Source organism: Haematobia irritans, chromosome 3, assembly GCF_050003625.1.
Source record: "Haematobia irritans isolate KBUSLIRL chromosome 3, ASM5000362v1, whole genome shotgun sequence".
Lineage (NCBI taxonomy): Eukaryota > Metazoa > Arthropoda > Insecta > Diptera > Muscidae > Haematobia > Haematobia irritans.
The window spans coordinates 68,947,272-69,217,640 of record NC_134399.1 but is presented as its reverse complement, the minus strand read 5'-3'; the positions used below and the strand labels follow the sequence as shown (position 1 = coordinate 69,217,640).

The 270,369-nt window shown below is 33.6% G+C and overlaps 16 protein-coding genes and 3 long non-coding RNA genes across 24 annotated transcripts; 8 read left to right on the top strand and 11 right to left on the bottom strand.

Moving 5' to 3' along the window:
• Positions 1–27,682: 27,682 nt before the first annotated feature.
• Positions 27,683–61,633, top strand: LOC142229947 (sodium-dependent nutrient amino acid transporter 1-like). Of its 3 annotated transcripts, none has more exons than XM_075300544.1 (12): positions 27,683–27,827; positions 28,322–28,394; positions 44,625–44,823; positions 44,889–44,978; positions 47,870–48,098; positions 54,153–54,423; positions 54,613–54,716; positions 57,763–58,129; positions 58,198–58,297; positions 60,942–61,118; positions 61,183–61,277; positions 61,344–61,633. In XM_075300544.1, the coding sequence occupies exons 2-12, from the start codon at positions 28,335–28,337 to the stop codon at positions 61,518–61,520; spliced, it is 1,869 nt and encodes a 622-aa protein (XP_075156659.1). In that variant the 5' UTR covers positions 27,683–27,827; positions 28,322–28,334; the 3' UTR covers positions 61,521–61,633. The 3 variants fall into 3 exon arrangements, with proteins under 3 accessions (XP_075156659.1, XP_075156660.1, XP_075156658.1); XM_075300543.1 differs by having other exon boundaries at positions 27,695–27,762; positions 27,832–28,394; XM_075300545.1 differs by lacking the exon at positions 28,322–28,394 and having other exon boundaries at positions 27,684–27,827.
• A 9,101-nt stretch (positions 61,634–70,734) lies between these two features.
• LOC142229653 (sodium-dependent nutrient amino acid transporter 1-like) lies at positions 70,735–105,758 on the top strand. Of its 2 annotated transcripts, none has more exons than XM_075300237.1 (11): positions 70,735–71,387; positions 97,605–97,694; positions 97,749–97,980; positions 101,782–102,052; positions 102,117–102,220; positions 102,594–102,783; positions 102,848–103,024; positions 104,708–104,807; positions 104,974–105,150; positions 105,214–105,308; positions 105,383–105,758. In XM_075300237.1, the coding sequence occupies exons 1-11, from the start codon at positions 71,147–71,149 to the stop codon at positions 105,560–105,562; spliced, it is 1,857 nt and encodes a 618-aa protein (XP_075156352.1). In that variant the 5' UTR covers positions 70,735–71,146; the 3' UTR covers positions 105,563–105,758. The 2 variants fall into 2 exon arrangements, with proteins under 2 accessions (XP_075156352.1, XP_075156353.1); XM_075300238.1 differs by lacking the exon at positions 70,735–71,387 and adding an exon at positions 96,338–96,358.
• Positions 105,759–106,663: 905 nt separating this feature from the next.
• tefu (Serine/threonine-protein kinase tefu) lies at positions 106,664–128,206 on the bottom strand. Its single transcript, XM_075298821.1, has 30 exons — positions 127,792–128,206; positions 127,564–127,731; positions 127,283–127,506; positions 125,574–125,672; positions 125,261–125,506; positions 125,059–125,207; positions 124,032–125,001; positions 121,993–122,170; positions 120,835–121,013; positions 120,634–120,760; positions 119,795–120,313; positions 119,608–119,728; positions 119,408–119,552; positions 119,059–119,340; positions 115,245–115,910; positions 114,477–114,671; positions 114,258–114,414; positions 113,602–114,034; positions 113,375–113,543; positions 112,814–113,311; positions 112,579–112,752; positions 112,390–112,521; positions 111,712–112,074; positions 111,019–111,646; positions 110,466–110,618; positions 110,038–110,399; positions 109,610–109,755; positions 107,379–107,485; positions 107,065–107,316; positions 106,664–106,963 (listed from the first exon to the last, which is right to left on the bottom strand). The coding sequence occupies exons 1-30, from the start codon at positions 128,102–128,104 to the stop codon at positions 106,782–106,784; spliced, it is 8,337 nt and encodes a 2,778-aa protein (XP_075154936.1). The 5' UTR covers positions 128,105–128,206; the 3' UTR covers positions 106,664–106,781.
• Positions 128,207–134,324: 6,118 nt separating this feature from the next.
• LOC142232259 (uncharacterized) lies at positions 134,325–134,707 on the bottom strand. The gene is made up of 2 exons (XR_012721069.1): positions 134,590–134,707; positions 134,325–134,532 (listed from the first exon to the last, which is right to left on the bottom strand). It is a non-coding gene; the product is annotated as an uncharacterized LOC142232259 (long non-coding RNA).
• A 1,384-nt stretch (positions 134,708–136,091) lies between these two features.
• SmF (small ribonucleoprotein particle protein SmF) lies at positions 136,092–136,856 on the top strand. The gene is made up of 2 exons (XM_075300773.1): positions 136,092–136,392; positions 136,449–136,856. Exons 1-2 carry the CDS (start codon positions 136,218–136,220, stop codon positions 136,538–136,540), a joined length of 267 nt encoding a protein of 88 aa, XP_075156888.1. The 5' UTR covers positions 136,092–136,217; the 3' UTR covers positions 136,541–136,856.
• Positions 136,857–147,433: 10,577 nt separating this feature from the next.
• Positions 147,434–180,276, top strand: LOC142229083 (cytoplasmic dynein 1 intermediate chain-like). The gene is made up of 7 exons (XM_075299613.1): positions 147,434–147,595; positions 147,660–147,800; positions 147,866–147,996; positions 166,729–166,887; positions 166,966–167,261; positions 175,747–176,200; positions 179,711–180,276. The coding sequence occupies exons 1-7, from the start codon at positions 147,453–147,455 to the stop codon at positions 180,220–180,222; spliced, it is 1,836 nt and encodes a 611-aa protein (XP_075155728.1). The 5' UTR covers positions 147,434–147,452; the 3' UTR covers positions 180,223–180,276.
• A 2,697-nt stretch (positions 180,277–182,973) lies between these two features.
• Positions 182,974–183,332, top strand: LOC142228597 (uncharacterized). The gene is made up of 2 exons (XR_012720218.1): positions 182,974–183,080; positions 183,143–183,332. It is a non-coding gene; the product is annotated as an uncharacterized LOC142228597 (long non-coding RNA).
• Positions 183,333–184,987: 1,655 nt separating this feature from the next.
• Positions 184,988–186,957, bottom strand: LOC142230103 (uncharacterized). The gene is made up of 2 exons (XM_075300739.1): positions 186,731–186,957; positions 184,988–186,674 (listed from the first exon to the last, which is right to left on the bottom strand). The coding sequence occupies exons 1-2, from the start codon at positions 186,854–186,856 to the stop codon at positions 185,040–185,042; spliced, it is 1,761 nt and encodes a 586-aa protein (XP_075156854.1). The 5' UTR covers positions 186,857–186,957; the 3' UTR covers positions 184,988–185,039.
• A 3,194-nt stretch (positions 186,958–190,151) lies between these two features.
• Positions 190,152–196,409, bottom strand: LOC142230972 (uncharacterized). Its single transcript, XM_075301590.1, has 4 exons — positions 196,163–196,409; positions 194,531–196,093; positions 191,916–192,053; positions 190,152–191,786 (listed from the first exon to the last, which is right to left on the bottom strand). Exons 1-4 carry the CDS (start codon positions 196,289–196,291, stop codon positions 190,206–190,208), a joined length of 3,411 nt encoding a protein of 1,136 aa, XP_075157705.1. The 5' UTR covers positions 196,292–196,409; the 3' UTR covers positions 190,152–190,205.
• A 632-nt stretch (positions 196,410–197,041) lies between these two features.
• LOC142231546 (zinc finger Y-chromosomal protein 2-like) lies at positions 197,042–199,390 on the bottom strand. Its single transcript, XM_075302178.1, has 3 exons — positions 199,138–199,390; positions 198,846–199,075; positions 197,042–198,788 (listed from the first exon to the last, which is right to left on the bottom strand). The coding sequence occupies exons 1-3, from the start codon at positions 199,258–199,260 to the stop codon at positions 197,660–197,662; spliced, it is 1,482 nt and encodes a 493-aa protein (XP_075158293.1). The 5' UTR covers positions 199,261–199,390; the 3' UTR covers positions 197,042–197,659.
• A 2,492-nt stretch (positions 199,391–201,882) lies between these two features.
• On the bottom strand, positions 201,883–202,948 carry LOC142229440 (large ribosomal subunit protein eL30-like). The gene is made up of 4 exons (XM_075300001.1): positions 202,865–202,948; positions 202,710–202,778; positions 202,501–202,646; positions 201,883–202,114 (listed from the first exon to the last, which is right to left on the bottom strand). The coding sequence occupies exons 2-4, from the start codon at positions 202,728–202,730 to the stop codon at positions 201,946–201,948; spliced, it is 336 nt and encodes a 111-aa protein (XP_075156116.1). The 5' UTR covers positions 202,731–202,778; positions 202,865–202,948; the 3' UTR covers positions 201,883–201,945.
• A 746-nt stretch (positions 202,949–203,694) lies between these two features.
• Positions 203,695–204,192, bottom strand: LOC142228276 (uncharacterized). Its single transcript, XR_012720118.1, has 2 exons — positions 203,951–204,192; positions 203,695–203,883 (listed from the first exon to the last, which is right to left on the bottom strand). It is a non-coding gene; the product is annotated as an uncharacterized LOC142228276 (long non-coding RNA).
• A 1,990-nt stretch (positions 204,193–206,182) lies between these two features.
• On the bottom strand, positions 206,183–206,944 carry LOC142230971 (rhythmically expressed gene 2 protein-like). Its single transcript, XM_075301589.1, has one exon. It carries the CDS (start codon positions 206,942–206,944, stop codon positions 206,183–206,185), a length of 762 nt encoding a protein of 253 aa, XP_075157704.1.
• Positions 206,945–207,095: 151 nt separating this feature from the next.
• On the top strand, positions 207,096–207,846 carry LOC142228778 (INO80 complex subunit C-like). Its single transcript, XM_075299288.1, has 2 exons — positions 207,096–207,411; positions 207,465–207,846. Exons 1-2 carry the CDS (start codon positions 207,165–207,167, stop codon positions 207,662–207,664), a joined length of 447 nt encoding a protein of 148 aa, XP_075155403.1. The 5' UTR covers positions 207,096–207,164; the 3' UTR covers positions 207,665–207,846.
• On the bottom strand, positions 207,830–209,782 carry LOC142228776 (protein YIPF5 homolog). The gene is made up of 5 exons (XM_075299287.1): positions 209,600–209,782; positions 209,285–209,528; positions 209,101–209,211; positions 208,856–209,040; positions 207,830–208,072 (listed from the first exon to the last, which is right to left on the bottom strand). The coding sequence occupies exons 1-5, from the start codon at positions 209,683–209,685 to the stop codon at positions 207,910–207,912; spliced, it is 789 nt and encodes a 262-aa protein (XP_075155402.1). The 5' UTR covers positions 209,686–209,782; the 3' UTR covers positions 207,830–207,909.
• A 17,078-nt stretch (positions 209,783–226,860) lies between these two features.
• LOC142230558 (uncharacterized) lies at positions 226,861–229,371 on the bottom strand. The gene has a single exon (XM_075301199.1). The coding sequence runs from the start codon at positions 229,320–229,322 to the stop codon at positions 227,040–227,042; it is 2,283 nt and encodes a 760-aa protein (XP_075157314.1). The 5' UTR covers positions 229,323–229,371; the 3' UTR covers positions 226,861–227,039.
• Positions 229,372–252,281: 22,910 nt separating this feature from the next.
• Positions 252,282–257,789, top strand: LOC142230970 (uncharacterized). Its single transcript, XM_075301588.1, has one exon. The coding sequence runs from the start codon at positions 252,282–252,284 to the stop codon at positions 257,787–257,789; it is 5,508 nt and encodes a 1,835-aa protein (XP_075157703.1).
• Positions 257,790–259,077: 1,288 nt separating this feature from the next.
• On the top strand, positions 259,078–260,012 carry LOC142229547 (FUN14 domain-containing protein 1-like). The gene has a single exon (XM_075300113.1). It carries the CDS (start codon positions 259,213–259,215, stop codon positions 259,741–259,743), a length of 531 nt encoding a protein of 176 aa, XP_075156228.1. The 5' UTR covers positions 259,078–259,212; the 3' UTR covers positions 259,744–260,012.
• A 1,513-nt stretch (positions 260,013–261,525) lies between these two features.
• On the bottom strand, positions 261,526–262,275 carry LOC142229928 (NADH dehydrogenase [ubiquinone] 1 beta subcomplex subunit 1-like). Of its 3 annotated transcripts, none has more exons than XM_075300524.1 (2): positions 262,147–262,275; positions 261,526–261,952 (listed from the first exon to the last, which is right to left on the bottom strand). In XM_075300524.1, the coding sequence occupies exon 2, from the start codon at positions 261,771–261,773 to the stop codon at positions 261,609–261,611; it is 165 nt and encodes a 54-aa protein (XP_075156639.1). In that variant the 5' UTR covers positions 261,774–261,952; positions 262,147–262,275; the 3' UTR covers positions 261,526–261,608. The 3 variants fall into 3 exon arrangements, with proteins under 3 accessions (XP_075156639.1, XP_075156641.1, XP_075156640.1); XM_075300526.1 differs by having other exon boundaries at positions 262,136–262,223; XM_075300525.1 differs by having other exon boundaries at positions 262,084–262,194.
• Positions 262,276–270,369: the final 8,094 nt, after the last annotated feature.

Sequence of the window (270,369 nt, the reverse complement as noted above, 5' to 3'; positions counted from 1 at the left end):
TAATATGCTCTAGGAATAGAGGACCACACATAGACGTTGCTGTAGGTATAGCTAGATCACTAGCTTATGGTACTCTATCCCATGCCATCACCCTATACACACAAAAAAAATTTTCTGGTTCAATCACGAAATTAATTGATCCAATTAATTTTTTAATTGAAATGTCTTCAATCACAGAAATGATAGTATCAATTAAAAAATTAATTGAAGGTCAATTAAAAAATTAATTGATACTATTAATTTTTGTGATTGATTTTTGTTTCAATTAAAAAATTTGTTGAATCAATTAAATTTTTAATTGAATATTTTTTAAAACTCAATTAAAATTTTAATTGGAAAAATTTTCGTGAAATTTTTTTCTGTGTATGGCTGGACCACAAAACAAAATGTGTCTAAAATTAATTTTTGCTTAAATGATATTTTTAGAACTGCTACAGGTTTACTCCGCTCAACACCGATTGATTGTCTGAGAATTGAAGGCAGGTTTACAGACTTCCAAATTTTAGTTGAAAAGGCTTGTGTAAACTTATCATCAAAATCCATCACCTTGCCTTCAGATGACCTATATACTATCTTCTGGGATGAAATAAGTGCCGGAAATCCACTCTATTTTTCCGCTATTCAACACATTTTGACACTTTTGAAAGCTTTTAACATTCAGATTCCCGAGAAACGAAATTTTTGCTACTCAGCTAAGTACAAAATAAAAATAGATATTAGCTTAAGCGAGCATAAAAAAGATTCTACTTCAGCTCAATGCTTCAGCATCTTGTTTGCGGAGAAAATATTTGTGTACAGCCCGGACCTAATACTCTTCACTGATGGCTCCTTTAATGGTATTCGTACGTCTTTTTCTGTGGTTAAACAAACCTCACCCCGTGGCCACGAGGCTATATATGAAGGTATCTTCTGGTATCTTCACAGCTGAACTTGCTGCCATTTTCTTTGCAGTCTCTTTCTCAAAAAAAGGTTCCAAAACTTTGATTTGTACCGACAGTCTTAGCGCAGCAAGGGCCTTAATGAATAATAAAAAAGGATTTTTTAATCATTACCTCTTCTTAGAGAAACCTGCGGATATCACAATCCTTTGGGTCCCTTCACATTCAAACATTCTTGGAAACGAAAGAGCTGATGAGTTGGCAAAGAGAGCTTTGAATTTACCATGTATTACTGGGTCGCCAAATATTGCGAGTGCATATAGAGCACTTCAAAATGAAAAAATGTTAATGACGTGGAGCCGTACAAACTACTTCCTTCGTGAAATCAATCCCGATATTGTCAGGCCGAATTACCACCCACAATTGAGTAGAAGTGAGTGTATCTTTCTAGCAAGGCTAAGAGTACACCCTGAGAAGGAATATGATCACCTCAAACATGTTTTAAGAGCAAAATGTTATTTTTGGGTCGTGACCATGTAACATGGTTTTCGCAACCATGTTATTTTCTCGGAAATCATGTATCTGATTTCGGCAAGCAGGTTATATTTGACGAGAAAATAACATTTTAATGACAAACATGTTACATGGTCACCATACAAAAATAACATTTTGCTCTTGAAACATGTTTGAGGTGATCATATTCCTTCTCTGCGTGTAAATAAAGCCGTTTTCAATACGAGACACTACTATAACAACACATCGCCTACTTTCAACAAAACACATATTTGCTGAATGCCCTCAATCGAGAATAAACGAACCTCTAAATGCAATTTTAAATTGTAATGATAACTGCTTCCTACCCAAACTTAGAAATTCTTTAAGACGTCACATTGCGAATGATATATAAGCCCGAGTTCGTTACATTGCTGCTTTAGTTAATTCTTTTTAACTCTCTTGCTTCCAGCAGGTGCATATGGTCTTTGTTACCCGGCACCTCTTTTTAATATTATGTAAATTTATTTTATATAATATGTTGTAAATAAATAAATAAATAAATGATTAAAAGTTTGAATCTTATGGACACACATTTCTTTTTTTTTTGTCCTCATCTTCCCACTCAGAGGATGAGATGAATATAAAATGTAAATATAAAAGTAAGGAAAGTCTAAAGTCGGGCGGGGCCGACTATATTATACCCTGCACCACTTTGTAGATCTAAATTTTCGATACCATATCACATCCGTCAAATGTGTTGGGGGCTATATATAAAGGTTCGTCCCAAATACATACATTTAAATATAACTCGATTTTGACAGAATTTGATAGACTTTTACAAAATCTATAGACTCAAAATTTAAGTTGGCTAATGCACTAGGGTGGAACACAATGTTAGTAAAAAAATATGGGAAACATTTAAATCTGAAGCAATTTTAAGGAAACTTCGCAAAGGTTTATTTATGATTTATCGCTCGATATGTATGTATTAGAAGTTTAGGAAAATTAGAGTCATTTTACAACTTTTCGACTAAGCAGTGGCGATTTTACAAGGAAAATGTTGATATTTTTACCATTTTTTTCGAAATCAGAAAAACATATATATGGGAGCTATATCTAAATCTAAACCGATTTCAACCAAATTTGGCACGCATAGCAACAATGCTAATTCTACTCCCTGTGCAAAATTTCAACTAAATCGGAGTTAAAAATTGGCCTCTGTGGTCATATGAGTGTAAATCGGGCGAAAGCTATATATGGGAGCTATATCTAGATCTGAACCGATTTCAACCAAATTTGGCACGCATAGCTACAATGCTAATTCTACTCGCTGTGCAAAATTTCGATTGAATCGGAGTAAAAGATTGACCACTGTGGTCATATGAGTGTAAATCGGGTGAACGATATATATGGGAGCTATATATAAATCTGAACCGATTTCAATAAAATTTGGCACGCATAGCTACAATGCTAATTCTACTCCCTGTGCAATATTTCAACTAAATCGGAGCAAAAAATTGGCCTCTGTGGTCAGATGAGTGTAAATCGGCCGAAAGCTGTATATTGGAGCTATATCTAAATCTGAACCGATTTCAACCAAATTTGGCACGCATAGCTACAATGCTAATTCTACTCCCTGTGCAAAATTTCAACTAAATCGGAACAAAAAATTGGCCTCTGTGGTCATATGAGTGTAAATCGGGCGAAAGCTATATATGGGAGCTATATCTAAATCTGAACCGAATTTAACCAAATTAGGCATGCATAGCAACAATGCTAATTCTACTCCCTGTGCAAAATTTCAACTAAATTGGGGTAAAACTCTGGCTTCTGGGACCGTATTAGTCCATATCGGGCGAAAGATATATATGGGAGCTATATCTAAATCTGAACCGATTTCAATAAAATTTGGCACACTTGACTATAGTACTAATTGTTCTTCTTGTGCAAAATTTTAAGCAAATTAGGGTAAAACTCTGGCTTCTGGGTCCATATAAGTCCATATCGGGCGAAATATATATATGGGAGCTATATCTAAATCTGAACCGATTTCTTCCAAAATCAATAGGGATCTATTCTGAGCCAAAACACATACTTGTGCCAAATTTGAAGTCGATTGGACTAAAACTGCGACCTAGACTTTGATTACAAAAATGTGTTCACGGACAGACGGACATGGCTATATCGACTCAGGAGCCCGCCCTGAGCATTTTTGCCAAAGACACCATGTGTCTATATCGTCTCCTTCTGGGTGTTGCAAACATATACACTAACTTATAATACCCTGTTCCACAGTATGGAGCAGGGTATAATAAATATGGGAAACATTTAAATCTGAAGCAATTTTAAGGAAACTTCACAAAAGTTTATTTGTGATTTATCGCTCGATATATATGTATTAGAAGTTTAGGAAAATTAGAGTCATTTTTACAAATTTTCGATTAAGCAGAGGCGATTTTACAAGGCAAATGTTGATATTTTGACCATTTTTTTAGAAATCAGAAAAACATATATATGGGAGCTATATCTAAATCCAAACCAAATTTTGCACGCATAGCTACAATGCTAATTCTACTCCCCGTGCAAAATTTCAACTAAATCGGAGCAAAATTTGGCCTCTGTGGGCAAATGAGTATAAATCGGGCGAAAGCTATATATGGGAGCTATATCTAAATCTGAACCGATTTGGCTGATATTTTGCAAGTTTTTCGAGATAAAATATTCGGATGTACGGAAATTGAGGAAGATCAGTTGATATACACGCCAATTATGACCAGATCGGTGAAAAATATATATGGCAGGTATATCTAAATCTGAACCGATTTATTCCAAAATCAATAGGGATCGTCTTTGAGCCGAAACATTACCCTATACCAAATTTGAGGACAATCGGACTAAAACTGCGAGCTGTACTTTGCACACAAAAATACATCAACAGACAGACAGACGGACAGACAGACAGACGGACATCGCTAAATCGACTCAGAATTTAATTCTAAGCCGATCCGTATACTAAAAGGTTGGTCTATGATTACTCCTTCTTGGCGTTACATACAAATGCACAAACTTATTATACCCTGTACCACAGTAGTGGTGAAGGGTATAATGAATACGGCGACAAATAAACGATTGTAGTAACCCATTGTCTGTTTTAGCATTTTTTCTGCTCTTTTTGAATAGTAGACATACTGCTGAAAAGTCGGATATTTGTTGAAATTTTCTGCTGATTCGATAAATTAACTCCGGTTTATCTGATAATAAATTACTGCTGAAATATGCCCAACGTAGTCGAATAAATATCAACTAGTAGTTTTTGATTATACATAACATTTTAATTGACTTCGATGGAATTCAATTTATTTCAAATATTTATTAAACGTATAGTTATGTTATATATTTTTTATTTTTATTTATTTATTTGCGGGTTGCTATTTCTGCAGCGATATTTGTCAAATACGTTTGCTTATTCAGCGTTTCTGTCCATCTGAGCTCGATATTAAATTGGCTGACAACTCTTAATGTTGATCCAGGTATACTTAGGCTGTTAGACGAACTTCTAATAAAGAGACATTTCAGCCACGCTAGGACAAGCAAACATACAAAGGTATGTGAACAGAGGCACTCTCCAAGGAGGAGTTCTATCTCCTCTTCTTTGGAATGTTGCTATAAACAACCTTCTGGTTTCCCTAGAAAAAGAAAGGATAAAAGTGGTGGCATACGCAGATGATGTGGCGCTAGCAGTCAGGGGATAATTCCCATCCACAATCAGAGATATACAGATAGCTCTCCGGATGACTGAGAAATGGGCGAAAGATAATGGTCTTGGGGTAAATCCAGCAAAGACAGAACTAGTCATGTACTGCAAAGATCGCAAAACTCCCACGGTTAGGCCCAATTCCTTAGGGGGTATTGAAATTCCCTTTGGTGAGTGTGCAAAATACCTTGGCGTTATTTTGGACAGGAAGCTGAATTTTAGGCTTAATATTGAAGAAAGGGCGAGAAAAGACTCCCTTAATGTCATGCTGCATCTATTGCCTTTAGACATTTTGGCCAAACAGTTCGGAGTATATTCTAAAGATCTGGAAATTCGAATAGCGAAAAAATTACCTAATCCCTGTAGTGTTTTTCAGGCTGAAATATTGGCAATAAGAGGTGGTGAATTGGCTGAGAAGTAATGTTCCAACAAATATTGGCATTAATATATACTCAGACAGTCAACCTGCAATAAAATCCTTGGACTCTGTGTTCCTTAACTCGAAACGGCCATAGACTGCCGCAAATCTCTCAACGAGATGGCTGAGCAGTACAATATTCATCTAATATGGGTGCCTGGCCATAGGAACATACCGGGGAACTGCGAAGCAGATGTGTTAGCAAGGCTAGGAACTACCTTACATATTCCAGGGGAATTAGAATCTGTTGGTATGCCTCTGGCCACCTGCAAGCTCTTACTGCGTGAGAAGGCTGTTATGATGGCCAATATGGGAGAATTGCAAGGGTTGCAACGACACCAATCAAATATGGCCCCATTTAAACTTAAACCGCACATTGGATATGCTAGTGTTCTCAAGGCGTCAGATAGCACTCCTGATATCTGCTATAACGGGTCGCTGCCTGATAGGCGAATTTGCAAAACTATAGGTGCGGAGTATAATGACTAAGCTGTCATGATGTGGAGGAAAAGGAATCAATTAAACACCGCTTGTGTGAGTGTCCTGCTTTTTGTGTAAGGCGTAAGCGAATTTTAGGAGCATATAGCTTTATATTACTGGCGGACCTGGAAAACGTTAACTTAAGCAGTTTGTTAATGTTTTTGGAGCAATCTGGTTGGTTCAACAAAAGTAAATAATAGAGAAGGTTCAGTGGTTAAGACTAGAAGTGCCCATATGTAATAGGTACTTTTAGTTAAATGTGGTATAACAATGGGCTGAATAGTCTAAGTGAGCCTGAAATTTAATCGGGCTGCAACTTTAACCTAACCTATTCAGCAGTAAGAAATGTTTGCTGTCTCAACTATCGGATGTTTGCTGAAACAACTACAAGCTACTGCTTTCCCTTTTTCAGCAAGCAAAAACGGCTGTTTTAGCAATCTTTTTGTTTTTTAGTTTTTTTTTTTTTTAAATTTCTTAATCCAAATGAACTTCCAAGGCACAACTTCTAAAGCAATCAAACGGATCCAAAAGTGGAGTACTTCCGTCCTACTCAGAAAAAAATTTCACGAAAAATTTTCCAATTGAGTTTGAAAAATGTTCAATTAAAAATTTAATTGAATCAACAAATTTTTTAATTGAAACAAAAATCAATCACAACAATTAAAAGTATCAATTATTTTTTTTTATTTGGATCAATTAATTTTTTAATTGACCTTCAATAAATTTTTTAATTGACCTTCAATTAATTTTTTAATTGATAATTTATGATTGAAGACATTTCAATTAAAAAATTAATTGGATCAATTAATCGTGATTGAATCAGATTTTTTTTTGTGTATGACAAGCCCATGTAAAATTCATTGGAGATGATCCAAGTTTGCACAACTTCCGGATCGCAAAATGGGGATCCAAACTGCTTTTTTGGAAGCTCTTTTTTGCTGGGTTGTTATACTTTTATTTCCTTATTATCTAATTTTTACAAATTGAAAAACTTCACTTCCACCGGGGGCTGAATCTGGCTCTGTTGGCACTATAACAGAACGCCTTAGCATACTCAGCTATCAACGCCCCAGCAAAAAGTAGTGAAAATGTTCTTTTTGGATCCGAAAGTGGTGCAAAATTGGCGCAGAAGCGATGAATTTTACATGGACTTGTCATAGGACGGATGTCCATCATTTTAATAGCCGTTGCACTGAATTTGCATCGCTTCTGATTCGAATTCAGTGTTTTGGATGTGAATTAAAATTTTGTTTAATAGTTAGTAACATATTTGAGACAAAAAATTAAAATTACTCATTAAACAAGTATATACGGCCGTAAGTTCGGCCAGGCCGAAGCTTATGTACCCTCCATCATGGATTGCGTAGAAACTTCTTCTAAACACTGCCACCCACAATCGAATTACTTAAGTTGCGGTAACGCTTGCCGATGGCAAGGTATCTTAAAACCTCCTAACACCATCTTCTAAATTGTATGTAAGTCCATACGTGGTATATATTAAATCAAAAAAGATCGATCCAATACGTATATAATTCAGTTTGACAAGTAGACATAAAATTTTGACAAAATTTTCTACAGAAATAAAATTTTAACAAAATTTTCTATAGAAATAAAATTTTCACAAACTTTTCTATAGAAATAAAATCTTGGTAGATTATTTTTGGCTCGATTTTCTATAGAAAGAAAATTTTGACAAAAATGTCTACAGAAATAAAATTTTAACAACATTTTCTATATAAATAAACTTTTGAACAAAATTTTCTATAGAAATAAAATTTTGACAATGATGAAAATTTTATTATGAACCGAATAAAATTTTAACAAAATTTTCTCTAGAAATAAAATTTTGACAAAATTTTCTATAGAAATAAAATTTTGGTAGATTATTTTTGGCTCTAGTGGCAACCATGATTATGAACCGATATGGACCAATTTTTGTGTGATTGGACCAATTTTGGTATGGTTGTTAGCGACCATATACTAACACCACGTTCCTAATTCGAACCGGATCGGATGAATTTTGCTCCTCCAAGAGGCTCCGGAGGTCAAATCTGGAGAACGTTTTATATGGGGGCTATATAATTATGGACCGATATGGACCAATTTTTGAACGGTTGCTAGAGACCATATACCAATACCATGTACAAAATTTGAGACGGATCGGATGAAATTTGCTTCTCTTAGAGGCTCCGCAACCCAAATCTGGGGATCGGTTTATATGTGCGCTATATATAATTATGGACCGATGTGGACCAATTTTTGCACGGTTGCTAGAGACCATATACCAATACCACGTACCAAATTTCAGCCGGATCGGATGCAATTTGCTTCTCTTTGAGGCTTCGCAAGCCAAATCTGGAGATCGGTTTATATGGGGGCTATATATAATTATGGACCGATGTGGACCAATTTTTGCATGATTGTTAGAGACCATATACCAACACCATGTACCAAATTTCAGCCGGATCGGATGAAATATGCTTCTCTTAGAGGCTCCACAAGCCAAATCTGGGGATCGGTTTATATGGGGGCAATATATAATTATGGACCGATATGGACCAATTTTTGCATGGTTGTTAGAGACCATATACCAACACCATGTACCAAATTTCAGCCGGATCGGATGAAATATGCTTCTCTTAGAGGCCCCACAAACCAAATCTGGGGATCGGTTTATATGGGGGCTATATATAATTATGAACCGATGTGGACCAATTTTTGCATGGTTGTTAGAGACCATATACCAACATCATGTACCAAATTTCAGCCGGATCGGATGAAATTTGCTTCTCTTTTAGGCTCCGCAAGCCAAATCTGGGGATCGGTTTATATGGGGGCTATATATAATTATGGACCGATGTCGACCAATTTTTGCATGATTGTTAGAGACCATATACTAACACCATGTACCAAATTTCAGCCTGATCGGATTAAATATGCTTCTCTTAGAGGCTCCACAAGCCAAATCTGGGGATCGGTTTATATGGGGGCTATATATAATTATGGACCGATATGGACCAATTTTTGCATGGTTGTTAGAGACCATATACCAACACCATGTACCAAATTTCAGCCGGATCGGATGAAATATGCTTCTGTTAGAGGCTCCACAAGCCAAATCTGAGGGTCCCTTTATATGGGGGCTATACGTAAAAGTGGACCGATATGGCCCATTTTCAATACCATCCGACCTACATCGATAACAACTACTTGTGCCAAGTTTCAAGTCGATAGCTTGTTTCGTTCGGAAGTTAGCGTGATTTCAACAGACGGACGGACGGACGGACATGCTTAGATCGACTCAGAATTTCACCACGACCCAGAATATATATACTTTATGGGGTCTTAGAGCAATATTTCGATGTGTTACAAACGGAATGACAAAGTTAATATACCCCCATCCTATGATGGAGGGTATAAAAAAGATAATCTTTGGGAGGACATTTTTGAAAGTGCTTTTAAAATTGTGCCTTTGGAACAATTTCCATTTTTTTTTTGCTGGAACAATGCATCATATGAACCTAATATGACACCACGGCAGGACATTCTAACTACTTCCTGAGATATTCTTTATTATTATGAATGAAAAAATAAAGAACGCTGGTTCAAATCTCACAAGCGGCAATTTTTTATTAAATACTTTTCTAAAAAAATATTTTTTTATGTTATACATCGTTTTTATTTTTTTAGGCATATATTTTTGTATAAATATATTTTTTCCATTAAAAATCAACAAAAAATTAAAAATTATCTTACCTTGCAAACCCTTCTCAAAAGAACTTCTATGGAAGTGAAAATTTCAAACGGCACAGGTCAAATCGCACCGGGGATGATTTTTTAATTATTTTTTTTTTGCTTTTTTCTTATCGATTTTCTATTCTGTTTTGCGAAATTTAATTATACAAAACTTAAAGTTTCACGTAAAACGGCCTAATTCCGTACTTTATAATACTTGTCCAAAAGGACTGCATCGGAAGTGGAAAAAATTGATGGGGGATTCCAGGAGAAATGCTTGTGGAAAACTCCCAATTTTTTATTGGGTATCAGTATGTAGGTTATTTTTTTTTATTTATTATTTATTACAATTCTAAAAACTATAATAAACATTAAAGCACTAGCTACAAAGGTAAATATACGTCTTCTAATATTATTTTTCTAATGTCGCATGACATCTTTGTAGTTTCTACACTCAAAAAAAAGTTTACTTGGATCCAAAGATTTTAACCTTCCTTTAAGGATTTTGGTATTGATTCCGAGCCAAAGATGCGGGTTCTTTAAAATAAGGAAATTTGTTTGCGACCTATCTGGCTTTAAATCTAGGATCTATAAAATTAAAATTAGGATACGGTATATTAATAAAGCTATTCACGTACAAACAAATGCCAGTTTAAAAATCCATATTATGACGAATACTTCGAAGTAAAAAATATTTGCTTAATTCCAAAAAAACTTTAAACCAAAGATTCTAAATCCTCAAAATAAGTCTTAGCCTATATTTGAAGCGTTTTTATCTTAAATCTAAAGATTCAATATTTCAGTTAATTTAAGGACGATTTCTTTAAATAAAAAATGTCTTTCTTTACTTTAAGAAAATTTGCCTTAATTTAAAAACATGCAACTTTAACGAAGGGACGCAAATTTTCAAAATGTGTGTACTATATTTAATGAAAAAAATTTTTGAAGCAAAGATTATAAACCTTCTTTTAATTAAAATTTATTTATTTTAAAGAAATTTGTTCTTAATAGTGTGTAAATTGCTCATCCTAAAATTGAGGTTGCTACTTTAACGAAGGGACGCAAATTTTCAAAATGTGTGTACTATATTTAATGAAAAAAATTTTTGAATCAAAGATTATAAACCTTCTTTTAATTAAAATTTCATTATTTTAAAGAATTTTGTTCTTAATAGTGTGTAAATTGCACATCCTAAAATTGAGGTTGGGCAATCTTTAATATCACGTAAATATTTTTTTCAGTGTATGTAAATTTTAGGCATATCCTGAATGTCAAACAATCAGGTGACTATTTTATGTACACTCAAGAAAAAAGTCTGCTAAAAACAGCAGTCGATGTCTGCTGTTATATTTTTGTACTTCAGGTCCCAACGAACAGCAAATTATAAAATTTTTACGTTTAAAATTTTCCCCAAAGCATAATTAAGAACCAAAAGTAGTTTTTGGTATATTTTTGCACTGTAATATATTTACAAAGTCCTAAATACGATCAGCAAACATTTTGTTTGCTGTTATGCCTCAATTTGATAAATATTCAGATTTTTGGGCAAATACTATAGATATTCATAAAATATTGTTTTAATTATGTTAGGATAGCTCCTAAGTTGACATTAATATTTGTTTCAGCCAATCTAAAACATGTTTTAGTGTAATCGAGCTTAAAAAATAGCAGACAATGTTTGCTATTTCAGCAAACAGTGACTGATGTTCCTTTTTCAGAAGACTTTCTGCTGTTTTAGCAGACTTTTCTGCTGTCCCTACTAACAAATTTCTTTGGGTGTAGTTATTTCTGAAAATTTAAAGTAATCTGAAAATTTAAAGTAACTATACAGTAGTTCATTCTCACTATTTTTGGGAATCGTACGAAAATTTTCATTTGATTTAGTACATATTGAACTTATGTGTACGGTCATAGAACTTTATACCCACGTTTAGTTCATAAAATGTTTGAGACATACTTAAAAAATGAAAATTTCATTGGGCTGTGGAAAATTTCGCAACAAATAATAACTTTTACATACAAACAAATTTTTTTGCAATAAAAATAAGTTAAATTTAGCGTTAGTTTAACTACGGTGTATGCAATTTTATTCCTTACAAAGAAGAAGGAAGAGTTTTCTTTTGTAAGGAATAAAATTGCATACACACAAAAAAATCCGTAGTTAAACTAACGCTAAATTAAACTTATTTTTATTGCAGGATAATTTGCAGTTTTAGAAGAAAATGTAATGGAATCCTTCGAAGTTGTAAACGATGAAAATGTTATAATCGAAGCTATCCATCGCTTCGATTATAACATTTTCATCGTTTACAACTTTATTAGCTACTGAGAATGTGCCACCACTGGACTTTGAGGAAACTAAGTCTATAGAAAGTGTAAGACCTATTTAGGTTAGGTTATATATATTTTACCCTATTTGGTTAATAGTTTAATACCCAGCAAAAAAAGCGTCGCCAAAAAAGTAATGTAAATGTTCTTTTTGGATCCGGAAGTGGTGCAAAATTGACGCAGAAGCGATGAATTTAACATGGGCTTGGCATAGGACAGAAGTCCTCCATTTCACCAGCCGCTGCACTGCATTGCATCTTTAGGTGTGATCCGAATTCAATGTTTTGGATGTAAATTAAAAAATTCTGTAATATTTTTTCAATTAAATAATTTTTATATTTTTTTATAATTTTTAATGGATTCTAACGCTTTTTGGAAACGTTTGACCTCAAATATTTTTAAAAATTCACAATTTTTTCAGATTGGATTTAGCATTTTTTCGACAAAATTTAAACGATTAGTACCATTTTATGAATTCTTACTCTGTTTTTAACCTATTTAAAACAAAAAAGTTAAAATTACCCATTAAAAATATGGAAAAACCAAGTTATGAAAAATTTAATTAAAAGAACTTCCTGGGTAGTTAAAATAAAGAACATCATTGGAAGTACATCTTCTGGAAGTGCTTTTAAAGTTGTGCCTTTGGAAGAACTTCCAAATTTTTTTGCTGGGTAGTTAATAGTAATTGGAAGTAATTTGGAAAAATATCCGATCAATACTAAATATTAATAAAGCAAAGATTTTCCACATCGGTCAATAATTATATATAGCCCCCATATAAACCGATCCCCAGATTTGGCTTGCGGAGCCTCTAAGAGAAGCAAATTTCATCCGATCCGGCTGAAATTTGGTACATGGTATATGGTCTCTAATAACCATGCAAAAATTATATATAGCCCCCATATGAACCGATCTCCAGATTTGACCTCCGGAGCCCCTTGGAAGAGCAAAATTCATCCGATCCGGTTGAAATTTGGTACGTGATGTTAGTACATGATATTTAACAACCATGCCATGATTTTTTTTTTTTTTTTTTTTTTTTTTTTTTTTTTTTTTTTTTATTTCAACCGTCGAACGGAACGGACGTGTTTTTTAATAGCGGATAAAATCATCGTAATAAGTACCTACTACGAATTTCAAGTGTGGTGGGATATTAGGCCACCATGCAGAGAAATTCAAAGACATCCACTGGGTTGCTAACTTCAGGGCCCAGTGGACGGGTATCGACTGAAGTTATAAATTTGGGCAATGACCAAGAGTTAGGCCCAATTAGTCGACCTGTAGACGGGTCGACAGGTGGCGACAATTTGACAAGTCGGACCTTTTCCAAGGTAACGGCATCAAAAGGAGGTAATCCCTCACGAAAGAGATTCAAAGAACGCAGAAATGCTTTGTTTATCCTAAAGAAATTAGGATCAGTCGACCCAAGCACGTTGTCGGCTAAACAAAGCGATTCCTTAAAATGGGCTCAAGGAATTCTTGAGGCTGGAAAAAGGGAACGATCACCGGATGAGCTGCCATCCTCCAAAAGGGATCAACGATCGTTTGCCTCAGTTGCTAAAGACAGCCTTGTGATGGCTATCATAAATAAAGGAGCATTGGACGGTATGGTTCCAAAGCAAAAATGGGGGGAAATTGAGAATGCTTTGTCTGGCGTCTACTCACAGGTGCTGGAAAAGTTTCCCGGCCCAGATCCTCGACACCAAGAGGCTGGTTGGTATCAAGGACGATTTAAGCTAGTCGCATTTGAGGACCAGAGGTCTATAGAATGTTTTAAAGCTGCTCTGATATTAATTGGTGAAGTTTGGGAAGGAGCTGCTCTAGAGTTAGTCGAGAAGAAAGACATACCGGCTAGACCAAGAGCACATGCGTGGATACCTGCAAACCCTCCTGACCCTGAATCTATTTTAAATAGACTGAAACAATGCAATCCAGATCTTCCAACAGCTGATTGGAAGGTTGGCCGTTTGGATGAAGTGGATGGGCCAAGACGGCATGCAGTGTTTATATTGAACACTCAGTCTTTGCCACATCTAGCAAAGTCCCAGGGCCGTGTATGTTATGGCTTTCATTATATCCAAATGAAGGTGTATAAAAACGATCAGCTAAAGGATTCAGAAATGGACAAGCCTCTGTCTGAATCAGAAGTAAGCGGATCCTCTTGCGAAGTCGAGGGGGATACCAAGACATTTGAAGACATGGATAGATACCGTATGCGTGAGGAGGCTTCTACTGCCTCAGAACTCACCAAAGTTGAACCTATGGTTATTGCGAGAGTCACCGATATCTCTGAAGAGGACATTCTTGATGACTCGATTGAAGCGGCCGATGTGACGGTTGTTGAAAATCTCGATGGTCCTACGGATCCTCCAGATAAATCTTCATCATTGTAAGGCTGCATGTGCTGCCTTAAAAGTTCTCCTGATGAAAGGGGACATAGATATAGTTCTTATTCAAGAACCATATGTTTATAAAAACAAAATATGTGAATTAAGTACTCCGGGGTTCAAACTATTGCAGTATACTGGTAATGATGTAAATCGAGCCTGTATAATTGCTAAAAACGAGCTCAATTTGTTTCTGCTTCCTTCAATGTGCAATACAGACACTGTCGTTGCAAGTTTAGAAATAGCCAAATGCAAATATTGGGTATCTTCGGTCTACATGGGACATGACAGGGAGATGCCTCCATATGCCGTTAAGACCTTAGTGGAGGAGTCACTGAAAACAAAGACGAAACTCATTATGGGATGCGATGCGAATGCACATCATAGTATATGGGGAAGTAGTGATACTAATGCAAGGGGAGAGTCGCTAATAGAGTTTATTTTGCGTACTAATCTGGTAGTTTGCAACAAGGGAGATGTCCCAACCTTTGTCACTAAAAACAGGCAAGAGGTTTTGGACATCACCTTGGCCTCGCAAGAACTGAATGAAATGATATCTGAGTGGCAGGTTTTAAGTGAACACAGCTTCTCAGATCATCGCTACATCAGTTTCAAATTTGATGTTCATATCACCAAGATCATATTTCCGCCAAATGTTAGGAAAGCTGACTGGAATAGGTATAGGGAATCGTTCAATATGATGATACCGGAAATAACAGAGACAAATATGAGAAATGTGCAAGATATCGAACACGCAGTGGAGTGGATTACTAAGGCCTTCAACATCTCACTGAAAGCTGCATGCCCTAGAGGAAAGCCAAGGGGGAAACATCGACCACCATGGTGGTCTACGGAATTAAGTAATATGAGGAAATCCTGCAGGAAGCTCTTTAACAAGGCAAAGTCCACCAGAGCCCCTGAGGACTGGGACGCTTACAAGAAGAATCTGAGAGGATACAAGCGAGAACTGAGAAATGCTCAGCATAACTCTTGGAATGCTTACTGCAGCAGTATTGAGAATACGTCCGAGGCTTCCAGACTACGGAAGGTTCTAGCATCCACCAACTCCGCTCCAGGTTTCATTAAAACATCGGAGGGCAATTGGACAACGTCCAGTGAGGAGACGCTGGAGGTACTATTGGACACACATTTTCCTGGAAATCAGACGGTTGAACCATGTACTGGCGGTGCCACAGTTGCTCAGCGGTCGTTTCCTGTCGAGGAAATTGTATCGGAAACTAGAATAAGATGGGCGCTAAATAGCTTTGGACCATTCAAATCCCCTGGACCTGATGGAATTACTCCGGCGGAGTTACAAGCTGTAACTGACAAAATTATCCCCTGGTTGTCGGTGATATATAAAGGATGTATCAACTTATCATATATCCCAGGAAAGTGGAGGGAAACAAAAGTCGTTTTCATACCTAAAGCGGGAAAAGCCTCTCACTCGAGGGCGAAGGATTTCCGACCAATCAGCTTATCCTCATTCCTACTTAAGACTCTGGAGAGGATGATAGATATTTATCTTAGAACTAGCATCGACTCAAGTTTGTTTTCGAAACGACAGCATGCATACTCGAAGGGCAGGTCTACTGAGACCGCACTACATGAACTAGTCAGCTTTATTGAAAGCTCACTATCTGTCAAAGAATACACAATCGTGGCGTTTCTAGACATCGAAGGGGCGTTCAATAATGTCCATCCGAGCTCGATATTAAATGGACTGACAACTCTGAATGTTGATCCATGTATACTCAGGCTGTTAGACGAACTGCTAATGAAGAGACGTATTTCAGCCACACTAGGACAAGCAAACATACAAAAGTATGTGAACAGAGGCACTCCTCAAGGAGGAGTTCTATCACCTCTTCTTTGGAATGTTGCTATAAACGACCTTCTGGTTTCCCTAGAAAAAGAAAGGATACAAGTGGTGGCATACGCAGATGATGTGGCTCTGGCAGTCAGGGGAAAATTCCCATCAACAATTAGAGATATTATACAGAGAGCCCTCCGGATGACTGAGAAATGGGCGAAAGATAATGGTCTTGGGGTAAATCCTGCAAAGACAGAAATAGTCATGTACTGCAAAGATCGCAAAACTCCCACGGTTAGGCCCATTTCCTTAGGGGGTATTGAAATTCCCTTTAGGGAGTGTGCAAAATACCTTGGCGTTATTTTGGACAGGAAGCTGAACTTTAAGCTTAATATTGAAGAAAGGGCGAGGAAAGCAACGGTAGCTTTATACTCGTGCAAAAAGGCAATAGGGAAAAAGTGGAGACTAAAACCAAAAATTGTACATTGGCTATACACGGCAGTGGTTAGACCTATAATGCTATATGGTGTTGTAGTCTGGTGGCCGGCACTTCACCAGCCGACAAGTTTAGACAAAGTTCAGCGTATGGCGTGCTTGTGTATCTCAGGTGCATTCAGCAAGACAGGAACAAACTCCCTTAATGTCATACTGAATCTATTGCCTTTAGACATTTTGGCCAAACAGTCAGCTGCAACAACGGCTGTGCGGTTGCGCGAGCTATCGCTGTGGTCGGAAAAAAGTTACGGTCACAGTTCGGTCCTCAAAATAATGCCAGATGTGCCTAACGTAGTGGATTACACTTTGGCGAGCCCACTTTTCGACAAAAAGTTTGAGACTCTAATTCCCAACAGTGAGGCGTGGTGTACACGGACCCCGGGGAATAAAAGATATATAGATTTCTACACTGATGGCTCCAAATTGGATGGCCAAGTGGGTTTCGGAGTATATTCTAAAGATCTGGAACTTCGAATAGCGAAAAGATTACCTGATCACTGTAGTGTTTTTCAGGCTGAAATATTAGCAATAAGAGAGGTGGCGAATTGGCTGAGAAGTAATGTTCCAAAAAATGTGGGCATTAATATATACTCAGACAGTCAACCTGCAATAAAATCCTTGGACTCTGTGTTCCTCAACTCGAAAACGGCCATCGATTGCCGCAAATCTCTCAATGAGATGGCTGAGCAGTACAATATTCACCTAATATGGGTGCCTGGCCATAGGAACATACTGGGGAACTGCGAAGCGGATGAGTTGGCAAGGCTAGGGACTACCTTACATATTCCAGGGGAACTAGAATTTGTTGGTATGCCCCTAGCTACCTGCAAGCTCATGCTGCGTGAGAAGGCTGTTATGATGGCAAATGTTCGATGGGCGAATTGCAAGGGTTGTAACGACACCAAGCAAATATGGCCCCATTTCAACTTAAACCGCACACTAGATATGCTAATGTTCTCGAGACGTCAGATATCACTCCTGATATCTGCTATAACGGGTCGCTGCCTGATAGGAGATTTTGCAAAAACTATTGGCGCGAAGTATAATGACTATTGTATGAGCTGTCATGATGCGGAGGAAAAAGAATCAATTAAACACCTCTTGTGTGAGTGTCCTGCATTTTGTGTAAAGCGCAAGCAACTTTTAGGAGCATATAGCTTCAGATTACTGGCGGATCTGGAAAACGTTAACTTAAGCAGTCTGCTAATATTTTTGGAACAATCTGGTTGGTTCAACAAAGAAAAATAATCAAGAAGGTTCAGCGGTTAAAACTAGAAGTGCCCATATGTAATAGGTACTTTTAGTTAATGTGGTATCACAATGGACTGAATAGTCTAAGTGAGCCTGAATCTTAATCGGGCTGCCACTTTAACCTAACCTAACCTATATATAGCCCCCATATAAACCGATCCCGAGATTTGGTTTTGGAGCCACTTGGAGGAGCAAATTTCATCCGAGTTGAAATTTGGTACATTGTGATAGTATATGGCCGTTAACAACCATGCCTAACTAGGTCCATATCGGTCTATAGTTATATATAGCCCTCAGATAAATAGATCCCCAATCACACAAAAATTGGTCTATATCAAGTTCATAATTGTGTATAGCCCACATATAAGCGACCCCCATATTTCAATTCTCGCTCTCTACGTACCGTGCAAAAGTCCATATCGATTCGTAATTATTTTTAGACTTATCTATACATACCTTTTTTGTCTAATATATTCCACGTATGGACTAACTCACAATTTAGAAAACGATGTTAAGAAGTTTTAAGATACCACAACCCAATTAATTCGATTGTGGATGAAGGGTACATAAGATTCGGCCTGGCCGAACTTACGGCCGTATATACTTGTTTTTAACTGAACTACTTGAAATTCATTTAGAGGTAACGGAGACTTAAATATCAGTTTCTTTTTAACGGAGCTACATGAAAATGGTCGTAAGTATAATTGTTTTTGAAAAAGTAATCGCGAAAAGAATGTGATTTTCAACTCGAAATACAAACGGCCTTAATGTGGGAATGTTGAATCCGCGACCTAAGCGTAACGACATATGGACAATAGGATATCCATATCTAGACTTATACACATCTTCATGAAGCTTCGTTAGCTAACGAACTTTTAAGCCGTACTATGGACACATCTGTCATCTTGCCTATATATTCCACATGCCAGTTAGAAATTTAACTGCTGAAAATTGTTCAGTTAAAGTTAACCGGAGAGAAGATATTTGCAATTTACTTTCTGTTAACTGGCAGTTAAAGCAAAACGGAGCTACAAGAAAATGGCCGTTAAAGAAACAAAATCGCTTTTCTTATAAAATATTTTCTTTTATTGTCGAATTTATAATAAGTGATTCAACGATTGTCTCTAAACTTTTCTATTTATTTTTAATTTTTTTAGCGTCAAATGAAAGCGTTGCTTGTATGAAATGTTGTTCCGCTGAAAATAAAACTCTTTTTCAGTGTGTACTAAGTTCGAGATTAGCCGCTAAATTCAAAAAAGGATCTGTAAAAGCAGAAAAAAAATTTATATATTCTTGGCAAATTATATTATTCATATTCTTTAATATAAATTATTAAGGAAAAGTAACCTTAAAACTATTACAATTTTTTGCCCGATAAGGCGAATTTTATACCTTCCTTAAGGGCTTAAACATATTCCTTGAAATACAGTTCCGCCGTTTTTGTTTTTTTTTTTTTGAACAGATTTGTCATTACTTATGCTGTTGGTAAAAGTTGAAATGAACGGAAGGTTGTTCTGGAAGTTGCTATTGTCACACAAATGGCTATTCAGTATGTCCAGATGAAGACACCCTTCCAATGTTATGTTTTGATCATCTTGATTTGCATACACGCAAAAAATTTGCCACCGAATCGAAATTTTAAACCAACGAAGTGGTACCCGTTTCAAAGAACGATTTTAACAATAAATGAAATTTGGGCTTATTGCAGGCTATAACGTTACATATCCCAAACCAAACCCACATTTAAGAGTAACATATTATTAAATTTTAGATTATATCCATAAATAATAGATGCAATTCAAATTTCTAACTCCATAAATATTTCATAGATTTTTTTTTGGAATTGGTAGAAATAACTTGCACCAAAGTAAAAACTGAACTTATTGCAGGTTAAATTACCTAAGAGCGAAATCGTGGTAATTTTATCTACCATTTAAGAAAAAAATAATAATCTTTATAAAATTGACCTGAGTGAATGCAAACATTTTCAAACACTTTCAGAGTACCCAAATTTAAGTAAAAGTTTCAATTAATTTTAAGCTGTCGTAAATTTAGGAAACAAATTTTGGAAATTTGCGTACCTCCGTCCTTAAAGTAAAGAAACACATTTTTGATTTAAGAAATCGTATTTAAATTAACGGAAATATTGAACCTTTAGTTTTAAGATAAAAACTCTTCAAATATACTTTGAAGTATCCATTATAATTTGGACTTTTAAAGTGGCATTTGATTGTACGTGAGTGCTTTATTAATATACCACGAAAAGAGAATGAACATTTGAGATCTGTATCTTAATTTTATTGATCCTAGATTTAAAGCCTGATAGTTCGCTTAAAAGTCTTTATTTTCAAGAAACTGCATCTTTGGATCAGTATAAATCTATACCAAAATCCTTAAACAAAGGTCCAAGTAAATTTTTTTTTTAAATGTGACTTCGTTTCTTTCGTTTTTTTTACTATTGTTGACCTATTTTATGATTATTCTGATTTTCAATTTTTTTCGCCTTGAGGTCCTAGTTAATTTAATGTAATGTTCTTTATAATACCCACCTAAAAAAAGTGAACCCACCGTGGTAGAAAATGTAGGTTTATTTTAGAAAATTTTAACTAAAATAGTTTTCTAATTGCAACATGTTGTCGAATTGAAGAAAATTTTTTGAAAATAATTATTTTTTTTCTGTTGTTTAAGAAAATTTCATATGTTGAAAGAAAAAATTGGATTTAAAAATTGTTAAAATGTCTTTAGCGCTGTACGAAGTTCGAGACAGGTACAATTTTAGTAAAATTTACTAATTTGAGAGACTTAAACTCAATTTAAGCAACTCAATTTAACTCAATTTAAGCCAACTTCTGCCACTTTAGGAAAATACGAACTATTTTATTTTCTAATAAAATTGTGCACTACATTTGTATACAACTTTTTTTCTTATTTTTAGTTCACGTCATTAAAGTAAGCAAAAAATTATTAAAATAAGGAACATTTACTCATATTGCGCAAAATTTAACTAAAATCAACTAATGTTCATGATCTAAAATAAAGTTCAGTTGGCATTAGAGTCCCTTTTTTTCTGGGTGCCACATGAAAAAAATTGTAAAAATATTATTGTTTTGTGCCCACAGTGGCCTACCAAAAGCAAATTTTCATGAATAATATTATGTGAATTTGTTGTGAAACCGTAAATTTGTTTTATCGTTTCAGATATCAACCACTCCTTGTTGTGATTTTTATTACGCCTCCAATAACCGATTTTTCCTTTGATAAGAAATTGGAATCTAAGAACCAAACACAAAATAATCAAATATTCTAACATACGTAAGGATTGATTTTAAATTATGACGGTTGTACTTTTACTAGGAAATTCTTTTTTTTTTTTTTTGATATTTTAGTTCCAATGGGCTACATCGAAAATCACAGATTTTCAATAAAGCAAAAAGGTCTCCGAAAAGCTTCTAAAAGACTTGCTTATTTATGAGTGTATGTAACTACATAATAACCTTCCTCAAATTATTCTATGGCATTTATATTAAAAGCAAATTGGAGCACACCCTTTAGAGTTTAGTACACGGATGAAAAAGATTGTTTTTCATATGTTTGGCTATAAACATTATATGTTTGGAACACAAATTTTTAAACACAATATTTTTGAGTGCAAGCATATAATGTTCATAAACTAGCATAACATGTTTGGGACATATATGTTAATATGTTAGAACATATTATGTTTGGGACATAAAATGTTTGTAAATATAATATGATTGGATGCAAACATATATTAATTTAGAAATAGCCTATAAACATATATGTGTTTAGTAGCTTGGAGCGCTATTTAACAGGGAGCGATATTGAATTAAGTTGGTGGTTGTTGCTTGTTATTACAAAATTAACATTTTATTTTTCCTTGGGCAATTGATCAGCTACTTCTTTAATCCTTACAAACTGTGTGGTCCGCTGTTCGAATCCCCGTCCGGCAAAAGGTAAAATTAAAATAAAAAAATCATAAAATTGAATAATTTCTTCTACAATGTTTGTATTACAGAAAAAGTTGTTAAGAACTAAAAAATCTCGTGGAAGTGAGAAAGATGTCGGGGAATATACAATTGGGCAGAAACAAATTTTGAGCATTCAGGTCGAAAACCTATGTTGTTAGCACCTATATTACCTGTTTATTTTCATAATTCATTATGATTGTAAATATATAAATAAATAAATAAAATTTTGAGCACAATATTGTTTGGGAGAATTTTTTTTTAAGCATATAATATTTTTGGGTGCAAAATGCTTCCAAACATATTATATGGTCACATAATAACATATTGTTTTTTGGAAGACAACATTATTGAATTTGGATGCAAAAATACAAAATGTTTGGAACTTAGACTACCCAAACATATATTGTTTAGACCAATATGCTCTCAAACATATTATATATTGGTAGAGATCAAACATATAAATGTTTGGGCAATAGCCAAAAATGTATATGCTTGAAGCAAAATATGTTTGGGAGTACATGTTACAGAAGCGATTTTTTGTGAGCGTGTAGAGATGGCAAATATAAAAATAGAAGAAATCCCCACCCCGTCCATCTCCTTTGGAATTTTCCCAGTAAAATTGATATAAAACGGTACAGTTATTTCGATTTGAAAATGAGGAGTGTCTTACCCATAGTAAGACACTATCTCATAAGCAGATATGGTTCGAATGAATTTGTTCGAATTTCGACTGTTAAGAAGTTTAAATGTCGTAAACTTCATATATTTGTATAAAACGTACATAATAGCCAAGGCATATTTAGGAAGACATTTTCAGTTGGTTGCAGAGTTTTCATTGCTGATGGAATGTTAATAGTCAGAGTTTGTGTATTCAAATATATTTTATGTATTAATGGCACTGGTGAGCTAGGGGTTATGGATCTGCCATCTTCCCTACTAAATGCTCTACAGCATTTCTTCAAACTATGATAATATATCCTTGTATTAAATATTCTGTGTTCTTCTCATCTGCCCGAATTCATTTTGTTTCCTTTTTGAAGTACACTGGCCTCTGGGACATTTAATTTCAATGAAATCGTTTTATCCTTATAGTTAAGAGGTCCAACTAAAAATGGGTAACTTTGCATGAAACAACATTTTATTTGACTAAGGTCAACATGGATTTAATAATTCTGAAAAATTTTCCAAAATTAATGAAATTGTCTTTAATTTGTTGACTTTTTGTATCTTTACTACAAAGCAAAAAAGCGTTTAAAAGTATGAGATGTTTTCCAATATTTCATTTTAAAGACGTTTTTTACTGGAATTCTGAATTTGAAAATTTGAGTTATCGTTAACACGTTTTAAAGAACTTCGATAGCACATTAAAACAAAAAAACACCTAATATCAAGTGCGCAAACCTCAAATTTAAAAGAGTAGTACGCCTTAAATTTTTGGAAAAGGGCATGTTTTTTTTAATGTGTATGCTAAATACATCATACACAGGAAAAAAAATCCGTAGTTAAACTAACGCTAAATTTAACTTATTTTTATGTAAACAAATTATTTGTTAGTAGTTAAATTTTATTACTTTTTGCGAAATTTTTCACAGCCCAATGAAATGTTCGTTTTTTAAGTATGTCTCAAATATTTTATGAACTAAACGTGAGTGTAAAGTTCGATGACCGTACACATTAGTTCAATATGAATTAACATAAAGCAAATGAAAATTTTCGTACGATTCCCAAAAATAGTAAGAATGAACTACTGTATGGTTAAAATGATCGTGATTTGGCGCCAATGATTTTCTTCTTAACTTTTAGTTAATATTATCTTCTATAAGAGGGTGTAATTTCGTGAACTGTAGTTAAAAAGTACAACAGGGCATTAAATTTTCCTGGTTTTAACAACGCTTTGAGGAAATCTCAAAATGTGTAGCAAAATTTAGTTCAATTTTCTTACGAGTTAGTTTATTCTTCCTATAAAACAGTTTACTTTTTTTTCGGTGTAGTTTTCGAAAGACTATCTCTGCTGGGAGCCACTGCGGTGCAATGGTTAGCATGTCCGCCTTGCATACATAGGGTCGTTGGTTCAACCACAGTTTCGACCGAACACCAAAAAGATTTTCAGCGGTCCCCTCTCAGCGATGCTGGTCACATTTTTGGGTGTTTCTCTAAGTGGCTTCACCGCAATGTGGAACGCCGTTCGACTTCGCCTATAAAAAGTAGTTAAAGATAGAATCGGGTAGCACTCTGTGATAAGAGAGAAGTTCACCACTGTGGTATCACAATGGATTGAATAGTCTAAGTGAGCCTGAAATATCGGTCTACAACTATACCTAATGTAACCTATTTCTGTTCATAAGTTAATCGTTCTAGTTATATAGATTTTAAGAAATAGCATTAAAATGGACTAAGAGGAGTTGAGTTCTTTTCTAGGCCAACCCTCACCTCTAAATAATAGTTGTCGATGGCAAAGTTTCTTAAATCTTCTTAACAATGTCTTCTAAATTTGTAGTTACACTGAAAAAAATATTGTCGTGCGGCCAAAGATTTCATGTCCTTAAAATACGAATGCAAATTTTGCTTAGCATAAAAGACGCATTTCTCTAATATAATTTTTTTCTTTGTCCAAAAGTCGATAAACTTTTCAATGAAGTCGTATTGTTCTTATAATTAAGTGATTTGACTTAAAAATGGGTATCATAACATGAAAGACAAATTTTTTGGGGTAAGGCTGGTTAACTTGACTTTATAAATTCAGAAAAATTCTTTAAAATTAATGAAATTGTCTTTAAGTTTTTAGTTTTTTTTGCATCTTGCAAAAAATCACTCAAAAATAGGACATATTTTCAACACTTTATTTTAAAGACTTTTCACTTGAAACATAGCCTAATTTCTACTGGAAGTCGAGTCTGAATTTGGAAAATAAAGTTGTCGTTAACTCGTTTTTAAAGGACTTTGATAGCATATGAAGAAACAAAGCTGAAATAACGACAAATTAAAGTTTGCTTCCTAGAAGCAAGAACATAAAACCTAAATTTAAAAGAGAATTGTGTCTTAAAAGTATCCTTACATGTATTCTCCGCTTCTTTGGCTCGGAATCAATACCAAAATTTTTAAAGTAAAGACAAAATCTTTGGAACCGGGTATGTTTTTTTCAGTGTATTCCATAAATTTTTAGTTGGAACCTATAAATATATATACATATACTTCTGGTCCGATATGGGAAACTTTTTGAATGGTTATTAAATGGGATAAACTGACATCACATATCAAATTTCAATCAGATCGGAAGAAATTTGCTTTTTCAGGAGGCTCCAGGAACGATATGGACCAATTTTTGTATAGTTGTTAGGAATCACTTACCAAAATTCAACCAGATAGGATGAAATTTACTCCTCCAAGAGACTCAGGAAGTCAAATCTGAGGATCAGTTTATATGGAAGCTGTACCTAAAAGTTGTCTTATATGGTCCATGCCAAGTTTCAAGTCTATAAATTGTTTCGTTCCGAAGTTAGTTCAGTGTTCTTCTAAATAAAATATTGTGCTTAATATGATAGATTATGCAACTCAAATTCAAGGACACAAACTTTACACAAAATTCCCCATAATCTTTTTTTTTCAAAATTTATTTATTCATATTGGGATACTCATCTTTGAAACACATTTTCTATAATATAAAGATAACCATTTTTGGTTTAAAGAAATAATCTTCAAATTATTTGAATATTTCGAGTTCAAATACACTGAAAAAAATATTTACGTGATATTAAAGATTACGCAACCTCAATTTTAGGATGCGCTATTTACAAACTATTAAGGACAATTTTTTTTAAATACGGATATTTTAATTAGAAGAAAGATTGTAATCTTTGCTTCAGAATTTTTTTTCATTAAATTTAGGACACACATTTTGGAAATTTGCATGACTTTAAACTAAGGCAAATTTTCCTTAAAGTAAAGAAACACATTTTTGATTTAAAGAAATCCTCTTTAAATTAACTGAAACATTGAATCTTTAGATTTAAGACAAAAACGCTACAAATATAGGCTAAGACATATTTTAAGGATTTAGCATCTTTGGTTTAAAGCTTTTTGGAATTTAGAAAATATTTTTACTTCGAAGTATCCGTCATAATTTGGATTTTTAAACTGGCATTTGTTTGTAGGTGAATAGCAGCTTTATTAATATAGCGGAAAAATAGAATGAAAAATCGATAAATAAGATCTGTATCCTAATTGTAATATTATAAATCCTAGATTTAAAGCCAGATAGGTCGCAAAAAATTTTCTTATTCTAAAGAACCAACATCCTTGGCTCGGAATCAATACCAAAATCCCTAAAGGAAGGTCAAAATCATTGGATCCAAGTAAACTTTTTTTTGAGTGTACCATATAGGTTAATGTTTATTTTGCGAGTGTAGCATACTACATATTTTGCGAATGTAGGATTGCTTCCTTAAAATGTCCTTACATTGTTTTTTATCCCATCAATACCAAAATCCTTAAGTGAAGGTCAAAATCGTTTGACCCAAGTTTACTTTCCTAGGGAAAATTAAATAACCTCTCAAAAGCTTTGTTATATTAATATCATCTAAAAAGGTTTAATAAAAACGACATACTAGCATAAATCTACTTGACTAGAAATTAAATAATATAAAAACGAATTTGTTAGTTAGTAATATAGTTAACGTAATATGCACACTGTTAGAAAAATATGTTTTTCATATGTTCCGATATAAACAAAATGTGTTTCGGGCACAATTTTTAAACACAATATATTTAAGTGCAAACATGTAATGTTCCTAAACTAACACAAAATGTTTGGGACACATATGTTAATATGTTCGAATATATTATGTTTGGGGCATGAATGTTTCATAAAAATAATATGCGTGAATGTAAACATATATAAATTTACAAATTTCGAGTAAACATATATATGTTGTGATACTTTATTCAGAGAGCGACAGAGAGAGAGAGAGTTAGTATAGAGAAAGAAATAGAGATGGAAACCGGGAGGGTTGAATAAAAAGATATCAACATAACACAGCGAGAAAATGAAATGAGAGCAATTTCTGTGAAATCGCTTGTATGTTGTTTCGGAAAACTGTTTTATAATATGGCCAAAAATTTGGTATGCTTAAGTCTAAATATTATTTAAATTGAATAGTAGATTGAGTATTCGGAATAAAGAGAATAGACATTCGGAACCAAGAAAATAGACATTTGAAAAAAAAAACAGCGTATTTGTATTACAGAAAAAGATGCGAAGAACTCAAAAATTTCGTGGAAGTTAAAAATATGTGAGGGAATGAACACAATCTTCTTTGGGGAATTCTTCCAAGCATATACTATTTTTGGACTCAAAATGCTTCCTAACATATAATATGCTCACATAAAACAAACATATTAATATTTCGGCGGTATCCAATAATATATGTGCTTCCTGCAAAATATGTTTGGAACATATGTTAGAGAAGCGATTTTTTTTGAGGGTGCAATAACTTAAACAAACTGTTTAAATAAAAATGGACTGTCGTCACAAGTGATCAGTTTCTAATGCACTGTACAAAACCTAATATCGCTTAATATTTTTTGTTACGAATAACACTTCATCATTTGCCGTCTTGAATAGCCATATAAAAGCTCTATACAATACCAATTTTATTTATTTCATCGCCTGTGGCTGATATCAGAACGCAGCGAGTATCTTAACACTGACAGTGACCTACGAACAAAAACTCTTTTTTTGCGGTACCATTTCGTTATTGTGCAGCTCGAGCGGATCATAAAGTTGATCATTATACCTTTTACACTTTGTAGGTTTTTGCCGATTATTGCTGTTGTACTCGTTGTTCGCAACAACGAACCTAAGCTTATTTTTTTGGTGATATTTTTACCACAATACAAAACAACATTTCACTTCACTTTATTTAATTATTAAAGTTGGGTCGAAGCGATCGGTAGTGCCATTAAAACTCTCAAACAATTCGCATTAGCCTTCTCGAAATGCTTGCGTGTCCTATAGAAAATTCGAAATCGTTTCGTGTTTGAACATTTAAATGTTATAAATATTTTATAGTACCTTTATAATAATTTATGAAAGAACATGTGTAAATTTGTCTAAATTGAATTATTATAAAATTAACATGGAATAATTAAAAAAAAATAAAGTGTATTAATAAAGTGTATATGAGTTTATAAGAATCGAATATTCCTAAATGTTTACAATTAGTGTCGATTAACGGGGTGTAAATAACGTGAAATTGCAAACACCCAAAGAGTACAATTAACATTTTTAATTATTTTTTAGTGGTAACATAAAAATGGAGGTTAAAGCCAATGAAGAAAACAATGGGCGCGTTACTACCATGGTATCAATTGAAGTAAATATTTTTATAAATAAATAGATAAATTAATAAAACTATTATTATTATTTTATAATTATTTTTGGGTGATACATACAACATATACTAATGAATAAATTAACTTTAAATTATATCAAAAATGTATAAAAAATATTCTAATCTGTCCCTAAAAATTGCAGTACTCCCAGAGATGCTCTATCCGATTTATATATCGCTACGAATAGAATCAATAAAAGTTATAAAGACAATTGAAATTTATCATTTTCGCTTAAATTAAATAAAAACATATATTAAAAAAAATAATATAAAATATAACGAATATAACAAAACAAAAACTACATATATTAGTTTACAAACAACCTGCCGACGATGGGTCTTGAATTTATATTTTAATATTTTCATAGTAATAAAGAACATTTTGAGAAGTGGTTAGAATGTTGTATCTTGCCAGATTATTTTCATATAGCTAACACATGAGGTTCTCGTTCGATGGCGTGTGTGTCTCAATGTATCAAAGTGTGCTGTTGTGGTGCGAGCGAACTCAGGTTCAAATCAAGATGTTTTCATCTTGTAAAAATTTGTCAGAACAAAAATAAAAGAAAGTTAACGAAAATAAAAAAATATAAATTTATAGAAATAGCAAAGCAAAATCCATTGAAGACTTATCGAAATGTGTATTACTCACGGTTCAATACCCAAATCACACGCAGAGAAGAAACATGATTGTCACAATCATATTCGAAGAGCAAAATAATATGATAGCAGCTATTTTTGCGGCGACCATGTAACATTTTAACCTGCAACCATGTTGGCTCAGTGAACATGGTTCTAAGAAAAATACAATTGTCCTCATCTAAAATGTTATTATATTGATAAAAAGAATTTTGTTTCCATTAAAAGACAATGGTCACGATTTAAAATGTTTTGGTATTCATTCAAAATGTTTTTCTTCCAGTTAAAAGAACATGGTCACAACCTAAAATGTTTTGATCTTTATGAAAAAACTTTTTTCGTCGTCGAAAAAAGGACGCCACTTGAGAAAAGAAAACACAAAATTAACTTTATTTATTTGTTTTTATTTATTTATAAACTAATTTATTGTTTATTTGTATTTATAATGCCGTTCAAGCAAACATCATATATTTTTACACACTCTATTTTATTTCAATTTCAACAATAAGTAATTATTCCATATTTACATCGTGCCCATCAAATGTACAAACGCAGGCATCATGTAACTGCAAATAAAAATAAATGATCCATATAGCCAAATGCAGAACAAAAAACAGGTACATTTTTCAATTACACTTTCCTTTTTTGTGTTCACATAAAACCACGTGCCACTTCTGAGTAAATAAATTAACACAATAGTTCCGTATTCTCCGTCCATTCAAAGCAACAATCAAAACACGACTGACGCGCAAAATGAAAATCGTGTGTACCTGCTCAATGTTTTTATAAAATTCTTGTCGCTGCAAAAAATTAAAAAAATTAAATGGTCACGAAAACAATGTACATGGTCTTTATGGCCATGTAATGGTTGTAGACATGTCTATACGTAAACTATAAAAATACTTTTTTCTCTGCAAAAAAGTAAAAAAAATTGAATGGTCAGGTACATGATTTTCCCGACCATATAATGGTCTCAAATTCTATCATTTAAATAATAGAACATGTTTGCGACATTTGAGAACCATTTAAATGCTTATTGCCAACATATATTTTTCTCCGCTCGAAAATTATTTTTACAAAGACAAAATTCATGGTTTTCGCGACCATTACATACTCTAATTAAGCATTAAATGGATGCGGCAACCATGTCCAAACATGTTTTTTCTGTGCGTGCACATTTTTGGAAACTCTCTTTCACTGGATTACGACTTTTTTGTGACATCCCACTATAAAACATGAAGTTGTTCAAATAAAAATGTTATATACTCAATAAAATTTATAACATACCGGCGCTTTTTGAAAGTCGCACAGAAAGTCAGTTGTTAAACTGATGGCAACATTAAATTATGTTTATTGCAAAAATTGTCTGTTTGATCCAATTAACTCACGTGACTCACGCGTGTCATGAGAATTTCGTGTCACGCGCACACCTCTAATTTGAACATATTTAATGAACAGTGTTGAGAAATAATCAAGCGAAGTTTTGTGACAATGCGATATGGAGCGTTTGAAGGACGAAATCGACGTAACCCATCCGCGATTTTTTTGTGTTTCAAAGTATTTTCAGTAAAGGTTCTTGCCTTTACAACGGAATAACGGAACGCTAATGTTAGATCGGCTTAGACCCCAAGAAAAATTTTAGCACCAAAATTTATGTTTTATGTTAAGTTCCTAAATTTATGTTTAGTTTAATAACTAAAGCTCCTTTATTATTCTGTTTAGTCTGATTTTTAGTCAATTTAATTAAATATATAGTAATTGATATTAAAACTATTCTTTCATAAATGCATATATTAGTAATGCTGCAACAAAGCGTCGCCAAAAACCTAGTGAAAAATTTATTTTTGGGTCTCGGAGTGGTGCAAAATTGGCGAAGATGCGATGACTGTAATATGAACTGTCATAGGACGGATGTCCATCATTTCAACAGCCGTTGCACTGAATTTGCATCACTTCTTAAGATGTGATCCGAAGTCAGTGTTTTGAATGTGAATTAAAAAATTTTGTGATATTTTCCCGAATAAATAATTTTTATAATTTTTAATGCATTCCAATGCTTGTGTGAAACGTTTGCCCTGGAATATTTTCAAAAATTATCGATTTTTCTAACATTCTTCCGGCAAAATTTGAATATTAGTTAAATAAAAAAGATCGAATAAAAACCAAACTAACTCAAGTTAATTTGTACCATTTTATTAATTCTTTTTAACCTATTTGAAAAAAAAAAACAAATTACCCATTAAAATATGAAAAAAACAAGTTATAAAAAATTGAAATAAAAAACTTCCTGTGTAGTTAAAATAATCAACTTCTTTGTGAGGACATTTTAAATTTGTGCCTTCAGAACAGAGCTTCCCCAATGGGGGGGGCGCGCCCCCTAGGGGGCACCACGAGGTTCCAGGGGGGGGGGGGGCGCAGCGTCATTTTTTGTTGAGCAGGTTTTGTATAATTAAATTTGTTAAAGCAACACTAATTGTTAAGTTCAACAAAACATCAATAATATACTACAAAAGAGCATACCATTCGTACATTTCGAAATGTTCATTTATAAGCACAGTGAGAAAAGAATAGAAGTTACATGCAATTCTATAATTTGTTGTAGGTTTTCCATTATTAGTTGTTCACTTTATTTGCAACGGCTAAATTTCTTGCTAAAATATCAGAACCAGTACCCACTTTTGTATTCACACATTTTAAAAATTATATATTTTCAAAATATTCTCAAAAATTATCGATTTTTCTAACATTCTTCCGGCAAAATTTTAATATTAGTTAAATAAAAAAGATCGAATAAAAACCAAACTAACTCAAGTTAATTTGTACCATTTTATTAATTCTTTTTAACCTATTTGAAAAAAAAAAAAACAAAATTACCCATTAAAATATGAAAAAAAAGTTATAAAAAATTGAAATAAAAAAACTTCCTGTGTAGTTAAAATAATCAACTTCTTTGTGAGGACATTTTAAATTTGTGCCTTCAGAACAGAGCTTCCCAAATGGGGGGCGCGCCCCCCTAGGGGGCACCACGAGGTTCAAGGGGGGGGGGCGCAGCGTCATTTTTTGTTGAGCAGGTTTTGTATAATTAAATTTGTTAAAACAACACTAATTGTTAAGTTCAAGAAAACATCAATAATATACTAAAAAAGAGCATATCATTCGTACATTTCGAAATGTTCATTTATAAGCACAGTGAGAAAAGAATAGAAGTTACATGCAATTCTATAATTTGTTGTAGGTTTTCCATTATTAGTTGTTCACTTTATGTATTTGCAACGGCTAAATTTCTTGCTAAAATATCAGAACCAGTACCCACTTTTGTATTCACACATTTTAAAAATTTTGAAGCCATTTTCGTCACTTTTAGACATAAAGTCAAAATATCTGTTGAAACTGATTTGTAATTTGTAAGTAATAGTACCAAATATTAAAAATCTAGCTAATGGAAGAACAATTGCCAAATTTACCACTAATTGATAAACTCTTTTATATTAATATGCACTAACATTTTTATTTTTAATTATTAATTATTTAATTAATTATTGTTAATCATATTTTCAGCTTTTGTTAATATTTATTTCTGTTTGTTTCGGTAATCAAAATTTGTTTTAGGTTCGGGGCGCAACGAAATTGATACATTTTTTGGGGGGCGCGAAGCAAATTGGGTTGGGAAGCTCTGCTTTAGAACATCTCCCAATATTTTTGCTGGGAAAAAGTGTGGAACTACTATTAGTTGCTTTATTAAACATTAATTGTCTAGTTATGTTGATGTCTGATTTTTATTCATTTTTTTTTATAAAATAAGAGGGCTATAGGCCCCCATCCTAGGTAAATTGTCTAGCTACCCTAATGGCTTTGACACACTGGTGTTGCCAAGAACAGACTGCTTAAGTTAACATTTTCTAGGGCAGCCAGTAATCTAAGGCTGTATACTCCTAAAATTCGCTTACGCCTTACACAACATGCAGGACACTCATACAAAAGGTGTTTACACAATTTTTGTTTGGGTACAAAAATTATCTGTTTGGAACTCAAATTTTTTAACACAATATTTTTAAGTTCAAACATACAATGTTCATAAACTAGCATAACATGTTTGGGACATATATGTTAATATGTTAGAACATAAAATGTTTGTAAATTTGCTTGGATTCAAACATATATTAATTTAGAAATAGCCTATAAACATATATGTGTTTAGAAAGAGAGACCTAGAGAGTAAGCTGCAAGTAAAAGAATAGAAGTAACCAATTGGCGCCTTAAAAATATGGAAAATTTCTTTAAAATGTTATTCTTCCAGTGTATGCCTAAGGTGAAACATAATATGTTTAAACAATACAAACAATATTTTGTTTGGACAAATCCTGAAAATATATATGCTTGAAGCAGGTATATGTTACAGAAGCGGTTTTGTTGAGGGTGTAATTGATTCCTTTACCTCCACATCATGACACCTTATGCAGTAGTCATTACACTTCGCGCCAACAGTTTTTGCAAACTCTCTTATCAGGCAGCGGCCCGTTATCAGGATATCAGAAGTGATATCTGACGTCTTGAAAACACTAACATGTTTAGTGTGCGGTTTAACTTTAGATGGGGCCATATTTGCTTAATGTCGTTGCAAACCTTGCAATTCTCCCATCGGACATTCGCCATCATAACAGGCTTCTCACGCAATATGAGCATGCGGGTAGCCATAGGCATGCCAATATATTCTAGTTCCCCTGGAATATGTAAGGTAGATCCTTGCTAACATAATATTCCTTGCCCATAATGGGTGAATATTGTACTGACACCCCATTGAGAGATTTTCGGCAGTTGGTTTTCGCGGTTCGGATTAAGGAACACAGAGTCCAGGGATTTGAGTGTAAGTTGACTGTCTGAGTATATATTAATGCCAAATTTGTTGGAACATTAGTTCTCAGCCAATTTGCCACCTCTTTTATTGCTAGTGTTTCAGCCTGAAAAACACTATTTTAAGATCCAGATCTTTATACTCCCACATGTCCATTCAATTTGGAGCCATCGGTGTAGAAATTTATATAACGTTTATTACCAGGGGTCTGCGTGCTCCACGCCGCATTGTTGGGAATTAGAGTTTCAACCTGTTTGTAGAAAAGCGATTTCGAAGGTAGTAATCCAATACCTTTGACATATCTGGCATTATTTTGAGGACCAAACTGTGACCGTACAGCCGCTCTTGCTGCTGACTGTTTGGCTAATACGTCTAAAGGTAATAGATGCAACATGACATTAAGAGAATCTGTTCCTGTCTTACTGAATGCGCCTGAGATACATAAGCACGCCATTCGCTGCATTTTATCTAAACTTGTCGGCTGCTACCGGTCACCAGACTACAACACCATTATAGGTTCAACCTCTGCAGTGTAAAGCCTATCCAAAATAACCCCAAGGTATTTTGCACCCTCACCAACGTATCCTTATACCTATTCCAATTAGCTTTCCTCACATTTGGCGGAAATATGGTTTTTGAAGTACGAACTGCCAATTTGAAACTGATGTATTGAAGTGAGGATAAACACTTCGGGGAGAAAACGACATTTTTGCCTCACAAAATTTGTTTTCTCGCCAAACATAAAATGATTGTCCGGGAAAATAACAGGGTTGCGACATACATGTTACATGTTCACCGTCCAAAAATAACATTTTGCTCTATGAGGTGATCATATTCCTTCTCCGTAGGTAAAGGCAAGTGAATTGGATATAAGGGCTATGACACATAGGGAAGTTGACTGAATGACTTAATGAACATTTAATTTTTAACTTCTGTCGAATTAAAAGGATTTAAAATATAGTCTATTTAGGCCAAAAGTCGAAAAGTCATTTAGAAAATCATTAAATTTGATTTGACATTTTCCTGAATTTCCTTGTATCATTAGTAAAATTATCTCAATTTCGTTTCATTATTTCTATCATAACAAAACTTTAAACTATTTTTAAGGAATATTTTATGACTACTCCAATACAAATTGATTTATTGGATGTCTGGATATTAAAAAAAGTGCGTTTAAAATGTGGACTTAACGTATTTAATTGCATTATTATTAATTTTGATTTGTATTAATATCGTTGTTGTTTAAGGTTAAACGATATTAATGAACCCGTGTATCATTATTTGATAAACCGTTATCATGCCCAATTTTTTACGATACCATTCTGTTGTTTATGAAGAGTCAATGCAGATAAAATGTCGAAGGTTGGCGATGATCCCAAAAAATGTTTTAAGTTTAAAAATACCGCCAAAGTGCAAAGTTGTAAACATTATTTTGGGTGTGCTATGTTGTTTTTGGGTTTGTAAATGTTGTAATTTTGAATGTTCGGTTTCATCATTAATGTTTCCACTGAGAATTTGCATTACTCTGCTATTCTTCGAAATAAAATATTTAGGTATAAAAAAATACTTTTGAAATGCAATGAAAAGAGATCATGAAAATTTGATTTTGAATTTGCAACATAAATTTTAGGACACACACTTTACACAACATTAAGTACATACTTCTTTAAAATAAAGAGATTTTCATTTAAAATGTTTTATTTAAATTTAGGACACGAATTAGACAAATTTTCATTAAAGATATGAAAATTATTTTTGAATTTAAAAAAATATTTTTACAATAACAGAAATATTGAATCTTTGGATTATAAAAAAAAAAACATCTAATATAGGCTAAGACTTACATTAGGATTTTGTTTCAACATCGCAAATTGTGATTTGGTTACCACACTAATGTAGTTAAGGAAATAACCAGTTTGTTTGACAACAAAGTATTTTATGAATCTTTTGATGTTTGAATGAAATAAAAAAATAATTTTATTGTCTACTACCGTAATTCAATTTACTCACAAAATAATCGAATAAGCTTTTAGTATATCCTATTGTTGAACACGCAAATAGATCGAATTGTGAACCCCCCACACAATTGACAGTTGACAGAAATACCATTTGGAGTTGGCATGCCTGATGGATGAAGTGTCTATCCGCCTAAAAATAATCATCTCATCGTGATTTGTTAACAGATCAAAGTGTTTACGATAACAATGACTTAACACGTGGTGCTAAAGATATTGCACATTATACAATTGCTCGGATTTTAAGGTTGTTTCATCATTAGAAAATATTACCAAATTTCGCAAATTGTTTTGAAAAATGAATTTTTATACAATGGAAAAAGTCCGTAGTTAAACTAATGCTTATGTTATTTTTAGATTAGATTTTATAGATTTCAATACATGGTACATATTGTTATTATAATACAAAGGTATTTTGAAAACTCTAAAGATTATGACAACATTCTTGTCGTGTGTCAAATTGACAATAGTTTACAAATTCTTACTTCAAATGAGTTATACAGTTTTAGTTAAATTCGCAAAGTATGAGGATTCTATGTTTTAAGCAGTTATAGTTTACAAGCTATTACTTCTTACTTGAGATGACTCGTAGTGTTCTAGTTAAATTCATTAAGAATCAGGTTTCTATATCTTAATCAGTTAGATATATATTGAAAGAGGTTATCGTAATTCTTTCCATTTAAGATTTTTAAAAATCTATCCATTGTAAGGACCCTTCTGCAAAACTTATTAATTCTTTCATGCGTGAAAATTAGACATACCGCAATAAAATGGTAGGTATTCTCTGGCTCATCCAAATTGCACAACGTACAGTGTCCAGTTCCTTGACCTCTGAAAGCTCTAGCATTAATATTAAGCAATCCTCTCGCTCGAAATATTAAGCCAATCTTTGCCTGTGAATTCCCGTTTGCAAAATATGGGTGAAATCGAAGCTGACGTTTGAGTAACAGTAATGAAATTGTGAAAGTCTTGCCATGGACACATTTTCGCAACGTTCGAAAGAACAAAGTCTAAAGATAAAAGCATCGAGACTTTTTTAAAAACACTCCTACGCAAAAATAAATCCAAAGAAATTCCTAATTTTGAGCATAATGCGCAGTAATTCGTATACCAATAGATGTTATTATCCATAACATATTCCGTCAAAATATGGGGGAGACGTGAAGAGGACATTCTTGTATTATATAGATAGCTCTGCCATGTCGTATTTATAGCGAGTTTAGCCGTTGATAATTTGCTTTCGAGATGTTTTCTAAAGGACAAGTTATACGTGATAATTGTACCGAGGTACTTATATTCATACACTATCTCGATACCGCAGGAATCGTAGAACCATCTGAGTCGTCTATCTACCCTAGTATTTGTTCTGAAAACAACTATCTTTGATTTCGAAAAATTCACCTTAAGACTCCAAAGAGAGCAGTAAGAATGAAGTGCATCTATCATATTCTGTAAACGGATGGGAAAATGAGCTAATAGGACAATATCGTCCGCGTACATCAAAAATATCTACACCATTAACTGATAGGCCGATAGGAAGTGAGTCATGGAGATCATTGAGGTATAAGGAAAAGAGAACCGGACTTAGCAAACATCCCTGGCTAACACCTTGATCAACAGCAAAAGCGGTGGAGAGAGAATTGTTTAACAATACCTGAGCTTAGTATGGAGATAAGTTTTAGTATGGAAATAATTTTAGATGACAATCCCATTGTGGATAATTTGTAGAAAAGTGAATTTCTTGGTACCATGTCAAAAGCCGCAGAAAAGTCAATGAAATGCGTATGTAGTAAATAGTTTGTACAGGGTATCTAACATAGAAAGACCCCTATAATTGGCGGTATATTAACGTCACCCTTCTTGTGAAGAGGAATAATAACTGGCTTTCGAAAAGATGAAGGGAAGTCTTCTATTATATATATCCACTAGGGTAGCTGATGGTATGATTCTGATTCATTACACAACAACTGTAATGATAATGCTTATGTTATTATTGCTTAATTATTTGTTTGTAAAATTATTAATTATTTGTTAGTTATATGTTATTATTTTTTCGAAATAAGTCAAGTCAAGCCAAGTATGGGTCAAACACTTTATGAACTAATTGTGGGTACAAAGTTCAATGATCGTATACATAAATTCAATATGAACAAAAGAAGATAATTGTCGTGCAATTCCCAAAAATAGTATGAGTGAACTACTGTATTGTTAAAATGGTCGTGATTTTTTCTTTATTTTTACTTCATATCTATGAGAGGGTGTATTTTCGTAAATTGTATAAATTGCAGAAAATATACCATGTCATTAATTTTTCTTTGTTTTAATAACGCATTGTGGAAATCTCAAAAAGCGGAATACAATTTAGTTCAACTTTCGCACGAGGTAGTTCATTTTTCCCAGTAAAGTACCACAGGGCATTAAATTTTCCTGGGGGAAATCTCAAAATGTGAAGTAAAATTTAGTTCAATTTTCGTACGAGTTACTTTATTCTTCTTATATAACAGTTTACTTTTTTTTCGGTGTAAGACATATGTGAATTTTTTTTTGGTTTTTAGATCATTTTAAACCTACAGTAAATAGATTCCATTTTGATACTAATTAAATATCTCCGAATGTAAGAAAAATTTCCTTATTTTAATTATTTTGTTTTACACAAATCTAATTATATGAAATTCGTAGAAAATAGTTCATAACTTTGTAAAACGAGTAAATGTATTGTCTGTCTAGAACTTCAACATTTTAACTCCATTTTTTTAATAGGATTTCTCAAACCTGTATAGTAGGCTAATGTTTGCACCTGAACATATTCACTGGACACATCACCTGGAAGAAAATTGTGTGTCTTCTTTCACTTCTTATTTGTTTGAAACTGCGTCATTCTGTACTCTCTCTCTCCCCTGATTAATATCTCTCAACATATATACGACATTGCAGTGAAACCACTTAGAGAAGCTTTGAAATACTCAGAAATGTCACCAGCATTACTGAGGTGGTATAATCCAGTTTTTCAGCGGTGGATTATCCCACTTCAGTAATGCTGGTGACATTTCTGAGTGTTTCAAAGCTTCTCTAAGTGGTTTCACTGCAATGTGGAACGCCGTTCGGACTTGGCTATAAAAAGGAGGTCCCTTGTCCAATTGAAATATACTAAATAAATATACTAAATTGAAATATACTAAATTTTGGCTACTTCCGGCATAATCGAGAGATAGTTTATTGCTTAGAAAAATGTTGGTTTAGTAACCAACATGACTTGCAACTTGACTTTATACTTTTTGTCAAATTTAAGAAAAATTATTAAGTTGAACTTTTTACTTGACTTTTTTCGAGAGTACAAAGCAATAAGTCTTTCCATCAATAAAATCATAATGTTCTCAAATAGTCTTTAATCATACGGCCACCTTTTTGAAGGAACTCTTTGGGTATTACGAAAACTTATAAAGCTATTGACACATTAATTATGACTAAATGTAATTCCCCATTTGCTTTGAATTCGAAAGTAAAGAAAGCCGCTTTTTACAACGTTGTTTTAATAATGTTTACATTTATTTTGGGAACAACATTCGATGCGATCACGATTCACCATTGCATTGTATTATATATTTAAATGTTAATAAAATAAACGAAATATTTTACAGGCATTTGTGGTATGAGAATGTTCTTGAAAATGTTTACCAATTGTTCAAGAGTAGGTATGTCGTTTCAGAAATTCATTTTTTTGTTGAAGGCCGGTATGCATCCCTAACCAAATTTCATCTAGCTAAGAAAAATAAAGGCCTTTTTATCGTGTTTTACATTTTGGTCCCATAAGAAATACATGGCAAAACTGTGTTAATCAAAAATGTCTGCTCCGATACGAAATACATACATACTTTTCGACCGAATATGTCTTTGATATTTACATTACGAAATGTTTCATACACAGAAAAAAGTAATCTATTTTATGGGAAAAAGAAAAATGAAAATGTCGTGAAAAATTCTAATAAATTCAAAACTTTGAGAATAATTAAATAACCGAAAATTGTCTGACATTTTTGGATTTTTAACTACCATTCACGAAATGCATACTTCTCAAAAAGCAAAACTGAACTAAAAATAAAGAAACAATTTTAAGCGCCAGATCATTACTATTTTAACCACGATGTAGTTAATTCTTACTATTTTTGAGAAGTGTACAAAAAACTTCTTCTGCTTTAAGGTGAGTACTAAGTTCGAGTTTAGCCGCTAAAACCAAAAATAAGTCAGAAAAAGGAGAAAATTATACGTCTTTAGTGAAAATTTTGATGGGGAATAACCCAAAGCAACTTTGTTTTAGGTGTTTATTCTTTAAAATGGATTAATTAAGAAAAGTAATCGTGAAAATATGGCGATTTTAGAGGCTAAACTTCATACCCACCTTTAAGGTTGGTATAAAGTTCGCTTTTTGCGTTGAAATTTCCGCGGTTACTTTATTACAATAGTGCGATTAAAAACATATAATTCAACTCAATTGATACGCATTGTCTTTTTCATCGCGATTTGACATTTACAAGAAATATATTTTGATTGTTTTGGAAAAAGTAATCACGAAAATAAAGTGATTTTCAACTCGAAACCCGAATATATTACCGGCATTTAGTTAGCATTGAACTTATTTGTATGACATTGAAATTTTATTGGCATTTAATTCATAAAATTTTTGAGACATTCTTGGAATAAACTGACTTTTTGTGTGCAGTGGGGTTTAAATATCATATTCATTGCTGGTACCAAATACTGGTACTTTCAAATAATAAGCGGAAAATTTTTGACAATAGCATATAAATTTTCAACATAGTGGTGTTTTTATACCCTCCACCATAGGATGGGGGGTATATTAACTTTGTCATTCCGTTTGTAACACATCGAAATATTGCTCTAAGACCCCAAGTATATATATTCTGGGTCGTGGTGAAATTCTGGGTCGATCTGAGCATGTCCGTCCGTCTGTTGAAATCACGCTAACTTCCGAACGAAACAAGCTATCGACTTGAAACTTGGCACAAGTAGTTATTATTGATGTAGGTCGGATGGTATTGAAAATGGGCCGTATCGGCCCCCATATAAACGGACCCCCAAATTTGGCTTGCAGCCCTCTAAGAGGAGCAAATTTCATCCGATCCGGCGGAAATTTGGTACAAGGTGTTAGCATATGATCTCTAACAACCATGCAAAAATTGGTCCACATCGGTCCATAATTATATATAGCCCCCATATAAACCGATCCCACGATTTGGCTTTCGGAGCCTCTAAGAGAAGCAAATTTCATCCGATCCGGCTGAAATTTGGTACATGGTATTAGTATATGGTCTTTATCAACCATGCAAAAATTGCTCCACATCGGTCCATAATTATATATAGCCCCCATATAAACCGATCCCCAGATTGGCTTGCGAAGCCTCTAAGAGAAGAAAATTTCATCCGATCCGGCTGAAATTTGGAACATTGTGTTAGTATACGGTCTCTAACAACTATGTAAAAATTGGTCTACATCGGTCAATAATTATATATAGCCCCCATATAAACCGATCACCCGATTTGGCTTGCCGAGCCTATAAGAGAAGCAAATTTCATCCGATCCGGCTGACATTTGGTACATGGTATTGGTATATGGTATCTAACAACCATGCAAAAATTGGTCCACATCGGTCAATAATTATATATAGCCCCCATATAAACCGACACGCCGATTTGGCTTGCGGAGCCTCTAAGAGAAGAAAATTTCATCCGATCCGGCTGAAATTTGGTACATTGTGTTAGTATATGGTCTCTACCAACTATGCAAAAATTGGTCCACATCGGTCAATAATTATATATAGCCCCCATATAAACCGATCCCCCGATTTGGCTTGCGAAGCCTCTAAGAGAAGAAAATTTCATCCGATTCGGTTGAAATTTGGTACATGATGTTAGTACATGATATTTAACCATGCCAAAAGTGATCCATATCAGTTCATAATCATATATAGCCCCCATATAAACCGATCCCGTGCAAACGTCCATATTGATTCGTAATTATTTGTAGACTTACATACCTTTTTTGTCTAATATATAACAAGTATGGACTAACTCACAATTTAGAAAACGATGTTAAGAAGTTTTAAGATACCACAACCCAATTAATTCGATTGTGGATGACAGTCTTTCGTAGAAGTTTCTACGCAATCCATGGTGGAGGGTACATAAGATTCGGCCTGGCCGAACTTACGGCCGTATATACTTGTTTTTAGATATTTTGTTTGTTTAACTTTTTCCATTAACCTGTAAAAGGTATGAAGCTTTTCACGATGTTAGAGAGAACAACTTACGGAAATTGTTGATGTGTAAACCTTTTCTTATGTTATTCTTTCTAAAATCGTGAAGAGCATCATTGCTTTTTCAACTTAATGAAGAAATGAAAAAATATATCACATATTCTGGCTTTAATGAACTTGGTACAGAAGTTAAATCTAAAATTTCCAGAAGTTAATGTAAAATTTCCTCCTAAATGAGATTCTGGATCTATAAAATTCAGCTTTGCATAGATTCTATAAGAAATCTTAACTCTGCAAGGACATCGGGTATATCTATGTGGAACATTTTAACCCTATCGAGCTATATCATGCTATGAATCTATATGGGTTGTATTAAACCCTATGTGGTTATAGAATAAAAATAAGATCTCTATGAAAACGTGGCTATAATCAGATCCTTAATCACCATCCTACCCTACAATCAAAATTTGGCGCTTCTATGCACTCAAAAATAAAATTGGCATATCGACTTAACATATGTAGATCTATATAAAAATCTGGACCGAGAATAACCCTATTTTGCGTTCCCCACATAACTCTGCAAAATTTCTGACAATTCAAAGACTGGACATACACTGTTAGAAAAATATGTTTTTCATATGTTTCGATATAAATAAAATGTGTTTCGGGCACAATTTTTAAACACCATATATTTAAGTGCAAACATGTAATGTTATCAAACTAACACTAAATGTTTGGAACACATATGTTAATATGTTAGAATATATTATGTTTGGGGAATGCATGTTTCATAAAAATTATATGTGTGAATGTAAACATATATACATTTACAAATTTCGAGTAAACATATATATGTTGTGATATTTTATTCACAGAGCGACAGAGAGAGAGAGAGAGAGAGAGTATAGAGAAAGAAATAGAGATAAAAACCGGGAGGGTCGACGAAAGATATCAAATTAACACAGCGAGAGAATCAAAAGAGAGCAATTTCTGTGAAATCGCTTATATGTTGTTTCGGAAACTGCTTTATGATAAGGCCAAAAATTGTATATGCTTAAGTCTAAATATTATTTAATTTAAGCCTAATTATTATTTAATTTGTGTATATTATAAAATTATTTATGTATGTTTCTACTCGACCCCACGTTCTTCCTTTGTTAGAGTTTTTGAATTCCTTCCAAAATTTCAAACTTTTATACCAAAACCAGTTTTTTATTACAAAATTGTTATTTTTGCAATAAAAAAATAATATCTTAGCCAAAAGCTCAGTCCATTTCGTTTATATCAAGCACTGTTTCTGACTGTAAATCTTTAATAACCTACATTTCGAAGTTTCATTATAAAAATTTAATATAGTATAAATATAAATGTGTAAATTAAAAAAAAAAAATGGTGTTTGGTCGGAGCAGGGATTGAACCCACGACCCTTTGCATGTACGGCAGACATGCTAACCACTGCTCCACGTTGCCAACACATGTATGTTTCTGTTAAATAATGTTATGTTTGCATGGGCTCGTGGGCGCTGCAAACTATGCTATATAAATGTAACTTATAACGATAATTGTCTACTGGTGACTATAACAGCTACGTAGCTCAGTGGTAGTGTGTTGGCTTACAAACTGTATGGTCCTCGGTTCGATTCTCCGTCCAGGCGAAAGGTATAATTTAAAAAAATTATAAAATTGAATAATTTCTTCAACATTATTTGTATTACAGAAAAAGGTGCCAAGAACTAAAAAATTTCGTGGAAGTGAAAATTATGTTAGGGAATGAGCACAATCTTCTTTGGGGAAAATTCTTCCAAGCATATAATATTTTTGGGCTCAAAATGCTTCCAAACATATTATATGTTCACATAAAACAAACATATTAATGTTTCGGCAGTATCCAATAATATATGTGCTTCCTGCAAAATATGTTTGGAACATATGTTAGAGAGGCGATTTTTTTTGAGGGTGTATGTAAGACTGGAAAAAATGCTAAACTAAACATATGCCCCCTAAACCCTCAAGAAAACATAAAACAAATCTCCATTATTGGAAGTTGCATTTTCTATATCGCCGTAGAATTTCACCATGGCCAATACACTTTGTATGGTTTTCTGATATGAATATGGGAAATGCTTACTACACAACTTTGTTTTGGTTATTCGACCGAAGAACCCAATGTAATCTAATTTGTGCAAATATTTGCTTTTGTTACGAAATTAGGAAATGTTTTTTTTTTTAAATATTTAGTTCCGCCGCAGTCGCGCAAATTTTTAAGACACCGACTCAAGCAAAATCTTCCGATTCCGACTACGTACTATGAGCAACTAAATCGAAAAGGTAGTGACCCATGATGCATTCCACATTTAGGTCACAAAGACTTGTTTTTAAGTTAGTTTAAGCGGAAAATATCCGAAAACTTGTTTATGTATTTATATTTTTATTATAGCTTTCCAATAACAATGAAAAAAAGACTGAAGAAACGGACGAAAGTAACAGACCTAATTGGGGCAATGGTTTAGAATTTCTAATGTCCTGTATATCGATGTCCGTTGGTCTTGGCAATATTTGGCGATTTCCCTTCACAGCTTATGAAAATGGAGGAGGAGCTTTTTTGATACCATATTTGGTTGTCCTATTTCTAATAGGTAAAATTATAACAAACTTTATGTTATTGAAGTAATTGAAATTAAAACAAAAAACTCTTTTCTAGGTAAGCCCATGTACTATTTAGAAATGATCATAGGACAATTTACAAGTAAAGGTTCTGTGAAAGTATGGTCCATATGTCCTTCCTTTGTAGGTAAGTGTGATACTTTTTATTTTATTTTTGTAGTCAAATGTTTGTCACAATCATGTTATTTTCTTCAAAATTATGTATCTGACTTCGTCAACCGAGAAAACAATTTTTGTGACAAAAATGTTACATGTTCTCCGTCCAAACATAACATTTTGTTCTTGAAACATATTTGGTGTTAATATTCCTTCTCTGCGTGTATTAGATAAAAAAAGGCAGATTAGTTACCTATATAACCTCAGTTCTTGATCGGTGATCAGAGCAGTCTATGAATAATTATGAACGCACGATAATTAGAAAGCCAAATTCCAACCGGATCGGATGAAATTTGTTCTCCATAAGGCCCCAGAAATCAAATCTAGGGATCGTTTAGGGATGTTGCCCATATCGGTCCAGAATTATATGTAAAGGGTGATACGGTCAAAATTTGGTCAAGGGAAAACGCGTGTAAATCTGTGAAATCGTTTATTTAAAAAATCAAATTAAATTTATTTTTCAAGTTCAATTAGTATAAAATTCAGGAAAAATATTCAGTTGGGCTTTCGCTTTTCCAAATCCGAATTGCCGGGCCTCACGCTTGACACCTGCCATCAGATTTTGTACAGCCACCTTGTCCACCTTCTTCGCCGCAGAAAGCCAGTTTGCCTTGAACTGCTGCTCGTCCTTAGCAGTTTTTTGGTCTTCTTTAGGTTCCGCTTGACAATAGCCCAGTATTTCTTAATTGGGCGGAGCTCTGGCGTGTTGGGAGGGTTCTTGTCCTTGGGAACCACCTGCACGTTGTTGGCGGCGTACCACTCCATGGCCTTTTTACCGTAATGACAAGATGCCAAATCCGGCCAAAACAGTACGGAACAACCGTGTTTCTTCAGGAAAGGCAGCAGACGTTTATTCAAACACTCTTTCACGTACATTTCTTGGTTGACAGTCCCGGAAGCTATGAAAATGCTGCTTTTCAAGCCACAGGTACAGATGGCTTGCCAAACCAGATATTTCTTTGCGAACTTTGACAGTTTTATGTGCTTGAAAATATGTGCTACCTTTCCCCTTCCTTTTGCCGTATAAAACTCCTGTCCCGTAAGCTGCTTGTAGTCGGCTTTGACGTAGGTTTCGTCGTCCATTACCACGCAGTCAAACTTCGTCAGCACCGTCGTGTACAGCCTCCGGGATCGCGCTTTGGCCGTCGTATTTTGTTAATCATCGCGATTTGGAGTCACTACCTTCTTGTAAGTCGATAGTCCGGCTCGATGCACGGTTGTAGACGATACACCCAGCTTATTTGCATATACGCTGCTCTTCTTGCTTGGACGGCATTTTGACAACTGAAGAGTGAATTCCAAAATCAAAATAGTAGCAACATTCTACACACACACACCTTCAAAATGAGGGGTGTTCAGGTTTTTTAAATGCAAAATTGAAAGAAATACGTCAAGTTTATATTGACCAAATTTTGACCGTATCACCCTTTATATATATAGACTCCTCTATATAAACTGATCAAGAACTGAAGTATTTCACATACATATCTTATGGACTCATTTACATTTTAGAAGGCCATGTTAGGAAGTTTTAAGATATCTTGCCATCTTGTTACCAAAAGCCATGTAATTCGATTGTGGGATAGTCTTTAATACACGCAAAAAAGGGCACCTTGCTGGGTCAATTTTACTCTATTTTATTTCGCAGATATGTTAAAATTTCTCCATTATCAGAAAGTTACCTTAACTTTAATCACCATAGAATGGTGATGGGAGTACACCGAAAAAAGTCCGTTGTTAAACTAAAAAATTATTTGTTTGTTGTTAAATTTTAATATTTTTTTTTTGAAATTTTCCACAGCCCAAAGTAATTTTCCTTTTTTAAGTACGAGTATGTCGCAAACATTTCATGAACAGTGACCGTAGACATAAGTTCAATAGGGACTAAAGCAGAAGAAAATTTTCGTAAGATTCCCAAAAATAGTAATTTAAAATGGACATAATTTGTGCCAATGAATTTTTCTTTATGAGAGGATGTAATTTCCTGGTTTTAACAACGCTTTGTAAAAATCTCAAAATGTGAAGTACAATTTAGTTCAATTTTCGCATTCTGTGCATAATAAGTTTAGCATTCTATTTGCAAAAACTATTGGCGCGGAGTATAATGACTGTAATTTCCTGGTTTTAACAACGCTTTGTAAAAATCTCAAAATGTGAAGTACAATTTAGTTCAATTTTCGCATTCTGTGCATAATAAGTTTAGCATTCTATTTGCAAAAACTATTGGCGCGGAGTATAATGAGCTGTCATAATGCGGAGGAAAAGGAATCAATTAAACACCTCTTGTGCGAATGTCCTGCATTTTGTGTAAGGCGTAAGCGAATTTTAGGAGAATACAGCTTTAGATTGTTGTCGGACCTGGAAAATCTTAACTTAATCAGTCTGATAATGTTTTTGGAACAATTTGGTTGTTTTAACAGTAGAAAATAATCGAATAGGTTCGTATAGCAACCCTGTATGACGAAGATTTTTGAAGGGGGCTTATTATCATTTTTATGTTAGTCTAATATCAATGCAATGGGTCCAAACTAATTCTTTTACATATTATTAAAATTTTAATACGAGCTTATTGGACGTGAAGATTAAGGAATTTAATTTAACAACTAATATCTTCGATTCATGGTAGTGGTTATGTAAAATTCGGCCCGGACGAAGTTAAGACCTCATATACTTGTTTATGTGTACGTTAATTAAATGAACTAAATAGGAAAATAGTTATACACAAATAAAGCGTAAAGATTTAATAAATTCGTATTTCCCACAAAATAGTTCGAAATATCTTAAAATTTGTAGATTTGGAATACCTTCATAGTCAAAAAGTAATTTATTATAATATTATACATTTTTAATTTTAATTTTTAGGTGTTGGGTATGGTCAAGGATTTGGTACAATATGTATTATAACCTACTATTCATCTCTGATCGCACTCACATTATACTACATGATTGTTTCCTGTCAATCTGTCCTTCCATGGACGTATTGTCGGGATGAATGGGAAAATTGTGTGGACTCACTGCCAAAAGAGGAAGGTATGCAGTCACCAAATAATTCAACAATCAGATTGACCAGCAGCTCGGAGTTGTATTTCACGTGAGTTTCAATATATTGAATATATTGTATATTTGTATACAAATTGATAAAGTTAATTCTTAAATAGAAAATATTGTATGGTTATATGATAATTTATTACAGGATGATTTGGATAGGTTCGGTGATTAGTGTAGGGTAAATCTAATGGATTTGAACTTGTAGAAATGAAAGTTTATGCGATTCTTCAGGTCTAGGTCTATTGATGTTCGGTATAGCATACGGGGCTCGTTATTGGAAGAGTTTGATTCTTTTGTTGATCTTGGCATTGTTATGGATCGTAGGCTTAACTTTAATTATCATATTACTTCGATGGTGAGTAAGGCATCTGGGGTTCTCGTGTGGGATCCTCAGTATGATGTTTACATTGATAGGATAGAATCGGTTCTGAAGCAGTTCTTGTTGTTCGCTTTGAGACATCTTCATTGGAACAGTGATTTTCATTTATCTACTCTTAGAAGCCGACGGACGATGTTGAGCTCTATGATGATGTATAGGTTAGTTAGTGATGATATTCCATACTCGAAATTCATATATAGGATTAGGATAAATATTCGTTTTAGGGCATCTAGGAATTACCAGTTTCTTTTCATTGATTTTCAACGTTCGAACTATGCTTCTGTGGAGCCTATTCGTATGATGTGCATTAATTTTAATTCAATCTATCATCTAGTTGGCACTAACTTAAGTATTGATGTGATGAAGTCCAGAATTTTAGCATATTTGGATAACTAATACATTTTTTTGTTGAATAAGCTAGTATTTGTGATGTAATATATCCGGATGATGAGTCCTTCTCTGTAGCTGGTTACATCCCTCTGCCTCCACTCCGCCATGGTCCGGATCATGGTGTGTACGCTGTCCCTACGTTATGGGGACGTGGCCCTCACGGTCGGAAGGGCGGGAAAGTGGGCGGAGGGACCGTTCGAAAAATATAAATAAATAAATGTTCACAATGCTAACCAAGTCATATTTTTGAATAACTGACATTAATTTGTCATTTAATTTGATCACAATGAACTGAATAGTCTAAGTGAGCCTGAATCAAATCAAGCTGAAACTTTAACCTATTTTGTCACAAAAGAAATGTGGTTGTTTGTAATTAGTAACACTTCGTGCCATATGCACTGACGAAAAATACTGTTTTTCATCTGTTTGGGTATAAAAATTATATGCTTGGAACTCAAATTTTTTAACACAATATTTTTAAGTGCTAGCATATAATGTTCATAAACTAGCACAACATGTTTGGAACATATATGATAATATGTTAGAACATATTATGTTTGGGACATAACATTGTTTATGGATGCAAACATATATGAATTTAGAAATATAATTAAATAACACCAAGTATTATGAATAAATAATTTAATTAAATAAAATTAAAAACATTTTATTAAAATAAGCAAGGGTCTTATAAATTGCATAATATTAATAATAAAATTAAAATAATACTAAAACACTATAGCCATAGTATTGAAACATCATAGGAAGAGCTTCTTATTCATTAAGTACATATTAATCCAATTTAAGACATTAGTGAACACATGTAAAAATAATATGGAAGTAAACAAGTTCTACTGAACAAATTCTAATATCGTCCTAGCAAAGATGGACTTTTTAAGGTTTGAAATTCACTTTTTCAAGGTTTGAATATGAAATAAAGCTTTAAACCTTTCACTACCGAATTAAAAGTAGCCATTGCAAAATTATTTTTTCTTCAGAACGAGTGTATTCTAGTGATATAGAGTACAAAACAACAAATTTTGGAATTACAATTATGTAAACATTGATGTAGCAAGATGTCCTCCTAGGTGGACATTGGTAGTCAAAGGAGTCAATTCACCTAAATATACTTAAACACATTTTAATATGTGACCTTCAATTCTGTTAAAAAATTTTTGTTTGTTTTGTTTTTGCTTGTTTCCTGCATAATCGAAAGCTTAATTTTGATAACTTTTTTATCCGAATTCTGGTTTATGAGTTCAAAAACGCAAATTGGGTATTAAATCCTTTATTAAAACTCCTTAAGGTTTGATGTTTGTATATAGGATATACATAGGATGAATATTTGTTTATTTTACGAACCGGTTAGCTAGAAAATTTAGACTTTTTTGTGCTTGAACTATTTTTAAAGGGTGATACGGTCAAAATTTGGTTAATATAAACTTAACGTATTTCTTTCAATTTTGCATTTAAAAAACTTGAACACCCCTCATTTTGAAGGTGTGTGTGTGTGTAGAATGTTGCTCCTATTTTGATTTTGGAATTCACTCTTCAGTTGTCAAAATGCCGTCCAAGCAAGAAGAGCAGCGTATCAAAATTTTGCTCGCGCATCGCGAAAATCCGAGCTACTCGCACGCTAAGCTGGCAAAATCGCTAAAAGTTGCCAAATCAACCGTTACAAATGTAATTAAAGTGTTTGGGGAATGTTTGTCGACAGCCAGGAAGTCTGGATCGGGGGGAAATCGAAAACCGGAAGCCGCTGAGAAGACAAAGAGAGTTGCCGGTAGTTTCAAGCGAAACCCTAACCTCTCTCTCCGAGATGCCGCAAATAAGCTGGGTGTATCGTCTACAACCGTGCATCGAGCCAAAAAACGAGCCGGACTATCGACTTACAAGAAGGTAGTGACTCCAAATCGCGATGATAAACAAAATACGACGGTCAAAGCGCGATCCCGGAGGCTGTACACGACGATGCTGACGAAGTTTGACTGCGTGGTAATGGACAACGAAACCTACGTCGAAGCCGACTACAAGCAGCTTCCGGGACAGGAGTTTTATACGGCAAAAGGAAGGGGAATTTAGCAGATATTTTCAAGCACATAAAACTGTCAAAGTTCGCAAAGAAATATCTGGTTTGGCAAGCCATCTGTACCTGTGGCTTGAAAAGCAGCATTTTCATAGCTTCCGGGACTGTCAACCAAGAAATTTACGTGAAAGAGTGTTCGAATAAACGTCTGCTGCCTTTCCTGAAGAAACACGGTTGTTCCGTACTGTTTTGGCCGGATTTGGCATCTTGCCATTACGGTAAAAAGGCCATGGAGTGGTACGCCGCCAACAACGTGCAGGTGGTTCCCAAGGACAAGAACCCTCCCAACACGCCAGAGCTCCGCCCAATTGAGAAATACTGGGCTATTGTCAAGCGGAACCTAAAGAAGACCAAAAAAACTGCTAAGGACGAGCAGCAGTTCAAGGAAAACTGGCTTTCTGCGGCGAAGAAGGTGGACAAGGTGGCTGTACAAAATCAGATGGCAGGTGTCAAGCTTGAGGCCCGGCAATTCGGATTTGGAAAAGCGAAAGCCCAACTGAATATTTTTCCTGAATTTTATACTAATTGAACTTGAAAAAGAAATTTAATTTGATTTTTTAAATAAACGATTTCACCGATTTACACGCGTTTTCCCTTGACCAAATTTTGACCGTATCACCCTTTACTAAAATTGTGCCGAGTTCCTTCAAAACTCAAAATCGTGAAAATATTTTTTTTAGCTGCTATGGGATTTACAGATCCCAATGCAATATCTTTTTATACCCTCCACCATAGGATGGGGGTATATTAACTTTGTCATTCCGTTTGTAACACATCGAAATATTGCTCTAAGACCCCATAAAGTATATATATTCTGGGTCGTGGTGAAATTTTGAGTCGATCTAAGCATGTCCGTCCGTCCGTCCGTCTGTCCGTCCGTCCGTCTGTCCGTCTGTCCGTCTGTCCGTCTGTCCGGCTGTCCGTCCGTCTGTGGAAATCACGCTAACTTCCGAACGAAACAAGCTATCGACTTGAAACTTGGCACAAGTAGTTGTTATTAATGTAGGTCGGATGGTATTGAAAATGGGCCATATCGGACCACGTTTACGTATAGCCCCCATATAAACCGATCCCCAAATTTGGCTTGGGGAGCCTCCCGGAGCAGCAAAATTCATCCGATCCGGTTGAAATTTGGTACGTGGTCTTAGTATACGGTCTCTAACAACCATGCAAAAATTGGTCCATATCGGTCCATAATTATATATGGCCCCCATATAAACCGATCCTCAGATTTGACCTCCGGAGCCTCTTGGAGGGGCAAAATTCATCCGATCCGATTGAAATTTGGTACCTGATGTTAGTATATGGTCTCTAACAACCATGCAAAAATTGGTCCATATCGGTCCATAATTATATATAGCCCCCATATAAACCGATCCCCAGATTTGACCTCCGGAGCCTCTTGGAGGGGCAAAATTCATCCGATCCGGTTGAAATTTGGTACCTGATGTTAGTTTACGGCCTCTAATAACCATGCAAAAATTGGTCCATATCGGTCCATAATTATATATAGCCCCCATATAAACCGATCCCCAGATTTGACCTCCGGAGCCTCTTGGAAGAGCAAAATTCATCCGATCCAGTTGAAATTTGGTACATGGTGTTAGTATATGGTCTCTAACAACCATGCAAAAATTGGTCCATATCGGTCCATAATTATATATAGTTCCCATATAAACCGTCCCCAGATTTGACGCCGGAACCTCTTGGAGGAGCAAAAGTCATCCGATACGGTTGAAATTTGGTACATTTTGTCAATATATGGCCTCTAACAGCCATGTAAAAATTGTTCCATATCGGTCTTTAGTTATATATAGCCGATGACTTATTACACAAAAATTGGTCCATATCGCCAAAAATAATCTACCAAAACTTTATTTCCATAGAATATTTTGTCAAATTTTATTACTATAGAAAGTTTTGTCAAAATTTCATTTCTATAGAAAGTTTTGTCAAAAGTTTATTTCTATACAAATGTTTGTCAAAATTTTATTTCCATAGAAAATTTTGTCAAAATTTTATTTCTATAGAAAATTTTGTAATCGACCAAAACTTTATTTCCATAGAAAATTTTGTCAAATTTTATTACTATAGAAAGTTTTGTTAAAATTTCATTTCTATAGAAAGTTTTGTCCAAAGTTTATTTCTATAGAAATGTTTGTCAAAATTTTATTTCTATAGAAAATTTTGTAAAAAATTTATTTCTGTAGAAAATTTTGTCAACATTTTATTTCTATACAAAATTTTGTCAAAATTTTATTTCTATACAAAATTTTGTCAACATTTTATTTCTATAGAAATTTTTGTCAAAATTGTATTGCTATAGAAAATTTTGTCAACATTTTACTTCCATAGAAAATTTTGTCAACATTTTATTTCTATAGAAAATTTTGTCAAGTTTTTATTTCTATAGAAAATTTTGTCAAATTTTTATTTCTATAGAAAATTTTGTCAAAATTTTATTTCTATAGAAAATTTTGTCAAACTAGATTATATACGTATTTAATCGGCCTTTTTTTGTTTAATATATACCCCGTATGGGCTAACTTACAATTTAGAAGACAGTGTTAAAAAGTTTTACGATACCTTGCCATCGGCAAGTGTTATCGCAACCCAAGTAATTCGATTGTGGATGACAGCCTTTAGTAGAAGTTCCTACGCAATCCATGGTGGAGGGTACATAAGATTCGGCCTGGCCGAACTTACGGCCGTATATACTTGTTTATAATAATTTCGAATTTTGTCATTGCATATAACATTTTTAGTCTAATAATATTTAAATAATATTTATTAAATTTTGCAACCTTTGGCTACCGATGACCACTATAGAGAACATGACTTAATCGACTTACCCTGTTTATACCGTACACCCAATTTTAAATTTTTGATGTCCTTTTAGTTAAATAACACTTCCTCTCATACAGAAAAAAACAGAATTGTATACTATAAATAGGTCACCTTAATTGCTCAAGGGCAATATCAGAAATGAAGAAAATTGAGATTTCACTTTTTCCATAGACAAAAAACTTGCATAAAATTGACGAAACACATGTTCGACTATATAATATTAGAAGGACCCCCTTAACATTCTCCAACAAAAAATTTAAATAAAGCATACAAGTATAATGTATAATCGACGCTCAAATTTATGGACATTTGTACATTTTTCTTCTCACACAAATAATAAACTTTTAGTATTTAGACTATTAATTTTGTATAATAATTATTTCTCGATTTTACAGTGAAATTGTAACAAAAGAGAAACTACAGATAGCAGATGGTCTCGGAACTCCCAATTTATATCTAACATTAACACTGCTCGCCTCTTGGATTGTTATATTTCTTGTTATAAGTAAAGGTGTTAAAAGTTCAGGAAAAGCAGCATACTTTTTGGCGATATTTCCTTATGTCGTATTGGCGGCCTTATTAGTTCGTGCAGTTACGTTAGATGGCGCTGTTGATGGAATTCTGTTCTTTCTAAAACCTGATTGGGGTCAATTAGTGAATTTGAAGGTATTTCCATTAATATAGTAAAAAAAACAAGTTATACACATACGTGTACACAGATAATTACAATTGTACTCATTATTTCACAATAGTGTGGAAATTTTTAATTTAGAAAAGTAAAATTTTCCACTTTCGATATTGTTCACTAATTATATACATTAGAAATCATATTTAAAAAGTAATGTTTTATTACAGGTGTGGAAAGAAGCCGTCGTCCAATGCTTTTTTTCGTTGGCCGTTGGTAATGGCCCTATAATTATGTTTTCATCATACAACAGATTTGATCATCCAATTTACAGGTACGTACTATAAAATCTCATCATAAACTAGATATAATAGAATTAAGGTGACTACTTAATAAATAATTTTCTTGTTGTAAAAACATCGCAGTTTTTAAATAACCAGGTTTGTTTAACAAACGATTAAAATTGGGTAGATTTAAGTGACCTTCCCTAATTTAATGTAATAGGTTTTTATACCCACCGCCACAGAATGCTGATGGGGGGTACGACTATGGTTCTAGAAACCCTAGTTTTTATCCAATTTGACTGAAATCTATAGGTATTTTAGGACCACAAATAGGTGTCCCAGATATGGTGTGTATCGGTCCATGCACGGATGAAAAAGACTGTTTTTCATATGTTTGGCTATAAACATTATATGTTTGGAACACAAATTTTTAAACACAATATTTTTGAGTGCAAGCATATAATGTTCATAAACTAGCATAACATGTTTGGGACATATATGTTAATATGTTAGAACATATTATGTTTGGGACATAAAATGTTTGTAAATATAATATGCTTGGATGCAAACATATATTAATTTAGAAATAGCCTATAAACATATATGTGTTTAGTAGCTTGGAGCGCTATTTAACAGGGAGCGATATTGAATTAAGTTGGTGGTTGTCGCTTGTTATTACAAAATTAACATTTTATTTTTCCTTGGGCAATTGATCAGCTACTTCTATGATCCTTACAAACTGTGTGGTCCGCTGTTCGAATCCCCGTCCGGCAAAAGGTAAAATTAAAATAAAAAAAAAATCATAAAATTGAATAATTTCTTCTACAATGTTTGTATTACAGAAAAAAGGTGCTAAGAACTAAAAAATCTCGTGGAAGTGAGAAAGATGTGGGGGAATATACAATTAGGCAGAAACACAATTTTGAGCATTCAGGTCGAAAACCTATGTTGTTAGCACCTATATTACCTGTTTATGTTCATAATTCATTATAATTGTAAATATATAAATAAATAAATAAATAAAATGTTGAGCACAATATTGTTTGGGAGAATTTTTTTAAGCATATAATATTTTTGGGTGCAAAATGCTTCCAAACATATTATATGTTCACATAATAACATATTGTTTTTTGGAAGACAACATTACTGAATTTGGATGCAAAAATACAAAATGTTTGGAACTTAGACTACCCAAACATATATTGTTTAGACCAATATGCTTTCAAACATATTATATATTGGAAGAGATCAAACATATAAATGTTTGGGCAATACCCAAACTATTGGCCTAATATGAAAGACTATTGGCCTAATATGAAAGATTATGCAAACTGCATTTTAGGACACGCAATTTAGAACATACTTATGCCCATATGCAAAACAATTTATTGTCAGTTTATCGAAGGAATTTATATGTAAAAGTAGACTTGGATTTTTCTTTAATTTTTTTTTATATGGGGGAAATCTTAAAATTTTTATAAAATAAAGTTTATAATCTAAATTTAAATTTGCGTCCCTCTGAAGTAAGGTAAATTTTCATTAAAGCAAAGAAAAAAATTTTAATTAAAAGAAATTGTCTTTAAATGAGCTTATATATTGAATCTTTAAGATTTTATATACGATTCAAATATAGGCTAAGACTTATTTTAAGGATTTACATTTTGGTTTTTTAGAACTAAGAAAACGTCCAGTATCTGTTATAATTTGTTTTGAAACTCGCATTCGTTTGTTCAGAATGAAAATTCAAGATCTGTATCCTAATTATAATTTTATTGATCATAGATTTAAGGCCAGAGATGTCCTTACAAATGTGCTTTATTTTAAAGAAGCCGCATCTATGGCTCGGAATCAACACCAAAATCCTTAAGTGAAGGTCAAAATCTTTGGATCCAATTAAACATTTTTGAGTGTAGAAACCGTAGTTTTTATCCGATTTCCCTGAAATTGGAAATCTAGAGGTATTTTAGGACCACAAATAGGTGTGCCGAATAGGATGACACTATACCAAAACATAGATCGATCTCTCGATTTCGCTTCTTGGGTTTCTACAAACCTTAGTTTTTATCCGATTTTGCTGAAATTAGAAATCTAGATGCATTTTAGGACCGGTCCATTATTTGGTTAGACCCCAAATAGACCGACCTCCCGCTTTGACTTCTTGGGTTTCTAGAAATCTTATACTGCGTGATAAGGCTGTTATGATGGCTAATGTCCGATGGGAGGTTGTAACGACACCAAGCAAATATGGGCCATCTTAACTTAAATTTAAATTTTTATCCGATTTGCCTGAAATTAGAAATCTAGAAGTATTTTAGGCTCACAAAGACTCTAGTCGAATTTAGTTTTTATCGGTCCATTCTTTGCTTAAGCTTCCATATTGACAGATATCTCGATTCCATTTCTTGAGGGAATAGAATGGACACTGTACTGTTCATCCAAATTGCTTCAAACTAAAAGTAAAATTTACAGATTTTATCGTTAAAACCCAAATACAAATGTTTCTTATAATATCAGAATCTGGCCGATCTTCATGAGGGGGTATGTTTTTTCAAAATCCACGTGGAAATCTAAGTATTTTCAAGTAACTCGCTACGACGAGGAACTTTCTGAGGAAACTATTAAATTTGATTTATTCGGTCCGGCTGAACTTAAGGCTGTATATACTTAGGTTAGGTTAGGTGGCAGCCCGATGTATCTGGCTCACTTAGACTAACATATTCAGTCCATTGTGATACCACATTGGTGAAGTTCTCTCTTATCACTGAGTGCTGCCCGATTCCATGTTAAGCTCAATGACAAGGGACCTCCTTTTTATAGCCGAGTCCGAACGGCGTTCCACATTGCAGTGAAACCACTTAGAGAAGCTTTGAAACCCTCAGAAATGTCACCAGCATTACTAAGGTGGAAAAATCCACCGCTGAAAAACTTTTTGGAGTTCGGTGGAAGTAGGAATCGAACCCACGACCTTGTGTATGCAAGGCGGGCATGCTAACCATTGCACCACGGTGGCTCCCCTGTATATACTTGTTAATGTTCTTGAAAATGTTTATGTGAGGAAGGTTTTCCCTATTGTAAATTTCTTCTTTTTTATTTCAGAGATTGCATGATTGTAACCACCTTGGATACTGTAACGAGTTTGCTAGCTGGTATTACTATTTTTGGTATTCTAGGCAATCTGGCACATAACCTCAATATAACTGATATAAAGGAAGTCGTTCAAAGTGGAACAGCATTGGCATTCATATCCTATCCCGATGCTATTGCGAAATTTCAGGCGGTTCCCCAGTTTTTTGCTGTTCTATTCTTTTTTATGTTATTCGTCTTGGGTGTTGGCTCTATTGTGGCTCTACAGAGTACCATTGTCACTATCATATGTGATCAATTTAAATCATTGAAATATTGGGTAGTTGCCTTATTTTGTTCTACATGTGGATTCTTATTGGGATTGGTGTATGTTACTCCAGTGAGTTAAGATGTTAAGCAGTGAGTTAAGATGATGTAAGTCTATATAACATTGTTTTTATTTTACAGGGTGGTCAGTGGATTTTGAATTTGGTGGATTTTTACGGTGGTACTTATGTAATCTTTGTTATCGCAATTTTAGAAATCATTGGAATAATTTGGATATATGGTAAGCAAGTTGTTCAGATTTAAAGTTACATATTTACTGTTTAGATTTGTTCGAATTGGCTACCTTAGACAGGAAGCCATAAGACGCTGCAGGCGTAAACGTCCAACGGATTCAAATCCGAAGAGTTTGATGGCCTTTGTACGGTAGAAATTAATCGAGGTCATCCTTGATTGACACGTGCTTGTAATGTCCATAGGTTAAGTCTGGCACCCCGTTATTTTTGGCTCACTTAGATTATGCAGTCCATTTTGATACCTTCTTCTCTCTTATCAATCGGGCAGCAGTTTCTATGATTACCTTAATGACAAGTGATCTCCACTTAGAGAAGCTTTGAAATACTCAGAAATGTAACCAACATTGCTGAGAAGGGAAAATTCATATCTGAAAAACTTTTTGGTGTTTGGTCGAAATTGGGACCACGACCTTTATGCAAGACGGGAACGCTAAAGGGTGATACGGTCAAAATTTGGTCAATATATTGACGTATTTCTTTCAATTTTGCATTTAAAAAACCTGAACACCCCTCATTTTGAAAGTGTGTTTGTGTAGAATGTTGCTCCTATTTTGATTTTGGAATTCACTCTTCAGTTGTCAAAATGCCGTCCAAGCAAGAAGGGCAGCGTATCAAAATTTTGCTCGCGCATCGCGAAAATCCGAGCTACTCGCACGCAAAGCTGGCAAAATCGCTAAAAGTTGCCAAATCAACCGTTACAAATGTAATTAAAGTGTTTGGGGAACGTTTGTCGACAGCCAGGAAGTCTGGATCGGGGGGAAATCGAAAACCGAAAGCCGCTGAGACGACAAAGAGAGTTGCCGGTAGTTTCAAGCGAAACCCTAACCTCTCTCTCCGAGATGCCGCAAATAAGCTGGGTGTATCGTCTACAACCGTGCATCGAGCCAAAAAACGAGCCGGACTATCGACTTACAAGAAGGTAGTGACTACAAATCGCGATGATAAACAAAATACGACGGCCAAAGCGCGATCCCGGAGGCTGCACACGACGATGCTGACGAAGTTTGACTGCGTGGTAATGGACGACGAAACATATGTCAAAGCCGACTAAAAGCAGCTTCCGGGACAGGAATTTTATACGGCAAAAGGAAGGGGAAAGGTAGCACATATTTTCAAGCACATAAAACTGTCAAAGTTCGCAAAGAAATATCTGGTTTGGCAAGCCATCTGTACCTGTGGCTTGAAAAGCAGCATTTTCATAGCTTCCGGGACTGTCAACCAAGAAATTTACGTGAAAGAGTGTTTGAATAAACGTCTGCTGCCTTTCCTGAAGAAACACGGTTGTTCCGTACTGTTTTGGCCGGATTTGGCATCTTGCCATTACGGTAAAAAGGCCATGGAGTGGTACGCCGCCAACAACGTGCAGGTGGTTCCCAAGGACAAGAACCTTCCCAACACGCCAGAGCTCCGCCCAATTGAGAAATACAGGGCTATTGTCAAGCGGAACCTAAAGAAGACCAAAAAACTGCTAAGGACGAGCAGCGTGAGGCCCGGCAATTCGGATTTGGAAAAGCGAAAGCCTAACTGAATATTTTTCCTGAATTTTATACTAATTGAACTTGAAAAAGAAATTTAATTTGATTTTTTAAATAAACGATTTCACCGATTTACACGCGTTTTCCCTTGACCAAATTTTGACCGTATCACCCTTTAACCATTGCCCGGTCTGCGGGCGAAATGTTAGTCTGCCCTGGGATTCAATATTGTTTTTAAGACATTTTCCCGATAATATTCGGCGAATTCGAGCGCGGATTGACCGTTGGACCATCACTTGAGTTCTGGTGGCAAATCTATGGAGTCAATTTACAGCTGACCACTTTGCTGATCATTTCGTTTGTTCACAAACTGCTCAATATGGAATGCCTTCTCCGCGGAGAAAACCAATTTTTCGTCCACGTTTTGGATGCGATGCAATGTTACGAGAAACAAAGGATTTGTTCACATTTAAATGCTGTAGATTTCTAACAATAGCCACTTGTGGTGTTCCAGTCAAATGTAAGGCAATCACACTATCATTCTTGAATTCCATCAAGAATAACTTTATTTCTGAATGAAATAGATAAAAATGCTATTGTAGGCTTGTAAACAATAAAATGAATTGTGAATAGAAAAAAATCTGTAAACGTAATCTAAATTTAAGATCGCATTTATTTATGTATGCTTGATTTGAGTATTACTCTGAGTGGGTCAAAAATTAGTTGTACGCTTTACGAATGTGAAGTGCCGATATTAGGGCCCATCACCGCGAGTGGATTTTCTCCATTCATACTGACTAGTGAATTGGATAAACCCTGTATGGACATAATTAAGTATAGAACATGATTATCTAGCCATTATTCGTTTACACCTGCTTTGTGTGACGTTGCGGAGTCGTGTCAGAACCGTCATGGCCTACGATTTTTGATTAAAATTTCTTCAATCTCGGCAATGATGGGATCAATCATAAATTAAAACATTCATTGATCGTACTGATTTCTGTGATGTTTGTTTTAATTAAAAGAATTAAATGAATTAATTAAAAAATTATTTGAATTTAAATTATTTTTTTTTTATTAAATTAACTTTTTAATTGAAAAAATATTAATGATATTTCAGTAAAATTAATTTGAATTCTATATTATTTTATTAAAGGATTACAAAACTTCTGTGATGATGTGGAATTTATGACCAACAGAAAAGTGTCGTTATATTGGCGGTTATGCTGGTCATTCCTAACTCCAGTAATGATGTTGTTTATCTTTATTTACTCCATGGTAATCATTGAACCATTAACATACAAGAAAATTGAATATCCAGAAGGAGCTAATAGTAAGTAAAAATTAATTTCTATAATATTTAAATATATAACATTTTTATTCGAATACAATTTCAGTCGCTGGTTGGGTAATATTTGTAGTAGGCATTTCCCAATTTCCATTGTGGGGCTGGTGGTATATTAGGACCCATTATAAAGATTCATTTATCAATGTACGGTTTATATATGAACTATTCGATCATTTTTGGTATATATTAATTCTATTTTTGTAATTTTAGACATTAAGAACATCGTTCAAATATTCTGATGAATGGGGACCAAACAATCCTGAAACACGCGCCAAATGGATTGCTTATAAAGAAGCTTTGGCCGGAGAAAGAAGAAAAAAGCTTTTGAGCAATAAATTCGGATTTTTCAAGCAAAAAGTCTATAATATATCTGGAGCAGCAAATTGATCAAAATATAAATAAGTAGAATTTAAGTAAAGATTTACGTGCGTAATTAAAAAATTGTTAACATTTTAGATAAAAATATAAATTTGAAATTCGAAAACTGTTATGTCCCATAATTTCTTAATTTTATTTGAAAATCTAACCTCAATCGACCAAGATGTCTTTAAAAAACGTATACACGTCTGGAAGGAATTTGTCTAACATTTTAATAAGTACACACGCTCGAAAGTTCGGTCTGTCCAAATCTTAAATACTCGTGGGCCACATACGAGAAATTTCCCTGCAGACAGCTCTTCGTAATGAATTCTTTCCGCCGATTTTCTTTTTTGATGTAAAATGGTATGGATATCAAGTCTATTCATTATAATAGATGTATATGAAGATACTTATGGAAGTTTGAGGGCAAAAATTAAATCTGAAATTGGCGCGTACACACAAAGAAAAATTACTGTCCTCCGGAAAGAAATTTTAGACAAACGAAATTCCTCTTTAAGAGCAACTAAACCAAAATTAACAAGTAAGGAAAGTCTAAAGTCGGGCGGGGCCGACTATATTATACCCTGTACCACTTTGTTGATCTAAATTTTCGATACCATATCACATCCGTCAAATGTGTTGGGGGCTATATATAAAGGTTTGTCCTAAATACATACATTTAAATATCACTCGATCTGGATAGAATTTGATAGACTTCTACAAAATCTATAGACTCAAAATTTAAGTCGGCTAATGCACTAGGGCGGAACACAATGTTAGTAAAAAAAAAAATATGGGAAACATTTAAATCTGAAGCAATTTTAAGGAAACTTCGCAAAAGTTTATTTATGATTTATCGTTCGATATATATATATATATATATATATATATATATATATATATATATATATATATATATATATATATATATATATATATATATATATATATATATATATATATATATATATATATATATATATATATATATATATATATATATATATATATATATATATATATATATATATATATATATATATATATATATATATATATATATATATATATATATATATATATATATTCGAATTTTGGGAAAATTTTAGTAATTTTTAAAACTTTTCGACTAAGCAGTGGCGATTTTACAAGGAATATGTTGGTATTTTGACTATTTTTGTCGAAATCAGGAAAACATATATATGGGAGCTATATCTAAATCTGAACCGATTTCAACCAAATTTGGCACGCATAGCTACAATGCTAATTCTACTCCCTGTGCAAAATTTCGACTAAATCGGAGTTAAAAATTGGCCTCTGTGGTCATATGAGTGTAAATCGGGCGAAAGCTATATATGGGAGATATATCAAAATCTGAACCGATTTCAACCAAATTTGGCATGCATAGCTACAATGCTAATTCTACTCCCTGTGCAAAATTTCAACTAAATCGGAGTTAAAAAATAGTCTCTGTGGTCATATGAGTGTAAATCGGGCGAAAGCTATATATGGGAGCTATATCTAAATCTGAACCGATTTCAACCAAATTTGGCACGCATAGCTACAATGTTAATTCTACTCCCTGTGCAAAATTTCAACTAAATCGGAGCAAAAAATTGGCCTCTGTGGTCATATGAGTGTAAATCGGGCGAAAGCTATATATGGGAGCTATATCAAAATCTGAACCGATTTCAACCAAATTTGGCACGCATAGCTACAATGCTAATTCTACTCCCTGTGCAAAATTTCAACTAAATCGGAGCAAAAAATTAGCCTCTGTGGTCATATGAGTGTAAATCGGGCGAACGATATATATGGGAGCTATATCAAATCTGAACCGATTTCAATAAAATTTGGCACACTAGACTACACTACTAATTGAACTCCTAGCGCAAAATTTCAACCAAATTGGGGTAATACTCAGGCTTCTAGGGCCGTATAAGTGCATATCGGGGAAAGATATATATGGGAGCTATATCTAAATCTGAACCGATTTCTTCCAAAATCAATAGGGTTCTATTTTGACCCAAAACACATACTTGTTCCAAATTCGAAGTCGATTGGGCTTAAATTACTACCAAATCCCTTGGTTACAAAAATGTGTTCACGGACAGACGGACAGACGGACATGGCTATATCGACTCAGGAGCCCACCCTAAGCATTTTTTTCAAAGACACCATGTGTCTATCTCGTCTGCTTCTGGGTGTTGCAAACATATACACTAACTTATAATACCCTGTTCCACAGTGTGGCGCAGGGTATAAAAAGAATTGTGTCTTAAATGTGTCCTTATCGTAACTCTCCACTTCTTTGGTGCGGAATTATTACCGAAATCATTAGTGTAACGACAAAATCTATGGAACCAGACATTCTTTTTGTTCTGTGTAGATCTCAATTCTGATATTGTCTCTATACACTCAAAGAAGAGTTTTCTATTCTGAGGAAGGAAATTTTAGACAAACAAAGTTTTCTTTTAAGCTAAAAAATTCTGTAAAATCAAATAAAAAGGGTTATAAAAAATCGGTTTAACACTTGTAATTATACCCTGCGCCACACTGTGGAACAGGGTATTATAAGTTAGTGCATATGTTTGCAACACCCAGAAGGAGACGAGATAGACACATGGTGTCTTTGGCAAAAATGCTCAGGGTTGGTCCCTGAGTCGATATAACCATGTCCGTCTGTCCGTCTCTCCGTCTGTCCGTCCGTCTGTCTGTGAACACATTTTTGTGATCAAAGTCTAGGTCGCAATTTAAGTCCAATCGCCTTCAAATTTGGCACATGTTCCTAATTTGGGTCAGAATAGAACCCTATTGATTTTGGAAGAAATCGGTTCAGATTTAGATATAGCTCCCATATATATCTTTCGCCCGATATGCACTAATATAGATCCAGCAGCCAGAGTTTTATACCGATTTGCTTGAAATTTTGTACAAACATAACATTTAGTCGTATAGTCAAGTGTGCAAAATTAGATTGAAATCGGTTCAGATTTAGATATAACTCCCACATATATCTTTCGCCCGATATGGACTAATATGGTCCTAAAATCCAGAGTTTTGGCCCAATTTGGTTGAAATTTTGCACAGGGAGTAGATTTAGCATTGTAGCTATACGTGCCAAATTTGGTTGAAATCGATTCAGATTTAGATATAGCTCCCATATATATCTTTCGCCCGATATGCACTTATATGGACCCAGAAGCCAGAGTTTTATCCCGATTAGCTTGAAATTTTGCACAAGGAGTACAATTGGTAGTATTGTCACGTGTGCCAAATTTGATTGAAATCGGTTCAGATTTAGATATAGCTTCCATATATATTTTTCGCCCGATATGGACTTATATGGCCCCAGAAGCCAGAGTTTTGGCCCAATTTGGTTGAAATTTTGCACTAGGAGTACAAGTAGTAATACAGTCATGTGTGCCAAATTTGATTGAAATCGGTTCAGATTTAGATATAGCTCCCAGATATATGTTTTTCTGATTTCGACAAAAATGGTCAAAATACCAACATTTTCCTTGTTAAATCGCCACTGCTTAGTCGAAAAGTTGTAATAATTACTCTAATTTTCCTAAACTTCTAATACATATATATCGAGCGATAAATCATAAATAAACTTTTGCGAAGTTTCCTTAAAATTGCTTCAGATTTAAAGGTTTCCCATATTTTTTTACTAACATTGTGTTCCACCCTAGTGCATCAGCCGACTTAAATTTTGAGTCTATAGATTTTGTAGAAGTCTATCAAAATCTTTCCAGATCGAGTGATATTTAAATGTATGTATTTGGGACAAACCTTTATATATAGCCCCCAACACATTTGACGGCTGTGATATAGTATTGAAAATTTAGATCTACAAAGTGGTGCAGGGTATAATATAGTCGGCCCCGCCCGACTTTAGACTTTCCTTACTTGTTTTTATTTACTTTTAAAGAAATTTTTCTTGCGTCAAAAGAAAACTCTTCTTTCCTCAGAAAATAACTCTTCTTCCAGTGTGGTTCCAAAGATATTTTCTTTACTGATTACTGATTACTGACCACTGATTTTGATATTGATTCCGAGCAAAAAAAAACGGAGAATTGAAGTAACGATACTTTTAAGACACAATTTAAGTTTTATGTAGTTGATACTAGGAAACAAATTTGAATTTATTATTTTTCAGATTTTTTCTTTATGTGCGTAACTTATATTTTTTAATTCAAGCTCGACTTCGATCAGAAAATAAGCTATGTTTCAAATAAAAAACGCTTTTAAAATAAAGTGTATCCTCACGACAATAGTTTTTTCATTGAACGATATGGACGAAAGTGAAGGAACTAGTACCGATCAATCCATTTACACACAAAAATTTTTTTTTCTGATTCAATCACGAAATTAATTGATCCAATTAATTTTTTAATTGAAATGTCTTCAATCACAGAAATGATAGTATCAATTAAAAAATTAATTGACAGTCAATTAAAAAATCAATTGATCCAATTAAATATTTAATTGATACTATTAATTTGTTTGATTGATTTTTATTTCAATTAAGAAATTTGTTGAATCAATTAAATTTTTAATTGAATATTTTTTAAAACTCAATTAAGATTTTAATTGGAAACATTTTCGTAAAATTTTTGTCTGTGTAGTTAATCATTCAGTGGAACTAGTTCGTTCCGGAACTAAGATTTTTTCATAAGTAGTGCGAACAAACAAAAATTATAAGAACTTTTTCTATAAAAAAAAATCTTTTTGCGATTTATTAACAATGATATTCCTAATCTAATAAATGCCAATTATTGACAGGCACTTTAAGTAAAAATATTTTCTTAATTAAACAAACATGAAATCAAAGATGCAACATCTTCAGGCTAAATCTTGTTTTTTATCTTCAATATTCTATCCCATATTCAAACAAGTTTACGTAAATTTTAAATCTACCTTTACTATATAAATTCCTTCAATAAACTGTCCTTAAATTGTTTTGAATATGCACGCAAAGAAAAAAAAAACGTTTGGAAAACGTATACCGAAAACGTTTTTCTTTTGTTAGAGTTTTTGAATTGCTTCGAAAATTTTAAACTTTTATCATCAAAAAAATTCGTTTGTTACAAAATTTTTATTTTTTTTCAATAAAAAAAAAGTTATTTTTGAAACAACACAGTCCATTTCGTTTATATCAAACACTGTTCTTTTCTGACTTTAGGTCTTTAATAAGACACATTTTACAGTTCAAAATTTAATACACTACAATGTAATGTTGAAAAATGTTTCGGAATATTCCGAACATATCTGGAATATATGTAAAAAAAAAACAAAAAAAACTTTGGTCGAAGCAGGGATCGAACCCACGACCCTTGGCATGCAAGTCGGACGTAGCAACCACTGCTCCACGGTGCCAAACTAAATGTTTATTTCTGTTAAATAAACTTTGTTTATTCGGTTCGTGGGCGCCGCAAGCTATGCTATATAAATATAACTTATTTAGCTCAGTGGTTAGTGTGTTGGCTTACAAAGTGCATGGTCCGCGGTTCGATTCTCCGTCCAGGCGAAAGGTAAAAAAAAAAATTCTTCTACATTGTTGGTATTACAGGAAAAAGTATTACAAAACAAGTATATACGGCCGTAAGTTCGGCCAGGCCGAATCTTATGTACCCTCCACCATGGATTGCGTAGGAACTTCTACTAAAGGCTGTCATCCACAATCGAATTACTTGGGTTGCGATAACACTTGCCGATGGCAAGGTATCGTAAAACTTTTTAACACTGTCTTCTAAATTGTAAGTTAGCCCATACGGGGTATATATTAAACAAAAAAAGGCCGATTAAATACGTATATAATCTAGTTTGACAAAATTTTCTATAGAAATAAAATTTTGACAAAATTTTCTATAGAAATAAAAATTTGACAGAATTTTCTATAGAAATAAAAACTTGACAAAATTTTCTATAGAAATAAAATGTTGACAAAATTTTCTATGGAAGTAAAATGTTGACAAAATTTTCTATAGCAATACAATTTTGACAAAAATTTCTATAGAAATAAAATGTTGACAAAATTTTGTATAGAAATAAAATTTTGACAAAATTTTGTATAGAAATAAAATGTTGACAAAATTTTCTACAGAAATAAATTTTTTACAAAATTTTCTATAGAAATAAAATTTTGACAAACATTTCTATAGAAATAAACTTTGGACAAAACTTTCTATAGAAATGAAATTTTAACAAAACTTTCTATAGTAATAAAATTTGACAAAATTTTCTATGGAAATAAAGTTTTGGTCGATTACAAAATTTTCTATAGAAATAAAATTTTGACAAAATTTTCTATGGAAATAAAATTTTGACAAACATTTGTATAGAAATAAACTTTTGACAAAACTTTCTATAGAAATGAAATTTTGACAAAACTTTCTATAGTAATAAAATTTGACAAAATATTCTATGGAAATAAAGTTTTGGTAGATTATTTTTGGCGATATGGACCAATTTTTGTGTAATAAGTCATCGGCTATATATAACTAAAGACCGATATGGAACAATTTTTACATGGCTTTTAGAGGCCATATATTGACAAAATGTACCAAATTTCAACCGTATCGGATGACTTTTGCTCCTCCAAGAGGTTCCGGCGTCAAATCTGGGGACGGTTTATATGGGAACTATATATAATTATGGACCGATATGGACCAATTTTTGCATGGTTGTTAGAGACCATATACTAACACCATGTACCAAATTTCAACTGGATCGGATGAATTTTGCTCTTCCAAGAGGCTCCGGAGGTCAAATCTGGGGATCGGTTTATATGGGGGCTATATATAATTATGGACCGATATGGACCAATTTTTGCATGGTTATTAGAGGCCGTAAACTAACATCAGGTACCAAATTTCAACCGGATCGGATGAATTTTGCCCCTCCAAGAGGCTCCGGAGGTCAAATCTGGGGATCGGTTTATATGGGGGCTATATATAATTATGGACCGATATGGACCAATTTTTGCATGGTTGTTAGAGACCATATACTAACATCAGGTACCAAATTTCAATCGGATCGGATGAATTTTGCCCCTCCAAGAGGCTCCGGAGGTCAAATCTGAGGATCGGTTTATATGGGGGCCATATATAATTATGGACCGATATGGACCAATTTTTGCATGGTTGTTAGAGACCGTATACTAAGACCACGTACCAAATTTCAACCGGATCGGATGAATTTTGCTGCTCCGGGAGGCTCCCCAAGCCAAATTTGGGGATCGGTTTATATGGGGGCTATACGTAAACGTGGTCCGATATGGCCCATTTTCAATACCATCCGACCTACATTAATAACAACTACTTGTGCCAAGTTTCAAGTCGATAGCTTGTTTCGTTCGGAAGTTAGCGTGATTTCCACAGACGGACGGACAGCCGGACAGACGGACAGACGGACGGACGGACAGACGGACGGACATGCTTAGATCGACTCAAAATTTCACCACGACCCAGAATATATATACTTTATGGGGTCTTAGAGCAATATTTCGATGTGTTACAAACGGAATGACAAAGTTAATATACCCCCATCCTATGGTGGAGGGTATAAAAACCTCGTGGATGTGAGAAAGATGTGAGGGAAAATGCAATTAGCAAGAAAAAAAATGTTTTTCTTTAGTTTGTCTTTATGAAATTGTTTTTACATCCTGCACGGATGAAAAATACTGTTTTTCATATGTTTGGCTATAAACATTATATGTTTGGAACACAAATTTTTAAACACAATATTTTTGAGTGCAAGCATATAATGTTCATAAACTAGCATAACATGCTTGGGACATATATGTTAATATGTTAGAACATATTATGTTTGGGACATAAATGTTTTTAAATATAATATGCTTGGATGCAAACATATATTAATTTAGAAATAGCCTATAAACATATATAGTGTTTAGTAGCTTGGAGCGCTATTTAACAGGGAGCGATATTGAATTAAGTTGGTGGTTGTTGCTTGTTATTACAAAATTAACATATTATTTTTCCTTGGGCAATTGATCAGCTACTTCTTTGATCCTTACAAACTGTGTGGTCCGCTGTTCGAATCCCCGTCCGGCAAAAGGTAAAATTAAAATAAAAAAAATCATACAATTGAATAATTTCTTCTACAATGTTTGTATTACAGAAAAAGGTGCTAAGAACTAAAAAATCTCGTGGAAGTGAGAAAGATGTGGGGGAATATACATTTGGGCAGAAACAGAATTTTGAGCATTCAGGTCGAAAACCTATGTTGTTAGCATCTATATTACCTGTTTATTTTCATAATTCATTATGATTGTAAATATATAAATAAATAAATAAAATTTTGAGCACAATATTGTTTGGGAGAATTTTTTTAAGCATATAATATTTTTGGGTGCAAAATGCTTCCAAACATATTATATGTTCACATAATAACATATTGGTTTTAGAAGACAACATTATTGAATTTGGATGCAAAAGTACAAAATGTTTGGAAATTGACTACCGAAACATATATTGTTTAGACCAATATGCTTTCAAACATATTATATATTGGAAGAGATCAAACATATAAATGTTTGGGCAATAGCCAAAAATGTATATGCTTGAAGCAAAATATGTTTGGGAGTATATGTTACAGAAGCGATTTTTTGTGAGCGTGTGGAAAATAATAAACGTTTATCACAAAAAGTATATACTTTTCTTCCAAATACACTTCCTTACAGCGAAAAGCAAATGAGAAACGAACTTTGTTTGTCTAAAATTTCGTTTGGGAGGAAAGAACTATTTTTTTGCGTGTGGGCATATGAATTTAGTTTTTTTTTTAAATTTCTTTATTTTAAAGAAATTTATCCTCAATATTGTTTGTCCTAAAATCGTATGTAGCTTACAAAATATTTTACAATAGGCCAATTGTTCTTCAGTGTTTATTTCGAAAAAGAAATTCTACAAATAATGTTGTGCAAAACTGTGTAAGATTCCATGATTTACTTACAATTTATTAACATGCACATAGTTTAACTGTTATCACTACATGGCGACTCAATTGATTTCCATGATGCTGAACAAAATCGATTCAACTCTGAGAATCAAAAGTATACCAATCATCTTACTCTCTCGATGTTTTTTGCCATGGTCACTGCTAACGCCAGCAGCGAAGGCAACACCGTCACATCGTCTTCATATTTTGTTTTAGTGATATCCAAATCTACAGTCAATTTGAATGCAAGTGAGCAAATTACTTTTTCTCAGTCTGTCAGTTCTATTCATTGAAGAACCATCATCGTTTGATAAATTACTTGCTTTCCGTGTTGTGAAGGGTTCGCTACCATCTGCGGGTGCGAAGAAAATAACAAAAAATCAAATCAAACCCCAAACGAAAGAAAGCAAAAAAATCAACGAATAGCAAGTCAATCGTAAAATGGTCTAATATATCGTATCTTTATAAAAAATCGAAAGTGTTTGCAAAGTACTTACAAGCATACGATAGGGAAGCATCCCAATAGTATTTGCATTTTGACAAGAGATCTTTGATGAACTTTATATAAGAGCGCTTGGGAAAGAAATCAAAAATTGTGTTTTGTATTTAACGCCGACTTCTTCACCTTAACTTCATCGTTCTGTTCGACTTAATAATAACTGTCGCTGTTTTTTTTTTGATTCGAAATGATTGTCATTGAAAAAGGAAAAAATAGTAGCCATGGAACAACTGATACTGGGATAACTTCCACTACCATTACCGTCGAACCGCCGAAACGGGAGAAGTGGGCTAGTGGTCTAGAGTTTTTGATGTCCTGTATATCGGTCTCCGTTGGTTTGGGCAACATATGGCGTTTTCCATTTACCGCTTATGAAAATGGTGGCGGGGCATTCCTAATACCCTACATTGTTGTGCTGTTTTTAATTGGTGAGTATTCTTTTATTAGAATTGATTGATTTGTTCCATTTAACTTTGGCAAATAAATATGTGTAAAAATTAACAACCTTAGTAAACGTTACCTTAAAAATTTAGTATACATTGGACGGGAGTATGTTAATTAAAGTTAACCATTCCATTTTACTATTGTACATCGTAGTTTAGATCATTAGTTGTGTGAAAATATTTTGTATTGACTCCAACACCAAATGAAATCTAAATTTAAGATAAGTCAAAAAACGTGTTGTAGGCTTCACGAATGTAATCTGCCGGTATTTTCCAAATTTCCATTTTTTTTGTTTATACCCACAACCATAGGATAGTGATTGAGGTATAATAAATTCGCCATTCAGTTCGTAACACATCCAGCTGTGCTATATATAGTACATATCGGTTCATGTTTTGATACAGCTCTCATACGGACCGATCTCCCGAAATTTGACTTCTAGAATTTCAGCTGTTTTTAATGGGGTATATATCGGTACGTATTTTTATATGACCCCAAATATAAACAATTTTCGTCATTAATTAAATTTAATTTTAGTAAATTTTGTTTAATTTACATTATTATATATGTTTATGTTTTGAAATTAAATATATTTTTGTTGTTTAATTAAATATATAGTTTACTAGAAAAATTTAATCCGTCAGAAAATTTTAACTAAACTATATTACAAACGCCTATATTACAAACGCCGATATATGTAAATATTTTCCGCAAATTTAAGAAAATGTATGAACATATGTTACTGTACACCAGCGTTACCAATGTAGCTTTTTTCCCGCTAGATTTGGCTTTTTTTGAAGACGTTTAGCAGGGAAAAATATACATTTAGCTTTTAGTTTTTTTTTTTGGCTTTTTTTTCATTTCTATTGAAATATGGATAAAACGGCGTTTTTATCTAAGCCTTGCTGCGAGAATAAGGTTTTCCACATATTTCAAAGCTCAGTTGAAACATTACAGTGTTGCCAGGTTGGCAATTTAGGGGTTTTTTACACGTTTAGGGGGATTTTTAGGGGTAACATTTATTTGGGGGGATTTTTGGGGGTAAAAAATTATTTTAGACCCTATAAAGTGGAGCAATTCTCAACAAAATTTGGAATTTTGAAAAAAAAATTAGGGAAGTCAATCCATGTTCTTAAATACAAGCAAGTAAGCAATGACATTTTGTTTTAAACGCATCTGTTGAAGGGGCATTTTTAATATTTGATACAATTAAAAACAAATTAAGAAATGGTATTGTAACATTAAATTATTGGTCTCATAATTTCACGCCTACAATTTTGGCGAATAATGTATATATTTACTGAACTTTAATTTTTGTTTATTTTTTATTTCTATTATTTGTACTTTATAAGCCATTGTTTTAATTAATTTGATTTGAAAGATTTATACAATGGATTATATTGTTTTGTCTGCTCTTTATATTGATATACATTTTGTATTATTATCAGGAACGTAATTTTAGACAAATAAACCCGAATTTGTGAAAAGTGGTGTAATTATCTACTGATTTTTATTTACTTCAAAAGAAATTTTGTTCTTCAGAAAAAAATTTTTTTCAGTATATATATTTGTGTTAAATTTAATTTGTAAAGTGTATCACTGCAGGATTTTTTAACGAAATTTGGGACACCTTTTTGACTTATTAACATTCTTAAATTTTTTGGGGGTTTTTGAAAAAAGTCTAGACCAATTTAGGGGTTTTTTCTTAAGATTTGGGGGGAAAAATCACCTGGCAACACTGAAACATTATTTATGATTCCAGCCATTATGCGGGAATTTTTGCAGCAAATATACCTTGTTGTAAAGTTTTTCCCTCATATTCATAAAAATTTTCGTAAACTCTAAATCTACTACTACAATACAAATTTGTTAGATAAACTGTCAGTAAATTATTGGGAATATTAGCATTTGACTCGATTATCCTTTTTATTTTATTATAATATTCTAAATAATGTATATATTTACTGAACTTTAATTTTTGTTTATTTTTTATTTCTATTATTTGTACTTTATAAGCCATTGTTTTAATTAATTTGATTTGAAAGATTTATACAATGGATTATATTGTTTTGTCTGCTCTTTATATTGATATACATTTTGTATTATTATCAGGAACGTAATTTTAGACAAATAAACCCGAATTTGTGAAAAGTGGTGTAATTATCTACTGATTTTTATTTACTTCAAAAGAAATTTTGTTCTTCAGAAAAAAATTTTTTTCAGTATATATATTTGTGTTAAATTTAATTTGTAAAGTGTATCACTGCAGGATTTTTTAACGAAATTTGGGACACCTTTTTGACTTATTAACATTCTTAAATTTTTTGGGGGTTTTTGAAAAAAGTCTAGACCAATTTAGGGGTTTTTTCTTAAGATTTGGGGGGAAAAATCACCTGGCAACACTGAAACATTATTTATGATTCCAGCCATTATGCGGGAATTTTTGCAGCAAATATACCTTGTTGTAAAGTTTTTTCCTCATATTCATAAAAATTTTCGTAAACTCTAAATCTACTACTACAATACAAATTTGTTAGATAAACTGTCAGTAAATTATTGGGAATATTAGCATTTGACTCGATTATCCTTTTTATTTTATTATAATATTCTAAAGTTATTACGATATTACTAAATTAAAATAGTAGATGTGAATTGTTTTGTGCATTGAAAAAATATTGTCTTGAGGCCAATGATTTCATCTCCTTAAAATACGAACGCGAATTTTGGTTATAATAGCATTTGTGAACTTCTCTTATATAAACTGTTTTCCTTTCCAAAAGCCGATAAAGTAGTTTTGTCCTTATAGTTAAGTGATTCCACTTAAAAATGGGTATCTTTTCATGAAAGAAGGCTAGGGTCAATTCTAAAAAATTCTAAAATTCGTTTTATTTGTTATTGTTGGTTTCTCTTCAATCATTATTATTGTTTTTGATTTCAGTTTAAAACCATGCATTGACTAAACTACAAGTATGGCTTAACCAACAGAGGTAAAGTATGCTTGTCAAATTTATTTGGGCAAAGCCCTATAGACTGCAAGATAGTTGGATGGACGCACGTTTCGGAATTACCACATTCCTCATCAGCATCCTCTACTTGCAGCAAAACTATCAACCAATTATCAGAATAAATTCAGGCAGTTCACTAAACCCAACAGTGAACCACACTTGAACCTTCCGAAAAAAGGTTTTACATGATAGCCGGCTTATACCGAAATAAATTCGTACAAACATATCTCTTTTCCTTTGCCACCGTCAAATCATCGATTTGAGTGCAGTTGGCCGGGTTTATTTTGATGCATGATTTTAACCCTTCTGTGCGTGATGTGGTCCCGCTGGACTTTTTTGATTTTTATTCCTACATAACTTTATCTTTTGCATGATTTGCAGCGTGATGGTTTATGACTTCTTGTATTAAAGTGTTTTAAGTTGAAAACTGTAAATTTTTATGTGATTGAATCATTAAATTGGTTTTTATAGGTATTTTAAAAAGTTTAGTGCGATTCTGCGTGATGAGGTCCATTGGGACCTACCACTAATTGCATTAGTGGTTTTAGCGCAGTTTAAAAAGTTGCATAAAGATAATGCGATTTTTGTATTTGGAACAATTAATAACAACAACATCCTTTCAGAAAATACCGTTATTTAGAAGAACTTGTCATTTTTGAAGTTTCCATTGGTTTCATTGCTTCATAGTACATAGTTTTATGTGTTCCGAGGATAGTGGATATATATAGCGAAACTATAAGTGGAAAAAAAGTTATTTGAACTTCATAGAAATCATGGTCGATCTAAGTTTTTATATTTCTATACATATCCAAACCCATAGGCTCCTGGAATTTGACAAAATGTTCCTCAATTTTGACCAAGTTTGAAGCAACTATTGCACATAATACTGCGAACAAAACGAACGTCACTACAAAAAATCGGTTTGTTTTTCCTTCAAACATCCAGTTTGTTCAGAACATTCAACTTCTAAAACAATATATTGTTGCTTGGTACGTATAAGGATACTTATACGTACCACGCCTGTGGCAAACATCAGGGCCTCTAGAATACTAATCAAAAATTTAACCATTATCTGTATTCTATTAAAAATAAAAAATAAACTCTTTATTTACAAACAAATATCTATATATGCAATTTGTGAGTCGTAGAAGACTCCACCCATAGTAAATAATCGAAAAATATCGTAGGGATAACCTCTCTACCATTCGTTTTTTATTATAGGTCCCACGGGACCTTATCACGCTGGTATCGCATCCGGTTTTATCACATACACAAGGGTTAAGCTGAAATCAATAACAATAATAATGATTGAAGAGAAACCAACAATAACAAACAAAACGAATGAAGATAGAGTAAGAACGCTCAAAAACAAACCCAGCCAACTACATTCAAATCGATGATTTGAGTTTGGCAAAGGAAAGAGATATGCTTGCAAAATTTGTTTAGACAGTAGTCGACTACCAAACCTTTTTCGGAAGGTTCAAGTGTAGTTCACTTTGGGTTGAGTGAATTACCCGAATTTATTCTGATAATTGGTTGATAGTTTTGCTGCAAGTAGAGGATGCTGATGAGGAATGTGGTAATTCCGAAACAGCTGTACATCCAACCATCTTGCAGTCTATAGGGCTTTGCCCAAATAAATTTGACAAGCATACTTTTCCTCTGTTGGTTAAGCTACACTTGTAGCTTAGTCAATGCATGGTTTTAAGCTGAAATCAAAAAACAACAATAAATTCTAAAATTTATGAAATAGTCTTTAAATGTGAGGAGTTTTTGCATCTTGACCACAAACCAAAATAGCGTTCAAAAATAGAAGATGTTTTCCAACACTTTATTTTAAAAATGTACAAAAAAATTCGTGAAAAATTTTCCAATTAAAATCTTAATTGAGTTTTTAAAAATATTCAATTAAAAATTTAATTGATTCAACATTTTTTTTATTGAAATAAAAATCAATCACACAAATTAATAGTTTCAATTAATTTTTTAATTGAATCAATTAATTTTTTTAATTGACTGTCAATTAATGTTTAATTAAAAAATTAATTGGATCAATTAATTTCGTGATTGAATCAGATTTTTTTTTTTTGTGTATACATACAATAATTTCTACTTGAAGTCGAGTCTGAATTTGGAAATTTAAGTTGGCGTTAGCACGTTTTTAAAGCACTTTGATAGTTCATGAAGAAAGGGAAAACGTTTTTACTGGGAAATATAAACTGTAGGTATTTTCTACAATTTAAATAAAAGTAATGTATTTCGAATTTCTCACAATGTCAAAGAACAGCAATTTTGGTTTGAAGAAATTAAATTTAAATTAACTGAAATGTAAATTAATGATTAAAGGCCGGTATGCACCTCTAGCGAAAAATTTCATTCCCATAAGAAATGCATTGCTATTTATGCTAACGAAATTTTCGGTAGCGTTCAATTTCGTAAGTTGGTACGCACCTCTAATGAAAATAACAGGGTTGTCAAAAGCATATTTTGGCAGCAAACATTTAATTTATTACAATCATTGTGTGCGTAAAAGTTTTAAAAGGTCTGTAAATAATAAACAATTTATTTGAGGAATATTTGGAACATATATTAACAATTTTTAAAAGCGATTAGCTGGTTTATAATTTGTGTACACAGCCCTGTTTTTTTGTTGTAGACTTAAATAAATTTTTGCTACCGAAAATTTCGCTAGAGGTGCATACCGGCCTTAAGGGTAAAAATTGGTTACGATTTCTTTTGAGAATATTGTTCCCTTGTTTTCTTGGTTTGGTTTTTTTTTCTGAAATCAATGAAGCTTCTTATACTTGAAGTCTTTGTTATATCGTACATTCAAAAAACTGTGAACCCACCAGAAAGGTAAATTTTGGAAAATGTGGCTAATTTTACGATTTCTTTTGAGAATATTGTTCCCTTGTTTCTTGGTTTGGTTTTTTTTTCTGAAATCAATGAAGCTTCTTATACTTGAAGTCTTTGTTATATCGTACATTCAAAAAACTGTGAACCCACCAGAAAGGTAAATTTGGAAAATGTGGGCTAATTTTAGAAAAATTGAACCAAACTGACCAATATATATATATATATATATATATATATATATATATATATATATATATATATATATATATATATATATATATATATATATATATATTATATATATATATATATATATATATATATATATATATATATATATATATATATATATATATTATATATATATATATATATATATATATATATATATATATATATATATATATATATATATATATATATATATATATATATATATATATATATATATATATATATATATATATATATATATTGTTACGTTTTTATATTTAGGCGTTTTTAATTACCGGACAATTAAAACACAGTTCTTTTAAATAACGACAATCTACAATTTATTTACTATGACTTCACACTTTACAATTCGTTCACACTGAAGTTATTCGTTTGACGCTTTAATTAAGACTGACTCGTTAGCAGCATGCGAGCGCTTTTATATATGACGGTGTGGCAATACGAGAACATTCTGGTAGCACTACAATATTCTGGCAACGCCATAACATTCTTAGACAAGGCTAGAAGGATCTACGACCATTAAGTTATTCGTCTGGTGGCTGCCAAACACATACACACTCACATAGATATATGCTCGCATTACTACAACAACAATGACAATAGACAATGAGATGAAATGAGAAAGCAAAATAACAAAGCAAAGGGGTTGTTATTCTATGAGAGAGTAAGAACTAACATTTCGGTAAGCAAACAAAAGAACATAAAAGAAATTCAGGAAAATACTAGAAAATGAATAGATGATTCCAAGAAGTGATAGCGAAATTTTATCGTTACAATTTGAAATTTTAAATTAACGGAAACTAATTTAAATAAACTTATGTCTATAATTATCAAATTCGTAACACTGCCTCCCGCTTAAGCCTGTTCGTCCCGAACAGGCACACAACCTGTTCCGTAAGGAGCCAATCGTTCCAGATGTACAACTTTCATCTTTGATCTAGGGCTGTCGTCCTTCTGAATCCGGTATACAACATCATTGATCTTCTTGATGACTTTGTATGGGCCTTCCCACTGTGTTTGCAGTTTAGGACACAATCCTTTCTTTCGTTGCGGGTTAAATAGCAGAACCAATTCTTCTTCTTGGAAGCCCTCAGTATTTACAGCACGATCGTATCTCGCCTTCATTCTGTTGCTGACCATTTTTATTTTGTTGCGCACTGATTCGTGAACTTCACCGAAAGTGTTTGGGATGTCGTTTCTGTTTTCTTCCATGGCGAGCTCATTAGGTTTAGCGCCAAATATCAGATCTCCAGGCAACTTCAACTCAGTTCCGAATAGAACATTGGCCGGTGTTCGAGAGGTGGAATCATGAATGGCAGATCTATACGACAGCAAAAACTTTGGTATATGCTCGTCCCAGTCCCTCTGGCCGTTGTCCACTACTTTTCGAAGATGTACCTCCAGAGTGCGATTAAACCTTTCTACCATGCCATCGGATTGTGGATGTAATGGTGTAGTCCTCGTTTTCTTGATACCAAGGGATTCACACATCTCTTTGAATATGGCCGATTCAAAATTTCTTCCCTGGTCTGAGTGAATCTCGGACGGCACACCGTAGCGACATATCCAGTTTTTGTTGACAACATCCACAATCGTTTTTGCTTCTTGGTTTGGAATTGCATACACCTCCGGCCATTTGCTGAAGTAATCCATGACCACAAGGACATAACGGTTTCCAGAATCACTTACTGGGAAAGGGCCTGCCACGTCCATTGCTATTCTTTCAAACGGGGCTCCTGGTCTATATTCTTGCATAGGACCTCGACTTTTCCTTGTTGGACCTTTCGCCTTCATGCACTTCTCGCAATTGGCTACCCATTCAGCAATTGATTTCTGGCATCCAACCCAGTAGAATCGTTGCTTCACTTTCTCGGCGGTTTTGGTTATTCCCAGATGACCTCCACTGGGACCATTATGGAACTCCGCCAAAACATCTCTTATTTTGGAATCTGGAACGATGATCAAATTTCGGCTGTTCTTGCCATCTTCGCTTTCCCATTTACGTTGCAGGGATCCATTGACTAGAACTAAACTATCCCATTGAGCCCAGTATGCTTTCATAAGTGGACTTTCGGCTGCGATGTCTTTCTTGCTGGGTTTCTTATTTTCTTGTTTTGCCGAAATAATTTTTCTCAGAATGGGATCTTTATGTTGCTCTGTTGACCAGTCTGTGCCAGATTCGATGTGTAACTGCCTGACATTTACAACTGTCTCCTTTGGTTCAGCCTTCGAGTAGCGTCTGCTTTCTACATTGCAATGCCGTCGTGTCAAGGCTTGATCAATAACTTGTTTGCCACCTTTTCTATTATCCGCAAAATTTGAATTTGAGTCGCTTGGCTTTGTGGTCGCCTTCTTCTGATTATTGTTTAATGGAGATGGCGAGATTGACCCCGACGTTTTACGCCACGCTTTACATTCCCGGGAAAGATGTCCAGCCTTATCACAGTTATAGCATTTCATTCTAGATTTATTTGCTTGCTGCTTCATTTCTTGCATTATCTGCTTTAGAGCCTCTTTTACCAATTCAATGACCGATTTCGATTCTTCACACTCGGTCTCTACTCTGCGTACTTTGTGAATTTGAGGCCGTGCCAGCAATCTCGCAGTCTCTTGTACAAGTGCAAATGTTACTGTTTCTGTGAATGTAGCTTTTTGTGCGGCATATGTTGCACATTTTATCTCAGGGTCTCGAATGCCATTCACAAAAGTCTCAATCTTGATACGATCTATAAGAGGATGATTCTCTCCAGGGTATACCAAAAGCACTAGCCGCTCAACTTCTGTTGCGAAATCTTGTAGGGTTTCATTCGATTTCTGGATTCTTCCTCTCAATTCCATTCTGAAGATGTCCTGCTTGTGCTCTCCACCATACTTGCGTTGAAGTGCCGCTATTACTTCATTATAGTTATTTCTAGAAGCAGCGGGAATGCTTTGTATCACATCAGCAGCATTGCCCTTTAATGCCAATAGAAGTTCAATTGCTTTATCATCGTCATTCCACAAATTTCTACAAGCAACCATTTCGAATTGAAATTTGAAGACATCAAATGACGTTGAGCCATCGAAAACAGGAGTTTTGATTTTTGAGCCCTCGATGACGCGCATTGGACCACCTTTAATTTCCAGCTCTGACATTTTTTTCTCGATGTGCAGAAACTTCTCATCATGAACCATAATTTTCTCATCCACGGAAAGAACTTTCTTATCCAATTCCACAATTTGATTTTCTATATGGTCCACACGTTTCTCCATGCCTTCAGAAATTTGTTGTAATTTTTCGTTGAGAATTCTAGAATTTTCGTCGAATTTTTCTTCCAATTTTCTAGAACTTGCTTCCATTTGTAGGGCATTTTCTTTAAGCAATTTTCTAGAATTTTCTTCCATTTTTCTAGAATTCTCATCCATGATTTTTCTAGAGTTTTCTTCCATCATTTTGCTCAAAACATTGAGCATTGATGTGTAATCCACAACACTCGAAGCCACAGATGGAGTTTCTACACTGCTTGTATTGACGAGTATTGATTCATCAATGTCTTCCTTATAATCAAACTCATGCGTCGCAATGTCCATATTACGCCGTTCAAACTCTTCCAGTAGACGCTTTTGAAGCTGGGCCTTATTGCCTGTTGTCGGCAGCTCCAGTTTGCTCAATTCCTTTTTTAAGTCTTCCACACGAAGCTCATTAAACTTCATTGTAGATTTTTTTTTCGTTATTTCACTTCCGACACCAATTGTTACGTTTTTATATTTAGGCGTTTTTAATTACCGGACAATTAAAACACAGTTCTTTTAAATAACGACAATCTACAATTTATTTACTATGACTTCACACTTTACAATTCGTTCACACTGAAGTTATTCGTTTGACGCTTTAATTAAGACTGACTCGTTAGCAGCATGCGAGCGCTTTTATATATGACGGTGTGGCAATACGAGAACATTCTGGTAGCACTACAATATTCTGGCAACGCCATAACATTCTTAGACAAGGCTAGAAGGATCTACGACCATTAAGTTATTCGTCTGGTGGCTGCCAAACACATACACACTCACATAGATATATGCTCGCATTACTACAACAACAATGACAATAGACAATGAGATGAAATGAGAAAGCAAAATAACAAAGCAAAGGGGTTGTTATTCTATGAGAGAGTAAGAACTAACATTTCGGTAAGCAAACAAAAGAACATAAAAGAAATTCAGGAAAATACTAGAAAATGAATAGATGATTCCAAGAAGTGATAGCGAAATTTTATCGTTACAATTTGAAATTTTAAATTAACGGAAACTAATTTAAATAAACTTATGTCTATAATTATCAAATTCGTAACAATATATATATATATATATATATATATATATATATATATATATATATATATATATATATATATATATATATATATATATATATATATATATATATATATATATATATATATATATATATATATATATATATATATATATATATATATATATATATATATGTATGTCAATCGCATTGTTTGGGGACACAAAAAAGTTTAAACTTTTTTTACATACATAGCTTCGTACCATTCCCCCTACCCTATATATCCCGATTTTTTACCCATATGACCACGTAATACTAAGGTATATCCATTTAACTATATACCGTTTTATTTGGGGTCCGTCATCTACGTACCGTTTACTTCTGGGACATGTCCTCAAACAGAACGGTTTGTATACATAAATTAAAGGTTGCCAGATCTTAACGGAATTTGAACGCGTCGTCCATTCGGCTTTGGCTTCCGTGTGTGTTTTCTTTGTCATAAAAACCAATATTTGGCTGAAATGTGGCAGTGTTCAAACATTTCTAATAACAAATTGTGCATCAACGATACATGAAAATGTGGTTCATTTTTATTTTGTCCATTGGGATATTAACAACGGAAAAAATGTGTCTGACAGATTAAAGTAAAACTTTGAACAGGCAACTTACACAATGTAAAGGACATATAATTCAGGACAAATAAAGAAATTTTAATTGAAAAAGCATATATTGCGCCAAAATTTGAACAATCATTAAATAAGATTGTTTTTTCGAAAATACAATAATTTTCCGTCGGCACCATACTTAGGTGGCCAACCCAAACCTAGTACCAAGACTAAAAAAAGAAATGAAATAGTAAAAAGGCATAAGTAATGCTTTATTCCTAAAGATTCGAGTTTTGCCGCTAAAAGCAAAAATAATTCTGTAAAAGCAGAATAACATTAGAAGTTTTTAGCTAATTTTCTTATAGCATGGTGGGGAATGACCCAAAGTAAGAATTGAAGATGTTTACTTTCATTAAAATAAATTATTAAAGAAAAGTAACCCTGAAAACATTGCTATTTTAGCGCGATAATGCCAACTTAACAATACAATACCACCATTCGTCACCATCTCGTCACCATCCATTAAACCTCTGCGCAAAATAATTAAAAACGAAAATATTCATCAAATTAGCTTAGCTCACGGCTTTTTACTGTTCAGTTTTTGTTTGTTATTCTGGGCACTAAAAAATGTGCACAATTGGTCTTAACTTTTGTAAAAAATGAAGCCACTTTTCGAAACAATGATAAAATATTTGAATTTTCAACAATCGATATCTCGAAAACTAAGCACTTTTTGGCAAAAGTTTTGCTTAATATTTTCTCGTTAGAAAACACCACTTATTCCCAATACGCATTTGTGGTCTTAAATTTGGAAAAATGCAGCCATTTTTCGAAAAAGTGGTCAAATATTTAAATTTTCAATAATCGATATCTCGAAAACTAATCATTTTTAGCAAAATTTTTACTAAATATTTTCTTTTTAAACTACACCATTTATTCCCAATATGCATGTTTAGTCTTAAAATTTGTAAAAAATGCAGCAATTTTCAACAAATTGGTAAAATGTTTGAATTTTCAACGATCGAAATCTCGAAAACTAAGCATTTTGGGCCAACTTTGTACTTAACATTTTCACTTTAGAAAACACCATATATACCCAATATGCATGTTCTGACTCAAGTTTTGTAAAAAAAATGCAGCCATTCTTCGAAAGTGTTAAAATATTTGAATTTTCAACGATCGATATCTCGAAAACTAAGCAGTTTTAGCAAAATTTGTACTTCATATTTTCTGTTTAGAATACACCATTTATTCTTAATATGCATGTTTTATCCTAAATTTTGTAACAAAAGCAACCATTTTTCGAAAAAGTGGTAAAATATTTGAATCTTCAAATTTTGTAAAAAAGTGCAACCATTCTTCGAAAGTGCTAAAATATTTAAATTTTCAGCGATTGATATGTCGAAAACTAAGCATTTTTAACAAAATTTTTACTTAATATTTGCATATTTAGTCTAAAACTTTGTAAAAAATGCAGCCATTTTTCGAAACAACGGCAAAATATTTAAATTTTCAGCGATCGATATCTCGAAAAGTAAGCATTTTTAGCAAAATTTTTACTTAATATTTTCTCTTTAGAATGCACCAGTTATACCCAATATGCATGTTTTGTCTTAAATTTTGTAAAAAATGCAACTATTTTTCGAAAAAGTGGTAAAATATTTGAATTTTCAACGACCGATATTTCGAAAACTAAGCATTTTTAGCAAAATTTTTACTTAACATTTTCACTTTAAAAAACACCATATATACCCAATATGCATGTTTTGTCTCAAGTTTTGTAAAAAAAAAATGCAGCCATTCTTCGAAAGTGGTAAAATATTTGAATTTTCAACGATAGATATCTCGAAAACTAAGCATTTTTAGCAATATTTTTACTTAATTTTTTCTCTTTATAATGCACCATATATACCCAATATACATATTTTGTCTCAAGTTTTGTTTCAAGTTTTGAAAAAATGCAGCCATTATTCTTAAGTGCTAACCTATTTAAATTTTCAACGATCAATATCTCGAAAACTAAGCATTTCTAGCAAAATTTTTACTTAATATTTTCTGTTTAGAATGCACCATTTATACCCAATATTCATCTTTTGTCTCAAGTTTTGTAAAAAAGTGCAACCATTCTTCGCAAGTGCTAAAATATTTAAATTTTCAGCGATCGATATCTCGTAAACTAAGCATTTTTAGCAAAATTTTTTCTTAATATTTTCTCTTTATAATGCACCATATATACCCAATATGTATGCTTTGTCTCAAGTTTTGTAACAAAGTGCAAACATAATTCGAAAGTGCTAAAATATTTGAATTTTCAACGATAGATATCTCGAAAACTATGCATTTTTAGCAATATTTTTACTTAATTTTTTCTCTTTAGAATGCACCATATATACCCAATATGCATGTTTTGTCTCAAGGTTTGTTTCAAGTTTTGGAAAAAATGCTGCCATTTTTCTTAAGTGTTAAAATATTTAAACTTTCAACGATCGATATCTCGAAAACTAAACATTTTTAGCAAAATGTTTACTTAATATTTTCTCTTTAGAATACACCAGTTATTCCCAATATGCATGTGTCGTCTTAAATTTTGGAAAAAATGCAACCATTTTTCGAAAAAGTGGTAAAATATGTGAATTTTCAACAATCGATATCTCGAGAATAAAGCACTTTTACTAAAATTTTTACTTAATATTTTCTCTTTAGAATGCACCAGTTATTCCCAATATGCATGTTTGGCTTAAATTTTGTAAAAAATGCAACCATTTTTCGAAAAAGTGGTAAAATATTTGAATTTTCAACAGTCGATATCTCGAGAATTAAGCATTTTTTAGCAAAATTTTTGCTTAATATTTTCTCTTTAGAATGCACCAGTTATACCCAATATGCATGTTTTGTCTCAATTTTTTTAAAAAATGCAACCATTTTTCTAAAAAGTGGTAAAATATTTGCAATTTCAATGATCGATATCTCAAAAACTAAGCATTTTTAGCAAAATTTTTACTTAATACATTCTCTTTAGAATGCACCATTTATACCCAATATGCATCTTTTGTCTCAAGTTTTGTAAAAAAGTGCAACCATTCTTCGCAAGTGCTAAAATATTTAAATTTTCAGCGATCGATATCTCGTAAAATAAGCATTTTTAGCAAAATTTTTTCTTAATATTTTCTCTTTATAATGCACCATATATACCCAATATGTATGCTTTGTCTCAAGTTTTGTAACAAAGTGCAAACATTCTTCGAAAGTGCTAAAATATTTGAATTTTCAACGATAGATATCTCGAAAACTAAGCATTTTTAGAAAAATTTTTACTTAATATTTTCTCTTTAGAATGCACCATATATACCCAATATGCATGTTTTGTCTCAAGGTTTGTTTCAAGTTTTGGAAAAAATGCTGCCATTTTTCTTGTGTTAAAATATTTAAACTTTCAACGATCGATATCTCGAAAACTAAACATTTTTAGCAAAATGTTTACTTAATATTTTCTCTTTAGAATACACCAGTTATTCCCAATATGCATGTGCCGTCTTAAATTTTGGAAAAAATGCAACCATTTTTCGAAAAAGTGGTAAAATATGTGAATTTTCAACAATCGATATCTCGAGAATAAAGCACTTTTACCAAAATTTTTACTTAATATTTTCTCTTTAGAATGCACCACTTATTCCCAATATGCATGTTTTGTCTCAAATTTTGTAAAAAATGCAACCATTTTTCGAAAAAGTGGTAAAATATTTGAATTTTCAACAGTCGATATCTCGAGAATTAAGCATTTTTAGCAAAATTTTTGCTTAATATTTTCTCTTTAGAATGCACCATGTATACCCAATATGCATGTTTTGTCTCAAGTTTTGTAAAAAATGCAACCATTTTTCGAAAAAGTGGTAAAATATTTGAATTTTCAACGATCGATATCTCAAAAACTAAACATTTTTGGCAAAATTTTTACTTAATATTTTCTCTTTAGAATGCACCAGTTATACCCAATATGCATGTTTTGTTTAAAGTTTTGTAAAAAAGTGCAACCATTCTTCGCAAGTGCTAAAATATTTAAATTTTCAGCGATCGATATCTCGAAAACTAAGCATTTTTAGCAAAATTTTTACTTAATTTTTTCTCTTTATAATGCACCATATATACCCAATATACATATTTTGTCTCAAGTTTTGAAAAAATGCAGCCATTTTTCGAAAAAGCGGTAAAATATTTACATTTTCAACGATCAATATCTCGAAAACTGAGCATTTTTAGCAAAATTTTTACTTAATATTTTCTGTTTAGAATGCACCATTCATACCCAATATGCATCTTTTGTCTCAAGTAAAAAAAGTGCAACCATTCTTCGCAAGTGCTAAAATATTTAAAATTTCAGCGATCGATATCTCGAAAACTAAGCATTTTTAGCAAAATTTCTACTTAATATTTTCTATTTAGAATGCACCATATATAACCAGTATGTATGTTTTGTCTCACGTTTTGTAAAAAATGCAACCATTTTTCGAAAATGCGGTAAAATATTTGAATTTTCAACGATCGATATCTCAAAAACTAAGCATTTTTAGCAAAATTTTTACTTAATATTATCTCTTTAGAATGCATCAGTTATACCCAATATGCATGTTTTGTCTCAAATTTTTTAAAAAATGCAACCATTTTTCGAAAAAGTGGTGAAATATTTGAATTTTCAACGATCGATATCTTAAAAACTAAGCATTTTTAGCAAAATTTTTACGTAATATTTTCTTTTTAGAATGCACCCGTTATTCCAAATATATATGTTTCTTCTTAAATTCTGTAAAAATGCCACAATTTTTCGAAAAAGCGGTAAAATATTTGAATTTTCAACGATCGATACCTCGAAAACTAAGCATTTTTAGCAAAATTTTTACTTAATATTTTCTCTTTAGAATGCACCAGTTATTCCAAGTATGCATGTTTTGTCTTAAATTTTGTAAAAATGCAACCATTTCTCGAGAAAGTGGTAAAATATTTGAATTTTCAACGATCAATATCTCGAAAACTAAGCATTTTTAGCATCATTTTTACTTAATATTTTCTCTTTAGAATGCACCATATATAACCAATATGCATGTTTTGTCCCAAGTTTTGTTTCAAGTTTCGTAAGAGCTAAAATATTTAAATTTTCAACGATCGATATCTCGAAAGCTAAACACTTTTAGCAAAATTTTTACTTAATATTTTCTCTTTAGAATGCACTAGTTATTCCAAGTATGCATGTTTCGTCTTAAATTTTGTAAAAAATGCAACCCTTTTTCGAAAAAGTGGAAAAATAGTTGAATTTTCAACGATCGATATCTGGAAACTAAACATTTTTGGCAAAATTTTTACTTTAGAATGCACCATTTATATCCAATATGCATGTTTTGTCTCAAGTTTTGTAAAAAAGTGCAACCATTCTTCGAAAGTGCTAAAATATTTAAATTTTCAGCGATCGATATCTCGAAAACTAAGCATTTTTAACAAAATTTTTACTTAATATTTTCTCTTTAGAATGCACCATATATACTCAATATGCATTTTTTGTCTACAGTTTTTGAAAAAATGCAGCCATTTTTCTTAAGTGCTAAAATATTTAAATTTTCAACGATTGATATCTCGAAAACTAAGCATTTTGAGCAAAATTTTTACTTAATATTTTCTCTTTAGAATGCACCAGTTATTCCCAATATGCATGTTTCGTCTTAAATTTTGTAAAAAATGCAACCATTTTTCGAAAAAGTGGTAAAATATTTGAATTTTCAACAGTCGATATCTCGAGAATTAAGCATTTTTATCAAAATTTTTGCTTAATATTTTCTCTTTAGAATGCACCAGTTATACCCAATATGCATGTTTTGTCTCAAATTTTTTCAAAAATGCAACTGTTTATGTTACCACAACATAAACCCTACGCATTCTATACTTAATTCCGATTTCCAGTCATGAAATCCCCAATACCAATATTTTTGACAATTATTAATGATTTGCCAACCAAAAGGAAAATTTTCGCCGCAGAATCCCCCAATGTCATATTTAGACTTCCGCAAAATTCTTCTTGCATCTGTCTCATTTTGCTTGCTATCGCTATACTGGTAAAGAACAATCCAATAGAAATAAACCCAACACTTGAAATATCATCATAACCAATTTGTTTCCTCTTTTTTTTGGTGATCTCTCTTTGGGAATATATCTTCGACATTTCATCAAGCGCTACGACAAAATTCATAGGGAATTACTGTCTATGTGATAACATCTGCTTATCTCCCGATTCCCCCGCAGGTGTAATTTCGTCCCACAAATTGCCTTTGCAATAGTGTACTTGTCCACTGACAGAGTACCATACGACTCCCATCAACAGCAACCATTTTTCGAAAAAGTGGTAAAATATTTGAAATTTCAACGATCGATATCTCAAAAACTAAGCATTTTTAGCAAAATTTTTACTTAATATTTTCTCTTTAGAATGCACCATTTATATCCAATATGCATGTTTTGTCTCAAGTTTTGTAAAAAAGTGCAACCATTCTTCGAAAGTGCTAAAATATTTAAATTTTCAGCGATTGTTATCTCGAAAACTAAGCATTTTTAACAAAATTTTTACTTAATATTTTCTCTTTAGAATGCACCAGTTATTCCCAATATGCATGTTTCGTCTTAAATTTTGTAAAAAATGCAACCATTTTTCGAAAAAGTGGTAAAATATTTGAATTTTCAACAGTCGATATCTCGAGAATTAAGCATTTTTAGCAAAATGTTTACTTAATATTTTCTCTTTAGAATGCACCAGTTATACCCAATATGCATGCTTTGTCTCAAATTTTTTAAAAAATCAACCATTTTTCGAAAAAGTGGTAAAATATTTGAAATTTCAACTTTCGATATCTCAAAAACTAAGCATTTTTAGCAAAATGTTTACTTAATATTTTCTCTTTAGAATGCACCAGTTATAACCAATATGTATGTTTTGTCTCAAATTTTTTAAAAAATGCAACCATTTTTCTAAAAAGTGGTAAAATATTTGAATTTTCAACGATCGATATCTCGAAAACTAAGCATTTGTAGCAACATTTTAAGTTAATATTTTCTCTTTAGAATGCACCATATATACCCAATATGCATGTTTTGTCCCAAGTTTTGTTTCAAGTTTCGTAAGAGCTAAAATATTTAAATTTTCAACGATCGATATATCGAAAGCTAAACACTTTTATCAAAATTTTTACTTAATATTTTCTCTTTAGAATGCACTAGTTATTCCATGTATGCATGTTTCGTCTTAAATTTTGTAAAAAATGCAACCATTTTTCGAAAAAGTGGAAAAATAGTTGAATTTTCAACGATCGATATCTCGAAAACTAAACATTTTTGGCAAAATTTTTACTTAATATTTTCTCTTTAGAATGCACCAGTTATACCCAATATACATGTTTTGTCTCAAGTTTTATAAAAAGTGCAACCATCTTCGAAATTGCTAAAATATTTGAAATTTCAACGATCGATATCTCAAAAACTAAGCATTTTTAGCAAAATTTTTACTTAATATTTTCTCTTTAGAATGCACCAGTTATACCCAATATGCATGTTTTGTCTCAAATTTTTTAAAAAATGCAACCATTTTTCGAAAAAGTGGTGAAATATTTGAATTTTCAACGATCGATATCTCAAAAACTAAGCATTTTTAGCAAAATTTTTACTTAATATTTTCTCTTTAGAATGCACCAGTTATACCCAATAGGCACGTTTTGTCTCAATTTTTTTTTAAAAGATGCAACCATTTTTCGAAAAAGTGGTAAAATATTTGAATTTTCAACGATCGATACCTCGAAAACTAAGCATTTTTAGCAAAATTTTTACTTAATATTTTCTCTTTAGAATGCACCAGTTATTCCAAGTATGCATGTTTTGTCTTAAATTTTGTAAAAATGCAACCATTTCTCGAGAAAGTGGTAAAATATTTGAATTTTCAACGATCAATATCTCGAAAACTAAGCATTTTTAGCATCATTTTTACTTAATATTTTCTCTTTAGAATGCACCATATATAACCAATATGCATGTTTTGTCCCAAGTTTTGTTTCAAGTTTCGTAAGAGCTAAAATATTTAAATTTTCAACGATCGATATCTCGAAAGCTAAACACTTTTAGCAAAATTTTTACTTAATATTTTCTCTTTAGAATGCACTAGTTATTCCAAGTATGCATGTTTCGTCTTAAATTTTGTAAAAAATGCAACCCTTTTTCGAAAAAGTGGAAAAATAGTTGAATTTTCAACGATCGATATCTGGAAACTAAACATTTTTGGCAAAATTTTTACTTTAGAATGCACCATTTATATCCAATATGCATGTTTTGTCTCAAGTTTTGTAAAAAAGTGCAACCATTCTTCGAAAGTGCTAAAATATTTAAATTTTCAGCGATCGATATCTCGAAAACTAAGCATTTTTAACAAAATTTTTACTTAATATTTTCTCTTTAGAATGCACCATATATACTCAATATGCATTTTTTGTCTACAGTTTTTGAAAAAATGCAGCCATTTTTCTTAAGTGCTAAAATATTTAAATTTTCAACGATTGATATCTCGAAAACTAAGCATTTTGAGCAAAATTTTTACTTAATATTTTCTCTTTAGAATGCACCAGTTATTCCCAATATGCATGTTTCGTCTTAAATTTTGTAAAAAATGCAACCATTTTTCGAAAAAGTGGTAAAATATTTGAATTTTCAACAGTCGATATCTCGAGAATTAAGCATTTTTATCAAAATTTTTGCTTAATATTTTCTCTTTAGAATGCACCAGTTATACCCAATATGCATGTTTTGTCTCAAATTTTTTCAAAAATGCAACTGTTTATGTTACCACAACATAAACCCTACGCATTCTATACTTAATTCCGATTTCCAGTCATGAAATCCCCAATACCAATATTTTTGACAATTATTAATGATTTGCCAACCAAAAGGAAAATTTTCGCCGCAGAATCCCCCAATGTCATATTTAGACTTCCGCAAAATTCTTCTTGCATCTGTCTCATTTTGCTTGCTATCGCTATACTGGTAAAGAACAATCCAATAGAAATAAACCCAACACTTGAAATATCATCATAACCAATTTGTTTCCTCTTTTTTTTGGTGATCTCTCTTTGGGAATATATCTTCGACATTTCATCAAGCGCTACGACAAAATTCATAGGGAATTACTGTCTATGTGATAACATCTGCTTATCTCCCGATTCCCCCGCAGGTGTAATTTCGTCCCACAAATTGCCTTTGCAATAGTGTACTTGTCCACTGACAGAGTACCATACGACTCCCATCAACAGCAACCATTTTTCGAAAAAGTGGTAAAATATTTGAAATTTCAACGATCGATATCTCAAAAACTAAGCATTTTTAGCAAAATGTTTACTTAATATTTTCTCTTTAGAATGCACCAGTTATACCCAATATGTATGTTTTGTCTCAAATGTTTTAAAAAATGCAACCATTTTTCGAAAAAGTGGTAAAATATTTGAATTTTCAACGATCGATATCTCGAAAACTAAACATTTTTAGCAACATTTTAACTTAATATTTTCTCTTTAGAATGCACCATATATACCCAATATGCATGTTTTGTCCCAAGTTTTGTTTCAAGTTTCGTAAGAGCTAAAAAAAAATTTTAATTTTCAACGATTGATATATCGAAAGCTAAACACTTTTAGCAAAATTTTTACTTAATATTTTCTCTTTAGAATGCACTAGTTATTCCAAGTATGCATGTTTCGTCTTAAATTTTGTAAAAAATGCAACCATTTTTCGAAAGTGCTAAAATATTTGAAATTTCAACGATCGATATCTCAAATACTAAGCATTTTTAGCAAAATTTTTACTTAATATTTTCTCTTTAGAATGCACCAGTTATACCCAATATGCATGTTTTGTCTCAAATTTTTTAAAAAATGCAACCATTTTTCGAAAAAGTGGTAAATTATTTGAATTTTCAACGATCAATATCTCGAAAACTAAGCATTTTTAGCAAAATTTTTACTTAATATTTTCTCTTTAGAATGCACCATTTATATCCAATATGCATGTTTTGTCTCAAGTTTTGTAAAAAAGTGCAACCATTCTTCGAAAGTGCTAAAATATTTAAATTTTCAGCGATTGTTATCTCGAAAACTAAGCATTTTTAACAAAATTTTTACTTAATATTTTCTCTTTAGAATGCACCAGTTATTCCCAATATGCATGTTTCGTCTTAAATTTTGTAAAAAATGCAACCATTTTTCGAAAAAGTGGTAAAATATTTGAATTTTCAACAGTCGATATCTCGAGAATTAAGCATTTTTAGCAAAATGTTTACTTAATATTTTCTCTTTAGAATGCACCAGTTATACCCAATATGCATGCTTTGTCTCAAATTTTTTAAAAAATCAACCATTTTTCGAAAAAGTGGTAAAATATTTGAAATTTCAACTTTCGATATCTCAAAAACTAAGCATTTTTAGCAAAATGTTTACTTAATATTTTCTCTTTAGAATGCACCAGTTATAACCAATATGTATGTTTTGTCTCAAATTTTTTAAAAAATGCAACCATTTTTCTAAAAAGTGGTAAAATATTTGAATTTTCAACGATCGATATCTCGAAAACTAAGCATTTGTAGCAACATTTTAAGTTAATATTTTCTCTTTAGAATGCACCATATATACCCAATATGCATGTTTTGTCCCAAGTTTTGTTTCAAGTTTCGTAAGAGCTAAAATATTTAAATTTTCAACGATCGATATATCGAAAGCTAAACACTTTTATCAAAATTTTTACTTAATATTTTCTCTTTAGAATGCACTAGTTATTCCATGTATGCATGTTTCGTCTTAAATTTTGTAAAAAATGCAACCATTTTTCGAAAAAGTGGAAAAATAGTTGAATTTTCAACGATCGATATCTCGAAAACTAAACATTTTTGGCAAAATTTTTACTTAATATTTTCTCTTTAGAATGCACCAGTTATACCCAATATACATGTTTTGTCTCAAGTTTTATAAAAAGTGCAACCATCTTCGAAATTGCTAAAATATTTGAAATTTCAACGATCGATATCTCAAAAACTAAGCATTTTTAGCAAAATTTTTACTTAATATTTTCTCTTTAGAATGCACCAGTTATACCCAATATGCATGTTTTGTCTCAAATTTTTTAAAAAATGCAACCATTTCTCGAAAAAGTGGTAAATTATTTGGATTTTCAACGATCAATATCTCGAAAACTAAGCATTTTTAGCAACATTTTTACTTAATATTTTCTCTTTAGAATGCAGCATATATACTCAATATGCATTTTTTGTCTCAAGTTTTGGAAAAAATGCAACCATTTTTCGAAAAAGTGGTAAAATATTTGAATTTTCAACGATCGATATGTCGAAAACTAAGCATTTTTAGCAAATTTTTTCCTTAATATTTTCCCTTTAGAATGCACCATAATGTTTTGGAAAAATTGCTGCCATTTTTCTTAAGTGCTAAAATATTTAAATTTTCGAAGATCGATATCTCGAAAACTAAGCATTTTTAGCAAAATTTTTACTTAATATTTTCTTTTTAGAATGCACTAGTTATTCCCAATATGCATGTTTCGTTTTAAATTTGAATTTTCAACGATCGATATCTCGAAAACAAAACATTTTGGGCATACTTTTTATTTAACATTTTCTCTTTAGAATACACTTTATATACACGATATGCACGTTGTATCTTAACTTTTATGAAAAATGCATTCATTTTTCGAAAAAAAGGTAAAATATTTGAATTCTCAAAGATCGATATCTCGTAAACTAAGCTTTTTGAACAAAATTTTTATTTAACAATTTCTCTTTAAAATACACCATTTATTCCCAATATGCGTGTTTTGTTTTAAATTTTTTAAAAAATGTGGCCATTTTTCGAAAATTTTCCTTACTTTGGCACGACAAAATGGAGGAAAACAGCCCACATCCCGGTCTGGTGATTATTTTCGGCTAATGGGTCCACTAAATCGAATTAATAAATAGATGTTCAAAACCATCTTCGTAGGTTGGGAAATGTCGTCACGTTGGAGTTTTGGAGAGGATAACGACCCAAAACTCACATCAGAAGCTTGTACAACGTGGTTTGTGCATTACAATACTAACCCGATCGAAATCCTTTGACCAATTGTGTATAAAAAATGGACCTAAATAAATTAAAAAATAATGACTATTTTTCATGCGGCTGTAGAGTGCATGGAATAATAATATATTACAGGATGCAATTGCACATTTGACTTTGTATCTATTTAGTTTCATAAAATGGTAAATATTAATGAAATTGAGTAAATTTTTAGTTTGATATTTTACAAAAATGGAATCTTGTAGCACTCCTTTTTTATGACATTATATTGCGATGTTTATGGTAGTTTCGATACAGTACAATGTTTGGGTACTGTATAATATGCTGGTACTGTATAATAAACATGTACTGTATAAACAACGGCGTTAGAATTTGAGGAAAAGTGGCAACGCTCGCATGCGGAAAGGATTATTAAAATTGAATTATTGTATTGAAATCAAATGATATTTTGGAAAAGAGTGCATACAACCACAAATACATATCGGAATTGTAAAAGGGTAATAGAATTACAGATTTTTCAAAAATGACCCTGAACTATCACTGTCCCGAAACAATGCGGTGGGTATGTAGATAGTTTGGGGACTGTCCCTGAACAATGCAAATGTCCCCATATGATGCGATACATGAAAAAAATGTCCTCAGACAATGCGATTGACATATATATATATATATATATATATATATATATATATATATATAAATATATATATATATATATATATATATATATATATATATATATATATATATATATATATATATTATATATATATATATTATATATATATATATATATATATATATATATATATATATATATATATATATATTATATATATATATATATATATATATATATATATATATATATATATATATATATATATATATATATATATACATATATATATATATATATATATATATATATATATATATATATATATATATATATATATATATATATATATATATATATATATATATATATATATATAATATATATATATATATATATATATATATATATATATATATATAATATATATATATATATATATATATATATATATATATATATATATATATATATATATATATATATATATATATATATATATATATATATATATATATATTGTGAAATTTTTCCTTTCTTCAAAGACAAACCGACTCAAATTTCGTTCTTAAGATAGTGTGTAATTTTTATGTCATTTAACCCTCTAATGCCCAATCCCGCCTTTAGGCAGGCTTCGTAAAATCAGGAAGCTCTTAGTAAAACACACCTTAAGACAACAAATATAGGTAAAATAAAAAGAAAACTTAATAAAATCTGTTCAAGAGGCTTTGCAGCATATACTGAATTTTACCGCATAAATTTTTCTTGTTTCGTTTTCTTGTTTTTGGGTCGTTAACATTGAATATTTAATCAGCTGTCAAAAAAAAATGGGGCATTAGAGGGTTAATTTAGATTAACAGTCTTTCATATTAAAGCATTTGGAGTTCATGAGTAATATAATTTAATGATTCCATTTACCACCAGACAGTTTTGGAAAACATGGTATATTTGTTTAAGCTAATATATTTACTTGTGTAGTCCTATGAAGGGTGTATAAAATACGTTGCTTCCAGTTCTATGCCTCTCTAGTCGATATCTTTATGACCGATTTTATATCATCTGGTTTATTTGTTAAAGCCAGTTGTTAGACAGTCTTCATTATAATTTGTTTGACGAGTAATCTTCAGAAACAAAGTAAATTCCCACAAGTAAGCAAGTACAAGTGCCTACATCTAATCCCAGAATATGGGCCTATGACATGGAAACGTGAGGTAATAAAACCATGATTTCTAATAAGTTTTAAGGGGGAAGTTTAATTGGAATAATCTATGTTACATGTTCGTTTAACAAATAATGTTGATTTTTTTAGGTCTACTTCCATTTACTACTCTCAAAAAAAAAGTTTACTTGGATCCAAAGGTTTTGACCTTCCCTTAAGGATTTGGTATTGATTCCGAGCCAAAGATGCGACTTCTTTAAAATAAAGACATTTTTTACAGACCTCCCTGGCTTTAAATCTAGGATTAAATAAATTAAAATTGGACATAGATCTCATTCATTGAGTTTTTATTTTCTTTTTGCGATATATTAATAAAGGTATTCATGTACAAACAAATTTCAATTTCAAAATCCAAATTATGCCAGGTACTTCAAAGTAAAAACAGTTTTCTTAATGGTAAAAAAACTTTAAACCAAAGATGCAAATCCTTAAAATAAGTCTTAGCCTATATTTGAAGCGTTTTTATCTTAAATTTGAAAATTCAATATGTCAATTGAGTTAAAAACGATTTCTTTAAATTATAAATGTTTTTCTTTATTTTAAGGAAAGTTTGCCTTACTTCAAAGATCTACAACTTCAGTGGAGAGACTCAAAATTTCAAGATTTGTGTCCTTAATAAACTTTATAAACTTTCTTTTAATTAAAATGTCATTGTTTTAAAGAATTTTGTCCTTAGCATTCCGTAAATTTTGAGTCCTAAAATTTAAGTTGCATAATCTTCCATATTAGGTCAATATTTTTTTCAGTGTAAATGCGTATCTCACACAGTGTAGTTCAGAATTTCTTTAAATTTAAAAATTCCAAATTCAACCATTTGGAACTTTGTATGGCGCTAAAGATTTTTTGCAATTTTGAACTCTAATTTTTTCCTTCAAACTACGAAAATTTCTTTAAAAATTGAAGAATGAAATTAAAAAAAATCGTGTCTAATAAATTTTATGGAATTTGTCGAAAATATTTATGTATTTTTGTGATATCGGCGTTTGTAATAAAGTTTAGTTAAGCATTTCTAAAATTGTCCTAAATTTTCCTTAGTGGTGGGTCCACTTTTATTTTGACCGTAGCTTTGTGATATATGGGAAATAGAAAATATATTATTTATGACATGATATTTATACCAAATATGAATTTTATTTAATGCAATTCCGGGCTAAAAACTCAGCTCTATTAAAACTTTTTTTCAGTGTAAAATATATTCAAACACATTTATTTATATCTAAACGTTATTTAATCTCTAGGAAAACCAATGTATTATCTTGAAGTATTATTGGGACAATTTACCAGCAAAAGTTCGGTGAAAATATGGAACATATGCCCATCATTCGTAGGTAAGTATGCAGATTTCTTAATTATGAACATTATTTGAAACTCTTGTTACACAGGTGTTGGAATCGGGCAAGCATATGCTGGTGTTGCTGTGCTTACTTATTATTCTTCATTGCTTGCGTTGACGCTGTACTACTTTGTGGCATCCTTCAAGAATCCTGTGCCTTGGTCATATTGTCGGAAAGAGTGGGGTCCAAATTGTGTGGATTCAAATGCCCATGTGAATAGTAATGATAATACAACAATGTTCAATAGTAAACTTACAAGTAGTTCGGAGATGTTCTTCATGTAAGTGTTTATGTAGAATCTTTGGTCTTTATCCACTCGAACGTTCGTCCTATCCGAATATTAAATGTCCACCACGATAAAATTCATACTGCCGATGACAAAGAAATCTCGTCATACTAAATTGCAAGCAATCGGTTAGTATGAGATCTGTAATAAATTTTAGATACCTAGCAAAAAAGAGGTTAAAAAAGTAGTTTGGATCTCCAACATGTGATCCGGAAGTAGTGTTAATTTCACACAAAAAAAGTGAACCTTATATGGCACTAAAGCCAATTTAATTTTATTTTAGTTCATGGAATTAATATGTTTTGAGAAGATTTTCTAAATTAGTGTCTTTTTAAATTTTATTAATAATGCGCCCATCATTAACTTCGTATGGTACTAAAGACATTTTTACAAATTTCTAAAATTAACTAAAACTTTTCTTCCTGGTTTTTGAGTGTTGGATCATCTCCAATTAATTTTACCAATTTTTTTATGGGTGACAACAGGTCTTCTTTTTGCAATTTTTTTGCAAATTTAATTGTCCAAAATTTGTGTTTTCGCTTAAAATGGCCAAATAGCTTATCTTCTTCGTCTTTTCAAAAACAACTGCATCGGAAGTGGAACAAAAGTGATAGAGAATTCCGGATTGCGCTTTAGAAAAAATGTTTGTGAAAAAAAATTTTTTGCTCAGCTTTAGGGTTTTAAACTCATAACATTAATTTAAAGGATTTTTTGATGAATACGAAATTTTGAGACAAAATGAAACATAAAGATGTGTACCATGTTCGGGTTTCGAGTTGAAAATCACTTTATTTTCGCGATTACTTTTCCTGAAATAATCAAAATTATAAATTAAAACAAAAATATTCCCGTAAGGTCATGCCGAAATCTATAGGAACAAGAAATTTCGCATCAATTGAGTCAATTTATCTGCTTTATATTGAACTGTTTTAATAAAGTAACCGCAAAAATTTCAACTCAAAAAGCGAACATAGTACTTATCTTAAGAAACAAAAAGAATTCTTTAATTTTTAGAGGGAATCTTAAAATTTTCTTACGAAAATATTGCTTTTATATGATTCGAGATCTAAATTCTTTATACTTATATAGTGCACTGAAAAATATATTTACGTGGTATTAAAGATTACGCAACCTATTTTTTAGGATGCGTACTTTACACAATATTAAGGTCAAATTTCTTTAAAATAATGAAATATTAATTAAAGGAAATAATCTTTGTTTCAATTTTTTCTATTATATTTATGATACAATATATATGCAAATTTGCGTCCCTCCGTTAAAGTCCTACGTCTTTGAACTAAGGTCGATTTTCCTCAAAGTAAATAAACATATTTTTGACGTTAAATTAAGCGAAATATTGAATCTTTAGATTTAAGATAAAAACGCTTCAAATATAACCTAAGTCTTACTTTGAGGTTTATCATCCTTGGTTTAAGGTTTATTTATTTTTATTTTTTGAAGTATTGGATTTTTAAACTGGCATTTGTTGGTACCTGAATAGCTTTATTAACACACCGCGAAATGAGAATAAAAACTCGACAAATGAGATCTGTATCCTAGATTTAAAGCCAGATATGTCGCTAAAAATGTCGTTGGCATCTTTGGCTCATAATCAATATCATTTGGGTTAAAAATGATCTACACAGAAAAATATTCGCGTACATTTTTCAACTCTGTGTCGTTGTAAATTGTTGTCAGAACACCTCTTAAGTGTGACAACTCACGAAAGCAATACATGTGCGTACCACCATTATGAAATGTTTCATTATTAAATAAAAACAAAAATCATTCTAATAAATAATGATTTTTTATGAAATTATATTATATATGAAACTGTTACGTTGGCTTAATTTAATGACAAATTTAAATAATATTTTGAAACTTTACCTACCAGTAAAGTTAAATATATCTTATTTATTTATATATTTATTGTAATAAAAAAATTACACTGAAGCTCTCGGCTTAAGTTAAATGTAGCACACCTGCATCCTTTCTAAGAAGTATATAATTTTCCCACTTGGTATCTCATTACATATTATCTATTATTATTTTATTATACCCTAAATCACATAGTGGTCAGGGTATAATAAGTTTGATCGGCCAAAAAAAGTGCCTACCAGAAATATTGATTTTAGACCCCATAAAATATATACCGATCGACTCAGAATCGCCTCCTGTGTCGATCTAGCGCTTGATGTCCGTCCGTCCATGTATTTGTTGTTCACAGGATTCCGGTCGCAATAATTAACCGATTTGGATGAAATTTGGTACAGGGTGTTTTTTGGGCACAAGGACGAACGCTATTGAATTTGGAAGAAATCGGATCAAATTTAGATATAGCTCCCATATATATGTATCGCCCGATTTCGACAAATGGAGTCACGTTGCGCCTTTTTACAAATTTTGCACATAGTAAACCTTTTCATCACCCTTTAAGTCTGCAAAATTTCATCGAAATCGGTTCAGATTTAGATATAGCTCCCATATATATGTATCGCCCGATTTCCCCAAATTTGGCCGTAAAACCCTTATTTATCAACCGATAGTACTCAAAGTTGGCTAAATATAATCTTCTATACCTCTAACTGTATGTGCGCCATTTGATCGAAGTCGGTTCAGATTTAGATATAGCTCCCATATATATGTATCGCCCGATTTTGCCACATTTGGCCGTAAAACCCTTATTTATCAACCTATCGTACTCAAAGTTGGCTAAATGTAATCTTCTTCTATAGCTCTAACTGTATGTGCGAAATTTCATCGAAATCGGTTCAGATTTAGATATAGCTCCCATATATATGTATCGCCCGATTTTGCCAAATTTGGCCGTAAAACCCTTATTTATCAACCGATAGTACTCAAACTCGGCTAAATATAATTTTCTATAACTCTACCTGTATGTGCGCCATTTCATCGAAATCGGTTCAGATTTAGATATAGCTCCCATATATATGTATCGCCCGATTTGGTCAAATTTGGCCGTAAAACCCTTATTTATCAACCGATCGTACACAAAGTTGGCTAAATGTAATCTTCTATAGCTCTAACTGTATGTGCGAAATTTCATCGAAATCGGTTCAGATTTAGATATAGCTCCCATATATATGTATCGCCCGATTTTGCCACATTTGGCCGTAAAACCCTTATTTATCAACCTATCGTACTCAAAGTTGGCTAAATGTAATCTTCTTCTATAGCTCTAACTGTATGTGCGAAATTTCATCGAAATCGGTTCAGATTTAGATATAGCTCCCATATATATGTATCGCCCGATTTTGCCAAATTTGGCCGTAAAACCCTTATTTATCAACCGATAGTACTCAAACTCGGCTAAATATAATTTTCTATAACTCTACCTGTATGTGCGCCATTTCATCGAAATCGGTTCAAATTTAGATATAGCTCCCATATATATGTATCGCCCGATTTTGAAAATTTTGCCCCTAATAACCTTATTTTTGACCATAGGGACCTCATAGCTCCTAATATTAGACATTTCTGCTCAGATTGTGACAAGACACCCATTAACATGTACCCCCCTCTATGTTCTCCAAAACCTATACCAATGATACCCCACAAATGCTTATGTTTACTAATTCAGTAGGGGTGGTTTAGGGTATGATATAGTCGGCCCGCCCGACTTTCTACTTTACTTACTTGTTAAATTTAATTTTGATTAGTTATTTGATTTTTACATCGGTCAAGATGGATGCAATCGTTCAATCAGTACTCTTAAATCTTAGCTGCTGGTTATTCATTTCTTAATCGTATTAAAATATTGAATTATTCCCATAGTAAAGAAGTTATACGAGAATATGATACAATCACAGAAGATATTGGATTGCCTAGTTGGGAACTCACCTTGGCTTTATTTGTGGCTTGGCTAACGACATTTTTGGTAATTGTTCGTGGTGTAAAGACGGCGGGTAAAGCGGCATATTTTCTGGCCATATTTCCATATGTCGTCCTGATTACATTATTGATACGTGCTGTAACACTCGATGGTGCATTGGATGGTATAGTGTTCTTTTTAAAGCCCAATTGGAATGAATTACTTAATTTGAAGGTAAACTTTAATGTTGATGTTCTTCATTGAATTTGTTGATGTTCTTCATTAAATGTATATGTAGGTGTGGAAGGAAGCCGTTGTTCAGTGTTTCTTTTCTTTGGCTGTGGGCCTGGGGCCAATAGTCATGTTTTCTTCGTATAATAAATTCAATCACAACTCGCATAGGTATGTGTATCAATTACATCTACAAAAGGAATATGACCACACTAAACATATTTCAATGGCATAATGTTAATGTTTTCACGGAGAACATTAAACATTTTTGTCGCTAAAATATTTTTTTCTCGCCGAGAAAAAACACGGTTGCGACAAACATGTAACATACACAATTCCTGTGAAAAATCGTCAAATATTGTCCTCTTGAAACAGTTATTTATTTATATATTTGCAATTATAATAACATAAATTATGAAAATAATCAGAATAAGATTGTTGCTAACAACACTCTTGAAACATGTTTTGAGTGATCATATTCCTTATCTACCGATGGTGAAATTAAAAAATAAAAACATCAAAGTTTCTCTTAATATATTTCTAGAGATGCTATAATTATTACCAGTTTGGATACATTTACCAGCCTTATAGCTGGTATCACTATTTTTGGTATTCTTGGCAATCTTGCTCATAACTTGAATATTAGCAATATTCATGAGGTTGTACGTAGTGGTACAGGATTGGCGTTTATTTCATACCCAGATGCTATAGCAAAATTTCAAGCTGTTCCCCAGGTATTGAAAATCTGCAATAATTTTCTCTAAGTATTTATACAAAATTTTGTAAATTTACTTCCAGTTATTTGCATTTTTATTTTTCATCATGCTATTTGTATTGGGCATTGGAACATTGGTAGCCCAGGCCAATACTCTTGTGGCAATATTGTGTGATCAATATAAATGGATGAAAGCTTGGGTTGTCGCGTCCATAACTTCAATATGTGGTTTCCTTTGTGGAATTATTTACGTTACACCGGTGCGTATGTGGTATATTTGCATATTTTTCATTACACATACGCTTATATGTACAAACAAAAATATTTGGCTATGTTCTTGGTTTCGTACGAAAGGCTGCAAACTAATTCCCCAATTTATCATCTAATGTCCTGGGAGGAAGCACAATTTTAGTAAAAATATTTTTATGCAATTTCGCAAAAGTGCATTAATGTATTACAGACACACATTGCATTGGAGGTATAGGGAAATTTAAAACATTTTTACAATTTTTATACCCTCCATCACAGGATGGGGGTATATTTGTCATTCCGTTTGTAACACATCGAAATATTGCTCTAAGACCTCTAAGTCGTGGTGAAATTCTGAGTCGATCTAGCCATGTCCGTCCGTCTGTTGAAATCACGCTAACTTCTGAACGAAACAAGCTATCGACTTGAAACTTCGCACAAGTAGTTGTTATTGACGGATGGTATTGCAAACGGTCCACTTTTACATATAGCCCCTATATAAACCAATCCCCAGATTTTGCTTGCGGATCCCCTAAGAGAAGCAAATTTCATCCGATCCGGCTGAAATTTGGTACATGGTGTTAGTATATGGTCTCTAACAACCAAGCAGAAATTGGTCCACACCGGTTCATAATTATATATAGCCCCCATATAAACCGATCCCCAGATTTGGCTTGCGGAGCCTCATGAAGGAGCAAAATTCATCCGATCCGGGGAAACTTAGTACGCGGTGTAATATATGGTCTCTAACAACCATGCAAAAATTGGTACGTATCGATCTATAGTTATATATAGCCCAGAGATAAACCGATCCCCAATCACAGAAAAATTGGCCCTTTTCGGTTCATAATCACGATTGCAACTCGCAATGTACCAAAATTTTGTTGCCATAGAAAATGTCAAAGTTTTATATTTCTAAAGAAACATTTTATTTATTTCTATAGAAAATTTTTTCAGAATTAAAAATCTGTAGAATTTTTTTTTTTTTGAAGATGATGTTAAGAAGTTTTAAAGATGCCTTGCCATCGGCCGCAACCCAAGTAATTCAATTGTGGATGACCGTCTTTAGTAGAAGTTTCTACGCAATCAATGGTGGATTGTGGGTCATATCTAAATATTGTCCGATTTTGTGGAAAGTCCGCCATTACAGTGTGTGACTTTATATCGGGTATTGACTTTAATATCAGGTATTCCGGCCATATTTGCCTAGATCGGAAGAACCTATATATATATGGGGACTTTATCTAAATGTGAACCGGTTTGGATTAATTTCGGCACACGTCAATTAGCGTAGAATCCTGTTGAAAATGGGTGTAAAATATGAAATTTTCTACCATATGTCCCCAAAAAGGCCGCTCATACATATGGGACCTACATCGAAAACTTAACCGATTTCAACTAAATTTAGAACGCATTGCTAGTTAATACCTTCTTATGAGTTTTTCGATTATAATTATAGTTGGCCTTTTCTTTTGACTTGAGTCCAGAAAACCTCTTAGGTGTGACACCTCACGAAAATTATACATGTGTGTACCAGAACAGGCACGATCAACTCCTTCAAAATATTTTTGCGCAAACATGCTAATTTCGTCATTTATGGTTGTATCATATGAACGTCATCATATATTTTTATTGCGGGAGTACACTTGCATGGAAATATATATAACCAAATATTTTTTTTTTACTTTTTCTAGGCCGGTCAATGGATACTAAATTTAGTGGATTACTATGGCGCCACTTTTGTCATATTCGGTTTAGCTTCTTTCCAAATAGTTGGCGTTGCTTGGATTTATGGTAAGTCTTTAAAGATAATCGAATTTGGGAGGCTTTTAGCACGGGAATGGACTAAACTACCGATAGATTATACTCGTAGAACTTGGCATTCTTTTTTGTGATTAACTCAGAGCAATAGGTAAAAGGACTAAGTTCTATTCACAATTCTGTTACTTTTATGATCTAGGTTTACAAAATTTCTGCGATGATGTCGAATTCATGTTGAAGACACGAGTATCATTCTATTGGCGAATTTGTTGGGGTGTGATTACTCCTCTCCTACTATTGTTTATATTTGTGTATTCCATGATCGAACTCAAAACATTAAAATATGCTGGAATGGATTACCCACAATCGGCCAATAGTGAGTTTTTTTATTTATATAATCATTCTACACAAATACAGAAACTGATTATTTAATTTTTAGTTGCTGGTTGGACATTGATGGCCATAGGTTTTATACAGTTTCCATTGTGGTTCCTCTGGACAATGAGCTACAATTGTGGTGGTACATTCATGAGTGTAAGTACAGAGACATTTATTTACCGGGTATATATAATAATAGTTTTTATCGTTTCTTGTATTGGATTATTAAGAGTTTACGAAAGGCTTGCTCCCCGACTATGGACTGGGGTCCCAGTGATCCTGCTATACGTAAGCAATGGTTGATGTATAAAAACGAAATGTATGAAAAACGTAATGCCAAATATAGATCAGCTAATGGATCATCATTATTTTGGCTAAAACTTCGAAATTCGTTTTGCCAAAGTTCATAAAAATTTTTTGTATTGAATGATTTTAATAATTTTTTGTTTTTTGTTATTTACTTTCATTCATAAATGCAACGTTGTAGCATTTATTGTTAATTAATACCATAAAGAAGAAAATATGAGATGTACTTACTATAGATAATTAGGATATCTTAATTGATAATTATTTATTGAAATAAATCGAATAATGTGATAAAATATATTTATTTATAAAGGGTTTTCCAATAAGAGGTGTTAGTTTTTATTCAAAGGAAGAAAGGGGTTTCAGATAAGTGATAAGATGTTTATTTCATAATAACCGGAAAGTTGTGGGAATTTTAAAGGGAATAAACATTTCCCCAACAAGTTATAATGAATTTTTCCATAAAAGTTACAGTTTTGATCTGCTTTTATAGACTCAACATCAATTTTAGCGGCTAAACTCGATATTTTTATCCACTTTTAAGGTGGGTATTAAGTTCGAGTTTAGCCGCTAAAATCGTAATTTTTTCACGATTACTTTTCTTTAATAATCCATTTTAAGGAATACAAATTTTGTGAAAATTTGCTTTAGGATATTCCCCATCAAGATATAATGAAATCTGCAACAAATATGTATAATTTTATGACTTTTTTACTGATTTAGTTTTCACTTGTGTGAAAAAATGACGATTTTAGCGGCTAAACTCGAACTTAATACCCATCTTTATTTAAAATATTATTCCACTTTGGTCAGATGTTCGACACCATTACAGGCACTGTGAATCTCTGATAATGGATTGGAACGGAAAATACCGAGACCTTCGTCGACCGCAATTGCAATTGTGATGGCAAATATAAAAATGGTACGATGAAACTCATATGACTGGACGGCTCATACAGTAATAGCTACTCAAAACAAAAAAAAAAAATATTCGTCTTCTAAAGATTTTGTCTTTATACGATTTTTTCTTCGACAAGAGAATATTTTTATAGCAAATACTCCCAACTAGAGAATTATCTTTCCAATTAATAATACCTGTTCCAAAGTTTCAATCATCGACTATAGTTAATGTAGGCAATGCTATGAAAATAACATTTTTGTATACTTATCAAAGCTATATATTGAAAAAAAAAAAATCATTCATATATATTAGTATTTGGAATAATTTATTTTTCACATAACAAAATTCAATTCCCTGGGATTCATTGTTAGCACTGGGTTAGACAATTGATTATAGTATAAGAATAACAGAAATATAACTTCTTATAAATATGGGTCCCAGCCCGGAAACAGCATACATAAATTACGAACATTAATAGCATCGTTAATTAAACGTTCAACCTGTACAGATACGCTTGATGTTCCAAATATGCCACTTTGTTTACCTTCTAGTTTATTTTGGACCACAATTAGAGCACGTTGAGCTATATAATTTTTCTCCTCATCTAAAAAGTCACAACAATGTAGTTTTATTTTGTGGAAAATACCGATAATAAATATAGAATCATTGTACTTCTTCTATTTCTATATTTATTAGTAAACTTACTTGTATCATTATCATTATCATCAGCAATTTGAGGTATAACTTTCCATATGTATAATGGATCATAAAGCAAGACTTCCAATATTGTGGTTATTACATCCTGATGACGTCTCAAGATGCCCATTGTAGTTTCACATGATTTTCTGAAAACACCATTCGATCCACTTATGCCCATTGGAGCTAGCATATCTCTTGTCAAACGAAAAGGCACTGTCTCTGGGGTAGGCATAACTTTGCCTTGTTCGAATGCAATTCCTGCAGTATTAAGACGATGACTTTGAGTAATTAAATTATAATTAGATTTTTATTTTTCATACCAAAGTCAATGTGAATAACTTCTGCTGTCTCTTTATCAATTAAAATATTCTGTGTATGTCGATCTCCAAGACCCAAAATATAGCCAACCATAGATGTTGTGGCTACACTAAAATACAATGAGAGGAAATATAATTAATCAATGTGAAGAAAAAGGGATATATTATTAATAAATGGGAGCTTGTTTTACAAGAGTGTGTGTTATTTAACATTACGCACAAAACTTTTAGGATTATGTCGTTACCATTTCTATTCTATTTGAATTTCCAAATTATTTTTAAATAAATACAATAGGGTTACATTTATAAATTGTATTCGTAATGCACCAGAAATATATGTGAAAATAAAAGTATCCTGTGCTATCGGCCGGTTACTACCGCAGAGCCAATTCCAGTCCATTCTGCCATCAGTAGCTTCATTTCTGATCTGTACCTTTACAGGTGTAATGAATCGACATATATCTCAGCAAAAAAGCGTCGTCAAAAAAGTAGTGGACCCGGGAGTGGTGCAAAATTGACGCAGGAGCGATGAATTTAATATGGGCTTGTCATAGGACGGATGTGCACCATTTCAACAGCCATTGCACTGAATTTGCATTACTTCTTAAGGTGTGATCTGAATTCAGAGTTTCGGATGTGAATTATTTTTTTGATATTTTGCCAAATAAATGTATCTCTAATTAGTGGCAATACAAAAAAAGTAAAGTAGACATTAAACATATCCCAGTTGTGAGGACGCCATATCATGACTGTGCAATCGCTCTGTATTTAATCTCTAAGTCTTTCGGATAGTTTGATCACATCAGTTACCTAAAGCGGCGGATACTAAAAGTTCAGAATCCATCGCAATTGACTTTATTTCCATTTATAACCACATTACACTTAGAGGGAACCCTTATTTAGAAAATTTCACATTCGGTGCATTAAAGTCAGGGTTAGAACCATTAATGATGACCAATTAACATCGCCACGATAAGGAATAACATGGTCATTGAACTACTTATAAATAAAACGGAAAGCTTCCATGTTAGAACCACCACGCAGTTCCTCGATCCCATACAACGAATGGACAGAAACAGAAGGAGGCATCGTAGGAAAGCGAAACTATCTGGTAGCATAACACAAATAGCAAATGTCCGGTTATAGATCACTCTTTGAAATTTTGTATGGTTAGAGCCGAGATATTGACCAAGTAGTGAGCCAAAGTTGATACCCTAGATGGACCGGGACCCTACTGACAGGGCTGTGGGAAAAGTTTATCAACTTGAATATTGACTAGTTTTGTTAAATAAAATTTTTTTGTTATATTTGTTATTAGCTTTTACTCAAAAAATAAAATTTTGCAAAACAAAAACTCGTTCATCCAAAACCCATTCGTTGTGGTAAATGAGGGATTTTTCCAAAAATATTCTCCAAAAAGGAAATATATTTTAAAAACTTTTCTAATCAAAAAAAATAGCAGAATTTAATTTTTTAATTCAATAATCTACTTTATATTCAACCCAAAAAAATAGTGTGAGAACAAAATAGAGAAATTTAATTGTTTTTTGTGGTTTTTGGTTTTAGTTCAAAAACCATCACCAATACCTGTACAAAATATTTATCTTGGCTAAAATCGGGCTATCCACGTAATTGAACCTTTTTTATTTTCGACCAAAAAAGCTTAAAATTTATATATTGTTAAAAAAATAGTTCTAGTTCACTATAGCAAAATTAATTTTTGTATTCGAAACTCGACATCACAGACTATTAAAAATATAAATTATAATAAAAATCGGATGGCATATTTTCATGTTATATCATCGGATGGCATATTTGTATTAAGCCGATTTCCGTTTAGAACTGGATACAACATATGTATGAGCTATCCAGTATTCTAATGATGTTCTATCCAGAACATCTCATCAGTGCAAATTCTAACAATATTGCCAGAATGCATTTTGATTCACAATAGCTATTTATTGTGATTATTTTCTCCAATAACATGAAATTAAAAGTAAAGTCTCACAAATAATCACACTATCAATAATTTCTTATTATTTGAACAATTTGTAAATAATAAAATTAGGATTCCACTTATTTTCTGTTATTGAATTTAAACAGCTGATGCTAGTGTTGCCGAATTTTGTACACGTTCTGGATAAACGAGAATTGTGTTTTCTTTTAGTCCGCGGCTTCGTTATCCGGTACTAAAAGAAAACAAGCCCGTTGTTTTTATTCATTGAGATATTTACCTGTTAATATATGCCAAACGACGCTCAAACCATATTCCCGGCCTTAAAAAAGTTTCGAAGAAAAAGTAATGGAATACCGGTTTAATATTCTCGCATATGTGCAAATGTGTCTCATATCGCTTTTCGGCATCGGATTTAAGATGCACCTGAAAACGAGAAATAATATTTTGTAGCATTTACATATTTATCATTCGATTGGCTCAATGCTATAAATATATATTTAAGGACGAATTTAAGGTATTAGTAGGTGTTTTAGATATTTTAAAGCCGTAGTTTTTAATTTTATAACAAAAAGTAAAAACAAAATAACAAAACGTCTTCCGAAAAGGAGAGACAAGCCATATTTTACTAATATAAATTTATCTGACATTTATAAGTATGATTTATATGATACTTATAATGGTAGATGTGAGATAATGGGTACTTACATGAGCCATTGATCTACATTTGTTCACAGTAAAATCATTTGGACGATATTTTTTATGCGCTTCCGATAGGTAAACACCAATTGGTACGGTATTTTGACACCATTCTAATATGCCGCTACGTGTTGACAGCGGCACTACTTTATAGGTTCGAATTAGAAGTTTTCGTTGAACTGCCTCAGGCTCCTGTTGAAGTAAATTATTAATCATGCAAAATACCTGCTGCATTACCGCATCTTGTCGTAGATCGTCTTTGCCCTTCAATAGCTGTGGTCGTGTTACACCATCTGAACAAACACAGGATAATTTTTTCGGGGCATTGATGCCACCAACTAATCCAATTTGTGATTCCCATTTAATGATGCCTATAAAAATGTGAATTTTAGTAGGATTTTTTTTTTTAATTATAATGAAAATTTTAATATTCTTACTTGTTACTTTATAGTTTTGATCAATTCTGACTGGAAAATCAATTGTCGGACAATGAATGGCATCAAGATTTTTCATACGTTTTAGTTTGTCGCTTAATGAGACAGAACCAGCCTTAGGATTTTTAATTTCTGTATTTGCAAATTCAATTAATGCTGTAAAATAAATGAACCAATTACGAATAATAATTTATATAACACACAAATATATTTTTTTAATATTTCTATATATTTGAAATTGTTTCATTCATGGCAATGATATAACATGACCAATTAACAAATTAATTGATATAATTAAAAAGTTAATTGTTTTTTTTTAGCAAATTTTGTCATTTATGTGATTACTGTCACTTAATGATAGAGAACCAGTTTTAGTATTTGTCAATTACAAATAATAATTTACCACACACAAAAAAAATATTTCTATAAATTTAAAATTGCTCCAATCATGTCATATCACTTATCATGGTCAATTAACAAATTAATTGATCTAATTTATCAATAAAGTTGTATTTTACTTAATTAATTTTTGCATGGATTTATTACTAACTATTACCTGGAATAGCTGTTTCCAATTGTTTGACTATATTTGCATTTATTTTCGGCTTTGCTTTTGAAATAATGTCATGAGCAATTTTTGACCTATAGTCGGCTTTACCCTTTGTTCCATCGATATGTCCATATACAATGGGATATAATTGATACAAAGTCTGATGGGGGTGTTCGGCAACACATCGCACCATAATCTCCTTAAGAATTTTAATAAATTCCACATTCTTGGAATTTAAACGGGCAGTCATTTGATTTAGAGCACATATAAATTTATAGCTTGGTACATCAGGAATATGCTTTTGAATCGTTGCTCGTAGAATATCATTCTGTTTGTTAGCAAACCAGAGACCAATAATTCGATATATAACAGGACTTGATATAGCGGAATCTAAACAAGAAAATTTCATGTAGTTCTCCACAGCTATACATAGATTGGATGTAAGTTTTTGTTCTATCAAAGTTATTTCCTGTTCATCCATATGGGATGTTCTTTTCATGAAATTGGCAGAAACGCGGGTGTCATGATCTTGAAGCCGTGGATTGGTCGAAGCAACCTCTTGAGCCGCTTGACGATTAAATTCCATTATCTTACGTTTCATAGTAAATTGATCGGAATTTGCGTATGTGTGTAACTAAAACAGAAAATGAAAATTGCAAATTATGATTGTGTACGAAAAACGTGGGTATGACTTCTTACTTGAGTGTATTCTCTGTCGGCATATTTTGCTATTACTTCATAGGCATTTCTCCTACTTTCATCCTGACATTCCTTAAATTCTTCTAGTGTAAATAGATTTGGATATTTTTGTAAAATAGTTCCTTTGGATTTGTCATATTTATCCAGTAAATCCAGAGAACCCATGAAACATTTTTTAAAAACTGTCTCAAATGTCTCTGCATTGGTATTCATCAAATGGGTTCCATTTAATTGCATCGCTTTAATACGTTGTAGGCAACAATGAAATTCCTTATTTTTAAATATATGATGTAAAATGGATTTGGTTATTTCGGATTTTCCAGTTTTCATGCATATATCAACATCTTCCAGTAGAGCACTAATCTGAAATTTATTTAGAGGATACGTAATTGCGATAACTTATTACATTATAGATGTAAATTTGTTTGTCTATTTGCTTGAATTCGGTGTTTCATTTGATCTCATTTTTAAGCTATGGGGAATATGGACAATAATTTTGTTGATTTTTTGAGTTTTAAATATTATCGCATAATAGTTTCGGATTCAGAAAAACAAAGTCACGATTAGGGTCAGTAACAAAAGTTTGAATTGGTCGATGCGAATCGAAATTGTATATAAATTCCTCTTTGTTGTTGGGTATCAATTGGTTATGGAAATTTAACGAAATTCATAAATTACCTTAACTTGCGGGCTACTGCTCTCACCACACATGTTGTTCAGAATCGAAATGTAACGTGTGGCAAGATTTATTTCACCAGCTGCTTTACAATCCCGAATACATTTCAATAAACACTTCTCAATGGGATCATCCTGAAATAATCTGCATTAAATATCGTATTCACCCTTGAAAGATGGGCATTGGTATACCTTATAAAACTCCTTAATTTTTCGTTTAGCTCTAACGCCTGCAGTTTGAAATAATGAAATCTGATGAGATAAAATAGTTTCTTTACTTGAAAATATTCCATAATCAAGATCATTGGATTCAATTTGCCATTTCGTGAAAATTTGATCAACCTCAGTTGTTTTTGAAAATTGTATCTATAAATGTATTACGTTTTACACAATTAATAATCCACATTATTTTATAATATTAAGTTACCAAACAAAAATCTTCAGACTGCTGTAATAATTGAAGCCATGTTAGATATTTATAAACACTTTGCAAGCATTCTACGCTTATTTCTTTCAAAATATTCAAAACGCAAAGCCGAGATTTTTCAATAGCTGCAAGGGTATTATTTTCTTCTTTATTATGCAGGCACTTAAGAGCATTAAAATGATGTTTTTCGAATTCAAATTCCATGTCATTTAATGTATTAACTTTCGAGTGGCCCTCGACGGCAGTATCCCAACGACATAGACGCCAGCATATTTCATAGTCAACATTTTTATCTGCGGTACCATTTGAACTGGCCAAGTTCAGCATACCATTTCTTTTTAAAACTGCATTGCAGAGTTTGTTATTTTCACTAGCGGTATCATTTGATTCAATTAAAATGTCCGACCAGTTATTTGTTAGATTTAAATAGGCCATACGCGAACTTAGGGGATTTATAAAGCCAGAAATAGCATCGTTGCACCCTACAGATTCGTATGCCTGAGAACGGAAAAATAATTGTATATTCGCGAATTTATATATGTATATAATACCATATCAAACCTTTCTGGCTAACTCTTGAAATAATTCGTTGGAGATAATCTCGACACTAGTTTTGTCTCCCAGAGCCTTCTCGTCCAAAGCCCACATTTCCAAATAAATAATAGATAAGAAATAGGCCTGACAATAGTTGCAAGCTTTAACCACATTTAAGAGATCCAAAGGTAAATGCCTAAAATGATATAAACTACATTAAATAATTGCATTTAATTTTTATAATGTAAACATACCAAGAATTATTAATGCGAATGCATTCACAAATATCTAAAAACAACTTTACTATGCGTTTTTCTTTATAAATCGATTTTATTTCCGTGTTTGTATCCGTTAGATTTTGATCTGGGATTGTATTAAAAAATAATTTCAACATTGCCAATATATTATCCTTGTGTATTTGTCGTTGTTCGCATTGCAAAAGTAGCCGAATGAATGGTATAATGGAATGTTCAGCGAAATATATGTCATTTATAGCCAGATCATGGAATTGGGACCAATTACAATGACTATATATTTTCGAAACAAATTCACAAACAAAATTTTCATAATTATAGGATTGACATAACTGCAGAATTGCACACCAATCTGCTGGAGGTATACTATCATAGGAATCCATATAATTTTTGGGCACATTTGCACAGAATACCATGAAATTAGGGAATTTTTCTGGAAAATTAAAGATTTTGTAATTTTATTAAGTATATATTTGCAATTTTGTTATGTATAAATATTGGCCTAGTGGCTTTTGATTGTAGAGAGGGTACAAGTTAGTCGAAAAACGAGTTTTTTATAAAAAAAATGTCGAAAAGACTAAATCTAGTTTTTGTAGTCTTCAAATTTGACTTTGAAAATTGTATCAGTAAAACAGCTTCAACTTCAATTTACTTACCTATCAAATCGTAGCCATATTTTGAATTCACCAAATATTGAGCTACTTCGATGACATAGGAATGTGTGGCTGGATTAAATTTATCTAAGAGAGTTTCTAAAATTGTATACATGCTGTAATAAAACTGTTCAATGTCTTTGTCCAGTTTATCGGTTTCCTAGAAAACAATTGTACACTTATAATATCAATTATTAATAAAGCTCACTTTATTGCACCGACCTCTTTATTGAAATTATTGGCCTCGAAGTAATATACCATTTGTTTTAAATTTAATGGACCCACTTCTCCCAAACATTTCAAGGCCTCCAAATTTATAGAATTATTTTTATTTTGACGTACAATTTGCAATAAGTGTCGTATCAGACGATAAAGTAAATTGCTTTCTGCTTGCAGCTCTCTTTTGTATAGGACAATCTGAGATATAAACAGAATATATAGAAGAAATAAGAAAAAGAAAGATAAAATACATTCGTTTTCTCATAATAACTGAATTATGCAAGACTTTTTAATTTTAAAAGTTTGTAAAGTTCTTGCAAAAAGGACGTTTTTATCTAAATACTAATCGTGAAAAAATATAAAAAATTAAAACCTATTTCAATCATTTTACATAATAACATTTTGAAAATGTTGACTTTCGACTCTCTTTTCGAAAAAACGGGCTTTAACTTTGTTTGATCATAATCTCAAAATGTTTTATCTATTTTTGCAAAAATATTTAATTTAACTCAAATTAAGCACCCGGTTAACATGTCTTACTATTTTAATTTCAATTAAATTAAATTTATTTCAACGAAAATTTCGGAGATTTAGATTTTATTGCGTAGTAGAAGCCAAATAAACTATGTAAAATAATGATAACTCTGATTTTGTAATTAGGATAAAAGGATTTACGCAGTTCCAATTTTACGTAGCATTTTGAAATGTCAAAATTCGCTGGGAAACTTTGAGTAAACATACATATTAAAACTTTGAATCATTTATACTTACATGTTTTTGCAAAATTTTTATTGAATCTATTGTATAATTTGCATTTTCAAGGAATAGCTCTAAAAATGTTTGCCACTTGTCTTCATTATGCGTATTATCGTCCGATATGGATTCCAATATTTTAGTTATATTCGAAAATTTCTTATTGTTCGAAAAAATGTTTAGCATGTATTGTTGATCTACGATAGTATCTTTATGATTGCGAATCAGATATTCGGATATCTGCAATATTATTTCCTGCTGCTCAAGACTCGTTGACTTTTTGTGCGTGTATACCAACGATTTACAAATATAACTCAAATGTTTTTTCATAAAAATACCAATATTTGCTAAATTAGATAGCTTAGTTATGATATTCTCGAAAGCTTTAAGCACAATTTTGCTTAGACTCCAGAATGAAGACGATTCCAAACAATGCAAACAGTAGTACAAAATGTCACGCAAAAAATAAAAACATAAATTTTCCGGCATATTCCGATGATTGAGGGTATCTACCACCATGTCGGCCAGCATATAGAATTTATAGAATTCTTTTAAGGTATCAATAGGATGAATACATTCACTGCAATGCTTCTTTAATGCTCCAAAAGTTTTTACTAATCTTAAAGGATGTTTCGTAACATAGTTGAATAGAACATCAGGAGCTGCATCATTGGTTTTGTTATTCTAAAGAGAGAGAAAGTTAGATATAACACAGAAAAAAATATCACCAAAAATTTTCCAATTAAAATTTTAATTAATTTTAAAAAAATATTGGTTCAACAAAATTTTTAATTGAAACAAACATCAATCAAAAAATGAATTGTATCAATTAACTTCTTAATTGGAAAAAATAATTTTTTTAATTGACTCTGGTGATTGATACTATCATTTCCGTGATTGAAGACATTTCAATTAAAAATTAATTGGATCAATTATGATTGAAGACAAAAAATATTTTTTTTTGCGAAAGGTATAACTAGGCCGATATTAAGTCTCCTCGGTCCTTTTCGGACATCGAATAAACGCTTTTTAAATTGTTATTTACAAAATATAATCGATAACAGGACTACAAGAAATTTGTTAATAGGCAAAGCATTCGATTCTACTAAAACAACGATACTTGTTAATTTTTTCAACGATACTTGTTAATTTTTCGATATAGTGAATGATTGGGATTGTGATTCAACGGTGTTGATTGAACTTTGGAGTAGAGGTGTGCTCGTGACACGAAATTCTCGTGACACGCGTGAATCACGTGAGTCGTGAACAAAATCGAAGCAACTCTCACGATGTGTGTGAATGAGACGAAAATAAATATGTCGTGCGTGAGAAATAAAATCGGTTCGTGAATGTGCGTGAATAAAATTTCTGCAAAATCACGCTCACGAAAATAATCAAGATTTAATTCACACTCGTATGTTAACTGAAATTAATTGGGCTCTCGAACTACAATATTCTATTTTTGAATTTTGTTACCTTTGCTGAGTTCCGTTTGGAAAATATCGTGAGTCTCGTGAATTTTTCGTGAATCACGTGAATTGTCGTGAATCGTGCGTGAACGTGTGTCTTTAAAAGTAGTTCGTGCGTGAGCGTGCGTGAGTACTGGTTTTCATTTCGTGAATGTGCGTGAGTGGGATTGGCTACCCGTATCGTGCCTGAGCGTGCGTGAATAAATATTTTGCTTCGTGAATGTGCGTGAGTGTGAATGAAATTTCAGTCACGCGTACGCCTCTACTTCGGAGTGAAATCATGACATGTTTCCTCCATTTTGATATATCGACACAATACTAGGGGCTAATCACAGCATTCGATATCGAAATTTTTCGTGGGAGTCATTGTCAATTTTTACTGATAGAAAATTTTTTCGATTGGTAAATTTGAATCGTTTTTACTTTTTGTTTATAATGAATATGTTATTTTGAATATTTAGGACTAATGTAACTCGAATAAACGATAAACAAAAATTGCTTATACTAGTGTATGTGAGCGAGCTCCTAGCTTGGCAATGAACCATATAAAATTGTGTACAGGCATGGGCGATATCCAAAAGATTGTGGGTTCAATTAACCATAAAACTTAACGCTTCTGGACCACCATCTAGGAAAAGTGAATGTTGTATAAGTATAAATTTTATCGCTTCCTTCAGTCAGTCAGTTGAAATCTTTTCAATCTACAAAAAGGTGACTTTCAAACAGTGCATACCATTTCAAACCCTTATCCCTTATTTATCTCCGTATTAATTGTATATACATCTCATCCTCCAATTCGGAAGATGGACCCTTGAGGATATATATATAATGATATACAATTCAATTTTTTGTTTCGTTTTTGCTGTTGACAATACTATAGAAATTTTATTAAATTTTAATCGAATGTGATCCAAACTTTTAATCGTATCGACAATTTTTTCAATACGATAAAGAATGTGATATCGAATTCCGCGATTAGCCCCTGATCACGATTTTTAACTCATTTTTATTTTGGGTCTAAACTACACACAAAAAATTTTTTTTTATTCAATCACGAAATTTATTGATCCAATTATTTTTTTAATTGAAATGTCTTCAATCACAGAAATGATAGTATCAATTAAAAAAATAATTAAAGGTCAATTAAAATTTAATAGTATCAATTAAAAAATTAAATGATACTATTAATTTTTGTAATTGATTTTTGTTTCAATTAAAAACTTTGTTGAACCAATTAAATTAAATTACATTTTTAATTGAATATTTTTTAAAACTCAATTAAAATTTTAATTGGAAAATTTTCGTGAAATTTTTTTCTGTGTATTTCAAGGATTTCATTTTGGACAGAGTTGGTTTTTGTTAAAACAGCAGCTTTAAGTTAGATGTCTTAGCGAACGCGACTGCTTTCTGTTTTCTTTTGAGTGTATATTAATATAACATATTAAACAATTATCTTGCGATCTTCGGTCAGACCTCAAGGTTGGTACTAAGTTCGAATTTAGCAGCTAAAATCGAAAGGAAATCAATAAAAGCAGAATAAAATTATAACTTTCTTTATTATAGGTTAGGTATACCTAAACTATAGGTTAGGCCATTGTGATGGTGAACTTCTCTCTTATCATTGTGTGGTGTATAATTTATTAGAGAAAAGTAACCGTTAAAAACTAGATTTTTTAGCGCAATAATTCGAAATTAATACCGGTCGTTATATATGATGTTATATATTTCGACCGCAAGAAATTATAGATACTCTTTACCAAGCACCAAGCAAATATGGCCCCATTTAAACCTAAACCGCACACTAAATATGCTAGTGTTCTCGAGACGCCAGATATCACTCCTGATATCTGCTATAACGGGTCGCTGCCTGATAGGCGATTTTGCAAAAACTATTGGTGCGAAGTATAATGACTATTGTATGAGTTGTCATGATGCGGAGGAAAAGGAATCAATAAAACACCTCTTGTGTGAGTGTCCTGCATTTTGTGTAAGGCGTAAGCAAATTTTAGGGGCATATAGCTTCAGATTCCTGGCGGACCTGGAAAACGTTAACTTAAGCAGTCTGCTAATGTTTTTGGAACAATCTGGTTGGTTCAACAGAAGAAAATAATCGAGAAGGTTCAACGGTTAAAACTAGAAGTGCCCATATGTAATAGGTACTTTTAGTTAATGTGGTATCACAATGGACTGAATAGTCTAAGTGAGCCTGAATCTTAATCGGGCTGCCACTTTAACCTAACCGTTAAAAACTAGATTTTTTAGCGCAATAATTCGAACTTAATACCGGTCGTTATATATGTTGTTATATATTTCGATCGCATGAAATGATAGATACTCTTTACTTTTGGAATCCACACACTTACTATATACACGTTTAATGAAGACTTTAGACATTTGCAATCTATATTATACCATTTCCTTGGATGAAAGTATATAGAAAATCCGGTATATGTTTTACTATCCAATTCATCACGTAGGGCATCGAATAAGGTAAAAACAACTTTCCAAGTATATGTATCGTTCTTTGCCTTATTAAAGTCCAGTTTCAATTTTAAAATATTTTTTACACAACTGTTTAATTCGCTGTTACGATTTTCTGGACATTGGCTAACAAGAATGTATGCATTTATTATTGGCATCGCCATCTATATGAAAGGAAAATGAAATTAGCATAAATTTCGATGACATAAAACGGCGAAAAACCATACACACCTTTAAAAGATCTTGCGTATCGCCATAGGTCTGTAGTTTTTTCAAATCTTCTGATTTATCATACATTAACAAACAAGCAACAATGGTATCAATATTATCCTCCACAAAATCATGCTTAGTTTTGTAGCATAGATAAAAAGGAAACCTACAAACGAACACCTTTCAAGTTATCAATTTTACATGATTCTTCAAACACTTACTTTAAAATAGGATACGATTTTGATATCCAAAAATGTATAGAATTTGGTATGTTGGGTTTCATCAATACTCTTATGGTAGTGTTATAAAATTTGGCAATGTGTGGAAATTCATTAAAGTCGGCTTAATTAAAAATAAATGAAAAAATAAATAACTCCAAATAAAAATTCTAATAAAAAATGTGCCTACCTTCAGTAAACTTGTAGAAAGCGCACACATGTACTAATTCATTTAAAGCTATTTCTCGATGATAAGTGCTAAATGCAACAAGAGCTACGAGTAATTGTACATTTAAGGCTTTACTGTTTTGCAGTTGATCAGCATTTTCAGCTTCTTTTATAGATATTTGTATCTTTTCCCAGCTTATTGACTCATAAATTTTATCACAAAAGTTATAATATAGATCAATATCACAATTAGAACATATCCAATGTAGATCCATTAATGCGGTTATGGTGTTAATTGCAGCGTACTGAATTTCCAGTGAAGGGAACGTTAGAAACTTCACCACAGAGAGACAGAGCACCCCAAAATTATCATGAAGGTATATTTTGCTACAATCATGAGCTATATAGCTTATACTATTAATGATTTCAGCAGTAAGTTTTGCGGAATATGATTTACGGTACCCAAGTCGAAGTAGAGAATTCACGGCCAATAACATATCATCTAAGCACTCTTCATAGTATTGAATGTATTTAAAAATTGCTGAAATATAAAATATTCTTATTAAATGACATATTTAGAGAACGAACGGCAGTTAGGCTACGCGAAGTAATGGAAAATTCCCGGACCCGCATCTAAATAGCGCTACTAGAAATAAATCTAGCATCAACCTTCAAAAGACGCGAGTGAACGGGTAAAAATGCTTCTTTATTTTTAGGCTTTATTACGAGGAAATATTAGCAATCATGTATTGGTATACGTGGCGAATCGATCAAACGAGAACGCACTGGACGCTCAAAGGTAGTCATCGACACGCGTGTGCAAATTTTTGAGGAATATGTAATTTTTTCACAGTTTCTTACCTGGTATTATTTGAACAATCACATTGACAATTTCTTTATTTGAATAATACATTTTGAATATGGGTTTCAACTTATTCACGAACCAATGACCAATGTCCGTATATTTCGATTTTTGCAAGCAGAAGATCTAAAATTTTTAATATGTGATTTGAAAAATTTATTTTTTTTTTAAGTAAAACTTAAAATGTATTTACGTATTACCTTGGTTAATTCCAAAATCAGTTTGATATGCCTTTTTAAATCATAACTGAATTTCGATATATGTGCAAATGCATCCTTCATGTGGGTTGTGCTCGCACACAGAGTAGCTAACAAGCACGAAATTTTATCGGTTATTTCACCCCAATCATCTAATTCGGATTGATCTTCAGAATTTTTTGCTGTAATCAAAAAAAAATTAAAATATTTTTATTGGTGTATAATATAGAATAATTTTATAATTTATCGATAAATATTTGTAACGAGGTATGAATACTGTCTAATATCACTTCTAACAAAATTTTACTTATTACGAAGTTGAAGAATCACGCGCTCTATGTTAAAATTGTATACCTTTTACTAAATGGAAATTAAAATTTAAGTCCAATCAATGTCTGATCATATAAAGTATACATACAGGGTAAATTTCTAAGACGATCTAGATATGTCCGTCTGTCTGTCTATTGAATTAGCAATACGGAACATGAATATTCGTTCGGGATTGCACACAGTTGTCTGCCTTTCCTATGATCATGAGCACGCTGACTTCTGAACAGCGTTGTGGCTAAGCACTGGAAACAGGTTTTAGGCATCTTTTTGTAACGATTATTACCCTCCGATATTTTTTTGTCATTATTTGGGATCTAAAAGATTAGAAATCAAACTGGTTCATATAGGGGATGTATTAAAAAGCAGATCGATATAAGCACCAAATAAAAAAAAATTATCAAAAACTAATTATGAAAGTTTGAATAAATGACAAATTTATAATGCTATGATGTACTTCTTCAGCAGGTTTTTGTTTTCGATGAAAATTATTAAATATTGGTTATACTCCCTAGTCGGCACAAAGAGACATTGAAAGTAACATTGAGTTTGGTTAGGTTTTACATTTTACAGATATTTCAACTCAAAAGTACAGATCATGCGCGCTACTGTGTACTGAACTGTCTGTGTTTCCACAAAATTTCGTGTTATGACAATAATTTAAAACTCTATGTTTAATTTTGAACAATAAATGTAATATCCTAATATTAATTTTCTTTTTATTTTAAATACAAGACAGTGATTTATTATACAGTAGTTAGGATAGGTTAGGTTAGGTGGCAGCCCGATGTATCAGGCTCACTTAGACTATTCACTTATAGTAGTAGAACGTACCACAAAATTTTAGCGATTCACCTAGAAACTGGATCATTTCATCTATTGGCTGGTTTTCTAAATATTGTAAAAGAGTTGCGTTTCGAGTAAAACAACAAAAAACACTATCCAACAAACTGATGACCTCGCCCAGAGTAACACGCTCCATTGTGATTGGTGAATTGTTTTTAATTTGCATCTACAATAAAATTTAAAACATCAATAATTAAAAATCAAAAATATTTGTTAAAAGTTTAACTTTAAGAGACAACAAATAAGAATGCAATAAAAAATCAAATATTTTGGATAGAAAACTATGATTTTAGTACGCCACTTAGTTTAGTTTGTCAATTAATTAAAAACCAGTAAGAAAGAAGTATAGATACCTAAAGCATAATATGGAGGAAACATTATAGTGACTGCCAAATTTATAAACAGTCTTCAACATTACTGTTATACAGGATATTACAAATGTGTGAATTTGTCCACAATTAAATCTTCTATGGTACTTCTTCTAATCATGGGTTTTCATTGAAAGGATATTTATTCTTGCGTAAAACAAAAACTGTAGCAAAAACTGCATTTTTGTGAAAAAATTAAATTTTAAAGATAAAGACCGTAAACTAATAAAAATTATGTAAAAAATTGTTTTGTTTGTTGTACGAAGGTAGTTGAATATTTTTTCTGCAACAAATGTCATATGTGCAATTATGTCTTCTGTACATTCAATTTTGAGGTGTTTTAGCATTTTTTTTAATAAATTCTAATTCAATTCAAACCGCATAACTTTGATTGATGTGTCGGATGTGTACAGAGTTGGCCAGATAGTTTTCGGAAATATTATCAGCAATAAACTTCAGTGAAATCGACTGGTAACCAAGTATACGCAAGGGATTTCGGACCACAAACGGAAATTTGGCAGACTGAAGACATTTTCACAAGTCTGGGGTGATATAGAGTCAACTCATCATTATATAAAGAACACTTTGGCCGATTTACAACATACCATAAAACAAACATTAATAAATTGGCATGAAAGAAAGGATAAAATATATTATTGCCCATGTTCCCAAATCCACTTCCAGGTGAATGTGAATAAATTCCACAACTTTCTAGTCCTACAATCCACTTTCACCGGAATTTTCGTGAAATCAGTTCACTTGCAAAAGTCTTGGTGAAAGCTGAATTATATCCAAGATGGGTGTATTTCCGGTTAAAAAAGTACTCGCGTAAAAATTTTAAATGTTTTATATTTAATACATGAGTTTTATTAAAACTGCGTCATTTTTAATTAAAAAAATAATAAATTATAATAAGTCTATTGAATTCACTTATTTTGATTTCCACCTTAGTGAATTTTTGGGTGATTTGTGCAACCCAGCAGGTTGCAGAAAAATTCAAAAAAGAACGTGGAATTAAGAACACCAAATTTTCACGTTCGTGGATTTGACGTGAATAGTGGAAGTGGATATCGGAATATATTTATGAATAAATAATAAATTATTAATAAATTCAATATTGAAAACAATTTTCGTCACATTGGTTCCAGGCTAATAAAGAGATACTACTTTGGGCAAAAACGAAAAAATTCCTTGTGAAATGAAAAATCCTTGTTTTTACGAATTCAATTTCACCCGATTCAGAGTAATCCCCTCACGAAAAATATACTTAAGCCCAACCTTTTTTTTCTGTGTTCGAAACATGCCAAATAGTCCCTTTCTGATATAGCCTTCTTTGTTTTCGCTTTTATCTCCTCAATCCTACCAATTCAAGAAAAAAAAGAACTACATCGCAATGTAAAGCCCAACAGTTTTCCAATTTCGACGAATTGGAAAACTGTTGCTATGTCGATCAATATATAACCGCATAGAATTGAAATTATTGTTAAATATACTCTAATGGCCTAGAGCAGATTTTAACCGATTTTTACCATTTGAAGTTCGCATCATGTTCCTTTTTACGTCCAGATTTTCATGTCATAAATTTATACAGTTCGAACAAACAAAAAGCGGTAATTCCACCAACTTAGTGTCGCCTATCAATATATTTGTGATACATACCTCCAAATGACTAAGAAATAGTCCAATCCTCTTAATGAGAGGACATTGCATATAAGAATTCTCATCAAAAACACCAAATTCCAGCAGGGCTTTCATAAGCAGCGACATCTTTTGCAATGAAATTAAGTCTGTCAATATGTCATTGCATGTTGTCCCCTGGCTAGCTTCAAAATTTAGAGAACGCATTAAAAATTCATAATTATTTTGAAATAAACAATTTGTTGCTGTTTTTGGGGCATCAATTGATTCTTGCTGAACTACTTTCAATTTTCGTACATGCTTCTCCAAGCATAAATATTTACGTATATATTTGAATTGAAGATATTCAAAATTACAATTCATATCATTATCGTTTAGTGCCGACTTTTTCAATGTTTCGCCATCCAAAAAGTTTACAATGGCCATTGCGCATGTTTCAGCTATCAAATATGGTTTAATCGGCTCTACATGCAACAATATACTTTTTGCTTCATTTCTATCTTTATCGCCATACAACCATGTTATGCATTGACCAACTAAACTTGATGTTTTATCTAATCCAATAGAATCTGCATATTTCAATATTTCGTTAAGTGTTTCCACACATTCTGAACGTCGTAGGCCGGCATTAGTTATGAAAGAAGTTATTAATGTTGTACAGTGGTCAATCGACAATTTATTATGGATGACAAGCTTTCGCAAAATTAATTGTTTCTCTGAAATTACTTCCGCGCAGGACGATGTATCACTTATAACAATTTGTATAATTTTAAGCCATTCTTCATGACAATAATTATTTGGTAATTGTTTAGTAACTTCGAATTGTGTCATTTTTTCAAGTAGCTTGCACAAAATTAAACGTACGCTACGCATGTCCTTTGCACTTCTATAGTTCTGAAGTATGCTCAGGCTTGCAACGACGAGTTGTTGATAATTTACTATGTTAACGACGCAATCAATTTCATTGATCAATTCAGCTAAAATGGATAACCTGTACAATAATATACATTAGCATTTTAGAGTACGTGTTTAATAGTTGTAACTATACCAAATGTCGTTATATGTAGGCTTTGTAACTTCTGCCAATTCCAATATACTCTCCAATTTATCCGAAGGTCTGAATATTTTCGATTTTGACACAGATTGTTCCTCTTCTTCTCCATTTTCGCCAATGTTACTTTCTACTTGCCAATAAATCTAAGAAAATATATAAGGTAAAGAAGTCGTCTATCTATAAATCTGTATATTACCATGTACGTAACTAAGGCTGACATCTTCACGAAAACCTCCAGACTTGAATCGTTTTGTTGTGAACGACTTAAATGGTAGTGACTACTTTTTCGTTCTTTAATCTCCATGTCGATCAAAGTTTTTAGCTTCCTCAACGTTTTATTCCAAGATGAATCGACAGTAATGTTAATTGTGTTGGTATCGCCTTGTTGTATATATGGATATAAATTTTGTAGTGATACAAGTATGGACTTGAAGAGTAATTCCTAAAAAAATATTTTTATTTCTAAAATATTTCTTGATTATCGTTTGAATTTATGAAAAACTACTTACTTTTGTTTCAGACTTCATGTTATATTGGTAGAATCCGCTAATAGTTGGTAAGATCTTTTGGAACCCATTGCAAATGATATTATGATAATCAACGGATTGCTTAAAAAATAATAGATAGACACAAGCATATATTATAAATATAAGTAAAATATGCGTTTTAGAAAGCCATGACACTAGAGAATGTCTTATTATGATACCAATGTAAAACTAATAGGACACCACGGAATGACAGTAGACATTTCAAAGATGTATTTTATATCACGCTAGCCTTTTTAATGAATAGAGATATTATCTTGAAACTTAGTGAGAACTCTGGACTAGGCGTTAATTTTCACATTCAAACAACCACATCGGTCCATAGTTACATATGTACAGTGTGGCTGATAAATATTTTAATCAACTGACGGTTGACATAATTTCTAAGCCGCACTGAAAGCTTACAGTTTTATTTTCTTTTGGCAAGATTTAATCGAAACCCACGCCGCGTTGGTAGAAAACTAGCTCGTGAGCTGAGCAACGCATATTGAAAAATGATGTTAGGCTAAAGCCCAAGTTAGTCTGGAAGGAGTCAAGGAGTTGGTTCACTTTCACGAAAGGGGTCAGTTGTGGCGACACTAGTTTTTAAATTTCACTTTTTAAATCTAATTTGTTTTGTCATTTTTTGTCAAATTATTTTCTTACTTCAGTTTTGCCTTTTTACATAATTCAAACGAATTATTTCCAAATAAATAAATTGCGCGTTTTATTTGAACCACCTAGATTGGTGAACGCGACGTGATAGATCTAATTTGTTTTGTCTTTTTTTTTTTGTCAAATTAGTTTCTTACTTCAGTTTTTCTTTTTCAAATAATTCAAACAAATTATTTCCAAATAAACAATTTTAATAATTTGCGCGCTTTATTTGAACCGCCTACACAGTTACCGAATTTGGTTTTCTCAGATGAGAAGTCACTCCAAATTGAGCATTTTGTGAACAAACAAAATCATCGGATTTACTTGCCAAAGAAGTCAGCTGAAGATTTATACCTTCGATTGGCCACTACAACTCAAGCGCTGCCGATGGTATGCATACGAATATTATCTGGGAAACTTCCTATGACCTATTGAAGCCTAGGGAAGACAAACATACGGGCATTCCAACAAAATTCAGTACGATCGCACTCAGCACGCGTCAACCAGAAAAGGTTTGAAAAGGAGGTTACTCGCTTCATTTCTATGGATCTCAATATCATTTCATTTTTATGGTACCAAGTGATACAAAGGTCAATAGACCTAAAATTCTGCATCACACGAAATGTTAATAAAAATAAACTTCAAAAATGGTATATAATAAAACTAGAAACAATCTTAAAAACAATGGTGTATAACAGAAAACAGATCTAATAATAAAATATATTTATAAATAGTAAGTATACTAAATGTTAAATACATATTAAGATATATTGCGGGAGATATATATCTCTTTGACTTTTATGCCGGGGACGGGCCAAAATATCGTAAGGCCACTTTCGTGATGGCTTTTGAAGGCCATAACTTCTTTTTACTAAGGCCGCTCTGCACACATTTAGCGAACATTTTGGTACACATAAAAATTCTTAATGGATTTGCAACCAAAAATGCCATTAGTTATTGCTACATATTGCTTCAATAAATAATACATTTGATTCGCATGGCGTTTAATACCCAATAGATATAAACCCTTATTTTACCTGCGATACCATGAGATAATACAGCTTGATAACGTCAGCCCTTTGTCCATCCTTCACAGCTTTACTTAAAAAGTCATTTATTTCTGGAAAATAGTCGATGACATCTCTACTCAATTGTACATGGTCATTGGACAATTCAATTGTTTTCGTGATGGACTTCAAGCAAGAAAATCTAAAGAGATCATCAGATCCCTTGTTAGTCTCGAAAAGGTACGAAAGAATAACTGAAAACCCGATAAAAAATCTGAGAAGAAAGTTCAAATAGGTAATGTAATACATACTGCTAAATTCATTGACTTGTAGTTGCCGCACATACTCCTGCGATTTAAAGAGTCCTTGATTTAAAATGCTCAAAAACAGGTCATTAAAATAAAGCACAGCAACACGACTTTTAAATCCTTCTTTGAAAGCATCAAATAATGTAGCTTTTACAAATAAGTGTTCTGGAACTACATGGGAAAATGTTTATAAATAAATTTGAGTAGTTTTATTAGATTTTGCATTCATACCTTCCAAATTATAGTTTACCAACTTTTGTACAATTACAGAGTAAATGTAACTTTTGTTGACTAATGCTTGATTCTTGCCGTCTTTACATTCGTCCAACTTTATGGCATGCTTTATGGTAGCATCTATGACACTGTTAAATATCGTTGTCCAGGATACATCGTTGACATCACGTTTGGGCAGTTTGGCTAATAGCTCATTTTTGGAATTACTCAAATGACTTTCCAACTGCTCAGCAGCTTTATTACGCGTAGTAGCCTTTTCAGAACGTAGTTCTGCACACAAACTGTTAATTAGACACACAAGACTGGACATGTTCTTAAACCCATTTAACAAATTGTTTTAAATAACGAATAATTACGAACAATAAACAGAATAATTCGAGGTGGACAATGGAAACCCGCGAACTGTTTTTATGTCATTTCGGAGCAGCGTTGCCACTTTATATGTATTTCTTAATGGAAAGTGCTAAATTGAAACATTCTAAAATACTGGAATTGTAACATCCCTGCCAACATTTTTTGAATTTGACTTCCGGTGAGCTTTTGATCACGAAAGCACGTTAAAAAAAATTTAAATTACTTAATCTAGCAAATCTTCTGGAATAATTAGGCACAAATCTTGTGGAAGCCTTTTGGGGACATGGTTTGGCCTGAAACCGTATTTATTGAGCTAGGTGAAGGCCGCAAGGTTCCTTCACCTAGGAAGAGACAGTATTATGACTTTAGGGCCCGGTACGAGGCCATTATACAAGCTCATCAAGGAGATTCGTCTCTTCCAACGGTTAAGATATCTAAGGAACTATACCGCAAATACGATGATATGGAAATTTTTTTCGTTTCTAGAAAGAAACTACGTATCATCAGCAAAAAGAGGGATGTTATAAATGGGATTATATCCGATTTTAATGAGTGTCCGAAGTTCAGGGTCTTTATACCATCAGAACTCTGCGAGATCAAATCTGTAATCCAGATACCTGCTGATGAGGAGTATACCGAGAAATTTCTGTATGAGAGTTTAGAGATTAAACAACTGCCAGAATATGGCTCTATTGCGGATTATGTGAAAATAGTGGAGGTCAAGCGTTTCACGAAACCGAACGACCAGGGCAACAGAGAAGATTTTGATATGGTATCGGTGACTTTCACTGGAAATAGATTGCCTTCTCATGTCACTGTGGATAAAGTTATATATCCAGTGAGACCATTTATTGAGCCTGTCATACAATGCAAGAAGTGTTGGCGCTATGGCCACTCATCAGCTGTTTGTCGGCGCACAAAGGGAATTTGTTCTAGTTGTGGCAGGAATCATGACGGGCAATGTAACAATGCCCCTGTTTGTGTAAATTGCCATAAGTTTCATGATGCAAAGTATTATGACTGTGAGATACGAAAGCAATTACGCGAAAAAGCAAAGGCGAAGGCGGAAAAGGAAACACCGCGGAAAACCGGGAACATTCCTGAGGTATTATTAGCAGATAATATTTTCTCTTTGAATGAATCCGAGTTCCCACCTATCTCAAACAAACGTGCAAGGAAGAAATCTTCTGCTAAGGAAACACACTCAGTGACTCCTGACAATATTGATTTTCCAGACTCTGAGGAGGCACCACCTCTTGACATTATTCGCGTTTCAGCCTCTGAGGAGGCGACACCAATTTTTCCTTCGATTCATATTTTTGAGACCGAGGAACTTAAATCTGACAAATCGAATATGAAAAATCAATTCGATGATATCGATAATGACAGTTGCTTGGAGAGTGAGATGGCAGTTTTGCCGAATATTGCTCATTTAGATGCACGCTCTCAAGAAGACGACAACATACGTTGCTTAGACGCAAACCCAATTAAGACAACCTGTAAGTATACCCAAGATTCATTTGAGAATTTCCAAAAATCAATTCGTTCACGCCATGATGGCGGAAAATCAAAAATCGATCAACTTAATTCAACACCAAAGGGGTTAGATCAAGATGAGGATAATCCAAACGAATCTAACCAGTTGCAGGAATAAAAAACCACAATTGCAACAATTTCTTAGTGCGGAGGACATTGATGTCGCGTGTATATCTGAGACTTTTTTAAAGCCTCACGATAAATACGAGATATCTGGATATAACATTTTTCGGAAAGATCGAGCCACCTACGGTGGTGGTGTGGCCATTTTACTCAAAAAACATTTAAGATACTCTGTTCTCCCGCTAAGAACAACTAATGAACGAATTGAAATTATTGGATGTACTATCGAAACACACTTGGGAAAAATTGCTATACTATCTATATAAAGGGTGATTTGTTAAGAGCTTGATAACTTTTTTTTTTAAAAAAACGCATAAAATTTGCAAAATCTCATCGGTTCTTTATTTGAAACGTTAGATTGGTCCATGACATTTACTTTTTGAAGATAATTTCATTTAAATGTTGACCGCGGCTGCGTCTTAGGTGGTCCATTCGGAAAGTCCAATTTTGGGCAACTTTTTCGAGCATTTCGGCCGGAATAGACCGAATTTCTTCGGAAATGTTGTCTTCCACAGCTGGAATAGTTGCTGGCTTATTTCTGTAGACTTTAGACTTGACGTAGCTCCACAAAAAATAGTCTAAAGGCGTCAAATCGCATGATCTTGGTGGCCAACTTACCGGTCCATTTCTTGAGATGAATTGTTCTCCGAAGTTTTCCCTCAAAATGGCCATAGAATCGCGAGCTGTGTGGCATGTAGCGCCATCTTGTTGAAACCACATGTCAACCAAGTTCAGTTCTTCCATTTTTGGCAACAAAAAGTTTGTTAGCATCGAACGATAGCGATCGCCATTCACCGTAACGTTGCGTCCAACAGCATCTTTGAAAAAATACGGTCCAATGATTCCACCAGCGTACAAACCACACCAAACAGTGCATTTTTCGGGATGCATGGGCAGTTCTTGAACGGCTTCTGGTTGCTCTTCACTCCAAATGCGGCAATTTTGCTTATTTACTTGGTCGATTATGTAGACCATAAATCGGACGTAAAGCGCGAAACACATTTCGAATCGAACACTGATTTTGGTAATAAAATTCAATGATTTGCAAGCGTTGCTCGTTAGTAAGTCTATTCATGATGAAATGTCAAAGCATACTGAGCATCTTTCTCTTTGACACCATGTCTGAAATCCCACGTGATCTGTCAAATACTAATGCATGAAAATCCTAACCTCAAAAGAATCACCCTTTATATACCGCCGTCGGCTGCATTTGACGGCACCGACTTGTGCAATATAACCGGCCAAATACCTAACCAAATGCGACATATAATATGTGGCGATTTTAACGCTCATCACTCACACTGGGGCAATCAAAGAAATGATGAGAAGGGAAACATTATCATGGACTTCATAGAAGACAATCAATTAGTTTTACTAAATGATGGATCAAACACATTCTTTGGCTGTTCCAATCCTACCGCAATTGATTTGACGATGTGTAGCCCTGCGATTTCTCTTGCTTCTACTTGGACAGCTTTAAATGAATGCTAGGGTAGCAGCCATTGTGTGATTAAGATAATATTACAAATGAGACCAGTTCAACACCAGAAGGTATCATACGGCGTGCCAAAAAACATCCCAAGAGACATTCTAAATGAAGAAGTAAGGCGAATTTTAAACTATGACAGTGTTCAAGAGATTATGGACGAAGGAGGATTCGACATGTTTGCTGATAGGTTTTACCAGACTTTTAAAACCAAGACTAAAAAGAAAAAGTATGATGGCAACTCGTGGTGGAACAAAGAGTGTAATCAAGTAAAGGCAGCACAGATAAGAGCTCTCTCTAGATTCAAGCAAGAACCATCTCGACGGAACTTCGAATTCCTCATGGAAAAGAAGAAGATATATTTATATACAATAAAGAAGGAAAAGAGAAAAGGGTGGAAGGCAATATGCGAAAATATTGATTCTGACCTATGTCCAACTGAATTATGGAAAACGATAAAAAAATTTCGTGGTATGAATATTCCTTCATCTCCCGCTCTTCCCACATCTTGCGCTGAGGAATTTTGTAACAAAATTTGTGGCCCTGCGGGTCCAATACGTGAAGTTTATTTAGAAAGTGACCTTTCGGATGACGCTTTTACAGTTCAAGAATTAGATTTGGCAATATCAACTAGCAAAGACACTTCACCGGGCCTAGACGGCTTCCGGCATGGACATATGAAACAATTTGATAGTGACATAAAGGAGAAACTTCTTGAGATGTACAATGTTGTATGGCATACAGGTGAGATTCCTCTATCATGGATGAAATATAAAGTAACGCCGTTACACAAAAGGGGCAAACCTCCAGACGAAGCGGAATCATATAGGTCGATTGCTCTTATATCTTGCTTACGAAAGACATTTGAGAAAATGATATATAATCGAATAGAACATCAACTGGAGTCAACATACGCTTTAAGCGATGCTCAATCGGGCTTTCGTCGAGGCAGATCCACTCGCGACAACGTAATGGCTTTGTGGGCGGCAATAAATGTAGCCAAAAGTAAGAAAAAGTACACAGCGGCTCTTTTCCTGGATGTAAAAAGTGCTTTCGAAAACGTAAACATTACTTTGCTTATTGAGAAATATCGGGAACTAGGGATAAGCTCACACGTGTGTAATGTGATGCATTGTATGTTCCGGTACAAGAGGCTTATAGTAGAAATGGAAGGTGTTCCGTTAGAAAGGATTTCATTCACTGGAACCCCCCAAGGGTCAATTTTAAGCCCTTTAAGTTTCAATGTATACATTAATTCCTTGTTCTACAATTTAGACACCGAGATTCTAGGATATGCAGACGATCTGGTCGTTTTCTGCTCCGCCAGCTCTCTCAGAGAGGCGATCGTAAAGCTCCAGGAATCTGTAAACATAATAGAAATACGATTAGCAGATTTACAACTTTCCCTGTCACCTGATAAGTCAAAGGCAATGATTTTTCCACCAACAAACAGATGTAATGACTTTGCCTTGCCAGATTTACGTATTGGAAACGAGCAAATAGAGTTTGTGAACGATTTCAATTTTCTTGGATTTACACTAGAGTCGTCTTTAAAGACTCAAAAACATGTACGAAACATTCGTAGGAATTGCTTTCACTATATGAATATTCTTCGAGCACTCTGTGGAGTAACATGGGGAGCAGATCCACAAAACCTATTATTGTTATACAAGGGACTAATACGGCCTAAGATTGAATACATGGCTCCGCTGCTTCTTGAGTGCAACAGTGATGATCTTTTGATACTACAAAGACTGCAATATAAATGCATACGAATCGCATTAGGGGCGATGATATCAACCCACACGATGGCTTTGGAACAGGAGGCAGGTATCGTACCAATTCCGGAAAGGCTGCAATATCTTTCAGATGTCTTCATTAATAAACTAATATCAACAGCGAACCACCCAGCAAACAAGTTTATTGATCAATGTAGCAATCGTCTCATCAGGAAACGACGTTTTTTGAAACGCTATTATGAGAAAATGAATAAGTTCACCATTGAAAGACATCATAGACTTTACAGATATCAGATTTCACGTGAGTCAAACATGCTTACTCCACCTGTTAAATTCCTAGACATTAAAAAGGGCTCAACGAGCCTGGATCGTATCAACGGGAAATACACAAGCTTAATAGAGAACAGATGGAACGAGTTCACCCGCATTTTTACTGATGGGTCAAAAACAATCGATAAGACGAGTTGCAGTTTCTGGATACCCAGTATGGACATTGAAGCTTCCTTTTCCCTTAACAAAGTTTGTCCAATATTCACCGCTGAGGCCACGGCAATATTGGAATCGCTTTTGTTTATTAAAGTTGGTACTGCTGATAAATTTCTTATAATCTCCGATAGCAGATCCGTTCTAGAAGCGCTGAAGTCGCACAACAACAACAGAACTCATCCCTGTATTCTTAGAATTAAGAATGAGCTGAATGATCTTCAACGGTCTGACTTCATTATACATTTTCTTTGGGTTCCTAGTCATTCCGGTATAGAAGGGAATGACTACGCAGACAGAATTGCAGTGAATCATACTGATACTCATGAATACCCGGACATACATCATCAGGACCTTAGGTCCTTTGACAAAGCTATGGCCGTTATCTCATGGCAACGAAAATGGGATAACTCGCCATATGGGCGTCAACTACATACTATGACTCCAACAGTAAACAGAAATCCATGGTTCCACAAACTTCACCTTCACCGGAAATTCATTACTATGATTTGCAGGCTCCGATTTGGTCATATACTAACGAGACAACACCCTGCCAACATTTTTTGAATTTGGGGACTCTTTTGAGTATCCCCACTACGTCGAAAACAATCATATACGACATCAAAAACTCGTCGGAAAAGCGCCGTCACTATTGAGAAGTTGTACCACGCCAAGTTACTACAAAAATGTGTCGCATGAGTGCAATTATTAGGTGCCTTTATAGATCAATTTAGAACGACGCCAATAAGGGACCCTCCAAACAATCAGAAAAAGTGCATTTTAAGATAGTTGTAAAAGAATCATTGTGGTCGAGTAAAACACGTTTGTTTAGATATTTATTAATTTGATTAAACATTTACAAATTCTTAAAAATATAACATTTATACCACTATCACATTACATTTAACATAATTTTTGGCATTAATGATGATGTTGAGTTACAAGTAGCGAGTTACATGTTGCTTCGTCTATCAACCAGTGTTTTTATTCCATGGAGGCAGCGTGTCTGTAAAATATCTGAAAAACAATCACTTTATTCCATTTGGAAAATCACCAAATTGTTCACCAATATACCTTTCACAATTTTAAGCGTATAATCTATGTTTTCAGAACTTTATTTTCGTTTTTATATAATTAAAATATAACAAGCTGGTTGCGCTTGGCGTTTCACAAAAAAAATGGCTTTTTTAACAGTAGGGATGGCAAATTACTTGCATGTACTTTTTGATGTACCTTTTCATGATGGTTGAAGTGACATTTACGAGTCTGTGGTAACGATGAGGTTGAAATAAAACTTTGAAATGCTGGCAGGGCACCTTCATAGAGTTAGAATGATAGATACAAACATCTGTGACTGCGGCGTAATTCAATCAATTGATCACATCACATTTGACTGTCCCAATACGGATAGTGAAGCTCGTGGAAAATTGATCAGAACTCTGAATCAGATTGATATGAAAAACAAGACAATTTGCGAGTTATTGGCTACTAATAACTTGCACGTTTATGGCTTACTCTACACATTCTTTACCGAAGCGAAAATTTCCATTTAGTAGATTCTCATCTGGATTTTGAATTTTATTTTACCCATGATTAATTGAAAAATCCCAACAATTGTGGCATAATAGATCTAGCATCTCTGGTCACAATTTTCAACGTTTGTCCACAGAGGGTGGATTTGGCTTAGCATTGCTTTGCCAAGAAGAAGAAGAAGAAGATTTTTTGAATTTAGGCCGGTACTATGTTCATTCTTGCGAAAAAATTTTATGGAAACCATTATTTCGCACATAGAAAGCGGCGTTTTTTTAGGTAGCTTGGAGCGCTATTTTACAGGGAGCGATATTGGATTAAGTTGGTGGTGTTGCTTGTTTTTACAAAATAACATTTTATTTTTCCTTGGGCAATTGATCTGCTATTCCTTTGATCCTTTGTATAGTTTCGGAACAAAAATATGGTCCGTGTTTGATTTATAAACCCGCACTAATAGTTTTTAATAAATAAATTATTTCTTAATTCACATTGCAAATGGCGCCGTGCTATAAACGTCAGTTTTTCAACACGAAAAAACAAAGTATCACAAATGGAAAAAATTTCGCAAATTTTTCGCAGTTTTTGGTTCTGTATGGAGTTTCAACGCGAAAACCGAACAGAGTACCGGCCTTTTGAAGGCACTTCTGAGAATCCCCACCGCAGAGAGAATAAAAAGACAAGAGGACGAAACTGTGAAGCGAAACTGCGTCAGTAGGTGGCAGTCATGAGGAAAATTTTTCTAATATCATGTAGTTTTTGTCGGCGCTTCTCTAAAATTTCATACAGTTTGCGTCGGCCAGTTCAATTCTCTACCGGCTTTATGTGCTTTGCAGACTATCAGTTATTCCGGACGGATAATAATTTAAATTTAAATTTTTCGGTTTCTATATTCCCATCCAATATGTTTGAAACTTGGTACAATTTTAACCTAAAAATACACTTTTTTATTCTCGTTGGTACAATTTAAAAATGATTTCTCATCCCTGGTGTCGATGATTTTCGTTAGGTCATTCGTATTCGTTATGTGGTGAGGGGGACGTTGGAACGCTTTTGAATTAGGATTTTAACTGAAATAAGAAGAAGAAAAGCGTGTTTACTGTTTATGCCGGTTTCTGGGCCTATATAATTCTTCGTATTAAAAAGTTAAAAAGTGGGAGAATTAAATTATAATCATGTCAGCTGCTATGCCAATAAATCCTAAACCATTTCTTAATGGACTAACTGGAAAAGCTGTTATTATAAAACTGAAGTGGGGCCACGAATACAAAGGTTACCTGGTGTCTGTTGACGGCTACATGAATATGCAGTTGGCGAATACCGAGGAGCACATAGATGGACAAGTCACAGGTTGGTGGATCATATATACTACATTGGTTTTAGTTATTTCATTTATCCCTTCGCAGGAAATTTGGGCGAAGTTCTAATACGTTGCAATAACGTTTTGTATATTAAGGGTGTTGATGATGAAGACGAAGAAGGCGAAATGAGAGACTAACAAACATTTGAAAGACATCCATCATTCAGAAGAGTTTATAATTTAGAATTGTAATAAAATATATATATCCTAGTTCCATAGTATGTTCAGTCTAGGAGGCAAGTCTTTTTCAGGCAAGGGAACCCTTGAAATCTTCACTAAAGTCCGAGAATTGCCCCGATCCGAAACCAATCGCCAATAAATTATTTTCCACTTCATATGCTATGATAGCGAATTGATAATCTAAATTTGGATCTGTAAAGTAAAAACTAGTTGCAAATCTACCAAATAAGAAATATGAGTATTCTAAATATATATGATAACTCGACAATTCGTATATACTATTTTATCTATTTATACCCTTCACCACTACTGTGGTAATAAGTTTGTGCATTTGTATGTAACGCCAAGGAGTAATCATAGTATACGGATCGGCTTAGAATTAAATTCTGAGTCGATTTAGCGGTGTCCGTCTGTCTGTTGATGTATTTTTGTGTGCAAAGTACAGCTCGCAGTTTTAGTCCGATTGTCCTAAAATTTGGTGTAGGGTCCTGTTTCGGCTCAAAGACGATCCCTATTGATTTTGGAAAAAAAAATCGGTTCAGATTTAGATATAGCTGCCATATATATTTTTCACCGATCTGGGGCCAAATCACCGCAGTCGAAATCGAGTACTTCGTCGTCGTAATGTAGTTTACGCGAATCACCGCAGTCGTTTTCGAATTGTTCCTACTCGAAGTTGAACACGATAGGTAGCATGCTATCGAAAACGAAGTATGTAGTGATTTTTAAGCAGAAAAAATGTAAACAAAAAGAAACCAGTAGTTGGTGAAAATGGAAGTATTATTTATATATTTTGGCAAAATACATTTAAGAAAATATATGTAATATTACTTGCATTTAGGGAAACGGAACAAAGAAAGGAATGCTCAGTAGCCGCTTCAAAAAAACTCATTTTTTCAAGAACATATTTAAAAGCTTCTTTTGACAGATGAAAGCGTCTTTTAAATCTACGGATGTTAAAAACACAATTAGTTAAAAGCACTCACTTCAAATAAAGGGTGATTTGTTAAGAGCTTGATAACTTTTAAAAAAAAAAAAAACGCATAAAATTTGCAAAATCTCATCGGTTCTTTATTTGAAACGTTAGATTGGTCCATGACATTTACTTTTTGAAGATAATTTCATTTAAATGTTGACCGCGGCTGCGTCTTAGGTGGTCCATTCGGAAAGTCCAATTTTGGGCAACTTTTTCGAGCATTTCGGCCGGAATAGCCCGAATTTCTTCGGAAATGTTGTCTTCCAAAGCTGGAATAGTTGCTGGCTTATTTCTGTAGACTTTAGACTTGACGTAGCCCCACAAAAAATAGTCTAAAGGCGTCAAATCGCATGATCTTGGTGGCCAACTTACCGGTCCATTTCTTGAGATGAATTGTTCTCCGAAGTTTTCCCTCAAAATGGCCATAGAATCGCGAGCTGTGTGGCATGTAGCGCCATCTTGTTGAAACCACATGTCAACCAAGTTCAGTTCTTCCATTTTTGGCAACAAAAAGTTTGTTAGCATCGAACGATAGCGATCACCATTCACCGTAACGTTGCGTCCAACAGCATCTTTGAAAAAATACGGTCCAATGATTCCACCAGCGTACAAACCACACCAAACAGTGCATTTTTCGGGATGCATGGGCAGTTCTTGAACGGCTTCTGGTTGCTCTTCACTCCAAATGCGGCAATTTTGCTTATTTACGTAGCCATTCAACCAGAAATGAGCCTCATCGCTAAACAAAATTTGTCGATAAAAAAGCGGATTTTCTGCCAACTTTTCTAGGGCCCATTTACTGAAAATTCGACGTTGTGGCAGATCGTTCGGCTATTCATGATGAAATGTCAAAGCATACTGAGCATCTTTCTCTTTGACACCATGTCTGAAATCCCACGTGATCTGTCAAATACTAATGCATGAAAATCCTAACCTCAAAAGAATCACCCTTTAGAATCACTTACAGGCAATGCACTTCAGGCAATGCTAAACGACTGATTTTGTCTCGAATATTTTTCCTTATTAATGCCACTTTGTACTCATTCTGTGAATCCGAAGACGAGGAAAACAAAAATACATGGATTCATAATAATTTTTACACATATACATATTTTGATCACAAAAAGTTATTTTGAAATCATCTTTTGCTTCCAATTTCTTATTACCATATGTTTACAGCAATGTAAAAAAAATAGTAGACAAAATAAATTACGATCGAATGCGGTGATCCAAAATTTTACAACGATCGAAATGTTTCTCGATACGAAACAGAGCTCGATGACGAATGCGGTGATTTGGCCCCTGGCCATAATTGGCGTGTATATCAACCGAAGAAAAATTAAATCAACCTGTGACATTGGAAATATTAACAGGGAAATTCATTGCAGCGTCAGTAAGACAACAAAATGATTGGCAACATTCAGGTAGTTACACAAGCCATTCATACAAATCCTACCAAGCCTCTTAAGGGTGAACAGAAAGTAGAACACAAATTACCATCCACTCCGTGGTGCAATGGTTAGCATGCCCGCCTTGCATACACAAGGTCGTGGGTTCGATTCCTGCTTCGACCGAACACCAAAAAGTTTTCAGCGGTGGATTATCCCACCTCAGTAATGCTGGTGACATTTCTGAGGGTTTCAAAACTTCTCTAAGTGGTTTCACTGCAATGTGTCGGACTCGGCTATAAAAAGGAGGTCTCTTGTCATTGAGCTTAACATGGAATCGGGCAGCACTCAGTGATAAGAGAGAAGTTCACCAATTTGGTATCACAATGGACTGAATAGTCTAAGTGAGCCTGATACATCGGGCTGCCACATAACCTAACCTACCATCCATTCCATGTTGGTTTTGTGGTTCAATGCATTTTTCAAAAGTTTGTCAATATAAAAATTACCATTGCAAGCAGTGCAATCGAGTCGGACATAAGGAAGGAAGCAAGAGCTCAAAGTATATTGGTAAGACAAGTTTCAGGAATTCACCAACAACAAGTTCGGTAAATACCAAGACCATCAACAATTCATAATTTTCATTACGCCGTAAGTATGTGAATATGCTAATAAACGACGAATTACAGCTAGACACAGGATATTTCAATAATTTCACGGAAACTTTGGTCGGAAATTGGAACTCCACAGCTGACTTCTACCAAATTATTTGCCAGGGATGCTAATAAAAATTTGATAGAATTTATTGCAGAGTTCAACGCTTATGTAAAATTTCACAACGAAATATCAAATTTAAAGATATTTGTCACAACAGTAGAAAATCTGAATGTAGCTGGTTCAGATTTCTTTGAAGAATTTGGTTTGTGGACATTCCTATTAAAACCATTTGTGCAAAAGTTGAGCAGGATCCTAACGAGACACAAATAGAAAATTTAAAAATGACTTTCCTTCGGTATTTCGTAGGGAGTTAGGTCACTGCACAAATATTAAAATTCATTTACCTTTAAAACCAAATGTGCCAAAATTTTGTTCAGAACGACCAGTTCCATATTCTGTAATATCTCTAGTGGACGCTAAGCTAACTCGACTAGAAGAATTTCACCAATTAACTACTCAGAATGGGCAGCACCAATTCTGAGTGAGAAGATCCAATAACAGAATTAAAATATGCGCAGATTATTCTACCGGTTTTAATGACAACGTTGAACCACACTTTTACCCACTTCCTTTACCAGAAGATATTACATTCATTTAAATAATTGCAAGTTTTTCACACGACTCGACCTAAATGATGCATACATGCTATTCGAGGTAGACGATGAGACAAAATCTATCTTAACAATTAATACCCATCGTGGACTGTACAATTTCAATAGACTAGTCCCTGGTATTAAGTCCGCACCTGGAGCTTTTCAACAAGCTATCCAAAAGATTATAAATGGCATTCCCGAAGCAACAGCTTAACTTGCCGATGTCATAATAGTTAGTGGTTCAAAAGAAGATCAATTCCATTCGTTGTGTTTAGAAAAGGTTTTCCGAATATAACATAACTTTAAATTGGAATAAATGCAAAATTTTTCAATCAACCATTAACTATTTGGGTCATATTGTGGATTCGCGGGGAATCAGTGCAAATCCTTATAAAATTTCAGCAATTTTGAACATGCCAAGACCTCAAAATGTAAATGAACTACGGTCTTTCCTGGGTTCAATAAATTTTTATTGTAAGTTTATTGATAAAATGAGAACTATCAGAGCCCCTCTAGATGACCTACTTCACGTAAATAACAAATGGTATTGGCCGAAAGAATGCGAAAAATTTTTCAAGAGAAAGAAATTTTGAGTTCCGACTTACATATTATTCATTATGACCCTACATTACCAATCGTAGTATCTGTTGATGCGTCATTTCAAGGACTAGGTGCTCAAATTTCACATATCATGCCAGATGGAAGTGAATGCCCGGTGGCTCATGCTTCTCGATCTCTAACACCTGCGGAGAAAAATTATAGTCAGATAGAGAAAGAGGCATTGTCACTTGTGTTTGCTGTTACAAAATTTCATAGGATGATTTATGGAAGAAAATTTTTACTTCGCACCGATCACAAGCTTTTATTGTTAGGATTATGTAATTGCTTGCGCAACAATGTAAAATCAATTGTACATAATAACATTAATTCGCTTCGCATAACTCATCACATGATTCAGTCAGCAACTTCGAAGGATGAGTTATTGCAGCAAGTCCAAAATCATGCTCAATAACAGCGATTTACTATCATACTTTAATAGGAAATCTTCTCTATCAATAGTAGATGGATGTTTGCTTAGTGGAGAAGCACAGTTTACTGGCCAAATATTGATACAAATATTACAGACTTTATACTTCAATGTAACAATTGTCAATCTAATGCAAAATCCCCAGTTAAACCAGTTTTGCATTCATGGCCTAATTCAACAAAACCAATGCAACGTATACACATAGATATAGCTGGTCCAATAAGGTCGCATTATTACTTGATAATAGTTGATTCTTATTCAAAGTGTCCTGAGGCATATCCATTTTCCACTATAACTACAAAGAAAATTATTGGCATTGTGCTTAATTTTTGTAACAGATTTGGTTACCCTGAAGTCATAGTTTCAGACAATGGAACACATTTTACAAGTTCTGAATTTTTCAACATATCCGTACTGCTCCTTATCATCCACAGAATAATGGCCAAGCAGAACACTATGTTGATACAATAAAAACAGCACTGCACAAATGTTACAATGAAAATTCTAATGACAACGACAATCTTCAAGAATTTCTACTACAATATAGATCAACTCCGAATACAAATTCTGTGTGAGGAAAAACTCCAGCGAAACTTTTCTTAGGAAGAAAAGAACGTACCGAAATAGAATTATTGAAGCCATTTCAGCCATTTATACCAGAGAACAGAAATTATGTATGGAAAGACAATACAATAAGAAGCATGGAGCAAGAACGAGAGATCCAAGTCAATTAAAAAGTTTTTGTTAAAGTTTTAAGCATAATAAATCGTTTTGGCAACCTGGAGTTAATAAAGAACGACGGTGATGTCAATTATAAAGTTGAAGTTTTAGATAATGATATATCTAAAATAATCAAGTCCCATATAAATCATACAGAAGAAAACTTCCATTTCATAATAATGATTCAATATTTGACTCGCAAGTGCAAAATGGTTCAATAAACTTCACAATGGATTATTAATGGATTATTAATCGATCCAATACTAATTTGGGCACCATCGCGGATACAACCATAAATTCAACTCATAATGAAGCGTTAAATTCAAGCGATAATGGGGTTCCACCAGACGGTCTACCTTCTTCTGATAACTCCTACAATATTGAAGGTCTTCAGCCAAGTCCTCCTATATTGGATAACAGCGTAGACTTTATAATGGAAAATAAAAATTTGCAAGGAACATCGGTAATTCAGATTTTCCAGTAGGTCAGCCAGAGTGCGAAAATTTCCAAATTATCTCAAGGACTATGATTATCATTAACAAAGGAGGATTTTGTGATACACTATTGATCTACCTGCCTATTACGACTTGACACCTTTGATTATAGTAGGCTATTTCAGTTTCATTCTAGTAGGCTATTAAATATTCATTTTTTATGTATTCAGTTGGAGTTAATAAATTTTCAAGAATTTTTCAGAATCGTTTTGATATAATAACATATACGCGTGTTTTATTTAAAAGCACAACACTAGGAAAATGTATGTCCAATAGTACATCCAGCGTCTCCTCGATGGATGTTGTCCAATTGCCCTCCAATGTTTTAATGAAACCTGGAGCGGAGTTAGTGGATGCAAATACCTTCCGTAGTCTGGAAGCCTTGAACGTATTTTCAATACTGCCACAATAATTATTCCAAGAGTTGTGCTGAGCCTTTCTCAGTTCTCGCTTATATCCTCTCAGATTCATCTTGTAAGCGTCCCAATCCTCTAGGGCTCTGATAGTCATTGCACTTTTAAAGAGCTTCCTGCAAGATTTCCTCATATTATTTTACTCCGTAGATAACCATGGCGGTCGAGGGAGTAAAGGACATGCAGCTTTCAGTGAGATGTTGAGATTCAGTCCATTGTGATACCACATTAACTAAAAGTACTTATTACATATGGGCACTTCTAGTTTTAACCGCGGAACCTTCGCGATTAATCTCTTTTGTTGAACCAATCAGATTGTTCCAAAAACATTAGCAGACTGCTTAAGTTAACGTTTTCCAGGTCCGCCAGTAATCTAAAGCTATATATAGTTTTTTCAAAATCCCTTATCAGGCAGCGACCCGTTATAGCAGATATCAGGAGTTATATCCGACGCCTTGAGATCACTAGCGGTTTACGTTTAAATGGGGCCATATTTGCTTGGTGTCGTTACAACCCTTGCAATTCTCCCATTGAACATTAAAATAAATATTAAATATATTGCAGGTTGACTGTCTGAGTATATATTAATACCAACACTTGTTGGAATATTACTTCTCAGCCAGGTCTTTAGAATATACTCCGAAACCCACTTGTCCATCCAATTTGGAGCCATCAGTGTAGAAATCTATATAACGTTTATTCTTTGGGGTCTGTGTACACCACGCCTCACTGTTGGGAATTGCTGTCTCAATCTTTTTGAGGACCGAACTGTGACCGTACCCTTTTTCCGACCACAGCGATAGCTCGCGCAACCGCACAGCCGTTGTTGCAAAATGTCTAAAGGCAATAGATGCAACATGACATTAAGGGAATCTTTTCCTGTCTTACTGAATGCGCCTGAGGTACACAAGCACGCCATACGCTGAACTTTATCTAAACCTGTCAGCCAACAGACTACAACACTATATAACATTATAGGTCTATCCACCGCCGTGTATAGCCAATGCACAATTTTCGGTTTTAGTCCACACTTTTTCCTATTGCCTTTTTGCACGAGTACAAAGCTACCGTGGCTTTTTTCGCCCTTTCTTCAATATTAAGCTTAAAGTTCAGCTTCCTGTCCAAAATAACGCCAAGGTATTTTGCACACTCACCAAAGGGAATTTCAATACTCCTATGGATATGGGCTTAACCGTGGGAGTTTTGCGATCTTTGCAGTAAATGACCAGTTCTGTCTTTGCAGGATTGACCCAAGACCATTCTCTTTCGCCCATCTCTCAGTGATCCAGAGGGCTCTCTGTATAATATCTCTGATTGTGGATGGGAATTTTCCCCTGACTGCTAGAGCCACATCATCTGCGTATGCCACCAATTTTATCCTTTCTTTTTCCAGGGAAACCAGAAGGTTGTTTATAGCAACATTCCAAAGAAGAGGTGATAAAGGGTGATACGGTCAAAATTTGGTCAAGGGAAAACGCGTGTAAATCGGTGAAATCGTTTATTTAAAAATCAAATTAAATTTCTTTTTCAAGTTCAATTAGTATGAAATTCAGGAAAAATATTCAGTTAGGCTTTCGCTTTTCCAAATCCGAATTGCCGGGCCTCACGCTTGACACCTGCCATCAGATTTTGTACAGTCACCTTGTCCACCTTCTTCGCCGCAGAAAGCCAGTTTGCCTTGAACTGCTGCTCGTCCTTAGCAGTTTTTTTGGTCTTCTTTAGGTTCCGCTTGACAATAGCCCAGTATTTCTCAATTGGGCGGAGCTCTGGCGTGTTGGGAGGGTTCTTGTCCTTGGGAACCACCTGCACGTTGTTGGCGGCGTACCACTCCATGGCCTTTTTACCGTAATGGCAAGATGCCAAATCCGGCCAAAACAGTACGGGACAACCGTGTTTCTTCAGGAAAGGCAGCAGACGTTTATTCAAACACTCTTTCACGTAAATTTCTTGGTTGACAGTCCCGGAAGCTAAGAAAATGCTGCTTTTCAAGCTACAGGTACAGATGGCTTGCCAAACCAGATATTTCTTTGCGAACTTTGACAGTTTTATGTGCTTGAAAATATCTGATACCTTTCCCCTTCCTTTTGCCGTATAAAACTCCTGTACCGGAAGCTGCTTGTAGTCGGCTTTGACGTAGGTTTTGTCGTCCATTACCACGCAGTCAAACTTCGTTAGCATCGTCGTGTACAGCCTCCGGGATCGCGCTTTGTCACTACCTTCTTGTAAGTCGATAGTCTGGCTCGTTTTTTGGCTCGATGCACGGTTGTAGACGATACACCCAGCTTATTTGGACGGCATTTTGACAACTGAAGAGAGAATTCCAAAATCAAAATAGGAGCAACATTCTACACACACACATCTTCAAAATGAGGGTGTTCAGGTTTTTTAAATGCAAAATTGAAAGAAATACGTCAAGTTTATATTGACCAAATTTTGACCGTATCACACTTTAGAACTCCTCCTTGGGGAGTGCCTCTGTTCACATACCTTTATATGTTTGCTTGTCCTAGTGTGGCTGAAATACGTCTCTTCATTATAAGTTCGTATAACAGCCTGAGTATACCTGGATCAACATTCAGAGTTGTCGGTCTATTTAATATCGAGCTCGGGTGGAAGTTATTGAATACCCCTTCGATGACTAGAAAAGCCACGATTGTGTATTCATGGACAGATAGTTAGCTTTCAATAAAGCTGACTAGTTCATGCAATGCGGTCTCAGTAGACCTGCCCGTCGAGTATACATGCTGTCGTTTCGAGAGCAAAATTGAATCGACGCTAGTTCTAAGATAAATATCTATGATCATGAGGATAAGCTGATTGGTCGGAAATGCTTCGCACTCGAGTGAGAGACTTTTCCCGCTTTAGGTATGAAAACCACTTTTGTTTCCAACTTTTCTGGAATATATGCTAAGTTTATACCTCCTTTATATATCACCGTCAACCAATGGATAATTCTGTCAGTCACTGCTAGAAACTCCGTCGGAGTAATTCCATCAGGACCGAGGGATTTTAATGGACCAAAAACTAAAAATCCAACATTTAAATGTTTAATCACGGTATTCTTACCGCAATTACAGCCAAGGAATTTAATTAAACATTGAAATATTTTTCCTTCATTTATATTATATTAAGCGTTTTTGCTACGTTTGGGAAAACCGGTTGGACCTGTTAACATACTTATTTTTTTTTTATTACTCAATGCACAGTGCTTATATTTGTCTTTGGTATTTCCGGTATCATCATTTTGAACGTATCCCTATACATATTCCAAAAAGCTTTCCTCCTATTTGGCGGAAATATGGTCTTAGAAATACGAACAGCCAATTTGAAACTGCTGTAACGATGATCTGCTAAGCTATGTTCCCTTAAAACTTGTCACTCAGATATCTTACCATTCAGTTCCGGAGAGGTCAAAGTGACGTCCAAAACCTCTTCCCTATTTTTGGTGACGCTTATTTCAAACTACCAGGTTAGCACGCAAGATAAACTCTATTAACGACTCTCCTCTTGCATCTTATGGACCGATAAGGAACAATTTCTATATGATTATTATAAGGGGGTCAGTTTATATGGGGACTATTTGCCTTCTGGCAACCATGCAAAAATCACGTACCAAATTTCAACCGAAAATTTGGGAGGCTCCGGAAGTATATATATATAATAGGTTTTGTACATTCCTGCACTGTAATATCCTTAAAAGTTTCTAAATGCCATCATCAAATATTTTGTTTACTGTTATGCCTTAATTTGATAAATTTTCAGATTTTGGGCAAATATAAAACATATTCAAATATGTATATTGTTTTTATTATATTACGAGAGCCCCTAGATTAACTTTCTTCATTGTTTTAGCCAAACTAAAACATGTTTTTATGCAATCGTACTTAAAATATAGCAGAAAAGGTTAGCTATTTCAGCCAACAGTGACTGTTTTGCTTTTCCAGCAGACTTTTCAGCTATGTGTGTACAAACAATTTTCTTTGGGTGTATATATAATTATGAAATAATAGGGACCAATTTTTGATTGGTTTACTAATGAATAACGCAGGAACGCGTCATTGCTTTCCGCATTTTTTGGTATACATAAATGTTTGCTAAAATAATACTAAGAAACATCGCTCTGGAAGTAAGAAACTACATCAGTTGTAATAGCGAATCCATTTCTGCAGGTACAATTATAAATGCTTGTTGTCTTGATTTTGCAGAGAGGTATGATTATAATTTTATTTTTTAATAATATGAATGTTTTTATAATATCAAATAACAAATGTGAATAATATTCTACGTATTGTGGAAATTGGGACAATTTTAAATCACTTGCGTTTATAATAGTTATAATAAAAAACTATAACTTTTAACTAGCCTTTACATTCGAGTGTATGTGGTTTTCGTTATGTTTTAAAATCGCAATTTGTTCATCACATTATTTATTTGTGGTAAAGTTTCTATTTTTATAAACTCCATATAAATGAGAAAACTAAAAGTTGTAAAATATAACATTCTTCAAATAGCTTTTAAACAAATAAGTAGATATTAAATAAAATGTCTGAAAGAAAATATGAAGACATTATTAAACTAAAGCGTGCTAATTTGGAGAATATACGTCAAAAAAGAAAACAACTAGAAAACGAGAAACGTACAAGAAAAGAAGACAATGTCCAGAAGACGAATTCAGAACCAGAGGAGTTAATAGAATTTTAAGTTTTTTTTTTAGAAAGACAGGTTTCTATATTAAAAATATCTTTATAGATCTTCCAATAAATCTCGCGATGAAATTGATATCCACAATACGATGCAAACAGCTAGTCCGGTTGTTGAAGTAAAATCTGATTTCGGCGGTGACACTCAAAATGTATCATTGAATAGCATTACCTTTGATGCGACTAACATGTACGTAAATATTAGAGAATTTTTTACTCATAATCGAACGTATAAAATTTTTCTATTTATTTTAGAGACTCATCTAAAAAATTATCAAAACTGGGCATTTCTCTAACGGAAATCATAGATATTTACCCGGAGGAAAGTATTTCATGTACAAGGTCAACCCAAACTAAGGGTGGTCGAATACTTCCTGAAAGATTGGGTATGTCATCAAACATTTTAATAAAATATATATATCGCAGTATCGAAACCCAATAAAAACTATATTAAGTATATGTCCTATATTTGCTCTATAATATGAATATTTCTCAAATATTTATCTCATGGAAAATATTTTAAAGCCTAACAATTTTACACCCAGAAAAAGGGGCCAACTGAACTTTATTTTAGTTCATGAAGATTAGTTGATTTTAGTTAAATTTTGCACAATATGAGTAAAAGTTCCTTATTTGAATAATTGTTTGCTAACTTTAATGACGTGAACTAAAAATAAGAAAAATGTTGTATACAAATATAGTGCACAATTTTACTAAAAAATAAAATAGTTCATATTTTCCTAAAATGGCAGAAGTTTGCTTAAATTGAGTTAATAAGTCTCTCAAATGAGTAAATTTTACTAAAATTGTACCTGTCTCGAACTTCGTACAGCGCTAAAGACATTTTAACAATTTTTAAATCCAATTTTTTCTTCCAACATATGAAATTTTCTTAAACAACAGAAAAAAAATTAATTATTTTTAAAAAATTTTCTTCAATTTGACAAAAATTATTAACTTATGTGTAACATGTTGCAATTAGAAAACTATTTTAGTTAAAATTTTCTAAAATAAACCTAAATTTTCTTCCACGGTGGGGTCAATTTTTTTGGGGTGTACGAATTGTAGTTCGCTAGACCACAAAGTATAGAAATGCATACACTCAAAAAAGAGGTCACTAATGCACACTTTGTTTTAGTTCATGAAAATTGGTTGATTTTAATGACATGAACTAAAAATGAGAAAAACGTTGTATACAAATATAGTACACAATTTTAATGAAATAGTTCATATTTTTCTAAAATGAGCGAAGTTCTCTTAAATTGAACTCATATGCCTCTCACTTCGTATAGCGCTAAAAACATTTTAACAATTTTTAATTTTATTTTTTTTTTTCCTACAACATATAACATTTTCTTAAAAAAACAGTAAAAAAATATTTGTAATAAATTTTTTCAATTTGAAATGTATTAACCTATTTCTAACATGTTGCAATTAGAAATCTATTTTAGTTAAAATTTTCTAAAATAAACCTACATTTTCTTTCATGGTAGGTTCACATTTTTTGGGTATAACACAGTAAATGCTGACTGCAGTTTTTAGTCGACTTTTTTCTATGAATGTAGCCGAATTACTAATATTTTAACTATTTGTTTTTGTGTAACCGCAACGCACCTGAATGAAGTGTGGACTCTTAATTTTTATTTTATTTTAACAACACTCGAAAAACGTGAACCCTCTATTTCATTAAAGCCAATTTAATTTTATTATAGTTCATGGAATTATTAAGTTTGGGTAAAGTTTCCTTTACTCTAATAATTTTTTGTGTACGCTAGTTAAATGAACTATAAAACGGGATAAAATTATACACAAATGAAAAATATGTATAATTAATTATACATCTTTAGTATAAATCTTTACTAAATTCGGACTTCTCATAAAATAGTCCATTATATTTTTAAATTTTACTACAAATGCGCCCATCTTGAACTTTGTATGGCACTAAAGACATTATTGCAATTTTGCAATCCAATTTTTCCCTTAAAACTACTAAATTTTCTTTAACAAATGAAAAAAAAATAATTATGTCTAATAAATTTTCTTGAATATGTCAAAAATGTTTACTTATTTTTGTGATATCGGCGAGATGTCAGCGTTTGTAATACTGTTTGGTTAAAATTTTCTAAAAAATTCTAAAATTAACCAAACTTTTTCTTCCTGGTGGGTTCACTGTTTTTTCAGTGAAAATTGTAAAATGGGAAGACAACGTACTAATTCAATATACTTATTTTTTGGGAGCCACCGTGGTGCTATTGTTAGCCTTGCAAGGCTAACAATATATATATATATATATATATAGATATATATATATATATATAATATATATATATATATATATATATATATATATATATATATATATATATATATATATATATATATATATATATATATATATATATATATATATATATATATATATAATATATATATATATATATATATATATATATATATATATATATATATATATCGATGTCAATATCTTCAGCACACAAAAAATTTTTTTTGATTTCAATCACGAAAATCGCGGATTCAATCATTTTTTTAATTGAAATTTCTTCAATCACGAAAATGATAGTATCAATCACTCATTTTGATTGAAAACCAACACGATTTTTAATTAAAAATTTAATTGGCTTTTTTCACGGAATCAATAATTGTGTGATTGAATTAATTAAAAAAGTGAGTGATTTTTAACATAAAAATCAATCACAGTTTTAATTGAATCAATTAAAATTTTAATTAAATAATTAATTGAAATTGGCTATAAATTTATATATAGAAAAATATGTTTTTCATATGTTCCGATATAAACAAAATGTGTTTCGGGCACGATTTTAAACCACAATATATTTAAGTGCGAAACATGTAATGTTCCTAAACTAACACTAAATGTTTGGGACATCTATGTTAATATGTTAGAATATATTATGTTTGGGGCATCAATGTTTCATAAAAACCATATGTGTGAATACAAACATATATAAATTTACAAATTTCGACTAAACATACATATGTTGTGATATTTTATTCAAAGCGACAGAGAGAGAGTATAGAGAGAAATAGAGATGGAAACCGGGAGAGTTGACGAAAGATATCAATATAACACAGCAAAAGAGTCAAAGAGAACAATTTCTGTGAAACCGCTTGTATGTTGTTTCGGAAAACTGTTTTAGATAAGGCCAAAAATTTGATATGTTTAAGTCTAAATATTATTTAATTTGAATAAAGAGAATATACATTCTGAACCAAGAGAATAGACATTTCAAAAACAAACAGCTTATGTTTTCGCCTTGAGAGCAGCATTTTCTGTATGTGTGGACATGTGTTTTGTTTATCATTTTGGCATTATGGGCACAATTTTTTTCTTGGTTCGTTAAAAGAATGAGGGGTCTTCATAAAAATAACGAAAGGGCACTATACTCTTTTTAGAGTTGGGACAGTAAAATGAAATAAGGAGGAAATAGTGAAAATTACACAGTAAAATGTAAAAAAACAAACTTTAGTTCTTCTTTATTAAAAAGTAGTCCACGAGGAGTTGACGGACACCATCAAATATAAAAGCGGGCATTAAGTTCGAGTTTTACAGCTAAAACAATTTAAAAAGTTTATTTTCTTTAAAATGAATTATTAAAGAAAAATAAAAGGAATTTTAGAGCGATGGTGTTAAATGCTTTATGTTTATATTATAAAATTATGTATGTATGTTTATACTCGACTCCACGTTCTTCTTTTGTTAGTTTTTGAATTCCTTCCAAATTTTAAAGTTTTGTACAAAAACAGTTTTTTATTACAAGATTGTTATTTTTGCAATAAAAAAATAATATTTTATCCAAAAATCAGTCAATTTCGTTTATATCAAGCACTGTTACTGACTATAAATCTTTAATAACGCACATTTCGAAGTTTCATTTAAAAAAAATTTAATATAGTATAAATATAAATGTGTAAATTAAAAAAAAAAAAAAAAAAAAACAAAAACAAAAAAAATGTTCGGTCGGAGCAGGGATTGAACCCACGACCCTTTGCATGCAAGGCAGACATGCTAACCACTGATCCACGTGGCAAACAAATGTATGTTTCTGTTAAATAATGTTGTGTTTGCATGGGCTCGTGGGCGCTGCAAACTATGCTATATAAATGTAACTTAAAACGATAATTATCTACTGGTGACTATAACAGCGACGTAGCCCAGTGGATAGTGTGTTGGCTTACAAACTGTATGGTCCTCGGTTCGATTCTCCGTGCAGGCGAAAGGTAAAATTTAAAAAATTTATAAAAGTGAATAATTTCTTCAACATTATTTGTATTACAGAGAAAGGTTCCAATAACTAAAAAATTTCGTGGAAGTGAAAATTACGAGTATGTTAGGGAATGAGCACAATCGTGTTTGGGAAAAATTCTTCCAAGCATATAATATTTTTGGCTCAAAATGCTTCCAAACATATAATATGCTCACATAAAACAAACATATTAATGTTTCGGCAGTATGCAATAATATATGTGCTTCCTGCAAAATATGTTTGGAACATATGTTAAAGAAGCGATTTTTTTTGAGGGTGTGGTATTGTAAAAAATGGAAAACAATCTACGTTTATTAAAGGTAAGAAATTGTGAAATGTGAATACCGTTTTCCATTGAAGCCTGTTTACATTAAACGGACTAAAGTAATATATTTTTTATTCATTTCTTTTAGTGACCAATTTTATTTCGTGAAATTGACCAATCAATCCCATCAACTCCATTATTTTATCAAATATATAATAATATGTTTGCAATAAAAACGTGGGTACCATATTGATCTTTTAAAATTATAAATTTTTTTCACTCCTAGTTTTCTTAAAACCAAGAGCGAGCGGTATGGGTTTGTTGGAAGATTCACCTTGAAGTTGCGAAGTAGCGTTGGCATTAAATTGCATTTTTGTTTTACCTGCCTTTTTCAGTTTGAACCAAGTAGAGAGCAGTATATCTGGTATATAAACTAATGAGCTGAATTATGTAATGGTAAAAAAGTTCTTTCTTTTGGATTTAAAAATATGAAAAATATCCGAAAATAATAAAAATATGTATTTTCCATTTATATTTTTTTTCTATTTCCAGAATTTGCAAAGTATCATCAATATAATTCCAAATATTACATTGCTTTCCCATTATTTTTGTCTTTGATTGGTTCAAATTTTAATATACGATTTTAATGTGTGGAATTTTTGGAAAGGAATTGTTACTAAAATTAAATTACCGAGCTCCTTAATACACCTTTTTATGCTAAAAGACTACAACTGCAAAAGAAGACTATAAATCTGCAACCTGGAACTAAGAATTGAACTTCATATTCTATGCAGGTAATGTTTAACAAAATTAACTTTTAATTGAACAAAATTAAATTCGAATTATTCTGTTTACTTTCAGAAAAACTAATTTAGCTTACAGGCTGCTGATTTATTGCAAATCTAGGCGCATCTACATATTAGAAGGAACATGCTAACATGGTTATTATTATAAGGAAGATAATGATTTATATAATTTATTTTTTCGCCCTATAGTTGTTATTGATAGTAGTTGTATTTGTAAATTATGTTAGAACAAAACACAAATGAATAGAACCAAATTTATTTATCTATTGCATAATTCAAAAAATAATAAAATATTAAATATGTTTTATAAGAAACACATATTTTCTTTTATTTCAAAAGAAAAAAAATAAATACGGGGTCGCAATATATAAATTTGTTGATCGAAATTTATAGCCAATTTCAATTAATTATTTAATTAAAATTTTAATTGATTCAATTAAAACTGTGATTGATTTTATGTTAAAAATCACTCACTTTTTTAATTAATTCAATCACACAATTAATTGATTCCGTGATAAAAGCCAATTAAATTTTTAATTAAAAATCGTGTTGGTTTTCAATCAAAATGAGTGATTGATACTATCATTTTCGTGATTGAAGAAATTTCAATTAAAAAAATGATTGAATCCGCGATTTTCGTGATTGAAATCAAAAAAAAATTTTTTGTGTGCTGAAGATATTGACATCGATATATATATATATATATATATATATATATATATATATATATATTATATATATATATATATATATATATATATATATATATATATATATATATATATATATATATATATATATATATATATATATATATATATATATATATATATATATATATATATATATATATTATATATATATATATATATATATATATATATATATATATATATATATATATATATATATATATATATATTATATATATATATATATATATATATATATATATATATATATATATATATATATATATATATATAAATATATATATATATATATATATATATATATATATATATATATATATATATATATATATCGATGTCAATATCTTCAGCACACAAAAAATTTTTTTTTGATTTCAATCACGAAAATCGCGGATTCAATCATTTTTTTAATTGAAATTTCTTCAATCACGAAAATGATAGTATCAATCACTCATTTTGATTGAAAACCAACACGATTTTTAATTAAAAATTTAATTGGCTTTTTTCACGGAATCAATTAATTGTGTGATTGAATTAATTAAAAAAGTGAGTGATTTTTAACATAAAAATCAATCACAGTTTTAATTGAATCAATTAAAATTTTAATTAAATAATTAATTGAAATTGGCTATAAATTTCGATCAACAAATTTATATATTGCGACCCCGTATTTATTTTTTTTCTTTTGAAATAAAAGAAAATATGTGTTTCTTATAAAACATATTTAATATTTTATTATTTTTTGAATTATGCAATAGATAAATAAATTTGGTTCTATTCATTTGTGTTTTGTTCTAACATAATTTACAAATACAACTACTATCAATAACAACTATAGGGCGAAAAAATAAATTATATAAATCATTATCTTCCTTATAATAATAACCATGTTAGCATGTTCCTTCTAATATGTAGATGCGCCTAGATTTGCAATAAATCAGCAGCCTGTAAGCTAAATTAGTTTTTCTGAAAGTAAACAGAATAATTCGAATTTAATTTTGTTCAATTAAAAGTTAATTTTGTTAAACATTACCTGCATAGAATATGAAGTTCAATTCTTAGTTCCAGGTTGCAGATTTATAGTCTTCTTTTGCAGTTGTAGTCTTTTAGCATAAAAAGGTGTATTAAGGAGCTCGGTAATTTAATTTTAGTAACAATTCCTTTCCAAAAATTCCACACATTAAAATCGTATATTAAAATTTGAACCAATCAAAGACAAAAATAATGGGAAAGCAATGTAATATTTGGAATTATATTGATGATACTTTGCAAATTCTGGAAATAGAAAAAAAATATAAATGGAAAATACATATTTTTATTATTTTCGGATATTTTTCATATTTTTAAATCCAAAAGAAAGAACTTTTTTACCATTACATAATTCAGCTCATTAGTTTATATACCAGATATACTGCTCTCTACTTGGGTTCAAACTGAAAAAGGCAGGTAAAACAAAAATGCAATTTAATGCCAACGCTACTTCGCAACTTCAAGGTGAATCTTCCAACAAACCCATACCGCTCGCTCTTGGTTTTAAGAAAACTAGGAGTGAAAAAAATTTATAATTTTAAAAGATCAATATGGTACCCACGTTTTTATTGCAAACATATTATTATATATTTGATAAAATAATGGAGTTGATGGGATTGATTGGTCAATTTCACGAAATAAAATTGGTCACTAAAAGAAATGAATAAAAAATATATTACTTTAGTCCGTTTAATGTAAACAGGCTTCAATGGAAAACGGTATTCACATTTCACAATTTCTTACCTTTAATAAACGTAGATTGTTTTCCATTTTTACAATACCACACCCTCAAAAAAAATCGCTTCTTTAACATATGTTCCAAACATATTTTGCAGGAAGCACATATATTATTGCATACTGCCGAAACATTAATATGTTTGTTTTATGTGAGCATATTATATGTTTGGAAGCATTTTGAGCCAAAAATATTATATGCTTGGAAGAATTTTTCCCAAACACGATTGTGCTCATTCCCTAACATACTCGTAATTTTCACTTCCACGAAATTTTTTAGTTATTGGAACCTTTCTCTGTAATACAAATAATGTTGAAGAAATTATTCACTTTTATAAATTTTTTAAATTTTACCTTTCGCCTGCACGGAGAATCGAACCGAGGACCATACAGTTTGTAAGCCAACACACTATCCACTGGGCTACGTCGCTGTTATAGTCACCAGTAGATAATTATCGTTTTAAGTTACATTTATATAGCATAGTTTGCAGCGCCCACGAGCCCATGCAAACACAACATTATTTAACAGAAACATACATTTGTTTGCCACGTGGATCAGTGGTTAGCATGTCTGCCTTGCATGCAAAGGGTCGTGGGTTCAATCCCTGCTCCGACCGAACATTTTTTTTGTTTTTGTTTTTTTTTTTTTTTTTTTTTTAATTTACACATTTATATTTATACTATATTAAATTTTTTTAAATGAAACTTCGAAATGTGCGTTATTAAAGATTTATAGTCAGTAACAGTGCTTGATATAAACGAAATTGACTGATTTTTGGATAAAATATTATTTTTTATTGCAAAAATAACAATCTTGTAATAAAAAACTGTTTTTGTACAAAACTTTAAAATTTGGAAGGAATTCAAAAACTAACAAAAGAAGAACGTGGAGTCGAGTATAAACATACATACATAATTTTATAATATAAACATAAAGCATTTAACACCATCGCTCTAAAATTCCTTTTATTTTTCTTTAATAATTCATTTTAAAGAAAATAAACTTTTTAAATTGTTTTAGCTGTAAAACTCGAACTTAATGCCCGCTTTTATATTTGATGGTGTCCGTCAACTCCTCGTGGACTACTTTTTAATAAAGAAGAACTAAAGTTTGTTTTTTTACATTTTACTGTGTAATTTTTCACTATTTCCTCCTTATTTCATTTTACTGTCCCAACTCTAAAAAGAGTATAGTGCCCTTTCGTTATTTTTATGAAGACCCCTCATTTCTTTTAACGAACCAAGAAAAAAATTGTGCCCATAATGCCAAAATGATAAACAAAACACATGTCCACACATACAGAAAATGCTGCTCTCAAGGCGAAAACATAAGCTGTTTGTTTTTGAAATGTCTATTCTCTTGGTTCAGAATGTATATTCTCTTTATTCAAATTAAATAATATTTAGACTTAAACATATCAAATTTTTGGCCTTATCTAAAACAGTTTTCCGAAACAACATACAAGCGGTTTCACAGAAATTGTTCTCTTTTGACTCTTTTGCTGTGTTATATTGATATCTTTCGTCAACTCTCCCGGTTTCCATCTCTATTTCTCTCTATACTCTCTCTCTGTCGCTTTGAATAAAATATCACAACATATGTATGTTTAGTCGAAATTTGTAAATTTATATATGTTTGTATTCACACATATGGTTTTTATGAAACATTGATGCCCCAAACATAATATATTCTAACATATTAACATAGATGTCCCAAACATTTAGTGTTAGTTTAGGAACATTACATGTTCGCACTTAAATATATTGTGGTTTAAAATCGTGCCCGAAACACATTTTGTTTATATCGGAACATATGAAAAACATATTTTTCTAACAGTGCACAAACACAGGTAATTTCAAATGCGTTCTGTCATATATTTTTTTCAAACCTTTACCACGTGGCCGTTTGTTGTTGCACACTTTATTTATTTCAACCCTTTGCTATGATTTGTTGTTGCGTTCAAAATATTTATGCACACATTTTGAATGCAGCAGACAGAATGTCGCCAATCAAGTTTTTCAATTTACGCGAAAAACAAAAACCCAACCGTTCGTTACGAGTTACTTCCACAGACTGATCTCTCCATTATACATTGTTGAATAAATACTCATTCTCTTGTTCTCTTTTCGCTCTTCCCATTGCTCAAAATTATTCAGTTTCAATCACAAAGGTGATTGGATCAATCACATGTGTAATTGGAAACTGAAAAAATTTCAATCACGTTTGTAATTGAAAATTATTTCCGAAATGATTAACAAATTGATTGAATCAATTAATATTTTAATTGGAAACGTAACAAATATCAATAATTTTTTTAATTGGTTTTTATTCGAATTTGATTAAATAATTAATTGAATCAATTAACATATTAATTGAATCCGTTTCCAAATTCAATTAAGTGTTTAATTGAAAAAATTTTGGTGATAATTTTTTATGTGTAGGGTCTTTTTTTACGACAAAGACAATCGCTATTGATTTTGGGAAAAATCGGTTCAGATTTAGATGTAGCTGCCATATATAGTCATCACCGATCTGGTCATAATTGGCGTGTTTATCAACCGATCTTCTTCAAATTCTAAATATTTTATGAGTCTCGAAAAACATGCAAAATATCAGCCAAATCGGTTCAGATTTAGATGTAGCTCCCATATATATCTTTCGCCCGATATGCAATTACATGGTCCCAGAAGCCAGAGTTTTATCCTGATTTGCTCACAATTTCGTACACTCAAAAAAAGTGAACTCTCTATTTCACTAAAGCGAATTTAACTATATTTTAGTTCATGGAATTATTATGTTTGGAGAAAGTTTCCTTTACTCTAATAATTTGTTGGGTACGTTAGGTAAATGAATAAAAACAGAAAAAATATACACAAACTAAGCATAAAGATTTACTAAATTCCTGGTTCTCACAAAATAGTTCATTATTTCTTTAAATTTGTAAATTTTACTAATAATGCGTTCATCATGATCGTCGTATGTCACTAAAGACATTCTTGCAATTTTGAACTCCATTTCTTCCTTCAAACTACAAAATTTTCTTTAACAATTTAAAAAAATTAATTATGTCTAATAAATTTTCTCGAATTTGTCGAAATATATTTACGGTTCAGTTTATTAAGCTAATTAGACCAATGTTGTGTTGAACCGAACATCATTGAATTCCTGGCCAAATACATTATAGAAATATATTTACTTATTTTTGTGATATCGGCCTGATGCCTGCGTTTGTAATGCTGTTTACTTAAAATTTTCTAAAAATTTTAAAAAATTTCCAAAGTTAACCACAAGTTTTCTTCCTGGTGCACCCAGAGAAATGGTTGGTTGGAATTCGAGCAGGATAACAGAAAGATAGTTCAGATACATTATTTTTAGTTGTGTGGATCATATGTTTGTTATTTCTTTCGTTTGGTCGTTGATATAACCAATAAAATATCAATGCAATCAAATGCTATTACTAACGACCAAATATTGGTCGTTGTAACTCAATTCATTAAAAACAAATTTCATTGTGTACCGCTCTGTTGTGTTGATTGATTTATTTTCCCAAAGTGTCAGCAAAACTGACAAAAAGTCTGTTCAGCAGATAATTTGGTTGTTTCAACAGATTTAAAAACTGATTGTTGCTGCAACCAATATTTGGATATATCAACTTCAATACTTCAATGTGAGTAAAATTGTTAAAAAGGTAAGTAGAATATTAAATGTCAATAAATCGATAATATTTTGAAAATGTACATTTCAGCTTAAATATGTATAGTATATACGAATAAAATCTGAATACTGCTAATCCATCCATCGCCAAAACGAAATAAAAAGAAGTAAGTTCATTGTTTCGACTGCTCCTTGATCTCTGATGCGTACCAGTGGATCTATGTTTCGTCAGCCTGAGAGGTATTTTCAAATGTTTCTTGTATCTCATGCACATCAAAACAGTCCTTCAATCTTAAATAATGGATTTGTCTAAATGTATACGCAATGGTAGCCGTTTCGGGACATCTGAACGTTACCCATCAAAAACCATTGGGTCTACGTAGCAACTCACTCAACAACAAAATCTTGGCGGTAGCTACAGGAGGAAAAGAACGTTACGATTATTTCCCCATACATCCCGGCGCACAAAATAGATTCGGAAGATAACTCGAAAGATACATTGCGATTTGAAGGAAACAATAAAATCGGATTAGTATTACAAAAAATTTTATATCTAAATATGTATTATTTATGCCTTTATATTATTGAACAATAAAGTACTAAAAATAAATAATGATTTTTTTTGCATAATTTTGCATGTTGTTCGTGGTTCAAATGGGGTACCGATAGCAATTTTATTGGTTGCCCTGATAATTCAAAAGGCAGTTACTTCAAACAATAGTTGGCTGTCATAAAAAAAACAAATACAATTATATTGGTTGTGACTGCCAATTTTACGGTCAATTGGTTGAGGCAACAAATTCTATCGGTTAGATTCCGGTAGTAGATGGAACCAAATAAAATGGTTGGCAAAAAAATTGGTTGTCACAACAAATTTGTTTTCTGTGTGTGGGTTCACTGTTAGGTTAGGTTAGGTTAGGTTAGGTTAAAGTGGCAGCCCGATTAAGATTCAGGCTCACTTAGACTATTCAGTCCATTGTGATACCACATTAACTAAAAGTACCTATTACATATGGGCACTTCTAGTTTTAACCGCTGAACCTTCTTGATTATTTTTCTTTGTTGAACCAACCAGATTGTTCCAAAAATATTAGCAGACTGCTTAAGTTAACGTTTTCCAGATCCGCCAGTAATCTGAAGCTATATGCTCCTAAAAGTTGCTTGCGCTTTACACAAAATGCAGGACAATCACACAAGAGGTGTTTAATTGATTCTTTTTCCTCCGCATCATGACAGCTCATACAATAGTCATTATACTTCGCGCCAATAGTTTTTGCAAAATCTCCTATCAGGCAGCGACCCGTTATAGCAGATATCAGGAGTGATATCTGACGTCTCGAGAACATTAGCATATCTAGTGTGCGGTTTAAGTTGAAATGGGGCCATATTTGCTCAGTGTCGTTACAACCCTTGCAATTCTCACATCGAACATTTGCCATCATAACAGCCTTCTCACGCAGCATGAGCTTGCAGGTAGCTAGGGGCATACCAACAAATTCTAGTTCCCCTGGAATATGTAAGGTAGTCCCTAGCCTTGCCAACTCATCCGCTTCGCAGTTCCCCGGTATGTTCCTATGGCCAGGCACCCATATTAGGTGAATATTGTACTGCTCAGCCATCTCATTGAGAGATTTGCGGCAATCGATGGCCGTTTTCGAGTTGAGGAACACAGAGTCCAAGGGTTTTATTGCAGGTTGACTGTCTGAGTATATATTAATGCCCACATTTTTTGGAACATTACTTCTCATATTCTCATAATATTTCAGCCTGAAAAACACTACAGTGATCAGGTAATCTTTTCGCTATTCGAAGTTCCAGATCTTTAGAATATACTCCGAAACCCACTTGGCCATCCAATTTGGAGCCATCAGTGTAGAAATCTATATATCTTTTATTCCCCGGGGTCCGTGTACACCACGCCTCACTGTTGGGAATTAGAGTCTCAAACTTTTTGTCGAAAAGTGGACTCGCCAAAGTGTAATCCACTACGTTAGGCACATCTGGCATTATTTTGAGGACCGAACTGTGACCGTAACTTTTTTCCGACCACAGCGATAGCTCGCGCAACCGCACAGCCGTTGTTGCAGCTGACTGTTTGGCCAAAATGTCTAAAGGCAATAGATGCAGTATGACATTAAGGGAGTTTTTTCCTGTCTTGCTGAATGCACCTGAGATACACAAGCACGCCATACGCTGAACTTTGCCTAAACTTGTCGGCTGGTGAAGTGCCGGCCACCAGACTACAACACCATATAGCATTATAGGTCTAACCACTGCCGTGTATAGCCAATGTACAATTTTTGGTTTTAGTCCCCACTTTTTCCCTATTGCCTTTTTGCACGAGTATAAAGCTACCGTTGCTTTCCTCGCCCTTTCTTCAATATTAAGCTTAAAGTTCAGCTTCCTGTCCAAAATAACGCCAAGGTATTTTGCACACTCCCTAAAGGGAATTTCAATACCCCCTAAGGAAATGGGCCTAACCGTGGGAGTTTTGCGATCTTTGCAGTACATGACTAATTCTGTCTTTGCAGGATTTACCCCAAGACCATTGTCTTTCGCCCATTTCTCAGTCATCCGGAGGGCCCTCTGAATAATATCTCTGATTGTTGATGGGAATTTTCCCCTGACTGCCAGAGCCACATCATCTGCGTATGCCACCACTTTTATCCTTTCTTTTTCTAGAGTAACCAGAAGGCTATTTATAGCAACATTCCAAAGAAGAGGTGATAGGACTCCTCCTTGGGGAGTGCCTCTGTTCACATACCTTTGTATGTTTGCTTGTCCTAGTGTGGCTGAAATACGTCTCTTCATTAGCAGTTCGTCTAACAGCCTGAGTATACATGGATCAACATTCAGAGTTGTCAGTCCATTTAATATCGAGCTCGGATGGACATTATTGAACGCCCCTTCGATGTCTAGAAACGCCACGATTGTGTATTCTTTGACAGATAGTGAGCTTTCAATAAAGCTGACTAGTTCATGTAGTGCGGTCTCAGTAGACCTGCCCTTCGAGTATGCATGCTGTCGTTTCGAAAACAAACTTGAATCGATGCTAGTTCTAAGATAAATATCTATCATCCTCTCCAGAGTCTTAAGTAGGAATGAGGATAAGCTGATTGGTCGGAAATCCTTCGCCCTCGAGTGAGAGGCTTTTCCCGCTTTAGGTATGAAAACGACTTTTGTTTCCCTCCACTTTCCTGGGATATATGATAAGTTGATACATCCTTTATATATCACCGACAACCAGGGGATAATTTTGTCAGTTACAGCTTGTAACTCCGCCGGAGTAATTCCATCAGGTCCAGGGGATTTGAATGGTCCAAAGCTATTTAGCGCCCATCTTATTCTAGTTTCCGATACAATTTCCTCGACAGGAAACGACCGCTGAGCAACTGTGGCACCGCCAGTACATGGTTCAACCGTCTGATTGCCAGGAAAATGTGTGTCCAATAGTACCTCCAGCGTCTCCTCACTGGGCGTTGTCCAATTGCCCTCCGATGTTTTAATGAAACCTGGAGCGGAGTTGGTGGATGCTAGAACCTTCCGTAGTCTGGAAGCCTCGGACGTATTCTCAATACTGCTGCAGTAAGCATTCCAAGAGTTATGCTGAGCCTTTCTCAGTTCTCGCTTGTATCCTCTCAGATTCTTCTTGTAAGCGTCCCAGTCCTCAGGGGCTCTGGTGGACTTTGCCTTGTTAAAGAGCTTCCTGCAGGATTTCCTCATATTACTTAATTCCGTAGACCACCATGGTGGTCGATGTTTCCCCCTTGGCTTTCCTCTAGGGCATGCAGCTTTTAGTGAGATGTTGAAGGCCTTAGTAATCCGCTCCACTGCGTGTTCGATATCTTGCACATTTCTCATATTTGTCTCTGTTATTTCCGGTATCATCATATTGAACGATTCCCTATACCTATTCCAGTCAGCTTTCCTAACATTTGGCGGAAATATGATCTTGGTGATATGAACGTCAAATTTAAAACTGATGTAGCGATGATCTGAGAAGCTGTGTTCACTTAAAACCTGCCACTCAGATATCATTTCATTCAGTTCTTGCGAGGCCAAGGTGATGTCCAAAACCTCTTGCCTGTTTTTAGTGACAAAGGTTGGGACATCTCCCTTGTTGCAAACTACCAGATTAGTACGCAAAATAAACTCTATTAGCGACTCTCCCCTTGCATTAGTATCACTACTTCCCCATATACTATGATGTGCATTCGCATCGCATCCCATAATGAGTTTCGTCTTTGTTTTCAGTGACTCCTCCACTAAGGTCTTAACGGCATATGGAGGCATCTCCCTGTCATGTCCCATGTAGACCGAAGATACCCAATATTTGCATTTGGCTATTTCTAAACTTGCAACGACAGTGTCTGTATTGCACATTGAAGGAAGCAGAAACAAATTGAGCTCGTTTTTAGCAATTATACAGGCTCGATTTATATCATTACCAGTATACTGCAATAGTTTGAACCCCGGAGTACTTAATTCACATATTTTGTTTTTATAAACATATGGTTCTTGAATAAGAACTATATCTATGTCTCCTTTCATCAGGAGTACTTTTAAGGCAGCACATGCAGCCTTACAATGATGAAGATTTATCTGGAGGATCCGTAGAACCATTGAGATTTTCAACAACCGTCACATCAGCCGCTTCAATCGAGTCATCAAGAATGTCCTCTTCAGAGATATCGGTGACTCTCGCAATAACCATAGGTTCAACTTTGGTGAGTTCTGAGGATGTAGAAGCCTCCTCACGCATACGGTATCTATCCATGTCTTCAAATGTCTTGGTATCCCCCTCGACTTCGCAAGAGGATCCGCTTACTTCTGATTCAGACAGAGGCTTGTCCATTTATGAATCCTTTAGCTGATCGTTTTTATACACCTTCATTTGGATATAATGAAAGCCATAACATACACGGCCCTGGGACTTTGCTAGATGTGGCAAAGACTGAGTGTTCAATATAAACACTGCATGCCGTCTTGGCCCATCCACTTCATCCAAACGGCCAACCTTCCAATCAGCTGTTGGAAGATCTGGATTGCATTGTTTCAGTCTATTTAAAATAGATTCAGGGTCAGGAGGGTTTGCAGGTATCCACGCATGTGCTCTTGGTCTAGCCGGTATGTCTTTCTTCTCGACTAACTCTAGAGCAGCTCCTTCCCAAACTTCACCAATTAGTATCAGAGCAGCTTTAAAACATTCTATAGACCTCTGCTCCTCAAATGCGACTAGCTTAAATCGTCCTTGATACCAACCAGCCTCTTGGTGTCGAGGATCTGGGCCGGGAAACTTTTCCAGCACCTGTGAGTAGACGCCAGACAAAGCATTCTCAATCTCCCCCCATTTTTGCTTTGGAACCATACCGTCCAATGCTCCTTTATTTATGATAGCCATCACAAGGCTGTCTTTAGCAACTGAGGCAAACGATCGTTGATCCCTTTTGGAGGATGGCAGCTCATCCGGTGATCGTTCCCTTTTTCCAGCCTCAAGAATTCCTTGAGCCCATTTTAAGGAATCGCTTTGTTTAGCCGACAACGTGCTTGGGTCGACTGATCCTAATTTCTTTAGGATAAACAAAGCATTTCTGCGTTCTTTGAATCTCTTTCGTGAGGGATTACCTCCTTTTGATGCCGTGACCTTGGAAAAGGTCCGACTTGTCAAATTGTCGCCACCTGTCGACCCGTCTACAGGTCGACTAATTGGGCCTAACTCTTGGTCATTGCCCAAATTTATAACTTCAGTCGATACCCGTCCACTGGGCCCTGAAGTTAGCAACCCAGTGGATGTCTTTGAATTTCTCTGCATGGTGGCCTAATATCCCACCACACTTGAAATTCGTAGTAGGTACTTATTACGATGATTTTATCCGCTATTAAAAAAAACACGTCCGTTCCGTTCGACGGTTGAGTTAATAATCTGGGTTCACTGTTAGTTGAAATTGGTTCAGGCCTGCATATAGCTCCCCAGCAAAAAAAGCGTCGCCAAAAAAGTAATGAAAATGTTCTTTTTGGATCCGGAAGTGTTGCAAAATTGACGCAGAAGCGATGAATTTAACATGGGCTTGTCATAGGACGGAAGTCCTCCATTTCAACAGCCGTTGTACTGAATTTGCATCACTTCTTTAGTTGTGATCCGAATTCAATATTTTGGACGTAAATTAAATTGTCAAATAAATAATTTTTATAATTTTTTATAATTTTAATGGATTGTAACGCTTGTCGGAAACGTTTGACCTCAAATATTTTCAAAAACGTACAATTTTTTCAGATTGGATTTACCATTTTGTCGACAAAATTTAGATAATTTGTACCATTTTATGAATTCTTACTCTGTTTTTAACCTGATTGAAACAAACAAAGTTACAATTACCCATTAAAAGTGTGAAAAAACCAAGTTGTAAAAAATTGAATTAAAAGTACTTCCTGGGTAGTTAAAATAAAGAACATCATTGGGAGTGGATCTTCTGGAAGTACTTTTAAAGTTGTGCCTTTGGAAGAACTTCAAAATTTTTTTGCTGGTTCCCATATACAGTGCACTCTAACTACTCCGTAACGCTGAAAAACATGAAATTTGACGTTAAAAGCAGATTCATAATGCCAAGTACAATTTCAAATACACATATGGAATTTTTTAGTGATCTAGTTTGGCTTTTTTCGCGAATTTTAATTATTAATTTAAATTGCTTTATAATTCCATACCCACTGATATCTATTTTTTTAATTTTTCATGAAATTAAATTAAGTTTTTAATATGACTAATAACAAAAGTAAAAGACTATCACGCTAGAACGTGTAAATCTCCCGAATATGGCAATGTTCTGTTCTGAAATTCGCTGAAGTTCGCTAACGTGAACATTTTCGCTAATGTGAATTCGCTTGGTTTTAATTAGTTCACGTTACCGCGAGTGCACTATATATCCTTCGCCCGATTTAGACTCATATGACCACATAGACCAAAGATTAACCCCGATTTACGTGAAATTTTGCACAAGGAATATAATTGACATTCTAGCAACGCATGTTAAATTTGGTTGAAATGGGTTCAGATTTATATATAGCTCCCATATATATCTTTCGTCCGATTTAGATTCGTATAACAACCGGATACCAAATTTTCATTTCGAGTTACTTGAAGTATTAACCTGAGAGTAGAATTACGATTTTAGCATTGTGTACCAAATTTAATTATATTGGTATAGATTTGGATATAGCTCCCATATATATACGCCTGATTTGGGGAAATATGGTAGAAAATGTCATATTTAATACCAATTTCAACGGAATTTTACTGCAATTGATTTTATTTTACACAGAAGAAAGATCGCTCGATGTGGCCAAATATTGTCACAAACCCGACAATTGACAACCTATCGTGGTGAAATTTAGCCAATATCCTTGTGAAATCACCGCTGCTATAGAGCAAAATTAAAAGTTTAAAAATGTTTCTCCAAATCGGTTCTGATTTAAATATTTGTTTATGGGAATGTAAACCTTTATATGGTAGCTCCCAACAAATTTGAAGGAGTTGAGATGATATTACAAATTTTGGTCTACATAGTGGCCGGCCCCGCCCGACTTTAGGCTTTACTAACTTGTTTTTTTTTGTTTTTTTTTTTATTTCAGTAATAGAAAACTATGACGAACAAGACAATGAAGATATTTCCCTAGGTGGTTTCGGATCGAAACTCCCACCTGGCTGCATGTCTCCTGGTTTACCTAGGATCCAACTTATAACGCCCGCAGTGACACCTCTTGACCTCATAAATGAAGAGTGTAATAAAGGTATCGTCGGCGCGTATTTGTCTAGATCAAACGTCTTATCTTTCATTATTTTCATTCGTTTCCTTTTATTATTTTCAGTTAATGAATTATCAGAAGAAGAAAAACAGGCGTTTGTATCCAGTACTCATTTCCAAAAATCATTCAAGCGTCTCGGTAGAATAATGGAAAATGTATTATCCAAAAACGTGGACATTACCAAATATTATATTGGGGATGTGGTTAGCTCCAGTGAAAGTGATATAAACTCTAATGGAGCGGTTTCATTAAATCGCATTTTTTATGACAGTCAATGGACAAAAAATCGTTGTATAACCGACATTGATTGGTCTACGCATTATGCGGATTTAGTGGTAGCGTCATATGACAGGAATCAGGTATGTATTCTTGAAACTGTTGTGGTCTAAAATATTTAACTTGTTAAAGGCCATGAAGTTTCTGCGGATTTTTTTATTAAAATAGCTTTGATTGTTTTCATTCACAATCTTGATTATTTTAGAAAAATTAGCCGCGAAAATAAAGTGATTTTCTACTTCCTTCGGACCATCTAATTTTAACAATGTTACCGGTTTTAATATTTGCCATCAATCCAATCCATGAATAAATCCAATCATAAATAATGGGATCTTTGAAATAATGGGATCTTTGAACTATTTCATTGGCCAGTCCACATCACATTCTATGTGCAACAGGTGGATGTCATCAATTACTTATTTACGTTAAATTTTTGAGTAGTGCTTGCATTCTACATGGTAACTTTAGGACATCTCCACACGCAGAGAAGTAATATAATCACTCATCATTATGTTATGATGATTAATGTTTAGACTTAAACATTTAAAATTTTTGATTTTGATGAATGTAAGCTCGTTTATCCTCATAAAAAAATATGTCTCGCAGGCGGAGCACTATTTGATCTCATTTGTTTCTCTCACTGTGCTACGTTGATGTCTTTTGCTATTTATCACCGTCGCCATCTTTATCTTTTTCTCTCTTGTCCTATCTGGCGATTCCAAACACATATGAGTTTATACGAAATTTCTAAATTAAAACCTCATACACATTACACTTTCAAAATCCAATTCAACTATGTTAGATTTCAACTGTCATTTGTCTTATAAAAAGGGATTTAAAATCCACTTTAGTAGATTTCAATCTTAATGTGAATGAGATATAATATATGTTTGCATCCAGAGATAGTTAAGAAAATTGGATGTCCCAAACATAATATGTTCTAACATATATGTCCCAATCATGTAATACTAGTTTCTCAACATTATATGCTTGCACCTAATACCTCATTCACATTACACTTCCAAAATCCATTTTTACTGGATTTCAACTGTCATTTGCCTTATAAAAAGTAGATTTCAAATCTCGAAAATGTGGTTTTTGAGCGTAATGTGTAGAGGCTATAAAACTAATGTGCTAAAAATGTAGTTCCAAACATATAGTTTTTAAACCGAAACATATGAAAAACAGTCTTTTTCAAAACAAAAAAGTTGTTTTCTCGCCAAACATAAAATGTTGTCGAAATCAGATACATAATGTCCGAGAAAATAACATGGTTGCGGCAAACATGATACATGGTCATCGTCCAAAAATAAAATTTTTAGGTGATCATATTCTTTTTACGGGTGTACACAACGCTGTTATTGAGCTTTCGGATTTGTGAAATGGAGCCTTCATCGGAGAGCTGAGTGGTTAGATTTCCGAAGTATTTGTGATAATGTTTTATGCTCACCATGACGGCTAGCAGCAGCTTTTTTCCCACGATTGCTTTTTTAATCAAATAATATTTAAATATGAAATTGTACATAATTAATGCTTTAAAGTGTCAATCAAAGTTTTGATAAGTTTCCAAAAAAAAAAAAAAAAAAAACAAAAATATAATCGTCATCATATACAATAATTAGTAAGGTAGCCTCACTAACTCAAAAATATAAAAACAGCTCATCACTATGTCAGTAAAAAGTAAATAAACACATACAAAAATATTTGTTTGAATTCTGTATCACTCAAGGGAAATATTTATAAATGTTATAGATTTTAGTTTTTTCCAAATTTCTAATTTAAATTTAATTTCTTTAACAACAACAAAAGTCAAAATTTCAACAAAATGTTTTGATGAGCTGATGAATTAAGGCTACCTTATAGATAATTATACCATGATCTGATATATATTTTAGCTCTTCTAATTTAGAGTGTTGGTGGAAAACCTGAACATAGTACCCATCCACCTTAACGCAGTAGTTTTTTCCGGAAGTGGGTAACGTTCGACTGAAGTATCCGATGACCTTATCCTTACCGTCTATCTGTTGAGGCAACACACCTTCAAAACCCTACCCAGCAAAAAAATTTGGAAGTTCTTCTAAAGGCACAACTTTAAAGGCGCTTCCAAAAATGTCCTCCCAAAGATGTTCTTTATTTTAACTGCACAGGAAGTTCATTTGAGTCAATTTTTTATATCTAGCTTTTTCGCATTTTTAATGGGAAATTTAAAGTTTTAAATGGGTTTCAAATTGGGTAAAAACAGATTAAAAATTAATAAAACAGTGCAAATTATTTAAATTTTGGCGAAAAAATGCTAAATCCCTTCTAGAAAAATGGTGAATTTTTTAAAATATTTTATGTCAAACGTTCCAGACAAGCGTTATAATGCATTAAAAATCATAAAAATTTTAAAAATAAATTTATTCGTCAAAATATCACAAAATTTCTTAATTCACATCCAAATCACTGGATTCGCATCACACCTTAAGAAGTGATGCAAATTTAGTGCAACGGCTGTTGAAATGGTGGACATTCGTCCTATGACAAGCCCATATTAAAATCATCACTTCTGCGCCAATTTTGCACCACTACCGGATCCAAAAAGAACATTTTCACTACTTTTTTGGCGACGCTTTTTATGCGCTATCATATGTATCCAAAAAATTCGACCGGAGTCAGAAGAATGGAGTGAATGTTGGAACTAATCGTCTACAATAGGTGCATAAATTAACGAAGTTGAGTAATTCGTTGAAAATTTGGGGGACGTGACCAATCATTGAATATTCGATTCGTTGGTGGAAATTACCTCGCCATGATATGATGACCTGGTACTTACGCTCAACCCTTCCGACTGTGGGGGCTACATCCGCATATGTCAGTTATATTAACTACCCAGCAAAAAAGAGATTCCAAAAAAGTAGTTTGGATCCCCAATTTGTGATTCGGAAGTAGTGTAAACTTGGATCATCTCCAATGAATTTTACATGAGCTTGTCATAGGACGGAAGTACTTCATTTTTTGGATCCTTAGCATTGCTTTAGAAGTTATACCTTGGAAGTTCATTTGGATGAAGAAATTTAAAAAACTAAAAAAACAACATTTTTTTTCAATTTCACTTTTTATTTTTATCAGTATTGTTTGTTACACTTTTATTTTCTTATTATCTAATTTTTACAAATTGAAAAACTTCTTCGCTTCCACCGGGGTTTGAACATGGGTCTGTTGGCACCATAACAGAACGTCTTAATACAATCAGCCAGCTGGTTGGAGCGAAAGAGTTTTTCAAATTGTAAAAATTAGATAATAGGAAAATAATAGGGCACAATTTCTAAAGCAATGCAAAGGATCCAAAAAGGGGGTACTTCCGTCCTATGACAAGCCCATGTAAAATTCATTGGTGATGATCCAAGTTTGCACTAATTCCGGATCACAAACTACTTTTTTGGAAGCTCTTTTTTGAGCAGTTTTGCTTTTCTACCAAAACTGCTCAAAAAGTGAACACAATCAGTGTAGCAAGCATTTTTCTGGCTCTTGTCTCAAAATTCAGATGCTTTCGTTCCAAAAAATCCCCAAATTTAATTAAAATTCCTTACTCTGAAAAAAATATTTATGTGATATTACAGATTACGCAAACTAAATTTTAGGATGCGAAATTTACAAAATATTAAAGAAAATTTGTTTAAAATAATACAATTTTAATTAAAAGGCTTTGAATTGCTTAAATAAATAAATAAAAAAATAAAATAAAGTTAATAACCTTCGCTTCAAAAATGTTTTTCATTAAATTTAGGACACAAATTCCGTTAAAGTCGCATGTCTTTGAACTAAGGGTAGTTTTCCTTAAAGTAAAGAAAAACATTTTTGATTTAAATAAATTGTCCTTAAATTAACTAAAAAATTTAAACTTTAAATTTAAGATAAAAACGCTTCAAATATAGGCTAAGACTTATTTTGAGGATTTAGCGTTTTTGGTTTAAAGATTTTTGGAATTAAGAAAACATTTTTGAATAACGGATACTTTGAAGTTTCCCTTATAATTTGGATTTTTAAACTGGCATTTGTTTGTACGTGAGTACCTTTATTAATAAACCGCGAAAAGAAAATGAAAATTTGATAAATGCGATCTGTATCCTAATTGTAATTTTATTGGTCCTAGATTTAAAGCCAGATAGGTTGCTAAAAAATTTCTTTATTTTAAAGAAACCGCATCTTTGGCTAGGAATCAATACCATTCTTAATTCTTAAGGGAAGGTCAAAATCTTTGGATCCAAGTATTTTTTTTTTTGTGTGTACTAAAATCCCCAATATATTTTTGTCTTCCTTTTATGAAAAAAAGAACATAGTGACATATAAGTTCATGGAATGGCCGACAATTTCAATGTATCTCTATTTGGTTGTTGAGTGATTTCCCTGGGCCAAAACTCAACTTGAAAAAAAATTTCCTTAATTATTTAAAAATTGGTAACAAATTCTAAGGGTCATAAGTCATATTAGGCAAATTTTTGACCAAAATGAGAGCCAAACTTTTATCCAGGACCATTTTCCAAATATCTGGATACCGTTTTTGGATAATAATACCATCTTAATGTTATATACCTTTCACACTGAAAAAAATATTGTCGTGAGGTCAAAGATTTCGTGTCTTTAAAATACGAATGCAAATTTTGCTTAGCATAGAAGACGCATTTCTCTAATATAAAGTTTTTTTCCTTGTCCAAAAGTCGATAAACTTTTCAATGAAGTCGTATTGTCCTTATAATTAAGTGATTTGAATTAAAAATGGGTATCATAACATGAAAGAAAAAATGTTTGGGCTAAGGTCAACTTGACTTTAATAATTTAGAAAAATTCTTTAAATTTAATGAAATTGTCTTCAAGTTTGTTGTCTTTTTGCATCTTGACTACAAAGCAAAAAATCGTTCAAATATAGGACATGTTTTTCAACAATTTATTTTAAAGACGTTTTTTACTTGAAACATAGCAACATTTCTACTAGAAGTCGAGTCTTAATTTGGAAAATAAAGTTGTCGTTAACTCGTTTTTAAAGGACTTTGATAGCATATGAAGAAAAAAAGATGAGAAAGCGAAAAATTAAAATTTGCTTCCTAGAAGCAAGTACACAAAACTAAAATTTAAAAGAGAATTGTGTCTTAAAAGTATCCTTATTTGTATTCTCCGCTTCTTTGGCTCGGAATCAATACCAAATTTTTTAAAGTAAAGACAAAATCTTTGGAACCGGGCATGCTTTTTTTTCAGTGCATTTTTGATTTCTTTCAAATATTTGCCAGTGTGACAGTATCGTAAGTTTAATGTAAACTAAAGTAGAAGAAACTTTTCGTACCATTCCCAAAATGAACTGTATGCTTAAAATGATCATCATTTGGCGCCAATGATTTTTTCTTTACTTTTAGTTCATTTTTCTTTCTACTTAAAAATTATACCACTTTGTAGGACCCATTCAGTATCCGCTCACCTTATGAACATTATAACTATCTTCGCATTTCCTCTTCAGTCAGAATTCTCAGCAAATCGTATTAATTGATCACCCACAGTCAAGGCAATAGTAAGAGAATTTTAGAGGACTGTTCACCAAAGTCTTCTCAACATATTACTCGTTCTTCAGATTTATAGGTCTGTTAAACATATTTGCGATAAGTTGAAAATCTACCACAACATTAGTTTAGTTTAGATTAAGTGGCAGACCGTTTTCTTTCACTATTCTAAAGCACATTAACCAAAAGTACCTATTACATATTGACACCTTTAGATTTATTCAGATATTTCCAACAATAGTAGCTGCCTGCTTAAGTTAACATTTTCCTGACCTGCCATAGGCCGCTTTAGCTTAATAAACAATACATCGATTTGGTAATCTTTTAGCGATATTTAGTTCCAAGTCCTTTGAATAGACACCAAAAGTCATATGTTCATCCAACTTGGAGCCATCGGTATAGAAATGAATTTAACATGAGCTTTTCATAGGACGGATGTACACCATTTCAACAACCGGTGCACTGAATTTGCATCACTTCTTAAGATGTGAATTAAAAACTACTTCTTGGATGTGAATTAAAAAAATTTGCAATATTTTGTCAAATAAATAATTTTTATAATTTGCTATGTTTTTTAATGGATTCTAAAGCTTGTCTGAAACTTTTTACCCCAAATATTTTCAAAAAATTCGCAAATTGCCCAGAATGGATATACCATTTTTTTATCTGTATCATTTTTTAATTCTTACTTCGTTTTTAACATATTTGAAAAAAAGTTAAAATTACCCATTAAATCGAGTTATAAAAAATTTAATTAAAAGAACTTGCTGTGTAGATAAAATAAAGAACGTCTTTGGGAGGAAATTTTTGGAAGTGTTTTCAAAGTTGTGCCTTTAGAAGAATTTCCAAAGCTGGGATCATATAAAATCGAAATAATTGGGATATGATAACAGTTCCGAAAGCAAGGTTTTAATTTCTTAAAATATAAATAATAATGGACCGATGTGAATCATTTTTCGTAAGGTAATTAAAGGGCCAAATTTCATCCGGTTTAGATGAGGCCTACACGCAAAAAAATAATTATTTCCTCCCAAACGAAATTTTAGACAAACAAAGTTCGTTTCTTATTTGCTTTTCGCTGTAAGGAAGTGTATTTGGAAGAAAAGTATATACTTTTTGTGATAAACGTTTATTCTTTTCCAGGAAGTAAAAACAATTTAATAAAGACTAACTCAAAAAAAAAAAACATTGTTTTCTTGCTAATTGCATTTTCCCTCACATCTTTCTCACAACTACGAGGTTTTTTAGTTCTTAACACCTTTTCCTGTAATACAAACAATGTAGAAGAAATTATACGATTTTATAAATTTTAAAATTTTTTTTACCTTTCGCCTGGACGGAGAATCGAACCGCGGACCATGCACTTTGTAAGCCAACACACTAACCACTGAGCTATGTACCTGTTATGGTCATCAATAGATAATTATCCATATAAGTTATATTTATATAGCATAGCTTGCGGCGCCCACGAACCGAATAAACAAAGTTTATTTAACAGAAACAAACATTTAGTTTGTCACCGTGGAGCAGTGGTTGCTACGTCCGACTTGCATGCCAAGGGTCGTGGGTTCGATCCCTGCTTCGACCAAGGTTTTTTTTGTTTTTACATATATTCCAGATATGTTCGGAAGATTCCGAAAAAATGTTCAACATTACATTGTACTATATTAAATTTTGAACTGTAAAATGTGTCTTATTAAAGACCTAAAATCAGAAAAGAACAGTGTTTGATATAAACTAAATGGACAGTGTTGTTGTTTCAAAAATAACTTTTTTATTAAAAAAATAATCATTTTGTAACAAACGAATTTTTTTGGTGATAAAAGTTTAAAATTTTCGAAGCAATTCAAAAAACTCTAACAAAAGAAAAACGTTTTCGGTACACGTTTTCCAAACGTTTTTTTTTTCTTTGCGTGTATATAATTATGGATCGATATGGACAAATTTTTGCGGGGTTGTTAAAGGACATTTACTAACATCACGAACCAAATTCCTGCCGAATATGTTAGGATGAAATTTTCTTTCTAGAGGATCTGGAAGTTAAATCTGGGGTTGGTTTATATGGATCGATGTACACCATTTTTGGCATGGTTGTTAGAGGGCATATACTAACATCGCTTACCAAATTTCAATGGGAGGATGAAACTACCCAGCAAAAAAATTTGGAAGTTCCACCAAAGGCACAACTTTATAAGCACTTCCAGAAGATGTACTTCCAATGATGTTCTTTATTTTAACTACACAGGAAGTTCTTTTCATTCAATTTTTTATAATATGCTTTTTTCATATTTTTAATGGGTAATTTTAACTTTTTTTATTTCAAATTGGTTAAAAACAGTTTAAGAATTCATAAAATGATACAAATTATTTAAATTTTGTCAAAAAAAATGCTAAATACAATCTGAAAAATTGTGAATTTTTGAAAATATTTGAGGTCAAACGTTTCAAACAAGTGTTACAGTCCATTAAAAATTATAAAAAATTATAAAAATTATTTATTTGACAAAATATCACAGAATTCTTTAATTTACATCCAAAACATTGAATTCGGATCACACCTAAAGAAGTGATGCAAATTCAGTGCACCGGCTGTTGAAATGGAGGACTTCTGTCCTATGACAAGCCTATGTTAAATTCATCGCTTCTGCGTCAATTTTGCACCACTTCCTGATCTAAAAAGAACATTTTCATTACTTTTTTGGCGACGCTTTTTTTGCTGGGCTACTCTTCTAAGATGCTGCGGAAGTCAAATCTGGGGTTTTATATGGGGTCCTTACTTAATTATGGGTCGGTATACATTATTTTAGCAATGGTTGTTAGAAACCATATAATTACATTTTCAATTGAAATTGTTTTAATAATGGAATTGGTAACATCTATCACCGACATCAATGGATCCAATTAAAAATTTGGTTGAAAAATTTAATTAAACTTGTTTAAGTTTCAATTAAGTTAAAAAAAGTTAATTGAAAAGATGTTGATATATTTTACTATGTACGACATTATTATTTACTAACAAATTAACTCTATTTTGCAGGATGAACCACTACAGCCAGACGGCATGGTTATGATGTGGAACACCACATTAAAAACATCCACTGCCCAACAGATATTTCACAGTTCTAGCGCAGTTACCACTGCACGTTTTGCCAAATTTAACCAACACTTAATTATTGGTGGAACCTACTCCGGACAAATCCTACTGTGGGATTCTCGATCGCCTAGATCTGTACCTGTACAATCAACTTCACTCAGTTGTGGGGCTCATGTTCAACCAATTAAAAGTATACATGCCGTTGAAACAGATATTGTTTCTGTCTCATCCGATGGGCGATTGTGTTTATGGAATTTAGATATGCTATCTCAACCAGTTGATATTCTTACTTTGGAAAAAGAACAAAAACGGTCTGTCGCAGTTACTTGTATGGACCTTTTGGGAAATGGATCCAATAAGCTATTGGCAGCAAGTGAAGATGGATGCATTTATTTAGGTAATGTTACATGTTAAATTGGTTAAACACCGAGTGGTCCAATAATACAAAACACTTTTCGTCTGAGCTCAATTTTCTAAACAGCAAAATTCCCTCCAAGTGCTTGTTTGTTTGTTTTTTTTTTATAGTTTCACACATAGAAAATTACAATAAACACTGTATGTAAAGGGTGATTTGTTAAGAGCTTGATAACTTTTTTAAAAAAAAAAACGCATAAAATTTGCAAAATCTCATCGGTTCTTTATTTGAAACGTTAGATTGGTCCATGACATTTACTTTTTGAAGATAATTTCATTTAAATGTTGACCGCGGCTGCGTCTTAGGTGGTCCATTCGGAAAGTCCAATTTTGGGCAACTTTTTCGAGCATTTCGGCCGGAATAGCCCGAATTTCTTCGGAAATGTTGTCTTCCAAAGCTGGAATAGTTGCTGGTTTATTTCTGTAGACTTTAGACTTGACGTAGCCCCACAAAAAATAGTCTAAAGGCGTCAAATCGCATGATCTTGGTGGCCAACTTACCGGTCCATTTCTTGAGATGAATTGTTCTCCGAAGTTTTCCCTCAAAATGGCCATAGAATCGCGAGCTGTGTGGCATGTAGCGCCATCTTGTTGAAACCACATGTCAACCAAGTTCAGTTCTTCCATTTTTGGCAACAAAAAGTTTGTTAGCATCGAACGATAGCGATCGCCATTCACCGTAACGTTGCGTCCAACAGCATCTTTGAAAAAATACGGTCCAATGATTCCACCAGCGTACAAACCACACCAAACAGTGCATTTTTCGGGATGCATGGGCAGTTCTTGAACGGCTTCTGGTTGCTCTTCACTCCAAATGCGGCAATTTTGCTTATTTACGTATTGCTCACTTGGTCGATTATGTAGACCATAAATCGGACGTAAAGCGCGAAACACATTTCGAACCGAACACTGATTTTGGTAATAAAATTCAATGATTTGCAAGCGTTGCTCGTTAGTAAGTCTATTCATGATGAAATGTCAAAGCATACTGAGCATCTTTCTCTTTGACACCATGTCTGAAATCCCACGTGATCTGTCAAATACTAATGCATGAAAATCCTAACCTCAAAAGAATCACCCTTTAATTCAAGATGATTGAACAAAATATTTAGGATATCATAAAACGATATAAGGATTAATAGCATATAATTAGAGATAAAAAGAAAAACATTATACAAAATTAAGACTAAACCAAATTAACAATAACAAGTATATACGGCCTTAAGTTCGGCCAGGCCGAATCTTACGTACCCTCCACCATAGATTGCGTAGAAACTTCTACTAAAGACTGTCATCCACAATCGAATTACTTGGACTCTGGTAATACTTGCCGATGGCAGGGTGTCTTAAAACTCTTCTAAATTGTAAGTTAGTCCACACGGGGTATATACGAGTATTAGACAAAAAAGCCGATTAAATACGTATATGATTCAGTTCTTGGTCGGTATATATCGGAGAGTCTATAAATAGTTACTAACGGCTATGAACTGTTGCGTGGTAATTAGAGAGTCTGAAGTGAAATACGGTGTTCGCTTTATGTGGGGGCTATATATAATTATGGACCTATTTGGACCAATTTTTGCATGGTTGCTAGAGACCATATACCATATGCTCCTCCAAGAGGCTCCGGAGGTCAAATCTGAGGATCGGTTTATATGGAGGCAATATATTGGTCCGATTTGGACCAATTTTTGCATGGTTGTTAGAGACCTATACTAACACCACATACCAAATTTCAACCGGATCGGAAGAATTTTGCTCCTCCAAGAAGCTCCGGAGGTCAAATCTCGGGATCGGTTTATATGGGGGCTATATATAATTATGGACCGATTTGGACCAATTTTTGCATGGATATTAGAAGCCATATATAAACACCATGTACCGAATTTCAACCGGATCGGATGAAATATTCTACTTCAAGAAGCTCCGGAGGTCAAATCTGGGTATCGGTTTATATACAACAATTTTTGCATGGTTGTTAGAGACCATATACTAACACCACGTACCAAATTTCAACCGGATTGGATGAATTTTGCTCCTCCAACAGGCTCCGCAAACCAAATCTGGGGGTCAGTTTATATGGAGGCTATACGTAAAAGTGGTCCGATATGGCCCATTTGCAATGCCATACCGAACTACATCAATAAAAACTACTTATGCCAAGTTTCAAGTATGTCGCTTGTTTCGTACGGAAGTTAGCGTGATTTCAATAGATAGACGGATGGACATGCTCAGATCGACACAGAATTTCACCACGATCCAGAATATATATACTTTATGGGATCTTAGAGAAATATTGAAGCCGTACTTTTCGTTTCTTCAAATTCCGTCATTCAGCTATTTCGTTCTTCAAAATGTCCAGTAACGCGATGTAGTAGTCGTTGTAGGCAATGCTGGCGCCGTCTTCGGAGCTCATTTCACAACATCTAAATTTAACATACTACTCCGATTTCACCAAGCTAAAAATGCATATTTTTTTTTCTTCCTTTATGGAGTTTGAAGAATCTTTTGCTGTAAAATAAATGCATTTTTTAGTTGCCTGTAATATGACCTTTCTTCTTTTGTAAAAAGTCAATAGATGCAGCATGACATTAAAGGAATATGTTCCTGTCGTACTGAATGCGTCTCTATTTTTCGCCTACTGCGTTTTTGCACGAGTACAAGGGTTTCGTGGCTCTTCTGACCTTTTCTTCAATATTTAGCTTAAAGATCAGCCTCCTGTCAAATTTTGAATCGACATTGGTTCTAAAGATAAATATCTATGATGATGGATGAGGATAATCTGATTTGTCAGAATGCTTTGCACTCGAATGAAAGGATTTTCTCGCTTTATAAATGAAAACAAATTTCCCTTTACTTTTCTGAAATATATACTAAGTTGATACAGACTTTATATATCTTCGACAACCACGAGATAATTCTGTAAGTCACTCTTTGTAATTTCGAATTTGAAAGGTCCAAAACTATTTAAAGCCCACTTTATTCTAGACTCCGATACAATTTCCCCAATAGGAAATCACCGTTCAGACTCTATGAGTCAAAAGTTGAAAGATTGGACGTATTCAAAGAAACTAAATTGAACGATATAAAGACTCTAATTTCTCTGATGATAGTAGACGAAAGATGGCAAATAAGGTTTAAGCCAACGATCTTTGATCCCTTTAGATCCGGCGATCGTTCTCTTTCCAATTTCTTTCGCCCAATTTAAAGAATTGCTTTGCCAACAAAGTGCTTGGGTCAACTGATCCTTATTCCTTTGGGATGTACAAAGCATTTCTGCTTTTCTTAAACCTCTTTCTGGAGGGATTGCCACATTTTTGTGCTCGATGCATGGCTTGATCTATCACCATACTTCAAATTCGTAATAAGTACTTATTAAGGTAAATTTAATTAATTATGAAAATCATATCCGTTCATTTCGATTGTTGAAATTAAAGTTCTATATTACATCTTAACCGGTTTTAAACATTATCCAATATTATTTGTATTACAGCTTATCAATTTGGTCCTGAATCCGGAGTAATCAAAACATTTGGGCTGCATCAAGCCCCTATAACGGGTATATCCACGAACCCCCAATATTCATCTCCTGAATTTGGCAATTTGTTCCTCACATCCTCTATAGACTCCACAATTAAACTTTGGTCAACTATGGACAGCTTGCCTTTATATAGTTTCGGAAACAATTGCGAATACGTTATGGATGTGGCCTGGTCTCCAATAAATCGAGCATTGTTTGCATCTGTAGAAGGTGGTGGTCGCATAGATATATGGAATATAAATCGGGATACGGAAGGACCATCAGCTTCTATATTTCCGAAAGGTCAACCTGGACTTAATCGTATAGCATGGACGCCAAATGGAAAATACATTGTTGTAGGCGATATCGACGGAAATTTATATTTATATAATATTCATGATAATTTGAGTCAACCTCTACCAGATGAAGCCTATAACTTTAGTAGCACTTTAAAAGTTTTGAAAAATAAGATCAATTTGGTGTAATATTTTTTAAGGATTAATTTGTTATACTAAAATAAATGCAAATAATTGCTATTACGGCTGGGTGCGATTCCGAAATTTTTGAGGGTAAAATCTTGATACAAACCTAGTCAGACGACTTCTTTTTATCATAAAAATCGTATGTTAATTTTTCTTGAAAATCAATATCTAGGCTCGTTTACATTTAGAACTAAATAACTAAGCCTAAATAAGAACACAAAAGAAAACACAGTATCGTTTAGGTTTTCTTTGAACAATTTAATTATTCTTCATCAAGGATAAACACACTGACTAATAGACGCTGGTACTTCCGCAGAATATAGCAGAATTGCAACTTGTGACTCAACATCATTCCCTTATTAATGTAAGATGTGTTTTTATTCGTATAAAAAATGGGAGTTATATATACGGGTATGTTCTGGATTTCTCATCAAATAAATTTTACCTTCCACTTTGATTTCCCCCAAACATTTTTGGTTGTTCTTGGTTTCCCGTGAAACAAGATTTTTCGAAAATATATTTTTAAATCTAGTTTTAAATGGGCTTTTATGCTATGTTATCACCCAATATTTATCAAGCCTATAAAAAACAAAATTGAAAAATTGAAAATAAAAGATTTATTTCGGTTTCAAATCCTTCTTTTTGGAAATAAGAAAGATTCCGCCAAAAAAATTCCGTGAAAAGTTTTCCCATCTGTGAGGGGAAAAGTAGCTTACAGAACAACCCCTACGGCAACAATTCCCCACAAGTGTTTCATGTGAAACCCAGAATATACGCGATATTTTTACAGTAGTTTTCGCTTATAGTACACACCCATAGTTGCACACACAGAAAAAAATTCACGAAAATTTTTCCAATTAAAGTCTTAATTGATTTTTAAAAAATATTCAATTATATTCAATAGTTCCACAAATTTTTTGGACAACATGTGAATTTCGACAGTTAAGCAAATTCTTTTATATGCTACTTTAGTATATAACTGTTTTTGCGTATTTCCAGGAATATGGCTACAAAAGACTTTTTAATAAAATATGTTTAAATCAATAAGATACATTTTCAAAAAAGCTAAATTAATTTAATTATAATATATTTGGTTAAAAACCAGATCTGACGCTGTTTTCATGATGTTGCAAACATTTTATTTTACTGTGGGCTATATCTTAAATCGTCTATATCGATTTCTTTTTATCAACACAAAAAATTTAATATATGCAGAATCGGACTATAAGTGAAATAAGTGAAACGCAAACTATATATGTGAAATTTGTCATACAGATACTAGAAGAATGGTTTTTGGACTATATGTGAAAATCTCCTAAATGGCGATGGACTATAAGCGAACACAACTGTAAACGTATAAACAATCGTCCTTTACTTGACCACAATGATTCTTTTACAATTATCTTAAAATGCACTCTTATTGGCTTCGTTCTAAATTTATCTAAAAAGACATCTAATAATTACACTCAAGATTGGTTTAACTTCTTAATAGTGACTGCGCTTCCCCAATGAGTTTTGGATATCGTATATGAAATAATTACACCCAAAAAAAATTGAACCCACCGTGGAAGAAAATGTAGGTTTATTTTAGAAAATTTTAACTGAAATAGTTTTATAATTGCAACATGTTACAAATAAGTTAATACTTTTTGTCAAATTGAAGAAAATTTATTAAAAATAATTAATTTTTTTCTCCTGTTTAAGAAAATTTCATATGTTGAAAAAAAATTGGATTTAAAAATTGTTAAAATGTCTTTAGCGCTATACGAAGTTCATGACATGTACAATTTTAGTAAAATTTACTCATTTGAGAGACTCATGAACTCAATTTAAGCAAACTTCTGCCATTTTAGGAAAATATGAACTATTTTATTTTTTAGTAAAATTGTGCACTATATTTGTATACAACTTTTTTTCTTATTTTTAGTTCACATCATTAAAGTTAGCAAAAAATTATTCTAATGAGGAACATTTACTCATATTGTGCAAAATTTAACTAAAATCAACTAATCTTTATGAACAAGAATAAAGTTCAGATTAGAGCCCCTTTTTCTGGGTGTAACCTTTTAATTCAATTTAATGTCAGTGCGCAATAATATTCCATTCTGAAATATTAATCCACCTGAAACAAATAACAAACGATGATATACTACACTCTGCTAAAAACAGCAGTCGATGTCTGCTGTTATATTTTTGTACTACAGGGTCTAACGAACAACAAATTATAAAATTTTTAGGCTATACATTTTTCCCCAAAGCATATTTAAGAACCAAAAATAGTTTTTGGTATATTTTTACATGCTCTTAAATGCGATCAGCAAGCATTTTGTTTGCTGTTATGCCTCAATTTGATAAATATTCAGATTTTTTGGCTAACTAAACTAAAACATGTTTTAGTGTAACCGAGCTAAAAAAAATAGCAGACAGTGTTAGCTATTTCAGCAAACACACGGATGAAAAAGACTGTTTTTCATATGTTTGGCTATAAACATTATATGTTTGGAACACAAATTTTTAAACACAATATTTTTGAGTGCAAGCATATAATGTTCATAAACTAGCATAACATGTTTGGGACATATATGTTAATATGTTAGAACATATTATGTTTGGGACATAAAATGTTTGTAAATATAATATGCTTGGATGCAAACATATATTAATTTAGAAATAGCCTATAAACATATATGTGTTTAGTAGCTTGGAACGCTATTTAACAGGGAGCGATATTGAATTAAGTTGGTGGTTGTTGCTTGTTATTACAAAATTAACATTTTATTTTTCCTTGGGCAATTGATCAGCTACTTCTTTGGTCCTTATAAACTGTGTGGTCCGCTGTTCGAATCCCCGTCCGGCAAAATGTAAAATTAAAATAAAAAAATCATAAAATTGAATAATTTCTTGTACAATGTTTGTATTACAGAAAAAGGTGCTAAGAACTAAAAAATCTCGTGGAAGTGAGAAAGATGTGGGGGAATATACAATAAGGCAGAAACAAAATTTTGAGCATTCAGGTCGAAAACCTATGTTGTTAGCACCTATATTACCTGTTTATTTTCGTAATTCATTATGATTGTAAATATATAAATAAATAAATAAAATTTTGAGCACAATATTGTTTGGGAGAATTTTTTTTTAAGCATATAATATTTTTGGGTGCAAAATGCTTCCAAACATATTATATGTTCACATAATAACATATTGTTTTTTGGAAGACAACATTATTGAATTTGGATGCAAAAATACAAAATGTTTGGAACTTAGACTACCCAAACATATATTGTTTAGACCAATATGCTTTCAAACATATTATATATTGGGAAGAGATCAAACATATAAATGTTTGGGCAATACCCAAAAATGTATATGCTTGAAGCAAAATATGTTTGGGAGTATATGTTACAGAAGCGATTTTTTGTGAGGGTGACTGCTTTCCCTTTTTCAGCAGCCTTTTTGCTGTTTTAGCCGACTTTTCTGCTGTTTCTACTAACAAAATTCTTTGGGTATGCAATATGGAAGAAAATCAGTAAAATAACCAACATTTCAGTTAAATTCAATTGCAAGAATTTCCTTTCAGAAGTATTTATTCTATAAGGATTCCCATTTATGTAATATTGGGAGAATATTTTCCCAATTTGATACAGTACCACATTTAACGGTGTCCAGTTAAACCCAAAGAATATAGATCACGGGAGCCACCGTGGTGCAATGGTTAGCATGCCCGCCTTGCATACACAAGGTCGTGGGTACGAAAAGTTTTTTAGCGCTGAATTATCCCACCTCAATAATGCTGGTAACATTTCTGAGGGTTTCAAAGCTTCTCTAAGTGGTTTCACTGCAATGTGGAACGCCATTCGGACTCGGTTATAAAAAGGAGGTCCCTTGTCATTGAGCTTAACATGGAATCGGGCAGTACTCAGTGATAAGAGAGAAGTTCACCAAGCCCAAATGAATTTTCTGACATTTCGATTTGTGTTTTTCGTAAAGAAAAAAATTGCTCAAAATTAAATTTTGAATTTTCGCGGTTTTAGTCGCAATTTTTGTTCAAATATAAACTTTTGAATATTTAATTTGATAATAAATCAACTGGTGTATCAAAAATGTTCAAATTGTGGATAAAATATGAACATTGTAAAAACGAATCTCAGAGAGAATTTGGAATTCACCCTATTTTCTTCGTTTATTCTTCATTTTGGGAAATGTCAATCCGCGTTTGAAACTGATGTGTCATCTATTACCTAGTTATCTATGTTGGAATGGTACCAAAAAGTTTGATCTACATAGTGGTGAAGGATCCGCCCTCCCAACTTTTTTTGTTGACTGTTGACACAAAATAAATCTCGAAAACTATATAGATATATGTGGAGAGCGGTGCGGTTATCCAATAATGGGTTGATGGACTAGCTCTAAATAAATATATCCCGTACACAAATTCAAGCCGATCGCATGAAAGAAGTCAAATATATGCTTTTTTATATGGGGCCTATATCTAGTTATAAAGCGATATTGACCAGTTTTTTCTAGTTTGTGGTGAACGCCGACCACACTAACCACTCAAGAAGATATTTGGATCGATTAAAGCGACAACAGGTGCCGAGTTTCAGGCGATTCGGATTTGGAGGATGGAACACGTTAACATACGTCCATCCTATGGTACGACAGTAGCCTTTTAAGAGGTGAATTGTCCTTGCGATAACTTTGTATTGGGCGGTAAGGATAAGTACTCATAGAATTAACATACACACTTATGAAGAAACTACATACTCAGTTTTTTACACATGTAAACTACCATTTATTTTCTAATAAAAAATTACACATTTTTACATAACAATTTCCTGGGAAACCTGCTTCATATCTATAGTGGCAGTCATTGGTTTTTTTAATCTTCCCTCTGCCCATTCAACAGGGTGTGCCTTTTTACGATGGTGATGCATGTTGGAGCTAACTTTAAACGTTTTAGGACAATGCGGACAAGTATAAAGATCTTCCCCTGTATGAGACGCCATATGCTCACGCAGAACAAGGTTTGTTTTAAAAGCTTTTTCGCATATTGTGCATTTAAATTTTCGTGGTGCTTGATGGACATATTTTTTGTGACTCATTAAAGCAACTGAAGATGGAGCTACTTTTCCACATTCGCTACAGATGTAAACTGTTCTTCCATCATTGTGTGCAACTTGCTTGTGACGTTTCAGGCTGTTATGTGTATTAAGTTGGGCACTGCACTGATCGCAAGGCCATTTGCGCCTTTCAACCCCAGAATGCTCTAGTAAATGTTGACGGAGAGTATAAATACCTCGAAAAATTTTACCGCATTGATCACATACACGTTCAACGTTATGCACCATACGTTCGTGTACATTACGACGTTGCTCCGTTGGAAATCCTTTGCCACATTGTTTACAAATATGATCTTTATTGGGCTCATGAATTTCCATATGACGTTTCCATACTGGTTTCTTTGCAAAACATTTGTGGCACGTTGGACATTCGTATGAACGTTCTTGTCCCTGTTCGGTATGCTGTTCATACATATGGTTGCTCAGAGTTCTTTTGTTTGTACAACATTTTCCACATAGTTTGCACTTGAAAGCTCCAGGATCGACATGCACTCTTATGTGTTCCTCAAGTTGGTGGCGGCGACTTAATTTTCTCTGGCAGCAAAGTACATAACATCTTTTATTGGGATGTTCTTTTCGAAAGTGCTGTCGTAACCCAAACATACTGGGTGCTGTTCCTCCACACAGATAACAGTCCAACTCTTTCTTCCATTGAGCTATAAACTCGTCAATTTCTTTTGATGTTCTCTTTCCAAAACTGGTGTCAATCAATTTTTGACCATTTCTTTCCTCAGTTTCATCATTCGAGCAAGCAATTTCTTCCACTTTTATTTCATCCAAGGAATAATTGTTTTTATTGTCCGTCGATTCTTTAGACATTTTGGCAATTTTGCTCTTCGAAGATTCGGTTTTGGGTTTTCTACCACGTTTTTTTGGAACTTTGATTGCACAAGTTTCTTTAATCTTGTTCTCTTTCTTTTTCTTTGGAGAAATGGCCTTTGATCTTCTTTTGCTTTTTCTCTCTATGCATTCCACCAATGGTTTTTCATCTTCTGAACTGAATTGTATATCTCGGTCATCAAATAGATCCATTTCCGCTGCAAAATTTATCAACATTTTCTCATTTTCATTAATAACATTTTCAGGAGAATCTACACCATTTTTGTATTCCCCAACTGGATCTGGAATGCATTCGGAAACCTGAGAAATATTCAGTATGGGAGATTCAAAATTGGTTTCATATTCGGACTTAATAACATCTTCAGTTTTTGTTGTATATTCTAGTAACTTGGATTGTGCCAGAATTACAGTCTTTTGGAAAGCATTAAAATCATCAATGTATTTCCAGCATACCACACATATTACTGGCTGTTTTTCTTGTTCCAGGCTTAAAAACTAGAGATTAAAAGAATTTTATTACATTATGTTTTTGCAATTGGGAGTGATTTTACCATAGGATCGAAATATTTTACTGTAGTTTCGTATATCTCGTTACTCTGACCATTTTCATCGCATAATTGCATATATTGATTGCATATATTAACGCATAATCGGCACATAAAGCTAGTATGTGCCATCGTTGAAAAGTAATGTTATTTGTTTATTAATTGAATTTGTTTGAATTACTAATTCACAAACTTGGAATCAAAGAGTATAAATGAATGGTCTTTACTTGGAATTAAAATTCATTTTATTTACGAAAATGAAAGAAAAGTAAATAGGTGATAGCTGAGAGAATGAAAACACAAGAGGACGAAAAGTTCTCTTCTGCGAAGAAAACAAATGTTAACCGTATAGATGTCGCACAATGCCCGCAGCTTTGGTATTACCTACGTTGCGGTTCTTTATATGGTCATCGGCAGTTATAATTTCAAATAGTCTGCCAAAAAATTTAATGAAATGAAAACATTTATAAAAAAGAACAAGGAAATTGTAAAATATTGAAGGAAAATAAAAATACACATGTATCTCAAGCTCGAAAAAAAAACAGAAAAACTTTTATTTGGAAAATAAAGATCGAAAAAACAACAAAAAAGTACATTTGTTACTACAACGTAGGTTCTAAATCCTATTTTCCTTACGTTTCGTAAAACCGGCAGAGCACTGAACTGAGTGACGCCGACGCAAACTGTATGATATTTGAGAGAAGCGCCGACAAAAACCGCATGATATTAGAGAAATTTTCCTCATGACTACCACGTACTGACGCAGTTTCGCTTCACAGTTTCGTTCTCTTGTGTTTTTATTTTCTCTGGTGATAGCCTCTTTTTGTATGTGTGCTTGACCGTAATCCTTCCTTTCAAATGCAGGTGTGCAGAGTGCTGTTGAAGGGAAGGATTCTGAGAATCAAAAAAAAAAAAAAAAAAATATGTCATTATCTCCTATAACCATATACCACGAAAGATATAAACGTCTCAAGCCAATTCGCAGCGCTGTAGTTTGTGTGTTCATCGTAGATGGCACTTCTTCGTCCGCAAATGAGTAATTTTTAATTTGTCTTTTATTTTGTTTTCTTTCCTTTGCTCTTCTCATAAAACACCAAATTATGTAAATGAATATAAAATGCTGTGCATCTACAACTCTTTTTTAATGCGAACTAACTGATTGTACCGTAATTCCCGTTCTCCAAAATGAAATTGATGCGCTTTACAGACTATCAGTTATTCCGGACGGAATGTCGGTGTTTGTAAAGAATCTTACAGTGTGTCGGATCGATACGACTTGTCGGCGATGACTAAATAATCGGTAAATGTGTTATCGATCCCATAAACATGCAGCAGTATCGATTATGCCTTCGGACTTAAATTATAATGTGCACAATATATGGGATATGTTCGACACGGATATATTTTTGTGGGCGACGGCGACTTAAATTGTTACCATCGGAAACGGTGATCCGCTTTGAGATTACATTCAAATTAAAAAATTCTTGATTTGAAACATCGTGTGAATTACCTTGAGTCATTTGTACATTTCTTGGTTTATGATGATAATAGACTTTTGCCATTCCGCTACTGTTCGTGCTCTTGCTATTTGGAATATAAATACAATTAGCAATAAATTGGAAGAAAGAACTGGAAAACACAAATTTCAATTTAATTTGCAATCATAATCTAATTGTATATTGGAGTAAGTAACTTTAATTTTATATATCGATATCGATGAGACCCTAAAACAGTTACATATATAATACAATATATTTACCTTCGACTACATTTCCTAACCGTAAATATCACAGAGGCTATCTATGGTTAGATTAGGTATAGTGGCAGGCCGTTTTTTTAGACTCACCTAGACAATTCAGTCCATAGTGATACCACAAGTGGTAAATGAGTGCTGTCCGATTCTATGTTTAGCTTATCCTCCAAGTCCGAAAGGAATTTCATATTACTGTCAATTCACTTAAGAAGCTATGAAACACTCAGGAATGTCACCAGAATTACTGAGAGGGAATAATCTCCATCGCTGAAAACCTTTTTGGTTTTAGGTGGAATCTGGAATTGAATCCATGACCTTTGTAAAGGGTGATTCTTTTGAGGTTAGGATTTTCATGCATTAGTATTTGACAGATCACGTGGGATTTCAGACATGGTGTCAAAGAGAAAGATGCTCAGTATGCTTTGACATTTCATCATGAATAGACTTACGATCTGCCACAACGTCGAATTTTCAGTGAATGGGCCCTAGAAAAGTTGGCAGAAAATCCGCTTTTTTATCGACAAATTTTGTTCAGCGATGAGGCTCATTTCTGGTTGAATGGCTACGTAAATAAACAAAATTGCCGCATTTGGAGTGAAGAGCAACCAGAAGCCGTTGAAGAACTGCCCATGCATCCCGAAAAATGCACTGTTTGGTGTGGTTTGTACGCTGGTGGAATCATTGGACCGTATTTTTTCAAAGATGCTGTTGGACGCAACGTTACGGTGAATGGCGATCGCTATCGTTCGATGCTAACAAACTTTTTGTTGCCAAAAATGGAAGAAATGAACTTGGTTGACATGTGGTTTCAACAAGATGGCGCTACATGCCACACAGCTCGCGATTCTATGGCCATTTTGAGGGAAAACTTCGGAGAACAATTCATCTCAAGAAATGGACCGGTAAGTTGGCCACCAAGATCATGCGATTTGACGCCTTTAGACTATTTTTTGTGGGGCTACGTCAAGTCTAAAGTCTACAGAAATAAGCCAGCAACTATTCCAGCTTTGGAAGACAACATTTCCGAAGAAATTCGGGCTATTCCGGCCGAAATGCTCGAAAAAGTTGCCCAAAATTGGACTTTCCGAATGGACCACCTAAGACGCAGCCGCGGTCAACATTTAAATGAAATTATCTTCAAAAAGTAAATGTCATGGACCAATCTAACGTTTCAAATAAAGAACCGATGAGATTTTGCAAATTTTATGCGTTTTTTTTTTTTAAAAAGTTATCAAGCTCTTAACAAATCACCCTTTATTTCAGACTGTTGTGAAACCATTGCACCACGGTGGCTCACTAGGAGAACGAAAGGAGTTGTTGTGTTTGTAGCGATAAGGCATTTGCATTTTTTAAACAAATTCGGCATTAATAAATGTACTTTAAATCTGTACATATATTAATTCTGCATTTCTTTAAAACATATTAATGCTTTAGTACAGCAATATTTTTATGAATATGTCTAACAACCCTTTAGGAGTACTAGAACTTCTCACCAAAGTTACTCTACCTGGTCACATATAATAGATGTTTAGAGTATGAAAATCACTTGGTGCATTTTATTAATTATCAATTTTATGAGTGTGTAAATATTTTTTTTAACTATGAATGACTGAAAACTTCGTTAATTAACTTGTGAAATAAATGCCAACTTCAATTAGAAAAACTTCATAAAAATTTAGATTCATTTTTGTTAATTGTTTTCATTTATTTCCTTAAACAAAATGCAAATTATAATACTACTTCGTTAGAAACTTGATTAACGTCAACCTTAGCCACTATCGGACGATTCAGTCTACCTTCCGCCCACTCCTTGGGATGGGCCTTTTTTCGATGATGGTGCATATTTGAGCTAACTTTGAATGTTCTTGGACAATGGGGACAAGTATAAAGATCAATACCAGTATGTGATGCCATATGTTCGCGCAGAACTACGGCTACTTTAAATGCTTTATCACATATTGTGCATTTGTGCTTTCTTTCAGCCTGGTGCACATATTTCTTATGACTTCGCAAAGCTGTTTCAGTAGCAGCAATTTTTCCGCATTCACTACATACATATACAGTACTACCATCATGATGTGCAACTTGCTTATGACGCTTTAGGCTAGAATGGGAATAAAGCTGGGCATTACAAATGTCACATGGCCACTTAGGTTTTTGAATGCCTTGGTGCTCCAATAAATGTTGTTTCAGGGCGTAAATACCATGAATTGTTTTACCGCATTGTTCACAGACTCTGTCGACGTTATGCACTGTTCTTTCATGGACTTTCCTTCTCTGTTCGGTAGGGAATCCCTTGCCGCATTCACCACAAACATAATCTGTTCCTGTTTTGTGCGTTTCTATGTGACATTTTAATACAGTCTTCTTCGCAAAGCGCTTTTGGCATATCGGACATTCGAAAGAACGTTGTTGTCCTTCTTCCGTGTGCTTTTCCAATTTATGGGAATTTAAACTCCTACTGGTTGTACAACATTTGCCACATTCTTCACATTTAAATGCTGTCGGGTCTATATGGAAACGTATATGTTCTTCTATGTGGAAACGATGTCGCAGTTTACGCTGGCAGCACATAATATAACATTTTTCTTTGGGATGTTCATCTCGAAAGTGTTTGCGTAGTAACGTTAAATTTGGATATGATTTGCTACAAATTACGCACTCCAAATCTTGCTTCCATTGTGCTATAAACTCATCAATTTCCTTGGATTTTTGTCTGGCATTTATTCCATTTTTTAATATTTTAGAAGCTTCTTTTTCGCTTCTTTCCTGAGCATCTTCTTCATTGGCACTCCTAACCTTTTCTTTAGACCGTTTTGCTTTTGCGCCTTTGTCTGCATTGACCTTAGGTTTCCTTCCACGTTTTTTTGGAATAACTTTATCAATATTATCTTCCCTATCGCCAGTCGGAATACTATTTGATAATGACTTCCTTGTGCGTGTTTTATTTATGCATTCTAATAGCGGTTTTTCGTCATCTGAACTGAATTCATTTTCTTTGTGATCATCGAAAAAATCATTATCCGGTTGGGGTAAATCATACTTGTCCTCTTCAGAAGCTATCGCTTGGTTAAAACTATCCCTATCGCTGACATCATCTTTAAGCATTTCTGGAGTTGGTTCAAACAAGTATTCGTCTTCTGTCTTTATCACTGTTTCGATCTGTTTTATGTCGGAAGCGAGTTTTGATTGTGCTAAGATAACAGATTGTTGAAAATTGTAAAAATCATATATGTGTTTCCAGCAAGCAAGGCATATCACTGGTTCCTTTTCATTTGTGAATTGCGTTTCTTGGTCCATATTTACTAGCTGGATATTGAGAAAAAGATAAAATATTTTAGTTTTGTTCATTTGTTACTTGGATATTTATTTGTTATGTGGATATTTAGTAGCTGGATATTGAGAAAAACATAAAATATTTTATTTTTGTTCATTTACCATCATGGGATCGAAAAATTTCACAGTGATATCATATACTTCTGTACTGCTTCCACCCTCATCATATAATTTCTTACAATCAATGCACATTTCCACGCACAGGCGGCATAACACGGATTGATCCATAATTACATTGATTTATATGTAAATTTTTAATTTTAAAATTGTTGGAATGAAAACAACACGAAATCTTCAAAGTAAGTTTTATTTTTCCAGCTGTGATAGGGTTGTCAATATCGAATACAATTCTTTTATTTGGCAATGAATTATTAGAGTTCGTATTGCACAAAACGTACGTTGAATGAGTAGAAAATATTGATTTATGGAAAAAGATTATACAAAAAATCTCCAACCTTTTGAATAATTACCCGAGTGTGTCATTTAATTATGCTCGTTTAATACCGTAAGAAGGTAATAAACAAATGCATTTACACTGGAGGTGTTTCTCCGTTCGATTTTATCCCCATAGTTTCCATAGAGTGATACCATAATAATCGTCAACAACCCAAAACGTTTTTTTTAAAACACCACAGTTTCTTATAAAATTATTTAAATAAACAGAATTGAAAACATTGTTATTGTTATATTGTGAATGGTACATTGGTGAAAAGTTTTCGAAAGGGTTGATTTATTTTCTATTTGAAGGGCTGTCATTCGGAATCGATTTTTATAATTTTTTTTTTCTATATTTTAAAATCCCGAATCCCGGGATTTTTTCGGGATATTTTAAATAGTTTAAATAATAACATTCTAGAGCGCCAAAAAATTGTTGTACATTAATTTAGTTTAATTCAATTTTATTAACAAAAGAACATAAGGTTAAATTAAAAAGAAATTTCATTTCATTTATTTAACAATACAGTAAGCCTTCGTGGCCAATAAATCGTATTGTTCTTAAAAATAGTAATACATTAATAGTAATTGTAAAGTTATCAATCCTAATCATTAATACTTAAATTACCCTACAATGCCTACCACTCCACCATCCTCACTTTGGCCAAAGTCACATAGAAAACTAATATTAATAAAGGTAAACTAACACCTACCATTGGTAAATAACAGTCAACATTAAATATATTCATTCAAACTAGTCAGTAGCAAGTTCCTAAATTGATTCTCAGGAAGCCCAAAATCCCTTACTGCTACAGGAAGATTGTTCCAAACCCTAGCAGTAGTAAGAATAAACCCCCTCTCAAAAAGGGAACAATTTATTCGTGGTATAATTATCTGCGGATTTCTCACCGATCTGGAAAAAACAAATCCCTGAAGAAGTTCATGTAACAACCCATTTCTTTTCATCCTATGGAAAAACATTAATCTCCGCGACAAAACGTAAGGTTCAAATGAAGAACCAAGAAAATCAATTACCTTATCTGTCACGTGTTCAAAAATACGCAACCCAAAAACATAACGCACTACCCTGTTCAGAATCAGAGCAATCTTTAACCTATTATATTGAAACGTACAAGATACCACCTCGATACAATAGTTAATCTGAGACATCAGCAAAGCATGGGCCACTATACACTATATCAAATACACTATATCAAATTGCTATAATACTTAACGAACACCTAGTCCAACTCAACAAGAAAAGAAAAACAAAAAATTATGACAAAAAGCAATTTCATATCGCTATCTTATTCAGCAAAACATTTTAAGGATTTTGATTAGGTATATTTTCGTACACTTGTGTTAATCCTTTTGTACATTATAGCTTTCAGTAACTTCCTAAAAATATCACGACATCTAAATTTTTATCAGATAAACGCGATCTTGTCATATTGTCGACGGACTTTTTATCATTGCTTGAGGACATTATCCTTTACTTCGATTTTTGATGAATTGTGCTTTTTATAGAATACCTCATGTGTTATAATAAATACTTACTCGTCGTGTATCATAAATGTTTATTAACTCAATTTGTCTGGTATGAAATCTAAACACCGTTTGCACTGAATGAAGACTCCAATTTATTAATAAAAGCCACAAATTTAACGAATTTGAATTAGTTTTTCGGGATCCCGAAAAATCCCGGTATTTATTTATTTAAAATAAAAAATCCCGGGATTAAAAAAAAATATCCCGGGATTCGAAATTAATCCCGTCCCGAAAATCCCGGAATTTATGGACGGGATTTATCCCTGGTGACAGCCCTAACTCTAAACGAGCTGTTGCTTTCAAATAGAAAATTCAATTCTTCAATCAATAGAATTAACGCAAATTTGGTGCACGCCAAGAAATAAGGATGTGTTCCGCTTGAAAACACTTCTAACATTTTTGTATGAAAGCCTTGTGATTGTAATGTGATTTTGTATGATTGGAAACTTATGTTAGTACATTGGAATTTTTTAATGAATGGGGAGCCATTAAAAAGGACAAAGCAACTGATTTTTAGTAAAGAAAGACAAAATATGACTATATTAGCTCGATAATCGAACGATATGAATCAACAGTGCAAAAAGTTTATTTTCTTTACAATAAGCTATAAGTGGAACTGTTTATATGCCCTTAAAATTGCAAACATACCAACTTCACCACTTTTAGGAATGTTCAGAGTTTATATTTTATACACGCGTGTTTATTTCTTTTTGTTGAATTAAATACGGAACTTAAATAATTACTTCATTAGATACCAAACTTATATCGACTTTTTTCGTAACTCTCTTGTTAATTCTCGCTTCCGCCCATTCTTTTGGATGCGCTTTTTTACGATGATGGTGCATATTAGCACTAACCTTAAATGTCTTGGGGCAATGTGGACATTGGTAAAGATCAATGCCAGTATGAGATGCCATATGCTCCCGTAAAATTTTCGGAAACTTAAATGCTTTATCACAGATTGTACATTTAAATTTGCGTTGGATCAAATGAACAATTCTCTTATGACTTCTTAATGCATTTTCAGAGGTGAAGACTTTACCGCACTCACTACAGATATATGCGGTAGAGCCATCATGATGTGTGATCAGTTTATGCCTTTTCAAACTTGAATGGGAATTGAGTTCTGCATTGCATATATCACAGGGCCATTTGGGCTTTTTTATCCCACGATGTTCTAATAAATGCATTTTAAGAGCATATACACCATGGATAGTTTTGCCGCATTGGTCACATATTCTATCGGCTTGATGTACCATACGTTCATGTATTTTGCGCCGATTTTCTGATGGAAATCCTTTACCGCATTCGCTACAAATGTGGTCCTTCGAACTCTCATGAACTTCAAGGTGGGTTCGCAAAATAGTTTTATTGGAAAATTTTTTATGACATATATCGCACTCAAATGGACGTTGCTTTCCTTGTTCTGTGTGCATTTCGCGCCTATGTTTTGCAAGATTACGACTATTAGTAGAACATCTTCCGCATTCTTCACATTTAAAAGCATTAGGATCAATATGTAATCGTATGTGTTCCACTATATGAAATCGGTGATAAAACTTGCGCTGACAACAAATAACATAACACTTTTCGGTTGGGTGAGCAAATCGAAAATGTTTTCGAAGTAAAGTAAAATTAGATACTGTCGTTGAACAGCAAACACATTCCAGCTCCTGTTTCCACTGTGATATAAATGCGTCACACTCCTTAGTTTTTTCCTTAACAGATCTTCTTGAATCGTCAAGTTCATTGCTAGATGACGCATTAGGATCTTGTCCATTTTTAGTTGTAACATCAATTAGTGGTGCTTTCCTTTTCCTCTTTACAATTGGTTCCATTTTAATATTTTGCACCTTTTTTGGGCTCCTAGGTTTCCTCGGCTTTCTTTGTTTTTTCATAGGTCCGCTGGACTTTTCCTTTTCTTCATCTTGAACATTTTGGGTTTCGTTGCTTCTTTTTTCTTTGGACTTGATAATATGATGAATCAGAGGCTTCTCGTCATCAGAAGAAAATGGGTTGTCGTCTTTTATTCCATCATCAAAATGATCTGACATATAACATTCATCCTTTAAATCATCATTGTTGCAGAAATTTGTAATGGAGTTTACAGCTTCGGCAGATGTAGGAACGTTTACAATTTCTTCTTCTAATTTTACTTCCGGAATATCCTTAACATCACTTTGTAATTGGCCTTGCGCTTGTAGTACAGATTGTTGAAAACTATAGAAATCACTTATGTGCTTCCAGCATTGTAAGCATATAACTTTAGAATCATGTTCACTAGCTGGACTCAGTAACTGAAATTATTTAAATGAATTTTAAGTTAATTTCGAAGGATGAAACAAAATTTTACAAAAAAAAATTACAATTGGGTCAAAATATTTCAGCGTAATCTCATAGACATCATTTCCTTCACCGTTATCATCGTAGAGATTTCTATACTCCTGCCGTAAAGAAACGCATAGGCGACATACCAATAGCTCGCAAACGTTCATTTCAAAATAAAATTAATTCACCAATCGATTTAGAGGATAAAAAAATAACATATTTGGCTCAGCAATTTTCTAATGTCGAATGGGATGTTTACGAAATGTAGCACAAAAGGAATATGGGGGTTCAATAGCCAGTGTTACCAAGCAATTATTAAAAATCTATCCGTCTTTAGTTTAACTAAAAAAGCTTGAAACAAGTTAGAATTTAAACCATTTTCAAGCACAAGGGAAAACAAAAACAAATGGATTATTGCTTGAATACAAATATTTCTCCTACGTCTATATTTATCACAAATTTGGTTACATTCACAATACAGCCAATTCCTCATATCCGAAAAGGAAGGAAAATCAGCTGTTTTAGGCATTTCAGTCCAACGAAAGCGTTCGTTTCGGATATGAGAAATTGGCTGTTAGAATTCATCTTGGTTTTATTTACTTTTCTCACATAGTTAAACAAAGCATTTTTTTGGCGTAGGTTTTTAATACCTTGTTTACATTAGGCTCGAAATCTACTAAAAGTAGATTTGAAATCCCTTTTTTATAAGGTAAATGACAGTTGAAATCTAGTCAAAGTGGACTTTGGAAGTGTAATGTGAATGAGGTATAACAAGTGATATACTTTTTATAGACGAGCATGCCCATCATTGCACCACGGTAGCTCATGTGGCTAGCTGGTGTGTTTTTGAGGTTTCGGCCTCGCCTCAACTTACTTATTTGCTCTATATTTTCTATTATTTAAAAATCAAAGAACAGTGTTATTTCGAAAACTCTTTTTTGTGCCTATTTTCCCTGTTTTATTTATTTATTAATTCGATTTTCTTTCCCAGCTGACAAAAAAATTTATATTTTAACAGTCTTGGTAAATTAGCACATATTTCTTAGTCTATATAACAGTGACAAATTTGCTGCTAACCGGGTGAAACTATAAATATTTTTTAATATTATCAACTTACTCTTTTGAAATCTGATTAAATTTTTGCTCATTTCTTAAATTAACATAATACGTGAATTTTTTGTCCAAATTTTGGAAGAGTGTCCTATGGGCCCTTAATAAAAATCAATTGATCTTTTAAGTATTTTTTGCTGACTTGTAGACTCTACACATTACGCTCAAAATCCGCGCTCAAATTTTAAAATCTCTTTAAAACCCAAATGACAGTTGAAAGCCACTTTAAATGAATTTGCTGAAGAATTTTTCTCCAATTATGGTATAGCAGCAAAACAAATATTTGCTGATCACATTTAGAAGCTTTTAAAACATTAGTCTTAACAGCAGATTTTTTTTTTTATTTTAAACAAAAAAATATTAGTTTACCTCATTCCACTCATGAAAGTGGCAAGTTAATTTCCTAATGCATGTTTTTAATGATTTCATAGAATAATTTCGTTTTTTACAATATTTAAATTCAATCTATTTCTTATATGTTTCTTATCTCCAGACTCAGACCATTCTTTTTGATGGTCCCTTTTCCGGTGGCGTTGCATATTTGCTTTCATTTTAAACGTTTTTGGGCAGTGTGGACACTGATAAAGATCTGTGTTAGTATGCCATGCCAAATGTTCCTTTAAATTGTGGGAAAATTTGAATGATTTTCCGCAAATTTCACATTTGTATTTACGCTCCATCATATGTACCAATCGTTTGTGGCTGTACAATGCGGTTCTGGAGGGAGATATTTTTCCACAGTCAGAGCACACGTATGCAGTAGACCCATCGTTATGCCTTAACAATTTATGTCGCTTCAGACCTGAATGGGAATGTAATTCAGTTTCACATAGGTCGCAAGGCCATTTTTGTTTAACCAAGCCAGCATGTTCCTGTAAATGCCGTTTTAGGGCATAAATTCCATGAACAATTTTGCCACATTCTTCACAGACCCTATCGACATTATGTACAGTACGTTCATGTACTTTTCTACGCTGCTCCGTAGAGAAACCTTTACCACAATCCCTACACATATGCTCTTCTTTTACTTCCAAATGAGTTTCCATGTGTGTCCGTAAATTCGTTTTATTTTGGAAATGTTTTTGACACACTTGGCATTGGAAGGGACGCTTTTTCCCCTCATCAGTATGTAACTCTCGTATATGTTTGGAGAGATTACGACTACTGGTGCTACATTTTCCACATACATTGCATCTGAAAGTGTTTGGATCTAGATGAACCTGTATATGCTCATATATACCACAGCGTTTAGCGAATTTGCGCCCACAGCATGTTGCATAACACTTCTCATTGGGATGTTCATTACGATAATGTAAACGCAACAAATTGAATGTAGTTGCGGTTGCAGTACAAAAGGCACACTCTAGTTCAGGTTTCCATTGAGCAATAATGGCGTCTATATCTACATTGGAATTTTCCGTATTATCATCACAAAGTTGCTTCTTAGATCGAATCAAAGGTACTCTTCTGGTGCTTGAAATGCTTTTTTTGGCGCAAGATGACTTTCTACTCATGAGTGTATTCTTCTTCCTCTTAGTTTCTTCGATGTCAATTCTATGAAATACGTTGTAAAGACCACAAACTTTTTTATGAGGAAAAAAATTTACATACCGTTCATTTTCCCCACCACATCTCATTTCAAATGTGTTTTCTGCACCAATATCCATACCTAAATTAATTTCTTCTTCATTCATAGCAATATGTGCTATTTCCTGTAAACTTTTTTCTAATTCTTCATGAGCTTTTAATATGTTAATCTGGAATGTATGGAAGTGGTCGATTGTTTCCCAGCACTCCAAACAAACTACTTGTGATTCTTGGTCATCAACTGCCTTAAGTAGCTAGAAATTATAGAAAAATGCATTAAAGGATTGAAATTTTTGTTTTCTATAAATGGTCTCACCTGTGGATCAAAATATTTAAGGGCCATTTCATAAATATAGGTTTCTTGTCCTTTTTCGTTACACATCTCTTTATACTCGGAACATAAATTGATACAGAGTCGACAAAATTGTTTTTCTCGCATTTTGTATAGTTTTTAATTAATTTAGGTATTTCACTGTTATTGTGTGCGCAGAAAAACTTTTACTTATGTGCAGTAAAATATTGCAATCAATTCCTTTTATTGGTGTACATACATACCCACCTTCCATTCATAACAGTTGTGCTAGATTAGGGGATGTAATTATACCATTCACCACTACTGTGGTACAGGGTATAATAAGTTTGTGCATTTGTATGTAACGCCAAGAAGGAAAAGTCTGAGACCCATCGTTTAGTATACCGATCGTTTTAGAATTAAATTCTGAGTCGATTTAGCGATGTCCGTCCGTCTGTCTGTCCGTCTGTTGATGTATTTTTGTGTGCAAAGTACAGCTCGCAGTTTTAGTCCGATTGTCCTAAAATTTGGTATAGGGTCCTGTTTCCGCTCAGAGACGATCCCTATTGATTTTGGAAAAAATCGGTTCAGATTTAGATATAGCTGCCATATATATTTTTCACCGATCTGGTCATAGTTGGCGTGTATATCAACCGATCTTCCTCAAATTCCGTACATTCGAATATTTTAAGAGTCTCGAAAAACTTGCAAAATATCAGCCAAATCGGTTCAGATTTAGATATAGCTCCCATATATAGCTTTCGCCCGATTTACACTCATTTGCCCACAGAGGCCAATTTTTTGCTCCGATTTAGTTGAAATTTTGCACAGGGAGTAGAATTAGCATTATAGCTATGCGTGTCAAATTTGGTTGAAATCGGTTCAGATTTAGATATATCTCCCATATATAGCTTTCGCCCGATTTACACTCAAATGACCACAGAGGCCAACTTTTTGCTCCGAATTAGTTGAAATTTTGCACAGGAAGTAGAATTAGCATTGTAGCTATGCGTGTGAAATTTGGTTGAAATCGGTTCAGATTTAGATATAGCTCCCATATATAGCTTTCGCCCGATTTACACTCAAATGACCACAGAGGCCAACTTTTTGCTCCGAATTAGTTGAAATTTTGCACAGGAAGTAGAATTAGCATTGTAGCTATGTGTGCCAAATTTGGTTGGAATCGGTTCAGATTTAGATATAGCTCCCATATATATGTTTTTCTGATTTCGACAAAAATGGTCAAAATACCAACATTTTCCTTATTAAGTCGGCACTGCTTAGTCGAAAAGTTGTAAAAATGACACTAATTTTCCTAAACTTCTAATACATATATATCGAGCGATAAATCATAAATAAACTTTTGCGAAGTTTCCTTAAAATTGCTTCAGATTTAAATGTTTCCCATATTTTTTTTTAATAAATTGTGTTCCACCCTAGTGCATTAGCCAACTTAAATTTTGAGTCTATAGATTTTGTAAAAGTCTATCAAATTCTGTCCAAATCGAGTGATATTTAAATGTATGTATTTGGGACAAACCTTTATATATAGCCCCCAACACATTTGACGGATGTGATATTGTATCGAAAATTTAGATCTACAAAGTGGTGCAGGGTATAATATAGCGGCCCCGCCCGACTTTAGACTTTCCTTACTTGTTTTTGTATATTTTTCTTCTATAATTATTAACTATCAAAGTGATGAGGCACACCACAAAATTTTCACATGCTATTAAGCATAATTTAGAAGTAAAGGAAATCTTATTTCCTTTACTTTTTAGAAAGTAGAAACATTGTGATATGAAATAAAACAAATAATGTATTCACATTAGTTTTAGTTATTGTTTTTTTTTTTTTACATTTTATTTAATACTTTAGTTTCGCGGTAGTTTACTTCAAGCTATCAATGTATGGTCCAATGAAGCTTAATTGATTAAATAAATATTTGAATTGAAATGGGAGGAATTATTCTACATGAACCGGTACAAAATTCTATTATCCATTATGATACTAACTTCTCGTGAAAAAATGATTGTAGAAAAGTAATAACAAAAATATGAGTTCGCCTCGGAATCGGGAGCGTAGTATCCTGCTTAACTGTCAACTTATGGTGTGGTACTGTTGCTCGACCTAAGCAGGTTTTTGGCCGAGGTCGTTTTTTTAATGTATAATTATTTGAGTTTCTAGTGCCCTATTAGACTAAGTTTGGTTAGGTACTAAGTTCGTACTTCACATTTGTTTTTTTTTTATGAAATGTTTCAATTTAGGGAAATGATCTGCAAATGTTTATTTTTTTGCAAAATTTGTACATTGACAAAAATAAGAACGTTTTCCAATATATCTGTGCATTTTGACTTTTTTGTGAATTACAGCCCGATTATGTTGTCGATCGAGCTAAATCGATCGACTGAAATGGGGAAAACAGTTGCATTTATAACCAAAAGTCAACTGTTTCTATGAGCTTCAGTCGATCGATAGAGCTCATTCGACATACAGAAACAGGCTGTTAATGTACTTTTCTGCCTGTGAAAGATAATTTTCGGAAATTGCTTTGGAGAAATACTGCAAAATGTAGCAGAAATGTTGAAAAAGATCGGAGAGAGTTCTTCAGACATTTACATTCCGACCTAATCAACCGACAGGACATCGAATGGAATTTCATTCCACCCGGTGCCCACATATGCTCTTATATATATACGTGGCACCACAAGTTCATCCACCAATGTGAATATTCCCCCCACCCTTTGTTTTCGATTTATAGCCAATACATTTACAAATAACTGACTTTGTAGAATTTATTAACTTATACAATTAAAAAATTGTTCTCTACAATTAGTTTTCACCTACAGTACGGATAATATCAGAATCTCCAGGATCGGTGATAGACATGGTGCAGACACGGAAGTATCTACCACAAGCAGTACCTAAATCGATGTTAGTGCCGCTGTAATGTTGAACTTCAGTCTTGGCCAACATAGCGTAGTATTCAATTTCCGATTTTCTGCAATGAAAGAACATTTTGTTGATATTGTCGACAAACACATGACTTCATAATAAAAAAAAAAGTTTCTTCAGAAAGAGTCTCTAGTATAAAATGTCTCAACAAAAAAATATTCTGCACAATACATTCATCATGAAATTACATATTTGTAAAATAGCATAGAACTCACGTATATACTACTGGTGCAACAGGAACCCCATGAAGTCTTGGTCGTACACTGGGTAGTAAAATATATTCGATTGTATCAAACAATTCATTTCATTGCCAATTTGGGAAACATACTTCTCAGTCTCGCAAGACTCCATATGGTTCCACAGCACAATTGTTTTTTTTTCATGTAGATTCTACGGTACTTGTTCCATTCACACAATGTTCAAAATTCTCACCTCAAGGCGGGTGTATTGGTGGCAATCAATACCAATTTTGCTTTGCCTTGACGCAAAGTTTTCAAGGTTTGTTTGTAGCCAAGGCAATATTTGCCAGATTTCATCACCAAAGCCAATTTGGAGTTGATGGAATCCAAGGCTTTTTTCTACAGAAGAAACAAAAATTGGGTGAAATATGAATAGCAATAACACGTGCTTACAATAATTACCTGTTTCTTGACAGCAACCATGTTTATTCTATTTATTTGTAATCAATTGATATGAAATCAATTACAGTGCTGCATAAGAAAAATACGATTTTAATGAAATTATCTAACACAATATATAAATAAAGAATTCACTACAAAAATAAAAATGCACCCACCTCCAATGACGGATACTGGAAAAAGAAAGAAGATGTCTACAGGAAATTAAGACCAAACTTTGACGTTTTCGAACGCAGTGTTGCACATTGTTGTCGATTTAGGGAGGATAACTAATTGGAAGCGTGTTATGGTGTAAATACGGCTAGGTTAAAACTTTTTCGCGACGAACATATCTAGTCGGCCAAAATTTGTTTTTATTTTTGATTTGTATTTCGCATCAAAACACTAAAAATATTTTGTGAAACACCAAGAGTAAATCATAGACCAATAGACGTCTCAAGTCCATTCACAGCGCTGTAGTTTGTCTACACACCGTAGATGACACTTTTTCGTCTGCCAATGAGTGATGTTGTCCGATAAAACACCATTTAGTAAAAGAACTGATTTTCATGGTAATTCACGTGCTGCAAAACGAGATGGAGTCTTTTGACTTCGCAATTGAGTGCGATGACTGCGTACAGAAAATAAACAAAATAATTGTGAATCAGCTAGTTAGGAGACTTAATACATTTTCGTAAGAAGGAATATTAAATTTTACTATCAATTACTAGTACCCTGCCAACATTTTTTGAATTTGGGGGCGCTTCTGAGAATCCCCACTACGTCGAAAACAATCATATACGACATCAAAAACTCGTCGGAAAAGCGCAGTCACTATTGAGAAGTTGTACCACTCCAAGTTACTACGAAAAAGTTTCTCATCAGTGCAATTATTAGGTGCCTATTTAGATCAATTTCGAAGGACTCCAATAAGAACCCATGCAAACTATCAGAAAAAGTGCATTTTAAGGTAATTGTAGAAGAATCATTGTGGTCAAGTAAAACACGATTGTGTAGATGTTTATTGATTTGATTAAACATTTATAATTTCTTATAAATATAACATTTTTCGGTTTATGTCATCACATTTAACATAATTTTTTGCATTAATAAAAGAATGATGTTGAGTTTTAAGTAGCAAGTTACATATTGCAGCGTCTATCAGCCAGTTTGTTTATTTTCGATGGAGACAGCGTGCCTGGAAAAATATTTGAAAAACGATCACTTTATTCTATTTGGAAAGTCGAAAATTGTTCACCATATACCTTTCACAATTTTAAGCGTAATATCTATGTTTTCAGAACTTCATTTTCGTTTTTATTTAAATAAAATATAACAAGTGGTTGCGCTTGGCTTTTCACAAAAAATAAAATGGCTCTTCTAACAGTAGTGATGGCAAAATACTTTCATGTACATTTTGTACTTTTTGATATGCTTCCCCCATCACAGTTCGCGATGGTTGTGGTGACATTTACGAGTCTGTGGTAGCGATGAGGGTGAAATGGAACTTTGAAATGCTGGCAGGGTATATACTGCACTAAAAACTACTCTTATTTTTTTTAAATATTTTATGATATATTCCATACATTAATGTGTAAAATTCATATTACATATTATGCAGCTCAAAGCTTTTAAAGTCAGATTTTTTTTTGAAATTTTGAAAAAGTCGAATACTCGAAAAATCAAGTTTTAAAATTTTTAAAATGTTGATAGGTATAAAAGGTCATCTTTTCCAAATTTTCAAAAAGTCGAAATGTTGACTTTTCTCGGTTAGAGTACCTCAAATGGCAAAAATCAACCGTTCCTTCAATGCATGGTATGTAATTCCACATCAAGTCTATATATAGAGTGTGATCAAATTTTAGTTTTCCCCTATGCGAACTGAGCTCTCGGAATAGTTTCTTGGACATCTAGATGACGAACACAATTCATTTTATAAACACCTAAACTGGGGTTCTATTTTGGCCAAAAAGTATTTATATATATCCAAACAAGCAAATGGTTTTTGTTAATTTTTGATTTTAGCCTTTTTTGCTAATCACTTCACATAAAAAAAATCTGATCCAATCACGAAATTAATTGGTCAAATTAATTTTTTAATTGAATAGCATCAGTTAAAAAAATTAACTGAAAGTGAATTAAAAATTAAGTGATCCAATTAAAATTTTAATTGAATATTTTTTTAAAACTCAATTAAGACTTATTGGAAAAAATTTCGTGATTTTTTTGTGTTGCTTTAATTTTCATATTATTTATATTAGATTTAATTTTATCGAATATGAATTTATTTCTTTGGAATTTTGACAAAACAAAGTAATTCTATACATTTGACGAAACATCATATTTTATAAAAAAAGTCTACAAGAGCATAAAAATATGCATATAGAGAAAGTTAACGTTTTCTTAAATGAAAATATAATCCTGCTAACGTTTTTTGAATTTGACGGCACTTCTGAGAATCCCCACCACGTCGAAAACAGTCGTATACGATATCCAAAACTCGCAAAAGTGCCGTCACTATTGAGAAGTTGTACCACGCCAAGTTAAGTATCACATGAGTGCAATTATTAGGTGCCTTTTTAGATAAATTTAGAACGACGCCAATAAGAGCTTCTTCAAACTATTGGAAAAAGTGCATTTTATGATAGTTATGAAAGAATTATTGTGGTCAAGTAAAATACGATTGTTTAGATGTTTATTAATAAAAAAATCTTTTATAAATTATTCTAGGTATAACATACGAATAAAAACACATTGAACATAATGCCTTAACAAAGAATTTATGTTGATTTATAAGTTGCAATTCTGCTATATTCGGTTGATGCTCCAGCGTCTATCAATGTTTATTCTTGATGAAGGCGGCGTGTCTGGAAAAATATCTGAAAAACTATCACTTTATTCCATCTGGAAAGTCGACAATTGTTCACCAATATACCTTTCACAATTTTAAGCGTAATAACTATGTTTTCAGCACTTCATTTTCGTGTTTATTTAAATAAATTGTAATAAGTTAGTTGCGCTTGGTGTTTTACAAAATATAAAATATCTCTTGTAACAATAGTGATGGCAAAATACTTTCATATATATTTCGTACTTTTTGATACATTTCCCACATCACAGTTGGCGATTGTTGTAGTGCCACTTACGAATCTGTGGTGGCAACGACGATGAAATGGAATTTTGAAATGCTGTGGAGTTATAAATTATTTCCCTCTGCTGTTGTATTATAAGTCTACAGAAATTTAGAAGGAACATGCTTGAATATTTGTCAATATTATGTTTAAAGAACATTGCCCTTATCATTTACAGATCTGCTTTACTTTTTTATAAATATTGTCTTATTGTCTACACTCGAAATATTTTCCAACACATATGTGCTGTAATTATTTTATTGCGTTTTCATACCTTATCTACAGTATTCATGGCACAATCTAAAATACATATACTATTCAAAATTTAAGCAAAAAATGCGAAATACAGTTCGTTGTCTTAATTTACTACCATTCTATAACATCATTGTCTAAGGCATTCAACAAGTCCTTAATATTACGATAGCCTTGAGTTGGGAGAGTTTTTCTAATATCATTTTCGTTCGAAGTAATCAGAATGCTGGACCAGCCTGCATTTCGAGCACCCTCGTAGTCCATTGAATACATATTTCCTATATGTAACGCTTCGTCTGAAGAACATTTACTAATTGCTAAACCTGCATCATAAATTTCTTTGTTAGGTTTTGAAGAACCAACGTCATAAGAAGTCAATATGAAATCGAATTTCTCAGCCAGGTTTACTTCTTCTAAAACTTTTTTGAGGCTGGGATCAAAATTGGATATTACACCCACTTTTTTGCCAGTACTACGTACTCTATCCACAAGTTGTTGACCACCTTCGATGTGACGATAACACTCGCTCGTACGATATATGCGAATTAAATTCTTTGTCAGCTCTTTAAGTTTATCAGGCTCAATATCAGGTTTCACACAATGGAAAATATTGGAAACAAGCGTTGACCACCATTGCTGCCACGTGAAGTTTGGTGTATTATATCCCCAATTCGGATGTAGCTTATTCATTGCTTTGAATTCTCGTTTGAAACATTGTTCCATGGTCACTTGATCGATTTCGGTAATTCCTAAAGAATATGCTGTCTTTGCATATTGTATTGCAGGTGGTCTACTAAAACGAACTAATGTGTCTGTTATATCGAATGTCACTAAACGGAAACGTTTCAAATTTGATGCAAACTTGGAATTGGACATGATATTTTATTCCCAAGAATATGTCTGTTTTAAAACTAAATGTATTATGAAAGCCTTTGTGTTGCTCGTTTTTACAATTGTTTATTTATTTGGTAAGTTCTTTAAAGCCGTTTTGACATTAAGGAATTTGACGGCTAACATATGATTACAGTTGCGACGATCTTACACCGCATAAATTATTTTTGATAAACAAACATCTTCAGGATTAAAAACATATAAGATGTCTCAAGAAGAAGAAGTACCAAATAAAAAACATAAAACAGATGCTGACACTATTTTATCAGAAAAGGTTGATTCAGGAAACACACCATTGTCGTCATCAACTGTCCAACAGCGCCCGAAAATATTGTGTAAAAATCCAAAGTATAGCTACATTGAAGCAGGAGGAAAGAAATTTGTTTGGAAGTCATTAAAACAAATTCTTACACAGGAGCGATCACTTCCATGGCCTGACGACGTAGTTTTATGTAAGATCTCCTAATATCTCTATCTTAGTTAGTACTAACCCACTTTTCTGCAGACAATTCACTTAATGCCCCTCCATCACTAAAGCCACCCAAAAAATATTCCGATATCTCGGGCTTGGAAGCGCCTTACACCGATCCACAGACAAAACTGCACTATCACAACGCTGAAGAATTTCGGATCATTCGTACTTTACCATCTGACATTATACAGGGCTACTTAGCCCTTAGAGGAGCAACAAATATTGTAGGTTAAATGGTTGAGCAATGAACGTATTTCATATGTAGGCATTACTTTACTGAAAGTACCATCGGTATTGCTGAGGTGTTCGAACAATGCAAAAAACTTTTGTTTTCCAAACTTTTGCCTAAGCATGGAAAACTAATGCTTATCCAAGAAGTCCTTTAGTAGAATAAACAATTTTTACATATTCGAAATGATTTGTTTATTTAAAATATCTTCAAAATTTTTTTACATATTGTTTTTAATTTAACCTCTACTTAGAAAATCGTTATTAATGCAAAAACTCCATACAGAAGCGCACAGGGATAAGCAATCAATATCTGTTGGTGATCCATGGAATAGGCCGTTACAAAGAGCTTTGAAGCCGATAATGAACACCAAAAAATGCATACTCCAGCTACAATTAAACCAATTGTTCCCCTGAAAATATCAATGGTTGTTTAAAATTAAAATGTTGAAAGTTGAAAAGAATTCTAAATTTCCACACAGTCAAGGGAAAAAGTCTAAATAATATTTGTATTTTATTTTAGATTGATTTTTTTAATTTTGTTCATTTGGTAACTTTTGTTGCGATCTTGGAGTCCTTACTTTTCTTTAACTGTGCATTGAAGGTAGGACTCGGTTTAAAAAAGGAATTATCATTGAGTTGACATATAGCAGCTCATTGATAAGGAAGAATTTCACCACTTTTGGTATCGCTATGGACAGAATGCATCGATCTGATATATACCAAAAACAAAAAAGAAGCAACGCTCGAATGATATTTTAACAAAAAACAAACAAAATATCTAGAACTGTTAATGGTCATATTTCTTTTTAGCATTACGAAAACTATTCTTTAATACCAATTCAGTAAGTTTTAATTTTTTAATGCATTGGCAGAACCGCTCCATGGAAATTGTTTTAGTTTATTTTAATAGTATTTTTAATTTGTATATCTCTATCTGTATGGTCGAAGAGTTCGCAATGGAAAAAAGTTTCTCATATAAAGTCGCTAAAAAGTGTTGAAAATAAAATCTTTCATCTTCAACGCTGAACTACAAATAATTTCTTTAGTATATCTGTAGCTTGGTTTCCCACTAACTTGGGTAATTGGGCAGACGGATAAATATTTACCCACAAATTTAAACATTTTCAACGGTCATGTAGCAAAATAAACTTGTAGAACAAATAACGTGGATCTCTAATGATCCCACTACTTACTGTATAGTTATTAAAACATTAACTCCTGATAGGACCACCATAGGTAGTAAACAGTAGCCTAAAACGGAAACCACTGAACCAAAGGTAACATTCGCTTGTGATGCCATTAAACTGAGTAAGCAATAAAATGCAATGCTTCCCATTACACCGATCCCATATATGTAGGAGAATGTTACTTTTCCACTCTAAAATACGGAAAAAAAGTAAATGTTTTTGTCTGCTAAATAAATGTTATCTTTACGAACCAATAGCAAAAATCCACCAAGTGCTAAGCAAAAGACAAGTGGACCGGCCATGTCTGTATCTTGAAGTATATGTTGATCTGCACCACGCATTGGATTAAGAACAGCCAATGTCTAAAGATTTGGATAAAATTAGGTGGATAAACATTACCAGTTAACATCAAATTACCTTCTACTTTGTCATTACCTTTTGAAAAATGTGATTTGGGTTAATACCTAACTCCTCCAGTAATGGTGGTTCGTCTTCAAACTCATTACCGACACCGCCTCCTCCTGTCTTGAAACCTTTATCATTTTGATCATACGGATTTGGAGCAGCATACGCATTGGGATCATAGAAAGAGCTCATGCTACTGTTGTTGGTATTACCATAATTTAAATCATAGTTTGGAGGAACTGAAGTTTGGGTATTTTCAAAATTTTGAAAATTTCTGTCAATAATAAAAGATATTTCATCATTTAAAGTGGGCAACTGGTATCAAAGACACTATATGGCTCTTACAATTCCTGGTCAAATTCTGGCATATCGAAATTATAGGAGTTATCACCAGACGGATAAAAGTCATTGGAACCACCAAAGTTCGCCATTATTTTTTTAGATTACAGATATTAATTATTAACCGAAGACTTTCAAAGAAAATAAAAATACCCAACCACGAATGAGAACTAGTAATCAATTTACTAATCTGTCATGTCAGCAATATGTGTAAATACGCCTTGTGTTTGCAACCTAATTAAAAAAGTGTCTAAACAGGCTCTGTTCGCGTATCGTGTAATGTGCATGTATGATTTGCGATAGATTTTATTAAAGGAATAACATTATATTGATTGAGCTATTATAAATTCCTTGCTTTTGCGAGATTTTGAATTGCGCTTTCATACAAATGCGTTTGGCTCTACTTAAAATTAGAGGTGTACACCTGAGTGAAGTTTCACTCAACACCGTCCATACTAGTCACCTACCATATTTACCCCCGTAAAAAATTAACAGGTTGGCTGATAAGACCCCGGCCTAAGGGTAGGTACTATGTTCGGTTTTCGAGTTGAAAACCACTTTATTTTCGCGATTACTTTTCCTTAAATAATCAAAATTATAAATAAAAACAAACTTATTCCTGTAAAGTCTTGCCGAAATCTAGAGGAACAAGAAACCACGCATCAATTGTGTTGATTTGTCTGCTTTATATTGAACTGTTTTAATAAAGTAACCACGAAAATTTCAACGCGAAAAGCGAACATAGTACTTACCTTTACAAAGAAAAACACATTTTTTTTTCAAAATTCGTTTTTATTATTCAACATAGTTCCCTTCAAGAGCGATACAACGATTATAACGACCTTCCAATTTTTTGATACCATTTTGGTAGTACTCCTTCGGTTTTGCCTCAAAATAGGCCTCAGTTTCGGCAATCACCTCTTCATTGCAGCCAAATTTTTTCCCTGCGAGCATCCTTTAGAGGTCTGAGAACAAGAAAAAGTCGTTGGGGGCCAGATCTGGAGAATACGGTGGGTGGGGAACCAATTCGAAGCCCAATTCATGAATTTTTGCCATCGTTCTCAATGACTTGTGGCACGGTGCGTTATCTTGGTGGCAGAACACTTTTTTCTTCTTCATATGGGGCCGTTTTGCCGCGATTTCGACATTCAAACGCTCCAATAAGGCCATATAATAGTCACTGTTGATGGTTTTTCCCTTCTCAAGATAATCGATAAAAATTATTCCATGCGCATCCCAAAAAACAGAGGCCATTACTTTGCCAGCGGACTTGTAAGTCTTTCCACGCTTTGGAGACGGTTCCCCGGTCGCTGTCCACTCAGCCAACTGTCGATTGGACTCAGGAGTGTAGTGATGGAGCCATGTTTCATCCATTGTCTTCTTATTTCAACCGTCGAACGGAACGGACGTGTTTTTTTAATAGCGGATAAAATCATCGTAATAAGTACCTACTACGAATTTCAAGTGTGGTGGGATATTAGGCCACCATGCAGAGAAATTCAAAGACATCCACTGGGTTGCTAACTTCAGGGCCCAGTGGACGAGTATCGACTGGAGTTATAGATTTGGGCAATGACCAAGAGTTAGGCCCAATTAGTCGACCTGTAGACGGGTCGACAGGTGGCGACAATTTGACAAGTCGGACCTTTTCCAAGGTAACGGCATCAAAAGGAGGTAATCCCTCACGAAAGAGATTCAAAGAACGCAGAAATGCTTTGTTTATCCTAAAGAAAGTAGGATCAGTCGACCCAAGCACGTTGTCGGCTAAACAAAGCGATTCCTTAAAATGGGCTCAAGGAATTCTTGAGGCTGGAAAAAGGGAACGATCACCGGATGAGCTGCCATCCTCCAAAAGGGATCAACGATCGTTTGCCTCAGTTGCTAAAGACAGCCTTGTGATGGCTATCATTAATAAAGGAGCATTGGACGGTATGGTTCCAAAGCAAAAATGGGGGGAAATTGAGAATGCTTTGTCTGGCGTCTACTCACAGGTGCTGGAAAAGTTTCCCGGCCCAGATCCTCGACACCAAGAGGCTGGTTGGTATCAAGGACGATTTAAGCTAGTCGCATTTGAGGACCAGAGGTCTATAGAATGTTTTAAAGCTGCTCTGATACTAATTGGTGAAGTTTGGGAAGGAGCTGCTCTAGAGTTAGTCGAGAAGAAAGACATACCGGCTAGACCAAGAGCACATGCGTGGATACCTGCAAACCCTCCTGACCCTGAATCTATTTTAAATAGACTGAAACAATGCAATCCAGATCTTCCAACAGCTGATTGGAAGGTTGGCCGTTTGGATGAAGTGGATGGGCCAAGACGGCATGCAGTGTTTATATTGAACACTCAGTCTTTGCCACATCTAGCAAAGTCCCAGGGCCGTGTATGTTATGGCTTTCATTATATCCAAATGAAGGTGTATAAAAACGATCAGCTAAAGGATTCAGAAATGGACAAGCCTCTGTCTGAATCAGAAGTAAGCGGATCCTCTTGCGAAGTCGAGGGGGATACCAAGACATTTGAAGACATGGATAGATACCGTATGCGTGAGGAGGCTTCTACTGCCTCAGAACTCACCAAAGTTGAACCTATGGTTATTGCGAGAGTCACCGATATCTCTGAAGAGGACATTCTTGATGACTCGATTGAAGCGGCTGATGTGACGGTTGTTGAAAATCTCGATGGTCCTACGGATCCTCCAGATAAATCTTCATCATTGTAGATATAGTTCTTATTCAAGAACCATATGTTTATAAAAACAAAATATGTGAATTAAGTACTCCGGGGTTCAAACTATTGCAGTATAGTGGTAATGATGTAAATCGAGCCTGTATAATTGCTAAAAACGAGCTCAACTTGTTTCTGCTTCCTTCAATGTGCAATACAGACACTGTCGTTGCCAGTTTAGAAATAGCCAAATGCAAAAATATTGGGTATCTTCGGTCTACATGGGACATGACAGGGAGATGCCTCCATATGCCGTTAAGACCTTAGTGGAGGAGTCACGGAAAACAAAGACGAAACTCATTATGGGATGCGATGGGAATGCACATCATAGTATATGGGGAAGTAGTGATACTAATGCAAGGGGAGAGTCGCTAATAGAGTTTATTTTGCGTACTAATCTGGTAGTTTGCAACAAGGGAGATGTCCCAACCTTTGTCACTAAAAACAGGCAAGAGGTTTTGGACATCACCTTGGCCTCGCAAGAACTGAATGAAATGATATCTGAGTGGCAGGTTTTAAGTGAACACAGCTTCTCAGATCATCGCTACATCAGTTTCAAATTTGATGTTCATATCACCAAGATCATATTTCCGCCAAATGTTAGGAAAGCTGACTGGAATAGGTATAGGGATTCGTTCAATATGATGATACCGGAAATAACAGAGACAAATATGAGAAATGTGCAAGATATCGAATACGCAGTGGAGCGGATTACTAAGGCCTTCAACATATCACTGAAAGCTGCATGCCCTAGAGGAAAGCCAAGGGGGAAACATCGACCACCATGGTGGTCTACGGAATTAAGTAATATGAGGAAATCGTGCAGGAAGCTCTTTAATAAGGCAAAGTCCACCAGAGCTTCTGAGGACTGGGACGCTTACAAGAAGATTCTGAGAGGATACAAGCGAGAACTGAGAAAGGCTCAGCATAACTCTTGGAATGCTTACTGCAGCAGTATTGAGAATACGTCCGAGGCTTCCACACTACGGAAGGTTCTAGCATCCACCAACTCCGCTCCAGGTTTCATTAAATCATCGGAGGGCAATTGGACAACGTCCAGTGAGGAGACGCTGGAGGTACTATTGGACACACATTTTCCTGGAAATCAGACGGTTGAACCATGTACTGGCGGTGCCACAGTTGCTCAGCGGTCGTTTCCTGTCGAGGAAATTGTATCGGAAACTAGTATAAGATGGGCGCTAAATAGCTTTGGACCATTCAAATCCCCTGGACCTGATGGAATTACTCCGGCGGAGTTACAAGCTGTAACTGACAAAATTATCCCCTGGTTGTCGGTGATATATAAAGGATGTATCAACTTATCATATATCCCAGGAAAGTGGAGGGAAACAAAAGTCGTCTTCATACCTAAAGCGGGAAAAGCCTCTCACTCGAGGGCGAAGGATTTCCGACCAATCAGCTTATCCTCATTCCTACTTAAGACTCTGGAGAGGATGATAGATATTTATCTTAGAACTAGCATCGATTCAAGTTTGTTCTCGAAACGACGGCATGCATACTCGAAGGGCAGGTCTACTGAGACCGCACTACATGAACTAGTCAGCTTTATTGAAAGCTCACTATCTGCCAAAGAATACACAATCGTGGCGTTTCTAGACATCGAAGGGGCGTTCAATAATGTCCATCCGAGCTCGATATTAAATGGACTGACAACTCTGAATGTTGATCCATGTATACTCAGGCTGTTAGACGAACTGCTAATGAAGAGACGTATTTCAGTCACACTAGGACAAGCAAACATACAAAAGTATGTGAACAGAGGCACTCCCCAAGGAGGAGTTCTATCACCTCTTCTTTGGAATGTTGCTATAAATAGCCTTCTGGTTACTCTAGAAAAAGAAAGGATAAAAGTGGTGGCATACGCAGATGATGTAGCTCTGGCAGTCAGGGGAAAATTCCCATCCACAATCAGAGATATTATTCAGAGGGCCCTCCGGATGACTGAAAAATGGGCGAAAGACAATGGTCTTGGGGTAAATCCCGCAAAGACAGAATTAGTCATGTACTGCAAAGATCGCAAAACTCCCACGGTTAGGCCTATTTCCTTAGGGGGTATTGAAATTCCCTTTGGTGATTGTGCAAAATACCTTGGCGTTATTTTGGACAGGAAGCTGAACTTTAAGCTTAATATTGAAGAAAGGGCGAGGAAGGCAACTGTAGCTTTGTACTCGTGCAAAAAGTCAATAGGAAAAAAGTGGGGACTAAAACCAAAAATTGTGCATTGGCTATACACGGCAGTGGTTAGACCTATAATGCTATATGGTGTTGTAGTCTGGTGGCCGGCACTTCAGAAACCGACTGGTTTAGATAAAGTTCAGCGTATGGCGTGTTTGTGTATTTCAGGCGCATTCAGCAAGACAGGAACAAATTCCCTTAATGTCATGCTGCATCTATTGCCTTTAGACATTTTGGCCAAACAGTCAGCTGCAACAACGGCTGTGCGGTTGCGCGAACTATCGCTGTGGTCGGAAAAAGGTTACGGTCACAGTTCTGTCCTCAAAACAATGTCAGATGTGCCTAACGTAGTGGATTACACTTTGGCGAGTCCACTTTTCGACAAAAAGTTTGAGACTCTAATCCCCAACAGTGAGGCGTGGTGCACACAGACCCCGGGGAATAAAGAATATATAGATTTCTACACGGATGGCTCCAAATTGGATGGACAAGTGGGTTTCGGAGTATATTCTAATGATTTGGAACTTCAAATAGCGAAAAGATTACCTAATCACTGTAGTGTTTTTCAGGCTGAAATATTAGCAATAAGAGAGGTGGCGAATTGGCTGAGAAGTAATGTTCCAAAAAATGTGGGCATTAATATATACTCAGACAGTCAACCTGCAATAAAATCCTTGGACTCTGTGTTCCTCAACTCGAAAACGGCCATCGATTGCCGCAAATCTCTCAATGAGATGGCTGAGCAGTACAATATTCACCTAATATGGGCCATAGGAACATACCGGGGAACTGCGAAGCCGATGAGTTGGCAAGGCTAGGGACTACCTTACATATTCCAGGGGAACTAGAATTTGTTGGTATGCCCCTAGCTACCTGCAAGCTCATGCTGCGTGAGAAGGCTGTTATGATGGCAAATGTTCGATGGGAGAATTGCAAGGGTTGTAACGACACCAAGCAAATATGGCCCCATTTCAACTTAAACCGCACACTAGATATGCTAATGTTCTCGAGACGTCAGATATCACTCCTGATATCTGCTATAACGGGTCGCTGCCTGATAGGAGATTTTGCAAAAACTATTGGCGCGAAGTATAATGACTATTGTATGAGCTGTCATGATGCGGAGGAAAAAGAATCAATTAAACACCTCTTGTGTGAGTGTCCTGCATTTTGTGTAAAGCGCCAGCAACTTTTAGGAGCATATAGCTTCAGATTACTGGCGGATCTGGAAAACGTTAACTTAAGCAGTCTGCTAATGTTTTTGGAACAATCTGGTTGGTTCAACAAAGAAAAATAATCAAGAAGGTTCAGCGGTTAAAACTAGAAGTGCCCATATGTAATAGGTACTTTTAGTTAATGTGGTATCACAATGGACTGAATAGTCTAAGTGAGCCTGAATCTTAATCGGGCTGCCACTTTAACCTAACCTAACCTTCATCCATTGTCACATATCGACGGAAAAACTCGTGTGTATTACGAGTTAACAGCTGCGAACGCCGCTCAGAATCATCAACACGTTGTTGTTTTTGGTCAAATGTGAGCTCGCGCTACACCCATTTTGCACAGAGCTTCCGCATATCCAAATATTGATGAATGATATGACCAACACGTTCCTTTGATATTTTTAAGGCCTCTGCTAGCTCGATCAACTTCATTTTACCGTCATTTAAAATCATTTTGTGATTTTTTTTGATGTTTTCGTCGGTAACCACCTCTTTCGGGCGTCCACTGCGTTCACCATCCTCCGTGCTCATTTCACCATGCTTGAATTTTGCATACCAATCAATTATTGTTGATTTCCCTGGGGAAGAGTTCGGAAACTCATTATCAAGCCAATTTTTTGCTTCCACCGTATTTTTCCCTTCAGAAAACAGTATTTTATCAAAATACGAAATTCCTTTCTTTCCATTTTTTCATAATAACAAAAGTTGCTTCACAAAAGACGCTCTATCTCACAAACTAATTGACTTACAGACGTCAAATTTTGACACGAATCATTTGAAGGTTGGTACTATATAAAAATAATATGCATTTAATACTAGCGACGCCATCTACGTGTCAGACCGGGGACTTATCAGCCAACCTGTTGTATGTGCAACGTGTATATTTATGTTCTAGTTTTATAAAGAACTTTTATTGAGAACATTTTTTCTTATTTTATATACACTTTTGTACGTTACTAAAATACATAAACCAAATCTTTACATAACGTTTGCTTTGACAGAAAATACATGCTTAAATTTTTAGTAATAGAAAATATTTATATGTGCAAAATTATATTTTAGCTATATGTCAAAATAAATTTAAGATATTTTGATTAACTAATACGATATAGTATTGCCCTTGTTTATTAGAACTTGTATACCAAAAAACCGTATACCAAAAAACCACATACAGCATACTAAAAAACGGTTCCAAAAACCCATACCAAAAAAAAAAACGGTTCCAAAAAAACCCATAGCAAAAAACCGCATACCAAAAAAAAACATACAAAAAAAAACATACCAAAAAAGAAGCCTCCACATTCATTCGATTTAACAAAAATGCGGAGCCACCGAATCAAATTACTTTAAGCTTAAAAAAATTTACAAAATTTTCTACAGAAATAAAATTTTGACAAAAATTTCTATAAAAATAAAATTTTGACAAAGCTTTCTACATAAAAAAAATTTACAAAATTTTCTACAGAAATATAATTTTGACAACATTTTCTATAGAAATATAATTTTGACAAAATTTTCTATAGAAAAAAATTTTGACAAAATTATGAACATACCACCCCCCGTGGGTGCGTTTATAGCACGTTTGACGAGGGTACCGAGAATTTCGTCAATATTTGTGATGACCATCTGGACCATCCAAATTGAATTTCTTTTCGTCCCTAAATATACCCGTTTCGAACTCTTCGTCCCAAAATGTGTATTTTTCAACAAAAGAAATACGATCATTTTTATGGTGTTGTGTTAACTGCGGTTTAGGAATTTTATGTTCGTATTTTAGTCCTATATCGTACTTGATAGATTGCTGTATTCATTGTCTAGTCACTTTCAGACACAATTCTACTTTTATTTCTCTGCACCTCATATTTTTATTGGCGGCAAGTTGGTGAATATGTCGCTTTGTCCTTTGGTCAACGGTTGGAATGCGCCCACTGCGTTTAGAACAACCATAGATTGTGGGATTTTTTTAAAAATTGCTAATCGCATTGCGGTGTCGATTTGTCGATGCAATTTCTCCAATTTTTTGCAAGCTAGGTTCATTCCGATAATTTTTCCGCGTTCTTCCTCTGAAAGTTCACTTCCTCGAGGCATTTTTCACTTAAAGCTGAGTACTATGTTCAGCTGAAAACCCGCTTATTTTCACGGTTACTTTTTTAATTTAATTAAATTATAAATACAAAATGGTTCACAATCAATTCCTTAGATCTTTTCCATTTATTATTTCGCAAGACATTGTATAAATATAATCGTCTTCATATAGATTTTTTTACTTTTAATTTAGTGTTTTGGTGAAAAATACGAACATAGTACTCACCTTAAAGGTGAGTATTAAGTTCGAGTTTAAGGTGAGTACTATGTTCGGTTTTTTCACCAAAACACAAAATTAAAAGTACAATTATATTTATGAAGACGATTATATTTTGATCAAGTTTTGCCAAATAATGGATGGAAAAGATCCAAGGAATTGATTGCAAATAATATTATAATTCTAAATTAATTAATTAAAAAAGTAACCATGAAAACAAACAGGTTTTCAGTTTGAAAACTGAACATAGTACTCAGCTTTAGCCGCTAAATTTCACTAAAGTGAAAACTAAATCAAGAAAACAAGCCATAAAATTATACATATTTGTTGCAGATTTCATTATAACTTATGGGGAATATCCCAAAGCAAATTTTCACAAAGTTTGTATTCCTTAAAATGGATTATTAAAGAAAAGTAATCGTGAAAAAATGACGATTTTAGCGGCTAAACTCGAACTTAATACCCACCTTTAAGGTGGGTATTCATTTTTTCACTAAAGTGAAAATTAAATCAGTAAAAAAGGCGTAAAATTATACATATTTGTTGCAAATTTTATTTTAACTTGATGAGGAATAGCCCAAAGCAAATTTTTACAAAGTTTGTATTCCTTAAAGTGGATTAATACAGAAAAGAAATCGTAAAAAAATGACGATTTTAGCGGCTAAACTCGATCTTAATACCCATCTTAAATTAAAGATTAAAGATTTTGAATACATAAAAAGAGACAAAATCGCTAATGATAATCATACCATAGAGGGTGATAAACATCATTAAAAAGAAAAATTTTAAGTACCGTTATTTTCGTCCAAAAGAGAAATGAAAAAATTTTTGCACATATATTTATTCTTTCTTTACGAATCCAAGCCGCTCGGCCATATAGGGATTCCAAATTTACAAGAACATAACAACTAACCAAAATTACATTCTGGTTTATACTCACGTGTGGAGAAATTTTACTCACCTACACTCAAGATCGGAAGAAATCATTTACGCACACATGCCAATGAATTGTCGTGACTTATGGACAATGGGCTTTGGTATGACACAAAATGAAAATCAAAATTAATTTAAAATGAAATATTTTTATTTTTTGTTTGTATTTTAAATTTATTTTATATTATCAACTAGCCCGCTTCGCTGCGCCTTCCGAAGCGTATTTGTAGGAACATATTCATTAGCGTAGCTAGACAATTTTCCTAGGGGGGATATAGCCCCCCTAGCTAAAACTTTATAGACTGAACTTATAGGTTCAACTAATGTTTTATTTCATAAAATTGAATAAAAAACAAGTACATACGGCCGCAAGTTCGGCCAGGCCGAATCTTATGTACCCACCACCATGGATTGCGTAGAAACTTCTACGAAAGACTGTGATTTAGTCCATACATGGTATATATTAGACAAAAAAGTTATGTATAGTTAAGTCTACAAATAATAACGAATCGAAATATGGGGGTCGCTTATATGGGGCCTATATACAATTATGAACTTGATATGGACCAATTTTTGTGTGATTGGAGATCGATTTATCTGAGTGCCATATATAACTATAGACCGATATGGACCTAGTTAGGCATGGTTGTTAACGATCATATACTAGAACAATGTACCAAATTTCAACTCACTCGGATGAAATTTGCTCCTCCAAGAGGTTCCAAAACCAAATCTCGGGATCGGTTTATATGGGGCTATGTACAATTATGGACTGATATGGACCACTTTTGGCATGGTTGTTAAATATCATATACTACCACCACGTACCAAATTTCAAGCTGATCGGATGAATTTTGCTTCTCCAAAAGGCACCGGAGGTCAAATCTGGGGATCGGTTTATATGGGAGTTATATATAATTAATTATATATAATTAAGGACTGATAGGAACCAATTCCTGCATGGTTGTTGGATACCATATACTAACATCACGTACCAAATTTCAACCGAATGGCAAGAATTTTGCTTACCCAAGGGCTCTGGAGGTCAAATCTGGGGAGCGGTTTATATGGGGCCTATATATAATTATGGACCGATAGCGACCAATTTTTGCATGGGAGTTTGAGGCCATATATTAACACCACATACCAAATTTCAACTGAATCAGATGAATTTTGGTCTTCCAATAGGTTCCGGAGGTCAAATCTGGTGATCGGTTTATATGGGGGTTATATATAATTATGAACCGATGTGGACCAATTTTTGCATGGTTGTTATAGACCATATACTAACATAACGTACAAAATTTCAGCCGGATCGGATGAAAATTGCTTCTCTTAGCGGCCTCGCAAGCCAAATCGGGGGATCGGTTTATATGGGGGCTATATATAATTATGGACCGATGTCGACCAATTTTTGCATGGTTGTTAGAGACCATATACTAACACCATGTACCAAATTTCAGCCGGATCGGATGAAATTTGCTTCTCTTAGAGGCCTCGCAAGCCAAATCGGGGGGTTCGGTTTATATGGGGGCTATATATAATTATGGACCGATGTGGACCAATTTTTGCATGGTTGTTAGAGACCATATACTGAAACCATTTACCAAATTTCAGCCGGATCGGATGAAATTTGCTTCTCTTAGGGGCCTCGCAAGCCAAATCGGGGGATCGGTTTATATGGGGGCTATATATAATTATGAACCGATGTGGACCAATTTTTGCATGGTTGTTAGAGACCATATACTAACACCATGTGCCAAATTTCAGCCGGATTGGATGAAATTTGCTTCTCTTAGAGCCCTCGCAAGCCAAATTTTGGGGTTCGTTTATATGGGGGCTATACGTAAAAGTGGACCGATATGGCCCATTTGCAATACCATCCGACCTACATCAATAACAACTACTTGTGCCAAGTTTCAAGTCGATAGCTTGTTTCGTTCGGAAGTTAGCGTGATTTCAACAGACGGACGGACGGACGGACGGACGGACGGACGGACGGACGGACATGCTCAGATCGACTCAGAATTTCACCACGACCCAGAATATATATACTTTATGGGGTCTTAGAGCAATATTTCGATGTGTTACAAACGGAATGACAAAGTTAATATACCCCCCATCCTATGGTGGTGGGTATAATAATATACCCCCCATCCTATGGTGGTGGGTATAATAAGACATCAAAATAACTCGACAATCAATTTATAATAAATCAACTAAAAGTACCCCACGGGAAATTGGTGCAAATTGCCACTGACGGACCTATCACAGAACTGGTACCTGTGCTCCAGTTAGTTGTAATTTTCACATTTAGTGAAATAAAATTATCAGAATGACCTTTTGTTCGATATATTTCAAAAGATTTTTTTTTTGCATTTCGGGTTCGATTAGGAGCCCAAATTGAAAGAGATTTCTAAGAGTTTGTCCGAGACTGGTTCCTGAGGACCTGTTTATGGGGTGCTCCTGCTAAATTGTCCCAGGACGTGTCCTTTGGGACGAGTCCAAGACGCGTCCTAAAATGTAAATTTACTCTGTCAATGACAAACCCATGTTAAAGTGGACGGTTCCTTTACATACGTTTTAACCAGAACTGCGACCGATCCATACACACCAGGGACTAGTCCTGTACCAGTTCTGTGGTTGATAAATTTCCCGTAGGGTAGTTCCACACTTTTCCCAGCAAAAAATTGGGAGTTGTTCTAAAGGTACAACTTTAAAAGCACTTACAAAAATGTCCTCACAAAGAAGTTAACTATTTTAACTACACAGGAAGTTTTTTTACTTCATTTTTTCATATTTTAACACCCTCAAAAAAAATTGCCTCTTTAACATATGTTCCAAACATATTTTGCAGGAAGCACATATATTATTGGAAACTGCCGAAACATTAATATGTTTTTTTTTATGTGAACATATTATATGTTTGGAAGCATTTTGAGCCCAAAAATATTATATGCTTGGAAGAATTTTTCCCAAAGACGATTGTGCTCATTGCCTAACATACTCGTAATTTTCACTTCCACGAAATATTTTAGTTCTTGGCACCTTTTTCTGTAATACAAATAATGTTGAAGAAATTATTCACTTTTATAATTTTTTTAAATTTTACCTTTCGCCTGCACGGAGAATCGAACCGAGGACCATACAGTTTGTAAGCCAACACACTATCCACTGGGCTACGTAGCTGTTATAGTCACCAGTAGATAATTATCGTTATAAGTTACATTTATACAGCATAGTTTGCAGCGCCCACGAGCCCATGCAAACATAACATTATTTAACAGAAACATACATTTGTTTGCCACGTGGAGCAGTGGTTAGAATGTCTGCCTTGCATGCAAAGTTTCGTGGGTTCAATCCCTACTCCGACCGAACACTTTTTTTTTTTTTGTTTAATTTACACATTTATATTTATACTATATTAAATTTTAATAATGAAACTTCGAAATGTGGGTTATTGAAGATTTATAGTCAGTAACAGTGCTTGATATAAACGAAATTGACTGATTTTTGGATAAAATATTATTTTTTATTGCAAAAATAACAATTTTGTAACAAAAACTGTTGGAAGGAATTCAAACACTCGAACAAAAGAAGAACGTGGAGTCGAGTATAAACATACATAAATAATTTTATAATATAAAAATAAATTTATTTAGGCGTGAACAGTTTTTTTACTAGCATTTAACACCATCGCTCTAAAATGCCTTTTATTTTTCTTTAATAATTCATTTTAAAGAAAATAAACTTTTTAAATTGTTTTAGCTGCAAAACTCGAACTTAATGTCCGCTTTTATATTTGAAGGTGTCCGTCAATTCCTCGTGGACTACTTATTAATAAGGAGGAACTAAACTTTGTTTTTATACATTTTACTGTGTAATTTTTCACTATTTCCTCCTTTTTTCATTTTAATGTCCCAACTCTAAAAAGAGTATAGTGCCCTTTCGTTATTTTTATGAAGACTCCTGATTTCTTTTAACGAAAAATTGTGCCCATAATGCCAAAATGATAAACAAAACACATGTCCACACATATATAAAATGCTGCTCTCAAGGCGAAAACATATGCTGTTTGTTTTTCAAATGTCTATTCTCTTGGTTCCGAATGTCTATTTTCTTTATTCAAATTAAATAATATTTAGACTTAAGCATATCAAATTTTTGGCCTGATCATAAAATAGTTTTCCGAAACAATTTACGGTTTCACAGAAATTGTTGTCTTTTGATTATTTCGCTGTGTTATGTTGATATCTTTCGTCAACTCTCCCGGTTTCCATCTCTATTTCTTTCTCTATACTCTCTCTGTCGCTTTGAATACAATATCACAACATATGTATGTTTAGTCGAAATTTGTCAATTTATATATGTTTTCATGATTTTTATGAAACATAATATATTCTAACATATTAACATAGATGTCCCAAACATTTGCATTCCCCACGTTTGAGAGTATGATTCGAGATTATATATCATTTGCTGCAAAATGATTGGGTTATCGGATATTATTACGATGTCATCCGCATACTTTAGCAGACGGATGTTAATTTCATCTACATTCAGACCTCCACCCAAGTGATCATGCATATCATTTAGATATATGGCCAACAAAATTGGAGATAACAAGCAACAACATATGTATGTTTAGTCGAAATTTGTAAATTTATATATGTTTGCATTCACACATATGATTTTTGTGAAAGATTCATGCTCCAAACATAATATATTCTAACATATTAACATAGATGTACCAAGCATTTAGTGTTAGTTTAGGAACATTACATGTTTGCACTTAAATATATTGTGTTTCAAAATTGTGCCCGAAACACATTTTGTTTATATCGGAACATATGAAAAACATATTTTTCTAACAGTGAATGCGTAATTTTTTGTTTCCTTTTTTCAAATAGTTTAAAAAAAGAAAAAGAATAAATGAAATGGTACAAATTATTCAAATTTTGCCACAAAAATGCTAAATTCATTATAGAAAAATCGATAATATTTGAAAATATTCGAGGGAAAACGTTTCAAACAAGCGTTAGAATGCATTAAAAATCATAAATAAGTATAAAAATTATTTATTTGGGAAAATATCACAATTCACATTCAAAACACTGAATTCGGATCACACCTTAAGAAGTGATGCAAATTCATTGCAACGCTGTTGAAACGGTGGACATTCGTTCTATGACAAGTTCATATTACATTCATCGCTTCTCCGCCAATTTTGTACCACTTCCAGACCCAAAAAGAACATTTTCACTTCTTTTTTGGCGACGCTTTTTTGCAGCATTTTTAAGATATTAATTTATGAAAGAATAGTTTTAATATCAATTACTATTTTTTAATTAAATTGACTAAACCAGACTAAACAAAATCATAAAGGAGCTTTAGTTATTCAACTAAATCATAAGTTCAACCACAGCTTTATTTCATAAATATCAGACTTCTACCACAACCCAAGTAATTCGATTGTGCATGAAAGTCTTTAGTGGAACTTTGTGCGTTATACAAGTATATACTTGTTCAATTTTATAAAAATGTAAAATCGTAAATAGATTTTCAAATTCTGGGGGGGGCTAAAATTTTTCTGGGGGCGTCTAAGCCCCCTCCCCAGAGGCCTTCCTACGCTTATGAACATATTGTGTTAACTTAGTCAACCATATCCTTCGATTTGAAAAAATATTTGATTTGAAGATTCTTTCAGACAAATCTGACTACTTGCTTTTTCGTTTATAGATAGAAGTACGACGGATATGCTGATGTGTAACGGCCCGCCTTAAAAAATGTCGGGGAGAGGGTGTTCCCTTTCCACCAATTTTTTAAATAATGTTCTGTATTCAAGTAGTTGGACAATCTTCTATATTTCCTGTGAATTTTAAGTGTGGTTTGTCAAGAAAAGGATTATATTACATCAACATACAAAGAATAACTGTTTTCCGTCAAATAAATCGGAAAGAGCTAAAGTAGTAAAAAAATTTACCACATTCACATTTATTAAAATGTTAGGAAAGGCATGCTCTCCATCATGCCTTTCCCGAATATACCAGAAAGTGATGTCAAAATTTTACTTCTATAATTTTTTTTTTCAAAATGTTACTTTTATAGAAAATTTTACTTCTATAGAAAATTTTGTAGAAATTTCACTTCTATAGACATTTTGTCAAAATTTTATTTCTATAGAAAAATTTGTCAAAATGTTTTTCTATAGAATTTTGTCAAAATTTTATATCCATAGAAAAATTTGTCGAAATGTCTATAGAAAATTTTGCCAAAATTTTATTTCTGTAGAAAATTTTATGTCTTTAGAAAATTTTGTCAAAATTTTACTTCTAAAGATAATTTTGTCAATATTTCTATGGTCATAGAAAATTTTGTCTACACTGAACAGTGAACCCACCAGGAAGAAAACTTTTGATCAAATTTTGAATATTTTTAGAAAATTTTAACTAAACAGTATTACAAAAATAAGTGAATATTTTCCGACAAATTCAAGAAAATTTATTGGACATAAATAATTTTTTTCACTTGTTAAAAAATTTTGTAGTTTAAAGGAAAAAATTGGAGTTTAAAATTGCAAGAATGTCTTTAGTGATATACGAAGTTCATGATGGACGCTTTTGCTGTAAAATTTACAAATTTAAAGAAATAATGAACTATTTATTTTGTGAGAAATACGAATTTAGTAAATTTTTATGCTTAATTTGTGTATAATTTTTTCCCGTTTTTTAGTTAATTAATCTAACGTACGAAAAACATTATTAGAGTAAAGGAAATTTTCTCCAAACATAATAATAGTATAAACTAAAATATAGTTAAATTGGCTTTAGTGAAATAGAGAGTTCACTTTTTTTTGAGTGTATAGAAAATTTTGTCAACATTTTATGTCTGTAGAAAATTTTATCAAAATTTTACTTTTATAAAAAATTTCGTCAAAATTGTATTTCTATATAAAATTGTGTCAAAATTTTATTTCTATATGAAATTTTGTAAAAATTTTATTTCTTATATAAAATTTTGTCAAAATTTTATTTATATGGAAAATTGTGTCGAAATTTCGTAAAAATTTTATTTCTAAAGAAAATTTTCTCAAAATTTTATGTCTATAAAAATTTTGTCAAAATTTTGTGTCTATAGAAAATTTTGTCAAAATGTTATGTCTATAGAAAATTTTGTCAAAATTTTATTTCTATAGAAAATTTTTTCAAAATTTTACTTTTATATAAAATTTTGTCAAAATTTAATTTTATAGACAATTTTGCCAAAATTTTATTTCTATAGAAAATTTTGTCAACATTTTACTTTAATAGACAATTTTGTCCAAATTTTATTTCTATAGGAAAGTTTGTCAAAATTTTATTTCCATGTTGTCAATTTTTTTTTTTGATTTCTATAGAAAATTTGTCAAAATGTTATTTCACATTGGATATAATTTAACTAAATTCAACTAATTTTCATTAGAGTGAAGTATCGTGCATGTGGGTTTCGAGCAGAATTATTGTCGGGAGCTTGGCGCATTTGCGTAAATTTTGATACCTTGTAATACCTTCTAAATTGTACAGGAATGTTATCACTGTGGTAATCTTATCTATACGTATGAAACCGATTGATGTATTTTCAACATTATTTTCGAGAGAATGCTGGAATGGACGCAAATTCCACGATTTTTCATTAAAAATTTGGGATTTGCTACATGATAACCAAAAACAGCTTTTCGACGGAAGTGTACGACTTTTATGACAAAGCATTGTACATAGAAAATATGTGTCAAATACGTCACATTCTACAATTGGCAATCTCTGTGTTCCACCCGACTGTATGGATTTGTTTTCAATTATGTTGAATATCTGAAATACAAGCGATTATGTTCCCATTAAATTTAAGTCTGGAATGATTTTAAAAATATATATATAATTTTATTACACTATATTCTTACATTAATTTGTACTTCTATCACTGTATTAACTAGTGGAGCTTTAACAAATTACATAGGGAATAATTTCCAAATCACAACAGTTCAATTTTTACTTCCTTAAAGAATATAATCTTAAAATATATACCAATTATATTCTAAAGGACAATATTTTCTCGGGTACTTATTGTGCGATGGTGATGATCTGCGATAAGAGAACGTCGCATACGATTACGTTGTAGGGTACTACGTTCTCGCACCGATTGACGAGTTTTATGGCGAGGAGCAATTGCCACATTATTGGTACCAGAAGCATTCATTGCAGCTAGCATTTCGAATGCTGCTCGTTTATGTTCCTTGGTCCAAATATTGGTTAATTCGGCTGTTTCACATTTTGAAAGAACTCTTTCTTCCTTAGTTGGTGGTGACACTATACATTCTTGAGTATTGTGTTTGGTTGGTGCTTGAACTGGTGGCTGTGTCTTGTTCGTTTGGTTGTTGACATCTTTATTATTTCGGCTTAACCCGAAGATAGAAAGAATCGATTTACGACGATGAGTTGATGAGCCGGAGTTAGAAGCACTGGACGTACTCTCGGTGGAATCATCGCTTCCCTTGCTAGATACACTTGTTTGCATTTGATTTGTATTAGATAGAGCTGAGATTTTACTTGGCTTGGAATCTATGTCATAGGTTATAAACTTCTTAGGAGATTGGAAGGTGACTTTTCGTAAGGCAGGGAAAGCTTTCGGTGCGGGTAAAGCAGCCAAATCTAATTTGGCAACCGTAGGCTGGTGAAGTAAGGAACTATCATTTGGTTCAATTGTACAATATGTTTCATCGTGCTTTAAAGGTTTCCTCGGCGGTATGGGAGGTGGCATTTCCACTTTATCTCTTACTTCAGGTAATGGCATACGTGATCTTTCTCCTACACCCGGTAATGGTCGATTGCAGATATTTGATTTTACAATTTGTTCATCAATTACAGCTTTATATTTTGATACCAAACTTTGTTCGAATGCTATTAAACGCTTCTCTTTATCATTCAATTGTTGTTCCCTTACGTTTAAACTATCTTCTCTTTGCCGCAAAAGCGATTCTTGAGCACGTATTGCATGTAATCTTTCTTGAAGAACGCAATCGAAAATATCACGAGTTAGGATATCAGGAGAAATTTCTTGTACAGTTGCATTGTTTAACTGTTTCGCTAGAGGTTTTGTAGTATCGTCTATTGTGGCATATTCTTCACGGCGTATAGTTTCATATAATTCCGGATCGGATAATTGCAATTTGGGATTCATTGGAAAAATTTTACGTTTCGCTGAATAGAAGAGTTCTGCCCTCAAATCGGGAGTGAACACCCCAGTAATACTTAAACGACGTTGACCATATCCCTCGTGAAAACTGTTTTGCTCTGAGAACATGGTACTGGAAAAGTCACGCAATGGACTGTATTCCAATTTGCAACGAACTTCAGGGTCATTCGTAGTTACATAGAAATCTTGTTCATTTGTATCCATGTCAATTAAACGGGGAAACTGATTACCCAAGTCATTAATGTTTCGTACCAAAATTGGATGTCTCGAAATGACTTCAATGCTTGGCCTCTGTTCATGTTCCACTTCCAACATATATGCTATTATTTCTTGTAAATCTTTGGAATATATTGCAGGGATACTATTGAATTTTCCATTGGAAATATTAGCTGAAAGCTGGGGAAATTCTTTACCTTTGAATGGAGGGCGAAGTGCACACAATTCATATATCAAACAACCCAGAGCCCAAACATCAGATTTACGATCGTATTTGGATCCTTTTACTATTTCGGGACTCATGTAATATGGTGTACCAACAAACGTCTCAGCAAACGATTCATTACGACGCAGCATACGGGCTAATCCAAAATCGCCCAGTTTAGCATTGCCTTCCATATCCAAGAAAATATTTGCCGGTTTTATATCACGATGTAAAATTGTGCCATCCTTTATTTTGTTGTGGCAAACTTGGAGAGCTCGGCAGAGTTGAAAAAGAATTCGCCATATATAACGTTCTTCAAAGCGCTTGTTTTCCGCTTTAGCCTTTGCAATTAACTGTGACAAATCACCTCCTTCGCAACATTCCATTACAATGAAAATAGACTTAGCTTCATGATTGACCAAATGATGATAGTATTGCACAATATTGGGATGTTGTAACTGTCGTAACACGCGTATTTCCGAAATGAGCGATTCCTTTTGAATTTCACTTAGTTCATCGTAATCCATGCCTTTCCAAGCATATAATGCCCCGGTATCCTTGTCTCGAACTTTGAAGCATGTACCGAATGCGCCATTGCCAATAACCGATATAACTTCATAATCTTGCAATGTTTTATTGGTAAAACTTGAACTGATATCCATGTCTTGTGAAGAATATGTACTTGCCACACATTCAACACTCATTTTTGCTACATTTATTTCCGTCGTACAACCGAACGATTCAAGAGATTAAATAAAACTGATTTTGTGGCAGGCTAGGTTTGTGGTGTTTAGCTAAAAACCTCTAAAGAGAGACAGGCTTAAGTGTTAAAGAAGAGCACACAGTGGAGACTTCTCACACTCTTGTCAATGTTAAGGCTTTGGTGGTATTCTAAGAATGGATTGGTTTTCAGGTATATTCTATGGTGAGTGCATAATACCATCAGTCGTTGCTGGAAATTGTATGGTGGTAGTGATGTGTATAGAATCTTTGCCCACCATAAACAGGTATTGGTCCATAGAAGTTTTCCTTTTGGAACTGATTTGTAGGTGTACCAACCGTTTTCTGTCCATCGCTGTGCTTGCTTTTTGGCTCCATGCAGAGTTACCGGTTTTAATGCCACTTTCCTCTCTGTATGTGTTGTGTACAAAATAAAAACCGTTGGATATAATCTTCAATGTTATCTCCGGAGCACGCCTTTCATTCTATGTCTCTCTCTCTATAGGAGCTTGGTTTAATTGGTTTGTATTGTTATGAATTTTCAATTTTAGATTTTTTTCACTAAAATGAATTTGACCTTACTTATGGGCTGCCTTGTTAGTATATGTGTATCCAGGTAGGGGACTTAGCCAGATGGGGATGCCTTTTCTGCAATGTTTTAAAATCTGTTCAAAATTGTTTGAGAAAATCATACGTTGTGAATTACGTATTTTGTATACATAGGAAGATTTTTGGGAATCCATTAGGATTTTAAGAAACTTATCACGTTTTTATGTTATTTCCAAATACAGTGTATAATGACAAATATATCCTTGAACGCGCATTTCATGTGTACCATAAATATATAATAACAAAAGGGACAAGGTCAAATTTTTCTCGTATCAATGAGTGCACCGTAACTCTTCTTTAATTTCAAAGTTTGAATGATGGGACCATACAGATTTACTTTTCTGGGCACTAAAAATAGTCGTATATTTTAACATTCTTGCTAAAGTGTAAATCGATTTGACTGAAACTACGACCCAAATTATGATTATAACTCAATGAATAGACTACGATTGAACACTTGATTTTGAGAAGACCAGTACTGCCTTCTCAATCCGAAATCATTTAAATTTTCTGGAAACTATATTCAAACCTGAGCCGATTTGATCAAAATTCGGTACATGTAGCTAAAAACTTTTTCGATTAAAAAATTGATTGAAACTCGGAGGACTAAGTCAGTTAAAACATGATTGGATTTTTTAAAATAAAATTTTAATTGAATCTATCAAAAGTCAGTTAAGAAAGTGATTGAAAATAGTTAGATTTTTAATTGAATCAATTAGAACATTAATTGAAATTTGATATTGAAATTGATTGATAAAAATGTTTTGACCTCAATAAAAAAAATGAATTGAGATGTGATCAAAATTAATTAAATTTTAATCAAGTAAAAATTAATTGAAAGTGTCGAAGAAATTAATTTAATTGTTAATGAAGTATATTTTTTGTTTCTGGATAATTCTGTGAGTGATGCTACAAATTTCGCAATTTCAATTAAGAAATTAATTGGATCAATTAATTTTTAATTTTTAAATTTAAAAGTTGTGTGGTTAACATTCAAAACAATGTGACCTAAGCGGACAGTATCCTATTTAGGTCCTCTCCACCAGTGTTGCCGTTGTGCCCCTTTAGTGGCAAAATTGCCAAATATATATTTACATTTATACTGTAATATTTTTTGTACATTTTAATCTAGTTAACATAAGATTACTGAAATGATCGGCTTCTTAACAAATAATCGAGTTTACGTGTCACATATTAAATTTATGAGTATTTTTTTTCTTTTTTACTATTATGTTTTCGCGGTCACGCGTACCGCCTAAAATTATGCACATACATTTTTTATATTAGATAAACCAATTGAATGTCCTGAATATTAAATTTCAAAGAGTGGTTTTCGCTAGGAAAATTAGGATCTAAATTAAAAAAAAACCGATTTCAGAATTCCATAAAGCACGATATTGCATTTGAAAATGTGTGCCAATTTTTTATACCCTCCACCATAGGATGGGGGTATATTAACTTTGTCATTCCGTTTGTAACACATCGAAATATTGCTCTAAGACCCTATAAAGTATATATATTCTGGGTCGTGGTGAAATTCTGAGTCGATCTGAGCATGTCCGTCCGTCCGTCCGTCCGTCTGTTGAAATCACGCTAACTTCCGAACGAAACAAGCTATCGACTTGAAACTTGGCACAAGTAGTTGTTATTGATGTAGGTCGGATGGTATTGCAAATGGGCCATATCGGTCCACTTTTACGTATAGCCCCCATATAAACGGACCCCCAAATTTGGCTTGCGATTGCTCTAAGAGAAGCAAATTTCATCCTATCTGGCTGAAATTTGGTACATGGTGTTAGTATATGGTCTGTAACAACCATGCAAAAATTGGTCCATATCGGTCCACTTTTACATAAAGCCCCCATATAAACGGACCCCCAAATTTGGCTTGCGATCGCTCTAATGCGCTTTACAGACTATCAGTTATTCCGGACGACAGTGCTCGTGTCGAACATATCCCATATATTGTGCACATTATAAGTTAAGTCCGAAGGCATAATCGATACTGCTGCATGTTTATGGGATCGATAACACATTTACCGATTATTAAGACATCGCCGACAAGTCGTATCGATTCGACACACTGTAAGATTCTTTACAAACACCGACATTCCGTCCGGAATAACTGATAATCTGTAAAGCGCATAAGATAAGCAAATTTCATCCAATCCGGCTGCAATTTGGTACATGGTGTAAGTATATGGTCTCTAACAACCATGCAAAAATTGGTCCACATCGGTCCATAATTATATATAGCCCCCATATAAACCGATCCCCCGATTTGGCTTGCGGAGCCTCTAAGAGAACCAAATTTCATCCGATCCGGCTGAAATTTGGTACATGGTGTTAGTATATGGTCTCTAACAACCATGCAAAAATTGGTCCACATCGGTCCATAATTATATATAGCCCCCATATAAACCGATCCCCCGATTTGGCTTGCGGAGCCTCTAAGAGAAGCAAATTTCATCCGATCCGGCTGAAATTTGGTACATGGTATTGGTATATGTTCTCTAATGACCATGCAAAAATTGGTCCATATCGGTCCATAATTATATATAGCCCCCATATAAACCGATCTCCCGATTTGGCTTGCGGAGCCTCTAAGAAACGAAAATTTCATCCGATCCGGCTGAAATTTGGTACATGGTGTTGGTATATGTTCTCTAATGACCATGCACAAATTGGTCTATATCGGTCCATAATTATATATAGCCCCCATATAAATCGATTCCCAGATTTATCCTGCGGAGCCTCTTGGAGGAGCAAAATTCATCCGATCCAGTTGAAATTTGGAACATGGTGTTAGAATGTCGTCTCTAACAAACACGCAAGAATTGATGATCGGTCCATAATTATATATAGCCCCCATATAAACCGTTCCCCAGATTTGATCTCCGGAGCCTCTTGGAGGAGCAAAATTCATCCGATCCGGTTGAAATTTGCAACGTGGTGTTAGTATAAGGCCGCTAATATCCATGCCAAAATTGGTCCATATCGGTCTATACACGGATGAAAAAGACTGTTTTTCATATGTTTGGCTATAAACATTATATGTTTGGAACACAAATTTTTAAACACAATATTTTTGAGTGCAAGCATATAATGTTCATAAACTAGCATAACATGTTTGGGACATATATGTTAATATGTTAGAACATATTATGTTTGGGACATAAAATGTTTGTAAATATAATATGCTTGGATGCAAACATATATTAATTTAGAAATAGCCTATAAACATATATGTGTTTAGTAGCTTGGAGCGCTATTTAACAGGGAGCGATATTGAATTAAGTTGGTGGTTGTTGCTTGTTATTACAAAATTAACATTTTATTTTTCCTTGGGCAATTGATCAGCTACTTCTTTGATCCTTACAAACTGTGTGGTCCGCTGTTCGAATCCCCGTCCAGCAAAAGGTAAAATTAAAATAAAAAAAATCATACAATTGAATAATTTCTTCTACAATGTTTGTATTACAGAAAAAGGTGCTAAGAACTAAAAAATCTCGTGGAAGTGAGAAAGATGTGGGGGAATATACAATTGGGCAGAAACAAAATTTTGAGCATTCAGGTCGAAAACCTATGTTGTTAGCACCTATATTACCTGTTTATTTTCATAATTCATTATGATTGTAAATATATAAATAAATAAATAAAATTTTGAGCACAATATTGTTTTGGAGAATTTTTTTAAGCATATAATATTTTTGGGTGCAAAATGCTTCCAAACATATTATATGGTCACATAATAACATATTGTTTTTTGGAAGACAACATTATTGAATTTGGATGCAAAAATACAAAATGTTTGGAACTTAGACTACCCAAACATATATTGTTTAGACCAATATGCTTTCAAACATATTATATATTGGACGAGATCAAACATATAAATGTTTGGGCAATATCCAAAAATGTATATGCTTGAAGCAAAATATGTTTGGGAGTATATGTTACAGAAGCGATTTTTTGTGAGCGTGTAGTTATATATAGCCGATCCCCAATCACACACAATTGGTCCATATCGGTTCATATTCATGGTTGCCACTCGAGCCAAAAATAATCTACCAAAATTGTATTTTTACGGAAAACATTGTCAAAATATTATTTCTATAGAAAATGTTGTCAAAATTTTATTTCTATAGAAAATTTGGTCAAAATTTTATTTCTATAGAAAATTTTGTCAAAATTTTATTTCTATAGAAATTTTTTTGAAATTTTATTTCTATAGAAATTTTTTTCCAAATTTTACTTCTATAGAAAATGTTGTCAAAATTTTATTTTGTCAAAATTTTATTTCTATAGCAACTTTAAACTTAATTATATACGTATTTAATCGGCCTTTTTTAGTTTAATATATACTACGTATAGACTACCTTGTAATTTAGAAGACGATGTTAGATAATTTTATGAGATACCTTGCCATCGGCAAGTGTTACCGCAACCCAAGTAATTCGATTGTGGATGACAGTCTTCAGTAGAAGTTTCTATGCAATCCATGGTGGAGGGTACATAAGCTTCGGCCTGGCCGAACTTACGGCCGTATATACTTGTTTTTTAATGAGTATGTCACATTTAATGACTGGTGACACTTTTTTTGTCACTTTTTACAAATTATGAACCATAACACTGCACTCCATAACCCAAAAAAAATTTGCAAGTTCTTCTAAAGGCACAACTTTAAGAGCACTTCCAAAAATGCCCTCCCAAAGATGTTCTTTATTTTAACTATAGAGGAAGTTCTTTTAATACAAATTTTCAAAGCCGACAGCCATTGTAGCTAGTGCTTTAATGTTTATTATAGTTCTTAGAATTGTAATAAATAATGAATAAATAATATAAATAATACAATTTTTTATAACTCGATTTTTTCATATTTTTTTTATATAGTTAATTATAATAGTTATTTAATAGTTAATTATAACTTTTTTGTTCCAAATAGATTAAAAACGGAGTAAAAATTAATAAAATTGTACAAATTATTCAAATTTCGTCGATAAAAATGCTAAATCCATTCTAGAAAAATTGCGAATTTTCGAAAATATTTGAGGTCAAACGGGTCAGACAAGCGTTAGAATGCATTAAAAAATATAAAAATTATTTATTTGGTAAAATATCATACATTTTTTAATTCACATTCAAGACATTGAATTCAGATCACACCCTAAAAAGTGATTCAAATTCAGTGCAACGGCTGTTGAAACGGTGGACATCCATCCTGTAACAAGCCAATGTTAAATCCATCGCTTCTGCGCCAAATGTTGCACCAATTCCGGATCCAAAAAGAACATATTCACTTTTTTGGCGACGCTTTTTTTGCTGGGAGGTAATACGGTTGAGAGTTATTGACTCCAGGAAGAAATTATTGCATGCGATCCTTTGCAGGAAGCTTATTAAAATTCTCCCCGGTTGAACTTATGTGATAAGGTTCGTTCTTACAGGTTAGCTGGAAGAAATTTTACTTGGATCATAAAATGAATGAATGTTCATAAAACCCAATTTCCTTTGTCAGCGAATATGCTTCCAAAAACCGAAAAAGTAAACAAATCAGTCCATCCAACTTAGTTTCGGCTTTAACATACCGCAAAATAATAAAAATTGGTTATGGATTCTCTTGTTAATCTGCATTGATATCCCACTCCAAATACACATTCGAGCCAGCATCCAAAGTAAGCGAGCAAAACAAACCATTGTTGCCTTAATTTATGTCTCTGTTATTTTTAGTTCTTTTTTGAGAGTCAGTGTTTGTGTGCACGCTCGTTCATTCCTTGAACCTCATTCTTAACGTCTAGTAACGAACGCTTCCCTTGCCCATGATCGCCTAACGACATCACCAATGATTAACGATTTTCATGTGGCTGCCGCAGGTATAAGCAAGACTCCTAAGTATATCTACGTTGGTGTTGAAAAAGGAGATACATACGTTACTCTTTAGCTACGGGTATGACATTAACATAGAAAAAGGGCCGATGATTTTGGAGTTATATCGCTAGCTTACAATATTGTGTTACATGTTGTGGGACTCTAACTACATACGTACATGCAATCCCTTTATGACAGTTCAAAATGATGCTTGAAACATACAAGTTATGTATATATACAACCTTCAAAAGTTGATATATAGGCCTATCTTTGATTCAAATTAAATATGTGGCACATGATCTAATTTTTCAAGTGGATTTTCAGGAAATCAATTGAAATGTCATATATGTGGACAAGCGGCACAGCACATATTATTAGGAATTTGTAACCCATCTCCATATTTTCATATACACTTCTTCACATTTTCCTATATTTACTTGTATATTTATGTGGGTGGAAAAACATATTCCCATTTCATGTTGAACATTCATATATGTAATGGGATATTATGGCAATATTTGAATTGGTTGGTCATGTCATTGGGTTACTGGTACTTTCAAATCAATTCGGGATTCAAGCTGAAAAAAATTGCACTTCAGCCGTTTAATGTTCTTATATTGAAAAATTCCATATTCTGGTTAAAAATTATTAATATGTACTGGTACTTTCAGATAAATTCGGGATTCAAGCTGAAAAAAATTGTACTTCAACCGTTTAATGTTTTTATATTGAAAAATTCCATATTCTGGATAAAAATTATTAATATGTTTATTTAATTGTATGTAATATTAACCGTATATTATATTTACTTCTCATCTAAATAAAAGTTTGTTAAAGAACAATTGATTTTCAACAAGTAAGTAAAGTAGAAAGTCGGGCGGGGCCGACTATATCATACCCTAAACCACCATTACAGAATTAGTAATCATAAGCATTTTTGGGTAACATATAGGTCTGGGAGATAAACCGCAGTTGCATATTTAAGAAAATAAAGGGGTAAATGTCTATGGGTGCTTTGTGTCAATCTGACTATAGCTCATAGTCAATGTTGCCACGGAAAATGTTCGGTTTACCCTATAAGGACAAAAAAAGTTCCCTACTTTCCCAAACAATTTTCCCTACTATATTTTTAGTTAAATTAAAAAAAAATTTACAAAACAAAAATGGTTCTAAGTACTTTATTATCTTAAAACATGAATATGCAACGTATATAACTTAGAATATAAATCTGTATCACAACCACGGTTGCCACAGTTGGTAGAATTCTACCCAAATTAGTAATCTTTTTTGTTGAGCCCAAAGAGAAAATCGTTAAATTAGTGTGGGTAATAAATACAAATTTGTAAAAATCGAGCAATATTCTTATGTAAGAGCTACAAGTACCTATTAGTATGATCGGCTAGTACATCAAAATTTGAAATTTGAGTAACATTGGTTAATATATAAGAATACTATGGCCAAATTTGGGAAAATGGAGCGATGCATACACGCAAAGAAAAAAAACGTTTGGAAAACGTGTACCGAAAACGTTTTTCTTTTGTTAGAGTTTTTTGAATTGCTTCGAAAATTTTAAACTTTTATCACCAAAAAAATTCGTTTGTTACAAAGTTATTATTTTTTCAATAAACAAAGTTATTTTTGAAACAACAACAGAGTCCATTTCGTTTATATCAAACACTGTTCTTTTCTGACTTTTGGTCTTTAATAAAACACATTTTACAGTTCAAAATTTAATATAGTACAATGTAATGTTGAACATTTTTTTCGGAATCTTCCGAACATATGTAGAATGTATGTAAAAAAAAAAAAAAAAACTTTGGTCGAAGCAGGGATCGAACCCACGACCCTTGGCATGAGAGTCAGACGTAGCAACCACTGCTCCACGGTGCCAAACTAAATGTTTGTTTCTGTTAAATAAACTTTGTTTATTCGGTTCGTGGGCGCCGCAAGCTATGCTATATAAATATAACTTATATGGATATTTATCTATTGATGACCATAACAGGTACATAGCTCAGTGGTTAGTGTGTTGGCTTACAAAGTGCATGGTCCGCGGTTCGATTCTCCGTCCAGGCGAAAGGTAAAAAAATTTTAAAAATTTATAAAATCGTATAATTTCTTCTACATTGTTGGTATTACAGGAAAAGGTGTTAAGAACTAAAAAACCTCGTGGACGTGACAAAGATGTGAGGGAAAATGCAATTAACAAGAAAACAATGTTTTTTGTTTTTTGAGTTAGTCTTTATGAAATTGTTTTTACATCCTGGAAAAGAATAAACGTTTATCACAAAAAGTATATACTTTTCTTCCAAATAAAGGGTGATACGGTCAAAATTTGGTCAATGTAAACTTGAAGTATTTCTTTAAATTTTGCATTTAAAAAACCTGAACACCCCTCATTTTGAAGGTGTGTGCGTGTAGAATGTTGCTCCTATTTTGATTTTGGAATTCACTCTTCAGTTGTCAAAATGCCGTCCAAGCAAGAAGAGCAGCGTATCAAAATTTTGCTCGCGCATCGCGAAAATCCAAGCTACTCGCACGCAAAGCTGGCAAAATCGCTAAAAGTTGCCAAATCAACCGTTACAAATGTAATTAAAGTGTTTGGGGAATGTTTGTCGGCAGCCAGGAAGTCTGGATCGGGGGGAAATCGAAAACCGGAAGCCGCTGAGACGACAAAGAGAGTTGCCGGTAGTTTCAAGCGAAACCCTAACCTCTCTCTCCGAGATGCCGCAAATAAGCTGGGTGTATCATCTACAACCGTGCATCGAGCCAAAAAACGAGCCGGACTATCGACTTACAAGAAGGTAGTGACTCCAAATCGCGATGATAAACAAAATACGACGGCCAAAGCGCGATCCCAGAGGCTGTACACGACGATGCTGACGAAGTTTGACTGCGTGGTAATGGACGACGAAACCTTCGTCAAAGCCGACTACAAGCAGCTTCCGGGACAGGAGTTTTATACGGCAAAAGGAAGGCGAAACGTAGCAGATATTTTCAAGCACATAAAACTGTCAAAGTTCGCAAAGAAATATCTGGTTTGGCAAGCCATCTGTACCTGTGGCTTGAAAAGCAGCATTTTCATAGCTTCCGGGACTGTCAACCAAGAAATTTACGTGAAAGAGTGTTTGAATAAACGTCTGCTGCCTTTCCTGAAGAAACACGGTTGTTCCGTACTGTTAAGGCCGGATTTGGCATTTTGCCATTACGGTAAAAAGGCCATGGAGTGATACGCCGCCAACAACGTACAGGTGGTTCCCAAGGACAAGAACCCTCCCAACACGCCAGAGCTCGGCCCAATTGAGAAATACTGGGATATTGTCAAGCGGAACCTAAAGAAGACCAAAAAAACTGCTAAGGACGAGCAGCAGTTCAAGGCAAACTGGCTTTCTGCGGCGAAGAAGGTGGACAAGGTGGCTGTACAAAATCTGATGGCAGGTGTCAAGCGTGAGGTCCGGCAATTCGGATTTGGAAAAGCGAAAGCCTAACTGAATATTTTTCCTGAATTTTATACTAATTGAACTTGAAAAAGAAATTTAATTTGATTTTTTAAATAAACGATTTCACCGATTTACACGCGTTTTCCCTTGACCAAATTTTGACCGTATCACCCTTTACACTTCCTTACAGCGAAAAGCAAATGAGAAACGAACTTTGTTTGTCTAAAATTTCGTTTGGGAGGAAAGAATTATTTTTTTGCGTGTATATATGGAAGCTATATCTAAATCTGAACCAATTTGCATAATATTTTGCGGGTTTGATTAATACCACAAAAGGTTACCTTGTGCAAGATTTGAGTAAGATCAGTTAAGAAATGATGCCTGTATGGTCAAACTTAAGGTTATTAGGGGCGAATTTTTCTAAATCGGGTGATATATATATATGGGAGCTATATCTACATCTGAACCGATTTCGATGAAATTTTGCACATATAGTTAGTACTGTAGAGGACTGGATCTAGCCAACTTTTAGTAAGATCGGTTAATAAATAAGGGTTCTATGGCCAAATTTGGGAAAATCGGGCTATACATATATATGGGAGCTATATCTAAATCTGAACCGATTTCGATGATTTTTTGCACATATAGTTAGTGCTATAGAAGACTACATTTAGCCAAATTTGGGTAAGATCGGTTGATAAATAAGGCTTTTATGGCCAAATTTAGAAAAACCGGGCGGCACATATATATATGGGAGCTATAGCTAAATCTAAACCGATTTCGATGTATTTTTGCACATATAGTTAGTGCTATAGAAGATTATATTTAGCCAACTTTGAGTAAGATCGGTTGATAAATAAAGGTTTTGTGGCCAAATTTGGGAAAATCGGGCGATACATATATATGAGAGCTATATCTAAATCTGAACCGATTTGGATGAAATTTTGCAGACTTGAAGGGCGATGGAAAATATTGCCTTTTGCCAAATTTGGTGACGATCCGCTTGAAAAAACGCGCAACGTGACCCCATTTGTCGAAATCGGGCGATACATATATATGGAAGCTATATCTAAATTTGATCCGATTTCTTCCAAATTCAATAGCGTTCGTCCTTGTGCCCAAAAAACTCCCTGTACCAAATTTCATCAAAATCGGTTAATAATTGCGACCGGAATCCTGTGAACAACAAATACATGGACAGATGGACGGACGGACACCAAGCGCTAGATCGACTCAGGAGGTGATTCTGAGTCGATCGGTATATATTTTATGGGGTCTAAAATCAATATTTCTGGTAGGCACATTTTTTGGCAGATCAAACTTATTATACCCTGACCACTATGTGGTTTAGGGTATAGAAATGAACCAAGAGCTCAAAAAGCACTTAGAATTTTAATAGCTTGGGATTGTAATGAGAAATTGACTTTTTTAAATTTGAAAAGAAAACTTTTTGAAAACGATTTTTTTTAAATTAAGAGAAGACAGACTTTCGAATTTTGTGTTTATTAAGAAATTTCGATAATCCGTATTACTATTATAAGCAATTAACCATTGGTGAATTTTAGCAAAATGTTTTCAGTGTTTCGTCAGTACTTTGTATTTAAATTTGCAATTTCTTAGTTCAATCTTATAAAATTGAAAGAAAACTATCGATGGGAAATAGTGGAAACTGGGTATTTCGACATTTGCGACTATCGGTTAGTAAGAGAATATATTCTATCGATAATAATTGTTTGAAAACCCGCAGCCACCATAAAAAGGAAACGTTCATAGGTATGTGAAGAGAGACCTCCGGATGACTGACAAATTGTCGAAAAACTAAACATTCAATGGTATGTGAAGAGAGTTCTCGCGATGACTGAGAAATGGGCGAAGGAGAATGGTCCTGTAAAGACAGAACTGGTCATATACTGCAAAGAATCCGGAAGTGGTGCAAAATCGGATCAGAATTTTACATGGGCTCGTCAAAGGACGGCAGTCATTTTCTTACAATTTACATTTTGTATTGGCGAAACAGTAAGAAGAGGCTGTTCGGTTGTGCGTGCTATCGCGAGGCCGAAGAAACATCCGGGCGCAATGCGGTTCTCAAAATAATACCAAATGTGCCAAACTCAGTGGATTACACTCTATTGAAACCCCTTATGGACAAGAAATTTGAAATACCAATTCCCAACAGTGAGGCGCGGTGTACGCAGGCCCCGGACGGGGCTACTATCTCTGTAAAATTGAAAGTGAAACTTTGGTCATATGAGTCTAATTCGGGCGAAAGACATATATGGGAGCCATGCTTAACTCTGAACCGATTTAAGGGTACATTGTAGCTAGAATGTCAATTCTAGTATATGTGGACTCTATATCTTAATCTGAACCAAATTCGGCATTCTTGACGACACTGACAGTTGTAGCACTTGTGAAAATTTTTAATTAAATCAGAATAAAAAATGAATCGAACGATATACATGGGAACTATATCTAAATCAGAACCGATTTCTTACAAAATCATAATTCAAACACATATCTGTGCCAAATTTGAAGCCTATAGGTCTTAAATTGCGACCTACTCTTTGGTTACTATATTGCCTTAAGCAATATTGTCAAAGACACAATATGTCTGTCTTATCTGCTTACACAGAAAAAAAAACATGAACATTTTCCCAATTAAAGTTGAGGTTTAAAAAATATTCAATTAAAACTGTAATTGATTCAACAAATTTTTTAATTGAAACAAAAATCAATCACAAAAATTAATAGTAGCAATTAATTTTTTAATTGATACTATCATTTCTGTGACTGAAGTCATTTCAAGTAAAAATAAATTGGATCAATTAATTTCGTGATTGAAGACAAAAAATATTTTTTTTTGTGTGTATGGGTGTTTAAAACATATGTAAATACTAACTTACAATGCCCCGCTCCACACAGTGGTGTAGAGTATAAAATTAAGCATTAAAGTACTTGTGTACACCCAAAGAAAAATTTTTTAGTAGGGACAGCAGAAAGTCTGCGGAAAAAGGGAAAGCAGTCACTGTTTGCCGAAATAGCAAACATTGTCTGCAATTTTTTAAGCTCGATTACATTAAAACATGTTTTAGCTTGGCTGAAACAAACAAAAAAGGCAACTTAGGAGCTATCGTAACACAATTAAAATAATATTTTATGAATATCTATAGCATTTGCCCAAAAATCTGAATATTTATCAAATTGAGTCATTAAAGCAAACAAAATGTTTGGTGATTGTAATTAAGGTAGAATTACATACCATGCGTTCAATGCGTACAATGCGACCGATGATTGAAGAGTTGAAATTTCTCTTTGAAATCAAAAGCTAGAATAGTCTGCCGCAAACAGAAAAAATCAACCCTTCCATCAACGCACGGATTGACGCATGGTGTGTAATTCAACCTTTAGGAGCTTGTAAGTATAGTACAGTGCAAAAATATACCAAAAAATACTTTTGGTTCCTTAATATGCTTTGTGTTTTACTTGACCACAATGATTCTTTTACAACTATGTTAAAATGCACTTTTTCTGATTGTTTGAAGGGGCTCCAATTGGCGTCGTTCTAAATTTATCTAAAAAGGCACCTAATAATTGCACTCATGCGAAACTTTTTTGTAGTAACTTGGCGTGGTAGAACTTCTCAATAGTGATGGCGCTTTACCGACGAGTTTTGGACGTCGTATAGATTGTTTTCGACGTGGTGGGGATTCTCAGAAGTGCCGTCAAATTCAAAAAATATTGGCAGGGTAATTGGAAATGCTGTTATTTATTCAAAATGTTAATTGGGCTAATTAATATTTTAATTAAAACTGTTCATTTTCTTAACTGACCTTGTTTTTTTACTTTAAGTAAAAAGTCAATTGTATCAGTTAATTTTATTATGAATAAATAATTAAATTTTAAAATAAATCAATCAAAAACCAATTGAAAGAGGAAATGAAGTTTAATAAATATCCCTGACTCGTAAGTGACACTACAATAATCGCCAACTGTGATGGGGAAGCATATCAGAAAGTACAAAATGTACATGAAGGCGTTTCACAAAATATAAAATGGCTCTTGTAACAATAGTGATGGCAAAATACTTTCATGTACACTTCATACTTTTTCATATGCTTCCCCCATCACAGTTGGCGATTGTTGTAGTGTCACTTACGAGTCTGTGGTAGCGATGAGGATGAAACGGAACTTTGAAATGCTGGCAGAGTTTATAAGAATTTATAAATGTTTAATAAAAAAATAAACATATAAACAATTGTGTTTTACTCGAGCACAATGATTTTTTACAACTATCTTAAAATACACTTTTTCTTTTCTTTTTTTAATAATTCTAATTCTAATTCTAATTAACTCTGCAATTGATGCTATCCTTTTCGTGAAAGAATCAGTTACAATTAAAGGTGAGTACTATGTTGGGTTTTCGAGTTGAAAATCACTTTATTTTCGCGATTACTTGTCCTGAAATAATCAAAATTATAAATGAAAACAAACATATTCCCATAATGTCTTGCCGAAATTTAGAGCAACAAGAAAATGGACATCAATTGAGTTAATTTGTCTGCTTTATATTGAACTGTTTTAATAAAGTAACCCGAAAGTTTCAACTCGAAAAGCGAATGATTAATTTCGTGATCGAATCATACATTTTTTCAGTGTAATCTGGATGTTATTGTTTTGATTGACCGTAAAATGAGCATATATTACTATAAAATCCCCACCGTTTGTGCAAGGTACATAAGCGATTCACAACTCTCTACCTGTTTAACTCTCCAAAAATTTAAGATAAGAGTTTTGACTCGTTATGACAATAAATTATTTTCTTCTTTTTTAAGTCTCCAAAAGATAGAGAAGAAACATCCGGGCGCAATGCGGTTCTCAAAATAATACCAAATGTGCCAAACTCAGTGGATTACACTCTATTGAAACCCCTTATGGACAAGAAATTTGAAATACCAATTCCCAACAGTGAGGCGCGGTGTACGCAGGCCCCGGACGGGGCTACTATCTCTGTAAAATTGAAAGTGAAACTTTGGTCATATGAGTCTAATTCGGGCGAAAGACATATATGGGAGCCATGCTTAACTCTGAACCGATTTAAGGGTACATTGTAGCTAGAATGTCAATTCTAGTATATGTGGACTCTATATCTTAATCTGAACCAAATTCGGCATTCTTGACGACACTGACAGTTGTAGCACTTGTGAAAATTTTTAATTAAATCAGAATAAAAAATGAATCGAACGATATACATGGGAACTATATCTAAATCAGAACCGATTTCTTACAAAATCATAATTCAAACACATATCTGTGCCAAATTTGAAGCCTATAGGTCTTAAATTGCGACCTACTCTTTGGTTACTATATTGCCTTAAGCAATATTGTCAAAGACACAATATGTCTGTCTTATCTGCTTACACAGAAAAAAAAACATGAACATTTTCCCAATTAAAGTTGAGGTTTAAAAAATATTCAATTAAAACTGTAATTGATTCAACAAATTTTTTAATTGAAACAAAAATCAATCACAAAAATTAATAGTAGCAATTAATTTTTTAATTGATACTATCATTTCTGTGACTGAAGTCATTTCAAGTAAAAATAAATTGGATCAATTAATTTCGTGATTGAAGACAAAAAATATTTTTTTTTGTGTGTATGGGTGTTTAAAACATATGTAAATACTAACTTACAATGCCCCGCTCCACACAGTGGTGTAGAGTATAAAATTAAGCATTAAAGTACTTGTGTACACCCAAAGAAAAATTTTTTAGTAGGGACAGCAGAAAGTCTGCGGAAAAAGGGAAAGCAGTCACTGTTTGCCGAAATAGCAAACATTGTCTGCAATTTTTTAAGCTCGATTACATTAAAACATGTTTTAGCTTGGCTGAAACAAACAAAAAAGGCAACTTAGGAGCTATCGTAACACAATTAAAATAATATTTTATGAATATCTATAGCATTTGCCCAAAAATCTGAATATTTATCAAATTGAGTCATTAAAGCAAACAAAATGTTTGGTGATTGTAATTAAGGTAGAATTACATACCATGCGTTCAATGCGTACAATGCGACCGATGATTGAAGAGTTGAAATTTCTCTTTGAAATCAAAAGCTAGAATAGTCTGCCGCAAACAGAAAAAATCAACCCTTCCATCAACGCACGGATTGACGCATGGTGTGTAATTCAACCTTTAGGAGCTTGTAAGTATAGTACAGTGCAAAAATATACCAAAAAATACTTTTGGTTCCTTAATATGCTTTGTGTTTTACTTGACCACAATGATTCTTTTACAACTATGTTAAAATGCACTTTTTCTGATTGTTTGAAGGGGCTCCAATTGGCGTCGTTCTAAATTTATCTAAAAAGGCACCTAATAATTGCACTCATGCGAAACTTTTTTGTAGTAACTTGGCGTGGTAGAACTTCTCAATAGTGATGGCGCTTTACCGACGAGTTTTGGACGTCGTATAGATTGTTTTCGACGTGGTGGGGATTCTCAGAAGTGCCGTCAAATTCAAAAAATATTGGCAGGGTAATTGGAAATGCTGTTATTTATTCAAAATGTTAATTGGGCTAATTAATATTTTAATTAAAACTGTTCATTTTCTTAACTGACCTTGTTTTTTTACTTTAAGTAAAAAGTCAATTGTATCAGTTAATTTTATTATGAATAAATAATTAAATTTTAAAATAAATCAATCAAAAACCAATTGAAAGAGGAAATGAAGTTTAATAAATATCCCTGACTCGTAAGTGACACTACAATAATCGCCAACTGTGATGGGGAAGCATATCAGAAAGTACAAAATGTACATGAAGGCGTTTCACAAAATATAAAATGGCTCTTGTAACAATAGTGATGGCAAAATACTTTCATGTACACTTCATACTTTTTCATATGCTTCCCCCATCACAGTTGGCGATTGTTGTAGTGTCACTTACGAGTCTGTGGTAGCGATGAGGATGAAACGGAACTTTGAAATGCTGGCAGAGTTTATAAGAATTTATAAATGTTTAATAAAAAAATAAACATATAAACAATTGTGTTTTACTCGAGCACAATGATTTTTTACAACTATCTTAAAATACACTTTTTCTTTTCTTTTTTTAATAATTCTAATTCTAATTCTAATTAACTCTGCAATTGATGCTATCCTTTTCGTGAAAGAATCAGTTACAATTAAAGGTGAGTACTATGTTGGGTTTTCGAGTTGAAAATCACTTTATTTTCGCGATTACTTGTCCTGAAATAATCAAAATTATAAATGAAAACAAACATATTCCCATAATGTCTTGCCGAAATTTAGAGCAACAAGAAAATGGACATCAATTGAGTTAATTTGTCTGCTTTATATTGAACTGTTTTAATAAAGTAACCCGAAAGTTTCAACTCGAAAAGCGAATGATTAATTTCGTGATCGAATCATACATTTTTTCAGTGTAATCTGGATGTTATTGTTTTGATTGACCGTAAAATGAGCATATATTACTATAAAATCCCCACCGTTTGTGCAAGGTACATAAGCGATTCACAACTCTCTACCTGTTTAACTCTCCAAAAATTTAAGATAAGAGTTTTGACTCGTTATGACAATAAATTATTTTCTTCTTTTTTAAGTCTCCAAAAGATAGAGATTACGGATTTGATCGTAATCTACTGAGTAGCAGGTAAATGCCACATACCACAAATTATAAGGTATATTACTGTACATTTGTTTTCGCAGAAATTGGTAAATATACCATTTTTGAGGAATGCTCTATTGTTCGAGATATAAATTCCTATATTTAAAGGACAAGGGTTAGAGGGTATTTTGCTCATTTGGAATGACGACCAAGAAGAGTATACAATATATCTTTGTTTACATAAACATTTGAAGGGAAAAGGATATAAAACGTCCACGGCATGTTGTTTATATTAATGACTTCCTATCACTTGTGGATTTTAGCTAAAAATAAAATGGTCTCCGTTTAAATGACGGGAATTATGTTCCTTTGGAATACACGAATCTAAACAAAAATCCTAGCAAAATGATATATATGTATGTATATATGAGTAGAAAATTGTCTTTTGGATCCAATTTTTATACCCACCACTTTATGATGGCGATTCCGTTGTCATCCCTTTTGTAACACATCGAAATATCGATTTGCGACTACATAAAGTACAAATATTCTTGATCAGGGAGAAGTTCTTAGACGATATAACGACGTTCGTCTGTCTGTTGTAATCAATCTACAGCCTTCAATAATGCAGCAATCGTTTGCACAAACTCGTCTTTTGTCAGCAGGCAGGTCATGTTCGAAAATGGGCTATATCGGTCAATGTTTCGATAGAGTTCCCTATAAGCCGATCCACCGATTTGATCTCTTCAGCACATAAACGCCGCCACTTTTGTCCGATTTTCAATTTAGGTCCAAAAAGAACTGTGCTAAGTGTGGTGTATATGAGTCCATGTTTTGATATGGGCCTCATATAGACAGATTTTTCCGATTGACTTCATGGGGGCATGGAAGCCACAATTTTGATCAGATTTGCTTGAAATTTTAAATCCGATGGTATTTTAGGGCCATAAAGAGTTGTGCCAAATTTGCTATAAATGGGTCAATGTTTTGATATAGTCTCCATATAAATCGACACCGCTTTGATTTTTGAGCATAAAAATTCCGCTATTTTTGGAAATCTAGAGGTATTTAGTTTTATACAGAATTATTCCATATTTGGTGTACATTGTTCCATGTTTTATGTAGTCCTATATAGACCGATCTCCTGATTTGACTTCCTAAGGGCACGGAAGCCTGAATTTTCATCCAATTTACGTGCATACACTTCGTTAAGAACTGTGCAAAATATTGTATATATCGGTATATGTTTTGACATAGCCACCATAAGACGGATCTCCCCATTAGACTTCTTGAGGGCATGGAAGCTGCAATTTTCATCGGGTTTGCTTGAACTTTGAGATATAGAGTTATTTTAGGAACCGCACACTAGATATGCTAATGTTCTTAAGACGTCAGATTTCACTCCTGATATCTGCTATAACGGGTCGCTGCCTGATAGGCGATTTTGCAAAAACTATTGGTGCAAAGTATAATGACTACTGTAAGAGCTGTCATGATGCGGAGGAAAAGGAATCGATTAAACACCTCTTGTGTGAGTGTCCTACATTTTGTGCAAGGCGTAAGCGAATTTTTGAGGCATATAGCTTTAGATAACTGGCGGACTTGGAAAAAGATAGCTTAAGCAGTCTGGTAATGATTTTGGAACAATCTGGTTGGTTCAACAGAAGAAAATAATCGAGAAGGTTCAGCGGTTAAAACTAGAAGTGCCCATATGTAATAGGTACTGTGGTATCACAATGGACTGAATAGTCTAAGTGAGCCTGAAACTTAATCGGGCTGCCACTTTAACCTAAACTAACCTAGGGCCCTAGAGAGCTGTGACAAATTTGGTACATGTTTTTATAAAACTCACATATAAATCGATCTCCCAATTTGACTTTGAGATCATATGCTATGCCTATGGGAGCCACCGTGGTGCAATGGTTAGCATGCCCGCCTTGCATACACAAGGTCATGGGTTCGACCCCTGCTTCGACCTAATACCAAAACAATTTTCAGCGGTGGATTATCCCACCTCAGTAATGCTGGTGACATTTCTGAGTGTTTCAAAGCTTCTCTAAGTGGTTTCACTGCAATGTGGAACGCCGTTTGGACTCGGCTATAAAAAGGAGGTCCCTTGTAATTGAGCTTAACATGGAATCGAGCAGTGATAAGGGAGAAGTTCACCACTGTGGTATCACAATGGACTGAATAGTCTAAGTTAGCCTGAAACTTAATCGGGCTGCCGCTTTAACCTACCCTAACCTAGGGCGGCGACCGGACATATCCCCCAACAGACATTTCGCCCAAAATGATTTTTGGGCGTTATGACCTCCAAAGGGGCGGTCACATCGCCCAATTTTAGTTTGGGCTTTATGTCCTCCCTCATCGCGGTCATATGTCCCAAAAAATAGGCGGTCAAAACGCCCAATATTTTATGGGGAAAATAATGTCGGAATAGAAATAAAAAACTGTCCTAAATGAAGTAGTTTTTATCCCCAATTTTGGTTAACTAAATACGTACGGAATTTAATTGAAAATGCCGTAAGTAGAAAGACAGTGCAGATCTCGTGGTCTATAAGAAAATTAAGGAGAAAATGGTGCAAAACGCTCCAAAAAGTCCCCAAGAACTTGCCAAATCAGAACATATGAGTGAATACTAAATGTGCGAAAGTGTGCCGGGAAAGATATTTTATCAAACCACTATTAATGGAAGCCGATTTGACATACAGTCTCTTTGTGTTCCAACCCAGTAACTGAAATAATGAATGAATGAAATATGGATGATGGAGATGCTATTGTTTTATTGATGTCACTTTTTCGGTCGTTGTTAAATTCATCACATTCAGTTCGTCCTCAAATCCTAGCGATTTTCAGTTTATTATCTTGTTCTAAACATTAAAATTGGAAAGAGATGAGATGATCGACGTGCTGCTGATGGGTACTTGAAAAAAATCGCGCGCGCGATTTATTTCAAGTACCCATCAGCAGCACGTCGATCATCTCATCTGCCTCTAAATCGCGCGCGCGAATCCTTTTTTAAATTCTCACATTCAGTTCATCCTCACATTCTTGCAACTTTCGTTTTATTATCTTGTTCTAAACATTAAAATTGGAAAGAGATGAGATGATCGATGTGCTGCTGATGGGTACTTGAAATAAATCGCGCGCGCGATTTTTTTCACTTACCCATCAGCAGCAAATCGATCATCTCATCTCGTTCCAATTTTCAGTTTAAAATACATAATTTTCAATTCAGCATTTGTTTGGTTTGTTCAAAAGAAAAAAATTATCAATTTCCGAATTCTCATGTTTCAATATATAAATTCAAATGTCTTGGAGCTTAAACCGACCTATTTCACGAGCGAAATAGGTCTTCGTAGTGCCACTTTAGCCGCTTTTCCATTTCAATCGTACGCTGAGAAGAAAAATGGTCAAAAATTCTGTTCCAGCCAAAAACAATTAAAACAAACGATGAAGCCAAGATATGCTAGTTTTACATCTTCTTCCAGCATATACAATAAAAGCAGGATTCGATATTTGTCAATAAGAGGCATATATATCTATTAAATATTAAAAAAAAAAATTAATGGATAGATGATGTAGTCATATCTAGCTTCTGAATGATTTAAAAAAATACATTTTGTTATTTTAAACTATTGTTTATATTCAATAATATTCAAACGGTCATAACACCCACATTTTTTTATGGGGCTTATGACCGCGATGAGGGAGGACATAAAGCCCAAACTAAAATTGGGCGATGTGACCGCCCCAATGGAGGTCATAACGCCCAAAAATCATTTTGGGCGAAATGTCCGTTGGGGGATATGTCCGGTCGCCACCTAGGGCCCTAAAGAGCTGTGACAAATTTGCTACAAATGGGTCCATGTTTTTATAAAACTCACATATAAATCGATCTCCCGATTTGACTTCTTGAGGCCGCGGATCGATATTTTAATCCGTTTTGCTTAAAATATAAAATCTAGAGGTAATATGCTATGCATATGGGAGCCACCGTGGTGCAATGGTTTGCATGCCCGCCTTGCATACACAAGGTCGTGGGTTCGATTCCTGCTTCGACCTAACACCAAAACAATTTCAGCGGTGGATTATCCCACCTCAGTAATGCTGGTGACATTTCTGAGTGTTTCAAAGCTTCTCTAAGTGGTTTCACTGCAATGTGGAACGCCGTTCGGACTCGGCTATAAAAAGGAGGTTCCTTGTGATAAGAGAGAAGTTCACCAATGTGGTATCACAATGGACTAAGTGAGCCTGATCGGGCTGCCCTTACCTATGCTATGCAAATGTTATTTATATATACTATTAAGTCGTACTTAAACCATACGTATCTGTCATCTTGACTATATATTCATTTGGAAAGTCAATCTTCTATTAATGCATAAAAATATGTTAAATGTGATGTGATAGTCGTATAAATGTTATATTTTTGAGAATTTATAAATTTTTAATAAAATTAATAAACATCTAAACAATCGTGTTTTACTTGACCACAATGATTCTTTTACAACTATCTTAAAATGCACTTTGTCTGATTGTTTGAAGGGGCTCTTATTGGCGTCCTTCTAAATGTATCCAGAAGGGCTCCTAATAATTGCACTCATGCGATACTTTTTTGTAGTAACTTGGCGTGGTACAACTTCTCAATTGTGACGGCGCTTTTCCGAGAAGTTTTAGATATCTTATACGAATGTTTTCGACGTAGTGGGGATTCTCAGAAGCGCCCCCAAATTCAAAAAATTTTGGCAGGGGAGTTACAAGTTGCAAATTACATGTTGTAGCGTCTATTAGCCAGTGCTTTTATTCCCAATGGAGGCAGCGTGTCTGGAAAAATATTTGAAAAACTATCACTGTTATGAAGAAAATTCATAGATTTTTATAATTTGAATTTTGAATACAAACCGTTAATTTTGTTTTCTTTTGTCGTTAATTTGAAGAATGTCGATTTGTCGAACGATACGTTTTATGTAAAATTTTGTTTTAATTCACGTCATTTCCGATTGCTATATGAATTACTTTTGTAGTAGCATTTTCGTTACCGGTTATTTTACGTATTTATTTATGTATGTATGTATTAGTAATCCTGAATTTACAGGGATTCGCCAAAATTTTTAGCCGGATTTAAATAGAATTAAGTAAGTTTTTTTTTTTATTACATTCTTTATATACTTTATGTAAAATCATTTTATTATTTTAGATAATAAAACTCCATTCTTTTGTATTCGCTACGTGCGATTTCGTTAATTGGCGTTTTTATTATAATTCAATTTTTTTTCAACGTGTTACAGCCGTAACACCACAGTTGCTGCCGCAACATTTTTTATTATTTAATTCTATGCCCCTATGGCAAGAATTTCGTTTTTGATTTAATGCCCCGCCGAAGTTCTCGTTTGAGAGAAAAGATGTCGACGAATACTAAGATGATAACTTTGCCGAATCCTGATGAAGATGCCTCCGGAGCCACCGGATCATCAGACAACGAAAACGAAAAAACTATCATTCAGGTTGATTTGGTTGCCGAGTTAAAGGAGGAGATTCGTACGCTGAAGGAATCTTTTAAAATGCTCACCATGACTACTGCCACGTCACAACCACATCAACAAGCCTATGCCCACCAGTTGCCCACTGGAACAACCGAGAATTTGCCGAATAATGTCGCCATACCTGCCACTACTACGGACAGTAGTTATGTACATGCGTTGCCGCCTGATAATAATAAGATAAGTATTTCACCATTTTCTTTGCCATCCTCGTATATGCCTTATTATTCTAATGTACAAATGCCACGACAATATGTGCCCTTAAGTACGCAAACGCCACCTTTTAATCACATAGCCCAATCTATACTCATGCCACCTCACACAACAACGACTGTGCCATCACAGACAAATCAAATGTATAATTATTCGCCATACATGCCGATCAACCATTCGCAGACAAACACAACAACATGCCCAACATCGTCAACAACACGCCCTGTAAGCACGACGGCTGCTACGAACTGGACAATGCCTCGCCAAGATTACCAGCCATTCCGAAAACTTTTTGACCTGCCAGAGTTCAACGGCCAGCCTGAGCAATGGCCAATGTTTTCTGTGTCATATAATGAAACAACACAATACTACGGATACTCAAATCTAGAAAATTTATTTCGTTTACAAAAATCTTTAAAAGGAGATGCTAGATCCAAAGTGGAAGCATATCTTATTCATCCTGAGAGTGTTGAACAAATAATGAAAACTTTGGAATTCCACTATGGACGGCCACACATTATTATCCGAAGCCAAATAGCTAAAGTAAGAGGCTTTCCTGCTATTTCTGGAAGAAAAATCTCAGACATTATAAATTTTTCTACGATGGTTTCAAATCTTACAATGTTTTTGGAAAATGCCGGCGCTACACCACATCTTTGCAATCCGACACTTGTGGATGAACTTGTCAACAAGTTGCCGTTGACAAAACGAGAGGAGTGGGTGAAATACTCAATGTGTAATTTAGACCAATATCCAAGTGTGCGGCAATTTAGCGAATGGCTCCAAAACGTTGCCACATATATTTCGTTAGCAGTAGAAACTGATGGAAGCACTGAGGACTTTTCAAAGAATATACGTGCTAGGACAAAACAATCTTTTGTAATCGCCACTGATGATCGTTCACAGACAAGTTGTGTTAATTGCCAAAACAACCACCATTTAAGTCAATGTTCCAAATTCAAGAATGCAGCGACAGCAGAACGATGGAAAATCGTAAAAGACAATCACCTTTGTTTTTGTTGTATGAAAACAGGGCACACAGCATTTAAATGTACCAATCGTCGCCAATGTGGCATTTCTAATTGTCTTAAATTTCATAATCGTTTACTCCATGAAAATAAAAATGTAAACACTGCCGAAGTTAATAAAAATAAACAAACGAATGAGTCGGCTAGGGATCATACAGAATCGATTACTTTGAATGTAGTTGATATCGATGAAAGTTCTGTAAGCACTATAATCGATAACGATTTAAATATAAAATCATTGTTTAAGTTTCTGCCTGTAACTTTAAAGGGACCAAAAGGTACACAACAGATAATGGCATTTATTGATGATGGGTCTAAAGTTTCACTTTTGGAAGAGGACGTAGCTAAGGAACTAGGGTTCCATGGACCAAAAAATAATTTGACACTTGGATGGATAGGCGGTAGAAAATCTATCGAAACGTCAATGACAATAAATTTGGAAATAGGTGGTACATCTGAAAGGGGTAATTGTTTCCAAATGAGAAACGTTAGAACAACATCAAATTTGAAGCTGCCGCCACAGAGTTTACAACTTGATAAGTTTAAGAAAAGGTTTCCTCAGCTGCAGAAAGTATTTATTGAGGATTATGTAGGTGTCACACCGAAGCTTTTAATTGGCCTGCCACATATAAAATTAGTTCGTCCACACCAAGTGATTAATTTAGATGAAAACTTTTCAGTTCATATGACGAACTTAGGAAATATCTTGTTTGGTTCAAATGAAGAGGTCTATGAGCACAGTGTTTTTGTTATTGAATACAATGTTTTGGACGATATAAAGCAGCACATTTCAAATTATTTTTCTTTGGAAAGCTTTGGTATGAATGCAGCAGAACCGGTTATGGCCGAAGCTGATAAAAGGGCTGCAAATATCCTTGTGAGCACAACAAAAAGAATTGGAAACCAATATGAAACTGGTCTGCTATGGAAGCAGGATATATTTGAACATAAGAAAACTTATTACGCTGCCTTTAAGAGACTTCAAAACGTAGAACTGAAAATGAAAAAAGACAAAGAATTGGCTGAGTGGTACAACAATAAAATTGAGGAATACGTTTTGAAAGGGTATGCCAGAAAACTTGAGCCAGCCGAAGTTTCTATCAACACCGACCGAACATGGTATTTGCCACATTTTGTTGTGGTCAACGTCAACAAAGGGAATAAACGGAGGTTAGTATTTGATGCTGCCGCAAGAGTAGAAGATGAATCATTTAATACGAGGTTGCTGAAAGGGCCGGCCGAATACCAGCCAAAACCACTTTTATCAATTTTATTTAAATTTCGCCAAAGAAAATATGGAATATGTGGAGACATTAGAGAAATGTTTCATAGAGTGCGAATTCGTGAACAGGATCAGCAGGCACAAAGGTTTTTGTGGCGATCGGGTGAGAGCGATAAACCTCCGGATATTTTTGTGATGCAGGCCATGATATTTGGTTCAGTGTGTTCACCATGCTCTGCTCAATACGTGAAGAATTTGAATGCAAAGAGGTATGAGAAGACTGATGCTAGAGCATATCGTGCTATAGTGGATTGTCACTACGTCGATGACTACGTAGATAGCTTTGACACAATTGAGGAGGGTATTACTGTAACCAAAAATGTCTTAAACATTCAAAGAGAGGCAGGCTTTGAGCTCAGAGGCTTCATATCAAACTCAACGGATTTGTGTTGTGCCTTACAAGATGAAGATGTCGCCTGTGAGCTAAAAGATCTTTGTAAGAGCGAGAATAACGCCGAAAAGGTCCTGGGTCTATTTTGGTCTCCTGAAGATGACACATTTCGTTTTATATTGAAATTTTCTCATATTCCTGAAGCTGTTCGTGAGGGTAAACAGAAACCAACAAAAAGCCAAGTCCTTAGTATGGTTATGTCAATTTTTGACCCATTTGGGTTTCTGGCCAATGTTGTCATAAGGTCAAAATTGATACTTCAGGAAATCTGGAATTACAATGTGGACTGGAACAGTACTATTCCTGATGAACTTTATCAGAAGTGGCGTGCGTGGTATATAGAGCTCCAGAATGTGAAAGATTTCAAATTTCCTAGATGCTATGATAAAGCATTTTCAGATTTGTCAGCCTCAATTGAATTGCATATTTTTGCGGATGCAAGCGAGTTGGCATTTGCTGCAGTCGGGTATTGGAGAATAAGCCATAATGGCAATATTAAAGTTGTATTTATAGCCGGAAAATCGAGATGTGCCCCACTGAAACCCCTTTCGATACCTCGGCTAGAATTACAGGCTGCAGTTTTAGGAGTCCGGTTGAAAGAAGCAATAATTTCTAGTCACGATGTAAAACCTAACAGAATAGTATTTTGGTCAGATTCTAAGACAGTGATTAAATGGATTCAGTCGGACAGCCGAATTTACAAACAATTCGTGTCTCACCGAATAGGAGAGATATTGGAATTTTCAGAAGTAAGCCAATGGAGATGGGTTCCAGGATTGCAAAATCCAGCAGATGATGCAACACGACCTCAATTCTTTTCTGGTAAAGTAAAGGAATCGAGATGGTTACATGGACCCTGTTTTTTGAAATGTAATGAGAGTGACTGGCCGATATCACAGGGTGATGCTGACAAACAAATTTGTGATGCTGAATTGAGATCAAAATTTATATTATCGATCGCTGAATCTGATCATTTTATTCCATATGAGTCAAGATCTAAATATAGAACTTTAATTAGAGTGACCTGTTGGGTGATACGAGCAGCACGAATTTTTAAGACTCTGGGAAAGAAACTGGACAAGTCTACTCTAAAACTTCCGTCGTATCTAACATCTGAGGAAATTAAAGAAGCTGAGGTTTTTTGGTGTAAAAAGGCTCAACAAGAAGATTTCAAATCAGAATACGATATTTTGCTGTCAGAAGGAACCGTTAATTCGAAAAGTCATATTTATAAGTTGAGTCCTTTTTTGGGAGAGGACGGACTTATAAGGATTTCTGGTCGTATTAACAATGCACGTTGTGTTGAAGAGCCCACAAAGCAGCCAATTATATTGCCTAAGAGCCATGTAATTACGAGAATTATTGTTAATCAGTATCATAATGATTTTCGACACCAAAACCAGGAATCAATATGCGCAGCTGTTCGTACAAAGTTTTGGGTGCCATCATTGAGACAACTGGTCAGATCCGTAAAGAAGAGTTGCCAGGAGTGCAAGAATAGAAGCGCTGTAGCCATGCCTCCATTGATGGGACAACTACCAGTAGATCGCATCAGTCCTTTTGTCAGGCCGTTTTCTTACACTGGTATTGATTATTTAGGCCCATATTTGGTATCAATAGGACGGCGAAATGAAAAGCGCTGGGTGGCACTTTTCACCTGTATGACTACACGGGCTATTCATCTTGAGTTGTCAAGGGACTTGTCTACCGACGCCGTTATTTTATGCCTGCGAAACTTCATTAACAGACGTGGCGTGCCAGTTCGTATAAGAAGTGACAGGGGAACTAACTTTATTGGTGCCAGCAAGGAGGAATTTGTTTTGAGTGAGGCAGGATTGGCAGATGAGTGTACAAAACGTGGAATAGAATGGGTATTCAATGTTCCGGCTGACCCATCGGCAGGAGGCGCATGGGAAAGAATGGTTCGTGCAGTTAAAAATGTATTGTCTTTCACTCTAAAGGAGAAATGTCCACAAGTCGATACATTGAACAGCTTATTGATTGAAGCGGAGAATTTGGTTAATTCACGACCTCTGACTCATCTCCCAATCGAAAGTGTGGATAGTGAACCACTTACTCCGAACAACTTCTTGCTTGGGTGTCCCAACATAGTACAAACTCCAGCGGTAGGTGAAAAGGTCGTTCTTAGAAAACAATGGCATATTTTACAACAAATAAAACAAACTTTCTGGAAAAGATGGGTGCTGGAATACCTTCCAGAATTAACCAGACGTACAAAGTGGCATAAACGAGTTAAACCGCTGGAAGTGGGCAACGTCGTGGTGATTTGTGATGAAAATGAGGCAAGGGGGCAATGGAAACGTGGTGTGGTTGTGAGAACTTTTCCAGGTGCGGATGGGCAAGTGCGATCAGCGTTGGTGAGAACATCTGTTGGACATTTGAGGCGTCCTGCATCCCGACTTGCTGTTCTTGACGTATGTAGTGAGTCTCCCTGATCGACTCACGGGGGCCGGAGTGTTATGAAGAAAATTCATAGATTTTTATAATTTGAATTTTGAATACAAACCGTTAATTTTGTTTTCTTTTGTCGTTAATTTGAAGAATGTCGATTTGTCGAACGATACGTTTTATGTAAAATTTTGTTTTAATTCACGTCATTTCCGATTGCTATATGAATTACTTTTGTAGTAGCATTTTCGTTACCGGTTATTTTACGTATTTATTTATGTATGTATGTATTAGTAATCCTGAATTTACAGGGATTCGCCAAAATTTTTAGCCGGATTTAAATAGAATTAAGTAAGTTTTTTTTTTTATTACATTCTTTATATACTTTATGTAAAATCATTTTATTATTTTAGATAATAAAACTCCATTCTTTTGTATTCGCTACGTGCGATTTCGTTAATTGGCGTTTTTATTATAATTCAATTTTTTTTCAACGTGTTACAGCCGTAACACCACAGTTGCTGCCGCAACAATCACTTTATTCCATTTGAAAGTCAAAAATTGTTCACCAATATACCTTTCACAATTTTAAGCGAGATAACTATGTTTTCAGCACTTCATTATCATTTTTATTTAAATAAATTATAAGAAGCTAGTTGTGCTTGGTGTTTCACAAAATATAAAATGGCTCTTGTAACAATAGTGATGGCAAAATACTTTCATGCGAATAGTGATGGCAAAATACTATCACAGTTGGCGATTGTTGCAGTGTCACTTACGAGTCTGTGGTAGCGATGAGGATGAAATGGAACTTTGAAATGCTGGCAGGGTAGTGTTATTATATATTTTATTTTAATGAGAATGAATAATTTATACAAAATTCATAGAATTTTGGCTTTGACTTTCAATTTGAAGTGGGGATATCATTCATACAAACTTAAGTTGAAAAGTATTTGCAACGATGTTAATTTCGCATTTGACTCGCATCGAAAATTGTTTGACAAATTTTTTAGTAGCGATGCATTTCAATTTGAGGATTTTAGTAGCGATGCATTTCAATTTGAGGATAACACATGAGAAATTATTGCTAATGTTTGGAATTTCACTGTTGAGGGTAATGTCAGTTTTTTGTTGAGAACGCGATTTTCTCAACAATTTCTCGTCTTAAATATTACTCTTATCCTTTGAAAAATTGTTGACATATAGCATTTTTCAAACGTTTGTGTTTATTGGGTATGCTTTGCTTTCTACCTCCCGTATGAAGTCATGATTTTATGAACGACTTTGTAGAGTAATCGGTTACGATGAAAAATAATCGTTTATCGACAAGATTCTATAGCATACATTATCGTATATTTGCAAATTATTAGATCACTTCGTTTTATCTTCGGTGAATCAATAAAAAGAGAAGATAGAATTGTTAGTAACGAATTGTGCGAACTAAGTTTTGTGTCTTAATCCGTCTGTAGCATGAGCGATTGGGCAAAATCACAGAAGAATCTAACGAACAAAAACATAGAAAAAATGTCTGATGACGCATCTAAATTTTTGGGTGGCATTTTGGGCGATATTAGCTCCAGGTCGGCGTACGCACAGATTGGAATTGGAGCTGCTACAGGATGGGCTACCGGCTTTGCCACAATGAAAATAGGAAAATTTGCAGCATTTGCCATTGGCGGAGGTATTATTCTTATGGAGATTGCACACCAAGAGGGTATCATTGAGATAGACTGGTCAAAGATTTCACGAAAACTAGACAAAGTCACCGACAAAGTTGAGGAAGCGGTAACCGGACAAGAAAGGTCATGGGTGGACAAAGCAGAGCGCATGGTAGACCGTAAACTGGACCGTGCAGAAGACCTAATCAAAAAGAAAACAAAGAAGGCCAGAAAGTGGTATAGCTCACTAATTGGCGATGAGAATGGACCTAAAATAAACGACCTGCACATTTTCCTAACTGCATTCGTAGGAGGTGTTGCTTTGGGCATTGCAAGTTCTTAAATACGAACAAAATTAATCAATAGTTGAATGAATGTATCTCCATAAACTGTATGTTGGAATCACTTCACTTATTATAGCCCACACTTGTGTTTCTCTTTTTCATCATTAATTTACGAGTCGTAATTTTAAAACCAACCAACTATATGTATTTATAATTTATGTTTGTAGTATTTCTACATTTTTATTTTAACCTAGTATTAAAATGCGTTAAATCGAATGAAAGCGAAGAAGTAAAAATAAAATGCGTTGCTCTAGATGGTAATCAACAATACTTGTTTCGTAATATTGTAATTGGAAAAGAAGTTTGAAGCGCATATCAAAGATTCTGCATTTATATAATTCGTGTTATTCATTTGTTTGTAGACTATAAACAAACTATGATGTATTTGCAAATATATGAGTATATACGTATGTATATTAGTTCATATATATGCACATATATGCAAACAGATTGAAAAGAGATAACCTACAGCAAAGTGATAACAGATATCTCTGGAAATAAAAGGAGCTCATGGGCATACCTTTTGTTTCCAAAGAGTAATTGTGGAGATGCTTGTGATGTAGAAGTGGTGATCCTTGTTAATTGAATCGGTGTTCCATGGAACTTTTAATCGCTGTCCATATTGAGTGAATTTGCGATTTGAACCCGACTCATCATATAACTGTCCGCCCATTCCTTAACTGTGTCCCGATGTAGGTTCGCCTCTTTATCCTTTGACAGTTCCAAGCTATCTTACCCCTCGTTCGCCTATTGATGGACAATGTGGTTTATCGTATTTAGCTATAGAACAGTCTACTGAAGTCAGTCAGAAAAGTAGAAGTTGACTTTTTGGTGTCCAACTTCAACTGTGATTTTTTAAAATTTACTTTTCATGATTTTCAAAAATTGGTTTTTGGCATTGGCCAACATCGACAAATCGCTTTCCAATTGATATTGCAATGAAATCATCATTGTAAAGATAACAATTTGATCTTCATGTACACCGAATACGCAATTAAATTGCTAAATTTTAAATCGTCAAAAGTAAAATTTTACAAATATTAGTTTCGTAAATTAGTAATTCGGGGTTGGCACCAAATGGCGTATATATAGGCATCAGACAATTCCTAAACTATATAATGAGAATGTGTTGTTTTGACAGGTATGTAAACAACGAAGGCTCTCATGTTTCGAGTCCACAATACAGCATTTGCGGGAAACTTGCGAACAGCGGCTTCAAAGAAGATATAATTTTTGCATCGCATCGTTAAGGGTGGTGAAAAAATTAAATCGTAAAAGCAATTATATGGTTACCCCGGCCATATCTCAACATCGAAAGCAAACTGAAAAGCTGGAAATAATCTTAAGCTGTGTATTTGGTGGACCAGCTGGTTGTGGTGTACCGAGTTAAACGATCAGAGGTGTACCGAGTGAAACGATCACAATTGAATTTGAGACGAACTTGTGATAAACGGCCACAATATTTAGAAAGACACGACTAGGTGATTATGCATCACTATAACGGTCGGCCACATGTTGCAAAAACCATAAATTATTTTTTGGAAACAATCAAAATGAAAATTTCTACCTCAAGTTGGATCGATTCGCGGTTTGAGCCAAACGGCGTGTCGTTCTTCGTCGGTGTATCCGTATGTTGCGCCACAGATAAAAATTGAAATTTTTTTCATTAATCATAATTGCTAATATATAGTATGTTGGAATACGCAAATAACAAATTTAAATTTCTTGCAAATTATTGAACATTCTCTTAAATTCCTACGAATCAATATTACACACACTACTTTTCGTTCAACATTATTTTTATTTATATTTCTACATAATCGAAATACTTTTCCTGAATTGAAATTACATCCAATTCATCCTTCTACCATGACGGTTGCTCTCGTCCTCCAGGGCGACCATACAGAGCACTTTTGTCTCTGAACATTGTCATGCGTTCAGTTTCTTTCTTGTCCAAGAAATGGCCAATTGCGAAACCAATGAAGGGAAGCACTCCCCAGACATAACTTTTGTTAATGCCAAGAACCATGTTGTTTTCCTATTGATGCTTCAACAACTCTTGAACTTTGGCGATTTCTTTCTGTGTCTTTTTCCACTGCTGGGTATGGGACCAGTCGGCAAATATTGTGGCTGCTGTGAATGTGGGAAAGAATATGACTGCTCCGTATTTCGATGCCAGGCGAGAAATAGCACTACCGGCCATGAACGCTAGGAAACAAAACAACATAGAACATTACGTAAGTAACAGGAAAGCAACCAAGTGGGGAAATGTTATGGGTTTTCACACTTCATATGTAAATTAAAATTAAGGGAAAATATATTTAAATGTAGTTTTTTACTTTTTTTTATGGATTTTGCTCTTATTTCTTAAAATTATTCAATACAACTCACTCCGAACCAACCTTTAAAAATTTGCGTTTTTAATATCCGTACTTGCTTTTATTTACGTTTTGACAACCATTTGACATATGCAAAAGCTGCCAGATTTTATAGTTTATTAGCTCCTTAGTTTTTTAATAGATTTGTTCGTGGTCATTTGATATCACGCTTTTGCGTGGCAACGGGGATTTCAAAATTCGAAAAATCTGAAAATGATAGACCTCGAAATTGATTAATCATTTCATAATATATTGATAAATGTGTAAAGCTATTACACGCAAGCAGTCCTAGTTCTATAATACAAGTAACAAATAAGATTCACTATATCAAACCAATATCTTAATTACATTTATTCAATACATAGCTGAAAAAACTATGTATTGAATAAATGTAATTAAGATATTGGTTTGATATAGTGAATCTTATTTGTTACTTGTATTATAGAAATACATAATTCACATTCAAATATACATATGTGTGTGTCTGTTTGTTTATTATCGGAACAAAAATATGATCTGTGTTTGCGTTATAAACCCACACAAATAATTTTAATAAATTATTTCTTAATTCACATTGCAAATGGCACCATGCTAAAGGGTGATTTGTTAAGAGCTTGATAACTTTAAAAAAAAAAAAACGCATAAAATTTGCAAAATCTCATCGGTTCTTTATTTGAAACGTTAGATTGGTCCATGACATTTACTTTTTGAAGATAATTTCATTTAAATGTTGACCGCGGCTGCGTCTTAGGTGGTCCATTCGGAAAGTCCAATTTTGGGCAACTTTTTCGAGCATTTCGGCCGGAATAGCCCGAATTTCTTCGGAAATGTTGTCTTCCAAAGCTGGAATAGTTGCTGGCTTATTTCTGTAGACTTTAGACTTGACGTAGCCCCACAAAAAATAGTCTAAAGGCGTCAAATCGCATGATCTTGGTGGCCAACTTACCGGTCCATTTCTTGAGATGAATTGTTCTCCGAAGTTTTCCCTCAAAATGGCCATAGAATCGCGAGCTGTGTGGCATGTAGCGCCATCTTGTTGAAACCACATGTCAACCAAGTTCAGTTCTTCCATTTTTGGCAACAAAAAGTTTGTTAGCATCGAACGATAGCGATCGCCATTCACCGTAACGTTGCGTCCAACAGGATCTTTGAAAAAATACGGTCCAATGATTCCACCAGCGTACAAACCACACCAAACAGTGCATTTTTCGGGATGCATGGGCAGTTCTTGAACGGCTTCTGGTTGCTCTTCACTCCAAATGCGGCAATTTTGCTTATTTACGTAGCCATTCAACCAGAAATGAGCCTCATCGCTGAACAAAATTTGTCGATAAAAAAGCGGATTTTCTGCCACTGATTTTGGTAATAAAATTCAATGATTTGCAAGCGTTGCTCGTTAGTAAGTCTATTCATGATGAAATGTCAAAGCATACTGAGCATCTTTCTCTTTGACACCATGTCTGAAATCCCACGTGATCTGTCAAATACTAATGCATGAAAATCCTAACCTCAAAAGAATCACCCTTTATAAACGTCAGTTTTTGAACTCGAAAAAAAACAAACAACCACAAATGAAAAAAATCGATAGTTTTTCACATTTTTTGGTTATATATGGGATTTCGCATCGGAAATCGAACATAGTACTGGTGTTAAGCGGATGATTTTACAATCTTTTGGCATGACAGAAAAATATAGACATTTGGATGAAGAAGCAACTTCTTTGAGCGGGAAAACATGTTGAGAAATTGAAATTAGTCCAAATCCCTTCAAAACCTACCAGGGCACTATCCCTGCCAACATTTTTTGAATTTGACGGCGCTTCTGAGAATACCCACCACATCGAAAACAATCGTATACGACATCCAAAACTCGTCGGAATGGCGCCGTCACTATTGAGAAGTTGTACCATGCCATGTTACTACAAAAAAGTATCGAATGAGTGCAATTATTAGATGCCTTATTAACAAATAAATTTAGAACGACGCCAATAAAAGCCCATTCAAACTATCAGAAAAATTGAATTTTAAGGTAGTTGAAAAAGAATCATTGTGATCAAGTAAACATGATTGTTTAGATGTTTATTAATTTGATTAAACATTTATAAATACTTATAAATATTAAATTAATACGACTATCATATCACATTTAACATAATTTTTGCAGTAATAAAAGAATGATGTTGAGTTACAAGTTATATGTTGCAGTGTCTACCAGCCAGTGTGTTAATTCTCTATGGAGGCAGCGTGTCTGGAAACATATTTGAAAAACTATCACTTTATTCCATTTGGAAAGCCCAAAAATTGTTCACCAATATACCTTTCACAATTTTAAGCGAGATAACGTTTTTATTTAAAACAATTATAAGAAGCTAGATGAGCTTGGTGTGTCACAAAATATAAAATGGCTCTTGTAACAATAGTGATGGCAAAATACTTTCATGAACATTACATACTGTTTCCCCCATCACAGTTGGCGATTGTTGCAGTGTCACTTACGAGTCTGTGGTAGCGATGAGGATGAAATGGAACTTTGAAATGCTGGCAGGGATGGCTGAAATCGCGACTTTAGCGGCAAAAAGTTAAATTTTCAACTTTAAATTTTTAATATTTTCTAGATTGGGTTCACTGCTAATGAATGAATGAATGATATTTTTCAAAAACACTCAGGTTTAAAAATTTTGAAATCTTTGAGTTTTTGTTGGCAATTAACCCTCTAATGCCCAATCCTGGCTTTAGGCGGGCTTCATTAAATAAGGAAGCTTTTGGTAAAACACATAAATTATGAATTTTTCTTGATTAGTTTTCTTGCTGTCGTTAACATTGAATTTTTAATCGGCAGACAAAAAAGAGGGTCAAGAGAAATGATTCGAATTATATTATAGGAATTACATATTGAAGTCTGATGGCTTGAAACGAAATTAAAAAAAAAATCAAGTAAGGAAAGTCTAAAGTCGGGCGGGGCCGATTATATTATACCCTGCACCACTTTGTAGATCTAAATTTTCGATACCATATCGCATCCGTCAAATGTGTTGGGGCTATATATAAAGGTTTGTCCCAAATACATACATTTAAATATCACTCGATCTGGACAGAATTTGATAGACTTCTACAAAATCTATAGACTCAAAATTTAAGTCGGCTAATGCACTAGGGTGGAACACAATGTTATTAAAAAAATATGGGAAACATTTAAATCTGAAGCAATTTTAAGGAAACTTCGCAAAAGTTTATTTATGATTTATCGCTCGATGTATATGTATTAGAAGTTTAGGAAAATTAGAGTCATTTTTACAACTTTTCGACTAAGCAGTGGCGATTTAACAAGGAAAATGTTGGTATTTTGACCATTTTTGTCGAAATCAGAAAAACACATATATGGGATCTATTATCTAAATCTGAACGGATTTCAACCAAACGCATAGCTACAATGATAATTCTACTCCCTGTGCAAAATTTCAACCAAATTGGGCCAAAACTCTGGCTATTAGAACCATATTAGTCCATATCGGGCGAAAGATATATATGGGAGCTATATCTTTAATCTGAACCGATTTCAATCAAATTTGGCACACATGAATATACTACTAATTGTACTCCTAGTGCAAAATTTCAAACAAATTCGGCCAAAAATCTGGCTTCGGGGGCCATATAAGTCCATATCGGGCGAAAGATATATATGGGAGCTATATCTAAATCCGAACCGATTTCTTCCAAAATCAATAGAGTTCTATTCTGACCCAAATTAGGAACATGTGCCAAATTTGAAGGCGATTGGACTTAAATTGCGACCTAGACTTTGATCACAAAAATGTGTTCACAGACAGACGGACGGACGGACAGACGGACATGGTTATATCGACTCAGGGACCCACCATGAGCATTATTGCCAAAGACACCATGTGTCTCTCTCGTCTCCTTCTGGGTGTTGCAAACATATGCACTAACTTATAATACCCTGTTCCACAGTGTGGCGCAGGGTATAAAAAGTTTTGGGTCTTCATGTTGAAAAAGCGAAATCAAATGGCAGTGGAAACGGTGATGAAAACCATTTTTCACACGAAAGAGAGAAAAGAATTTTCTCGCAAGGACCTTTTAGAATCTTTTACTGGTATTAATATTGGTTTTTAAAAAATTTACACCCAATCTTAATTGCTTCCTCCTCGGAATTCGAAAGTCTAAAAGTCAGGCGGGGCCGACTATATTATACCCTGCACCACTTTGTAAATCCACATTTTCGATACTATATCAAATCCGTCAAATGTGTTGGGTGCTATATATAAAGGTTTTTGTCCCAAATACATACATTTAAATCTGACTCCATCTGAACAAAATTTATAATCTATAGACTTAAAATTTAAGTCTAATGGCTAATGTCCTGGGATGGTACACTATGTTAAAAAGTGTATTTATGATTTATCGGTCGATAGATATGTATTAGAAAAAAGGAAAATTTGAGTCACGTTTAAAAGTTTTCGACTTAGCGGTGGCGATTTTATAAGGGAAAGGTGGGTATTTTGGTCATTTTTGCCCAAATCGGAAAAGCATATATATGAAAGCTATATAGAAATCTGAATCGATTTCAACCAAATTTGATATGCATACTTAGTATTTTAATTCTACTTCCTGCACGTAAATCGGACTAAAACTTTGAACTGTGTGGTGATATGACGGAAAATCGGGCGAAAGATATATATGTGAGCGATTTCAATAAAATTTAGCACACTTGACTACATTACTAATTGTACTCCTAGTGCAAAATTTCAACCAAATTGGGCTAAAACTCTGGCTTCTGGGGTCATATAAGCCTATATTGGACGAAAGATGTATATGAGAGCTATATCTCAATCTGAACCGATTTCAATCAAATTTGGCACACCTGACTATAGTACTTATTGTTCTCCTGGTGCAAAATTTCAAGCAAATCAGGGTAAAACTCTGGCTTCTGGGTTTATATAAGTACATATCGGGCGAAACATATTTATAGGAGCTATATCTAAATCTGAACTGATTTCTTCCAAAATCAATAGGGTTCTATTCTGAACCAAAACAGGAACTTGTGCCAAATTTGAAGGAGATTGGACTTAAACTGCGACCTAGACTTTGATCAAAAAATGTGTTCACAGACAGACGGACGGACAGACGGACAGGGCTAGATCGACCCAGGGACCCACCCTGAGCATTATTGCCAAAGACACCATGTGTCTATCTCGTCTCCTTCTGGGTGTTGCAAACATATGCACTAACTTATAATACCCTGTTCCAATGTGTGACGCAGGGTATAATAAAATATTGGAAATATTTAAATTGCATAAAATTTCTTAAGCCTGTATTTACGATTTATCGTTTGATACATACGAATTAGAGTATAGGTAAATTTTAATCAATTTTTTCGCGAATTTTCGACTTAGCAGTGACGATTTTATAAGGAAAATGCCCACATATTTGCTAAAATCAGACGAACATATATATGGGGGCTTTGTATAATTCAGAGCCGATTTTGATAAAATTTGGCACACATTTGCTAAAATTTTAATTGCACTCTTAGTGCAAAACTTCAAAATTTTCAAAATGAAACTTTGTCCTCAGTGGTCATATGAATCTCAATCGGGCGTATATATATGGGAGTTATATCTAAATCTGAACCACTTTTCACCAAATTTGGCATGTGTAGCAAGAATGTTAGTCCTATTCTGTGTGCAAAACTTCAAGTAAATCGGAGTGAAATTTTGACCTCTGGGTCCATATAAGTGCGTATCGGACGAAAGATATATATGGCAGTTATATCTAAACCTGAACCGATTTCAACTAAATTTGGCATGTACAATTTTAAGTAAGCCAGAGTGACAGATATATATGGGAGCTATATCTAAATCTGAACCGATTTCAACCAAATTCGGTACGCATATTTATAATGTTAATTCTGCTCCCAAAAAATTTCACGTAAAACGGAATAAAACATGGCCTCTGGGACCATAGGAGAGTAAATCGTGCGAAATCAATATATGAGAGCTATATCTGAATCTGAACCGATTTGACTGATATTCTGCAAAATTTACGAGACTCACAAAACATTCGATTATATGAAATTAGAAGCAGATCGGTTGATAAATACGTTATTTATTACCAATCAGTTATAAATATATATGGCAGCTGTATCTAAATCTGAAGCGATTTTTTCCAAAATAGGGTTCGTCTTTGAGCCGAAAAAAGACCCTGTGCCAAATTTGAAGACGATTGGACATAAGCTACGAGTTGTACTTTGCATACAAAAATACATGAACAGACAGACAGACGGACATCGCTAAATCGACTCAGAATTTAATTCCAAGACGATCGGTTGGCTGATAAGTCAACGGTCTAACAAAGAAAAATACATTTTTTTGTCAAAATTCGTTTTTATTATTCAACATAGTTCCCTTCAAGAGCGATACAACGATTATAACGACCTTCCAATTTTTTGATACCATTTTGGTGGTACTCCTTCGGTTTTGCCTCAAAATAGGCCTCAGTTTCGGCGATCACCTCTTCATTGCAGCCAAATTTTTCCCTGCGAGCATCCTTTTAAGGTCTGAGAACAAGAAAAAGTCGCTGGGGGCAGATCTGGAGAATACGGTGGGTGGGGAAGCAATTCGAAGCCCAATTCATGAATGTTTGCCATCGTTCTCAATGACTTGTGGCACGGTGCGTTGTCTTGGTGGAACAACACTTTTTTCTTCTTCATATGGGGCCGTTTTGCCGCGATTTCAAACGCTCCAATATCGCCACATAATAGTCACTATTGATGGTTTTTCCCTTCTCAAGATAATCGATAAAAATTATTCCATGCGCATCCCAAACAAGTATATACAGCAGCATAAGCGTTGGAAGGCCTCTGGGGAGGGGGCTTAGACCCCCCAGAAAAAATTTAGCCCCCCCCAGAATTTGAAAACCTATTTACGATTTTACATTTTTATAAAAAATAAACAAGTATATACAACCGCACAAAGTTCCGCTAAAGACTTTCATGTACAATCGAATTACTTGGGTTGTGGTAGCAGTTGCCGATGGCAATGTTTGAAGTCTGATATTTATGAAATAGAGCTGTGATTGAACTTATGGTTTAGTTGAATAACTAACAGCCTGTTTCTGTATGTCGAACGAGTTCAATCGATCGACTGAAATGCATAGAAACAGCTGTTTTTTGGTTATAAATTCAGCTGTTTGTTTCCATTTTAGTCGATCGACAGAGCTCATTCGACATACAGAAACAGGTTGTAAAGCTCCTTTATTATATTGTTTAGTCATCTTAATTAAAAAATAGTAATTGGTATTAAAACTATTCTTTCATAAATTAATATCTTAATAATGCTGAAAAAAAGCGTCGCCAAAAAAGAAGTGAAAATGTTATTTTTGGGTCCGGAAGTGGTGCAAAATTGGCGGAGAAGCGATGAATGTAATAGGAAATCGTCATAGAACGAATGTCCACCGTTTCAACAGCCGTTGCAACAAATTTGCATCACTTCTTACGGTGTGATCCATATCGTTGTGTGATATTTTCCCAAATAAATAATTTTTATTTATTCGGTTTTTATTTGATTTTTGGTCGAACTTATGTTAGAATTATATAAATATTTATAAAGACCTCGAGCTTCAAGAAACATTAATTTATAATAATTTTTATATTTTTTATGATTTTTAATGCATTCTAATGCTTGTTTGAATATTTTCAAAAATTATCGATTTTTCTATAATGGATTTAGCATTTTTGTGGCAAAATTTGAATAATTTTTACCATTTTATTTATTCTTACTCTTTTTTAAACTATTTGAAAAAAGAAAACAAAAATTACGCATTAAAATATGAAAAAACTGAAGTAAAAAACTTCCTGTGTAGTTAATACAATTAACTTCTTTGTGAGGACATTTTTGGAAGTGCTTTTAAAGTTGTGCCTTTAAAACAAATCTCAATTTTTTTGCTGGGAAAAGTGTGGAACTACTTTTAGTTGCTTTATTATATATTATTTTGATGTCTATTATTGTATTCTTTTTTATGAAATAAAACAATAATTGAACCTATAAGTTCAGTCTATAAATTTTTAGCTAGGAAAATTGTCTAGCTACGCTAATGTACAGCAGTAAGTTCGGCCGGGTCGAATCTTAAATACCCACCACCATGAACCAAATATTAGGGTTTCCTTTGAAATTTCAGGAGGGCTTGAGGACATTTCCGGAAGATAAATTTAAAGATTTTACCTATGAGGACTATG

Coding starts and splice junctions, on each gene's coding strand:
- tefu (XM_075298821.1), bottom strand. CDS start 128,104: ATGTCCAGTCTTGTGTGTCTAATTAACAGTTTGTGTGCAGAACTACGT. Junction 125,673..127,282: donor ATTATCTCATGGTATCGCAG/GTAAAATAAGGG, acceptor TTATTTTTTAAG/CAATCCGTTGATTATCATAA. Junction 113,312..113,374: donor TTCAAGAGTTAGCCAGAAAG/GTTTGATATGGT, acceptor TTCCGTTCTCAG/GCATACGAATCTGTAGGGTG.
- LOC142228776 (XM_075299287.1), bottom strand. CDS start 209,685: ATGGCGAACTTTGGTGGTTCCAATGACTTTTATCCGTCTGGTGATAAC. Junction 209,529..209,599: donor CCAGAATTTGACCAGGAATT/GTAAGAGCCATA, acceptor TATTATTGACAG/AAATTTTCAAAATTTTGAAA. Junction 208,073..208,855: donor AATGTTTTAATAACTATACA/GTAAGTAGTGGG, acceptor TGATATTTTCAG/GGGAACAATTGGTTTAATTG.
- LOC142229440 (XM_075300001.1), bottom strand. CDS start 202,730: ATGGTTGCTGTCAAGAAACAG. Junction 202,647..202,709: donor TGGTTGCTGTCAAGAAACAG/GTAATTATTGTA, acceptor TTTCTTCTGTAG/AAAAAAGCCTTGGATTCCAT. Junction 202,115..202,500: donor ACCAATACACCCGCCTTGAG/GTGAGAATTTTG, acceptor CTTTCATTGCAG/AAAATCGGAAATTGAATACT.
- LOC142230103 (XM_075300739.1), bottom strand. CDS start 186,856: ATGGCACATACTAGCTTTATGTGCCGATTATGCGTTAATATATGCAAT. Junction 186,675..186,730: donor TAAAATATTTCGATCCTATG/GTAAAATCACTC, acceptor TTTAATCTCTAG/TTTTTAAGCCTGGAACAAGA.
- SmF (XM_075300773.1), top strand. CDS start 136,218: ATGTCAGCTGCTATGCCAATAAATCCTAAACCATTTCTTAATGGACTA. Junction 136,393..136,448: donor CATAGATGGACAAGTCACAG/GTTGGTGGATCA, acceptor ATCCCTTCGCAG/GAAATTTGGGCGAAGTTCTA.
- LOC142230972 (XM_075301590.1), bottom strand. CDS start 196,291: ATGAACGTTTGCGAGCTATTGGTATGTCGCCTATGCGTTTCTTTACGG. Junction 196,094..196,162: donor TGAAATATTTTGACCCAATT/GTAATTTTTTTT, acceptor AAATAATTTCAG/TTACTGAGTCCAGCTAGTGA. Junction 192,054..194,530: donor TATCTAATGAAGTAATTATT/TAAGTTCCGTAT, acceptor ATTTACATATAA/ATCAATGTAATTATGGATCA.
- LOC142229928 (XM_075300524.1), bottom strand. CDS start 261,773: ATGGTTCTTGGCATTAACAAAAGTTATGTCTGGGGAGTGCTTCCCTTC.
- LOC142231546 (XM_075302178.1), bottom strand. CDS start 199,260: ATGCGAGAAAAACAATTTTGTCGACTCTGTATCAATTTATGTTCCGAG. Junction 199,076..199,137: donor TTAAATATTTTGATCCACAG/GTGAGACCATTT, acceptor TATAATTTCTAG/CTACTTAAGGCAGTTGATGA. Junction 198,789..198,845: donor TGTGGTGGGGAAAATGAACG/GTATGTAAATTT, acceptor CGTATTTCATAG/AATTGACATCGAAGAAACTA.
- LOC142230971 (XM_075301589.1), bottom strand. CDS start 206,944: ATGTCCAATTCCAAGTTTGCATCAAATTTGAAACGTTTCCGTTTAGTG.
- LOC142228778 (XM_075299288.1), top strand. CDS start 207,165: ATGTCTCAAGAAGAAGAAGTACCAAATAAAAAACATAAAACAGATGCT. Junction 207,412..207,464: donor GCCTGACGACGTAGTTTTAT/GTAAGATCTCCT, acceptor ACTTTTCTGCAG/ACAATTCACTTAATGCCCCT.
- LOC142229547 (XM_075300113.1), top strand. CDS start 259,213: ATGAGCGATTGGGCAAAATCACAGAAGAATCTAACGAACAAAAACATA.
- LOC142229653 (XM_075300237.1), top strand. CDS start 71,147: ATGATTGTCATTGAAAAAGGAAAAAATAGTAGCCATGGAACAACTGAT. Junction 97,695..97,748: donor CATATGCCCATCATTCGTAG/GTAAGTATGCAG, acceptor CTTGTTACACAG/GTGTTGGAATCGGGCAAGCA. Junction 103,025..104,707: donor GAATTATTTACGTTACACCG/GTGCGTATGTGG, acceptor TACTTTTTCTAG/GCCGGTCAATGGATACTAAA.
- LOC142229083 (XM_075299613.1), top strand. CDS start 147,453: ATGTCTGAAAGAAAATATGAAGACATTATTAAACTAAAGCGTGCTAAT. Junction 147,801..147,865: donor ACCTTTGATGCGACTAACAT/GTACGTAAATAT, acceptor TATTTATTTTAG/AGACTCATCTAAAAAATTAT. Junction 167,262..175,746: donor CGTCATATGACAGGAATCAG/GTATGTATTCTT, acceptor TCTATTTTGCAG/GATGAACCACTACAGCCAGA.
- LOC142230558 (XM_075301199.1), bottom strand. CDS start 229,322: ATGAGTGTTGAATGTGTGGCAAGTACATATTCTTCACAAGACATGGAT.
- LOC142230970 (XM_075301588.1), top strand. CDS start 252,282: ATGTCGACGAATACTAAGATGATAACTTTGCCGAATCCTGATGAAGAT.
- LOC142229947 (XM_075300544.1), top strand. CDS start 28,335: ATGGAGGTTAAAGCCAATGAAGAAAACAATGGGCGCGTTACTACCATG. Junction 54,717..57,762: donor TTTGATCATCCAATTTACAG/GTACGTACTATA, acceptor TTTTTATTTCAG/AGATTGCATGATTGTAACCA. Junction 61,119..61,182: donor ATATCCAGAAGGAGCTAATA/GTAAGTAAAAAT, acceptor ATACAATTTCAG/TCGCTGGTTGGGTAATATTT.